The sequence below is a fragment of the Drosophila bipectinata genome, chromosome 3L (genome assembly GCF_030179905.1).
Source record: "Drosophila bipectinata strain 14024-0381.07 chromosome 3L, DbipHiC1v2, whole genome shotgun sequence".
NCBI classification, from domain to species: Eukaryota; Metazoa; Arthropoda; class Insecta; order Diptera; family Drosophilidae; genus Drosophila; species Drosophila bipectinata.
Genome location: NC_091738.1, coordinates 14,986,698 through 15,266,454, shown reverse-complemented (window position 1 = coordinate 15,266,454; position 279,757 = coordinate 14,986,698). Strand labels below are relative to the sequence as shown.

At 41.8% G+C, this 279,757-nt stretch overlaps 32 protein-coding genes and 1 long non-coding RNA gene across 56 annotated transcripts; 15 read left to right on the top strand and 18 right to left on the bottom strand.

Annotated features, from left to right (window-relative positions):
* Positions 1-1,645: 1,645 nt before the first annotated feature.
* Positions 1,646-2,370, bottom strand: vnc (GNAT family N-acetyltransferase vnc). The gene has a single exon (XM_017253160.2). The coding sequence runs from the start codon at positions 2,368-2,370 to the stop codon at positions 1,771-1,773; it is 600 nt and encodes a 199-aa protein (XP_017108649.1). The 3' UTR covers positions 1,646-1,770.
* Positions 2,371-2,412: 42 nt separating this feature from the next.
* Positions 2,413-3,312, bottom strand: LOC108133312 (small integral membrane protein 13). Of its 2 annotated transcripts, XM_017253173.3 has the most exons (3): positions 3,258-3,312; positions 2,673-2,781; positions 2,413-2,570 (listed from the first exon to the last, which is right to left on the bottom strand). In XM_017253173.3, the coding sequence occupies exons 2-3, from the start codon at positions 2,749-2,751 to the stop codon at positions 2,413-2,415; spliced, it is 237 nt and encodes a 78-aa protein (XP_017108662.1). In that variant the 5' UTR covers positions 2,752-2,781; positions 3,258-3,312. The 2 variants fall into 2 exon arrangements, with proteins under 2 accessions (XP_017108662.1, XP_070135815.1); XM_070279714.1 differs by lacking the exon at positions 3,258-3,312 and having other exon boundaries at positions 2,673-2,981.
* On the top strand, positions 3,094-4,479 carry LOC108133529 (U5 small nuclear ribonucleoprotein TSSC4). Its single transcript, XM_017253496.3, has 3 exons — positions 3,094-3,236; positions 3,616-3,954; positions 4,016-4,479. The coding sequence occupies exons 2-3, from the start codon at positions 3,634-3,636 to the stop codon at positions 4,406-4,408; spliced, it is 714 nt and encodes a 237-aa protein (XP_017108985.2). The 5' UTR covers positions 3,094-3,236; positions 3,616-3,633; the 3' UTR covers positions 4,409-4,479.
* A 22-nt stretch (positions 4,480-4,501) lies between these two features.
* Positions 4,502-6,695, bottom strand: Dronc (Death regulator Nedd2-like caspase). Its single transcript, XM_017253495.3, has 2 exons — positions 5,850-6,695; positions 4,502-5,799 (listed from the first exon to the last, which is right to left on the bottom strand). The coding sequence occupies exons 1-2, from the start codon at positions 6,297-6,299 to the stop codon at positions 4,891-4,893; spliced, it is 1,359 nt and encodes a 452-aa protein (XP_017108984.2). The 5' UTR covers positions 6,300-6,695; the 3' UTR covers positions 4,502-4,890.
* A 370-nt stretch (positions 6,696-7,065) lies between these two features.
* On the top strand, positions 7,066-8,621 carry LOC108133530 (uncharacterized). Its single transcript, XM_017253497.3, has 4 exons — positions 7,066-7,311; positions 7,368-7,578; positions 7,632-7,725; positions 7,780-8,621. The coding sequence occupies exons 1-4, from the start codon at positions 7,128-7,130 to the stop codon at positions 7,927-7,929; spliced, it is 639 nt and encodes a 212-aa protein (XP_017108986.2). The 5' UTR covers positions 7,066-7,127; the 3' UTR covers positions 7,930-8,621.
* Positions 8,622-8,787: 166 nt separating this feature from the next.
* On the bottom strand, positions 8,788-28,897 carry bma (SCY1-like protein bma). 2 transcript variants are annotated; one of them, XM_017253493.3, is made up of 19 exons: positions 28,715-28,897; positions 28,476-28,601; positions 28,263-28,361; positions 26,368-26,526; positions 26,183-26,303; positions 26,005-26,100; positions 25,685-25,830; positions 25,061-25,191; positions 22,053-22,167; positions 21,457-21,602; positions 20,453-20,606; positions 19,935-20,111; positions 19,806-19,878; positions 19,242-19,378; positions 18,951-19,164; positions 17,212-17,465; positions 16,324-16,383; positions 13,354-13,533; positions 8,788-10,365 (listed from the first exon to the last, which is right to left on the bottom strand). In XM_017253493.3, the coding sequence occupies exons 1-19, from the start codon at positions 28,895-28,897 to the stop codon at positions 10,339-10,341; spliced, it is 2,598 nt and encodes an 865-aa protein (XP_017108982.2). In that variant the 3' UTR covers positions 8,788-10,338. The 2 variants fall into 2 exon arrangements, with proteins under 2 accessions (XP_017108982.2, XP_017108983.2); XM_017253494.3 differs by lacking the exon at positions 16,324-16,383 and having other exon boundaries at positions 13,354-13,503.
* Positions 28,898-28,979: 82 nt separating this feature from the next.
* Positions 28,980-29,750, top strand: LOC122322231 (uncharacterized). The gene has a single exon (XM_043213867.1). The coding sequence runs from the start codon at positions 28,980-28,982 to the stop codon at positions 29,748-29,750; it is 771 nt and encodes a 256-aa protein (XP_043069802.1).
* Positions 29,751-30,988: 1,238 nt separating this feature from the next.
* LOC138926358 (uncharacterized) lies at positions 30,989-31,523 on the top strand. Its single transcript, XR_011442846.1, has 2 exons — positions 30,989-31,067; positions 31,128-31,523. It is a non-coding gene; the product is annotated as an uncharacterized lncRNA (long non-coding RNA).
* Positions 31,524-60,987: 29,464 nt separating this feature from the next.
* On the bottom strand, positions 60,988-63,886 carry nudE (Nuclear distribution protein nudE). 2 transcript variants are annotated; one of them, XM_017253514.3, is made up of 6 exons: positions 63,756-63,886; positions 63,542-63,695; positions 63,209-63,482; positions 62,899-63,144; positions 62,460-62,551; positions 60,988-61,777 (listed from the first exon to the last, which is right to left on the bottom strand). In XM_017253514.3, exons 1-6 carry the CDS (start codon positions 63,833-63,835, stop codon positions 61,679-61,681), a joined length of 945 nt encoding a protein of 314 aa, XP_017109003.2. In that variant the 5' UTR covers positions 63,836-63,886; the 3' UTR covers positions 60,988-61,678. The 2 variants fall into 2 exon arrangements, with proteins under 2 accessions (XP_017109003.2, XP_017109002.2); XM_017253513.3 differs by lacking the exon at positions 60,988-61,777 and adding an exon at positions 61,989-62,300.
* A 728-nt stretch (positions 63,887-64,614) lies between these two features.
* LOC122322229 (uncharacterized) lies at positions 64,615-65,090 on the bottom strand. Its single transcript, XM_043213864.2, has one exon. The coding sequence runs from the start codon at positions 65,050-65,052 to the stop codon at positions 64,615-64,617; it is 438 nt and encodes a 145-aa protein (XP_043069799.1). The 5' UTR covers positions 65,053-65,090.
* A 179-nt stretch (positions 65,091-65,269) lies between these two features.
* On the top strand, positions 65,270-68,193 carry LOC108133541 (type 1 phosphatidylinositol 4,5-bisphosphate 4-phosphatase). 4 transcript variants are annotated; one of them, XM_017253516.3, is made up of 6 exons: positions 65,270-65,400; positions 65,711-65,981; positions 67,173-67,354; positions 67,409-67,618; positions 67,676-67,840; positions 67,906-68,193. In XM_017253516.3, the coding sequence occupies exons 2-6, from the start codon at positions 65,849-65,851 to the stop codon at positions 68,020-68,022; spliced, it is 807 nt and encodes a 268-aa protein (XP_017109005.2). In that variant the 5' UTR covers positions 65,270-65,400; positions 65,711-65,848; the 3' UTR covers positions 68,023-68,193. The 4 variants fall into 4 exon arrangements, with proteins under 4 accessions (XP_017109005.2, XP_017109006.2, XP_070136551.1 ...); XM_017253517.3 differs by lacking the exon at positions 65,270-65,400 and adding an exon at positions 65,460-65,478; XM_070280450.1 differs by lacking the exon at positions 65,270-65,400 and adding an exon at positions 65,478-65,601.
* Positions 68,194-69,107: 914 nt separating this feature from the next.
* On the top strand, positions 69,108-69,860 carry Hez (Hezron). The gene is made up of 3 exons (XM_017253521.3): positions 69,108-69,245; positions 69,303-69,491; positions 69,552-69,860. Exons 1-3 carry the CDS (start codon positions 69,165-69,167, stop codon positions 69,846-69,848), a joined length of 567 nt encoding a protein of 188 aa, XP_017109010.2. The 5' UTR covers positions 69,108-69,164; the 3' UTR covers positions 69,849-69,860.
* Positions 69,861-69,992: 132 nt separating this feature from the next.
* On the top strand, positions 69,993-70,618 carry LOC108133544 (tubulin polymerization-promoting protein homolog). The gene is made up of 3 exons (XM_017253522.3): positions 69,993-70,132; positions 70,191-70,327; positions 70,386-70,618. The coding sequence occupies exons 1-3, from the start codon at positions 70,061-70,063 to the stop codon at positions 70,528-70,530; spliced, it is 354 nt and encodes a 117-aa protein (XP_017109011.2). The 5' UTR covers positions 69,993-70,060; the 3' UTR covers positions 70,531-70,618.
* On the bottom strand, positions 70,543-74,518 carry CalpB (Calpain-B). Its single transcript, XM_017253520.3, has 2 exons — positions 73,063-74,518; positions 70,543-73,004 (listed from the first exon to the last, which is right to left on the bottom strand). The coding sequence occupies exons 1-2, from the start codon at positions 74,306-74,308 to the stop codon at positions 71,443-71,445; spliced, it is 2,808 nt and encodes a 935-aa protein (XP_017109009.2). The 5' UTR covers positions 74,309-74,518; the 3' UTR covers positions 70,543-71,442.
* Positions 74,519-75,515: 997 nt separating this feature from the next.
* On the top strand, positions 75,516-76,060 carry Roc1b (Regulator of cullins 1b). Its single transcript, XM_017253545.3, has one exon. It carries the CDS (start codon positions 75,613-75,615, stop codon positions 75,970-75,972), a length of 360 nt encoding a protein of 119 aa, XP_017109034.1. The 5' UTR covers positions 75,516-75,612; the 3' UTR covers positions 75,973-76,060.
* Positions 75,566-78,832, bottom strand: Cdc5 (cell division cycle protein 21). The gene is made up of 4 exons (XM_070280448.1): positions 78,658-78,832; positions 78,329-78,594; positions 76,826-78,270; positions 75,566-76,765 (listed from the first exon to the last, which is right to left on the bottom strand). Exons 1-4 carry the CDS (start codon positions 78,700-78,702, stop codon positions 76,083-76,085), a joined length of 2,439 nt encoding a protein of 812 aa, XP_070136549.1. The 5' UTR covers positions 78,703-78,832; the 3' UTR covers positions 75,566-76,082.
* Positions 78,833-79,089: 257 nt separating this feature from the next.
* Positions 79,090-83,090, top strand: LOC108133565 (uncharacterized). The gene is made up of 4 exons (XM_017253555.3): positions 79,090-79,296; positions 79,349-79,889; positions 79,951-82,388; positions 82,453-83,090. Exons 1-4 carry the CDS (start codon positions 79,261-79,263, stop codon positions 82,729-82,731), a joined length of 3,294 nt encoding a protein of 1,097 aa, XP_017109044.2. The 5' UTR covers positions 79,090-79,260; the 3' UTR covers positions 82,732-83,090.
* Positions 83,091-83,439: 349 nt separating this feature from the next.
* Positions 83,440-104,709, bottom strand: trh (PAS domain-containing protein trachealess). Of its 6 annotated transcripts, XM_070280226.1 has the most exons (12): positions 104,426-104,709; positions 98,149-98,181; positions 97,941-97,988; positions 89,795-90,030; positions 88,278-88,345; positions 87,866-88,157; positions 87,557-87,678; positions 87,123-87,200; positions 86,404-86,597; positions 86,233-86,339; positions 86,019-86,166; positions 83,440-85,948 (listed from the first exon to the last, which is right to left on the bottom strand). In XM_070280226.1, exons 1-12 carry the CDS (start codon positions 104,692-104,694, stop codon positions 84,580-84,582), a joined length of 2,964 nt encoding a protein of 987 aa, XP_070136327.1. In that variant the 5' UTR covers positions 104,695-104,709; the 3' UTR covers positions 83,440-84,579. The 6 variants fall into 6 exon arrangements, with proteins under 6 accessions (XP_070136327.1, XP_070136328.1, XP_017108989.2 ...); XM_070280227.1 differs by lacking the exon at positions 87,123-87,200 and having other exon boundaries at positions 83,441-85,948; positions 87,848-88,157; XM_017253500.3 differs by lacking the exons at positions 97,941-97,988; positions 98,149-98,181; positions 104,426-104,709 and adding an exon at positions 92,118-92,604 and having other exon boundaries at positions 83,444-85,948.
* Positions 97,964-138,482, bottom strand: Dna2 (DNA replication helicase/nuclease 2). Of its 2 annotated transcripts, XM_070280225.1 has the most exons (5): positions 137,855-138,482; positions 136,759-137,796; positions 135,002-136,705; positions 98,149-98,181; positions 97,964-97,988 (listed from the first exon to the last, which is right to left on the bottom strand). In XM_070280225.1, exons 1-3 carry the CDS (start codon positions 138,392-138,394, stop codon positions 135,005-135,007), a joined length of 3,279 nt encoding a protein of 1,092 aa, XP_070136326.1. In that variant the 5' UTR covers positions 138,395-138,482; the 3' UTR covers positions 97,964-97,988; positions 98,149-98,181; positions 135,002-135,004. The 2 variants fall into 2 exon arrangements, with proteins under 2 accessions (XP_070136326.1, XP_017108987.2); XM_017253498.3 differs by lacking the exons at positions 97,964-97,988; positions 98,149-98,181 and having other exon boundaries at positions 134,881-136,705.
* On the bottom strand, positions 133,714-134,444 carry LOC108133534 (uncharacterized). The gene has a single exon (XM_017253504.3). The coding sequence runs from the start codon at positions 134,253-134,255 to the stop codon at positions 133,788-133,790; it is 468 nt and encodes a 155-aa protein (XP_017108993.2). The 5' UTR covers positions 134,256-134,444; the 3' UTR covers positions 133,714-133,787.
* Positions 138,483-138,584: 102 nt separating the features above from the next.
* Positions 138,585-181,150, top strand: klar (klarsicht). Of its 4 annotated transcripts, XM_017253468.3 has the most exons (18): positions 138,585-138,964; positions 145,927-146,472; positions 146,533-146,787; positions 146,855-147,013; positions 165,389-165,814; positions 167,883-168,185; positions 168,564-169,169; positions 169,859-170,491; positions 170,632-170,820; positions 173,469-173,648; positions 173,711-174,680; positions 175,158-175,299; positions 175,379-175,611; positions 175,679-176,109; positions 176,176-176,281; positions 179,082-179,257; positions 179,337-179,704; positions 179,763-181,150. In XM_017253468.3, the coding sequence occupies exons 2-18, from the start codon at positions 146,050-146,052 to the stop codon at positions 180,793-180,795; spliced, it is 6,633 nt and encodes a 2,210-aa protein (XP_017108957.2). In that variant the 5' UTR covers positions 138,585-138,964; positions 145,927-146,049; the 3' UTR covers positions 180,796-181,150. The 4 variants fall into 4 exon arrangements, with proteins under 4 accessions (XP_017108957.2, XP_070136324.1, XP_070136325.1 ...); XM_070280223.1 differs by lacking the exon at positions 168,564-169,169; XM_070280224.1 differs by lacking the exons at positions 138,585-138,964; positions 145,927-146,472; positions 146,533-146,787; positions 146,855-147,013 and adding an exon at positions 155,859-155,888.
* On the bottom strand, positions 140,280-140,762 carry LOC108133520 (eukaryotic translation initiation factor 5A-like). The gene has a single exon (XM_017253476.3). The coding sequence runs from the start codon at positions 140,760-140,762 to the stop codon at positions 140,280-140,282; it is 483 nt and encodes a 160-aa protein (XP_017108965.2).
* Positions 142,200-143,784, bottom strand: LOC122322226 (eukaryotic translation initiation factor 5A-like). Of its 3 annotated transcripts, none has more exons than XM_070280483.1 (4): positions 143,243-143,410; positions 142,954-143,058; positions 142,815-142,886; positions 142,200-142,762 (listed from the first exon to the last, which is right to left on the bottom strand). In XM_070280483.1, exons 2-4 carry the CDS (start codon positions 143,010-143,012, stop codon positions 142,228-142,230), a joined length of 666 nt encoding a protein of 221 aa, XP_070136584.1. In that variant the 5' UTR covers positions 143,013-143,058; positions 143,243-143,410; the 3' UTR covers positions 142,200-142,227. The 3 variants fall into 3 exon arrangements, with proteins under 3 accessions (XP_070136584.1, XP_070136583.1, XP_043069776.1); XM_070280482.1 differs by having other exon boundaries at positions 143,121-143,253; XM_043213841.2 differs by lacking the exons at positions 142,954-143,058; positions 143,243-143,410 and adding an exon at positions 143,719-143,784.
* Positions 144,008-144,730, bottom strand: LOC108133519 (eukaryotic translation initiation factor 5A-like). The gene has a single exon (XM_017253474.3). The coding sequence runs from the start codon at positions 144,558-144,560 to the stop codon at positions 144,078-144,080; it is 483 nt and encodes a 160-aa protein (XP_017108963.1). The 5' UTR covers positions 144,561-144,730; the 3' UTR covers positions 144,008-144,077.
* On the bottom strand, positions 148,867-149,242 carry LOC108133522 (zinc finger protein 512B). The gene is made up of 2 exons (XM_017253478.2): positions 149,231-149,242; positions 148,867-149,175 (listed from the first exon to the last, which is right to left on the bottom strand). Exons 1-2 carry the CDS (start codon positions 149,240-149,242, stop codon positions 148,894-148,896), a joined length of 294 nt encoding a protein of 97 aa, XP_017108967.2. The 3' UTR covers positions 148,867-148,893.
* On the top strand, positions 149,900-150,278 carry LOC108133521 (zinc finger protein 512B-like). Its single transcript, XM_017253477.3, has 2 exons — positions 149,900-149,911; positions 149,967-150,278. Exons 1-2 carry the CDS (start codon positions 149,900-149,902, stop codon positions 150,252-150,254), a joined length of 300 nt encoding a protein of 99 aa, XP_017108966.2. The 3' UTR covers positions 150,255-150,278.
* Positions 181,151-182,168: 1,018 nt separating the features above from the next.
* Positions 182,169-183,481, top strand: LOC108133547 (formylglycine-generating enzyme). The gene has a single exon (XM_070279421.1). The coding sequence runs from the start codon at positions 182,227-182,229 to the stop codon at positions 183,343-183,345; it is 1,119 nt and encodes a 372-aa protein (XP_070135522.1). The 5' UTR covers positions 182,169-182,226; the 3' UTR covers positions 183,346-183,481.
* On the bottom strand, positions 183,467-209,818 carry p130CAS (Serine_rich_CAS and FAT-like_CAS_C domain-containing protein p130CAS). Of its 3 annotated transcripts, none has more exons than XM_017253523.3 (4): positions 209,383-209,818; positions 191,193-191,336; positions 189,618-189,881; positions 183,467-185,908 (listed from the first exon to the last, which is right to left on the bottom strand). In XM_017253523.3, exons 1-4 carry the CDS (start codon positions 209,662-209,664, stop codon positions 184,100-184,102), a joined length of 2,499 nt encoding a protein of 832 aa, XP_017109012.2. In that variant the 5' UTR covers positions 209,665-209,818; the 3' UTR covers positions 183,467-184,099. The 3 variants fall into 3 exon arrangements, with proteins under 3 accessions (XP_017109012.2, XP_017109013.2, XP_043067904.1); XM_017253524.3 differs by lacking the exon at positions 209,383-209,818 and adding an exon at positions 199,516-200,182; XM_043211969.2 differs by lacking the exons at positions 189,618-189,881; positions 191,193-191,336; positions 209,383-209,818 and adding an exon at positions 186,112-186,277.
* A 370-nt stretch (positions 209,819-210,188) lies between these two features.
* On the top strand, positions 210,189-213,231 carry Dic61B (Dynein intermediate chain at 61B). The gene is made up of 5 exons (XM_017253212.3): positions 210,189-210,585; positions 210,645-210,869; positions 211,223-212,658; positions 212,715-212,927; positions 212,983-213,231. Exons 1-5 carry the CDS (start codon positions 210,316-210,318, stop codon positions 213,191-213,193), a joined length of 2,355 nt encoding a protein of 784 aa, XP_017108701.2. The 5' UTR covers positions 210,189-210,315; the 3' UTR covers positions 213,194-213,231.
* Positions 213,232-213,649: 418 nt separating this feature from the next.
* LOC108133005 (DC-STAMP domain-containing protein 2) lies at positions 213,650-216,461 on the bottom strand. 2 transcript variants are annotated; one of them, XM_070280027.1, is made up of 10 exons: positions 216,198-216,461; positions 215,831-216,141; positions 215,504-215,764; positions 215,231-215,444; positions 215,016-215,169; positions 214,473-214,950; positions 214,307-214,412; positions 214,192-214,257; positions 213,996-214,133; positions 213,651-213,940 (listed from the first exon to the last, which is right to left on the bottom strand). In XM_070280027.1, exons 1-10 carry the CDS (start codon positions 216,401-216,403, stop codon positions 213,832-213,834), a joined length of 2,043 nt encoding a protein of 680 aa, XP_070136128.1. In that variant the 5' UTR covers positions 216,404-216,461; the 3' UTR covers positions 213,651-213,831. The 2 variants fall into 2 exon arrangements, with proteins under 2 accessions (XP_070136129.1, XP_070136128.1); XM_070280028.1 differs by lacking the exons at positions 215,504-215,764; positions 215,831-216,141; positions 216,198-216,461 and having other exon boundaries at positions 213,650-213,940; positions 215,227-215,366.
* A 1,703-nt stretch (positions 216,462-218,164) lies between these two features.
* LOC108133524 (uncharacterized) lies at positions 218,165-219,231 on the top strand. The gene is made up of 2 exons (XM_017253481.3): positions 218,165-218,562; positions 218,620-219,231. Exons 1-2 carry the CDS (start codon positions 218,176-218,178, stop codon positions 218,938-218,940), a joined length of 708 nt encoding a protein of 235 aa, XP_017108970.2. The 5' UTR covers positions 218,165-218,175; the 3' UTR covers positions 218,941-219,231.
* Positions 219,232-221,329: 2,098 nt separating this feature from the next.
* Positions 221,330-239,514, bottom strand: Pdk1 (Phosphoinositide-dependent kinase 1). 4 transcript variants are annotated; one of them, XM_070280230.1, is made up of 6 exons: positions 239,357-239,514; positions 229,455-229,917; positions 229,106-229,381; positions 223,346-224,467; positions 223,009-223,283; positions 221,330-222,728 (listed from the first exon to the last, which is right to left on the bottom strand). In XM_070280230.1, exons 1-6 carry the CDS (start codon positions 239,363-239,365, stop codon positions 222,363-222,365), a joined length of 2,511 nt encoding a protein of 836 aa, XP_070136331.1. In that variant the 5' UTR covers positions 239,366-239,514; the 3' UTR covers positions 221,330-222,362. The 4 variants fall into 4 exon arrangements, with proteins under 4 accessions (XP_070136331.1, XP_017108968.2, XP_070136330.1 ...); XM_017253479.3 differs by lacking the exon at positions 239,357-239,514 and adding an exon at positions 234,381-234,956; XM_070280229.1 differs by lacking the exon at positions 239,357-239,514 and adding an exon at positions 232,209-233,063.
* A 76-nt stretch (positions 239,515-239,590) lies between these two features.
* LOC108133506 (uncharacterized) lies at positions 239,591-261,029 on the top strand. Its single transcript, XM_017253455.3, has 3 exons — positions 239,591-240,311; positions 260,219-260,656; positions 260,714-261,029. The coding sequence occupies exons 2-3, from the start codon at positions 260,612-260,614 to the stop codon at positions 260,942-260,944; spliced, it is 276 nt and encodes a 91-aa protein (XP_017108944.1). The 5' UTR covers positions 239,591-240,311; positions 260,219-260,611; the 3' UTR covers positions 260,945-261,029.
* Positions 261,030-279,757: the final 18,728 nt, after the last annotated feature.

Here is a 279,757-nt window from a genome sequence, read left to right as displayed (position 1 = left end):
AGTTTCATGTCCTTTGAGTAAGAGATAACTCGTCTAAATCAAATCCCCTTAGTGTTGACTTACGGTGGAGGAGGATTCAGAAATAGTCCTTATAGTCCTTGGCCTGTCACGACAACGGAGTCTGCTTCTTTTTACAGTTATTCCACTTTAGCCCGCTTTGGCAGGCATGACACGAAAACGGGCATCGGCACCGGAAGTCACGCGAGTGGCCAAGTCATTGACAAATGGCCGGGGCCGGGTAGCAGCTAGCTGCTATTGTTTTACTTTTATTTCTATTTCTATAACTTTGCGCCCGCGAATTGGCCCAGTTAGTCTGTTTCTGGTCTCTGGTCTGTCTTAGGCCTGCTACTGCAGTGGCTGCAGTCTCGGTTGCTTTGGCACTTTCCTAATGCTTTTGTCTGCCTGCCCGTTTTGGCCCAGACGGGCGACTCTCTGTCTTTGCGTTTTCGCTTGCACTTGAGATACACTTGCACCGAGAGATACAGATATATGTACGTTGGGTAGTATCTTCGTAGTCTTCAGAGTGTAGGCGAGTGGGGGGCCGGTTGGAGTGCGGTTGAATTAGCGAGCGAGACACGAACTTTTGACCCCGTTTTGACAATAACAACACCACGAGAAGAGGCTTGGCCTGACTTGTCTTGGCTTATTTTTCTCCGGCTTTTTTGTGTGGCCGGCTTTTTGGCTCACTCACTTTGTTTGCAATCGCGCTTACAGTTTTGACTGACTGTGACTGTTTTTGAGAGGGTTTTACTGTTTTATCTTGTTAAAGAAGGGTTTCCAGCTCGCCTCACAAACTTGTTTATTGATTTAGCATAGGGCGGCGAATTTTGTAATAACAATAAATTTCAACCGTTTCCTATGTTGGCTGTTTATTACCATCAGCTGTCACTTTCACGCACAAAAATCTCCCTCCCCCTCGTTGGACTTCCCCAATATATATGTAACACTTTTCACTATTTGGGTAATATTTGTATAGAAATCTCAAACATTGAGTTTTGGGCTCTGGTTGGCCCGTTTTGCGCACGTTTTACGTAGATGGTTTTTTAAATCGAGCGGCACCCGTGAATGTGACGTTTTTGCTCAGCCAGCGCCTCACGAACTGAACTGAAAACTAAACCGAAACCCGAAAAGCCAGCATCAGAGCTCCCTCTGACACTTGACAGCTGTGATTGTGCGGGCTCTCTGGTCCTATCCTGGCCGGCAGGACATTCTCTCTCGTTATCCCTTTGGCGCCATCCTGCAGTCCACGTGCCATGCGAACAGCTGTTGCCGCAGATGTTCCACTGGGCCTGCGCAAATGGAGCCAACATTCTCTTCTCTGAATAGCTGGGAAAATAATAAAGCTCCCAGCACGTATGGCAACTGGAAAAGGTCCATAGTGGTAACAGTTTCTATTTGCCATAAAAAGTTGCCCATTTAGGCGCCTCCTACGCTGATTAAATTCTACCCGTTATCAACTAAACAAATTGAACCCAAAAGTTGGCGCGAAAGTCAACACATCCTTTTTCTGCTTCGACAACTTTTGGGCCAAAAAACTTTTCACATAAGAAGTTGAATTTTTTTAAAGGTACATTTTAAGGTGTGGAAATTTTGGGCTAGAAAATAATACATTACTCTTTTAAGCCCCACAATCTTAATACAAAACTTTCTTTGTCATTATCTTCTGTTTAATCGTAATTTAAATGTTAATTAATTACAAAACCCTAGTGCATAAAAATGCAAAAAAACCATCGAAACACATGCCGCCAGCGTGTGTAGAAATTGAGTTGTTCAGCAACAATGACCATCGTGCCCGCTATGGTTGTGGGAGTGTCCATGGCCACCGGATCTGTGGGAGCCCTTATCGCCACCAGACGTCTCTTCATCGCCGGCATTTTTCGACTTGATCCGATCCTCGCTGGCAAACTCGCTAAGATCGCGACGCATGGCATAAGCATCTTCGCCATCCGCATAATATTTCGGCTCCACCTCAATGATCTTGAACTTCAGGGAGTTGGTGTATAGATTCAACGCAGCCCGATTGCTTTTCCGTACATGCAGTGACACATACTGAGCGTTGAAGCACTCCACCATGGCTTGGGAGGCCTGATTCATCAGCTTTTGGGCCAGACCCAGGCGACGATAGGAACGCTTCACCGCCAGCGAGGTAATGTGGCCGTGCCTGCTTTCCTCATTCGGCTCCGGTTCCTCCATTTTGGCCAAGACATAGCCCACGATGCTGCCCTTGTCATCTTCCGCCACGTAGCTTAGCTGCGGCCAGGTGAGACCGTGGTAGAAATAGTATTTCATCTGGTAGTTCTCTGGCAAGCAAAGCAGATTGCAGTGCTGCATGGTCATCAGATCCTCGGGCTTAGCGCAACGGATATTCATTTTGATGGGCGATGTGGTCTCAGTTGTATTTGTTAGTGTTTCCTAATCACGGCGAGCTTTCCTTGCTCGGGCCTGATGCTGCTGTTGTTCCAGTTGATGATCCCAAACGAGTGGCTGTTGCTCCTCCGGCTCCTCTTGGCCCAATAGCTCCCGCACCAGACGAAATTTAGAAAGAAATGCCTTCCAAATCAAAAACCAGCCTGAAAAATAAAATTAAACGAATTAGGAAGAGTGATAACTCAGAGTATGGCAATTTGCATTCCACCAAGTGGCTGAAACCGTCTCTGCAGGTGCCTGCTTACCCAACAAAATGATAGCCGCAACGATACTAACAGAGGCTAAAATCGTGAAAATGAAAACCAGGCCCGTTTGCAGGGACATTCTAACATCTAATTTCAAAGCATATAAATCCTGTCGCACAAATGATAATAAAACTATAATTTAATAATGGTACTTTTAATTATAACTTGATGTTTTATCCAAAATACAAAAATAATATTGCTGTTTTTAGGTTCTATGACTATCACAATAGAAAACAGCTGGCTGGCTTGAGTCAGAATGGACGCTTTACAACACTACAAATACCAGGGCTGACACTATTTCTATGTAGTTCCAGTTGATAAATAAGAATGATTACAAAAAGCTAAGTAACTTGTTATGAATAACATTATAGAATTAACTTGGCTGCCAGCCTTGACAACTTTATGAGGAAAATCCTTAGTTTCACTTGCAAAGTTTGTTGCCACCAAAAACCACATGGGGTTAGAAATCCCACTTTGCACTTTTATGGCACTGATTTTTTGACGTAACCGAAGCCCTTATAGTCTTTATACTAAAGCTGCATTTATAATTAGTCCCGCAATTTGGTTAGTTATTTTTATATCCACCTGGCTTTGTTATTTTATTTATATTCGCGGAGAGCACACTTCTTGCACACTTTTTTTACACCGGGAATAAGTATGACCGTTGATTGAAATGAGATTTATACCAAAATATACCACAATGTAAGATTCATAAAATAAATTTTTAATAAGAATATAAATTGAATAAAAACTATAAACGAATAAATAATATTACACAATAAATAAAATTAATTATGACTAATTTAAAAAAAAATGAGTTTTATATTTTTCTAGATTTTTTATTAATGAAAATAATATCAAAATCAAGTTGGCAGCCCCAATTCATATTATTGTTGACCAACTGAAATATATTTTAATAAATTGAAAACAAATGCTATTTCAGAATTGATTAAACAAGAAAATGCAAGAATTCTCAGCTAAACGCGATGCTCTATTCGCCTGCCTGGATGATGCCAGTAAAGAATTGAAGGGCACGGCATTGGACCAGAGCAAGGCCAAATCGTACTCGGTCAGCGCTCTCGAAAGAGGAAGTAATTCCGGAAACAGGCCCGGATCCGGGTCCAGACAGGTGATGAACTATCGCCATGGTCGCAGCATTGATACCGGCCTCGATCCGGAGAATGGTAGACTGCGGAAAATGCGCGGTAAAGAGAGCATTTTCAAGAAACCGGAACTGCCTATCGGTCGCTGCTTAAAGCCCAGGAGAACACCCGATTATCAGGTAAGGATTGGCCTAAAGCAGTCCTAAAAGCCTTTAACTTTGAAATATATTTCGTTTTTAGATCAATCCCCACAAATGGAAGAAGTACTCTCTGGAAGATGTGGATATCTCCGATCAGAGCAACTCGGCAGCGGCTCTATCTTTTCTTCGCGAAATGGACGCCAAGAAAGAAGCCGGTATGGAAGAAGATGAATCCCCAGACACTAAGGGCAAAATCGAGTTCAAGAAGACCAGCAAACTGAACCGAAATCTCAAAAAACTTGAGCAGGAAGAGGTCCAGGACGTAGAGTTGGACAAACCCCAGTTGAGAGGCTCCAAACTAGTAATGCCGGAGTACGTAATTGGCCAAAAATCGCGACCACAAAAGAAATCGAAGCCCAAAGGAAACCAGAGTCGTGCCTCTGGGACATTGCAACTATCCCATTTGGATGAGGAAGATGAAATAGATGAGTAGATTACATCATTAGGCTTTAAATTTTAGGCTTAAGAACTAGTTTCTTATGTAAATAGATTTGAAAAACAAAACACTTTTTAAAAATTGGGGGAATTTGCTCACAAAAGTGTGATGTTTATTTTTGTGATTTAAAAAGTAATCTCTTAAATTGTACTGGAAGTCTGCCATATACTGTTTAATTATACAATATTTCGATTTCAACTACAAAAATAATGCTTGCACTTTGTTTGAAATGGCATGTTTTTGATTACTGATTCTATCACAAGAGAGACAAATGGTATTACATAAAAATGTTTTCAAAAATATTAGCACTTGGACCTTGAATAATTCGATGAGTATAACTATAAAGTATGAATATATAGCACGCGAGCACAAAACACATAATCTAAAGAACAGATATAAATACGACGAAACATACATAAATGCTGTAATAAATGCAAAGATTCAGTCGGGAATGCTTTCATTATGGGCAGTGGCTGCGGCTACTCCTCCAAATAGAAACCTGGATTAAAAAAGAGCTTATGGTTGAATCCGATATTGTCAAAGGAACCCGTCTGCATAGAGCCATTCCGGGCGCGCATGTTGCCCACGGAGGCACTTGTGATTTTCAGAATTTCCTCAAGGTTCAGGTTGTGAGCGTGTTTGGCCATCGTGCGGCAAAACGTCTGGATATACCAACTTCCCGATTTAGAATCCCTAAGAGTCACGTATCCACCCGTACTCGCGTGGCACACTAAGGTATCCTTGAAAGTTGCGACATTTTCGTAAATGGACGACATCCCCTCTGTCTCCTCCATGGACTGCTCCTTAGGCATCATTATTTCTTGGTGTGCTATTGAGTCGTACTGGTTCTTAGGCTGCCCCAAATCTGGCTGATTTCCGCGACAGAACGGAAAGATTAGCACCTTGGGCTTGTTCACCAGATTTGGGCTGATGTGCGCCTGGAAGTGGTTTTTGATCTTTTGCGTATCCACTACAGATCCGTCGTGAAACTCGACTTTGTCCACCTCATCCACTCGATTGCCATGTGTCATTAGAACCATTACAAAGCACTCTGTATCCCGGGCGTATGAGGAGGATGTGACCTTGTTCAGTATGTCGAAGAACTCCTTCTGATCCACATTCCCGAACGCGAATATGGTGAATCCCATTTCGCGGAACAGGTAGATCAGCGAGTCGCTATCCAGGTCAGCTCCATTGCGCCTTCTCTTGGGATCCTGAAAGTCGATGATGTTCACCATGAGTAGTACGCCTCGGTTGTACCGGGATTGCATCTTGTAGGTGCCCACCACTTCGTCCGTGTGAATCCTGTCCGACTTTATAACCTCGAGTGAATCCAGGTTCACTGGGTCAGTGTGCGGCGTCAGTGGTGCACTGGGATTTCCATAAATCTGAAAAAGTAAGAGTTATATTTGAAATTCAAAAATTTCAAGTATCTTACTTTGCTAACGACTGGCCCGTCCACGTCCCCTTGCGATGATGACGGCGTATCCACAATGTCCGTCGACTTTTGGTTGCGAGTCGATGATTGCTTCTTAATCGAAATAAAGGGGGTGCCGGTTTCGTCCACTGATTCGAGCAATTCTGCAGCTTGTACATAGTTGACGTTGCGCAGAGCCTGTATGAGCTGGTTGTAGGCCTGGGGACCCCGGTGAGTGATCTTCTCGAAGAGATTGCAGTGCTGGGTGTAGAGAACCTCCTCCGGTGGCATGTTGAAACGTTCCTTAACATCCTCAATGAAGCCTCGCATCTGGGATGAGATAATTCCCACCCGAACGCACTCATTCGCGATCTTGGAGTAGTTTGTCGCTCTCACCAGCTTATCCAGGTTCTTACTGATGTGATTTCGATGCTTCTCCAGCATTCCAATTTCTTTATTCGGTGGCTGCATCTTTGTGACGATTTATTTTATGCTTATTTGTAACTCGAAGGATGACGACGTTGGCAGTGCTCAGTCTCCAATTGGCAGTGATATTGGCAGTGAGTCACTCAAGGTTGTTCCGTGACTAAAAGTTGGCTTTGGAGCTACTGCGACTTTCTTTGTTCCCGCTTTGTTGTCGCTTCTCGTTCTTGTCGTCTTGGGGAGTCAGCAGTGGCAGTGGCAGTGGCAGTGGCGTTGATCCTTATTTTTCCAAAAGCAAATTAACTAGCTGGTGTTATTCACCTGCTATTCCAAATTAAGGATAATAGGATTTTGAATAAGATTTCTTTTGAAACAAAAGGATTTGTGCTCTCTTTCTCGCAGCCAACAGGCGCGCGTCCGTTCTCTCTCGATTCTAATCTAGGTGTGACCGTGGACCACTGTGACCGCGAATGACTAGCAGTATTGCCGTATTTCAAAAACCTCAAAAATACCCATTTATACATGATTTTCAAAAAACTGTTTTTCAAAAAAGCGTATTTATACTGGCAGAACATTATTTTGAAAATGTAAGAGTTAAACTAAAGAATAAATTCAAAAGTTATCCCTTCTCTCTCAGCTTTAAATATTAAATTAAAATATAATTTTAAATATAAATTTTGTAAATTATTCATTTAAAATATAACGTTGCATATTCATAATTAATATGTCTTAGCAGTTTCAAAAATATATATCTGATATAAAAGATTATCTATAAAATACCAAAAGAAAAATTTAAACAAGTTGGCAGTTCGAGAGCAACAGATGATTTTGTTTTAAATTGTTATTTTGCAAACTTTGAGATTTCAGACATATAACATGGAAGACGAATTAAAAGCAGAACTAAATCAACCAGTGGAAAAAACAACAAACAAGGGCACTCAGCTAACAAGGCTCGTTAAGCTTAGAGTACTAAGATACTTGAAGGCAAATGGCTTTTCCCAGGGAATCCTTAAGGAAGCTGCTCAATATCAAAATGTGGACTATACCGATGCCGCTTTTTGTAAGCTATTATTGTTTCTTTTGAAAAGCTCGTTTTTAATATTTCATTATTCACAGCTTATATAGCTAAGACCTGTCCCGAAGCAGAAGACTCAGTTAAGCTGGAGTGCGACTCTGTCAGCCTGAACAATATCACCGAGTGGCTGGAACTTTTAAAGGCAGCAGGGCTATCGGACCTTTGCGAATTCGAAGCTGCTGCTGTGGTAAATTCCATAATACAAAATGAGAAGCAGCCAAAGCCTAAAAGCTTAAATGGCATCGATCTGAAGTATGTAGCATAAACGATATCCTTTGTCATATCTAACAAACCTTTTTCCACAGGCAAGCCTACAAATTTCTGGACAATGCGCTGATGGGTCTGCCCCAAAAGGAACTGAGTGATGCCACCAAGGCTTTCCTTTCCAAGGAAATAGAGGTGACATTCTATCCTGAAAGTCTAGAACGTTTATTTACTCATCCTTCTTCATAGCTCCTAATAGCTGAGGCCAATACCGACGAATCCGATGATGTAGCCCGGAGCATGGGACAAAGCCTATACCATCAGCAAGAATTCAACTTTATAGCGCATCCGGAAAAGTGCAGCAGGGACCCTCTTTTCCTGGACAGAGACCAGACGTAGCGAATAAAATAAAGAATATGCCATTGGTTCATTTCCACACATTTATTAAACATTTAAATTCAATTTTTGTTTTATATACGTACTCTGTCACATGCATTTGCACTTTTCATTTAGCACTTTGTTGCTCCATCAATCATCAATTATCGATCCCACGGCTTACACATAAGTATTACTTCTATGCCGAATGCCCTAAACCTTTGTACGTATTTATATTTGATAATTACATTCATAATTAAGTACCTTCTATATATAAACAGTTGAAGTACATTAAAAATCTAGAATTCCTTTAGTACACAATTACTTCAAGTAGTGTAAGTACGAGTATAAGAAAAAGTTATAGGGTATTGGCCTTGGATTCTCTCATTTGCATAACGTTTATTGTGCATGATTGTTTCAATAGTTTATTTGTTGCCAATTTGCATTGCATAGACTAGGAATAGAGATTGGTAGTTTAGTTTTGGTTTTGCTTTGACTAGCTTTGTTTTAAACTTTAAGAGGCATTAAAACAGTTGAGTGCTGCTTGACTTCCGCAGCATCACAATAGAATCACAAGAGACAGAGTTGGCTTCATTTTGCGTTAGCAATTTATCATTTAGGCTTTATCAGGGTCTAGGATGTCACACTTATACGTTAAAATAACCGAAGATGATTATACATACATACAATCAGAGTTACATATACAAATTCGAATACAAATATAATACCCTTTTTAAATTATCCGTCGTTGGGTTTTATCTCATTAAAACGATCTTCACACAATCAAATGCAATTCAATAATGTACATAATATAATTCTTAAATGTTCAGTCCAGTTTGAGCTTTTGGTTTTCCCCTTTTTAGTTTTTTTTTTTTGTGTTTTGTTTTTTGTTTGCTTAGTTGTGTCACCACGTAAACATTAATTAAAATTAAGTTAATCTAATTATGTATAAATCCGATTAAATGCTAGTAAACCATAACGATATGCCTTGTCTAGATCCCAAAAAACGTAAACCCAAAATCAACAACCAAAACTCGGACTCAACAAAATGCAAAGCGAATTCAGGTGCATGGCAAGGATATGCTGGATTTCAAGATCAATATAGCTGACATTAACCGAGATTGAGTTAACAAACACAACGACAACAACGTAAACAGCAAGTGTATGGCGTAATTTTTGTAATGCGTGTCGGTAGAATTTTGATTGTCCCGTTCCCGTTCGTGTTCTTCATAGAGCATACATTGATTAATACATACGTGTATATAAAGTAGGTATTAGCGTGTTCTAAATAGAGTTCGAGTTGGTTGCTTTCGCTTTATTTTGCTTGTATACATATACATATATAAAATCATATTCTTTTTAGTTTTATGTATTCACGTCTAATCCGCTAAACATACCACACAACAACGATATCCGTTTTAATTCCCGTTTATGTACTGAATAGACTATAAAGTTTTAAGAGTTTACCATTTACCACACATATCTTCTTGACTATGCAATTGACTATAATGTTGAGATTAAGATTGCCTTCATGGAATATCATGGGGGTTTTTTTCTAAAATTGATCCAAGGTCGCCATCAATTCGATCAACAAATCAATCTCAGGATACCCACTTTTTCGGGTTCTATTTCGTGGTGTGGTTTTGGATACGTGTAATTCACCTTAGTAGTAGTTTTGGGTTTACTTGTATATAAATATATATTCAATGGGATTATGATTGGAACATGTAGATATAAATATGGGTGATCTTTGCTAAAAATAATTGTCCCCTTCTCATTTTGATTGCGTCTGCTGTAAAGCTCTGGGATAAGTTTGATTTTCTTGATGCTAGGTACGCTGTAGGTACTCGATATAATAGTATCTGATATATTTTGTGCTCCTCTAGGTTATGACTTATGTTGCTGTAAAAAAAATATATGCCTAACTATGAGTATGAAATGTAATCTCTTTATAAATATTCTCAGATATGATATGGTTTTGTGAATGTTTTACAATAAAAAAATAATAAATAAGAACTTTATAATAAATATTTATAATAAATTTTGGGTTTTCTATGAATTGATTGCATTTAGCAGTGTTTTGTTTTAATATTAAATGGCTCTTGTGACTTGTGTGTGTTTTTACGTGTTTAACACCTTTCTCTTGAAAATTACATTAAAATTGTGGATTTTTTTGATATATATATTGTTTTCTTTTTGTGATTATAATGTTGTTTTGGTCACATCGATTTGGATTGGCTAACAACATTTAGAGGTTTCGATTGAAATACTTATTTAATTTTCTTCCTTTGGTATACGTTTACAATTTTTTAAAATATTCTTTTATAATGCTAATATAGGTTGATTACTGGTGTTTCATAAATGGACCGAAATTTCATTGAAAGTAATTGGATTCTTTTGAATGTATTTAGCTTGTTTTGCGTTTTTGTATCTTTAGTTACGTCCGGAGAATAGTTGATACTGTAATAGAGTTGTTGCAAGATAATTAGGCCATCAATCTGGTTGTTCTATTTCAAACGATACTCAAAATACATAGATCTATATTTTTAATATATTTTATATATGTACGAAGTAGGTATCTAGCTACTGTTACAAAAAGATTGGGAAACTGCTGCAGCTACTTAATGGCGGGCGGAGTATCTGGGACTCCGTTCGTTAACGAGTATTACGGGTTTTACGTATATTACGGGAATAACAATTACGGGAAAACACCAAATAATTGGAGAGTCAAGGAGTGAGCGGAATTGGCACATACAATATATCATTATTATGGATATTAAGGTTAGATGAGCAAAAAGTAGTACAGACATTGACTTTGGATTATCGGAGGGGGTTCGGTAGTCATGCATCCACACGGTTCTCGGAGGGATATCCTGTTTCTGGGAATCAAACTACGACATCTAACTAGGGTTAACTTACGGCTAAATGTACATTTGTGTCTTGTCTTGGCACTTCCGCCGGATGTGAGCGACTACAAAACTACTACTAAGGTACATTTGTGGATGAGTGTGGGTATAGTTGGGAGTCGGATAAGTTGGGGACACCATTTCACTCCGGCGACTTACGTTTAAGCTTGTCTAGATAGTATACTCTTTACGATCTCAGCAAGTTCGAGTTTATAAATATATTCATTTTTTATGTAGAATTGTCGCCCAAAACTACGCACTTTGAATGCGAGAACCTTTGAACTCTTAAGGCACATTTCGAAGTATAATAATAAGTACAACTTACAGCAAAAGCAAATAATAATTTCAAATGCAAAAGCGGGGGGAAAGGTTTTAAAGTTTAAAGGGTTAAGCAACACTTATTGTGCAAAAGCCAAGTGTACATTTAACAATTACAATAAATTCGCAATTACTTAATCGTAGTAGAGTAAAAATACGAGTACAAATACATATAAACATCTGACAAGTTGGCCTAGACAGATTCATATATAGTTCAGATTTAAGATACAGATTTGCAAGATAGCAGGTAGCAGCCTTCTGGAGCCTTCAGTGTCAGTCAATCAATCAAGATTACACATCTATGTTTATGGTACAAATATATCCTTGATCAGCGAGCAGCTTAGCTTGATTCTTAGCAGTTTTAATCCTGTTATTGTTATTTTTCATTTTTTCTTTCGAGTTGTATTTCCAAATATATATATTTATAGTGCAGTTCAGATGGGCAGAAAGTAAAATGGCAAGTCAAATAGTACAGACACATTCACAATGCCATGGAAAACGTTTAGATACATTTAGTAACACCATAAATATGTTACAGCAGCAACCGAAAATGTAGCTGAAAGTCGCAGGCATAAGATTCACATGCAATGTAACGAGTTTTCTTATTGATTTTTTTAAACTTTTCTTAAACTTTATGCTAGGAAACAGTTTCACCTATTAGTCGGTATGAAACCTACACTTGAGTAAAGATCCTGACCTTTGATTAAAGATTTAAATTTTTATAGTTGGAAAGGGGAAAATATCAAAGAAGAAACATGAATGAATGTATACTCGGACAAAAGGGGAAATATCGAATGAGTTTTTGAATTTAAAATCCCAAAAGAGTGAACAATTCAAAAAGCAAGCTTGAACCATGCAAAGAATATCGAATAACTACCAAAAAATCAAAAACATAACTTCAATTTAAATACCTTGAATACCGCAATGTACAGGAACTTAATGTGTTAACTTATAATACGCTTCTAAGTGGTAACTTCCTACCGTAATGCCTAGGCCCGATTTTAACTAACTAACTTGTACGAATGTGGCCGGGAATCGTGTTCATTAATCCAACATTAATCCAATAAATTCATGGTGCAGTGGTGCTTAAGCTAAACTAACTGGTAGATGTATTGACAATTTAACAATAATAACACGGGCCGTCATTAACAATGACTGTGTACGATTACCAGGACGATATGGATAAAGGATTCAAATAAGGCTAACATCACGTTCCGCACACAGCAGTGCCTAATGCACACACACACATGCAGTTTCCGGGGAAACCCACTTTTAATTCAATTCGATTTTCCAATTCGGAAAGAGTCGCGGCCGTGAGGAGAGTGTGGCAACAACTAGGATAATCAATTTGAAAGGATAATGAGTAATTAACAGTATCCAATGGGGACTTTGTTACGATTTTAGATATGTTTCAACATTAACACTTATGGTACATACAAATATATATATATATATGTGTATATAATATAATTAGGACTTGAATAAATTCTCCAAAAACAACAGTTTAGTAGTATTCGTTCTAAGATTACATTAGTAGTATGCATAATATAAATATTAGTTTGATAATTGGTAATTTGCATTACTTTCAGCATCAACAGTAAGTAAGTAAATGTAGTAATCTAATCTAAAGTAGGTCTCACATGGGTACATTCAAATATACTCGTTTGGATATTCATTCATTGATTGTTCTCAACATCGATTTTTGAATTATTTTGCTTCATTTTACCCTCTGCCCCTCTTTCATATACAACATGTTCTTTAATTCATTTCATTTTTTGATTTGTCAAAGTTTTCAATTAAATTCATTTCGATTCAATTCGATTTGATTCGATTTTCGATTTTAGTCGTTTTGTGATCGGTCTCAGAACCTCGGCGGATTGAGATTGAGGTTCATGCTTCGCAGTTTCCGCATATTGTTGAGGCTCTGATTCGAGAGGCTCGTATTCGGATTATAGCCGGATTGGTAGTAATTATAGCCGGGTTGGTAATTGTAGCCGGATTGGTAGCCGGAATTGTAGCTGCTGGATTGGGCCAATCGGTACGAGTATCTGCTGGAATCGGCGTTGGCCGGAGCCCCGCCGATTTCGTTCAGATCGTATTATTGACTGAATGTAATATTGAGTGACGGACACTTTCGGACGTTGCTGTTGCTGTTGCGTGTGCCATTTACCCGTAATAACGGCACCGGGCTAACCGTGCCGGATACGGAAGTTAATTGTCTTACCATGCCGGATCCCAGTTGCTGCAAAATACCCGATCCGGATCCCAGCGGTCCCGACGACAGCACCGTGGACTGGCGGCGCGACCTGATCGACTGCATGCTGGATGACAGCAGGAAGGGGACGCTGCTCGAGGTGTTCGGCATGGAGCCACCCTGTTTTTGGGAGTACAATAAAGGAGATTTCTTTGGAAGATTAGTCGTTAGTCATGATTCGGTGGGCTTTCGAATTGGTGGATGCGATCAGATCAGGACAAATATATATATATATTTAATTTTGTGCTATGTACAGGTTGCTGGTGGGTATGTGTGGCGGCTGTGAGTGGGTGAGCCCAGTTATTATATTCCAATGTTAAGGTATACATATAGCTGATTGTGCAACAAACAATCGAACCAACCAACAAACAAACAATCAAACCGAACTCAACCTCAAACTCAATCAATCAAACAATCAGTCAATTAACTGGGAAAAAAAATCCGAGAAGAGCCAGAGATATGTCGGATCGATTAATACAAAAAACAAATTAAGGAAAAACACAGAATGCTCAACTGAATGGATTTTAAAAGAATGGACATATGTACAAATGCTTCTGAATATATATGAGTATTAATGCATATGTATATTCCAGAATGAAATTTGGACAGAGAACAGAGGCTGGTGGCGGGGCGGGGTATTGGCTTCAAATAAAATCAAATTACATTAACATAAAATTTAATATCAGCATACTGCGTGGGTGTGTTGGTGACTGCGTGTGCCTGTTGGTGTGTGTGTGTGTGTGTGCACGTGTCTAGACTCAAATGGTTGAGAGGCGGGAAAAAGTGAGTCAAGAGTTAAATAGCTTTTGGAAGAGAGAAAAGTCAGAGAAAATTATATATCGAAAATCGGAAAAATCGAAATTATGAAACGTGTACTCACGATCATGCTCCGTGCAAGCTGCGAATTTTTGTTTTTTTTATTTTTATACGTATAATCGATTTTTAGTTTCAATTATTTTTTTGTTCGTACATGAAATGGAGAACGGAAAGTACATACATGAAATAAACACTGTTTCAAACGCATATGTGGATGTGTGTTATATTTTTTTTTCCAAAAAAACCCTGTTCAAAACTTTAACAACACCAGCAAAAATGCACAAAAATCTGGCTTCCATTTATTTTGTTATTGTTAGCCAAACAAATACATATATGTACGAATGTCAATGTCAAATATATAGATATATATATCGTGTTTATGTCTGGTGTGGGTGAGTGGGTGGTCCATTGGTTTTCTGGTATACGAACGCAACAGGAACAGATTCAAATGGAAAAGAAATCAAATTAACACTGAGCACGATCAGGACATTTAATGAATAAGTAGGAAGGTTTATATAGTATAGGCAGAGTATAGTAAAACGAACATAAATTGTTGTAGTTCGTGTTCCATTGGTTACGTCTTAGAGACCCATAAAATGGTTTAATTTCGTGCATTTACTGTATCTTGATATGATTTCCTCCCTCCTAAAAATTATAGCATATATATTCACCACCCAGCATGAATAAATAAGTACTTCTATCATCTTTGCTGGAAGTGTATGTATTTTCCTGTTAAAGTCACGAAGCCCCAAAATGTATGCTATGATTTTTTCGATACTAAATTAGCCGCATTTTGATTGATTTTTCCTCCGTCAATTCAATTATTTCGCTGAAAATTCCTCCCATTCATCAAATTTACATGGCGCAACTTCATTACTTTGATACTTTTCACTGGAAGGACCTAGTATGTACACTTGGAACGGAAAATTAGATACTTAGGATAGGTAAAGAAAGCAGTAGGAGCAACACAAATGGAAGAGAAGGTAAGAACATCGACTGCATTATGTACATTATACTGGATATTAGCATAAGCTTCTGTTTTTGGCAGAGGTTCCCCCTTAAGAAAGAGAGACAGAGAACGGAAGTACAGGCAGACATAGTAGTTGAAGAACAGGACTCGATAAAATCAATATAGGAACCACTCAAAATCAAAAGTTCAGAGCAAATAGATACATATACAAATACAGATACTTCAGCGCAGCGCAGCAAATGCACAAAAAATAAACCAAAATTAAAAAGAAAATCATTTAAATAAAAAATGTACTCTTGCAACATTTTTTCCATTAAAAATAACAGCACAAGAACGAATACGAGTACGAGAACGAGAGATTTAGGCAGCAAGTCAAATTCATATTCATATTCAAATTCAAGTCCAAACGCAGTTGCAATTGCAGTCGCAAAATACGAGATACACGTTGAAAAAGGCCAGCGAGAGGCGAGTGCGAGCGAGCGAGCAATAGAAACGGAAACGGAAACGCATTGCCAGACATCCGTTTGACATTTAGCATTGAAATCATCGACGAGAACAAGAACCGTTGCATACTGAATACGTTGTTTGTATGTTGTTCGAGCTGTGAGTTTGAGTATAAGTGTTTTATTATATTTTATCTTATTGTATTTATTTTTTGGTTTGAGGAAGACAGAGAAAGTTTTTAGCTTTGAAGTGCTTTTGGAGACGACAACGATAACAATAAAACGACAGTTAACAACTTGACATGACAAAGTCCATTTCGATGCTGGCTTAAAGTGCTGCCGACAACTCGCACAAGAACTTCATACGGATTGGTAAGAACACAGGCCTGACAGTGTTTAGAGGTTTTGTTTTTATACTCCTGAAGATGCTTTAAAATTATTTCTATAAAAAAATATTACTTTCTTGAAGTAGAAAAGTTACTAATTTTATTTTTTTTTTTAAGGTTGATGATAGAATGTATCATCATACTTGTAAACAGACTTATAAAAATCTTTATTTCAAAGAGAAACCAACGATAATTTATGATTTATAATACAAACTTTTATTTGGCCTTCAGGAGTATAATATCTTCGACTTGACCGAAGTATCTGTAAGTTTTTCTGTTGATCTGCATTCACATGACTGAAGATTGCTTTGTTTTTTAGACTTACAACATAGACCGAAGTGGATGGCACCGATAGACTCGATCCAGAGCTACCGCGGGCACCATACTATTATATCGTAAAATATATATTCGGAGGAGAATAATACCCCGATGATGAGAACGTAGTTTCGATTTATATTTTTTGTCAAGTGTCGGAATATGTCAGTGATCGATTAGATCGGGGGGAGATAAGATATAAGAGAGCGTGTGTTAGAGCTTTGGTATTATGTAGACTTCGCTGCGTTGGGAATTAGGTGGGAAATGAGATAATACATATACATAATCGCATTCATAACTGATCAGATCTGAAAGCAAAGAACTCAGGAAAGCGAAAAACTTAACCCAGAAAGTAATGTTTCTTGTTTGGTTTTGTACGTAATTGGCAATGTTGGCAATGTTCGCTTGAGAACTGTAAACTGTAGGTTGTAGTAACACGCTAATTGCTACGCTAGGCAGTATAGCTATAGCTAGATGGCTATATGGATGGCTATATGGTATTAGTAGTAGTATAGTAATAGTATTAATAATAATAGTAGTTCGGCGGGTTGACATGGCACATGAGCTGCTGGAAAAGCCAAACCAAGGAACCAAGGCAACAAAAAAAGCGACATGGCTCAAATGATATTTCAATAAAAATCAAATAAAGGTTAAGCCTTTTGTGGCCGTCGAGGGCCTTTCGCTGAGTGGCACAACGCGGCAAAATAAAGCGAAAAGGATACTGTATGAACGACATCGGGAAACCACAACAAACAATGGTGGCCACAAAATAAAAGCCAACAAATAAAGAACCGATGCGAAACTAAAAAACAAAAAAAAACATAAAAGTTGAAAATTGAAATCGAAACTGAAGCTGAAACTGGAAACCCTGTGCCGGGCCAGACACAAAACAACTTACAGTTGGCGGTGACAAATTGATGGTGGAGCCCCGCCGTTCCTGTGGCCCGATGCTCGAGTGCCGCCGGGTCGGCAGCCCGCTGCCCGGAGTTCCGCCCGGCGAGGAAGCGCACGAGGGCGCAATGCGGATCTTGGGCGTCATCAGCGTGTTGTCCGACAGTCGGCGGTTGGGGAACACGTTGCCAACTCGCAGGAAATTGCTGTCCGGCGATGAGGGCGAGCAACCGAACCACCAGCCACCCAGCATGCCAGATCCTAGATATAAACAGAGAGAAATATTTATACAAACATTATTAAAGTATTCATTTATCATTTCTATTATAAATAACATTACCAATCTTAAGACCTAATCAAATATTAAACAATTTATAAAGTCTAATAGATAAAATAAAGTATATCCCTATTTTTCTCACTGTTTTACAATGTCATTCATCACCTAATACCATTACGCCTACATTCCTGCAGACGGCTGCCACCAAGCTAATTAAGTCTAATAATGGTCGCGGTTGTAGCCACAAATTCAAAGCTATATATGGAGCTTTTTTCGAGAACCGGTGACCGCAGTCAGTACCAAAAACCGACAGACCTGAAAACCAAAAACCAAATGCTGAAAATCCCCCTGCACCTCACCAGCCAGTCAGGCTTTCTCACGCCAGGGTTTTTGTCACTGCCAAGGCCATTCGCACATTTTGCGGTTGCGGCTGCTGCACATGACTCGTTCCGATTTCCCCAATCCCATTCCCCAGATCTCCATTCAGGGGCAATTTATGCCGAAAGTTATTAACTTGAATGAATAGGAGCAACCGGCAAGGTTAAAGCGAGGCGAGTCAAGGCGAACAAGTTATTGAAATTTTATTGCACTTCATAAAGGACCAAGTTTTGAGTGAAAACATATATAAAGAAATTTAGTTACAGTGGAGTTTATAAGTTATTTACCCCACACAGCATCCAACATACAGGTCGTATGATTAATATGTAATTACATTACGCATACGCCGGGTAGGTTTTTGAATTAAAATGTTATTCCGAAATGTTTCATGAGATATGTTTTTTATGAGCCTGTAAACCTTTTTGTTAGTGACTTTTAACTTGCAACAAAAGGTAGCAGGTGTTGGGTTATTTGGGTCGGTCATGTCAAGGTGGTTCTGCTTTTGACCCGGTCTGTGGCAAATTGTCACCATGGCCCTGTTGATTGGGCTTAAAAGGAGCGGTGCTGGTCCGGGCTTTGCCGTGTCTGGCGGCGATTAGGGCCATCATAATAAATCATCATTAGGGAGGAAAGTTCATTAGGCACACTGCATCGCACACTGGCCGGGCATGCGGCTGTGACCATGGCAGATAATACCCGGCTCGGGGCGGTGCTTTTGAAATTCGTGTTCGTAATTATAAAATTATCATAGCCCTGATAATACAATTACATGGCCGGTCGCAACGGCTCGTGTCCAAGGAGCAAGAGCTAAATGATTTGTGGGCAGGACAAACAGACTCCTGTCACGTTCGATGAATACCAAATTGAAATCACAACGAAATTTCCAATTATACAATGCCCAGAGGGGACTACAGAAATTGGTGCTTCAAATCCAGAAGGGAGTCCGGCAGGTAATAAGGTAATAAATGCAAATACAAAAGAGCTTATTGGGGAAGGAGAGTGTCTTCAAATAATAGACCTTTTAGTGCCTTAAATTAGGTTTTTAGAGCCACTGGCTTTTAAATGCAATTATTAGAGGTACTCTAACTTACCGCCTGAATTTTTGCGGGCCATATCCTCGGCACTGGACGTCTTTCGCTGATCGATTCGCAAATTGGGAATATTGAAGGGCGGTGCGTTCATGTTGTCGGTGGAGAACTGGTGGCGCAGGGTGCGGTGCCTTTCCGGCGAGGCCATCGACAGGTTGTCCAGCTTCAATTTGTTCCTCTGCTGCCGATCGATGGCCTCCAGCATCTGTTGCAGCACCTGCAAAAACACAATATACCAGACGGCAGAGAGTTGTGGCTGCCACAAGTTGCAAAAAGCTGCTGGCACACACTCACCTCCAGCAGGTAGCAATATTGTTCGAAATTGAGTGCCGGATTGACGGTGTGGGGAATGAGCAGGGGCAGGACATTGGTGGCCATCGTTTCTACGGTGAGGCCATAGGTTTTGTCCACGAACAGTTTATGATAGATGCCTGTGAAATTTAATTAACAGAAAACGTATTATACGGCCAGGTTCATAAAAGTTTCTTGTTTTTGGGTGGAGCTTTGTTAAAAGCTAACTTTTGGGTTACTTTTAAGGGCCATCTCATACGAGAATGTATCAAAGAAAAACAAACTTAATTTAATGAATTTAAAGTGCCTTTCCCAAAGTTTATTTTCGTTTAATAATTAAAGTTTATTAAATAAGCACCTTGCTTGATTAAACGACAAACCAAAAAGCTAGAATAATCTTCATGCTTTTCAAGTAATAACATAAATTTAAATTCTCTATTGTTTTGCCATGAAATTGTGTGTTCATGTCCATTAATCAGTTTACCATAATCGAGTATACAAACAATGTCCACTGCAGTGGCTGAAATAGTTTAAAATGGCTAGAAGGCATTGTCTGGCTCAACTTACGCACAGTACGCATGATGATATCGGGATCGGGGATGCGGACATTTGCCAGGAGCGGCAGGACCTCGTCCATGACCTAAGTGGAAATGTATATAAATTAATCCTATCTCGGATATTAAGGGGAAATCTCACCTGTCCTCGTTCCATGCGGTCCATAACCCGTTCGATGCACATTAGCACATTCTGGACAATCTTCGGATCGGTTATGTTTTTCTCGAAAACCAATTTAACTTTTGGCAGGACCATCCGGCGAATGGAGAGCTCATCGATGCTATCGAATACATTGGCCACTGCCACCACAGCAGCGCTCTAATAAAAATTGTTCGGTTCATATAAAAATTTCCTTTAAAATTTATGGATTTCATAAGTATAATGGTTTTTTCTTTTTGCCCCTTTTCCAAACAGATAAAATGGCGGAATTAAAATGCAAATTCAGCTGCCGAGGCACTTTTATACTTTCAGTCTGAGTCGCAGTTAATTAAGAAATTGCTGCCGTAATTACACAATCAACTCAGTCAACCCATTTCCATTTCTGCGAATGTCTCTGTCTGTTTGTCTGCCAGTCAGTCTGACTTGGCTCGAAGTCGAGAGTTCGAGGGAGGGGGATGTCTAAGTTCATTTGCATAACCGAATGGGAGAAAGGCACTCACCTGCACTTGTATCGTGGAACCGTCGAAGGAGCAGAACAACATGGGCATTATGTCTGTGGTGACATCCTCCGGCTTCGTCTTTTCGATAATCAAATGCAAATTCTCGAGTATCGTAACGCTGGCCTGAATGGATTTCGGTGTATTGTAGACGACTCTAAGTGAGATGGAAGAGATTTGATTATGGTAAAGTTTTCACCGACTTTTCTCAGGCCATCTAGTCCATATAGCCATGAAAAATTACTAAAAATAAACGCATTATTCCTTGGCGTAAGCGTGTGCCAACTTTATTTCATTTAATTCTATCCGATTCCATCGTTTTTTTGTTTGTTCTTGGTGTCAATAAGCGTCTTACAAGTGGCCACAAAGTTTGTCAGCAACTTTCGGCAAAGTAGTGAACGCGAACCAAGCTCGCTCCCAAGGATGCGATGCGGGCTTTGTGTGTTTTACTAATTTATGCACGGCTCCCACACAAAAGGTAAGCACTCCCCGCCACTTTGCCACACTTCCAGGCCCAGCCACGCCCCAGCCCATTGGCTCGTGGTCTGGCCCGTAGCCCGGCCTGGGAAACTTTGCCAGTTGAGCTCTATAAATTACAATATGAACTGTCGCCTGCCGCACTGGGCGTCGCAATAAAACGTCATGAAAATTGAATAACAAAAAAAGTGTCGCGAAAGTTTTTCAATTGTTCAAACAGAAAGTTCCTATCGTCCAGACCAAAACTGAAAGCCAAAAGCTTAGCCTTCTCAACAACGACAGGATTGAGGTAATACTTTTAGCCGAACATGGACAAGAATTTACAAAGATAATCTTTAATTAAAAAACTAAGTTCCATATACTCTTTCTTGACTAATCCAAGCTAGTTTTTGCCTTTTTCATTAAGATCTTAATGACTAATGGTTGCTAATTAAAACCACATTTTTTCAGCTCCTTTTTAAGCTCATTCAAGAGTTACATTTCAGGTTTCCATTTCCATTTTTAAGAGATTTTTTCTTGGTTTTACTCACTTCATGGTGGCCGACATCAGGTTGTCGTATTCGGTGTGAGTGGCTTCCTGGACAAAGAGCATTACCGGTTGCAGGACCGCTGCCAGGACCTCGTTGTTGTTGATCTCCGACTTGAGCATGGGCCAGATGTTCTGCCACCAGAGTTTCTGCAAAGAAAACATGGGAGAGAGGAAGAGTTGCGAGGTCATTAACCAGTCTATGTCATTTCAATTGCCAATGCTAAGCCGTCATTAACGGCATCAGACAATAGGGCCCACAAAGACTTTGCTGACGAGTCCTTCCGTTTTCCTGCTGACAGTCGCCAGTTGCCAATTGCCGGCTGTCGGTGGCCTGTTGCTGATGGCTGATGAGAAAACAAAGGACACTCGTTGGCGGGAGCAGCAACATTTTTGCAACTGTCATAAAACGGCTCGTAATTCACAAATTGTTTGGCCATAAAGCGCACAACTTGGCGCCGTAAATGATTAATGCGCTGGGGGGTTGTTCAACCGAAAAAACGACTGAAAGTCCCCGAAAAAAAAGAATTTGAGGAACCGGTTGCATCCGGTTCCGGTGAAGAAAAAAATCCCCGGAAAGAAGCTCTGGGTGTCACTTACACGTGGTATCAACGGCATGGCCTCTATCAAGGTGGTTTTGTAGAACTGGGACTTTTGCTGCGTGTCCTTCATGTTGACCACGTCCAGGAATTTGAGAGCACTTATAGCCGGATCGCTGTTAACAATCAAATAAAATAAAACGAATATTAACATGAATTACAGTTTATTAACCAGAAAACCTTTTAATCGCTTAAAGTGCTTAAGGGCTTATAGTTGAATTAGTCGCATAAATGGCATCAATTAAGCGAAAAGCTTTGTATGCAACCGAACCAAAACAGGAAAGGAAGGCTAACTTCGGTCAGTGTCGAAGTTGATATACCCCTGCAGGTAATATATGTAATATAAAACATGTATTATTGTATAACATAAACAATACATTTATTTATTGGCGAAATAAATAAATTAATATTGGATGGGATAGATACTGCAAATATCGGATAAAGTTACCCATCGGAGCTTCATTATCAAAATAATTAAACAATATAAAATATCAATATCAATACTACTATTAATATTATTATGCTTATATAGACCAGTAGGCCATAAATATTATACCCTTATTATAAATATATATCCTTCACTGTGTTGCACACTTTTTACTAAAATTATAATACCCTTTGCAAGGGTATAAAAAAGACCCGCAAAAATTAGCTAAAGTCCAATATTTATCTCAGCGCCGCTGAAATTAAAATATTAAGTCCCCGCAGAACCGGGGAGATCCGCTGGGAGGGGCGGCTACATTGTAAATGGAATCGTAAATACTTTTTATTGTTATGTAAATCAAATTGTTGAAATTTAATTGCCAAAAAGTGTTTACTTTCGACCCGCATTCGAGCAGGGCCCCGGGCTCCCCCCAATTCGGTTTTATTTTATCTGGCACTGAACAGACCGGATACAGTATACTGTGAAATTGCCACAAATGGGAAATAAATGAGAGTTAGTCACTGTGGCGCTTAAAATTTTCTTTTTTCGCTTAGTTGAACAATGAAACTAAATTACATTACGTATACGCAGTGTCCAGCCTATTCAGACTTCGGCCAAGCGAGAAAAATCATATTTCAAATCTACCCTCTCCGTAGCTTCCGGAGATTATAGCTATAGAGAGGGGTAGCTCTCGAGAGAAAGAGATAAAAGTTAGCTGCCACTGATTGCCAAGACACTCGAGCCATTTGCATACGCTGCTAAAACGCGGAAAATGTTGACAACATTTAAATTAACTTCAAAGTGCTGCCATCAACCTGGCTGGATGGCTGGCTGCCTGGATGCCTGGCTGACTGGCTGGCTGGTTGCCTGCCTTCCTGGCTGACTAACTGACTGGGGGTGAATAAAGGTACTGGAGAGGGATGCTGGATTGCCGTGGGCGCTTTTTGGGGAGTGGTGTTGTGAGTGTGGCATGGGTGGGGCAACGTGCTGTTGCTTTCTCATTGCTTGTTGCTGGCGCTGTCAGCGCATTTTGATGTGTTAATGGTATGCAGAGGTATATTTGTTTGTTTCCGATTTAAAGCTAAGTTAAAGGTTAATTACATATAAAACAAATATTTCTTAAAACTTGTAATTAGGACAATCTCATCATGAAAACCTCCTACTATTTATATCTAGTTTTTAACATGAAAGCTCCTCATATGACCATTTTTATTTAATCCTTTTTTTTAGAAAATGATATACCTAATTCTCATATATTAAAAATAAATCCCATTCTATAGTTATTTATATATAAACCCAAAGTGGCTTGACCTGCACTCGATTACTCTATGAAATTGCTTTTATGAAAAGGCAATTCCAATTCACAAAGCACCCCGTGGAAACATTACCACACAATTGGCAACGTTTTGTGGTATTTTACATTCAATCCACCTACGGTACATATATATTCTTGAGACAGTCTGCGGTATTCCCTAGATAGAATCGTAGCACTATGGGCTGTGCTTCATGGACTTCATCCTTCCGACAGCCCCATTCCGTATAGAAGCCGCCAAAGCCAACGACGTCTTTGGTTTTGTTTGTCTAAACGCGGCACGTTGCCTGTGCAGCCTGATGCCTGTTGGATGTTGCCACAGCCCTATACTTTTTTCCTCATTCACTTCCCTCCGGGTGGCAGGAGGCAAACAGCTGCTGTCGCCATAAATCCCAGAGTCAGGCAGCCAGGCCGTGGTGGCGGCCCTTGCAATGCCACTCGGGCTCAACAGCGTCCACAGTACAATCAGCAGAAAAGGCAGCGGATTGGAACACTTAAAATAAAATGGGATTTTTAAACAAGAAAAATTATGTTTTTAAAAAAATAATTTTTAAAAAATAACAAGGGTAAAATAACGATTTTAAAATGTATTTAAAACTTTTCTGCTTGAGACACTATTGCCTATATTAATGTTATTCTCACCCAAGCGTAGTTCTTTTAAACCTTTGTGATATTAACTGAACACTGATCTTAACTGAGAAGGGTTTTAATATTTATTTTAAACTAAAGGATAAGAAAATAAATGGTAATCCTCGATATCTTAGTCGAATATGAAGAAATCCTGTCTTTTAATATTCTAGTAATATTTGTTTCGAGTGTCTAGAAACTTCCCTTCCGACATCCTTCCTTCCGGATGCTCTCCATTCACTTTGCATTGTGTATGTCTTTCAGGTCTGATTACCGCTTTCATTTGGCAAACAGACGTAATTAAAGTGTGCGTGTGTCGGTTCCTGGCACGGAGCACAGCAAAAAAACGTAGATGGATGTATATCCTTCAATTGAATTTCAGCTACAGGTACAAATTGGCTTAGAGATTGCGTGTAGAGAAAGAGGATAAAAAGTGCTTCCGGCTATGAGGGGATTGGTGTTTTGTGGATTGGTGTGTGCGTGTCCTTAACAGGTGTCAATTTCATTTAAAACTCGAACAAAAAACAAAAACTTTCAATGAAACTGCGCAAATTGCCACTGTTATAGTTGGTAGTTGGCTGTTGAGTTCTTGTGCTTCCTGTTGCTTTGCGTCTTGGCTAGGAAGTTAATTAATTTGGCCACTCACATGAAGTACTTGATGAGCTGTAGGAGCTGGGCGGTGGGTCTGGCGGTTGCATCTCGACTGGCCATGCGCGAAGTGGCCTCCTGCAGGGCTATCGGCAGCCTTGGCATCAGCTTGTGGACCAGATCATCCAACTGTTTTCCAGAGATGGCGGTGGAGGTGGAGGGAAATATGAAACGAGATGGGTATAACCGAAATAAACTTTGCCACAACATTAGAAACCACTTGGGGACTTCACGGACTCTGGACTCTGAAGTCTGGACTGAGGAGTGAGGACGAAGGACGAAAAGTTTTAATGACAAGCGCCTGCGGGATGCTTCTGCTTTGGCTGCTGCTGATGCTGCTGTTGATTCAGCTCCGTCACCTGTCCGCACAAGTGGCAAAATAATTAGAGTTTCAAGTGGACTTTTTGATTACATTTGCATTTGACAAAGCTGCGAATCTAATTACAGCTCGCAAACAAGCCCAGCCAAGCGAAGGAACTCTCGGGGCTTCTGCTCCGGATCCGGCTCCGGCTCCGGTCCCGGCTTGCAAAACTTTTCATCCGTCCAATTGGCACTTGTCGCCCCCAGCTCGATGCCCGGCAATTCAGAAAGTGGAACTGAAAACTGAAGACTGTTTACCCACCGATTCCATCTGCTTGGCATAGTTGGAGGTGGAGTTGCCGGCCTGAATCAGCGGCCTGCCGTTGTTGAAAACCGCACAAATCACCATTCCCAGGGAGAACATATCGCTCAGCAGGCTGCATTTGGACGTTGACTGAGTTTCAGGTGCTGGTGAATAATGGAAGAACCAAGTCGAAAGTTTGTAACAATATTAAGTTGGTTTTTGGTAACAGTTTGGGAACAATTAACTTTATAATTGGTAAGAAATTCTCCGGAAATACTATCCAAGAGGATAAATATATTTTAGGAAAGCTCCAGAAAGAAGAACCCATCATTACTTACCCATAAAATCCAGATTCGGTTGTGCCATCTTGGATACCCTGTTGCTCCACGGTGGACATGGTATGGAGCTATTCAAATCGTTCTCGTTCATTCGTTCTGTGAATCCGAAATATGAATACAAATTGCCTGCCCTGGCCAATTCATTTCAATTTTGGTTTCGGAAAACCGAAGAACTCACCCACATACTCCATGCCGGCTAGCTTCCAGATGCCGCGTTTGGTTATTAGTATAGAAGATGGACACACATTGCGATGAATTACGTGACCGGAATAGTGCAGATACGCCAGGGCCTCGGTCAGCTGGAAGATAATGTTGGCAAAGCGGTCAGGTCCTGTCTCGTCCTGTCTGCCAACTGCCACTCACCTGCAGAAAGCCGTACTTCAGCTCCATGTCCAAGAAATTGTATTCCTTGGCGTGAGCAGGTCGCTGGGGCAAAGTGTTGGCCGCCGCCTGGGCCTGGCCGGCGCTTGCCGTTCCTCCCGCTGTCGGTGGCACATTGGGGTTCTCGTAGGTCTTCGACTCCTACACATCGAAAAACAATTAGTTATTTAATTGGCTTTTATATGATTTTATTAATTCCTTTTTCCTAAAAATATTTACTCCTTTGCTCTTAGTAAGAAAGGTAATCTTTCAAGCTAAAACCAAATTTTTTTCTGTGTAAATAGCCAAGATATACGACCTGGCAATAAAGAGTTAGGGTCTAATCCCTGGCTGAGCTGGCCGGGGTGGTCTTAAATTTTTGTTCTACCCTTGAATGGCTTAGATGGCAATAGCATGGCTCATGGCTTTAAAATTCCCATTCAGGGCAATGCATTTGATGATAAGCCATTCCAAAATCTCTCGTGTTTCTCTTTGTTTTTTTTTTTTCCAGCATGGCTTTCCCTTTTACCAATTTTTCGTTTGTTTTGTAAAGCAATTTGTTTTCAGGTATACGAGTTTTCAGTATGTAAACGTACATGTGAGAGTTTGATTTTTACCTTTTTTGCAATTTTCAATGTAATTTAACTCAAATCGACTTTTCTTGAAACTAAAAACTATTCAAAGGGTTCAGTTCGAAAGGGTTCTCTAGGTCTTTGTTTAGTTATTTTAGATTGTTTTGTTTTTGGCAGGAATATGGTAGTTGCTGTTTCGACTTTGGGGTTCTGCTGTTATTGTTTTGGCTTCTTTTTCAAGAGAACCGGGTTACAGTGTGGTACGAGAAGCATAGTTCTTAAAGAAGACCATAAGATACTAATGAACTCGACAAATTAGCTTAAATTTAATATCTCCTTTAGGTTTAATCTTAGCTGCTTTTATATATCTACTTATAGGTGATTTCTTCTAATTTGATACTTAATTCTAGTAAAACTACTAACCTAATCCCAAAGCTAGTGCTTTCTGGGATTTGCCAAAACTAAAGCCACCTATGCGTTGTGACACGCACTGTACGTGTATCAATTTCTGAGCCGTGCGGAGCAACCAGAGCTCTTTATTGACTCAATCCTGGCAGCGTAAACTTTCCCACATACACAAACCCACCAGCTCCAGCTCCAGCTCCTGCCACACACACACACACCCACCAACACATACCATAAGCCAGCACCCACACACAGACACGCTCCGGTTAATTCGATTTAGTTGTGTGCGAGAGCTAGCGTTTGTGTTTCTGTCATGCATACCCTGGCACGCCCACTCGACGCCCTCCCAGCTAGCAACTATTGTGCTGAAAGCCAAACTATGCACTTGGCTTGGCTGCAGAAACTTTGCCAAAACACAACAGTGGCAGAACGAAATGCCGCATCAACAGCAACAGCAGGAGTTGCAGCAGCAACAGGAGCAGCAGGAAACATCAAAGCATCAGCAACAACATGGGCAACAATCTAAATATTGTTCCGCAATACCTGCCCCACAAAACTAAAGTGAAAGATGAGCCTGGGAGGGTCTGTGAAAGTGCACTACGAATAACAATCTTTTCTCCTAATTTTGGAGTCTTTAAAGAATGAGAAATCATATGTACATCTCAGATATTAATATTACGTATACGTATTGCACTTTCAGCATTTTCTTTGGGTATTATTTAAAAAAGATTTATAAAATCCACAAAATTTTTAATTCTTTCCAGTGACATATCAAGAAACAAAGTACCACAGGCCTAACTCAATGTGATCCTGAAAGCCAAAACAGGCGACAACACAAATTGCATGTCCATGTCGCTGTCAGAAACTCAAACTACCATTGGAAATGGCCAAAATAGACCAGAAACGGTGAACAAAACTCACGTGGAAGGCCAGCACATTCGAGAGGCTGGCAAAGATGGGCTCGGAGGCAAAGGCCAGAGTGTCTGCATTCTCCTCCACCGTGTGATAGATTTGTAGTATCTGCGGGTTCAAACAAACAAAAAAAAAAGCCGAAAGTGAAAGGCGATTGGTCTTTTTGGGGGAAAAGTAATTAAAGACTGGGGGAGGGTTCTTTTGGGTGGGATATACACTCACCCTGGGATGTCGAAAGCGTTCCAAGGTCTTTACTGAACTTTTGAGCAACTCAGTTATGGTTTCCTTGCGTCGCGGCTTGTGCAGTTTCTCGGCAACTTTCTTCTCGAATATGAAGACGGAACATTCCTGAATTAAATGGAAACATTATTATTCAAGGTAAAACCTTCAGGATCTGCCCAGAAAGGGGTTCACATTCTAGTATCCAATTGAAGGATATCCCGAATCCCTCAAGCACTTACCTTGTTGTCACTCTTGCGGTAGGCGTCGTGGATGCGCCAGATCAACTCTGGGCCGGCACAGGCCACCGGCTTGCCGATTTCGAAGTACTGCGTAATGGGATTGCCATCGGCCACGTTCTGCATCGAAGTGGAGGCGGCCACGTTGGTGCTCTTGAATTTGGCAAACATTGTGCCGGCGGGCATACCATCGATTAGCTTTGAGAAGACATTCGAGAAGCTGCCCTGACGCTTTGGGCCCGGCGCCTGGACGGGCGGTGTGCCTCCGATGGTGGGCGCTGATCCGGCACTTCCACCAGCACTAGCTGGATCCCCAAGGGTGTTGCTAGTGGGATTGCCGGAGAGTGCACCTGCTGAACCGGTCGATGGGGAGGCTGATGATGCGATGAGTGGTGCAGCTGCACCTCCGATGGATAGACGTCCGCGGACGCTCTTATGGCTGGCTGTTAATCCCACGCCAGGGGCGACGACACTGGAGCCACTACTACTGCCCAATTGGCCCACCTGGCCATTAAAACCCTCGTGCCTGGAGGGGATTATGGGGGCGTCGGTGCCGAAGCCATTTATTGCCGTGGAATTGCTGCGCTGCTGGAGGAACACGGGGGATGAGGGACCACCACCGACACCGCCACCTACAGATATCTTGCGTTGCGGCAAATTAATGTCAAGCACTGTGCTGGCACTGCGCTGTCGTATCGAGCCCGGTCCAATGCCCAAGCCGGCTCCTGCTCCTGATCCCAGACCTGACACGCCCGCAGCAGCCACCCCGACACCGCCCACTCCACCCCCGCCTCCACCGATGCCGACAAACTGCTGCTGGCCACTTCTGGCCGGAGAACCTGCTGCCACCGCTGCCGCTGCCACCGTTCCTACGCCTGCCACGCCCCCAACCGAACCTGCTCCGGCTGCTGCCGCCCCTGGACCGCCAGCCGGCGTTATTCCGACAGCGCTGCCACTGCGACCGCGTTGCACCTCCTCGACACTATCCAAACGAGAGAAAATTCTGGCCGCCGTTGTTGCCGTCTTTGAAGTCGAATAACCAGGAGTAGTAGTAGCTTGTGGAATGTCCTGTGTCCTTCGTCCTTCTTCTACTTTCTTACTGCCTCTGGGGTCTTCTTGGAGTAGCTGTGTGTATGTGCTAAACGCTCCTTTCAAGTCCTCTTAGCCTCCTGCAAGAAGGAGCAGAAATAAACGCAAATTTAACTTTAATTGCGGCCACTTCACATTGCTCATACGCCCCGTTGGCCAGGCGACTGAAATGGCAATTAATGCGCTTACTGCTCGGCTTGGCTTTTGTGCTCAATTTATACACTCATTAAGCTTGAAGCAAAGAGAAGTTTTAATTTTCCACCGGATCCTTTTCAAAACGCCGTACGTCGTGATAAGTTAACAAGGAGACAGTTTATTTATAACAGCTAATTGTAGACTAAAGTTTATGAATTGAAAGTGCTTCCTATACAAATATCTGAATTATGCAACTAAAAACAGATTTATTTTGCATTGAAAACAAATGAAAATGCGAGTGGTTGGTCATAAAATATTTATTTAAATTTATTGTTGACCTCCACAAAGCTTCTTTAAATTTTACCAAAAATAATAATAGAATATCCGTATAATAATATAGAGAATATCCGTTTCGGTGGACACAAAAGCCATCTGTTAAAATTCCATTTCCAGCATTCTTTTGGCTTCACAATTAAAAAAGTTAAATGAGTTTGTCCCCGGACGAATTCGCATACGGCTGTGATTGTTTTTCCCGATCTGTTGGCGGCAACTTTTTATAAATTTATGAAAATGCGCTTAACTCATAATCTCTTTATTAATTGCTGAAAATTGCTGAAGCGCTAGCTGCGAGTTTTTATTCATTAATTTATGTATTTTTTTTTCGCCATTTGTAGTACATTTGTAGAACAAATTGGCCAAATGGAAAAATAATGCAATTTGAGTTGGAAAACATGTGTCAAAAGTGTCTGTCGCACGTGGCGGCGGCAGCTGACTTACTGCATTCACTGTGTGCCAGACTTTTTCGACTTTCCCCTCGAGGACCTGTCTGCTCCATTCGGAGCACATTCTTTGCGGACTGAATTATTCAATGCAAGTAAACATTTTGGCAGGATGCTCTCAAAGCATTTGTCGGAAAGCCGGAGGGAAGCCAACAAATCGACTTGAGACATCTTATTTATTTTTCCTGTTTCTTGTTTTATTTTTGAGAGAAGGAGAATAGCCAGTATAGGCAGCATACCCAGAGAAGGTATATAAATTTCAAGAAAACCGTAAAACTATTTAGCGAAAAACATTTACCGGCCCTTTGCAAAACGTAGCGTGAAATTTTTTCGTTAAATAAATTGTGCTGATGGTAAGTAAATAAAATATGAGGGAGCCGGGAAGCCAGTCGGCTGTATTGTGTGCTTAAAAGTATCTATAGCGGCGCGCCAACAAACAGGACGAGCCAGGACCAGAGGACGGACTGGCGACACCGGACACGGACTGATGAGGATGGCTGACAGATACTCCGGCGGAAGGCGAAAGACGAACGGCGCAAGGCGCAAGGCGGATTGGCGATTGACGGAGACGTGGCTTTCTAGGTCAGCATTTTGCAATTGGGGGCAAACAAGCTTAAATATTTAAGACGTTTAAGCAGGGCCGGTTGCCTTTCATGGGAATTCTATTTGTAAGCCCATGAAATTTATTCCAAGTTTTATTTTCATTTCCACAATCAGTTATGTACAAGTCAATTACCAAACGTAATTGATACCCAAACAAATATGAAAATGAAATTTAAATTATCCAAATAGATTCGCCTCAAGGCAAATGGGCTGTGTTTATTTTTGCCATTTAATTATGGCTTACAAAATTCCGTCATGCATTAAATCAAAACAAAATCAATTTAATTAAAACCTTACCCGAAGTATAATAAATCAAATCAATATATCACCATGAATAAAATTAATTTAATTTATTCCAATTTCATGAAATAGTCATTAAATATGTGACGGAAGGTTTTTTTAAGCCAGTAATGTAATATTTCGAGCTCATTATTTATAATTTTTTTTTCAGCCTTGCTTTGGATAATATGGAATATTTAATGGGGAATAAAATGGCCACGATATCTAAATCCATTGATCAGCCATTGGGCTCTAATAAATGTCATTTGGAGCAAGCTTTTGTTGTTAATTTTGATTTGAATTTTATAAATGCAGTATGAGGTGGTGCTGGTGGCTCTGAGAAAAGTTGGTTTTTCGTGGAACTGGGAGTGAAGAGTCGTTAATGCGACCAGCTCGTGGCCCGGACACGTGGACTCTCCGGGCTTTATTGATTTCGACATGGGCACGAACGCAAACTGAAGCAGCCAAAATTAAATGATAAAAGCGAAACGCAAACAAAAGTCTAACACGGAGATAAAATTATTAAATAATTCCAAAAAATATGGTTTATAGAAAAAATAAATAAATTGATAATTTAAAATAAAGGAAACATATCTATAAACTCTTTAAAAACTTTAACCTCGGGAAGCCAAGTTAATTTAAGGACTGATCACAAATCCTATATTTTTTTCACCGTGTCCGGAATGGCTAAGAGTCCGTGAATTATTTTTGGCCACCGTAGAGGGATTTTGCCGGCGCTTGTTGCCTTTGTTCGGTGTTATATTTGACAATTTCAGACACATAGAGGCATTGGGAATGAGCCAGCTTGAGTGGGTGGATTTTTGTTTAACAATCTGAGTTAAATATTTTTAGCCGAAAGTCAGATGAAGATGGGCACAAAGCGTACAACGAAAAGAGGAAAAGGAATATAAAGGAAAAACAAAAACATGTTGCCAAGTGAAGCGCTGATTGAAGACAAACACACAGACACATACACATAGTCAGAGTAACAGGAGCACGCACAGTGGCCAAAACAAACGATAAACGATGGCAGACACACGCACACAGATGTCTCAATTAGAAAAAAACAGACATGATGGTCCTTTGGCCATACACACAAACACAAACACACACAAGCACTGTCAGTTAAGGCAACTGTGGCCCATCTTTTGTTTGCTTTTGCCTCATTTATTGTTCGCCAGGCGAGAGGACAAAAGCCACTCACGCACACTGACAAACACAGTGAGAACATAAAGTGTCCTGAAATAGAGAATTTCTCCTTAAAGCTTAGACCATTAGTGGCAGATTTATAACAAAAATTTAAACTGGAAAATAAAGAATAAATTTTTAATAAATTTGAAACAAAAATAACATCGTTTGCACTATGTACTTTTTGCCAACTGTAGTTAACAACGTACTATTATCTGTTAAGGGCTGTCTCTTGGAGACCCTAGAAACGAGAAAATGTTACTCCCCAGTTGAACTCATCTACATTTTCCCTATTTTTAGTCGCAGGAAGCTGCAGGAATATTCATTGCTTTGGGCCAATTCCAACTCGGCTATTTGCAACTGCTGCGGTTGCACCTGCTGCATTGCTAATTACCTCACCGAAGTAGAAGCTGGTAATAATCCGAAGCCATTACCAAGGGTCATTTTTTACACACTCTGGCAAGGAGAAGGACACGGTAGATGAGTAGATAGAGGTTGGAGGTTGGAGAGTTCAATACGCGTCAAGAGCAATGTCCTGGCTCATCCCTCCTTGGAAAGGACCCTTGGGCAGAGTGCGCACATTTGCATATTACGTATACGGCACGTGAACGTGCCCAGGGAGCAAGGAGCTTTTGCCATTGCCATTGCCGTTCCCGTTGCTCCTGCTGTCACTGAGGCATTAAGACCGCTTAATTAAATCTTTTGCGTAATTTGTTTAGTTATCCTCGACAGTATCCACTTGAAAATTGAATGGAATTGAGTGGGGACAGCCGCGGAGCAGTGGGACAGAGATGGAGGCCACGGGGCGATGATGCAGAGCCAAACAAAAGCTGCTTAAGCATTTGGTTAAGTGTTGCCGACGAGCGTTCATAATTGAATTGAATTGTGGATAAATGCCAAATGCAACTCCAGCACAATCGATGCGTAATTATGGATCCGTAAAGGGGACTTTGCTAAACGGCTTTCAGACCAAAGTTACTGGCAAGCAGAAGCTTAACCCAATTACAAATGTTCGCAATCTGCTAGATACCCGAGAGCAAACTACAAACAGAGCCGAAGAATGGGCAATTAGTTTTGGGCAAGAGTTGCTTTTGTTATTCTTATGCGTGCGTGAGCACAATATGTTGCCATGTTTGGCTTGGCGGATTAATTGCCGGCCAGGCCAATATGCGTCAAAGTCAGGCTCGAATGCCACTGGCCACCGAGTTACTCTGTGTTTCGGTAATATGCTCTCTGGCTTCAGCATCTGGCTCTGAGTAATCAGTTTTCAATAATGCGGCTCTATCCGGGTATTTAACAGCTTAAGTCAGAAGCAACAGACGTGTTTACACGCTCTGCACCTACCTACCTCTCGTCCTCCGAATGGCGGAAGGATACGCCAGGATATGCGGGGCGAAAATCCAATTTGATAGCTTATTGGCGATCACGCAACATGAATTTTAATTGGCCAGCGCAGTATGCCAGAAATCACATTTATTGCAATTTAATTTGATATCAATATGGCGGGATTAGATGGAGAATTAATGATACGATTTTTCTTTGAAATATGGCTTTATTACTGAGATTTACTTGGTTATATGGTCTTTAATGTTACTTTAAAGGACCTTTCATGTTTTTGAAACTTAACAATTAGCTGATTGCTTTTGTTCTTCGAATAATTTTGAAATTAATTTCAGCCTTTCAACTTCAATTTGAAGTGGTTACATTCGCAATTTGCATTTGTGCCAAAAATGTTTGTGAATTCCTGACAGTTTGGTGGTAGAAGTGCCACAACAATTTTTGAGATTTCATTTTTGGCCTAAAAGCCGCACAGGCAAAGCATCCTAATTAATTTTGTGTACCCAGCCGAGTCAATGGCAAAAATAATTTTGCCGTTTTTGGACGACAATGAATTGCAAATTGTATGGTGGGAAATACATTTGTGCAATCGAATTGCGAGGGCGTTTAGTGAGGGAGTGTGCCAAAAACTAATTGAGCAGAATTATGGTAAAAGAATGTGTTGTTTGCACAAGAACAGGGTGTTCGTTTTTCGTATTCTGGCTTAGAGAGGCTTTAAAAGTGTTTTTAATTTTGATTGTGATTTCAAGTTGTCAGCCAACAGCTTTTTTCGACGTTATTCCCTCGTAATCCCAGCGTTAAAAACATGAATTAAGAAAGGTTAGCCGGCTAAAAAAATATGCTGTGCTCTCTTCCATCTCTGTCGGCACTCAATTATGTGCATAAATGCAGGAAAAAAGCACGCACCCATTTGAAAAACAGCCAACAAAGCCTTCGGGCGCACCAACACTCACCCACACAAGTTTGTTTACAGGAGGGGGCGGTAAAAACAAAACATACACTCAAAGCTGAAAGTTTTTTTCTCGACCCTCCCTAACCGCCTAAATGACTTAATACTTAATGGCATTTAAGGGCAAGGTAGAAATTATTTTAAATTACAAAGTCGGTACTCTGAGGACGTCCTTTTCAGGCAAGGACCTTATACTCTACATTATAATTCCTGAGAAATTCACTTTGCGTCTTTGAAGGATATACAAAACACAATTTAAGTTTGCTGCTGTTATTTAAAATCACTTAAAATTGGCAACACATAATACTCAAGTTCCTGCAGCTCTCAATTTATGTTGCTTCACTTTTTGCTTTCACTTATAAACTTTTGATTTGCATTCCGGACAAAATTATAAGCCAGAAATTTGCATAAGTTTGAAGTGAAATTTTATGCAAGGCAGAAAAATCAAACAAAAAAAAAAAGTGATGGTAAAAATCTCATCGAGAAAGGAGAAAACGCTGGTCCAGCGAATTTCCTAACAATTCGCTCTCCTCTCCCGGACTTATAGAGTTGCATAATAATGGTAAAGTTTTTCTGCAATGACCCAAATATACCTCGAGGGTCCTCAAAAATTAAACGAACCGAATTGAAGGGTTCGGAGGTATGTACTTCAAATGCGAGCCCTCAACAATAAATTGATTTAATACAGAAAAATATATAAAAACCGGATGAATAACTTGTTAGCTTTGAAAGGTTTCAAATGTGTGGCCAAAGGGCCAGCCAATTCAGGGTATTATTTCGCCAAACAATGCAATATGAGCAAATTATTTTTCATAAAAATAAATACAAGAACCATTCCATGAATGCACAAGCTTCTTAAATGGAAAAAAAAACTTTATTATCCACCACATTGGTGCAAAGGACAAGGTCAAATGTAGTGTCCTTCGCACATTACTGCTTTTCACATCAAACATATGTCAAATGACAGCTTGGATATAAAATTCACTGGAAATTCCTCAAATAATCGCAAATTAATTAGTTTCCGAGCATTTTTATGGGTAAGCAACCCGAAACGTAACGACTCGAATGGCAAGCGGCAATCAAAGGACTCGCGCACAAAATCCTGTAAATTCCTGGCAAGTGACATACTTTTTAATTAGTTGCGTTTATGGCTAACGGCGTTTTAACGGCTGTAATGCAATGTGACAGCTTAAATCAAAAGGAAAAAAGCCAAAAAGTGGTTTTCAGTTGATATTTATTCTCCGAAACGTTCACTCACCTGAATCGGGCAGGTATGCCGCACAAGATCACACAATAAACCGAGACCGCTGAGCTGTGGCAAATAAAAAATACATTTTCACTCAGTTTTCGGATTTCAAGTTGTCATACAAGTAGTTGGATTTAATTTTCTAAATTTTAGCTGGGGGAATAAATTCGAACAAAAAAATAAAAATAAATTGAAAAGGAAACTCGTGTTAAGCACTTAATAATCGCGCAAAGGAAAATTAACGGCACATTTAACGGTTAACGGTTATGCGAGTCTGAAAGAAAATGGTAGAAGCACCACCTCCAGCACCTCCTCCTTCACATCCACATCCACCACCGCCAACAACGACAACGACACTTTCACATTAATTAAACGCGTTTATATGCACATACACACGCATACAGTGAAAAGTACAGGTGTACACAACGTACGAGGACTTTACCTGCCACGTATGTGCTTTAGTGTGTGTGTATGCTGACCGTTGGGTTGCCGTTCTGAGTTGGCTCTTATCCGCTATCGGTCTTAGTACTGCCACCGCACGTTCGCACGCCGTAAAGTCCCCAAACAGACTGAACCAGCGACTCCGCCGGAAAGTCGAACGTTCCGTATTCCGTGCCGCGAAGCAACAGCTCGTAAATGTCCCGGCCGTCAACATAAGAAATGCCCCAAACTGTTGCGCAAAGCGGGGAAATGCCAGGACACCTTTCTCAAATTTCCACAAATATCCACAAGCCTTCGAGTTCTAAAAAGTATTTCAGAGGGGAATGAAATCCTATGCGCCGGCGCATCGCAGGAGAAATGTCTGGTCTAAACAGCTGAGAAGCAACAGTTTGTTGTGGCGGGGACTATTCGGGGGTGGTTGGCTCCAAGGGAGGCGGGGCGATGGCCCACAAGGACGGGCAGCCGGTTCCCAGAAGTGGGTCTCTCAGTCAATGTCACACTCGTGGAGTTTCGCACTTGGGTGCGGAATGTAAATGCGACGGTTGCAGGTCGGCGGATGGAGGTCGGAGGTTGTAGGTTGTAGGTTGGAGGGATTTCTTTGCTGGAATTCTCGTAGCAGGCAGCTGATTTGACTTTCACGCTTGTTGCGCCGAGGTGGCATTTCAAAAGTGCCTTCCAAAACGGGCAATTACGGCAAGAAGATTTTCCACAGAAGAAAAAAGACTATTTCTATTTTAAATTTAAAGGAATTTCTATACAGGTAATGACGGGAAAAATTAATAGGCTTATAAAGTAAAAAGTATATTTTAATGGCTCTAAAAAAGAATTGTTAGGGTACTAAAAAATTTTATAAAGCTTTTAAGATATTGAGGTTCTGGTTACGAATTTACATGTCTATTTATAAAATAGAGAATCTATAAATAGTTTAAGATATTCCACTTAAAGATCTCATGAAAATTGGAAAAAATATAACCAAGGTTTTGGTCTTTAATTCAAATATCCAAGGTTTGTCACAGACAAATAAACAATCGATTTATAAACCCCTTAAGATAGTGCACTTAAGGATCAGATGCAAATAACCAAAGATATAAGAGTTATGAATATGAACAGCCTACACATTTAAAAAGTATTTAACGCCCTTTAATTCTCCATATTTTTTCTCAGTTCTCTCCTGAATGAAAAGCAACTCTTGAGACAACAACTGCCTGCTGCAATTAGTATGCAGGGCGAGAACATTAACGCCATTTTATTTGCACATTAAACAGGTGACCTGCCACCTGAGAATTTGGAGCCAGCCAGACAACGTCGCACACGTGACGCACATATATTTGGTGTATTTAATTAGTTGGCAGTTTTTATGCCACACATGCCCTTGGCCCAGCCATGTCCTCAGTGTCCTGTCGCCAAAGTTTGCGCTTATTGTTTGCCATTAGGCGGGCCCAGGATTAGTCTGGTGCCTTTTGATGGCGCGGACAAAGGAGCTAAAAATAATCGATCAATAGGGTCATAGATGCCAATCAATATATGTATTCTGGGTGCATTATATTTTTAGCTATTTACTGAAAATAATGAAATGGCTAAGAAGGTGTCTAATTATAAATAATGAAATTTGGGACGGAAACTCTTCGGCAACCAATTTATTTATTCAGTTTCAGCATTTGCAACTTTTCACATTTTACATTGAAAGGGCAAGGTCGTACGGAATCAGTAATTTAATATATACCTTTTGATTACACATAAAGGTAGCTATTTGAGTGGGAGTCGACCTTGAAGTTTCTGATTTGTCAATGAATCGAGAACTTGTCGTCATGAAAACTAATAATTGAGCCGGCTATTAATAAATATTTGTTCAATTAGCAAAGTACTCAGCAACAGAGATGCACTAAAACTGATGACAAGGCTAAACGTTAAGGTCAGAAGAGCAAATCACTTGTCCTTGCTCTTCCCCGGGTTTTTATAATATTCTCTTTTTTTTTGTTTTTGCTCCTTGAGCCCGGGGTTTGCTTTATAAATAACGCCTGCAAGTATGCAGGGAAAAGTGTAAGCCGCGCCGAGTGGGTGGAGGGTGGATGGATGTCGGGCATCCTAGGCATCCTTTCAGGCTAGTGCACACACATTTTCCCATTCTCAACTGTTTGCCTTCTATGTTTTTTCTAGTCTGTTTGCTTTGCGTTACACACACGCACAATCAGCATCAGCAACAGCAACATTTGCTTATCCACAGAGACTGCATTGCCGATCCGGGGCCAAAGAATCTCCGTGATATATATATATATATACACGGGCTGCTAGGTTATATGGCCAGGTATTTCTACCGATTCCGATTCTGGGTGGCATTCGTGAAGGCTAATAGCCTGCATCGATGCACAGCACTTTATTTACGGTCCAGCAAGTGGAGAAAAGGCAATAAAAAAGTTCTACTCCTCCAATACACTGTGGATATATATATATACAGGTTTTTGTTGCCTTTCAAGTACTGCCATAGTTTTAATTTTGCGGCTTCTGCTGTGAACCGATGTGAATATTTTATGGCAACAGTAGACTACGGAAATCAAAAACTGAAAGCTCCTGCTGTCGGCCGACCACAAAACACAATACCAATCATCATATCCGGTTTCGTTGGGGCCCATAAAAACAAGTCGGGCTTGAAATTTAGTCTATTTATTCAACTATGCCAACAATATGCCAAATATGCCTGCTTTATGTGGGATTTAAATGACTTGAATTTGCAATAAACAAAATCATACAAATTCTGATGGCCCGTGGCATTATGCGGGGGTTTGTTAGTTAAACAATTTTCGAGAATTTTTAGCAAATTTCTACTCCACTTGTCGCTCTTCTGCAGACTTAATTGACCGAACATTGTGGATAGCACATTTGTGGGGACAGACAATTAGGTTTTGGGACGACATGGCTCGAAATGACAACATTCCGACCACAGAGGCCAACTACCGAGAGCGTATGGCAATGGCATAATAACAATCACAACAACGGGCCAGTTACTTTAGACCAGAGGCCTACGGACCACGCCGGGACAAGGCCTGTGGGTAGTGGCTAATACAAACATGAAAGTTAATTAAACCGAAAGTAGACTGACATGAATTTATATGGTCTAATAATATGCCTCTAGCCGAAAGGCGCAACATCCCCAAAGAGGCCCACAGCCGCCCCATACCAACCCCTTTTCGTCCTTTAGGATTTTGCATGGCACATGGCGGGACTTACGCCTCGCTTAATAGCAGACAATAATTAAAAGTGACAAGTAAATTAGTTTCTGCCGTCAACTGATTGCAAAAAGAAAACACACCAACGAGGGGAGACGGTTTAGTAATTTTTATTAGCCAACGGAACCGATACGGATAAGAGTTTCCGGTTTGCGGGGATTCGCACCTGCCAGGTGGCAGGAGAAGAGCAATCGCGGCGGGAGGCAGGGAATGCTTGTGAAGGCTTTTGGCGATGTTTTATTCATGCGACTATTAACTGATTTTATCACGCTACAAATATGCACTACAGGGCGTATGCATAATAAATTCCAGACACCGCCAGGCCATTGTTTTTTCCTGCGTAAGTTTCTTGTGGTGTTTTCTTTTTTGTATTTTTACGGCTGCAGCAGAAACAGGAGGAGCATCTGCTCTTTCTTTCAGGACGAATCTGAGCGGCAATCTTTTGGCCGCATTTTATATGCCAGAGCATTTTTATGACCTTGTTTATCCTTGTCACATGGCCCAAAAGTCTTTAAAAACCAGCCACAACTTTGATGAACTCGTAAAAAAGTATAACGAATAAGTGGATATAAATTAGTCTCCAGAGGTTCGAACGATAGTTACCCCGCAATTGTGCCGCCGTATGTCTAAGAAATTTATAAGATTTATGTAACCGGAATGCCATCTTTAATATCTTATGAATATCATACAAATCGTATAAGGAAACGGGCACAGGAAGGAGGCAGCACGGCGTCTGTTGCTGATGCCTCTTCATGAATGAGTGAACAAATTCCAAAATGGTTGTCAAAAAAGCGTCACAGAGAAATTAATGATGACTTTTATATGCGAGTAATTCATGGCATTTTCATAATAAACCCACACAGATACACACACACATACAGATCCAGATACACACAGGCACACACGAACGCTCACACGCACATGGGATACCTTTAATTTGATTTCTAAGAAAAGGACAAAAAGAAATTTTGGAAATATTTATTTTTATGAAAAAAACAAGAAAGGAAAGCTAACTTTGGGCGGAGCCGAAGTTTATATACCCTTGCAGTTAAAACCGGATATATATCGCAAACATCGGATATAGTTGGCCGATCCTTATCTGAATAGGAATATATAATCCAATTTATTACAATACAAAATCTAAAAAAAGTCCCAAACTTCCATCTTCAAAAATACGAAAGTTGATATTTCTACCAAATACCATTTCCGATCGTTCAGTTATATGGCAGCTATGAGATATAGTCGGCCGATCCTAATGAAATTTGGTAGGTTGGATTAACCGACCAAAAATAGAATCTGTATTAAATTCCAGCTTTCTATCTTCAAAAACACGAAAGTTGGGTCATTTCCGATCGTTCAGTTATATGGCAGCTATAGGATATAGTCGGCCGATCCTTATGTAATTTGGCATGACGTAATGTTTTGCCAAAAATAGCTCTCATGTCAAATTTGAACTCTCTAACTTTAAAAACACAAAAGTTATACTATTTCCGATCCATCAGTTATATGGCAGCTATAGGATATAGTCGGCCGATCCGGGCCGTTCCGACTTATATACTGCGTGCAAAGGAAAGAAGGGTGTGTGCAAAGTTTCAAGACGATAGCTTTAAAACTGAGAGACTAGTTCGCGTAGAAACAGACAGACGGACAGACAGACGGACAGACGGACAGACGGACATGCTCATATCAACTCAGGAGGTGATCCTGATCAAGAATATATATACTTTATAGGGTCGGAGATGTCTCCTTCACTGCGTTGCACACTTTTGACCAAAATTATAATACCCTCTGCAAGGGTATAAAAAGAGAGAAGGACCAGACAAAAACAGAGACAGAAAGGAAATTTGTGAGTTGGCGACTTTTTAAAAAGCTTTTTTATGCTCGTTTGCATACATTCTCGGTTTTTTATTTTGATGGATACCATTCAAAGTCAGTTTAACAGTCATCAGGCGATTTATAACGCATAATAAGACAATCAGACAACAAAAAAATATACAAGTTTAAGTAAACGCATATACCTTTATTTATATATTATATTTACGTATTTGTGTGGGTTTCGGTCCTTTAAGGCGATAAAGCAAATTGACAATTTCCCCACTTGGCGACCGCTAAGAGATTTTCTGGCCAGCTTTTCAGCTGCTTACGATGGCGGTCAACAAAGTTGTCAAAGTATTTGCGGCCAAAAAGTTTCTGTTATTTTAAAACTAAAATCACAAACTAAGCAAAAACCCTGGCAAACCGACGGATTCCAGGTGAGTTGGGAAAATGTTATAGTATTGTTTCTGGGAAATACAAAATACACACGAAAAGCCAGAACACATGGTGCTTTCGGATTCTGTGTTGCCAGTTTTGCCAGGAATACCCATAAATAAATATTTAAACTTATTTGCTGACATCTACCATGTTGTTTCTTATTTATGAATGTGCAATTATTTATTCAGAGACCCAAAGAAGGGGAATATGAAACTCAAAGGCAGCCAAAAGTTATATTACATTGCCAACACATGCGTAGTTTGCCAAATCAAATTCAAACATCACATAACCAGAAGCTTATCGCCTCCTAATCTATAGTCCTACAATTAAATTGACCCTAATCTAAAACGGATTTGCCACAATTCCAGGATTTAGCACAAGAAGAACCCGGCTCCAATCAGAAACAATCAATAAACCCATTTAACCTGATTAATTTAACAACTTTAGTCTTGGCTGGCGGACTTGAAAAGGATTTAAAAAGGACCTGTTGCCCTTGAGACCTAACCGACTAAGCCAACCGAAATCGGCATCCTTGTGGCGAGTGCAATCAATTGCAAATTGAAAATTGAATTTTCGTTAATCGGCTTAAACTAACCTTATGACAGGCATACCCCATCCGTTTCATAATTTAACTTTTTCTCTTTTTTTTTTGTTTGGCCCTCGTATGAGCAGGAATAGGATGTGTAGGATGTGTGGGTGGATGTGGTGAAAGTTTTCGGTTACCATGACGAGGCTGTGCGGTATTCGTTGCAGCAACTGCAAAAATGTTCAGCCCGGGTCTCGGGACTCTTCAACCAGCAAAACGCCAGCATATTGAGTTTTCGAATGTTTTCCCATGGCTGGAGAGCCATTCCCGAATTTTGCCGAAAGTTTGCCAAGTTTATGGGGACTAGACAGTGCAGGCAGCCGCAGGCCTTTGGGTAGGGCAGGGAAATTTTTGGTATTGACATTGCAGTTCGGATCCATATTTGCTTGGTTTGCATTTGGTAGCTATGAGAAAATGTCTATTACAAGCGAAATATTTTTAAAATAAACTATTTCTGAGTAGAAAGATAGGTAGAGATTTTAAAGAGTCTCGTAACCCCCTTATGTTTCACTCAAAGCTTTAGTTACCATCTCCCCAAAAGCTAAAGGTCAACCATTTTGAACCTGTGCCTTGGAACTCGTCTGGAGACCTTCAATATCTTACGTAGTCTGAACTTTTAATTAGTTCGCTGGAGGAATAACAGACCGGAAATTAAGCCACTGAACATTTTGTGGGTGTGAGGTCGTACGTGTGTGTTTGGGTTGAGGCCATGTTTTTACAAGCCATGTCTGAAAATCTGGCTCCCATCTACTGGTGTCCTTTTTGGGGCAGGAAACACTTTAATAAAGGCTTTTGGGTGACCTGGGGCTACAATCATTGCCTAGCAACCGGATCCAAACCCCAAAAAGGGACCCTCGATTCCCTCATTTCGATGAGTGCATGTGGGCGTAAGCGTGGGCGTGGGCGTCGCAATGCACCAGTACAGGGGTCCGCTATAGACATGAACCGTCCCTTAATTAGTCTTTTGTATTAAAAAGCAGGGCAGAGCACAAATTGAAATGCATTTTTCATCACTCTGGACACCGACTCGCAGCCCCCCTCCGGACAAATGGATGTTTATCCGCTGGAAAATGCATAAAAACGTGGCTCCCGAGTGCCCGAGTGCATGCAAATGTAGTTTCACCTGCAAATGCATCCAAAATGCAGCTGTAACTTCGACGGTAAACAAGCATGGTAATTCAATTCACTCGACATCGTGATGCGGTGTAATATGCGTTTTTCTCCTTTTTTCTGTGAGTTTTAAGGCTTCACAAAAAACTTATGGATTAAATACCCTGAATAAATGCATTTTAACTATGTTGCGTTTTTAAAAGATTAATCGAGTTTTAAAAGCATTGCATGGTTTAAGCAGGTTTTAATCTCCTAAAAATATTATACATTTATCATATTTTCGAGGAATCCCATCACGAAAAATGGACAAAAATCAAATTAATATTTTGTGTCAGGATGTGGTTTGATGTAGAATGGTGGAGAATCGACCCAGAAATCGTTTAAGGTACTCCGCTTGAGAATCGGATCAAGATTGGGGAAGATATAGCCATCACTGTGAGCCCTATAGGGGAAAACCCCATTTTCTAGGGATCCCATCAGGAAAAATGGACAAAAAATCTGAAAAATATTTTGTGTCAGGATTTTGGTGCAGAATGGTGGAGAATCGATACAGAAATCGTTTAAGGTACTCCGCTTGAAAATCGGATGAGGATTAGGGAAGATATGGCCATCTCTGTGGACCCTATAGGGGATAACCCCATTTTCAAGGGATATAAAAAACTTCTTATTAGGATGGTCCTACTATATGCGATATTTTTTATAAGTCTCCAATCTCAATCGCTAGGGTATATCACTTCGGCTCCGCACGAAATTAGCTTTTCTTTCCTGTTTTATATATTTTTTTACAGACTGAAAATACAGTTTCCCTGTCACCTACTTGCATTCAAAAGAATACTACCTTCTGGGTCCCAGGTGTCCCACTAGAAAGGCAATAACAACACTATGCGTATTGCATGGCTAACATCTGGGCCATCTGAGCAACGGAGGGCAAAAGGAGCGCCAATAGAGGAGAAGGTAGGGAAAGCAGAGTGGAGAATGAGGCAAAAAGGCTAAGAGAAATTGAGTGCAACAAAACTGCGGACGGAAGGAGCGTAATCGCAGTTTGAGCTGCTCTCCAGCAACATTTTGGGTTGTTTCGGCCACGTCGTTAGTTGTGCACTTTTGCTGTCTGTGGACTGGTATAAGTGCACTGAGAAAAATGATCTAATAATTGAGTTGAGTTGAGTTTTTTTTAATTAAATAATTAAGAGACAGACAAATGAGGAGTCATTTGTTCGTGAAACGAACTTTAAAATATTTTTATCTTCAGCATCTATTTCTCTTAGTGTATGATAACGGGGGCGTATATATGGTGGCCCCGGAGTATATCTGCGTATCTGAGTGTCGGTGCGACAGTGTGGGACGTAGCGGTGGTGTGTTGCAAGCGAACTGCATTATTTACAAACTTGCTGGCAGCCATCACCTGAGCGGAGCTGTAAAAACTTCGCTGCGCAATATACGAAGTGTCTCTTTGGCCACAGAATCCCCGCCACCCGAAAGGAACTCCCATTTTCCGGACTTCTTCTTCACTCTCCCCCTTGTCCCTCCTTCTTGACTCTAATTAGAGTCACGCAGTCCGAATCGACGCTGCTTACGGGTTAACTCGATTTCCGGTCCGATGCGCTTTTGTTTGTGTCGGTGGCCGGAAATTAGTTTCGTGTATTCTTTGTCTTGTTGTTCACACCATTTTATAAGCAAGGACTATACACGTGTGTGTGTGTGTAAAGGATTTTCGACGGTTTTCTGGCTATTTATATTGCCAGAAATAAGTCTATAAATGTTGTTAGTTTTCATGCAACTTGATACGTATTTATTTACAGAAATGTAAATTTTTCTCTGGCAGTATTCCAATAGCAAACCGCATTGATTGCAGATGTGACTGAAGGCCAGAATGACTGCTCATATTGCCTTGGCCAGCATTGAGCACTTAGGGTAATGAAAATCACACAGAAGAGCCAAAAACTAAACCAAAAACTGAAGGCATCGTCTATCTATTTACTGGGTTACATGTGAACTCCAAAATATTTACCACTCGCAAACACACACAATTTTATTTGAGCTCTTGGGTTTATTTTTTTGGTGTTTTTTGGATAGCAACTTAAAGCAAACTCCTTGAAATTCTTTCGTTTGAAAGTCGAGAATAATTTACATTGGTATTTGCCTTTCTCTCTTCAGAAATGGCAATTTGCGTCAAGCCTCAAAAACTCGACACTCGCGCAGATGAAAAGGTCTCGGAGACAGATTCCACATTAGCCCCATGACATCTTTGGCCAACAATAGACGGCAGCAGCAGGCAGTCAGTGTAAATGGAGGACCGAGATTCGGTTTCGGCTTGTTAAAGTAGAAATAACAATTCCTAGAATTACAATAAAAACGGCAATGGCAACAGCAGCAACAGGCTAAGTATAGGCATTACCCTTTGCAGTCCTTTTTCTCCACGGCTGACTTACACTTGGAGTACTTTAAGCTGTTGCTTTCGTTCAGGCACTTGGAAAAAAAAGGACTTTTAAATAAATGTTTTGAATTCTCATACTGAAGTTTCTTTTTAAGTTTGGAGAACCTTTTTTAAAAAGAATTATTTCGTGCAAAATTTAAACTTCTTAAAACCTTTAATTATAAAGTTTTTTTTAAAAGTGCAAGTGTAGTCTTAGAATTGGTCTCAGTTTTGGTCTTGGGTCTTAGGTCTCAGTCTCGTGTCGTGTGGTGCGGCATCAAGAATACGAGTATATCGCCCATCCACCCTCACCACTTCTAATACAGCGAGATTAAATGTCCTGTCGCAGCGGGCTTAAACATTAAGCCCGGTCGATTCGCCTTCGTGTGGCAGAGCTTTCTCTGTTGTGTTTTTTTCTTTAGCATTTTTTTTTTGTTTGTATCCGATTTTGGTGGAAAACATTTTGCTTTCTTGCTGGCTTTGGCTCTGGGACAGTGAAAACTGGCACAGACTCTGGTGATTCAGAATAAACATTGCCTTTTGGTTGCTTTGGCGCTTATTGTGACAGCAGACTCGTTCACTTCCTTGCCGAAGAAAACCAACACAATTGTATGTAGTATGTTGACGTCTGCACTTATTTTCCATCGACCCATCCTCCCCGGAATACCCCTTCCGGCTGCCTGGCTTTTGTGACCAGCTGTCAAGTGTGCTTACCCCCCAGAGTCCTGTCTCCGCGGCACCCTTGCCTTTTGTTTGTGGCCGTATGCAATTCAATTTATTTTTGTGTCCCTCATAACTGCAGAGCCCCATACACGAAGAGAAAACTAGATAATGTTCCAATAAAACTCTTTAACGAAACATATGCATTAGCTTTGCTATAAAAGTGTCATTACTTTTTAGGTTTATATTTTATTAAAGTAATAATGTGTTTATAACTACTTAATTTTTAACATAACAAATCAGGATGGTAATGCAATTTTTCCCCAAGTGTAAGTATGTGATGACAGGAATACTTTGGCTCTGAGCCTCTTTAAATTCCATTAAAGTCCTTGGGAACGCCGGAGGTGCTAAGGTTACGTAATTAAATTGCAGCCCGGGCCTGGCAATTAATTAAATGCCTCATTTATTAACGCTTTGTTAGGCAATATTTTCGCAAATGACTACAAAAACAGGCACAAAGAAAACTCGGGAAATTAAAGCAAAGACAACCACTGCTGCTGAAAGACAATGCCATAAAAGTATACACCACAAAGCCCACCATCCCTGTTCTTTCAAACACACACCAACACACACCCACTCATACACTTATAAAACCATCGAAAACTCACACAAATACATTTGCATACCGACACACACCGATAGGAGCGCAGACAGCGGCATATAAATTTACGCATTACGCATACGCCGCGTGGTCGGGCACTGATTTATTTTTAACCTCAAAGCGTCATTCACAATAAAGATATTTTACGTTTATGACCCACAAAAATGGAAACTTTTACGTCGTCAGCCAGCGTGCCAGCCAGCCTGCCTGACTGCCGGCCCTCCTGCCAGCAACATGGCAACGTGGCGTATGCGCAACAATTTCCAATGGGGGCGTTCACTTGTTGCGGTTGACCGGGCATAAACTCTAGGGGACACCGACGCCACGGCGGTTCGCTCAATCCCATTACCAATCCACCTAAAGCAGCAGTGACAGCGCCGGTGACGCCTCCACCTAATCGACCAATTTTTGTGGGCCGTAATTTAATATGCGGTTCGCAACTTTAACATGCCCGACACGTTGCCTTCGGGGCTCGAGGCAGGTCGCGCCTCTTGGTAGCAACAGCAACAACCCACCTGTGTCAACATCGGGGGCACCCCGGGAGCACCAGGAGCAATTCTTTAAAGCCCTCGATTCGATTCATTTGATTTGGCTGGCTTATGCAAACAGACAAGAGCCACTCCAGCCGGCAAAGCCTTTCATAGCGCGTCAACAATTTACATTGCCATTGCCCTTTCGGTTTGTGTGTGTATATCTACACAATTCACACTGAATTCTTTACCCTTTCTCCTCCGTGATTATCCTGGCACATATACATGTAAGCGAGCGTACAAAGAAGAAGGACAATAAAAGGAAATCGAAATTACACTGACTGAGAGGTTGTCACAATGCAGGCTCTGGCCATAAAATACAAATTTCAAATTCCCCAAACAAGATTGATTTTACTACCGAGGCATTGTGTGTGGTGGTTTCAAAATCTAATGATTATGTTGTAAAAATGAATAGATATTGGTTTTGCGGTCATATTCATTTTATTGTATTTGAATTTAGGGGAATTTTGGTAAGAGGTTCTTGTTTTAAAAAATGTTGGAAACTTTTCAGAGTTTTCTCATCCAAACCTTCAGTTGACAGACCTTTAAATTTTAAAATTCAATTTATTCAACGTTTTTTCAATTAAACCAAAAATTTGTAAATCAAACCCTTTGCATAGTTTATAAGCTGTATAAATTTTGCAATCTCCTCAGTACCCATAGGAAATTTGAATTGCTTAGCTTTTCCAGAACCAATGTGCCATTGCTGCTTACGTTGCTTCCTCTCGCTTTGCTTCCTTTCGTCACTCTCACTATCCTTTTTGAAATCCCTCCCTGACACAATCAATCAACGCGTCAAGGGTCCTGAAGCCCCGCTTCGGTAACCCGCTCGCCAGGATACCTCAGAGTCCTGGAGTCCTGCAGCCGGAAAAAGGGAGCCGCGGGGAGCCAAAAGCATTTGCTTTGTTGTCGCTGCGCCTTGTCGCACAATAAATGCAAAAGGTGTTCGTACCTCTCGTTACGTAGCCGTCGAGTGGGCCAAAGGACAAAAGAGGATTCTGTACACCTCACACTGGGCTGAAGCCCTCCATTAGCTTTCCATTTCGAGGGCCAAGTCAAGGCAAAGCAAGTCAAGGGTTCAAAAACACCGACGACCTGCATAATATTACGACAAATGTTCAAAACTTTTTCAATAAGCAACAACTTTGAATGTTATGCCAGGACTATGTGTCTACACTTGTATGTTCGAATAATTTGCATAGTTGTCGGTGGTGAGCCGAGCTCGACGCCTCAGTTTCAACTGAAAAATTCATAGCCCGATTGGGGGAGGTTGGGGTCTAAATATATAATCCACTGGCTCTCTGTCACTATGAATATGATGTATCTAATTTGCGCACAATTTAGGCCCCCGGCCCCAACCGCCGCTATTTCTGGCGACACATCTGCACCACGGGTGTCAATCAAAAATAGAGCTGGCAGTCATCACGCGAATATATAGTGTGTATCCTTCCGCTCCTGCCCCTCCACAACTGTCCAACTGTCAGTTTGCAGCTTCGTCACACTCCGACTGTCGGCACTGCAACTAAAATGATTTGTCAACGCTGAGCTGTGCAAAGCTGTTCACTAGTCCAGATGTCCCTCCCCTCAGTTATCCCATTGCAGGTCCTGTGCAACTAAAATAAAAATAACTCCACGCCGTCAAGAGCTTTGATGAAATATGTAAATACGAATTATAACTTTATTACAGACACAGCGAGTGGGAATTATTCAGGTTTTAATTTACAGCGTATATGATGTAACAATTGTTACCAAAATAATTCCAACAAAAGTCAATTGTTTCGTAATTTTAACAAAAATATTTCACATTTAAATTACCTGCTTAAATGTTCAACCGAAAACGGTCAAACAAATTTAATTTGATTAAAAGAAGTTAGTCAAGCTTATAATTTAAAACTTTAAAGCGTACTAATTAGAGGATGCAGAATAAAGTTTAAAGGCCTGAAACATTTTTTTTCGACTAGTACATGGCCAGAACTATTTCCAACCCATTAGCAGGCAAGTCAATCAAGTGAAAACAGACATTTTTTATGCCCAATAAAAGTCAGTGAAAAAATCCAACCATTTTCATTCGAAATGGTCCTTCAACTTCGTGTGTGGCCTATGTATGCACACGAATGTCCTGACAATTAAGAGTATTTACGAGCAATCTTATTTGCCGCAATTATTCGTAACGCGAGATTAAATCCGTTGGGCTGTGATTTCGTTTGCCAGTTCATCAGTTTATCAGTGCGTCAGTCTGCCAGTTTGGCAGTCTGGTAATTGCAATTGATGGCCCTGAATGACGATGACATTGAATGTTGATGTTCCTGCTGCTGTTGCTGGTGAGCTTTTGCCTTTGCTGTTTTCACTGCCACTGGAAACGATGACGATGACATTATTAAATTGAAGATGTTGATCATTTATAAGGCAGCACGTTTGCATATTTTATAATAAATGAAACGTGTGACAGCATGCTTAACTTTCGCAGCCGGGCACAGTACGTAGTCGTTCCGCCCATTGCCTTGCAGTATCCTTGCGTATCCTTTTTGCGATGCAAGCCCACTTGGCTCACACATATTGTGCATGTGTAAGTGAACACAGGCACATTACACACACGCATTATTTAAATGGAACATTGCAACGACACCCGACCCATATATGTACGTAGCCTTCGTCCTTTGGTTCAAGTTGCGTGCCTCCTTCCCTTTATTGTATTATACGAGTTGTTGTTCTGAATTACTTGCCATATCTGGCCCAGTCTGGTTGCTTTGGGGCTTTCGAACGAAATTAACACAAAATGCCCCAAAGGAGAGAAATCGGAAAATGGATTCCATTGAAGGACTTAAATAGGCTTAATATGTGCGAATTTTAAACATGTTTTGTTTGGTTTTTTATGCCTTAAAAATATGATTAATCATAAAAGTACATCGTTAAGTCGTTAAATTAAAATTTTAAGGACTCTTTTCCAACTCTTGAAATACAAACACACTTAGCAAACACAAAAGTAAACATGCTCTGGCTTAAGGACATACTAATTCTGTCTCTGGAATGACTTTGAAGAACGTGTAGGTAAACTATGGTAATATATTCCCTTTCGACATTTCCGTGCAAGACACACAAGAAGTGTCGGAAACAGCTAGATTGTAGTATCACACGTCCACGCACTTGTCTCCTGATCCACCCACTTGCCACGCCCCCCACCATTAACCACCAGGAGCAGCCCCACCCCCACCCGGGTGGAGTCCTTGATTAGGGTGCAGTGTCAAGTGATGAGCAGCGACCTGCGTATGTTCGGTCAATTTAGTCAACGTGCCAAGTGCACATCCGTGTATGCACATGGCTATTGGCCGTTACGATAGGACACTCGATTGTGTGCCATATAGGAGAGTCCGGCTCCTCTACCAGACGGAATGCCTTTCCGCCCATTTGTGTATTTCTCTCTCGAGAAAGATGAATGAAGTCATAAAAGGCATTGGTCTGTGCAAAAAGGATCCAATCTGAGCACAAACACACCCCGACCTACTCGAAGAAAAGACAAATAAAAAAGGACTCGAATCGTTGGCATATAATCAGGACGAGCAGATCAAAGCAAATGCCGCCGGGCTAGACAGGAATATAGAAAGAAACATCTGTTGGCCGTTCCGCCAAAAAAAAAAAATGTTCAACTGGCGACATTCAAAACGATGTAAACGCTGATAAAAAACGATGATAATGCCCATGATGACGTTGATGATGGGCAACCTTAATTAGGCTCTTGCTTGTCGGCAAACGAGTTTAAGCCGTTACCAGACAAACCGGCAACTAAAGGAACTTTAAAGCCAAGTTGGCACTTTCATTAAACAAGAAAAAAATACGCGAGAAGCACTGAAGAAAAATGGTTAGAAATTTATTTATAAAATTAAAAGACTTCTTTTAGAAAATACTATTTAAAAGTAATAATATTGTAAAACCGTTTACAAAAATTTATAAATAATTAGCTTAAAAATATTAGGTATTTTTAACATTTTCGTCTCACTGTTTGGCTTCTTTTTTTTTAGATTTTCTAGATTCCAAGGATAATTTTTTTTCTGAGTAGAGAGTGGGCATAGAGAAAAGTTTTAATCAGGCAGAGGAACCCGCTGGCTGGTGCAGTCTGGCTGGCAGGTTAAGGCCTTCAAGTCGTGACGAACTTTTTTAATGAGCAACGTTTTGCGGCTAATAAACATTTGCGTGCTTGCCGTTAGCTGTTAGCCGCGTGCCGTTAGCAGTTTGATGTTGCCATGACGCCATGTTTTTAATTGGCAGCCCAAGTCGGTTAGACCCGGTCTGGTCATTTGCCTCCCTTGGGCCTCCCGATACACGTACACGTACCATCATCCAGTCAGGCAACCAGTCAGGCCAACGAACAAGAGCTGGCCAAAAGGCAATTGAATATTTTATTAAATTGCCAGGGAGGCAGCAAAAAAGTAAAAAAAAAAAACATAATAATAACCCACGCACACAGGCACACCGAGTAAGAGGCACCCAAAAAACACCTACAACAATGGCCACATTATATTGTGACAACAATTCATTATAAAATGGCGTCAAGGACGAAGGTCCAGGACAAGGGCCATTGCCGAAAAGTTATGAAAAGCGTTGCGACCCATTTGACATGACGCATACGCCGCGTTGGCCATTCAACAAAAACAAACTTTTTCCCCCTGCTTGCATATCGTTTTTGTATATATTAGTGTGTCTCTGGTGAATACTCTTGTTTGTACAAGTATTATAGGATTAGCATGAACTAAAAACATTATATATTTATTTATAAATATTAACGAGTATTATTTAGAAAAAAGACTTTCAAGGCAGCCTTTCCAAGTAACAGAGCTATTCAAGAGACTTTATTGAATGCTATGATTTTTAACTATTTTAGAAAAGCTTAAGCGGATCGCATTACTATTCAAAAATATCTTCTAGCCACAAAAGTAATAAACTAGATTATTTTAATGCCTCTTTCCAAAGGCATCAGCTGCCTGAAGTCAAATAGAAACTGAATTTTTTCGCCTCTGCCATTGACTAATACAAGTTTTCGACATTCAAATTTACTTGGCAAAGTTTTCTCCTTTTTTTCGCGTCCTTTTCCTTTGGGCGCGTCCTGGCTGGATGAGTGAAACTTTTGTTGCTGCATACTTTCGGGCGTTCCCAATTCTTTTTCGCTTTTGTTTTTTTATTTTATTTTGATTTTGCCGCCATGGCCGTTGTTTTTGTTACTGTTATGATTATTATTGTTACTGTTAGCAGACAGCAAATCAACAAAATTATGATAAACAGCTGCAGGTATAAGACCGTTAAACGAAAACGACCCAAAAAGCGAAGGTCCTAAAAGCTGCGAAACTTGCAAAAAAAAAAACAACCAAGAATTTGAAGCAACAGGAAAGCCGAGGCAGGACTGCACAAAAAAACAAAAAAATTGACAGCACGGTTTGCCGCCTGTCCTTTTTCAGTTTTTTTTTCTTTTTGGGACCAAAAACAAAAATTTCTACCCTCCAACCTCCCCGACAACTTGCCGTAAACACTCCCTTTTTCTGTCTGTCTGTGTTTTTGGCATTAAGGGACTTTTTTGGCTCATCTCCATCGAATACAATATTATTTGTATATATATGTATATACGTATAAAGGTATATTTTTTCGTTATTATTTGCATGGCCCTTGGAAAGGGGGAAACGGTAGTGAAATAAGATAAAAATAAAGAATAAAATCAACTGAAATATTTGCACATGCTTACGGTGGCGCATTAAAGCTTTTGATCTTTTCGTTCCTTCTTCACTTGCTGACTGTGTTGCGTTAATAACGCTGTTGCCATATAGAGAGTGATGAGGAGGCCTTTTCGGTTGGGCGGTTTGTGGGTGGTGCCGCCAAGGTGACAGCTATTCCTCTGGGTGGCCTGACTGACTGGCAACGGTAGCGCCTTTAGAGATTTTGCATATTGCCGGGCAAATCGAGCCGGAATCCCTATCATCCCCGGCCCTCCAACTCCCATCTCCCTTGGCATGTCGAATTTTCCAACGCTTCAGTTAAACATTTTCGCAAAGGGCGATACCAGCGATAGGAACGAACGAACGAATTTCAGGTGGCAGCCTGGTAAATATTTGCATATTTGATATTTATGTAGCAACAACTTTATACATCATGTAGAGTTTTCATATCGATTTTGCCACCGTTTGCCGCTCTGTTGCCACATTTTTAGTTATTTTTTCAACGCCTTTTACACGGAAAACTTAATCAAAGTCATTGAAATATTCAATGGAATGTACTTCACATTTTAATGACACTCGATGGATAATTAATTAATGTTCATTAAAGGCATTTCCTTTTAAATGTATCCAATTTTTTGTACATATTTTCTGTCAGTGTAGAAAACTTGTTGGCCATGTTTGCTCTCCACTTGAACCGAACACTGAAAACAAAGGCGGCGGCGTCTAAAAGAGCAAAGGGAGCCAAGTGCTCGGAAAGTATCCGCTGTCACCATGTTTGCTGAAACCATGACTGCAGAAACCAAAAAAGCCATCCAAAAGCCAGTATGCAGCATGTTTATAGATAGACGAGCGTGGGCGTAGAGCGGTGGCTATTAATAGCAATCGGATATAGCCAATGGTTGCAGCTGGCCGAACTGAAACCATTTCAAAATAAATTGAATTGCGAGAAAGCAACAATCAGAGCTAAGAACTTGTTGACGCACAAATACAATTTCGATAGCTCTGGGGCTGGGCTGGACAATTATTCAATCGAACAAAAACAATCTATTGTTTTTATTTCACGCTTTACACTAGTCAACATTACTTTTTAAAGTCAAATACAGAAACAATGGAGCACTTATTGTCATGATAAATGGCTGAACAAACACAGAGGGACTCGTTCCTGGCAACCTGCTCCCAAAAATTGCAAAACGCTTGCCACAGCTGGCACTTGTGTAGAATCATTTGAATAAATACCTAAATATTGAAGCTCCATTCGCTGACATCCCATTTGTCTTCGGTAAACCCAAAGCCAATTGACAGTTTGAATGTGCTTTGTGTCCAATTTGGACCATTAATAAATGTAAGCTGCAGGATTTGATAAACATTTCTAAAGAATACTCAAGTTTGCAAAGGAAATCAATAATTGTCTGCGGAAGCAATTGAATAATATATTTAAAAGTTACTTGACATTCAATGGACTTACTTGTTGCCCAGTGCACTTGAATTTAAAGTTTAATTGGTTTGTTATAGAGTTTTTAGAATTTACACAAATTTCAAGGACTTTTTTCCAATAAACAATCACAATAACTAATCAATATATATTAATGTGAAATCCATGACTGACACGCTTTATTGCACTTATTCCTATTGATAAAAAGTATGTTTTTTTCCTCAAACCATTTTAATCAACAGAAAGTAAACCTCAATTTTCCTTTAACTAGTATTTATCACAATTTTTTCCCAAAGAGGAAAGCAAATTAATTAAGTCAAAAGCCATTAAGCTTTGTACTTTGTTTGCCCGATGCAATTTTAATTGTTTTCTACCAGCTCTGAGTTCTGAATAGATTATGGAGGAAAAGAAACGCTTCAATTGTGCCCTGGCTGTTTTCAATTATTTCGAGAACACACACCTGACAGGCCTGCCTGGCACTTCCTCGAACTCGAAATCTCTGGGAAATTGTGCATTTGCAGATTTTGTCAGCTTGTTGATTGTGTCAGGCAGATTCCTTGTATTTCAGTGACCCCATGTCCCAAGACTCGAATCCAAACTGCCATTGTACTGGATCAGCCCAGGCAGTAATGCACTCTGAATTACACGATGCTACTATATACTATATTTGAGCAAAATAAGTTATAGAAAAAAATTCAGAACAAGTGTATTCGTAGAAGCATCTTTTGCGCATGCAAATGCTCTGGGGGATTCGGGCAAGGGCACGGGCAGGACAGGGCAGGGATTGAAAGGAAAGGAGTCTAAAAGGTACAGACACACTCACGGAAATGTGAACGCAGCACAGTGTACACATATTGAATCCATAAATAAATCCTTAAGCAAAAATTGTAAATGTCGGATTAAGTGTATCGCACACGGAGTGTGGTATGAGCTTTATGTAGGTGTGTGCCAGCGCATAAATAAATATCAAAGACTGTAGGTTGAGAACGGGGGAAATCCTGGGAACACTAAAAACTAAATGACAAAAACAGTTTATACTCCCACATGGCCCTCATGGCCCTCATTGCCCCCATGGCCCTCTTGTCATACGTGGTTAGATCGAAACAAAGTTAATTCCCTGATGCTGATGCTGGTGTATGGAAAGCAAACACACACCGATAATAATTACTCGAAACATTGTAATCCTCTTATCACCGAGATTTACACGCTGTAGGAAAGCATTTATCCAGCCACCATAATAGATTGTCATAAATTTCTGAGCCACAGACACACTCTGAAATTTAATTTTTTTTTCTCTCGTTTTTTTTACTTACAAATTTTCCACCCAAAACTTCGCCAAATATCTGAGTCGAGTCTGGGCCGAAGGATGTGAATTCTATTCTGAGAGAGATACAGGATCCTTGTGGGCACAACCGAAACACCTTGCGTTAGACACGTGTACACGCTGCCAAGTCCCCAAGAAGACTGGAGCAGAAGCCATACCGCGTTGGGGCATGGAGCTCTAACTTAGCCAGCGGGAAACTCACTCAACCAGCGGAGTTCGGCGCCAGCACGAAGTTGGCCAAAAAGTGAAAAATGCGGGGTAAGGCATTAACCAGAAAAGACTGTTGCGCGAAGGGGAAATACCGTGTTGCTGCCATGGGGTAAATGTCCCTGGCGAGTGCTAAAAGCCCGAGCAACAGTTTGTTGGCCATCTGGGTCATCCTTCATTCTTCAACCAGGCGCGCGTATCAATAGCCCAAAAATATTTACATACGCCGCGTGGCCCCCCTTTGTCACTTTGTCAATGTCAAACGTGGCTCGGTCGGGGGTGGTCTTTCATGGACTTTGTCGGGCTTTCAGGGTTTGCCGGGGGTGGCGCAACTAGTGGTTCTCATATTTCCACAGTAACAAATTTGTTTACGCTTAATTGGTCTACGCTTACATCGCATCAGGGTCGCACGCAACCACCACTCGTCCCTCTTGAACTAGCAGAAGCTCCCCACCACAAGTTGCACATTGTTTGCCCCAAAATGTATGCTAGCATTTCTTTGAACATCATGAATACAAAACTCGGATTACCTTAAGTGGAATTTCCTGTAACTGAAACAAAAGGATAAATGCTAACCAATGAAATATTAAAGGATCTCCATAAGGATTTCTGTTATTTAGTATTTTATAGTGAAATTGTAAAATGTTACAACTTTTAAAACATCTATAGATTTCTGTGGAAATGCAATAATATTTATATGATTTATTTTCCTAAGCTCCATTGAAAGACAGATGGAAACCAGGTCGGACAGTAAAAATGGTCCACAGAGATTTGTAAAACACATGCGTATGTCATATTCGACCAGGTGGGTGGGTGGAGGAGCTTGTTCGGGGGCATAAATCAGAATGGCAACCGCAGACAATGGCCGATGCCATTTGGCATTCACTAAACAGCACAAAAGGTGGGCATTTGTGTGCGTGGGTTAGCATCTCGACGGTGTCATAAAAAACAGTTTACACATGGGTTCTGGCCCATTTCGTTGGCCATTTTATAAGGCCACTGACGGTAATTCATTGAGCGCTGCACAAACCCATATAAATACGAGACATGTGATGGCGATGGCGATGGAGGTGACGGTGAAGGTGACGGTGATGGTGGCGGTGGCTCAGCTAAAAGTCAATTAATCTAATTGCAGGACACTTACGCACCGAAGGACTTCTGGCAGCGGCAAAGGCAATTGCAATGGCAAGCGCAAAGGAAGCTCAACCCCTCAACAGAAAGGTCAATCGAATCTAATTCGATGCAATTAAATTAAATCCCTAAATGCGACCTAATGAGGTCCACTTGAGCTGCGGTGGACGATTCCTCGGATATGCCGGATGTCCTGGATGTGCACTGGGTGCTAATTAAAAGCGCAGTCTGATTGATCATCTGCTGCAAACGTTGCAATGCCCTCCTTATGGCCCCCACTATGTGTGGATAATCAAGGGGATTTCATTATCGCAGCTCACACTTCACAAATCGAGACAAAATTATTTATAGGAAATGCTCAGTGTAATGGCAACCGGAAGATGGCAACAGGAAGGTGGCAGACGGTAGTAACAGTTCCTAACAAGCTGCCACACCCTCATCTCTGTGCGCACACAGGAAATCCAGGACCCCCAGGACCCGCAGGACACCTAGGACACACAGACCCCCAGGACATTTCGTCGTTCCGTCTTTATATTGGTGTGTGCTTAAAGATTTCTTGCATTAAAGCAAATTGTTGAGTTTTTTTTATACTCTCCCAAAGTTTGGTGACAGCCATCAGGATGTTTGTTTTATTTTCGGCGCTAAGTGGTTTTTTTTTTATAGTCCTTGCATCATTAATGAAATATATTTTACAGCTCAAAGATCTTAAGAATAAAGATCTAAGCAGGACAATAGATAATGCATGTACTTTATATGGTGGTACCTTTTAAATCCATTAAGATCCTTAAAAGTTGTTCTATTTTTAAAGTCCAAAAAAAAAGGGCTATATGAAATAGGTTTTATGGTCAATATTGTTTCCCCAACTTCAAGCAAAAGCCAAAAAGGGAAACACTTTTCGGGTATAGGCCGGGTGGCGTCCTCCGGTTGCAACTGGATGCTGTGAGTATTTGCCCATCCTCCGCACATAGACAAACTCATTACGAGAAATGAGCGTCCTGCGGCGCTCAAACAAAGCAAGGACCAAACCTGTAAACGGGCCCCCCGGCTATCCTTGTGTGTGCGTGTGTGTGTGTATGTGTTTGTGGGTATCCGGATTTGAGGAGGTGTGGGAGTGTGCGTGTTTATGCCAAAAATCATATACACCGCCCACATATCGATTTTGTTTGATGTTTAGGTAGGGCCCAGGACCGAGGACTACACACGGATATGGGTAGCGTCCTGGATAGTCCTGGCCCTTGGGCGCCCACCAACCAAACGAGGCAAAAACAAAGGCCTACACACCTCATCATTATTTCCGTTTGTGTACATTACAACGTCGCGCCGCGTATTTTAAATATTTAAAGAGCCAAAATGCCAAAAACTTTGAGCACACAATTCATTTTGTAACAGGGTGCCACAAACAGACTACAAAATTAGCCATAGACCTTTTAATTTCTTCAAAATGCTGATAAATATTTCCTAAATGAACCATTTTAACTATAAAATAACTTAATCAACTAAAGAACCAACAAAATTACCAGCCTGGTAACTCGCTCTGGATAAGAGATATTTTAATCCATTGGGCTGCCACTTACTGAATTTAATTACACTTTCCAGGTTATGCCAAAATAAGCTTTAAGCCATCTCTGTTTAACGACTGCGAAAATTGGGCTAAAAGTGCTTACACCCTGTTTTGTGGCATTTGGAGAGCCTCCCACTTTAAGCCAGTGTTTTGATACAGTTTTTTTACGAGCTGTTCGGTTAGCTTTGCTCCTCGCCCTGGTCCTCGTCCTGGTACTCGTCCTGGTCCTCGTCCTAGCAGTCGACGATTTTTTATGCCGAAACAATTGAGTTTGTTTGCCGAGTGAATCGCGTTCATTGTGGCGCTTGACCCGCTTATTGTCCTGCCAGTCGGGTCCTGATTGTTGGCCTTTGTGCCGGCCCTGGGAAATTATATTCGCGGCTGCCAGTTAATTAGCTGCCAGGGATCGCTGCCCATCTCGCGGGACTTCATCAAGCGGAAGCGACAGAGCCGGGAAAAAAAAAAAAAAAACTCAGGCAGATTCTTCAAATTACTTTTTAAAACAAAAAAAAAAATTGACAACGAGAGGACTAACCTTCACCGCCCACTTCAACACACACACACACACACACTCGCATGCAGAGTGTCCTGGCTCTCATGGCTTTGTGTCTGCTCACTTTTATTTCAAACGGCAATTGCATTGTGCTATTCCCAATCCGCTTATGGCTCCTGCCACGCCCCCCTGGACCATGGGCCGCCCCCTGCAGCTTCAGTAAACAATGCACTCAGGAGCAAACAAGAGCTACAGATTACTGGAAAAAAATTACTATTAAAGGACATTTTGTATAGAAACTAAATATGAGGATGATAGTCTTGGAATAATTTTCAGAATTAGAAAATATACTTAGGTCTATAATATTTTATTTGATTTCCAATCCCTATTTATTTTCTTTCAGTGTAAAATTCAGTCGCCTGTCCCTGGTAAGTGCTCTGCGTATGATAAAAGCTTGTGTCATATTTTCGTTTTGGTTGGATTTTTTCCTGCATTTTTTCGCATATTTATGTTGTTGTTGTTCTTGTCCAGTTTCCATGTGAAGAGTTGGTCTCCATCCTGGCTCCTCGCATAATGCCAGCTCTCGACGCTAACCAGGAGCACTTTCATTAGCTTACCGCTGCCGGACCTTCAGAGATCCCACACAGCCTCGAAGCAGTAGCTTCACCAGCTCCAGCTCCAGCCCCATGAAGGGTGGGTGCCACTTGGCTCCGCAACTTCCTCGGGGTAAAGCTCCATAGAACCCGCACCGATATGTTCTAAAAATCGGGGTAATTTCCCCACCAAAAAAGCTCGGACTAAAGCTCATGGAGATTATTTGGCCTTGGCATAGGAATTGACGCAGCATTCCCCCTGTGTAACGAACTCGAAAATTTTTTAAAAACTAATTAGTTACTAAGTACACAAAGAAGTCTGGAATTTGACATTCAAAAGCACACCTTTGAGTTTCTATTAAACTAATTATGCTTCTCTTTATTCATAATTTTACACATATATAATATTTTTGCATGTTCGTTGAAGTTTTTTTTTTTATGCTTTATACAATTGCCTTTAACAATATCGCATTTTTACAAATTTATATTCAGTTTTAAATATAAACAGAAAATAGCTCATAATTCATCGGTTTATCGGTTGTGATCGATCCATTGTGATAGATTGCAACGGAGGAGTCGTGTCTAGTCATAGGTAGTTAGTATGGGTCTTTTCTTCTAAACACTACGAGTATTGGTTGTTTTGGGCTGTAAGGCTGTCCACTGTAAAATAATAATACTTGGACACAGCTTCTTTTGCTTTTGCTTGCGGGGGGATCTTTAGTCTTAAACTATTAAAACACATCATATGTATATGCCAAGAATAAACAATCGTGTGATAGTTAACAGGTCCAAATTAGACTTAGCTTAGGGGTATATACTCTTAAATCGTACTAAGGCGTGTTACATGTTGGGCTTGAAACGACAACATTAACTGTTGTGTAATTAAAAATACCGAAAATTGAAAAAGGTTTTATCTCCATTTACAAAAAGTCATGTTAAGTGAAAAAATAAATAAAAGAGGGCAGCGAAAGTTAAATAATAACGCTAACAGATTAACATTAACGCAACGCGAACGCAAAGCCAACTAAACGGGTGGAACTTGATTACTCCGCATCCAGCACCGGATGCACGGGCTGCTGTGTCGATCTCTGCCGCTGGTGCTGCCCATGTTCGCGGTACGTCTTCAGCTTCGTCTCCATGGCCTGTAATATAAGATATTCGTATTAAAACTAAATAGTCCATCTGACAATTTCAATCCCTAAAGCCAGTATAATGTTTAAGAGACTTCTCCACTTGTAACTCAAAATTAAACCAAAAAACAAAAGACCGCAAAATAAGGTACAAATAAAATTTGTATTTATTAGCCAATGCAATTGATAAATGCAAGCGGTGAGAAAATAAAATAAACCTTAGGTTCTCGGGGCTAAGTCAAAGCGGCATGCCGGCGTCTGGAGAGTTGCGAATGCGTTCGGCAAAGCGTTTAAAAATGTTTGAGCCGGCACTTAGGCTGGCGAAGCTGCCGCCCATACTGCTCTCGCTGACGGGCGTGGTGGACGGTTGGGACTGGGTGGAGGAGGTGCCACTGTTGGCCACTGAGCTGCTGCTGCCGCCAAAGGCGCGACGAAATAGACTCGAATCGCTGTCCGATGGCGGCGGCGGCTGCGACGGACGCTCGCAAATGCAGCGAAACTTTTCGCACTCGGGGCACAGCAGGGCCTTATCCCACTAAAAAAAAACACATGGAAACGGAAAACAAATAAGCTGTGGGTGGCGTGTGTTGGATTAAGGATCAAGTTTAAGGTTATTGGAAACATTACAAATGAGGGAGGTACTCTATCATACTGGATTTAAAGTTTTAAAGGCTTGTAGTTGGAGGAGACTTACGTTTAGTTTTCTTAACATGTCGGCCACAACGTTGAGCGCATTTGAACGGTAGCTGGCATTCATGGAATTGCCATTGATTAGATTTCTGGGATCTGCAAGAGGAAGCACACAGACACAGCATGTTAGTTGAGGGGTTAGTCGGTATAACTACGAACTACAGACGCGTACAAAACACAACATTTTCCTACAAGAAATGTCGCAAATGCTCGTTACATTCCATTATGGATCTTAATTTTAATAATTTACAATACAATTACAAATGATAAGGGAACTTAAAATGAGGAACAATTTGTGTTTTGAATGCGAGAAACAAATAAAAACAAGAGGAACAATAAAAAAAAAAAAAATAATAAAAACTAAACACATGGCTTGAACTGGCGATGCGATTTTTGGAGTTTTAGCACACGTTTCGTTCTCTTAAGCGAGTTGATTATCTTACTTCTAAGCGAATGCTGCTGGTTATATTCGTTTCTATTAACTAAGGTGCCATTTAAGGTCCCCACGCTGGTGGAATTATTGACCACCATGTTGTCGTGATTCGTTAAATCGCCGTTGGCCACTATGCCATTGGGCAGCGAGGCGGACGAATTCATAGAGCTGTTAGTGGAGTTAGTGGCGGTGCCATTACAGGTGCCATTTGCCGCAGGTGTGTAACGTGACTTGACATTCAGCTCTTGCTTGAGATCTGTAAAAGTTTGAGGCACATTTAAGACTTCATAATTCGAAATAACTATGGGATTTTGACCCACCTCTCGTCTCATCCATCAGCCGCTGCAGCTTCTCCTGCAACACACCTTTTTCGTCTACTTCCAGCTCGAGAAGAGCATTCTTTTCGTACGCCACATCCAGCATCTTCTCAAAGTTCTCTATGCTTTCGTTGAGGATGCGATGTGCACGCTCCAGATCATCGTTCTTCTGTTCCAGCTGACGCAAATACACCTTCATGGAGTCGCGTTCCTTCTTTACGGCATCCAGTTGTTTTTCCATGTTTGACGTTTCAATGGCATGGGAGTCCATCTTTAGCTGTAATCATAATTCAACATAAGTAATGGACTACATTTGATATTTTATATTTCAGTTACCTTGAGTGACTCGTTTTCCCGCTCAAACTTTGTGAGCTTGGCAGTGAGATCTTTGATTATACTCTGCTTCTGGTCCAGAGTGGCGTCCATTTCAATTTCCATCTCTCGCGACTGCTCCACAAACTCATCATACTCCTGCTTTACGTCTGTCCACCTGTCAAACGAAACGAATACATATATATCAAGGGATTTCCTGTCTGTTTGAATAACTCACTCTTTGTGATATTGTTTTGAGCGCTCCTTCCAATATCGGCACTCATCCTCGACGCTGTTGAACATAGGTGGCGAGTCCATCTCTGTGATATTGTGTACTATACGGTGGTCAAACTGGGTTTGCAATTTCGTTCGTTCGAATGTAGTACTAACTTTTAATTTCTATTTAAATCTAGGTACTATTAACTGGTGCTCATGTATGGGGTATGGTTTTGTAGCTATTTAGTTTTTAATTGCTCTGATTAAAAATGCCAAAACACAGTTGTTTGAAGTTGAATGGTCTGTGGGGATAAAACGGAAATTGTGAAAAATCAATGGTGGAACAGGTGTTATCATAAATTGCCTGTTACTGACTGTTGCTTTTGTTGGCTTGCCATCGGGGATGTACTATATTGAAGGCAGGCTAAAATAAATGATTATATCCACGCCGCCCTTCAAAAATAACATAAACATTTTGTGCGTCGCTGTTGACGCAGCAGCTGCACCAACAACAACAACAAAAGAAACAGCAACAACAACCAACAAAGCTACGACGAAGTTTCTCATACAACAACGCATAGTGTGAAAATGAAATCATCGCTACTTTTCATACATTTCTTTATCAGAACTTGATGAATTTTCATTCGCCACGCCTTCTTCCGTTTTTTACTTACAGTTTGAACGTAATTTTCCTAATATTTATTTGGTTTATTTGTATAAAATCAGTGTAAATAATTATGCTCGAAAAAATTGACCACCACTCCAAACTGCACAAGCCAGCCCTGGTTTTAGTGTGCCAGTATTCGGAAAAATTATTGCGGTAGTTTCCATCCGAAGCCCTGGTTAGCGGTTGTTTTTGAAAAATATATTGTATTTAGTTTTCAATCCTTGTATATAATTTTGTTTGGAGTTTGCTTTCTTTTACGTTGCTTTCTGATAAATTCCAAATCAGTTTTAATTAGTGGGCGGCCTGTGAACGTAATGGATTTCTTTGCCGGCTCATCGTTACTGGATTCATTGGATATATGAAACTCTGAATCGGAACTATCGTCAATTATCTGAGCGGATTTAAGAGTAACGTCTCGGGCTGTACTCGGAATTTCAGGAGTTATCGAAGAATGATGGCCAAAACTTTGCATAGGCAAGGCCGGATAGTGGAACGTGGTATTACGAAAAGAGCTGCGACGCAATTTGCTGATCCGGCTTATTTCAATATCGCTGGAATCACTTGATTCGTTATGATAACTATTCAATAATTCCTCTGGTTCTTCTAATGTGGGATTAGGAGTTGGATCCGTGTCGTTATTATATTCGGACATTCTTATCAACCTTGCTGAATTGTTTTGGTTCCAAAATAAGAACTGGTTCACTTCATGTTTGGAACTAAATCCTTGACTTCTTTGTTTGAGTAGATATTTTCAAAAATAAAACTATTAATGGCTTTATTTATAATTGCAAGGTGGCTTCTGACATTCTTTTTTAAAAATATTTTCGGTGTAATTTTATTAAAATTAAATATCGAACAAAGAATTATATTATTCAGGTGGCATCTCTCTTCCAGGGGTGCCGGACTAGTTCAGTGCCACCCCCAACTTTAGTGCTGCCAGAGTAACAGCAAAAGTGTGGCCAAAACGCACCCACTGCAGTGCATTTTCAACAAAAATAAGGTAAAACATAGCATAAATATGGCCAACTAATGTTTAAACAATTAGCGTAATTAAGCTTAAGTTCAAAGCCGCAAAACAGTGAGTTTATACGGTGACCTGCTTGGGCGTTGCGGACGCAGCAGCCGAGAATTGATTAATTGCGGCGCATGCCGAAGAGGGAGGATATATTCAACAGCGAAACACAGAAAAAAAGAGACAAAAGTGTGTTAAACGAGGAAAACAAGCCTCGAAACAAAGAACAAATTATACAGAAGCGTGAAAATATGTGCCGCACCGTCTAAGCCGTGTCTTTTCCATACTTGTCTTGCAGTTGAAACATTTGCGTTGCAGCTGCAGCAAAAAAAAACAACAAAGGCGCAGGGCGAGACTAACGGGAGTTGAGGGCTACCCAGATAATTCAGAAAGAGAGCTAATCCCGGTCCAGATCAAGATCGCAATATAATCCAGCATGGCGGATCCCGAACGACAGAGCCTGCTCACCAAGGACGATGGAAATGGCTACAATTCGGTGGCTGCCGCCGGCGAGGAGGGTGCCGATAATCCAGGCGGTTCATCCTCGGCAGCCGTAAACAATGAGGACGGTGCGTATCATTATTATAAGTTTACCCCACAGCCGGGCATTCAACCCGGTATGCCGCCACCCGCATCCGAATGTCTGCGAAGTGCGGGTGGGCACTTGGAAACCCAACAAGTGAGCACTGCCGCTCTACTTATCTGCAACCGTGATTGGAAGTTGTCTGCATTACCATTACCATTACCAGTGCTTAGATTTTCACACTTCACCCAACTGAGTCACGGCCTCAACCGCAGAAGGGATATTGGAAAAAGGGGGCGTGGGTGGTGCTCCAGTAAGACAAAGCTTAATCCTCCCTATATAGTATAGTTTTTTCTATTATTTTATTCATTCTTTAATGTGTCACTTGTGAAAAAAATATGTTATTCACATTCCACGTAAAATATTTTATCGTTTATTTTGTCTCTATTTAGTAATATGATTCCCAGAGACAGACAAATATTCGAATTGCTATTGTTATTGTTTGTTGTTGTTATATGCCACCTAATCAGTACAAGTAGCGTTGCTGTTCAGCTTTTTAATCAGCATCGAATTGGGGTGCCCAGGGGGGTAGAGTACCCCACATGACTCATCGCCTGATTCTCGGCGTTATCGAAGCGCAGGGCGTAAAAGAAGGGACAGAAGGCCACTCACATTCATTGTTTGCGAAGGAACCTGATCTTCGGTTCTTCTGAGAGTCTCTACTCAATGCTGAATACTCTTCCCGAGTTTAAATGTAGGTTGTTGTAAAGTTTATTATTAAAATATGATTTGAAGCTGGTCAGTAACTTGAATTACTGAAGTGAATTAAAGTATTTTATATAACTGATAGTATCATCTCCTAAAGTGTATGCAATCTGCAATGTTCCTTTGTCTCTTCACAACGAAGACTTGTTTATGTTGATGTTCTCGTTGCACAAAGTTCGAACTTGTTTTGATCAACCGCGATATTGCACTGCGGTCTAGCTTGAGCTAGTTAAATGCCAAGACAGGAGAAATGCATTCATTCAGTCAAACATTGACCCATTTGGCATAATCTCGTCACTCCCCTATCTTCTGATGCAGTTCTCACTCTCGTTGCCAAGTAACTCGGCGGCTGTCTGGCCATGGGCTGCAGTGTGGTTGAAGGTTTTCCTCCGGCGAGATGTATTTATTTTACACTAAAGGTCCGAACTTCATTGGAAAATTCTTTCTATTGTTTATTGGTATGAAATTGCAGGCAGTGGAGCACCAACGGCCGTGCCGTGCATCGGACCCGATGAGCTGCCGCCGCCGTATCAGCAGAGCAGCAATACGGGAGGCGTACCAATGGTCACCTGTCGGGTATGTCAGCAGATGATTGACATTACCACGAAGCGGGAGCAGCACGTGGTCAAGTGCACCCACTGCAATGAGGCTACGGTAAGTAATGAGAGTAACCTAAATTCTAGAAATGAAAACAAATCTCTTCCGCAGCCAATTCGAAATGCCCCGCCGGGCAAGAAGTACGTACGTTGTCCGTGCAACTGTTTGCTTATCTGTAAGAGCTCCTCGCAGCGCATCGCCTGCCCACGGCCTAACTGCAAGCGGATCATTAACCTGGCTCCGAGTCCCGTTACCCCTCCCGTGCCCACTATGCCAGGAATGTGCCGGGTGACGTGCGGCCATTGTTCGGATACCTTTTTGGTAAATTACTGCAAGCTTTACTTTTATATAAAAAATTTAGAATATATTCCTTTATAGTTCAACACGTATCATAATGCTTTGGCCCGGTGTCCACACTGCAGGAAAGTTTCGTCGGTTGGATCTCGGTTTGCCAATAGCCGTGGAGGATTATTCGCCATCCTGGCACTGGTGTTCCTCGTCATTGGCATTGGCGTTACCATCGGCACAATCTCATATGCCTCGGTAAGGACTACGACCATAAGATTCTTATAAAATTTAATCTCAAATTCGGAATTCTTGTGTTACAGTCTCACGGTGGCATGTACTTCCTCTATGTGGCGCTGTTCGTGATCGCCGGTTGCTTGTTGGCCCGCTCCGCCTACTATTTCCGCCTTAAAGTGAGCGCCATAGACGGGCCTATGTAAAGCTAATGCTAGAACACGGGGCCAGCAGAAACGGAAGTGCATTGTTTTATTTTTATTTTTATACATATATATATATATTATGCATATATATCATTCCTTTTGATATTAAATGTAATCCGTAAACTAAAAATGTGCAGCCAATAGCAAAGGGAATCGATTTCTCCGCAAAAACAAAGATAGAATTTTTAATTTCAATTAAAACCACACATAGTTAAATTGTATCGAAAGGATGTCCCCGAATTAAAGTGATTTTGGAAAGCATAATTAAGACTTTAAGGCCGTAACTAAACTAAAACTAAAAACACAGTAAACAATATACTAAAGCAAATCTATTTCAAAAAAAAAACGAAGCAAAATATTAATGGTGTAAACATAAAGTGCTAAAATACAAGAAATTGAGAACTCTAGGCAGTCATTAGTTAGTAGACCAGCGACCGATCAAGCCACTTACTTGCACCACATTTGTAGAATCGCGATTTGTAGAATTCTTAGTTACTTTCTCTCATGTACAGTTGAGTTTTGATTAAGTGTCGTGTGTTTCTTTGTCCGTTTGTGCCTGTCCCGTAATTCTTTTGGTATTTATTCTCATGTATTCTCGTTTATAGGCTTTGAATTTTGCGTTGCCGCCTCTAAGAATTTATTAAAAATGCACTTTTATCAGTTCTCGCCAAAGCAACCGGCAAGCGTTATGTTCTTAGACATTAGAAAATAATTTCAAGGGTATGCTAATAGTGCTAATAAAGGTACACACACACACACATACGATATACCATGCATACATAATTATAATGATGAAAATAATAAAGAAACAATACAAAAGCAACATTTCTTGAAGAACAAAAAAAAAAAGCAAAGCTCATGCAGCCACAAAAAATTTAGACAGCAACTGCTAAACTGCGAAATTATATATAATATATATATTTGATTAAAAGGAAATGGTTTACTTTTGAAAATTATATATATATATATATACAACATTTATATTTAGTACATTATAAATTAGCATACATACACTGTAAATAAAATGAAATAAAACCACACCAATCGAGTTTTGCTGCCAAAAAAATAATGAAAACCTGAGAGAGCCTTGATCTTGTTGGTCATTCTATTGGTTTTCATAATTTTTGTATCGGAAATCCAGGATGTCATCCTTGTCGCCTTGTTTCAGCGTGGGATCCTTGGTGAGGTGCAAGACCTGTTTCGGCGACAACATTAAAGGAGAGGTGCATTATTTTATTTTTTAATAAATTTACATATTTTCTATCCAAGTATATATTTAGGTATTGGCATTTGATTTGGGAATAAAAATGCTAATCTTAAAGTGTCCAGCCAGCAAGGGATTTGGAGATCAGCAGAGGATTTTCAATCGAACCATAGTGAACCTATCCTTGTGCAGGGATATTGAAATTGTCCAGGAAATGATATCGAAAGAGATAATGTTACCACCAGATCCACTTAATCTTCATTGGGTATGTAATTTCATAAATTTGATTTAAGAAAACCAAAATTAATACAATTAATTTTTAAAGATCCAGGAGCGTTTGAGCCGGGCCATAGCTATTAGAGCCGCTATCTGTAGAAGCTATCACCCGAAGGCCACTCCATTGGCCCAGGCGCTGTTTCGCAAAATGGTCCAGCACTTCGGGGATGGAAGAGTCAACTGGATTGAGCGCCGGGACAGCGTTTCTATACAGGTGATGCGGCAGGTGGTTATTGGAGCACCCTATCGAGTGGAGAACATCTTTTGCACCATCTCACCCATACCGCAGCTTCTGTTGGGGATACGTCAGATCGTCCAGAGCTTGAACCACCATCATAAAAAATAAAAACAAACGCCTGCGCCATAGCAACAGATCTCTATAGTATTTGTTTATCAACAAAACACAAACTGAAATATATTTAAACTCATACATAAACAAAAAAAAAGCCCCCGACTCCCACATGGAATACTTTTCTTTATCTGCCTAGAACACAATTATCAGTTGTATACAAACATTATTTATTTACTGCCGATTATCCAACATTATAAAGAATCACAATGGCGGATGATGATGATAAACCCAAGAAGCATACGTTGGATACGCTATTCATGGTGTATGCCAACTACCAGGTATGATTAACCTCGGGAATTGTGTTTGCCAAGACGCTTAATCATGATACGACGTTAGGTTATACCCACGGAGATCGAGAACGAGATGTTCGACAGCATACTGCTCTCCCAACTGGACGCCTGGCTGGAGCAGGCCAAGCTAATGCCGAATCCCATAACTCGCACCCAAACCGGTCTCATCTATATGAAGTATAAGTAAGTAGGACACTATACCAGGTAACATGGTTAGACTTGGTACATGGTTATTCCTCAGGAAGTGGCGGATGGAGTTCGAAGACTTCCTGGAGGTTATTCAACAATTGAGTGCCGATAATGGGATTCCTCTGGATGAATTCAAGCAGACAATGATCGATGCGGGGATCCCAAGTGGTGCTGCCGATATGGTTATTGTCAAATAGCTCCATTGGTGCTTCATTTTATTTCATTTATTTACATAAAAAGTAGGCATACAACAATTAAATTTAAGTAACAATTACAGATAAATAATTTTGATTAGTTTCCAAATATTTGTGGTCAACAAAAGCCTCTAACCCCATCCGGTTTAGTTATCTTTAAAACAACGCATATATAGTAATAGAAAAGCAATAATTAGACACTGAGATTACAAAGTAAAAAGGGAAAAATAAGTTAATTCGAAATATGCACTGATATTGGCTTAAAGCTTAATGATTAATGATTATTCGATGAGTAACTGGTTCTGTGTTCGTATAGTTTTTCCCTGACTTTGGTTGATCGTTTTCTGGTTGACTGATAAGTTTTAGCACCTGAACAAATACCCAGAGGTATAACATTTGGCATTTACAAAAATATATAATCGATTTGCATTCAGAAATATATGTATATATATGCAGCTATGGACATAAAATTTAATATTATATGTGGCTGATGTTTGTTCGAGTTTCTCGTCAGGTAATAATGCACATTTCAGTTTGTACTGGCAAAAAATTCCGGCTCTTGGCGAGGGGTATAGAGCCGATCATATCCATGCTCTTAGTCATCCCTCCAGAACCGCTGTAGTGGATATAGCGTATAATGTATATATATTGTTTGAGTGAAAATTGTGTATGCGTCCGCATTTTATATCATTCCGTTTATCGTGCCATTCCCAAGGCCCCTCTAATTTCGCCACATGATGTTGGTGTTCCGGGTCTCGTTACGAATAAACGATAAGATTCTCTTTTGTTGTGGTTTCAGTGAGTGCTCCTCCTGACCGTCATGGCTCTCCGTGCTCCCCTGATCAAAAGCACATTTAGATTAAGTATACGTGGCACTTAGGATTAGATTAGTATCAATTGATGGTGACTTATGACTTAAGAATAGATGGTACGCTCCAGCCAGTCGTCCAGATTGAAGAAGGCTGTGTCCGAGTTGTCCGTGTCCCGCTCGCGGAACATCTCGATGAATGTTCTCACCTTGATGGCGCACATCAAGAAATCGTCAAATGGAATCTGTCCCTCACGTGATCCGTACCGGTGGGCCAAGGCATTCAGCAGGCGGTTGTTCAGATGATAGCCAGCTGAATTCAGAGCGCCCCGGAGATGGAAGCCATCGATGCTGCCTGTGCGGCGTGTATCGTACAGCTTGAACACGGCTCGCCACTTGGCGATGTCCGTGAGCAGAGCCTCGAATTCCTCGAAGCCCAAGCGTCCGGACCGGTCCTTGTCCAACATGGCCACCATGGAGCGCACGGCATCCTTGGAGAAGCCCTCGTTGCCCACCATTACATCGCGCATTGAGTGGTCCAGGATGCGTTTCAGCTCCTGCCAGTCAACCTCCTCATCGCTGCCGGCCACGCTGTCGAAGAGCCTCTTCAGAGCTATCCTCTGCGGATCGTCCTCTTCCTTCGGAGTCGGCGGCGGCAGGGACGGGGCAATACGGTCATCGGTCTCGCCAAAGCCCACCTCGTCGTCGTTCTCCTCCATGTTGTTCATTGTCTCCGAGAAGACACGAATGATAAACTCACCCTCCTCGTTGGGGTCAAAGGTCGAGGGCACAATCAAATAATTCCCGGGAGGTAACTTGAATCTGGCGCACACCTCTCGAGTGTTGATGAAATGCGGCGAACGTGCCACGGATGCCCTGTACTTGAAGAAGTTCAATCCCTGTGGCTTAACCTGCATATCCCTATCCGTGAGATGGTAAATGGCAAAGCCAATGGTTAGGCAATCTATGCCCACATTTCGCTTGCTCCTCCGGTTCTTCTGCATCAAGGCCACAATGACGGTGCACTTGCCGTCGTCATCCTCGTCGTCGGGATCCTCGAGCGAGATGATGTATTGGGGATTGTGCCAGAAGGTCTCCAGGAAGTTACGGCAACCGCCAGCTGTTACGCCCGAAGACCATTCTCCCTCGAACATGGACATTTCCCACTTACGGCGTGAATTATGCTGCTGATCTTCGGTCAGCGAATCCGGCGACAGATTGCATATCTCCACACGATCGAAGTGGTTGAGAAAATCTTGGAAGGACATCCAGAACTCACCATCCCTATCAAAGTTCAAGCCGATCTCCTCCTTTGTATGTTCGGGAATGAAACGCCACTCTGGCGAACTATCGCTCCAAGGACCGCTCCATTCGGCGTCGTTACCCCAAGGATTGCGCATTCGGATCATGGGCATCTTGCCCTGACGATTCGGAGTCGAGATGTCCATCAGGCAAACCTTGGTGATGGAATAGGCATGTCCACGAATAAGACCTTCGCGTGTCTCAGCCTCCAAAACATGGGGATCGGGCTCCAGAGAGCAGCCCATCATAGAGCCGCGCTCGGCAGCCTTCATCATAATGCTGAATAGATTTGGAGGAGCCTCCTTAATGTCGTACCACTCGGTCACACCACCAGTAAAGTCCTCCATGGCCTCGCAAGTGGTGCCGCCTATAAAGATAATGAGGATAGGGTTTAGTTATTAATATTCAATATCCTTTATCCTTACCTTTGAGGGCTTCATAGGAACCGTGAAGCTTGGCATATGCTTTCTCGAGTAAGGCACTCCAGAACTCATTTTTCTCCGTCGAATGCATATAGATGAGCTCTCCATGAACCGTGGGCAAGCGATCGTCGATGACCACCTCCACCCATTTGCCATATTGCCAGAACTTGAAATGAAAGATTCCAGCGTAATTCTCCTGGAAGTCCTGATCTGGAGGGATTACTCGGAAGAAGAGCTTCGAATCCTGAGTAAGATTGGCAGCCGCAGCGAGCAACCAACAGTCACCCAGCTCTCCCTGCTGGACGTCGAACCGCGAGTAACCTTCCACAAAGAATTGTGGATCGTCTACGATGTCTGCAGGTCGCAGCCATTCGATATAGCGATCTGGTCGCCGAGAGAACATAAGCGATGAATCGTTGGCCGGGAAATCGGGATCCTCGAACAGGGTTCCATTGCCAACACAGGCTTCACGGAGTGTGTGGAAATCGCCCCCATGAACGCTAGTTTGACGGTTGCTGGTAGCTTTCCGACCCATCCAGAACATGTTTTGATTCTCAGGCACTTTCACGCTTGTAAAGCTTAATTCCGCAACACCCACGGATGGTTCCTCCTCCTGAGTTGGGGCACTAGCCGGTGCTGGTGCCGACGGATAGGGCAACTGCGGAAAACCTCCTCCCTGCTGGGGGGCAGGGCTAGTGGGCATGGGTGAGTATGGCATCGGCATGCTGGGGAAACCAGGCATGGCATTCGGATAGGGCGCCAGTGGTGCAGCTGGGTAGGGCAGATTCGGCTGGGGCATTCCAGTTGGATAGGGCACCCCGGTAGGGTACGGTGCCAGAGGAGCAGCCGGGTATGGCAAAGATGAACTGGCTGATGGCAAAGTCGGATACAGACCAGATCCAGGATACGGCGAGGCGTTCGGATATCCTCCAGCACTTGGATACGGGGCAGCACTGGCATACGGAGCCGAAGGGGCATAGGGAGCCGAGGGGGCAGATGGGGCTGCTCCGGAGTATGAGGCATTCTGTGCGTGTGTCGTTTGCTTCACCACATATGGCATGCCACCCACGGACTCCGATGACGGATAGGGTAGAGATGGATAAAGCCCCGCCTTCGGCTTAGGGTTCTCAGCACTCGCGCCGTTACTTCCTCCAGCGATTTCGTTCTGGCTGTAGCCCAAGGCCGCCAAATTGACAAGGCCAATGCCACTGGCATGATAATTTTTGGGGTAATTATCAATGCCGTACATTTTTAATCGGCTTTTAGTTGGGGTCTGCGCTGGGTTATTCCGATTTTATGGATAAATGGCGTTGCACACGGGAAAAACTAAAAAACTAGACGTATCCAGATGTAAAACAACTCGCTGTCGTGCTGAAACTGCTGACTCGCTGGGGGAATAGTACGTCTTAAATGGGAGAGGTATCCAAATTTAACTTTCTCGGTAAATGATTCATAATCTGTTAACCCTTGTGTGCTCGGAAAGATCTGTTTATATGGGCTAAGTAAAATATACCTTAAATTTTATACAATTTTATGTATTTCACATTCTAAATGTCCTATTAAACATATTTTTTTAAAAATTTTTTTTAGGTTTCTAAAAAGTTATAATTTATAGATTTTATTATACATAATTTTTTGCGCCACTAGGAGCAAAATAAAATCTATTAATTAGAAGATTTTTAGAGAACTAAGCTTCTTAACAGAACAGTTTTTTTTCTTCTTATAATGATTAGACTATATGCTAATGTCGGAGCTTAAATTATATTTTTATTTATGGTACAACGAAAACCCAAATATCATACAGAAGGTTAAACATGGCATTCAGGGCTGAATAACGTGCATAGGGTTGGCACGTCATGTAAGACCTTTGGTATTTTTTAGATCATTACCTGATCTAAAACTAATAAAAACTTTAAAAATGATTTTTTTGATACGAACTGAATATATAAATTAAATCACCTTGAATGTCGAGAAGAAATTTAAATAGAAAACTAAGAACAATTTTTTAACCAGCACTCCAAGAACCTCTTTTCCTGATTCAAAATATTGTGTAAATATCGTTTCGAAATTTTTGGAATTTTTATAAAGGGCACCCCTATGAAATTCTGCGATTTCCTGTTTTCCACATTTTTCCTCCTTCCGATGTGCATATCTCTGCCAATTTGTATCCGATCGGAAAATAAAGTACCATTTTGTAACCAGCGCTCCGAGAACCTATTTTCCTGATTCAAAATATTTCTCTTATGTCGTTTTGAAATTTCTCAAATTTTTTTAAGTATCCATATTTTTTATATCATATATTAAAATCAATACCAATGCTTATAATATGTTTATTTATTATTACAAGTTTCCGATCTTTGATTAAATATTACAATTTTTAAATATTTTCGCTTAACTAAGTAGCATGTATTTCATTTTTTCTCCCCCAAAAGTGATCAGAAAGTTCTCAATAAACGTCAAAATTAAAAAACAGCTCAGTTCAAATTCGTCGTCTAACGGGATACTATTTTGTGAAATAAAAAAAAAATTTGAAAAATTAAAAAAGTGTCTGCGATGGCCGAGGAGGTAGAAGTGGAGGAGACTGAGGACTTCCATGACCTGGACGAGTTCAATGACGACGAGGCAGCCGCCAGTCTTGTCAGAGAGGAACGATTCACAGTCAAGAAGTGGGTGGCCCATGCATTGTGGTCATGGGATGTCGCTGTCGATAATTGCGCCATTTGCCGGAATCATATTATGAACCTGTGCATCGAGTGCCAGGCGGATCCGAATGCCAACAAGGATGAGTGCACAGTGGCATGGGGCGAGTGCAACCATGCCTTCCACTACCATTGTATCGCCCGTTGGCTGAAAACTCGTCTCGTCTGCCCGCTGGATAATAAGGAGTGGGTGTACCAGAAGTACGGCCACTAGGCAAGGACTCTTCTTGGATCTAATCTGCCTACAGTACATTTGGAATAACATGTTATATTTTGAATATAGTCTAAATTATAAGTTACAAGATTGGTTGGTTGTTAACCGCATTAGGCTGACTGTTCGGGAATAATCGGAGTTGGCCGTACCCCAGTTATCTGTTCGATCTGTTTGTAAAGAGTCTCACTTTCTTCCACCAGGCTAGAGTACTTTCTCTGCAGCTCCTTCTCCCTATCCATCTGGCGGCGTACATCTTCCTGCAGTGACTCCAGACGACGTGGCACAGCAATGGCCTCTTGTTCGCCCAGAAAGCGGAATGTCGACAGCGAAACCGAATTCTGCTCGATCTGGGCGTAAGTGTCCTGTAGCTGCTTTGTGAGGACCTGAGCTCGTGCCTGGTAGCCGCCGGTTAGGATTTTAAGCTTTTTCTCGATCTTGCCGCAGCGCTTGGCCTCCTTAGCCATGTGCCGGCGGTTCTGCTCCAATCTCTTCTCAGCCGACTCCAGTCGGTCCTTCTTACTGGCCAGGTTGGCGCGAGTGTAGCGATGCTGTGATGGCAAGTACAGCACTTGGCCCAAACATTCCTGCCACACCTGGGCGTAGACATCTAGGGGAAGTTCCCCGTGACCCATGCGCTCTTTCACGACCTCCATCTCGTCGGCCAACATCTGCTTGGCAACCGCCAGCTCGGCCTTTGTGATTTCCTCGTAGGGATTCGCTTTAAAGTAGCTCTGGAGCTGCTCGAGCTTTTGTTGGGATTGGCCGGGCACCGGGTCTTTAACAGAATCGTAAACTGTGGAGAAGGAAAGCGGAAAATGAGTTTATACGCCTACCTATCTATTTTAAAACTTACGCTGCATGGTGATCATTTCATGCTTTATTAGCTCCTCTGCCTGTTGCTGCTCTGAAAGGTTCTGTTTCTCTGATTGGGGTCGCAGGATCTTTGTGTTGACCTCCGTGGGGCGGGGTAGACTGCGTTGGATAACCTGGGACCGTTTCTCAAGCTCGATTTTCCTGCGCGCTTCTTGGTCTGCCAGGATTCTTGCATCAACATCAGCCTGATCCTCTACAGCGGGCTCTGAACTAGCATCCATTGGCTCGTTGTCTTCTTGTTCTGGGACAACGATTTCGTAGTCGTTCCTGGGAGCGGGCAGAGTAGAAAGTCCCTCTCGTAACGACGACTTTAGCTGCTTCTGATAGTTCTTGTACATGGCGGGAGTTTCCGTCACTGCCATACTATTCTCCGGGTTAATACTGAGCTTATCCCTTACAAAAGCGGGCGTGTTAGTTACAGCGCCGCCAGATCCCTCTTTGGCAGGAACCAGAGCCCCAGTGCTTGGTGTGAGAAAACCCCCAGGAGTGGCTCCTCCTCCACCCTCCCGTTGTGTTCTAAACGGCGTGGCAATCACTGTGTTTGGTGTAGCAATGGCAGCACCTTTTGGCAAAACCCCAGAGAAATCCGACTCATGAAGAGGCGTGTTCAAGCCCCCCTTTAGTGGGGTCTCGGTGTGGGTGAGTGCCATCAGATTTTGGGCCTCTTGCATAATGCGATCTGTATACGGAGCTGGTGTCCGCGGAGTAGCGGCCACTTGTGGAGTAATTGAGTAATCTGCCAGCAAAGAATCTGTCATCTCAATGCCACTCTCGCCGGCTATCTCCTTGGCAACTTCGCTGGCCCGACCCAGCTTCACGACTTGCTGCAATTCCAAATCTGAAATCTGCGGCGTCGGTAAAACCAGCTTGGAGCGTTTTCGCTCCGGCTCCATATTCTGCAGCATGGCTGCCGGTACTTCGTTTTCCTTGCGCTGCTTAAGCTTTTGCTTGTCGCGCTTCCGCTCACGCTCCTCCTTTTCGGAGCGCAGTTCGCCATCCAAATCTTGTTGCCTCATTTTGTTAAAGTCTGGCTCGTTCTTCTGCAAGTGCTCTTCGGCAGTGTCATAGAAACCGAGTGCAGGACGCTTCTCAAAGGGTATCTCGGCATTGTAATCGATTCCTTTGATGCGCTTCCGATTTCCACTTCCAATACCCGCTGCACGCAATTCTCGTCTCTTTTGCAGTGTCGCCAGGCGGCGGGCTTCCTCCAACTGCTTCTCACGCGCCTTTCGTTTGGCTTTCTTGCCCTGGGTGTTGGCCAGACGGGCTCTGGCTTCTGAAAGCATTTCCAACTCGTCCTCGTCCATGTCCTTGGGATCGGGTCGAGCGGGTTTTGTCTCCGGGTTGGGATCGATCTCTCCCGGCTTGAGCTTTCGCGGGTCGTCCATTGCGTCTTCGCCATCTTCTTTGCGTTGGGCTTGGTCCCTATATATAAAATCAGAAGATTATAACGATTTAAGAGAAGAATATGGGTTAGACTTACAGCAAATGTTCGTAGCGTTCGAGACACTGTGCAGCTGTGCGGCCAATGATCGGGGCAATGGTGCGCCACTGGGTGGGCATTAATTTTGCCAAATGGAGCAGCTTCTCGTCCTCCTCCCGCGACCACTCCGTCTTTTTGATGCTCGGGTCCAGCCATTCGTACCAGCGGGCCTTGCACTGCTTCGCGGACTTTCTGTGTAGCAATGATGCGATTCGGCTCCATTGGTTTTTGCCATATTTCATCACAGCCGCCTTGAGGATCTCATCCTGTAATGAAAAGCGTTTGCCGGTGTCGGTGATGCAAATTATGGAAATCGTAGATATACTTACTTCCGTGTTGCGCCACACACCACCCTTGATCATTATTCTCGGCATTTTGAGGTAACGAGTTGGCGGCGGGTTATAATATCAATAAAGTCGTCAAATAAATTAAAATATTGTCCAAGAAAATTCACTGAAAACGCTATGTCCACATGCGATTAGAGATGCCGAGAAAAAGTATAGTGTGACCAACAGTGTGTCGAGACTTAAACATGAGCCGGTTCAAAATATACCAAAATAAGACATATTATTAAGTTACTATCTAATCTATAAATATAAATTGTACAAATTGTAATTGAACCTAAAACCAACATAAACAAATTTTATTAAGCGAAATATATTTATTTCTTATATTTAAAATACAAGGATCTAAATATTAGACCGTTCCATTCTCATTTGTTTCTAACGCTTCGGTATTTTTTACCCAAGAGTGGCCATCATCTGATTTCATAGGATGGAATAACAATGCTGCCCAGTGCAAACAATAAATAATTGGTGGCCCTGTTTTTGTCCGAGTAATGTAAATATTGTAATGCGGAATTAGACGTCTCGCTTCGGAAGCGGAATCCCAGAACCCGCAACTGACACCCAGCACTCGGCAACTCCCGGAAAATGAATGATGCGGCGTACAGCGGTTTCCATACACAGGTGAGCAAGCTGGAAGTTCGTTTGGCCCCAAAACCATGCCGTTGTCTTCCAGCTGCACTTTCCGAATCCCTCGGACCTGTCGCTCTCCACTCCGGTCCACACTTTGGAGCCGGATTCCACCTTTGGCGGGTTCTTTGACGACGAGTTTTCCCAAGCTCCCGCTGTGTGGATCCCAGATGGAGGTGGACTGCAGCTTAAAGCCATTGAAGCGGAGGAACCGCCCGTTTCGAACCAATCGCCAACGATTCCCTTCGTCCAGATCCATACCACTGATCTGCAGCAGCCAGAGAAAAGCTACCGGAACACCTTTCGGCGACGCACCGCCGAAATTAAGTCCGAGGCGGAGCTGATCAAATCAGAGCTGGCGGAAGCTGCGGCTAAGGAGAGATTAAATGCCACCCCGACTCCTCCCACCAGAAACTCCAGTTGTCCGAGTGTGGAGGGGAAAGGGCAAGTGGTGTCGGATGGTCCCACCGTGCTGCTAAGATGTCCTAATTGTCCCTTTCTAAGCATCTGCCAGGTGAGGTTCCAGGAACACTTGAATGTGGGGAACTGCTTCCAAACTAGCGAGCAACAGCGGAGAGAGTGTCCAGGTAAGGACTATTCCGTTTTCATTATCAAGACTCGGCTCTTAAGTATTTCGTATCCTTATAGGCTGTCCAAACATCTTCTACAGCAATGATGCCCTTAACATGCACCTGTCCCTGGATCACCAAGTGGAGCAGGCTGATATCATGGCCGTTCGCAATTCCAGCAAAGTTCCCGCTGTAAACCAGGATCAGATGCCTCATCAAATACCAATCGGTACCCAAAACCACAACCAATCTCAGAACACCAACGCACCCAAGAGCCGCATTTTTATTAAAAGCGTGGAGTGCTTGCGGGAGCCTCAAAAAGATGCGAATTCAGTCAAAGACTATCCCCTTCTAATGTCCGACAGTGAGTCGACAGGAGACATCTTAGACCTGCTAGAGGAAGTGGTTGAGAATGATGAGCCCAACGATAAAACGACACCACCGCCGCCCAAGTCAAGTCAGAAAATTTCCATTAAGAGCGTAGACGTACTGCGCGAGCCCGTCTTGCTTCCGTTTGACTGCCACCTTCCCAATAATCAGCTTATGATGGACAACAGCTTGTTGGACGTACCGGACGTTAGAGTCGGTCCCGAAGACGACAAATTAAGACAACCTAAGATCTACATTCGTAAGCCAATGGTGTCTTCCTCGATGCCAATGGGTTTAAATGTGGGTGTGGATTCCGCCGATGCTGGATTATCTGGAGCTGTTTACACCGATGTCTATCAGGGAGATGCTATGCTTACGCCTACATGTCCTCCATTAGGATACGAACCTAGCCTTGCCCCACTTGCCCAAATGTGCTCCGATGCCTTTTCTTTTGATTCCGTTCTGAATAGCAATGGAGGTGCCTCTTCCGGCCTGGATAACACGCGTTTTAGCGCCTTGGATCTTGACTTTGGCGTTGATTTTGTTTCAGAAGCCAATAACGAAACTCTTAACACTGCTGCATCTGTCCTACCGCCGTTGGAGCAACAGCCTGTCCATCTGGAACATTTTCTCTCCACCAATACCCCCAGTGCGCCCAAGCAGAAGATTTTCATCAAGAACGTTGACATTCTAAAGGCTCCCCAGAGGGGGACTCTGCATTTGCGAACCGTGGACGAACTGAACCTGATGAACCGCAACGAGGTGGAGCGCTTGATAGTACCGAACCTGGAGCCCATGACCATGTCGATGATGGAGCTACCGCCCATTCAGCACCCACCGCTGGCGTTAGAGCCACATCCTAACCCGCTGCCGGAACTGCCGCCTTCGGTCAATGGCAACTGGCCCAACGAGGATGGCTACAACCTGAGCCAAGATATAGAGTGCTGGCCCTGGATGGAAGAAGCACTGCCAGAGGCAGGCATTGCCTTAGCTGCTCCTACCGAGTCTTCAGATGCCCTCCAAATTGAAAGCTTGAGTGAGGCTGCCAGCAACTTGCTGGTGAAAGACTTTCCCCAAATCCAACAAACTACTTCCGAGGAGACTGCGAATCCAACAGAAGAACCGGAAATGCAACCTCTGGTCCCTGTTAAAGTTCCTGTACCCACCACAAGCACACTTCTCAATACGACTCATAATCCTTTGCCCGTTCCACCATTGGTTCCTCTGATACCCGAAGCACCAAATCTATCTGAGAAGCAGGGACGCATCTACGTGGCCAATAACCTCCTACCGGCTGCAGTGGAGCCTCCGTTGTCGGGAGGAACTTCTGTGAGGGGACGGCCCTACGGGGCTAAGCATTCCGGCGGTACTACACATAGGAGGAAAGCACCACCCGGGTCCAATCAAGTGATCGAGGGTGGAAAGTGCCAAGTGGAGGGGTGCATGTTCCGATTCAAGTCACCGGCTACGTTAGATTACCATGGAAAATGTCACAACGGTGCCGCTACCGACGGGCATTCGGGAATGATCTGCCCGGAGTGCAAGTCAACGGAGTTCAGTAACTGGAACTGCCTGCACACGCACCTATGGCGCGTCCACCAAATCGATATGGAGCTTTACTGCTGCCAGCTGTGCAGCTTCAAGACCCCCATATATTCCCGATTGGTCAACACCCACGCCAAGATCCATTCCGAGGAGCGCAACTACAAGTGCGAGCAGTGCGGGAAGGGTTTCAAGAACACCAAACAGCTGAAGAACCACCGAAGGCTGCATCGCACACAGGGGTTGGGCATGGGGAAGCAGGCTCATAATCAGACTTCCAGTGATGCCAACAATGCAGTTCAGCTTCACCGCTGCGACGACTGTGGGATAGCCTTCAAGCAACGGAAAACGCTAAGGGAACATCTCTGTAAGGAGCGCAACGAGCAGTTGGAATGCCCCGAGTGCCAGCATGTTTTTGGGTCGAAGAGCAGCCTGCGTCTTCACATGCAGAGCCACCAGGATCGGAAACGCTTCCACTGTGAGGAGTGCGACTACGAAGCAAGCGATCATAACGCTTTCCGGCGCCATCAAGCCACACACAAGGACCGGAAACGCTACGTTTGTCCTCACTGTGATTTCCGAGCCATTCAGAGTACAGCTTTCAAGGTTAGTCGACTTACTTTTCTGCTAGTATTTTGGACCTTTGTTAATGCTTTACTTTCTCCTACAGATCCACCTGCAGAAGCGCCATCCCGAACAGGAACTATCCTCAATAATATACAAATGCGACCAGTGCACCTTTTCCACCATAAACCATGGTCTGCTGCTAGTTCACCAGGCTAAGCATGAAACTCCGAATCCCGTTCAGAACCCTGTTCCAACTTCAGCGGCTCCTTCCTCCCAGATTAAAGTGGAAACCAGTGCCAAGGTGGTGCTAGCACATTCCAGTAGAAGCGCACCAAAGGCATCACTGGCCATGGGCAAACCAAGTGGCTTACAGGCTTTCTGATTGTTTATCCAAAAGCTAGGAGCTGCTGAAAGTCCCAACAAAATGCTAACTAGTGTGTGTCGTCGACTTTTATACCAAATGTTAGTTTTAGTTCAATTTATGTGATAAGATGAGAGGAGATGTACATAAGAACTCTGAGGAAATTTGTTATTTTTTTTAAAACATGTTATGTTATCCGCTATTTTAGATCCAATGTTAGCTGGAATAACATATTGGAATACTTTATATTGCCCACTTCGGCATGTTCCGAAGACTATTTGTTTTCTTGTAAATATCAACCGTAGATGTTTAAGAATATTTTTTGTATGTACATATATGAAAATTTATGTTGCAATTTAATAAAATCATAAGGGGATGGTCTTTGCAAATGTTATTTCTTTACTTTAGGAGACCTAGATAACCTCGTTGAGGTAGAGTAGTACCCCTTTAGCTCAGATTAATAATATAGTATCATCTCTGAATGAATCCTGATCATGAATATATATAATACGTGTAATCATAGCTATGGAGTAAATTAAAAAAGATTAAAAATTGGTTTCGTTTTTGAAAAAATACTCTTTGATCGGACATGAAGATTAAGGATATACGGAAGCTTTTAAAATTTGAATTATAAATTTGTTTAAAGTTTAAACACTATATTTATTGAAGCCTCAAAAAAAGATAGAATATAGTGTATTAGATCAGTTCGTCCTGTTGTTCCACTTTACAGTCTGCATTAATAAAATCATGATGGTTTCGCTTTTAATTTCTTATTTGTATTCAATATTTTACGACTTAAATGAGGGGAAACTTTCATTACTTTCATACAAAAATGGATAAAGCTGCTTTGTTGTTAATTGAATATATTGTTACTTTGAATATACAATGAAAAAGAAACGAAAAAAGACAATAATTAGAGAAACTCTTAGAGGTAATAGTCGAGTCGAATAGATGGTTACCACGCGCTCCATGATTCCGATCGTATGGTAGTGGTAGCTTCAATCCTAGAGCGAGTGTCGTATGAAGGATAACCCTTAGTTCTACAGCAGGAAGCATTTGATATGTTGTAAAAATTTGTAAATATATATATTGGAGTTATATGCGCATTACTTAGTAATTTTAAAAATACAAATTAATTTAAATAATTAATAACAAGTGTTTGGGGGAAGAGGAGTAGTGTTTAAGCCGCCGCGTTTACTTTTGATTCGCTCATCATATTTAAGTTTTTTTTTTTTATTTATAGCGCAGTTTTGTCGTTTCTTAGTTAAATGTTACTTGGCACTCTATGAAAGTCTTAGTTTAGTTTAGTTCTATTTGTAATTAAGATAGTTCTTACAGTTCAATATTTTAATTCAAATCAATTGCATCTTGAGTATTTATAATTTCATTGGGTTCATGTGGAGAGTGTCATAATTTACATACTTAAAAATTATTCAACAACAATGAATGCTTTAATCGCACTAAATTTGGCTCTAACCCTAGTCAAATCCTCGGGATCGCAAGAGGGAGATGTCGGTCGGAAGAAATTCGAATTCGAATCTTTGGGTCAATGGAAGATTTCAAAAAAAACAAACATGAATTATGCCTCACAATTCAACTAATAACCTATTTGAAGGAATTTCCATAAAATGCATAACATACAAAAATTAGTCTCTCATTCCCATGCACAGGATTATCCACTGGACACCTCGCCTCTTTCCCGTCCTCTTACTTTCTGGCGCTGAAGAACATTCTGGCCACTTTACCCAGCGCCCCCACAAAGTCCCATCGTTCAGATGCGCCCGCGGATGAGCCCTCGTGCTGTGGCTGTTGGTGGCTGAAGTGCTGGTCCCGCTGGGACCACTGCGTCTGCCCCTGATCATCTAGCACCTAGGAGGGAGTGGAGTACCAACCGCTGGCGGGGCTCGTCTTGTGGTACAAGTGGAAGCTCGAGTGCGGCGCAAAGTACTGCGGCTGGTCCAGATTACTGTAGGTGACGCCGCCCTCAGTGGTGGTGCCGCTGGCTGACGGGTGCATGGTGGCCGTGTACGCCTGCGGTTTCAATGTAAGAGCCGCAGGTCCGGCTTCTACCGAAGGTGCGGCATACTGCCCCCTTAATGGGTCCGGTGCGTATTCATAGCCACCGTTCGAGGTAAGGACCGATGATACCTTTCCGGGCTGATTTGAATCCCGCGGAGACACTGAGCTTGGCGGCGTCATGGCATTGTGATAGTCAATAGAGCTGTGGTAGCCTCCGTAGGTAGACACCAGGTTGGTGAAAGCATCTGCGGAACTCTTCTGAATACCAGGATGCCCTCCCGAGGTAGTGGAATGAAGTTGCAGATACTGGTTTTCATAGGAGCTCTCGCTTCCAGGCGGCGTGGGCAGTGGGCCGGTTTGCTGCTCCCCATAGAAGACTCCCGGTCCCACTCCAGTCGGCGTCTGCCTGGCTGTGGCTCGAATCACGCTCTCCCGATTGGCATACAGCTGCCTCAGCAGAGCAGTGGCTGGCATCGCGGCCGGAGGCTGCTGGTACGGAGTGCCTATCCACTGTATTGTGCTACTCTTCTCGTTGGGGTCTATCTGCTGCTGCTGCTTGAGCAGCGAGTCCGTGCTGAAGTCGGTCGAGGGCTGGGTCACGGCCACAGCCACTGGCGAGGGTAGGTGCTTGGACATCGCTTGTTCTAGGTCCTTAACTGCCGATTCCGCCGAGGATGCCGGCTGCTCCTCCACAATGGATGGCAGTCGGCTCCGAGGCTGCTGATCTCTCTGTTCCATCGCTGGGAGCTTAGCAAGAGGTTGCTCAGAGTTCACTTGCTCCTTTCCCGACTCCTCGGCTTGCTGGGCAGTCTTAGTCTTCCGTTTCCGCTTTGTGTTCACGCCGCTGCCAGAACTAGCGTCGTTGGGTGTGGCCGATTGTAGGGGTGTTGCCACGGTAGTGGGTACAACTCCCACGGCGTCGCTCTCCACACCCAGTGGCGTGACATTGTCCTTAATCAAAGTGAGGTTATTCAGACCGCTTCCGTGGGAGGCTGCCGCTGTGCGTCCCCTGCCCCGATGCGGGTGTCCTTCCGAATCCGTTTTGGGGGAATTCAGCTTCATATCCCCGGCGCTCAGGTGCGAGTTTCCCTCACCAGCGGCATCTCCTCCAGGGGATCCACTGCTTTTGTCATTTCCAAGCCCCTCCTCGTGCTTAATGCTGTCCACACTGGGCTCCAGCTGGCAGCAGTCCAGGATTAAGTTTTCGTTTTCTCGGTTGCTACAGGGGGGGTGAGGTTTCTAATTAGTTTAATTCATTTGATTATTTATTTTTTTATTTAAACACATACCTGATCACGTAGTTAACGCAGATGATATTCTGCTCATCCGCATTCTTGGTGCTGCAGACGACGGTAGCGCAGGTCTGAAGCCAGGTGTAGCCTCCATTTTTGTTCATCAGTCGGTAGTATCCAGTTAGCACTTGTCCCTTTTCGATCACTGAAGAAGATTGGGAGTTAGGGTGTTAGGATTGGGAGTTACCATCAATGGAATTCTACTACTTACAATCTGTATGACTTTTCCGCAAGCGATTGGCATCCTCGGCATGGCACAGCGAGTACATACTCTTGTTGACCAAATCTTCCGGGGCATAGTCCAGCAGATCAGAGACCCTATAGGATAACATAAATCATTGTTTAAAAAAGGAAAGCTAATAAGAACTAAAGGCATGCTAACCTTGGTTCACAATGAGCCACTCGCAGGTCAAAGTTCACTCGAGTGACGAACATGTCACATTCCAGCCGGATTTCGTGGACTGAGGGTGGCGGTAGGGCGATGGCCAGAGCCACCATCCCAAGGAGCGGTGGCTGCGATTTTCGGCTGTGGGAGAAGGTGTACTGGGGACGCAGCTTGCAAAGTAGCAGAACCACCTGAAATTGTTCCAAGATGAATCGAACAAATATTTAGATGAGGTTTGCTCCAAAAAATGGCTCACTTAAGGAGCTTTCTCTAGGTGGAATAACTCAAAAGAATCTGTTGAATTTTAAGAATATGAATACATCATAAAAATCATGTTTAAAATTCTCAAAAAAATGATAAACACATAACGCTCATGAATCTTAAAAATATAATATTTCCGGAATACTCTAAGATCCGGTACCTAGCAATGACAAAAAAAAGGTATGCTTTAGTTGAGGAAATGACGTTGCGATGATGGATGGCGATGAAGGTGGTTCCGCACTTATTATTCGATACTGATCAATCCAAAATCAGTCAGTGGCATTGCCTTGGTCTTTTAATAAAACACAAATATTATGGCCGAAATAGAATAAACTTAAAACAAATTTTGTTTTCATTTTTTTTTTGTTTGAATTTTGTAAATAATTTTGGTAATTTTGTATTTAATTTTTTGCCTTGGATTTGTAGCATACGTACTGATTTCAATTGATACGTACCGAATAGTTTGAGCCCGGATTCTTAACATTTTTAGCATTGTTATTGTTACCGTTGCAATTGCTCGATGCATCGCTGGCCTGTAGATAAGCAGTGGATGGGATGATATTACGTAATACATAATGCAGTTAATGCCAAATAACACAACCGGGAATTGATTGTTTGGTTAGTATTACTGTTACTGGATATAGCTACTAGCTACAATTAAAATAAAACCAAAAATAAAGGTCGAGGCTGTATGGCCCTGGTAAGAAATAGGGTCGGGTGGGAGTCCCCTACTTGGCACAGTATGCAAAACGAAAATAAAATTAACAAAAATGATAATATCCCTAAGTATTTTGTTAGAACAACGAAGCTACACATGTTAGGATTAAACAAATAATATTAGCAAGGGCAACAAACATATAGAATCTAGGGGAAATGTCTTGTAACTCACCCGGTACCCAGATGACTTGAAATGACATCCACGTTTTGTGAGGGTAGACTTCATTCTCACACAGAAACTCCTATCATAGCCCTTGTAGCCACTGGTCGATGCTTGAGTCATGGAGGCAGCCACTGCAAAAGGTAAAGACATCACACATAGTACATAAGTGAAAGTCTTTCTTTCAACAAGTTGTATTCTTATTAAAACCTATCCTTAAGACACCATTCACTAAGATGAAAAGAATCCCATCCTGTTTCAGGCCTTTGCACCTGATCACTGTACGACTCGGACTTGACTCACCATCTGGATTGTTCGTACCGTGTGTGCCACTGCCGTCATCCGAGGCTCCGGAAGTGGGTGAGGCCATGCCCGTTCCAGCACCGACTCCCACGCCACCGCTGCTCGAGGAACCAGCTCCACTGCCACCGCCACTCGTCAGGCTGAGTCCAAGCTGCTCGGCGATCTCAGAGTGATCCGCCTGGTGGATGTAGTCAAAGATGCTGCTGCCGGTCATCTCCACTTGCGACAGTCCCAGGTAAATGGACACAGTCTCTGAGATGTACAGGAAACGTCCATCCCCCGCCACTGCCAAGGCGAAGCCATCGAGGGACTGTGGGGCACAAAAAAAAATAAATATAGATATCACTTTAAAAAATGGCTGCGGGTCTATGGCTATCCCTTTCGAATTATTCGGGTGTAGTGTCGTTTCTTTTTGGTTCGATGGTCTTACCTGAAGAATGTGGGTGCCCTGGTGTTGCTCAAACAAATCGACGGCGGGACTGCGACGGATGGCGGCACCTGGAAAGCAACAAGAGGGGAAATTAATAGCTGTGGAGGGGTGTGGTTGTTGGGTATGCAAATGAAGTCTCTTGAAAGTGCTCTTCAAGTAGAAAGTATTCCTTTAGTAAGAAATTTCAGCAAAATAATACGAATAGAAAAGGCCATCGAAATTCACGGTGTCATCCAGAGTTATTGCTACCCCTAATCGAGTCTGGTTTGCCCTTCCAACCTCCCAGGAAAAGACAACAACAACCGCAAGGCATCATAAATATAAGTCCTGGAGTTCAATATTTTCTCAGCTGATACCCCATTCGGATCGTATTTATTTAATTCAATTATAGAATTTTACGATTATGGCCGACTGACCGGCCAAGTCATAATTCGCACAAGTGCAAATCGCCTTGGCTGACCGCCTTGGATTGCCCTTCTCCTCTCCACTCCTCTCGTATGTCAAGTCCCCAGCGATTTCTAGTGCCCGGCGCGCTAAGTTGGCAAACAGTTTCCGCTTCCGCTCGAGCATTGCCATATGTGACTGCGGCCCATCCTTAACGACCTTCCAGCTACACCACCCACACCATCCCAACTGCCTTTTTGCGGCTGGGCTGTGGGTCAAATTGAAGTGCTTTTTATTGCCCCACAGCTTGTTGCTCCTCATCCTCTCGATTTCGTACCATCAGCCTCCGCTTTTTCTGGGTTTAGTTTCGCATAATAATCCAATTGAATGGATGAGGGCGTCAGTGCCGTCCATACATAACGCCCCATTGATTTTGGATTATTTTTTTAGTGCCTTGACTACCTTTTTCGTTTTGATGACCATGGCCCTTGCCATTTCTCTTTTCTACTTTGATAAAAAAAATGTTTCTCTTTGGAAATAAATATTCTTTTTATATTAAATCTTTGTGCTACAATATTGGACTTTATTGGCTAGGTAGGAAAGTTTTTAAGAAACCTTTTTTCAGTGCACGGGTAGCATTGACTTTTAAAACTGTCTAGGATTTGCAACTGGCCAAGTCGTGGGCTTATCGTAGCTGAATACCTTTTTTACTTGACGTGACAATGCATTCAGAGTCTCTGGAGCATGGCAGGCCAGACTGGGGAATGGAGGAGATAGCTTACAATTCATGGCTTACAATTGTGGACAATAAGTCATCATTTTCTACAGTAGAACTTGCTAAAGCGACGATGAGTCATTTTCTGGGCAGAGAGTGTTAAATAATTTTAACCGTAGTAATATAAAATTTGAAGCTTTTTATGGGAAAATATCTCTATTATTCATAGTATAGGGTCTGGTGAAATTCCCTATACTTTATATTAGAAATGCGTTTAATTTTTAATTAAAATTTTAAAAGAGAAAGAATTGGTTTAATGATTTTTAATGAGACTCATATTCCTAATAAACTTGTACTTAATACTAATCACTTCTATTTTTAAATATTATTTTAATAATATCCTTTAAATATCACTTACTTTTGAGCTTACTACTGCTGGATGCCTCTCGTGTCCATGGTGGATCGCCGTGTCCGGAAAAGTCCCTCAGCTTTAAATAACTGATGGTCAGTCTTATGATGGAGGCCTTGTCTAATTGGCTAGTGATGGCCGCCGGCAGGGGCAGCATCTTGGCTAGCTCGTAGAATTCGTAGTTCTCCTTCCCGCGGCGGGATCTCGCCGCATCGCGAGACTTCTCCTTGCGCAACTCTAGAATTCTGTCAAATATAAAGAATGGTTAGCTAAAGATTTTTACTAAAAAGCCGCAATGTCTATCCAACATAACGAGCCACTGATGAATGGCTGGAGGGAGAGTCAAAGATCTCTTTGAAATCGTTAAGCTGCAACGCGAGGTGGCTAGACTTCACACCTTTTGCACCTGTCATCGCCGGGTATTGGACCATTTGTATGGCCGAGCCACGGCATTGTAATGGAATGGTGTCAGCGCTAACTAATTGCCCAACATTCGTCAGCCCTTGAGACATGATGTGTGAGAGGGTGGTAAAAAAAAAAATGTTTGGATTTTCTTCGGGGACAATTGTTGGTTTTTTAATAAATGGCAGACGATTTGTTAACAGATTTTCCTTAGCCAAACTGTGAGAGAGCATTTCTAGCTAAGTATTTCCGTTGATATTTTTATTAATGTGGCCTGCACATCTTTATATCTCTGTGAAAGACCGCCACAAGAAACTATCTCACTTCGGAGTCGGTTATTTTTCTTAAATGCAAAGAAAACATTCATTCACTAGACTTGCAGTCTTTTCAAAAAAAAAAAGGCAGACGTTTCGAGCTTGAGGCCCCGAGATGTGTCTGGTTTTCGAGATGGAGCTGTTGGATATGGATATCTCAGCCCAACCTTCTGTGCTTCCGCTATCTGCAGGCGGTGATCTTTCTGATCATCTTCATAAGAAAACTTTGCTACATAAGTACATACATATAACCTTTATAATTTATGATTGTTGACAAATTCTTGATGTTGCTGTTGCTGTTGAGAGTGGAATGACAGTCGTTTTGTAGTTGCCCTATGCAACAAGATGGTTTAAATCCAACTTAATGCATTTCTTAAATTTCTTAAAAATAAAAACCTTTTAAAATTAAAAAAAATATATATATTTGTCTATAAACTTTGTTTTGGAAAACTTTACACTATCTTCTGGAAACGTAACTCGTAGCTTCGTAAATCTCAGCCCCATCTTGTCTCGGCTACAGGGCAATGAAGATTTGAATCTTGAAACCGACGCGTCGGTGCCGTAAGCATAAAAATATTTTAGGTAATTAAAAAGAAACAACGGCCAAGGCTTTGCCACGGGCCAAGCCAGTTTTCCTTTCATCCACTTGCTTTTTGTAAAACGCAAAACAAAAACAAAGAAAACAATTATAATTAATTGTGTTGAAATCGCGTTCAGTGAAATGTCCGTACCTGAGAGGAACATGCCGTAAATGACTTCCTAATAAAACCGTCTCCGTCGTCTGACGGTTCAAAAAACCCATGTGAGGCCTTCTCTACCAGATACCAAATAAAGTTTGTTGCTAAAAAACATTAATCTTTCCATAGTCAATACCCTAATGCCCGTTGAATGTGTTCTATCCGAGGGATGTGTCGAATAGATTAGAAGTTAGTCTACATTTGACAAATGATCTTTGTTTCGATTTCAATTTTGTTACAATTCGCCACTGTCTAATGGCCAATAAATTGTTTGTCATTTGCGAAAAATTCTTTGATTATCAAAGTATGGACCTTCTATTGGTGAAACCAGGGGCAAGGGGTCATCAAAAAAAAAAAACTTGGTTTAGAATCTTATGGGTTAATCTACTTTTTTCCAGTTGATTGCATCGAATGTGCAAATATTTTCATGGGATCCTGATCAAACTAGATTAGCGGATTACAGCGGCAACTATGAGGTCCCGAGGATCTAAGAAAGCATGTATGTTAAGCGGCTTAGTTCGGTCAGGGAAAACACTTCATATTTGTTCTCCGACCAAAATCAACGCAGAAAGAGGTCCTTCGGAGGTCTTTGTTGAATGTAAAGACATGCCAACGAACAAAGGTTCCTGTTTTTTGTTTTTTAAGGATACTGTTTAAATGTAGGGGGAATATTTCGCGGCTTTTTAGACATTTTTTTTGTGATTATTTTTGATCAAGTAACCTAATTGAAGTTGAATTATTTCAAAAAATGGCTGATTGGAAGCCATCTTTGGAATTGAAATTATTTTCACTAAAAAATAGCTTTCTTTTTTACGAAAATACGATTTCTTTCCACAATTTATTATCCTTTTTTTAAGCCATAGTGATCTCCGTACTAACCCTGGTTCAATGGGCTGCTGCTGCATGCCCGGTCCAGGCGGCTGCTGATGTCCTGGCATTTTGTTGTATGGGGGCATGGCACATAGGTCCTGAGTGGGAACCATCCAGCTGTGACTGAATGGAACCGCGGGCATACCCAGTGGTCCCATAGTGGCTGCCATATGAGAACCGGGATGACCGGGAGTGGGCTGGCGCTGGTATCCGGCGTAGTCCATGGCCACGGCCGCTTGATACGGCAACATGACGATTGGGAAATGGATTTATAGGATCCTATACAAGTTGGAAGTTGGACTTTTTGTTGTTGCTTTGCTTCCGGAAAACTCTGGTTTATAACACTAACACATTTTCACTTAATATTGCACTTGTTTGTTTTGATTCAAGATTGGGATTCAAGAGAGCAGGACACTCGCACTGAAGGTCGCATCCTCGAACGCGTGTGGTACGTGTCTCCAATTATCCTGCGAAAGCGGGTCGGGTCGGATGGATGGGGGGGTATGGATGCCCGATTCGTTACGGCTACAGTTACGGGTCACGCACTGCACGGCTGCTGCAGATCGGAAAACTAGCCGTCAATCGATTGACATTCAAATGAAGCGCGCTCGCGTCCAGTTAATTTATCTTCGGGCACTTGGCACGTCTCCGGGTTATGCCTACGGGCTGAATGTGCGACTGCGGCGGGAGTGAGTAGACCGAGACTTGCCAATTACGGACACGCACTTGTCCGTAGGGTATCGGGTAAGCTGGGTGATGGGTGATGGGAGCTGGGCGGGCAAGTGGGCTGCTAAAAAGAGTGAGAGAGGACACCCTTGCACGGCCGGGCAGCGTACGTGAAACTGCAGCTGATGACGTTGCGGGGCGTAAAGCTCTACGAAGTCGGAATAATGAATACGAGGCACGGAGTACTGTGTGCGGTACGTCCGTCGCTGACGACGAGTACGTGCAGAATAATCCAGAGTCACGTTCACGTCACCGAACAAAACCAAAGCAGGGCAAAAAGCAGGGAAACCTTTTGGTAGTGCCAGCAGCCGTCTGAGACAGCAAAGGAGAAAGCAGGGTGAGACCGCGAGCGAGAGCGAGAGGGCTGTCTTTATTTTCGGGGGTGATATAGCCAAAGCCGAAGCAGCGTTAAGCCGAAGTGGCATGCCGAAGTCACTGCCACTGCCTGTGGGATAGCGCCAGAGCTCCAAGTGAATAGGTAATAGGGTGGATCAACTATGGAAAATATATATTTCTATTTATATTTTATATTTTAAAATATTTTAACAAAAATTTATCCTTATTTTCCGATATTTCTTAAAAATTAAGGCCTAAAATTTTCAAAATAATAATTCAAAATGGTTACCCTACTGGCTGATAGTATGAACCAGTGTGGGTGAGGAGGACCTACCTGACCGCCTGCAAAGTCATGTGCCACCAGCGCCAGTAGCATTTAAAGCAGCTGCACGCTCTTTGGCCCCCACGCATCCATCCAGCACCCGCATACATACAGCTACATATAAGCACTCGACCCACACAACAAGAGAAACGAGTGTGTGTGCGTGCAAATGGGCGGGACGTGACACGGCGTCGAATCGGAATCGACATAGCGCGCATACCAAATGAGCCCCCGTCTACAACGAGAGAGTAAGCAAGACAAAGAAATGAGAGTGAACGAGACAGCTCCACGTACGTGTCCCTGCTGGTAAACTGGTTTGGTTTAGCGCCATCTCTTTTCCGTCTTGGAGCGACCACCATTATGTACTTCAGAAGAAAGAGAGGGAGCGATGGGGCTATTGTTTGGGGCTGAGGCACGCGCAGCAATTAGTTTACTTCTTTACACATTTGGGAATTCGCATGCCATCTCCCTCGTTCTCTCTCTCGGTCTCTCATGGAGATACTGTCCTGCTCCAACTAGCTGGGGGATATCGCGTTTTTATGTGTGTTTGTGTATGTGACCAAAATGCCAATGAAAAGCTGAGAAAATGAAGCCTACAACCGCTCCTGCAGAATGAACTCGAGCCCTTAACCTGAAAAGGATCAACGTGGAGGGGAGGAAGGGTACAGGTGATCCGGAAGGGGCGTTTTGTTATTCCAGGCTCGCACAGACGAAAGATGTCCCTTTTATGTACAAGACCCCCCTTCATCACACGAAAAGATAGCTTCCTTTTCATCTATCGGGATGGAGTTCAATCCTCAAGGTTGGATTTCTATAACCAAAAGATACAATAGCGAAAGACAAGTGTGGATTCCAACCTATTCTCGATTGAAAAGCACCAATTTTTGGACATTTAGTTTAGTTTGTTATTATTTTTAGAATAAATATGTAGACTTAAGTACATAATTCGTGGCCATGCGGAATCTTGGCCCAGGGCTACGTACATAAGCGTAACTGGAACATGTGTAGAATTCAAAACGTGATCGATTTCTTGAGAGAGTGTGAGCCAGATAGGAGAGGGGGCGACAAGTTGGCGAATTCTCCCACAATTACGGCGGGGCCAATTGAGAATTTAAAAGGGAAACGTGCCAAAGAGGCCGGGTCAATCGCATGAGAGTTAGAGGGGCAGAAGAGTGGACCCACCAGTGTCCAGGGGATGAAGTGCTGCAAGAAAGCGGTGCCTGGAGACAATAAAAGAGGAACCCGGTACCAGCCCTCGCCATAAAAATCGAACGTGGAAAACGTTCGCGCTTCCGGAATGAATGAGCGGATGCGGGGATTCATGGTGTGTAAGCCACGTCCACGTTCACGTCGAGACACCGAACAGACATCAACGCCATCATTACGTTTTGGTCATCATCATCCGCAAGCAGACATTGAATGCCAGGACTGGCACATGGTCGAGTTTTTTAGGCGGTAAAAATTTATTTTTAGTAGCAAAAAGTTTACTTCATGAAGCTTGTTTAAAAAAAGGACCAGCAGTTAGAATTTATGTAAATTTTTGAGAGCAAGAATTTTTAGGAAGATAAAAACATATTTTTTAGTATTGGAGAACGTCGCTGCTTTTAGTTACTTGTGGACCTTCTGAAGGATAGCCTATCGTCTTAAAGTCCTCTTATTTTTCTGTTTCTTAATTACCAACACATGTCATTATTAACCGCGTGGGTGTCGGAGACGAAAGGACATGAACTTTCTTATCAGCGAAAGTTAAACGACGTTAAAACGATTTAAATGAACAATTTTAGCAAGTATATTCCTCGTGGAATATAATTCGTGGTCAACTAGTCAGTAGTCAACTATTCTTCAATAGTTAATACATATTAAAAATGTATTATATTAACAAAAAGACACACAAATAACTTGAAGATCCTGCGAGCTATGAAAATATCGGAATGCCGAACTATCGAAGCTTTATCGACCACCGATTGCAAACAGTATGGCGGACAATGATAGGCCAGTCATAGACCATTAAAATTCCTATGCTTGGCCGGGCTTTAGAAGTCATCCTTAGGCCGATCTACGGAAATAGGATGTTACGGATATAAGACTATCTTATTATAAAGACTCTATCTAAGTATCTCAAGACTATTATCTTTTATCTCCTTTTTATCAAAAATCAAAAATTATATAATATATAATTAGCCGACATTTTTTGGCATCAGTAAGTTATAAACATAGAACTATACTTCAATAAGTTTCATCCTCCTGGAAAAAAATCATTTTATGGCAAAGGTCAACTCTCTTTAACTCGACGATTCTTACTAACGAGAAGTATACATACATAGGTATGAATGAACAACAAAATTATTATTAAACACCAAAATAAAAAAAATACAACATTTTTGAGGCGCCTCCAAAACTATCAATATACACGAGATCAGAGCGATAAGATAAGCCAGAAAGGAGTGGAAAGGAGCCTGGGAGGAAGCAATAAAATAACAACCGTCGCTGATCTGTCACCATTTCTCCTCTTTCCTTTTTCCCGTATTCCCTTTTTGGTATTCAGAGGCAGGTCAAGCTCACATAAAAACCAACGTGAAGTGATAAAATAGTTGGACAAAATGATTTCAAGGGGATTCTGTCACCGAGAAAAATATTCTGTAAAATGTGGTTTAAGACATTATAAACGAAGGAGGAACTAAAACTTCAATAAAAACCAATTGTATCTTTTTGAAAATCCCATTTTTTTAAGTGTCTTTTTCACTCGAAACAAGGTAGCAGGAGAATTTCATTATTATCTTGTCAGATCTGATGAGAGTTTTTTTTATGGCCTAACTGTTACTCGATTGTGTTACACAACAAAAAAAAAATCTATATGCTGGGGTACTACCAAGACCACAAGAAAGACTTGCAATTGAGCAATAAAACAACAGATCGGGACAAAGGGTTGGGGGTTACGACATCAAAACGAAATCAGAGAAGTGCAGTTCGGGAGCACGATCGTTATCGGAATGTTGCGTGCTTCCGATGAAATAATTTCTGAATGCTTTTTATGCCACCAGGTTTCATGGTAAAATGACTTTCTCAAACTTTAACAAAACTGAATGATTTAAGTCTAAAAAATATAGAATCAATTTCCAATTGTATTCAAGCTTTTCATTAAAAAGAATTATAATATCATACCATAAACACAACATTAGTAAGATGAAACCATCATTAATTTGGCCTTAATTTACAAGGCTAAGATTCTTCATGAAAATAAATCATGACTTTGCCACAAACTACCATACAGTCGCGAGCTGGAAGCGTGTTTCCCCAACATTGCACTTATGGCCCCGAAGTTGGCTAAAACAAGGAAAAGGAGCTCCGCAAAGGAGTTTTCTTGATAATAAGGAGGGGAATCGAGGGGTTGGAATTTGCTGCAAGTTGTCTGCGTCTTGTTCTGCTTCATTCTTGCTTTTTACCTTGTGTTTTTGTCAGTTCATCATTTTCGTTGTTCAATTAATTGCAGAAATCAATTTAAGAAATGCCACTTTTCCTCATTGCAGCATTACATTGCCATTGGTTTTAGTTGGGCTTGGTCCACTTGATCAATTCATTGGAAGCGGATTTGGCGTGGAATTGGGACTTTGCTAATTGCTACAAGCTGCGCTTCTTGAATCGCTGGCCTTTAGACCAGACCAGAACCAGAACCTTGTCTAGAACTTTTTCCCCCGATCTTGCTGGTCTTTTCTTGCTGGATTCTGTTTTTCTGTGGGTATTCTGCTCTTCTGATCTTCCGGCAGGCTAAGAAAAAGAGTGTGACAATGTGCGACAGCCTCGAGATAAATCCAATTAGTCCGATATTTGTACTTTTTATGTGAGAATTCCCATTAAAAATGTAAAATGTCATAACAAAACGAGAACAAGACAACAAGTCAACAAAAGGAAGACAGCTTACATCAAGCTCGATCATTGAGAATCGAGCCGCACTTCTATTTACACTTGTTTAACTCTTAATGGAATATAGCTATAGTTTCATTAAAGATATCACGGTATTTTATAAATTGTATTTACTGTAAAGAATCCATATTAAAACCTTCTATTTATTAGCCTAAACTTGTAAATTTCTGCTATAGGCCTTTTAACTTAGGGCCATAAACATTTTCATTGGCGCTAGAATTCTCTGAAAGTACTGATTCTGTATCTTTTCTAGAGTATAGATACCAAGTATCCCATATGTGCAACTTTGGCGTCTGTCGCGCCGATTGCTGCGACAACAACGGTCCAGTAAAAAGTGATTAGTGGCCCGCGAGGTGGACGGGATGAAGACGGCGATTCGACAAAGCGACGACGACATCTCCGGCATTCAATAATTTTATGCTAACAAATGCGAAGCTCAGTCGCGGCCGCCGTCTTCCGAGTCCAAGCCAAGTCAAGTGGCGCTGAAGAAGGGGATCTGAGTCATTTACGGTAACTTTAACACTTACCGCGCATTCACCGAGGACTGTGCAGCGCCGATCTCCTCTATAGATTTTCTGCAAGTTGGAAGAAAGCAACAAAAAAAAAAGATACATTTAAGTCCTGCTGTTGAATTCGATTAGCGTGAAGCTGTTATGGCGGGAAAAAGCTGTGGCATTTTTTAAATAAATTAAATTAGCCGATAAATGTCTCGGCTCACTTGTTGGTTTTGCTTACCTGTCGCCCCAGCACAAAGCATCCTCACGGTATCTGCAACAGAGATGTGGCCACAATGTTAGTTGGAATTACGAGAAAAATATATACAAAAATCCAGAGATTGAATTATACGTTTGATCTTAGTTAAGTCTTGGTTAGCTGCCTTAAGGATTCCTAAAGGTAGGTTAGGTTTCTTAATGTTTGGAAAGGTTAACCGGAAATGGAATCGCGAACTTTGCACATATGAAAATGAACAATCGGCGAAAATTATACAATAACATGCTATTATTGAAGCTTCAACTTTATAATCAAGTGCCAGAACCGATCTAAAATTTATTGATTTGTGCCTCGGTCCTTTCTCCACTTCCAAATCACCAGTCGTAAATCAAACAGAGTTCCCGCAAAAAGTATAGTTTGCAAGCCCTATTTTATGGTCGGTTTGTCTTTTCAAAAATTTGATATCCCTCTTATTCGTGGTTCGACGGATGCAGCCGATCAAGGTAGTAAGAAATGGTTTGGATTCAAAGGCAATTATCAAAATTGTAATTTTGGTTTCGGGTTTTTCATAATATCCTTCTTCAATTTAGCTTTGATTGACTTCTTCATCTACCTTTCCCAGCCAAAGTGACAATAATTACTATTGTAAACAATTTTTCAAAAAATCTAATCAAAATTCAATGCTATCCCTTGAGCAATGTTTAGTTTGCCCCCCATCCCTTTAGAGACACGTGTTCTTTTTAAATATTGGCAAGGAATGAAAAATAATTCGCTGGAAAAAAGAAGGGACTTAGAGGACCGCAGGAGACCCAGGAACATCGTCTGGTACTGCTATTTTTAAGTGTTGGCATAAAAGGCTTCTGCAGCAATGAGATGTCAACAACTCAGTGCAATGGAAAAAAAGAGAAAAAATCTCGATAATAACAGATAATTGTGTAGAACATAAGCCAACTATTTGGCCGTACTCCGAATCGAGATCCCTGGCCAAGAGCTACAAATCAAAGCTTCATCAGCCGATATATAAAGTTCAAGTGATCGAATCGATTGCCTGTCATGCCGCATCACTGCGAAAAAGAAAATATGATTTTATTATTTGATATATTTCGTTTTAAAATATTAGAGGGCGATTGTTGGTTTTTATATCCCCTTTTAAAAAATGCTCCGGAGATTTATAAACTGGAGATATATAAACAAAAAATGTGTGGCCTGGCATCTGAAATACATTTAAATAGTTTTTTCCGTGTGTGTTTTTCCAGTCTCTTGGCTTTTTTGTGTTGATGGGTTGTTCAGGCATCCATCGAACAATCGACAGACCAGGTAGTCAGCCAGCCACCGATTCCAGCGAGTGTCCCCGGTTCTTCAGGATCAGTGAACTGGGGGTATCAAAGGGGGAGATGCAGGGATCCAATACATCGTTGTCGTCGTCACTTTGATTGCGTTTCGTGCCCAATTAGTCTCAGAGCACTTGAGTGCGTAAAAACTCGTACCGCACCATAAATAAATTGGCATGAGGAAGACAGGAGCCAGCCTTCACCTGAACAGCACAGCAAAAGTCTTGCCCGTTTTCCCGTGGAGACAGCCTTTGTCGCCAGGACTGTCAATATAAGGAGCTTTAGGGTTTGCTTCTGACTTTTTTTTTTTTGGTTTGGAATAGGGGAAAGTTACATAAGGGTTGGCCAACCGACTATTAAGCGGTTATTCCTTAACTAGCCTTGTGAGGTTGGCATTTTTATTCTTTTGGCCATAACTATTATACATATATTTCATAATTGTATGGTTGGTAATAAGCCCTTTTAGACTAATAAATGCAGAAGTTTACCTACACTATTATATTTAAGACCCCTTTCTTGGGTGATGCTTTCATGGGTGAATTATTATAGGTTTAAGAGTCCTTGATGTACTACGTCTTCTAAGCTACCTTTTTATACAATTTTTTGATTCTCTTGAAAAGTATTTTGAGCTCAACTTTTTATTGTAGCTCATCGATTGGCCTTAATATAAAAGATTCGCTCTAAATTCCGCTGATCAATTATTGCCTTTTACTGAACCGTCTGCTCCTTCCTTTTTTTTGTACCCTTTCTACCTCCCCACCTGACTTGGCTGGGTTGGCCTTTTGAAATCCCAGACCGTTGACTGACCAACTGCTGATGAACTGATCGACTTCGACTCGGTTGGCCTCTGCTGATCGACATCAGCATCTGCAGCTATGTATGTATGTATATATATATATATGTATATATATCGGAGGCAGCAACGATCCCGATCCCATCCAGCTTGTCTTCTTTCCGACCTTGCAGCTTCTGCCGCTGCTGTAGTTATTGATGTCGGCAGGGAATCCAACAATTTCGAAAACTCCTCATACATATTTATAAGTTTGGCAAGCTTTTGATAAAAAAAATAAAATATAAAAGCCTTGCTCTTATAATACACTTTCTTTGGGTTACTCTTCCTGATTCTAGAACATAATATTACGTAATATTAAACATAATATTTTACTAATTTGAAGAGATTTTCTTTAATTTTTTTTTTACTGAGGGTAAAGTTTTTAAATAATAGGTGGATAGCTCAAAACAGAAATATTTAGAGAAAAGTGTTCTAATTTAGGGGAAGAACCCAATCTATAAAGCGATTTAAGCCAGTTTTTATTTAAGTTTTAAAGAAGGGTATCTTCCAGTAGCCTTTCTGAAATTCATCTCCCAACTTTATTTTGGTCGATGGGCATTAAAGAATTTTTGGGCTGGTACCTAACAAGTTTGTCTAAATTAATTGATCGCCCGGCAACCGAACTTCCTTCCAGCGGAACCGATCCCCAAAACAGCCCATCAAGCTCGATTCTTGAATATACACCGATTTCAGTATTGCAATGTGCAATCTATAGCTTTATGAATCGCAGACTAATCATCGGGCTAATCCCGCATTTGCTATTCCTCTCAGGAATTTGTACTTTTGCACTCAGCGAGCAAAAAAAAATAGCAGGTGGGGGCTGGCGGGTGGCCCTCGCCTGCCCTTATGTGTGTGTGCGAGAGCGGTGCACTCACTCCTGCGTGTGGTGTGTGTGTGTGTGCGTTTAATGATTGTTATTGTAACACGGCATGAATTTCAATTAATTTTACGCGCTATCACAAAACGAACTTTGGACGGAAAGGGGATGGTGGAGGAGCAAGAGGAGGGCGAGGCGGCGGAATGGGGCGGCGACTTGTCCTGGCGTTGATGAAATTGTTGGCTCACTTTGAGTTTGCCGGCAGCAAGGACATCCCCCTCCCCCCGACTGAAAATGTGTGTTGTCTGCATATCTATGTAATAGCTTTATGCCTGCCTACCGGGTGTGTGAACATCAAGCTCATCAGGCTCGTCAGCTCCCCAAAGAAGAAGAAACATCCTCCATAAGATACATCCTCTATTGACTCACTAAGAAAAATCTTCTACAGTAAAGAATAACGATTGTCGTAATAAATCTAATTTAAAAATTAATAGGATTATAAATACATAAATCGATTGCCTGAAAATAATACTCCCGGAGAACATTATTCCACCATTACTTCCTCGGTTATAGTAGCTACAGTGTAGTAGTAGTAGCGTCTTTATCAACGTCAGGAGCCACAGGCGGCAGTGTAATTTGCTCGTTTGACTGCAACATGAAGCTGTCGCTCCTGTTGCATCTTCAGAGATGACGATGCTAGTGGGTGGAGTATTGAATGAAATTGGAAGAAGGTGGCAAGGCAGGAGGCTCAAAACCACCGGGGTAAGGCCAATCTTTGTTCGATGAGTTCGTCCTGCTCGAGTGTTGCTCCAGCGGCTGATTTGCATAATTTAATTGATTGTGACGTCGGCAGGGGGATAGCGAAAGATGCCGCATGGGAACCACCGAGTCTCTCAACAAGTGTAGCCCGTAATGTGTTTCAGGTGGGGTTCGGGTAACACCTTCGCAGATCGCTGGACTGGATCGGCTTTCCTTCATTATCCGAATGGGATGGGTTTTTGATGGAAACTTCTGATTGATCGAAAATCGGTGGAATGGTGGCAGCCCAAGAGGTGGAACGCCTTTGTAATGAAGTTTGGTTAATTGGAAGCTGGGGGTTTTGTAAGCCTTAAGTCATTTAGTTTGTCAGTTACCAGTTGGAAACATAACATAAATTATTATTATAATAGGGTTCTTTATATTCCTATTGGCTGGGGTTATCTGAAAGTTGGATTATAAACGTTTTCAGTTTCTCATGCGTATGATCATATATACATATATGTATGTACATCCATTCCCATCAGTCTGCCTGGTATATTCCTGACTCCACCAGAAGAGGGATTCGACATAATCGCAATCATAATCTGCTGCGTTTTATTTCATTTTCTTGCGCTGAACTTTGTTGTTTGTTGCTTTTGGTCTTTGTGCCTGTTTCATTTTGCTCTTTATGCTTTACAACAATTTTTTAATGGCCGTCTTGCAGAGCTACTAAGCCCCGTCTACTCCCGACGCCGATAGCCCCCCTTCTGACGCTCATTTGGAAATCACTGGGCATTGAAGTCCACCAATCACGTTCCATATATAAATTGTTGAAATGATGGTTTTTCACTGCACATTTTGCGGTGTTACCGTTCTTTGGGATGGGGTCTTTAATCCGAAGGGGGAATAGGGGCTCCGCGCACCAGAGGCGGGCTGCATTTGGGTTGTCTTCGGGTTGGCCTCGAAAACCACAATGAACTCGAATCCTCATCGCTGTCCATGAAAAATTGTTTGCGGAGAGCGCTTGTGCAATGAAAATGCTATTCGTGCTCATGACGCCAAACAGCAACAAAGTCGTTGGCCATAATGAAAACCAAGCGTCCCTTCAATTTTCCAGTTAGGTCAAAACTCTTATTGCTAAATTTCATAGACTCACCATCCCACACCCACCGTTTCTCCCAGTGTATAGCCAACTGGAAGAAGGTATAAAACCGAAAAAAATAAAATGAAAATAATGGGAAAAAGACCAAAAAGTCACAGTTTACATTTCTGTATTCCCTCGCCCGTACCTCCGAAGCTTATTTCTTTTAATATTACTTTGGGGGCCCCACTTTCTGCCGCTCCTTCCGTCTTCTGGGTCTTCGCCAATATTCGCCAAGGTAATAACTCAGGTGATTATAGTAATTATGCGTTCTGACGCGATCCAGCCACGGATAACGCTATTTCGATATAATTGAAAAATGCTGATAGACGCTGATTGTGTGAGCTGAAAGGTTGAAGCCAGTCCGGAAAAGGGAGGCCGAGGCAAAGCCAAACTACGTCCAACTGGCGTTGCAACGAGATGCATACGTTTGGGATGTGAGTGAACCGTAACCGATATGTAAAATTGGCAAAAGGAAAGAAACTAAACCTCAACTAAATTTAATTTAAAAAAATATTTAAAATATTTAAGCTACAACTTAACTTTGGAAAAGAATTATTTTTTCCAACCACTTCATACATAAGGACTTGTAGGGCTGCATAGTAACCCATCTCTAGTCTTTTCTACTCTGCCGAAGCCCATCATAACCTCATGCCACTGGTAGCCGGAGCTTCTTGAGTCCCAGGCACACCAACCTTGGCTCCTCGCCTGGCCACCAATCAGAGATCATGAATTACATCGCCATTGCAATATTGTTGTGGGAATTCCCAAAAGAGGTCTAAGCCGCAGCCTGAGCCGCAGTTGGATTGCCACTTTGACTTCACGGTTATGGCGGCGAAATGTTCTTTGATGCCGATTTAATTTTTCGATATTGAATATAACCGTGCATTATGAAAGATTTTCAGAGGCTTACAAGACGCAAAAATACTGCAAAAAATAAGGAAAGTAAAGGAGGCCTCGTGGCCTGTAAAAAGCTCACAAGTTATCTTGTGGAAAATCAACTGAATTCGACAGACGTTTCTCGTTCACCTTTGGGCCGAGGCAGGATTGTTGAAAGTGGTATTGTCACGTAAATTCAATTAACTTAATTATAAGATTCATTGATGTTGGCACCTCTGTAGTGCTTTTATTTTTTTTAAGAAAAAAAAAGAATTATTTTGAAATTAATATATTAAATTTAAAACTAAGGATGGGCTTAAACTTTTTATTTCCTAATATCCTTATAAGGTTGCAGATTTTGAAATATTATCTTCTTTCCCAACATCGATGTATTTTATGATCAGTGTGTCTGTGGCAGATTTAGTAGCGTACCCCATTGGATGACACATTGGCAACGCCCCCAAAAATTTGCATACTAACACCGAAGAAAGAAACAGAAAACGGTAGTGCGAAAGAGAGGCATCGCGGTGCACCGGAATGTCGTTTGCCTGTCATTTATTTACCTGTAGTAGGGGAATCCTTGCGGCACATGCAGATCCATCGGCATCCCCCCAGCGGCGCCTAAGTGCGGGTGGTGGTGCGGATGCGAGTGTGGATGTGGGTGAGAGTGCGAGTGGTGATGATGATGCGAGTGGATGGGGTGGTGCATTGAGTGGTTCTGGACATGCGCCGCTGCAGCAGCGGCAGCAAAGCCGGCGTCGGGCGTCATCGAGTGGTGCCCCAATACAGCAGCCCATGGCGAGGGCACGAATCCACTGCCGTGGTGCTCCATAATGTCGCTCCCTCTCTCTATATGTGGTAATCCGTATGTGACGTAGGGTCAATCGATTTTAAGTTCGGTTGTTGCAGGACCAATTATAATGTTCAGAGGCATTTGATATTAAATTGTTTTTAATTTGTTATTTTCCGGTTTTTGAATTAGCATTTAAATACATGTTTTATTTGTATGGTTTTACATCTTACATCCACCTTTCTTATAATCCAATGATAAAAGGATCACCACTCGATTTGATGGGAAAATTTTACCTTTGTGGTAATACAATTTTTATTCAGAGTACTTGTCGTCTCTGGACCCACCCTAATATCTATATATATGGACGTTTATTTACGGCGATAGCTGCCAGTTATTTATTTTTGATTTTATGTGGCAATACACAAACACACGCACAGGGCAATAGCACTTGGGGAATATATAGAAATATTTCCGCACATTCCGTTGGGGCCAAGATGGCGGCCATTATTTACCGTTAGCGCGCATGACATTTGGAGAATTTCGGGAGTTCGGAGGGATTCGGGAGCTTTAGACCCCACAGCATCACAGCATCCCTACCACAAAGAACCGACGGCAGACGAACCAAAGCTGCAGTACAAAAATGACGGCACAAAAAATAAGGCGCGAAAAATAAATACCCAAATGGTGTTGACTACTTCGGGATTGGAACCTGTAGGATATATGTAGGATGCAGGATATACGATGCGAGCGGCTACGAAATCGGATTCGGATGCAAAGAAGTTGGAGCATGAGATGGAGTTCCCCCGAATTTCTTTTCGCACGTTCTTGGTCCGCGTTCACCTCTGCACGGCACGAAAATTGGCGATAAACTATCGCCTCGCATCAGGAAACATGGTCGGTCGCCTCGGTCGTTTGGCTGTTTGGTCGCTGGTCGGTTTTGTTGGCTGGTTGGTTGGATGATGGTCCGAACTCAGGGGCTGAGACTCCTCTGGTAGCATCGTCATCATCGGCATCGGCATCTCATCGGCACTGCATCTGCGAACTTGGCGCTCGTCGCACTGCAAGTTGCAAATGGTGGTGGAGCAGGTTTTTGGCCTGGGAGAGCCCCCAAACACACACACTCACCCGGAGCTCCCAGGCTCAGTTTCTGACTCTCCAGCATCCACACATCATTATATTTGGCATTTTGTTTTGGATACTCTGGCTTTTCATCTCGCCAGAGAGTCGGTGGCAAGAGGCCCTGCCGCCACACATGTGTTTCTCCAGCTAAGCGAGCTCACTCTCCGTTTCTCTGGAGAATTGGGGAACGCACAACACACTTGCTACGTTGTTGCGGGCGCGATAAGACCTTCTGGGGGGAGTCATTTGATGCCTTTATAGGGGATTTGTCTCAATATGGTAGGGGAATATTTTGCAATCATTTTTTTAAAAGAATTTTCAAGAGATTTAACTAATTTTTTCATTAACAGAAAATAAGTTTTCAAAGCTACAATAATTCTTCTAACATCCTAGCTACAGTTTCAAATCCACAATAGCTCTTAATTCAATAAAATCACTTAATAGAAGGAACTTACTTGTGTATTCTTCCCTATGATTCTTCCCTATGCCAAAGCATCTCCCTGACCTGTTCCCTAACAAAACATTTATGACGACCTTTATTTTCATTCCCATATCATTCCTCGACGAGGGACGGTAAGGGGTGACAACTTAGTTAAATAAGGCGCCACCTGTCAAGTGATTTTCAATAAAATAAATTCGTGATTACACGACAATATCGAATCGAAAAATCCGAAAGATCAGCAGAACAATAACAAAAGACTCCCACGGGGAACTCTGCCTCCTTTCATTCCTGCCATCTCCTGCCATCCAGCCACATTGCACACGACCTGAGCTTCGGTTTTGGCCCCCAGCCCAGCTTCAGGCTGACAATCCCTAGCACATACAACTCCAACTTCTGAATCCCATTCGTGCAGGTTAACGTCAATACTAAATTTCGTCGCCGTTCCTACTGCCCATCCTTGCGACTGGATGGAGGGTCTGTCCGCTCCCCTGTCGCCGGTCGCCTGTGGCCTGTCGCAGTGTCTGGACTTGTTTACAGTGTGCAAAAATCATTTGGACAAGTTGACAAAAGCTCGTTTGGAACGTGAGTAACAAGAGTCGGGCCAGCGATTCGAGACTCGAGGCACATGTGCCAAGACCTCAGGCTGCCGGCCTGCCGGCCTGCCTGCCTTCGGAATCGGATCTGCCCATTTCGTTGGTTGCTGTTTGGGCTTTTTGAGGCATCTGGAGAATCTGAAGTCTTAATTCTAAATATGGAGTGTGCTGCTTTGTTACTTAGCTTCGGCCCAGTTGCAAAGGAGAACGAATTTAAAAGATGCCATGTCCCCTCACTACCGGCTCTGACCTTTGACTGTAAATATGACTGGTGGCGAAATGTATCACAGAATGCGACAAAAATTAAGAATTTAAGATGTGTGTTTTGTTAGAATGATATCGGGAGAAATATCCGTATTCCTCTATGCGTCATGTGAAAGGAGCTTTAAGTTGTAATTTTGAGATAAAAACGTACAGAAAACGGTGAGGAGAAAATATTTGCCGCTGTACTGTAGCACGTGACGGGCATAACCGAACAGTTGGGGATTGAGAGCATTAGGAAGGTGAAAACTTAACGTCGAGATAGGAATCCTTACAGAACTACCCAGAACGAAGTATTGATTATTTCTCAGCGAAAGTTTAATGAAATTTCTGATGGTTGGCTCTCGCATTTAAAAAGTCTGAAGGAAAACTATGCACTGATTGATTTACTCAGTGAGCTTGACGGGTTTATCTGAACCGATCGGGGAATGTGGCCTTCTCATACTGATCGGTGTGATTGATTTGCTAAATGTTCGTCGGAATGGAAATTACGAAGAACCAAGCATAACAAACGAATAAATCGAGTAATTCACTCTGAACCCCTGCGATCCACCGATCCAAACTGTTTTTGAGGGGGTACGTGTTCGTCATATTAAGATCCCCTTTATTTTGCAGGTTGGACATTAAGATTACACTAAAAATAACAATCCTAACAAAACAATTGAAGAAAAGATAAAATAACAGTAGTGCCAAGAGGGAACTATTTCATGTATTGAAAACTATAAGGCATAACTTACAAATTTATTAAAAAGAATATATATTTTTTTAGAGTGTCTCAAACAAAAATAGGTTTGTTTTGACGCGTATACTTATTTTTTTGGCAGTTAGTGCTGTGCATTTTAAGTAACACACCTGCCGAAGACCCTGGAACTCTACCATTTCGTAGAATTCGTCGATATTTATGACTCTCCGTTGTCGGCTCGTGATTTCTTGGATTTGCATAACTGGGTCTCACTACGGACCTTACATGCTTAATTTGTACCAATAAGATTGTCACAAATAAAAAAACTTTCGACGCCCTCGATTTCAAAGAAAAAAAGAGAGATGGTACTTTTCCTCATTTTGGGTATATTTGGGGGTTGACTTTTGCCGGCGGAAGTTGTGCGGTCGAAAAGGAAGCCGAGCTCGAGATTGAGTTTCGTGATATTGATTTTTCCGGGAGCTCTCCCCGCCGCTTCGAAGACGTGACTGGAATGGTCAGTAGTCGGTCCTCTGCGTCGCCCTTTTGGACATGAGGCACCGTCTTAAGGCACCGGACAGTATGCAAAAGTTGCACCTGGAACGTGTGAACAGTTTTTAGCAATTAACTGACAACTAACGATGGCCAGCGGAGGCAACGAAGTCAGCTCCTTCTCTTAAGATTTTCCGCAGCCGAACGGCACGCGGCGTCATGCCGTCTGGCTAAAATGGGATCGGTGGATTCGGGAGCCGCGGAAGCTTCAAGCGACTTGCCCCAAACATTCATCCTAATTGGCGTTCAATCTTCGACTTTGTTTGATTTGCATGCACACGCGATGTTACCCAGCGAAGTCGCGCTCTAGCTCCGAATTGGTAGCCCGATGGTCTTAAATTCCAGTTTAGACCATCTATTACAGTACAGTGGTATTAATGGATAAAGATATTTCTTTAAAAGTATTGCTGGGATTTTTATGGTTTTATTTTAAATAATAAATTTCGTGGTATAGCTGCGAGAAATGCAATAAAATCATAATGTTAGTTTTAAAATAATATTTAGTGCCCATTGTTCCGCATTGTACTGTGGTTGAAGCACAGTGCCATTGTCGGCTTGTCTAATTAACATTTTTAATGGCGAATCCTTGTAGAACAACCTTGGGACGCAGCAGGCAGAAGAACGGATAGGGAGTGTGCGGTTTGTTTTCAAAAGATTTAGCTTGAGCTGTGACAATGTAAAATGTTTTTCTTTAATTTAGAACCAATGCGTTTATAATTTATGCCACAAGCCTAAAAAATATAAACGGAAAAAGAGGCCACATATTTCAAAAAATTAGCTGTAGGATTTTTGACTTATTTAATTTGAGATTCCTATCTATGGGCTGCAGAAACAACCTTAAGAAATCTCAAAAGAATCAGCCAACATTTGAGGGTCAGATTTGTAATAAAGAAATATATCATTCGACCACGATATTGTTTAGACAGATCGTACATTATCGCCAGACCCTATCCTTGCTATCTTACTGCGCGTGTGTCCTTCGAGCAGGTCTTTACCGTTAGACTCACTTTCTTGGGAAAGGACCATAATGTCATAAATTTCATAAAGTGTCAAAAGGAACACCTGAATCTGCAGGACATAACCTCTTACCAGGACCTTACTTTCGGTTTCCCTGACTTTTCCCTTATGCGTTTAACTGTTGTTGGGGCGTTTGCTCTGTTTTATCATATTGTGTAATCGCAACTGTGAGAAGTATCTCGGGATTCTGGGTAAAGAATCCCATATAGTTATATGGGAAAGTAATTCTTTGGCCTCATCATCAGGTTGACAAATATAGATAAAAAAATATTTTGAAACAAACATTTATAAATAAACTAGATAAGCAATATTATTCGTATTCTAACTATTGCTAAAGTATTGATTTTTGAGTCCAACCGAAAAAAGGGTTCAATGCACCGCCCAAAAAAAAAAAAGACGGTCCAAATTTTCATCTACCTGTTAATAATTTATGAAAAGTTTTATCGCTTGCCGCAAATAAATTGAGAAACGGCTCCGGCCACCCCCTTTTTACGATTGATTCCCAGTTCGAACATTCAAACTTGCGATTGACCAGCTCGATTCGGTTCGTCAATATCGTCATCATCGCATGGTCATCAACGGAGAATTGTCCATAAAATAAACCCTCATGGCTGAGGTGTGGAAGCGCCTTCATCCCTCTACCACATATGGAAACATTTTCTGGACCCAACTTTCTGGAATCTCTTAGGACAACAAATATATGCAGCTTTAATTATTTGTGTATACCGACGGGTGCGAGCCGTAAGTGGATTTGAATTTGCAATTGGAATACAAAAGCAAATTAAGAAAACAAACCGCGTCAGATCTTATTGAGTTATTAAAATGAACTCACACAAAATTCTTAAAATGTTTACGTTGAAACGGGTTTTCCGCAGTCTATAATCTAGGCATGGGGCTGGCCGGGGAAACTCTGTTCATTAAAATGTAATTAGTGTTACGAATACTAATGGTATAATTTGTAGGTACATAATTATGCGATAAAATTAAGATATTTTTGTTGCAGGTCGCTAAGGGGATTTATTCTAATAGATATCATCACTATTACTATTACTAGTGCTAGTTACTATAGCTCAATTAAAATATCACTGAATTATAGTTTAAAAAACTTCTTTAATATCTTAGAACATTATGCCTTTATTAAATCCAAGAAACTCCTGATCAGTTCCTTTCATTCCCTGCTAGGATATGCTAGAGTGTTCTGCAAAAAGGTTAACAGTTTGTACCTGTAGTAGCAGGGGTCAACAGTCCTTTAGTAAAACAATAGTAATAAATTTTAGTTGTCCCAAGATAAAGGTCAAATGAATAATGTACAAACATAATACATATTATGATAGTATTCAAAATTCCCATCTCGTTTAAAATCAAACTGTGATTTGGTAACAAATTTTGTATGAAATTGTGGACGATGTTTAGGCTTTCCCTCACGAACTTGGTATTATGCGAGCAATTTGCAAGAAGTTTTTGAGGCCATAAAACTAATCTACCATCTAAATGAGACGACTCCGAGTAATGGCCAAGAGACTTCTGTTCTAGAATTTGTTTCGTTACTGACCTCTTGGAGAAGGCATTGGCGGTCAGAATAATTCGATTTATTTTGAAGTTTGGATATGTAATCAAACTGAATAAATACCACATTAGTTAAGTAACTTGTGAATGAGTATTATAAAAACACCTAGTTTTTAATGGTGTTTTTTTAATTTTTTGTGGGGGAGTAGGGATATTTATAGAAGGTATCAGTCAATTTGTATCTAATTGATAATTCTTAGAAGTTAACTGATTGGTATGACCATTCCTTGTCACACTGCATGACTTAACATCAACATATAAATGTAAAATATATATACGAAATATTTTATCTAGAATAATATTTAATTTTTAGAAACATTTGTATGTTTTCTTCACTTTGGCATATGTAGCAAATCATCCATATCCATTTATCTATCTCCATGTATCTAATAAGAATAAATCGAACAGCCGTTACCAGCAATACATTGAAAAAAGCCTCAAACATTCACCAAAAGCACCATTTTTGAGAAACACAAAAAAAACATCCTGAAACCGGATGTTGGTGTGAATTATTATGCGAATTTGTTGTGGGCTACCCCCTCGTCTTTGCCACTCCACAAGCATACCGCTATCAGGGCATCTCCATCTCGCCCACCCTCCGTGTTTTGTTTTTATGTTTTACAAAAATTTTAAAATGTTTTCACGGTGGCTTCGGGCGACTGTCAATAAACAACAACTGTCACCAATTTCCTACTGGCACTCAGCTTTCATACAGATTTCCTTTCCGCCTTTTTTGATAATGGGAGGAAACGAGTGCCAAAAAATATAGGCGAGTGTGCCAAATTGGCGAAGATTTTTCAAATCGCGAATAGAACATATCGTTCCAAGTACGGGCTTTCTCTTTCGGTGCCCACACCTTTTGGCAACAATTTCATGGTGAATTATTCCTGCTTTTTGCTTTCGCGAGGCAATTTTGCAGCCCGGAATTCATTTAAATAAAACTGCAATTTATCTGCACACCCTTCGGGCAATGTTAATTTGATGCGATGATTATTTGCATTTGTTTTTACTAAGTAGATTAGTGAAGCCGGGATATTCGCGAATATTTCAAACATTACTGCATAGCCTGGCCTCAAAAAAATATCTTATTGTGTAACCATAAGGTCTAAGATCGCGTTGTCAAAACTTGTAATTGCATCAGAAATACTTGTAATTTGTAGGTTACTGTGTGGGAAGCTACATACCGTATAATATATCTCTTTTAGAGTTGGTAATAGAGGGTTTTTGCCACTCATACGTAAAATGTTTCCAGCTACTTTTTCAACAAAAATTCAGGCATTAAATGTTTCGAGACATAAAAAAACCACTAACCTGGTCGTAATGATTTCCCATTTGAGATATGGCTGGAATAAGGTAAACAACATATCTTTGGGGTTTGAAACTTTAGCCCAAACTGGATCCGATCGGATCACGAATGAGCCAAAAAACTCATGAACTGTTCTAGTTTCGTTTTTGATTGCCCTTATTCCATTCCCACTGGAAAAAATTAAGACATTTTATAGCCCTTTTGATGTGACGAGAAAATCAAATAGCCTTCAGGTGGCATGTGAAAATAATTGTCGTTTTAGCAAATACCTTCAGATTACAAGATTTATCAGTTAAGGCTTTGGGTTTTTCGGTAAAATTTGCAAAAGATAACTTTTTTAATAATAGAGGAGAGTTCTCTAAATCATAAGACTTTAAAATATTTTATTGACTGTCTTCTTGTATTTGCATATCAGTCACGAATTGTCTTCTGGCTGATCATCTCTCTGAGCCGCGCTCCTTCCTTTCCGCTGGGAGTGCAGTACCATAATATTCAAGTTGCGTGGCTGCTACTTCAGAGGACTGGGCCTTATGAAAAAATACGAAGTATTAAAATCATAAATCCAATTGGAAATGCGCGTCACGTGCCTGAAACGTTAGTCTCTGCCAAAGGAGCTGCCGACGTCGCCGTTGTTCGTTGACTTCTCCGGCTGCAGTCAGTATCTCGTAGATACGGATACACACACATATGAGTGGAAGAAATTTCCTCTTGGCCCTGCTCCCTCCCGACTTTAATTCCATTGCCGGATTTTACTTAAAGAGATTAACTTCTAGGCTCTATGAAAACACTCATCATAGTTGATTTCCTTTTCGCTTTTTTTCCCGTGAAATATTCATGAACCCTACACGGGTAGCCAAGCCATAAAACAATAAAAGTTAAAGCAGCCAGAGGCCATAAAAATATTTAATGCAAAAGGAATTGTCATGGAGCCTTTTCCCTGCCAAGCCCCCGTGTACCCAAATGACAATTGTTCACTGCGCCACTCCGCCACAAATAAGTCTCCAAAGACTTATGAGCCGGTTCCGCCATAAATTCTCTGACATCTCCTCTTCAATTATGCAATGGAATGTTTTATGTGCTCTGCGGACTCGAGTGCATAATTCCTTGCGGCCAGGACCTGCCTGGCTCCGCAGAGTTGAGTTACTTTAACTGATTAGTGTCGAGTGAGTGATGAATAAATAACAAACAAATTATCACTCGGCTTGGCTTTAAGATAAGCAAAGTATCCGGGCTACCACTATTTGCGTATTTTTTATGAGCCTTCTTGGACAACCCTTGTCGGTTTGTTTGATCCAAAAGACAAATTACCTTCAAAGCAACGAAAAACTTGGCCCGAAAAGAAGGAAAACGAACCTCAGCTTGGAATAAGCAAATAAGGTCTGTACGCTGCCTACATATTAAGAACCGAACATCTTGTGAAGGGTTGCTATTCAAAGTTTAGATTATTTTTTAAGCCATGACAAGAAATAACTAAGTTCTTGGTATATTTATATTTAAGATCTGGCAGATCTTAAGCCCATATTAATTTAATATTAACCACTTATAAGAAAATAAGCATGAACAAGTGATCCAAAAAAGCAAGCCCATCTCTTAAAAATATCCTCTGAACCAGCCTGGACGATCTTTGTTCAAAATGGCAGACGTTGTTTGTCATTAACAGCCCTCCAGTAGCAGCAACATCGAAAGCTACATAAACAGCAGTAATCAGTCACATCGAGCATCGACTTTCCAAGTGAATGGGCGGGACGTGACTTAGCCTTGGTAGCCATATAGAAGGAGTGATGCTAACACATAGAAAATCATACATACAAATGTATATATATAAGTGAATGTATTTCTTATATACAATGTATATGGGACGTGGTGTGCTCTGTCCCTGTCGGCTGTAAAAACATTTGTATTCTATTTGCTTATATAAAGCGAAGCTATAACATGGCCCGAGCTCCAGTCCCCCATACTCTTCTAAGGGTATCCCTGCTACCAGCCCCATGTTTACTTATTTACTTTTTCCAGGGTCTTGTCTCTCCCTCTATCCAACTCCAACTGCATCTGTCTGTATGTTTGCATTTTTTTCTCGGTTCGAAATGTGACTGAAATTTTAATGCCAAAGTTTTGGTGGGACCTCTCCCTCAATTTCTGATGTTTCTGTCTTTTTCATTAAAATTCCACGCTTAGTTCCGAAATGGGGATGGTGGGAGAAACAGAAATATAGACGCATGTGTGTGGATTTATTTTTTATTATTAAAAAATTATTCAAAAAACTTTCATTCAATGACATAATCTTAAAATCTGGGACTCTACTTTTAAAAGTTTCATATGCTGATACTCAAGGACAAGTAGACTTCCTGGATATACTCCACCTGTGTACTTTTTCCAGGAAATGAAGTGCCCCACATTAATCAGTCAATATCGAAAATTCGACTGATGTATATTATCACAAAATCAGTTCAATTTCATGCATAATAAATACTAACCCTCTTCCCCTGATTTGGAAGAAAATGTCTGAACGAAAATTTAAATTTGAGAATGTTATATAGAAAGTAGCTTTTTCATCAAGTTGGTGTTGCATTAGCCTGAAAGAGTGAGAAATGTTGAGACATTTTTTATTTGCATCTCAAGACCCAAAGTTCACTTTGCATCCCCAAAACACCGCCCGGTAAGCACTGTAACTTTTTAATGAGATTTAATGGCGCCAGGGGGAAATGGCACAGGAACCGAGCTGTGTAAGTGAGCATTAAATCATTTTGTAGGAATGAATAAGGAGCCTTGGAGACCTTGAATAGGACTCCAGAAAGAGGTGGGCCTGTACCCGCAGTATCGGGTTACACCGTCCGATCATAAATCTCTCCCTCAGCGATAAGCACAAAATATTCAAAATGAATTATGAAACTTTGCCAGAAGCAGGACCTGTGTGTAAGGTTTTGTCCTTCCCCACCAACCTTTACACAGATGCAAATTCATCAAATCATAATTAGACTGGGAACTGAACGCTTTTTCGTCCTCCCACTTATGAGGAGCAGCACATGTCCACCAAGCTGGGCATGTTTTCGGCATTTTTGACCGAATTTCTGTGGTCGCAAGTGTTAATAATGGCATTTGATCCAAAACTCCCTGCCCCCAAGGCCTGGCTTATCCTCTGCGGTAAATGAAATTAAATTGTCCTTTTACATTTTGATTGTATATCAGTGTGAGTGTGGAGAGCCAGAAGGGGGTTACAGCGGCAATAAATTAATATTAGCGTGTGTGTCATAGGGAGGCAGCAAAAACAAGCACACTGTCCACCCTCCATCCTCCAACCTCCACCCTCCGGAAAGCATAAACTAATAAAGCATATGGAAAGACGTCGGAAATACGTGGAGGTAGGAAAATGTTACATGTGCCGATGCCCTAGGTGAGAGGAACAGGAAGCGAGTCGACAAATGTGTGCGAAAAATTCGACTGGTGTCAGTTTGCTGTCAGTTCCAAGGGGATCGTCCTTATCACCGAAACGTGTAATAAGGGATGGGAGACTGTTTCAGGAGGTAACATCCAGTGTCAATCAATTTGTGCAAAAATAAATGAGCAATGATAATGGGCTGAAACCAGCAAGAAATATGTTACAAGTAACTAAACACTGTCTAAATTAATTTTAAATAAAACATTTCAAAAGACCTTCAAAAATCTATTAGAAGTTTTGCAAATAAATCTGTTAGTAACCCTTTCCTCCATGCTTAGCTAAAAATTTAGCTACATTTGTTGACTGGTTTCAAATGATTTTCTGTGGTTTGTTTGGTTTGGGTAATTGCGGCTATTCAAAGGACAAGGACACCACACCATACATACACATGTGAGGCTTAATGACACAAACGCACACACGCGCCCAGATAATCACTGACCCTTCTCCGCCTATGCCACAGCCTTCGTCACATTGCACCCCCGCATACTTTTTATTTGAAAGGCTTTTGTTGAGAGACAAAGTCATGCATTATTCATTGCATGGTCTCACGCATTTTTCTTTATTTTCTTTTCGTTGTTGTTATTCCCAAAATGCTGTTCAGCAAGTGAAAATTTAATAAAGAGAAATTTCTTTTCGCTAACAAACTTCCTGCTCTTTAATGAAGAAACGGGGAAATCAAAGATGAAAAAGGGGGCCAGGCGTGGAGGCAACATGCAGGCTTAACCGACCAACATAATTCAGCTTTCTGTGTATTTTGTTAATGTTCAGAAGCAATTATTGTTAATCGAAATGGTTTAAGCAATAATCAAGAAACGACTGAAAGAGGGTGTGTGGCTGGGGGGCAAATAGCTCTAAATCATAGACTAATATTAGTTCAAGACTTCATGCGAAATTTAACCTGTTCATCAATAGGTAAACTTATATTTAACAGACTTAATAGATCTGAGATGTGTGCAATTTTTAAATTATTTTCAACACCTTATTACACCCTTGCTACAAAAAAAGAAATACAAAAGAGATCTTGCAAAAAAAAAGGGAAAATGCATAGCAAATGTCAAATAATATCGAAAATGAGAGCACGTGCATAAGGCGTACCATTTCCACAGCTCTTACCTTTGACACATCCTTTTCTTTCCACCCTATCCCTAGGGCTTCAATGCTATTTTTTCCACCCATCTTAGTTTAGGGTTGCGTTGCAAGGCTGGACCGAAATTGTTGGGTGCCAACATTAATTTTATGTTTGTTAATTTCTTTTATTTTTTCTACAATTTTCCTGGCAATTTCATGGACATTTGCATATTTTGTGTGCCTTTATCGCCCCGTCGGAAAATTCCTGGTCGTTTTGCAGAAAAATAAAAAAAAAAAATTCAGCTAACAATTGTTACAGAAATTAAAAGAAAGAAAAATTACGGCAAATTTATCGTCTGTAAAGACGCTGAAATGTCTGGAAATTAGTTCAACTAGAGGTTATATTAAAAAAACAACGAAAAAATCCCCAAGTCGGAGGCTGGTGGCGATTTGAGGTTGAGGCATAGAACCCGGATCTTAGCAACCCTTTGGAAAGAAAACCTGCACATATGTTGCATTCAGGCCACTTGAAAAAAATATAGAAAGGGGTAAAATATTTTAGGGTTTTGGCTGGAGAAGGGCCTGGCAGCAATGTGACTAGCAAATAAATCTTCCATTTCGATTTAAAGTGTGGCGGGGCCCAAACAAGATTTATGGTCCCATTGTCGATTTGTTCGATTACAAGGCCATATAATCGAATCCCCGACCACTGCTCGGCCCTATAATATCCACAGATGATGTGGTCCATAAATCTTTGCAATCCCATCAATATTATGACTTGTCAAATTATGTTGTACTTGAGTCTCATCTTAAAGCTTTTTGTTTTCCCATTTCCGCCTCTTTTTTTTACTTGTTTTCCCTTTATTGGGTTTTATTTCGCGTTATACTGTACTAGAATAAGATCCCTGGAGGGCAGTTCACGGCATCGACCAGTTGCAATGACCAATTAATGCTAATTTCGAAAAAGGGTTGCCCCTTCAACCCCTTCAGGTCACAAGCTATTAAGCATTTCACTCCCGGTTGGGTGTCCTGTTTAATTAGCGAATCTTGAGAGTCGTTGAGACATCTGCCTTGAAAGATTTTTGCATTTAAGTGGGTTCTTAGGGTTTCAGGAACTCAAACTTGTAGTGCTATCCTAGCTATCCTTGAATTCGAGCTATTTGGTCAAGAAACTGCATAGATAGCCAATTGGGATGTTTGATTGATGGGGGACAGCTTGGTAGGACTGACCCCTAGTATGGGCTAAAAGAAAACTGCCCGATTATGTAAATCCCGCTGACCTATGAACGGCAGCAAGTGTGCAGAATTGCGAAATTATGGAAAGTGGGAAACTGTCGGGCAAGCGTCATTTGTCATCATAACTATGGATATGGAACGGGCGGTGAACCAGGCGGCGGTGGTTGCATTCCAAACCAGAGAAAGGGATCGTTAATGAAAAAATGTGTCAGCAATAAAATGGTAACCATGATTTACATCATTGGGCATTATTTTTGGGGGATAGAAGACGAGCCCCTGGATCTGTTTCTGCCGCAATGAAGAACGTGATCATAACTTTATTTCTATCGCAAAATATTCATAATTAAAGGCTAATTGCTTACTTAAAACGTTAATGATAGTCTGGTCTAATTTAGGAATTTCATATCTCCATATGTCGAGTGAAATTGCCAAGTAAGACCTTAAACAATTGACCTTATACCTTTTTAAAAAGTTAAGTCTTTAAAGATAAAAGCAAAGCTTTAGTGCCTTCCAACATCATCCCCCTAAGAGTCTAATCTTGCCATTTTTTGTTTACATTTTTTAATTTACTGCATTTGAGTATAGAATCGAACTTCGATAAGAGACTCTGAATTTCTTTTGCTCAATGGATGTCATTGTTCCACACATATGTGCCAGCTTAGCAACAGCCATAATTCAAAGGAGACTCTGATCACCTTGGGTTGCTTTCCTTCGAGACCTCTGTACCTTTTCCTCCCCGGCATCCACTTTCATTTCCATTTGTGAAACGGATTTATTTTTTAAAATGCCGCAGGGATCGATTATTACCGTTCAAATTCGCATAAAACGTGCGAGCTGCCAGGACGATTTTAAAACTCTTGCCACGACAATGTTTCAGGGGGTTTCAGGCCCTCACATGGGGTGTGCTTTCTTGTTCTTTTTCGAAGTGAGTGGTTGGGGGCTAGGCAATAATTTTAGGAATTTGAAGTCAATCCAAAGTCGCATTGAGTTTTTTGTGTGAATTCGCGATATGAATCTCAATAAAAATGCATTTAAAATGTTGACAAAGGACTTTGGAACTCTATTCCCATTCCGATGTTCATTTTTGGCAATTGCTCAGGGATTGCGAGAAAGTTTCCATGTCGCACGCAATTCGCTCGTAACTTTTGTCACAGATGAGGCCAAGAAATGGAAATCGAACTGAAAATGGCCCGAATGCTCATAAATTCCTAAAGAGTTTTGCCAAAATACATTCAAATGGATAATTTGCAACAAATTTGGCCAGCATAAACTGGAAAGAGGTTATAAAAAAATGGTTATTTTAAACCCTATTAAAGATTCTATATTAAGATTACAATTGGCATTTGAGTGGGTTGCCCAGCGAGGAATTATAGTACTAGGTAGCAGTTTAATAAACTGCTCATCATCCAAGGAACAGGAACTTCTAGTTAAATCAATTTAGGCAAAGGAACTGGGCAATAAGCAGCAGCCAGAAGGTCCAATTACTCAAGGCATCTCCCGTAAATGGGAAGTAGACTGGATGGAGCTAACTAGAGCAGGGGATAGGTCTAATCGGATGAGTTCTAATTGATCATTTGTACAAGCCATCACACTGATGGACATGAGAGAAGGCAGGCCATAATGACTAACCAATTACCAAATGGAATAAACAAAGAATCAAAATGAAAATGAAATAACCGATCCCTGTCAGTGGAACCTGCATAGCACCAAACCACAGATCATGGGCACGTGTCCATCTACTCTAGGCCAGGTTTAGAAGTGCTTTTCTCCAAAGAAGGCGAAGCCGCAGGCCGGATCACTAAGGATGCCAGTCGAGTCTAGTTCGATATATGGTAACACCCGCAGACGGTCTGAGATTCCAGCCAGATTTGGTTAAATTTAATTATAAAGGCGATCTGTGACTTAAATTCTAACCAAATAATTCTATATATTTACTTCTACTTGCACTTGCTGTGGTTTTTGCGATTCCCTGAATTCTCATCCCCCTTCTTGTCTTTTGATTTATTATGTTTAATAAATCGGGCTGCAAGTTCCTCCTTCCGATACACCCAAATACCCACATGCCCTAGCGTTATTTCACGGTATAATTTTTTGATAAAAACTGGTAGCAGATGGAGTGCCCTCAGCTACATCAATTCCGCATAATTTATCCATAATTCAAATGTTTGCCCATAAAAATTGTCAGCACAATTAGCAGTCTGGTGGGGCGATGATAGATGCATCCTTAAGACAATGGGACTCTTAAGTTGCCCCAAAGGAACACCGAGCTAAGCTTAATTTCGTCTCATCAGGACACTTGAATTTTTGAAAGGGGTTTCAATAGCCATGTCTTGGCATATTATAAGTTAAAAAAAAAAGTCCATTACTCATCGAAAACCCTCCAGCAGAAAGAGGTCATTTTTTATATCAGATCCCCTTAACAGATTTGCTCTGTTCCATGACGAAAGTGTCGTTGCGTGACCCCTGTGACATATGTGGAAGCTACAAGGATATCCTAGTCTGGGCTACCTATTCTTGGCAGAGGGATGCTGCTTGACAAATGATGCCACTTCGCTTGTGATTTATCAAGAAGTCGAAATTATAAAAATATTTTTGCACAGCTAATATCTGTTCTATGTAGGATTAATGGTGGGCATTTGAGAGAGCCAATTCCGAATATCTGGAAGTTTACGCTGTATAGCTCTTGTTCATTTGGGGATGTGGTATGTTGGTGGGCGAGAAGTTTGGAAAGGGGGCTCGGTCATCTAGCCGCTACCGTTCTAGCACTCCGGTTCGCCTCGGCCTTTGTCCGGCTTCCCCTGTTCGTATTGCGTATCGATTTTTGCCAGACGCTACAAACGTGACGCGAATCATCAATTGATAAAAAAAAACAACCTGCGAAAAGTCGTTTTAAAGACGGCCACTGCTTTACACTGAGATGGAAAGATTTTCCGAAAATACAATCTACAGATATTGGGCGATTAGAATAGAAGCGGAAAGCCTTTGTCTATTATAATTCCTAGCTCAAATTCCTTGCTGCTTAGCTTTAAGTTCAAAGAGTCAGAAATTATTTAACAATAACTTGCTAAAAGTTTCACTCCACTTTCCGTAAACTTTTCATCGAATGTGTGACTTTTATGTACTTTAAGTATGAGTTTGCAGCTTGTTCGACTTAAGTGCGAGCCGCGAACATTTATCTTAATTGCCATTCAATTGGGGGCACCAACGACAGCTTCGATTTCAATTTTGATACTCCCGGTGTCTGTGAGTCTGGAGTTTGGAGTCTGGAGTCTTGTTCCTTAGGATTTGAAGCCAGTTCTCCTGCAAACACCGAAGCTCACGGTTTGTGCAACTAATTAGCATTTTTAATGGGTAATTCTTGTAGGCATCACCTCCAAGCAGATTCCAAATGAAATGAATCTGTGTTCTGACGGTGGATGGATTTGATTTAAACAGCAATCGGCAACAGGAGAAAGGTTAATAAATGGAAGAGGATGTTGAACATCCGATAAATGGAAATTGTATTCTTCAAATAAATCCGATAAGAAATAAACTTAGTTTGATAAATACTATATTCTATGTTCGAAACATCTTCGAAGTAGAGACTTCTTTAATCTCTTGTCACCAGGCTTACAGCCCTTTCTTGGTCCATCAGTAGTGATTATCCCCGAGGAGCAACTCTTTTCATGTGTCATCGGAAATTGCCCCAGTCTAACCCATTCCATTGATAACACGCCTCATGATTACCACTGCACGCGTTCGCTAATAAGCCCCGACACCGGAATCGAACCATTCTTAATCCAAAGCAACCCCAAGCTGTGAAGATAATGTTAACCCGTTGTTGGGTTCAAGATGAGCCCCGGCCTTTTTGGTGTCGTATCTGGCTATGTCATCGGCCAAATAAATGCGAAAATGCTAATTTAACCCTTCTTATTATTCATAGTCTTACACTTGGCCGCATCAGCAATGAAGATGAACTAAAACCAGTCTAGAAGAGTTTCTCATCCCCTCGCCGGAGTGATAAATTCTTTGATTTCCATGTCGTGGGAGATGCTCCCATCCTCAGGGATTGGACACCCAATCTCTCCCCTCCTCCGAGGAACTTTGTATATTAAGACATTTGTCAACTTAATGTCGAGGACACTTATTTAAGTTATTAAAATATTTCGCCTTCAGTTATGCCGAACTAGCTCCAGTTTGGCAGAGCAAGAGCTCCAGAAGCCGTGGAAAATATTTGGTTTCTATTTTTTTGTGACACGTGTCTGGCTTACGGCAATTTCCCGTCTTTAGAGAAAATTGGTGCGATTCCTTCACCGACTCGTGTGAATTGTCAAGCGAATCAAATACGACGCGTGCGGGTGTCAATCAATTGGGAATCTATTGTGAATAATTTACTTATGACATTTTGTGGCATTTTTATTGAATATTTATTGAGGAAAAGTCAAACTAAAAGCTTAGGATTTTTTCGGTCAAGTTTATGCGACCCATTACCAATGTGCCCTCATTCTCTGCACGCGTTCAACGTGCCCGAAATTCCCAAAAATGTGAATTATTTATCAAAGATATCCATCGTACTCTCAAAAAATGTATTTTCCAAACTTAAAAGAATCACGGGCAAAAACCAGGTTTCTGCGAGAGAATTGTTTTTGCCTCCACGAGTATAGCGAATTCCAAGCATTTCACAATTTAAGAAAAAGAACACTAAAAGGATTCTCGCAACCCAAAAAAAAGCCAACAGTCTGAACAGTTTTTATACAAAAAACCAGTTTTTTGTGCGCTAAATGTTCTTGAAAATCTAAAACAAGCAAAACCCAATTTACAATTATTAATGAATCTATTTTACGAAAGGAATTTCTTTGTTTTGAAAACACTTCGACCAAAAATGTTGCATTCTAAAGCCCTGTTATCCGACACAGGACTAGCCTTCCTACCAAATAGCAAACTTCTTTGTTCTTGCCTCAACTCTGAATCTTTCTTGCCATTATCTGCGATAATAACCAAACTTAACCCTAATAAAGTACAAATGGGACCAATTCGAATTCATTTGGCGCACATGCGAGTGTTCCTGGATCTCCAGATTCATGCGTCCTGGGTGGAATGCAAATTACACATGCGGGCGCCAGATAAAAGCCCTGCGAAGTAACCCGCAATCTCACCCACTCTGAGTCATAAAATATGTCATATTTTAACAAAATGTTGCAGCATAATTACAATAAAGCCATTCGGCATGCTCCACACCGTTCTTACCCTTTGTTGGGATGGGATTCTCATATGGGACAGATAACGACGCCGTAATGAGTCCTTCCTCAGTAGTCAGAGGCAATGGCCTGACCGGCAAATGGAAACAATTTTAAAACTTGGCTGCTCCATTATCTATTACTCCATAAATGCAGATAGCAAAGGTAGCGTAGAAAAGGTCGGCAATCGTACTTGGAAGGGAATTTGAAAAAAAGGAAGATTTAAGCTTAGAAATTTGTACTATTTATGGTAAATAGTATGTATATTACATACATTAAAGTGTTTCAAAAAGAGACCATTTTCAGCACTTACTTTCAGTATCCATTGAACTATCCCTTCTGCCCACTTTACTCCGCCCTTTACGACTAAATACAATTCGAGACTTCATCAGGTCATTTCCATTTAGTTTTATTGCTAATGAAGGAACACATCATAAAATTTCCGGGCTGACCAGAGCAAATATCTCAATTAGCTTTCACAAATTACTTTACTACTCGCCTGGGAATTGGAATAATACAAATGAAGATCCACCGAGAGTTAGGATGTGTAGGCTGACCTCTATGCAAAGCGGTGGAATAATTAAATGAAATCGATAAGTAATCCAAACGAAACGTTTCCAAATGAAAACAGAAAAGGAAATTATTCGAGCAAGCGAAAACAATAAAAAAGTTCAATTACCATAAAAAAAAGATTTGTCTACGTTTTACACCTCTACGACGACGGAAGATTAATGAGATTTCCCAGCGAGAGCCAATAAAAGTTTACGCGAATTCCGCTGAGAGCTGAGGTGTCAAAGTTTAAATGGTTCCCAAATATTATAATTGCTAAGGCAGGAAGCTGCCGTGCACAGCCTATAATTAATATGCTAATAAAATACCGAATGTCAGTTGAACAAGGACTTTTGACAGGCGACAGGCCCCCCGTACCTTTTCAGCTTTTTTGGAATTTTGGGGCACATATTGAAGTTGGCTGTAAATCATGATTATCTTTTTATTGCCGACATTTGCGGGGTCTCTATATGAACTCAACTTTCCACCCCCTGTTCCTTGTGTCCTGTGTGTAATAAAGGAATGTCCTCGAAATTCTAGTGGGGTGGCCTAACGAGATTCGAAAAAGGACTGGGCACGAGTCAAATAGATGCTCTTTGACTCCCCAATACTTACGGGTCAAATACTTACGGGCGACGGAAGTACAATTCACTTGGTCGTACCACTCCAAATGCATTGCCGCTAAAGGACATTCCAATCGAATGCCATTCTATGATAAAAATCGTGCCAAGCGATAATCCACTAAAGTATTTTGACCCGTCGCCTTAAAGGAAAGGAAGCTTCACAGGAATCCACAGGCGATGGGCGATAGCTTTTCGCTTTTCGGGCAAACTGCCAACTAAATACGGTGAGATTAGTATAAACTCGATGGCGATGCCGTTAGCCAGGCTCAAAGTGCCATCCCAGACAATGCAACATAACAATAATGTGCATTTTTATGGACAGTTAACGGCTGCAGTTACCATAAACGCATTATCCCCATGTAGAAAGGACATCCATAGAATACCAAAAATACTTCAAGAAGGTGTGAAGATTTCGTATCAGATGGGGGTTACACTTTGTTTGGAATACTGACTGGAATTGGAATTGGTTTGGAATTTGTTTCCTTTAAATATAAATCTTAAAACCCAAAAATGTTATATTTTTTATTGAATTTTTTGTCCACTCAAAACAGTACGCATTTCCTTTTGATAAAACCAAACCATGAAAGCTAATCTAGCATCTAAATGGCCGACCACAAATCTCAGGCTGGGAAGCAACAGTTAAGCCGGACCCCGAATCCAGAGTCATAAATAAGGACTAGCTATCCAGCATCTAGTATCCTGCTCCCGGCCAGCAACGAACCTCCCAGAGAAACCATATAAATTAATTATTTATAGTCGGGAAGCAATTGGGTTGGAATAATAAAACGATTTGCAGGTCCCACAACAAAACATGATACACGACTAGGAGTGCGACGAATTATTACCAAAACAGATTACCAGACAGGGAGCTTAAATTATGGCACCTGCAGGTTAAATGGAGCTCGATATGGTCACAAATTTAAAGTTTATTTACCCCCCAGACCAATATTCTACTTTGCTTTTCTTGAGCAACAAAAGATAATCAAAGGGCTTGTTGGTCGGGGATGGGCCTGTGGGTGGCAAGTCTAAATCTAATTTAAAGAGCCAACCCCCGTCCAAACCGAACCGCCTCTAGCCAATTATATTAATACAGTTACTTGAATTTGGGCCTCAACTGGAGGAAGGGAATGGGCTTGGTTCGGGGAGGTGGAAAAAGTGTCTCAAAATTGAATTTGCATAATTTTAACAGCTCGACTGTGGCTTCCAAGTGGCATATTGACAGTCGGCAGGAGCCGGAATGGAAACGATGTTTTTGATTTTGATTATGCAAATTTAAGTGTCGGAACAATGTTTGCTCATTGGACCTGAAACTCAATGGGATTTATGCCGCCCTCAAATTTTTAGAAGCCACTTGCTTCTTAAGTTAATTCCTAATGAACTAAAATAATATCTAAATTAAAAATTTGTGCTTCGGGATATTAAATTATGAAATTAATGGTCTTTTCAAAAACACTTAACTAAAAAGGAACTAGGAACCAAAAGGTAATTATTGATTTTTCTGTCAAGTTCTTACAAAAATTAAAGGTAAACTTATTTAATAGAATAAACATAACAGATAGTTTACTTAAAATAAAGATAATAAAATAAATATTTTTTGTTATCTTTTTGGACTGGTTTGTATCTGCAAAACATCCATAAAACATACTTCCAAAATATATTAGTTTTAACCCTGCAGAACTATTAATTGAACAGAATCTTAAAAGTACTCAAAGGTGTGGGTTAGAGACTAAATTAGAAGAATCGCCTGATCCGATTTAAAATTTCAACGCCCCTCCTTCGCTTTAATGCGGAAGTTCGTTACCAAAGCCCACAATCAACCCACAAATTTGCTGCATTAGTGCGAAATTAAATTATTGTTTACAAGCACGTAATTATGTTTTGAGAGCGAATGTGCCACCACCCCAATTTAAAGGGAACCCCTTTGCTTCGGGTACAAGCCCAAGCCACCCTTGACAGAATTGTTGCGTGACAATAAAAACCAAACGAACAATACGCTTCCATACGCTCCTGACTTTGTTCCTTCCCTTTTTTTTGAAAAGGGAAATTCGATTTTAAAATGTAGAAACAGGGAAAAGGCACACACATTCACTGGGAGGCGGCTCTGGACTTGCTGACTTTCACAGCTTGAATAAACGAAGGAGAGGGTGATGGGCTGAGGATTATTAGGAAATTTGCATATGGTCAGCCAGAGGTCAATTTCGAATTTAATCGCATTCAATTTGGAGAGGATTTCTTTTTAATCCTCTCAGAGGAAAGGCAAACATCACACAGATAAGCCAACCTTTAAAGTTGACACTGAGGACGAATAGAAAAGGAAAATAGTCCCAAGATAGGCAGTGCCTTTGGGAACAATTATTGGAGTTCAATTTCAAATGAAACGTGCTAGACAGTAGGGAATATTTTTTAGAGATTGTATTATATACCTTTTCTGTTGGTCTTGCTGAAAGTTTTTTAAAGACAATTTCGCGATTTAATGAATTAAGTGCGGCTTGATGATGTCAGAAAAGCTGGCCTAATCCAACCACTCGACCGTTTTAATAACAAAGTATGTGGAGACTTTAATGAAGTCGTTTGTATGACAAAGCATGGTTTAATATGCAACGCTTCAAATAACTGAATACTAAGTGTATTAAAACTACAGTCGAAAGGGTGGAGAGATGAAAGGGTCCATAAAAATGTCGCCAGTTGTGCTACCACAAAGAAAAATTTAAGAATTTAATCGTCGCTCCAGAATGGTTCTTACTCGACAGTAGTAGTAGTATGCTCTTTTGGAGATACATATGCATGGAACACTGAGTTATCTGGTCGTGACAACATAACTTTCTTTTTAGGGCGTCTCTATATGGGTGTGTCGGAGTTACCGACTCGAAAAAAATCAATGACAAAATCAAGAAGAGAAAATTTCAATTGAAACCCATTGAATTGTACCGAATTTGGGCATCTTCCAAGCCAATTTTCCCCAATAGTTCAGTTTATCCATCACAATCAGCAGCAGAATCTGAAGCTGAATTAAGGGGTCGACAGCGTATTGGGTGAGAGAAATCTTTTCTGCTTGGCTAGAGGCCAAAATGAAAGGAAGCGAGTGGAATGAAGAGGAAACTCAAACACAGCAAACCGGATGTTCATTAGGCTTGCTGCATTTTTCCTATTAAGTCTGGATTTGTCCTGGCCATAGAAACCACTAGTTTGGGGGTTAGATGAATTAAAATAGAGAAAGTACTGAGAACCAACTAATGAATAATACATGAACAATTTAATTTCAACGCCTGTGCCCCGCTCTCGAGGATTAAATGATTATCTTCGACATTTAATCAACTGAACTTGACCAGCAGAGTGGAGGGGGTGCGTCAATTTTTGGGGATTGGGATGTGCTCTTATCCTCATTAGTGCAGGGGATGCACTCTCACATAACCGAACACTGCGCTTATTCATTTAATTTCCTTTGTTTGAACTCCTTATTCAGAAACTAATTTGAATTCCTTTGAGGCACTTTGGCCAGTACAATACAACCAATAATAGTTAAAGGCCAGGGTCCAGGCAGCTCCAACAGGCCACCTCCTGTTACATGTTCTTGACAGTGTAACCGGATCCCGAATGTCTACCTATTCCAGCCTAGATGTCGACATCATTCGGCCTCACATCGGCATATACGTAATCCAATGAAACGAATGCTTTATTGGCTTAATGGAGCTGACGAGTATGAGGCAGCTCTGCGCTTATTTGCCTCTCTGTCCTACCCAAGGGACTTTGGGAGTGTATCGAAATGAAAAAGGACAATTTAATTTAATTTGACCGCAGCCGCAAAAGGACAACACACACATGAGAACTCACGAGTACACAAAAAGGATGTTCGGCCATAATTCACACTTGCGGCCACCGAGCCACCATTTTGGGGAGATGGATGAATATCCTTAATTTATGGCCCATAATTAAAACGGTGATGCATTTAACTTTGAATTAATCTATTAGTAGGCGAATGTCCTTTGATTTACGCAATTTGTAGCTCATAGTCCTTTGATATACACAAATTATAAGGAAATTAAAGTTTACCTTTTATTGATCGCTTCAAAAGTTAAAGTTTTAGTTCATTAATCATTGTTCTTCAATAAATTGCTTGCCAATGGTGTTATTTTTTTCATCCTTAAAAGAAAACGTCCCTGTATCTTGTGCTAAGGAAACAAATATTTTCGTAACCTCATGAGGAGCAACAATGTAGTATGTTTTATTGGATTTACACACCAAGAGCGAAGCCGTCCACCACCCCCAAACAGTTAAAAAGAAATGTCCATCAATGGTCTTCCTGCAAGTCGCATAAATTATCCTTTTCCGTAACGGTTTTTCCGCTTTTTCCGAAGAAAGGAAAGTGCGAAAATTTGCTGTCAGACAAGTGCAAAGTAATGATATGCAATCCAATTTAGTCCCGGATGCCATCCCAACTCGGGACTCGGATCAGCTCGCTGGCCAGGATACGCATCCAGGAACTTGCACATTCATCACTTTCCTGATGGACTCAAGTCGTTGTAAAGGGGACGTTTGGGAAATGGCCAAAGTGTCAATTTGCAAGGCATTAGTGGGGTTCAGCGAGCAGATCGAGGAGGGAATACACGAGTATATCCACATATGTATGATTTACTTTTAGAAACTTACATCATCTATTGTTTTAAAAAAGTAAATAAGAACCACCAACACAAATCACAGAAAATCTTGTGTAATAAAAGTCTAGTTGTATCCTTACCTGTTTTGAGAATCAAGTTTGAAACCTAAGGGTACACCCCTTAAATGCTTTAAACTGCTTTAAGCTATATTTTCCAGGCCCATTTATCCATTAACAAAAAGGGACACACTTCACCATAAGGGGAGTAATGGCCATGCCCCTTGGGGGGCCACGCAAGAATGCGCCACATTTAACGACGTTCCAAGCCTTTCAAGCCTATTAGCTTCACTATATGAGTGGCTGAGAAAAAGGTCCTAATGAAAAGGAAACTAAAGAAAGTCTCAAGTTTACATTCTAACAAGAAATAGTAAAATTATGTCATCTTCTGTTTGCTAAATACATTTTTAAGAGAACCAGGAAAGTACTCATGAAAAGTTTATTCGCGCTGTACCATATGGTATGTTTTCCTACTTTCTGAAGTGTTCTTTGATGTTTCTGGATCAATAAAATATAAATATTTTTTGGACTTTCCAAAAATTATATTTTTAGGCAGTTTATGAGTTGTACAAGGATAGGATAGGTTGTAATTCCCAAAGTTATAGATATTGTTTAGGGTCTTATGTATGCTAAGATAAATGATACTAAGGAGTGATGGTATGATAAAATAATATAGTTTTTTTTTGTGGGTCGACCCTGGGAGTATTCAAATAAGATCCCATGAATGATCAGTGTTTAACAAATAGGGTTTCCGTATATTCCCTCCCCTTGACTCGATGAATGGACAAAATTGAAGGATAAACCGGAAAAGTGCTGAGTGTGACAAAGTATTTCCCTGTCCTCGAGGGAAATCCGCGACCGAAGAGAACAGGGCAGAAGGACACGGGCCAGGCTTGAGGCGCGATTCCTTGGCCAGAGTCCAAGGACAAGAGCCCATTTGGATAGCCGCAATGTTTACGCTGCGGTTCAGCTGATGTGTCCAGTGATGGGGAGGGTGGACCATGGGAGAGGGTCGTTGAGCTGTCAGTTTTAATAGAGGCCGAACGTTTTGATGGCGCTGACGTCGGGTGGTCGTGGACCTCAACGTCCTGACTTGAACCAGGACTCATGTGTGTGGTCGTAGACAAATCGAATGCCCCAGGGAGCAGTTTCTAATGAAGAAAACAAGGTTGACCGGGGGAGATGATAGGTCCTGCTCATTTGGTCGAAATTTTGACGCTTTATGAGCGGTCCCTTTAGTGCTGAGTATGCGCAAAAATGTAATTGAATGAATGAGAACCAGAATGCGTAAGCGAATCATAAGGAGACGACTCAGGGGGTGTAAAGGTCAGTTTGTCATAAAATGTTTGTCTTCCATTAGGCCAAGGATGTGCCTTCACCACACAACCTCCACTTTGAATCATCGCCCGGTCGGTGGAATAAAAACAAACCGACACCCGAAAACCCACTCACCACAGAAGAAATGTCAGCTAATGTAGGCTTCCAAATAAACCTCTTGAGCTTATCTCAGTTGGTGGAGAAGGCCTTACGACAGGTATTTCGGGTATCCCCTTTTCGGTTGGTTTATTGGCGTGACTCTCATGTCTGTATACATCTGCTGTATTTATTATTTTCTGTATCACTCCTTGGCTGGTATTGTTTGGAGTCACGAATGTGTTTTCGGTCCGGGGTCAGATTCCATGTGATGCAAAAATATTAAAGCTCAGGTTACAAGATGCAGGCACATACATATTTATAATTTCATGTCAAAATCCAGGTTCCAAACACAAGCCAAATTATGGCAATATTCCTCATATTCTTATAAGGAATACCTTAAAAGATTTGTAAAATTTTTCTCCACAAAGCTGCATAACAATCTAAAAACAAAATAATATTTGGCTTTTTTTCGAAATTTTCTGGGGGATCCCCTTCAAAATTGCAAAATGTATGAAAATGACTATATGAGCCACAGCGAAGGCTATATCTTTGCCAATAATCATCCGATTCCAAAGCGGAATACCTTAAACGATTTGTGTATAGATTCTCCATCAATCTGCATCAAAACCTGGGAACAAAATATTTTTCAGATTTTTTTTCGAAATTTTCTGGGGGATCCCTTTCGAAATTGTGAAATTGTATGAAAATGACACTATAGCCACAGCGAAGGCTATGTCTTTGCCAATAATCATCCGATTCCAAAGCGGAATACCTTAAACGATTTGCGGAAAAGTAGTTCTGTGGTGTAGTCATCTTTACTAAATAACAAACAATTTTCTGTTTAGCTTTTCAGAATTTTTGATTGTCCTTCGAATTCACTTAGTTGACATTTGGGATTCCAATTGATTTTGCACTCGTCCTGTGCTTTGCTTTTGTCTCAGATGTTTGCTTAGCTGATTTGCGGAATAAAGAAAAGAAAAATAGGAAAAATTCGCATTCGTTTGGCAAATAAAAATCCTATGGCAAAAATATTCAAACGTGCAATATTGACACTTGATTTGCATTTATAATGGCTACGTGATTTTCCTTTTGGTTCCGGTTAGGGTTTACTTAGAATGCGGTTTTCTTTTATCCCAAAGCTGAGGTTACGCTTCGTTCGACCCAGGTCCTGGGATGCTCTTGTCTCCCATGCATATCTCGGGTAGCTTTCTTGTCAAATGTGTTAATTTCTCTCTACCCGTCTGAAGTCCTCGTTGTGGCCTAGAACTCGATTCGGGCATATTGCGCATAAAATATTGAACATCTTGGTCCTGGTTGTTTTCACCATAAAATAATCTTTTTAAGCTGAAAACAAATTACAAATAAAAGGAACCAGAACAAAGAGGGCGAGCATGGCATATACCCCCTCTATAATTTGTTCCATTTTTTCCTCGGCCGCTACTTTGCATATTTTTTCTGATCCTGTTCATGCTCCTGTTTTTTTTTTATGTTGTCATTCCCCCTGTGTTCTCTAACAAATTATAATGTATCGGAAATTGACAAAATTATGTAATGAATAGAAAATTATGCAAATTACAGTGCAGTTACATTTAATAGCGCGACCTTTTTCTTGGCCCCTTCTTGGGGTCTGGACCCGGGACAAAAATCGAATTTTATTGGCAAGTCTATGGCTCAGACTCTGACAAAGGACGAGGCTAAAATGAAAATTCTTAAGGCGTATGGTGCTTTTACAAGAAAAGGTAACATGAAAGGAATTTAATACGAAAACCCCAACTTTCTCATTAAAAATTTACCTTGCAAGTGTTAAAGTCCAATGCACTCCCAGTCCGATGGAGCAACCTCCAACGAAAAAAAAAAAAAATAAGGAAAATGAATCGTTGTAAAAAACGATTCATGTTTATTACCAACCAGGGAGCAATAAGGAAAAGTTTCCCGCCCTGCTTATCATTGGCATCGTTTTTCATATTTAAATATTCTTTCGGGGTAATTAATCATCTAGATTTCAGAAGAAAAAAAATCGCAGAAAAAAAGACAGCCCGAGCTGGATAGAATAATATCTCTTGAGATAATGTCAACATAAATTGTTACGGCTATTTTCTACAATTTCCCTGATATTATTTATGTTTCAAGTCGGTTGCTGGTATAGTATGCTAGATGGTATGTAGTATAGCTTAGGGATACTCATAGAAAGGTAAAGTTAATTCGAGGTGTTGATTTTGGACTTTAGCCGGAGGCGGTTGATTGACGGCTGAATGTGGCATTTAATGAGCCCGGCCCTCTACACAGTTCACAAGGAAGGGGATGGTAAACATATAGTGGTTGGACCTGCCTCTCATGGTGAGGTCAGTTTAATCACAAAATCAAAGAATAGCTTAAGGGTTGGGAAGGGTGTTTCATATTAAATATGTGCAATTAGCAATACGAACTTGAAATACTTTGAGATACTTTAAGAGCTTCCAACTGAAAGTCACATTGTATATTAAATGCGCTATATAGATTTTCTTACTTTTTTCCAATTTTTTACCTTCTTGCCTAGCAGATTATACCTTTCAATAATTCTCCTTCATAAACAGAAGCTTTTTATGCAAATTATCACCTCCAGGACGCTTCCGCGTTGACTCACAAGCCGAGGGCTGCGAGTGCCGACCACGCCTGCTGGTAAGTAACCATATAATTATAATTGTTTCGCCCTTGGTTCGACAGTTCCCCTCTAGGTGATGGAATCTATATATAAGGGATGTGCCCTCGAATGTAAACAAAATTATGTTTCCATTGTTTAAGCACTTGCCACGCTTCCGTTTGACTAATCCAAGAAGGCAATGGTAAAATTTGGAGAAATTATAAGCTTCTGGTAACCAGAAATCCTTCAAGCCCATTATAACAATATTTTCTCAGGTATTTCGAAGTCAGGGACAGTTAACAGACAGCTAACAGCCCCTATACATGGTTTGTGTCTTGGGTGTTGGCAGTAGAAAGAGACAACGACATTTTACCTTATTTTTTTATTTACGTCCCAGTCTATGTACTTCGTGCTGATTGGCTGAAGTACTTCTGCGCACAGGGAAAGTATATTTTTTCCCTGTCGTGGGACTCCTTCCGGATGTGGACTCCCAGTTCGGCCAAGCTTCAAGTGTCATGCATTTCGCAGAAATTCATCAAAGTCATCGGACACCTTGCTAGTGGAACGGCGTGTCGGACGGCCAAAGGATTTCGGGTAAAGGCCAAAGTCGCTAAGGAATTGTGAGGAATAGGCTTTAGAATTAGTTGTAATTTTTAAGCCCCCACCCAGGGGTACTTCTACCAACGCACTAAACATTTTTTTCGAGTGTTTTATTGCTCAAATGGTGTTAGGATTTGTAGGTTTCGTGAACAGGTCTCCTTCCTATAAGGAGTATAAGGAGTCTACCCCGTAAAGGATTTGACAGATTCAGCGTCGTTTTGCTTCGAAACTAAACTAAGATTGCTGAGAATAATGGGAGATATAGGTGACATGACTGAGACTGAGATGGGATCCAGGAGCAGGGACATTCGGGCCTCTTCGGTCACCTGAACTGGCGGGTAGATGTACAGGTTAAGGTCCTCGTTCACCCGAATGCGATCAGGATCCATGCTACCCGCCCTCCGTTCGATTTCCAGTTCCCTGGGGGGCTTGGAGAATGTGGCACGGTAGAAGGATGACTCTCGCCTCTCGGCTGTGAACATGGAACTGGTCCGGGCTTTGGAGCGCGCCATGGAGACCAGTGACTCTACATTGGCTAAGCTCTCCGTTGGAGTCTCCAGCATTTGGAATTTCTTCTCGCGGACCAGTTCCCGCCAGTCGAGGGCCACCTTCTTGGCGAACGCGAAATGCGCTTCCTCCACAAACGCCATGGTGCCCTATTTAAGGTGAAACTGATCGAGACTTCCTTGGATGTTTCCCCGCCAGAATACTCCACTGTCCACTATCCTAGAATTTCGTGAGCATTTTCTTGTAAACACTTCAGGTTTTTTTTAATTTACAGACGATTTTGCTCGGAACTATGTCATATTTAAACTGTTACTAAGGTCTAAGAGTAAGTTTTGAATTTTAAAAAATTTTTAGACTGAAGGTAAATTCAAAGTACTACATTTTTTTAATAAATCAAACTTTCTTGGTCCGAAGGCTGTTTTCGAGAATGGTTTCTTAAGTTGGAAGCTCTCATCTGAGAATATAAAACGGCCATAAAAAAAATATAAATTTTTCATGAGGTTCAAAATTTGACATTTTGACTACGATTTTATTTTATAATTATCCCAGATAGCATTATAATTTTTAATATATTGATTTAGAAATCTAAGATCAAAGATCAAAGAACAGAGGAAAAATACACCACCGATAGATGGCGCAGCTGCCAAGTCAGTTGCAGCTCTTCCATCTTTAAAAATGTGATGAGGCAGACTTATCTTTTGTATATTTAAATAAAATTAAACTAATTAAAACAGAGATGTGGATCGGCTTTACAATCAAAAAACTTTATGTATCTTTTTTAATAAAAAAAAAAGGAAATAAAATAAAAAAAACAAAGTTCTTTTAATAATATTGTTTAACATTTTATGTTTTGTTTCCCAAAATGAGAATAACCTTTATAAGAACTAACCTTTTAACTGAAATCCAGCTCTGCTAGAATGGTTTGCCATTCAAAATCATTATGATCATCTTCCAATTTGAGGCGACACCGCTCTGGAATGTGCTTGAAAAGTTCCCTGAAGGGTCCATACTGCTCCAAGCATTGAACGTCACCGACCAAGATTAGCTTGCACTTGGCTCTGGTGATAGCCACGGTCAACCGGCGCTGATCTTCCAGGATTTCCGACTCCCTCGAACGCTCCATATCGGGGACTCTGCTTCCAGTTTTGGCACAGCTATAGATAATGAGCTCCTTGTCCCTGCCTTGGTACTGATCCACAGTGTTGCACTCGAGGATGGGGTCCAATTTGGCGGCTAGCTTCTTTAAGAGTTCCACTTGCGCGCGGTAGGGAGCTATTACTCCGATTTGGGAGGCATCGAATCCAGATTTAAGTAAATAATCAAGTAGGTGCATCACAACGCCGGCCTCGCAAACGTTGGCGTACTTGGAGACGCGCTTCTTGGACTTGGTTTTCGGCTTCTCTTCCTGATCTCCATATTTTTGGTCGATGAAGGAACAGGTGGTCATGATGCGGGCGTTGATAAGCTTTTCGCAGCGTTCCAGGCAATCTCCGGTGTTGATGAAGAACACAGCTTGATCCAGATGAGTTTGTAAGACTTTTTGGACCCACTTGGAGGCTTTTACTGAAGGTTGCAGCTGTAACCGGGCTCCAGATACAGTTTCCGAGGCACACTGCAGCTGTCCGGCGTAGGTCAGCTCGTTGGCCAGTCGGGTTATGGTCTTATTCATGCGATACTGCAGACTCAAGACTGCCGTGGCCTCCTCAGAGTCCAGCCTGTGAAAGAGTGTTTCCTCAGCACCCCTTTGCCGAGCTTCGCTGGAACGTATCACTGGCGGCAACTGCTTCGGATCTCCAACGAGGACGAATTTGCTGCAGAAGCTCAGCGGCCGAAGGACGGTTGGCTGGAGAACTTGTGTCGCTTCATCCACGATGCAGTAATCAAACTTCTTCCTTTGGAAGAGAGCGTGGCTTGTGCCCAAACAGGTAACCCCTACAATTGAAGGCTTATCCAAAGCCGTCGCCAACTCCTCCACAGTAGTGCAGTGATGGGTAAGCCGCGCCTCGCTGATTTCTCCAAGCTGGGGATGAATCCGCGAGCTAGAGCCGAGACGCATCAAAGGCAAGTCAAAAGGCAACAGGCGCAACAAGAGATTGTCCACAGCGGAGTGGGTGTGGGCGGTGATTAGCACACTCTTGCCGAGAAGATGAAGAACACGAACCAGGGACACCAAAGTCTGGGTTTTTCCAGTGCCGGGAAGACCCTTGATCAACAGATGGCTACTGGTAGTTAAAGCTCTCAGGGCTGCAGTCCTCTGAACTTTGTTTAGAGCCAAAAGCATCTTGGCGCCTTTTGTTAATATCAGGGCGGGCAGAATCTTACTTTGGGTTGGAGGTCTCTTCGCCACAACGATTTCACGAAGCTCCTGGAATCGGGGCTCGTCGGAGAGAAGCAAGCCCAGATTTGTGTAATTAAAGGTGGAAAAGGTCTGAGATTCGTTTTTGTCCACAATAAAGGTCTCCCCTTCGTAGATCTTACTGAGATCACGATCCAGCCGTAGTACCAAGTGCCGCTTTTCCAGCAAATCTATGAAGCCCGATGCTACGGCCAGGCGTGAGCTGGAGCTGACCACCACATATTCGTCCACATCGAACTGAAAGAAGTAATGATATTAAGATTCTCTAACAGACAAGCCAAGTTCTTTACACCACTGAGTTTCAAATCCAGACTGGAATCGGCTTCCTCGTTGAGCTCCAAGCCCTGCTTGTAGCGTCCTTCTTTCATCTCAACCTTCTGGCCACTCCTCAGCTTCAAGTGACCTATGGCACGGCCTTGTTTTTGCCTAATACTGGGATCTTCTGTCCAAAAATGAGCAAAGTGGTTGGATTGGCGGTTGTGTTGCTCTTCTAGTGCCAGCACACTGCACCAATGCCGTACATAGTCGTGATCGCGTTGGAGAAGATGACCCAGCAGCTGGGGCATGAGCTTTTTCAGAGGATGAGATTCACTAAGCTCTAGCTTATCATCGCTTTGAGCAAAACTGGTGCATATGGTGTTGTAGGCGCAGTTACCGCATGCACTGTGATGATGTATGGGCTCTGGCAGCTGCAGCTGCGGTAGAGGATCAGTGTTTTCCAAGCCAGGAGTCACCTCCCGGGTCAACCAATGAGCTAGATCATTGCGGAGCAGCACCAGATCCCTTTGCTCATTTCTGCTGCTGGGCACCTCTCGCAGGAGTCCCTCCCTGATGTACAACAGCAGGCCAGACGTGGTATCCTTGCCCAGCACCGAATGCATTAGCTCATAGAGAAGCAGCTGCCCTTTGTGCTCCATGGAGAAACTGGCTCTTCCAGTTTTCAACTCCAACGGAATAGTCTTCTCCGTTTGATTCCGACTCTTCACTCTCACTGACACGTCCACTTTCCCTTTGAGCCCCAGCTGAGGCACCCAAAGGTTCTCTTCAATGTCACGAATCTCGTGGATGCGCCCCTGAAAGGCTTCTGGAGGATATCTGTCAGGAGCTTCGCCGTTTATATATTGGGAGACGAACCGGGAAATGGGATCTAGAAATGTGTGTAGCTGCAATTCGACCTCAGACTGGGTTAGATTGTTGGCATAGAGCATGTGGGCCAATGACGAGCTGCCCAGCATGTTCTGAAGAGCCAACCGTATGTCATCCTTGGTGGCAAGCTTCTGGAGAAGTACGCTCTGCAGCAGTTCATGCACTAAAGTGCCAATGACCATCTGGAAGGGGACATGAATGAAGCTATTACGATGGCAAAGATTACTTAACGCTACATACAATGGAACTACCCGAATCCAGACCTCGGAATCGTTCCTGAAGAACTGATTTCCGGCGACAAAAGAGTGAGCCGGTCAGTGTGGTGGCGGAGATCAACAAGTCGGGGTGGGAGACACAGAAACCATAGTCCTTGCTTACAAGATAGGCGCCCAAAGACGGCTGCCATTTGGCCAAAAGAGAAACAGTGTCACCGACTTCCAGGCGCATGCCGTTCCATGGAGTCTGCAGGTGACACAAGGCTGTTTCTGCCGGCTCGTCAGAGCGAGTGGACTTTTTCACCAAGATCTTGCATTCTCTGGTCTTTGGCATCCATTCCACCTGTTCCACAGTACAGCGCTGCCACTGGCTGAGGTCCAAGCGGTGCTCAGAAACAGACTCCAAGGCACTTTCCACCGCCAAATCAAAATCAAAGTCGCTAGTGTCCCACTCATTATTTTTCAGGCCAGCCGAAAAGTCCAAGGACTTGAATTTCTTGGGTGAGCAGTTGTTAGAATTTATATTCTCTCCCTTGGTAGGCGTCAGCACCCGTTTTGTAGCCATTAAAATAATTGTTTTTTTAATTTTTAGCCACTTTGTTGTCTAACCAATTTGGCGCCAAAATTGATAAAGTTAGAGATGAAACATTGATATTTATCGAAGAAATACCAAAAAATACTGACCAAAAAAAAGGTAAAAAATTGTTGGCAACAAATTGGCCACGCTAATCTGATCCGTTGGCCATACTAATCTGATCCATTGGCCACACTAATCTGATCCGTTGAGCAAGATTCGCGCGTGCTTGTGTTGTTTTCGTGTATAATTTGTTTAAAAAATTGTTTTGTTGAACCGGGCGCTATAACAAAAGTTCTTTGCGGTGCCAAACTATTCAGCATTGAAGCTGAAACCCACCCATAGTGGCCAAAATGGCCCTGCAAAATGGCGAAATGTAGAGTAGATAAATAACAAAAAAAAAAACCCACCCAATTGCAGTGCGTGCACTTGTATGAGTGAGTAAGCTGCCGCGAATTGTGTGAAAAAGAAAATAAAATAATTATTGGTAAAAACCGGGATACGTGCTGAAACTATTATCTGGCTGCACCCAAAATATGCGGACCTGGACATACAAATAGCGTAAGCTTTGAAAATTCCAAAGATCTGCGGCTTATAGGTGGAATATTTCTCACTGACTTCATTTGGATTTGGATGCATATGTGTGCGTTTCCTTCTTTTCGCTGGGCAGGCGGGCGTCTTTTTTTGTGCTTAACTTTGCTTCTTTTCGAGTTACGCCTATTCTTTATGCTCGCTTACTTCCTCTTTTTATTTTTCTCTTTTATCAACACGTTTGCTGTGAGCGGAATGGCAAAATACTCGATCACCGATAGCTCCCCCTTCAATCCCCTCTCTTCTATCAACGTTACTTTCGATGTCAATTTTAATTATGAAATTATTTAACGGTGATTGCGATCTCTCTTGCTCTCCCTCCCTCCCCCCATGGAAGTCTTGTTATTTAGCTCTCTCTCTCACTCTCTTTCTGTCTATCTGTCTATCTCTCTTTTCAAGTACATCACAGCAACCTGCTGGGTTTTCTTGTGGTTTCTTAAGAGGGTCTTATTAGTGTCGGTGTTGAAACATCCAAACATCTTAAATTAATAAATAAACATACAAAATATGCATATATTAAGTAAGTAAAAGATTTCAAAATTTCAAGGGAAATATTTCTTATAGTTTATCTTTAGTTTTCTGCCCTTCTGTTGGTAATACACCCTATAAGGCCAGGCCCTCTGAAGATTAAACAGCCCAGTGTTTCATCATATCCGACTATAGACTGCAGAAGACTATAAATAGAGGATAGATACATGTGTGGAGAGTGCATGGAATGTAAAGCTGGAAATGGCGGATGGGTATTTATACTTTTCTGGTTATCCCCCTTAATCAAAGATGGATAGGGGATAAGAGATATATGTATGAATAAAAGTTTAAGACTGAATGAGTTTAAAAGTTTATGCATATATTTCCAAGATACTTTTCGTCTCAACTATTTTTTGTAGTGCATTTAGGATTACTTTTTGCCATATACCTCGAAAATAACAAAAAAAAGCCAACCTGGAGGGTGTGACTCACGTGACAAACCAAGCCATTTTAAAGCTACAAACCCAAAGAATTTGTGGTTGTTTCTTTTGTTTTGTTTTTGGTGTTCTTTTTTGTCATTTGTTTCGCTGTTTTTTTTTTGCCTCTTTTTTGCTACTTAACACTCTTGAGCACTTGGGCACTTGAAGCCTCATCAATTCATCACCAAAGACCTTTTAATTTGGGTTGTCCGACTACCCCACATACCCCTAATACAAGCTTGACTTAGAGATACAGTCTTATGGAAAGCTCTCCCTTAGAAAACTCAACAATATTAATTTATTGGTCGCTTCTTAAGCCATAGCTTGGCATAATTATTTTATTCCTCTTTAATTTCTTCAAAACTACCAACCTTTATGTCAATGATCTGCCCCAGTTCGCCAGCCAACTGAACGGTAACCAAGATGTCCTCGCCCTTTTCAAGCTCTGAACACCAGTTTCCGCCCAGCTCACCCTCGGGCAGCTTGAGGTCCTCCCGTAGGTCTCCGCGTTCTGACTGCAGGGTAACAAATCCATCGTCACCGATAGAAATTAGGTGGTAGTCCTCGCGCTTCACAACCGGCACCTCCACAATTTCGGTGGCGGGAAAAGTATCCTCGTACTTTTCCTGGGTGAAGAAATCGACGCCCACCAGGTGGACTTTCGATGAAGAGTCTACAGGAAATCCTGTGCTGGACGTTTCGATGATTTTGCAGGGACGTTTCTTCAGAATCACAAATTCATCTTTGTGCAAATTCCAGCACGGAACGTATCTGATAGGTCCTTCGCCTTCGAAGGTAGGTAGTTCGCCTTCGTCTGCCATCGCTAAGATTCGACTTCCACGTGTTAGAGTTGTATCAAAAGTGACATATTTTGTCTAAAAACTTAAAATATATAAAGCTAGGGTGAGTCCGAAGAGAACAAAACAAAAGTTATCCAATAGTTGTATTGATGCGAGAATCGATCTTTTACACTGAGCGAATCATAGAGTGGGTTCCGTATGAAAATACTTGGGATTTTTATAATACATTTTATAGATTGAGGGAGCAAATTAAAATTGAAACATTTTTAAAAATAGAAAATTTACTTAAAAAACCCAAAAAGTCGGATATATATTTTTATTTTCAGTTTACATTTTTTGCAGTGCACATTTTCAGGTTCTGTCTTTGAAACAACCAAAGTAGACTCAGTTCTGGTTCTAAATAAACAAATATTTAAATTTAAAATGTATGAATATTTTATATGAATGGTCTCTAAACTTTAGGGTCTTGTTAAACAGCCCAGCTTTGCCCATTTGGGTATTTGATTCAAATTCTTTAATAAATTTTCAAGGTAGCTTTGGACTAAACGTGTGTGTTTACCTTTGCACGTGCCTGAATAATAGCGGCGTTGAAACATGTCGAAACTTGAAATTAATAAACAAACATACCCAAGAGAGAAAAAATTACTTTGGGTGAAGTCGAAGTTAGTATACCCTTTCAGTGCACATAAATAATAAATCGCAGAAATAAATCGCAAATATGGGATATAGATCGGAGTAGATCGAAGCAGATGGCCAAAAATTGAATCTGTAGGAAGCTCCTATATTTTATCTTTTAAATCACGAAAGTTGGTGCATTTCCCTATGGGATATAGTTGACCGATTCTTATAAAATTGAGAAGATCGGAGCAGATGGTCCAAAATTGTATCAAAAATAGAAAAATAGAAAAAGCTCCGATCTTCTATCTTCAAAAACACGAAAGTTGGGGCACTTCCCAGGGTTCAGATATATGACAGCTATAGGATATAGTCAACCGATACTGGTTTATTCGACTTATATACTGCTGGGATAGAAAAGAAGGTGTAGTGATCCTGATTAAGATACTTTACATGGTCGGAGATGTCTGTACTATGACTGATTATCCCTATAGTACCCTCTGTAAGAGTATAACTCACCTGAAGGGTGTGATGATTCACGTGACAAGCCAAGCATATTTTAAAGCTCACCCCCAGAACTTGTAGTTGTTTTTGTTTTGTATCTGTATCTGAAAGTGTGCAGTAGTAGCACAGTTCTTGGTGTTCTTTTTCCGTTTTTCCGTGCTTACCACTCGGGCACTTGAGGTCTGGAAGCCTCATCCATTCATCACCAAAGACTGGCTTTTTATTTGGGTTGCCCGTGCTTGTCCCCACATACCCCCACACTACAAGCTAGACTTGGAGATACAGTCTTATGGAAAGCTCTCCCTTAAAAAACTCAACAAGATTCATTTATTGGTCGCTTCTTAAGTCATTGCTTGACATAATTATTTTATTCCTCGTCACTTTTTTCAAAACTACCAACCTTTACGTCAATAATCTGCACCACTTCGCCAGCCAACTGAACGGTGAACAAAATCTCCTTGCTCTTTTCAAACTCTGAACGAAATTTTCCGCCCAGGTCACCCTCGGGCAGCTTGAGGTTCTGTTGGTCTCCGTCTTCCGACTCCAGAAACACAAATCCATCGTTACCGACACAAATTAGTTGGTAGTCCTTCACAATCGGAACCTCCAGCCTTTCGGTGGAGGGGAAGGTACCCTCGAACTTTTCCTGGGTGAGGACATCGACGCCCACCAGGTCGACTTTCGATGAAGAGTCTTCAGGATAGCCTGAGCTGGACGTTTCGACGATTTTGCAGATACGTCCCTTCAGCACCACAAGTCCATTTTTGTGCAAATTCCAGCACGGAACGTATCTGATAGGTTCTTCGCCTTCGAAGTTAATTAGTTCGCGTTCGTCTGCCATCGCTAAGATTCGACTTCCACGTTTTAGAGTTGTATCAAAAGTGACATTTTTCTTAAGAAGCCTAAATTATAAAAAAGCTGGAATGAGCCCGAAGATAGCAAAACAAAAGTTACCCATAGTTGTATTGGTGCGAGAATCGATCTTCTACACTGAGCGAATCATAGAGTGGGTTCCGTATGAAAATTCTGAAATTATGAAAGGATTTTTATAATACATTTTATTGATTGAGGGAGCAAATTATAAATTTAAAACCCCAACAAGCCGGGAAAATATTTTTTATTTTCAGTCAATCCGTTTTTTGCTGTGTACATTTTCAGGTTCTGTCTTGAAACAACCAAAGTAGACTCAGCTCTGGTTCTAAATAAAGAAATATTTAAATTTAAAATGAATAAAGTATTTTATATGAATGGTCTCTAAACTTTAGGGTCTTGTTTAACAGCCCAACTTTGCCGATTTGGCAGGTGCCTGAATAATAGCGGCGTTGAAACATGTCTAAACTTTAAATTAATAAACTTTAAACATAAACAAGAGAAAAGCTTACTTTGGGTGAAGTCGAAGTTGATATACCCTCTCAGTGCAGATTGTTTATATAAATCGCAAATATCGGATATAGATCGGAGCAGATGGCCAAAAATATAACCTGTAGGAAGGTCCGATCTTCTATCTTTAAAATCACGAAAGTTGGGGCATTTCCCTATGGGATATAGTTGACCGATTCTTATAAACCTGAGTTAATCGGAGCAGATGGCCCAAAATTGTATCAAAAATAGAAAAATAGAAGCTCCTATGTTCTATATTCAAAAACACGAAAGTTGGAGCCCTTCCCATGGTTCTGATATATGACAGCTATAGGATATAGTCGGGCGATCCTGGCTTATACGACTTATATACTGCTTGGATAGAAAAGAAGGGAAGGTGACGCTTATGAAGATACTTTATATGGTGGGACTATGTCTATATATCTATACTATGACTGATTATCCCTATAGTACCCTCCTCTGTAAGGGTATAACTCACCTGAAGGGTGTGATGATTCACGTGACAAGCCAAGCATATTTTAAAGCTCACCCCCAGAACTTGTTGTAGTATCTTTTGTTTTGTATCTGTATCTTAAAGTGTGCAGTAGTAACACGCTTCTTGCTCACCACTCGAGCACCTGAGGATTGGAAGCCTCATCCATTCATCACCAAAGACTGGCTTTTTATTTGGGTTGCCCGTCCTTGTCCCCACATACCCCCACAGTACAAGCTAGACTTGGAGATATAGTCTTCTGGAAAAGCTCTCTCTGCTCAAAAAACTCAAAAAGAACACTCAGATGATCCATTTATTGATCGGTTCTCAAGCCAATGCTTGGCATTATTAGTTAGTTCTATTGATTACTTGTCCAAGCCACTGTTTATCTTCATGGCGATGACACACTCCTCGCCGCAGGCCGCCAGCACGGTGCAGATGAGGTCCTTGCCCTCATCGAACTCGGAGCGCACGCTACCGCCCAGCTCGCCCTCGGGCACCTTGAGGTCCTCCCGTATCTCACCGTTGTCGGACATCAAAGTCACAAATCCGTCGTCACTGATGTCAGTTAGCTGGTAGTCCTCGCGCTTCACATGCGGCACGTCCATGTTGTGGGTGGAGGGGCAGATGTCCTCGTACTTCTTCTGGGTGAAGATATCGACGCCCACCAGATGGACCTTGGCGTGGCCATGCTTGCCGGTCTTCGAGGTGGACATGTCGACGATCTTGCAGGGGCGTCCCTTAAGCATCACGAAGCCGTTCTTGCGCAGGGCCGAGCACTGCATGGGGAAGGTCTTGGAGGCCCCCGAGTCCACGGTATCGAATTGGGCATCGTCGTCGTCGGCCATCACTGAGATTCGCCAAAGATTAGTCTCTCGTTAGCTTATAAAAAATGCTTAAAATATATATAGAAATATTTTAAAATTAATTTTTTAGAGATACTCTGTCTGTCTGTCTGGGGAGAGGCTGGTCTCTCGCCTGAACTTTGTGGCTTGTAATGAAGTCTAGATTCGAGTTGAAGTGACTTGAAGGTTAAAGGTCTACTTGGATTACCTTTTCTTCAATTGAACTTTGTACAGTTCCAGTTACAGTTATTTGGTTTATCAGATCTAATCAATATTTGCAATTCAATATCATATAGCGGGGCTCGGCCCACTCAAGTGTCGTTCCACTTCACGGCACTGCTGACGGCAAGCTTTTGGGCCCTAAACTCAAAGCTTTTGGCCATTTGAATATTTTATAAAAATTATATAACAAGTTTTCAAGGTTTATCTTTTTAGGGGGAAGCTATATAAGGTGGAATATGACCTGGTTGGAGTCTAACTATTGCCCTACTGCCTTCTATATAATTTCCCAGAGTGTGGTCATAACCAAGTTCATAACTAAATACATATACCCACTCTGCATCCAGTTACACTACCTGCCAGTTGTCACTGACCACATTTTCTGTATTTGCCGGCTCTCGAGTGAATTTCAACTATTTGTGGCCGTCGTCGCCAAAGAGAGAGAGCCCCCCAGTATGCAGTTTTGGACTCGGACTACTAGTTTTGGTTGCAGTGGGCGCCTCGTATTACAAGAATTCCGCTAACAAGGTCATGCTGGACCCCAAACTGAAACCCGAAAAAAAAATATCTTTGGCCTAGACAACAACAACAACAACAACACTAACAAGAAACATGTTTGCAACAACACCCAGTGGTGCTTAAGACAGGCCTTCCCACCACCTCATCTGATATTGGTAGTTATCGAGATTTTTAGTGATCGTTTGACGCTCTTTTTTTTTTTTTGCATTTTTGGATTTTTTTTTTGTTGGATTTTACTTTCTATTTCATTTCGAATGCGTTTTTGTTCGACAATCTCCATCTCCATCGGCATCGCCACACACATGCAGCTCTTTCACTTCTTTTGAAGTTTTTGGATTTTAAACTAAAAGGCCTTTGTCCGGAGAGCCAGTTACCCGTTTGGTAGAACTGGCTGGACTCTCGATTGTGGCTGCTATTGGGTTATAAACTATGCGAGTTGTGTAAGATTTCAGCTATTCTGTGGGTTCTTTTGTGTTTCTCCAGGCACCTGAAAGTGCACCGGTCTTCCAGATCGTATTTCAGAAGCTCTTATGCCATTATCTGCAAGTCTCAAGTATCCACCAGGCTTGTAGAGAGTCTTTAGAGTCTAACTACAAAGCTTCATCACTAATATCTTTTATTTTTCTTTTAGAAAAAGAAGGACAACTAAGAAGTACTAGGCAAGGACTAAGGATCATCCTTGGAATGTAAAGAAGTAATGACATCAAGACTTGGAGACCCACACGGGACCACCACCACCACCAAATAGAGAGCAATGGAAACCGAAACAATGGAAATTGAAATCGAAATCAAGAACGAAAAAAATTCAGATAAGGAAATAGCTATGATAACCAACCAAGAGACTGAAAATGCGGCCATAATAACAGGTGGAGACGAAGGTTCTGCCACCCGAGACAATACAACGAAACTAGATGGAACCTTTGCCATACCAGTTACGCCCCCCAACAAGGCGGGCAGTCGAAGTAGTTCCCTCAAAAAGCAAAATCGTATATCAAATGGAAGCGGTATGGAAAGAGAGGGCAAGGCACGTCGCTCCAGTGAGAACTTTCTCAAGAGTGATCTTCTAAAGCAATCGCACTCGATGATGTCCCTGCAGGCGCCCAGTGAGGAGCATCTAGAGCGACGTAATGTCGTTCAGGCCAAGATCCACTTGGAGAGACCCTATCATAGCCTTAAGGTGAGTGGGCCAGTAATGATGATACTCTTTATAGGTTAATAATACTATGTCCCTTTGCAGAAGAACTCACAGAGTGGAAGCAGCAACAAGATGCATCGGTATTCCTGGGGCAGTGGACACAGCAGCTCCAACAGCCTTCACAGCAACGCCACTTTGGGACTGGGCTCGTCCGGCAAGGACGACCTGTGGGCGGCCATCCAAACGAACTACAACTACATCATGGACACCAACTTGCTGGACACCTGCAAGGAGGCACGCTGTGAGATTGAGGGAGCGGCTGCAGTGTTGGAAATGTCCAGAGAGGGCTGCGTCAAGGTGGGCTGTCTTATTCGAGTTCTGCCCAAAAGTATGCTTCATTATACAGTCTTTGCCTGCTTTCCAGATGACCGACGAGACGCAACCCAAGGGCTTCAGTGAGGATCCCAAGGAGCTGCGACGCTGGCTCCGGGAAATGGAAAATAAATTGGAATCCTCGCCGACCATTTCAGAGTTGACCTTGTTTGGTAACGCGGATCTGCAAAGGCATTTAGCAGTTCACTCGGTGAGTTGATGTTTTTTGAAGAAAGAGATTAATTTTTTGTTTAAAATATTCTCAGTCCCTGGCGTAAGGTGCCGGCGGTTATAATTTAATTATTATAAGTTTTGTAAATATAAGTTTTCTTTAATAAATAATAAAAATAATACAATAACATAGATAATATAGATATAGCATCAAAAATAGCAACTAAATTCATCATATACTTCAAAATATACTTATACTTCATTCTATTTCACACTAAGGAAGGCGTTATACCCCTCGGCTATCTTCCCCTCCAAAAAACTATAATATTTTAATATACCTTTCAATATTTGGAAGCAACTAACTATACTATACTATAATATCACTAACTAACTACACTATACCACACTTTGTTAAGAAAAGATCCTTCTTTAAGTAATAAGTACCATAGCTTAAGTAGTAGTAACCCTTTAGTTTAAAGGATTTATACTATCTTCTAGTAGAGGACTAAACAAATAAACCAATGACTAAATAAATAAACAAGTTAACTTTAAAAAAATATAATAAATAAATAAAAACTTTTATGAACGATTGCCTCAAGAGCAATGATTTTTGAATATAATTAGACAAAACAGCTTCCCTTTTCTTTAATTTTTCTTGCAACTTACAAGCATTCCCGTCTTTCGATTAAACATACCATTGCATAATCTATGAAATCATCGTTAATAACTCCAACATAGCTCCAAAAATTATAGCTCCATAAACGTAATACTTCTACCCTTTGTTAGCATTTCAAAAATCGCTGGGCTATAATTAAGAAAAGTGAACGAAAAGGGAGAGGTAGCTCCAACTACTTCCTCACAATCAGCTTCAGCTCCAACAACCTCTTTCGATAATCTGTTGACAGCCTCAATTAATAGTGCCCCGTGGAATACATTATCTTATCGTGGAGGCTAGGGCAACAAAGTGGTCATTGTGTGAGTCATATTTTTGAGGTTTCAATCGAACCCTTTATGGATTATTGAGGATATGAATAACCGCATTTGGATTGCATTTCTAATTTAGCTGTCCAATTCTATCCAACTGGGTTTCATTGTTTTTTGGCGGCAAAGCTCCCACAACCGGATTTACATAACGATTGCTGGATATAACCTTTCGCCTAGTTCGTTGAGTTACTCCATAGTCAAGCATTGAATATAAATGTGGACCATATGGCCATCTGGGTAGCTTAACCGAGTTGATTGCAATTGCCGCGCGGCAATAAAACATAAACAAACACACAAACTGGCCACGGTATCAGCTGGATAGTAGTTAGCCCGAAACCCGGCAATGACTGCAGGTCCACTCGCTGCTAACTTCAGTTATAGTTCAACTTTCGCGTCAACTGAACCTTTGATAAACTTTCGTTTTTATTTAGTCCGACTCTCTGACCAACTAGTTGCCATTGTTTGGCATCAACTACAAAACAAAAAAAAATTGTTTGATAAAAGTACACAATAAAATGTAATGTTTAAGCTGCGAGCTTCAAGTTGAACGTATGAAGTACCAGATAATTGGATTCAGCATTAATTTGGTTTTGAATTACTTAGGTCTTTAAACATTTAAGTTCAATAGTGGAGTTAGTTACTAAATATTAATACCTAAACTTAATCCTTTATAACTACATACATTTCTTTCTTTCTCTTCTGCTGTAAAACCCTGAAAGTTTTGTTAAAGGGTCTTACACGAAACTGAAAGTTAAAAGAGAAGGGTTTCAAGTTTCGAACCCAATTGGGAACATAATGATTGTCGATTTCGTTATCCGCTCTAATTGACAAAATTTATCAAAAGAGTAGTTTTTAAAAAAGAAACTTCCTTGATTTATTATTTATAACATTTTATTTAATCATCGTTGGTACAATTCAAATCAATATCTTGGAGAATCAATGGTAAATGACATGACCGTAGGCGGGGGCAGCGAAGGTCTTCACAACAGGGACACTGTGGACCACTGGAACATGCTTGACAACGGGAACATGGTGGACCACAGGGACATTCTTCACCACCGGCACATGCTGAACCACAGGGACACTCTTCACCACAGGCACTTGCTTCACAACGGAGACCACTGGAGATACGTGGGCAACCGGAACCACACCGTAGTGTGAATCAACAAAACTGGGGGCAGCAAGAGCCACCGAAGCCAGAGCGAGGATAACAGCGATCTATAATAAGATTATATTAATTGATGAAGAAGTTGGAATAGATCCTTCTACTTACAATGCGGAACATGTTTAGAAGAAGATCTCCGAATAGATACGTTTGAAAGTGAAGTGGCTTCTGCTTGAGTCGGTGGACTGTTGATAGTTTTCCACCAAACCATTTTCTTTATATAGGCCCGCGATGAGGCTTAGAGGTGCCCTCTGACCACGCGCCAAACGGGTTTATCCGTTCCTTTGTATAAATTGTTGGTTTAATTGGGAGAATGGACCTATCAGTTGACCCAGAGGTGTCGTCTTGGTAGATATTTATGTCGATATATCGACCTTGGTTCTGACCGATCATCAGCCACGCGTGGTGCGATCGACATAACGACAAAGATGGGCAAACGAACGCAAAGATTTTAATTGTTTAAAGTTTAAACGTAAAGGTATTGAACAGAAATAATGACAAATTTTTAACAATCGACAGATTAAAGAATGGTCTCGCCGCTCGCGACCAACTTTGAAAGTTTTTATCAAAAGTATAATACGCATTGTGCTGCGTATTATGGAAACTCAAGTATAATTAAACGTGTTTGGTCATAATATATTAGCAGAAGTTTAGCGCCATATTCAGTAGAACCTATACCTATAAAAAGGTGAAGCCAATGGTCAAAAAATACAGTCCATCGACTACACTCTTCAGTAGCTAAAGCTCCTAGTTCCAAGCCCTAAAACAATCCTCAAAATGTTCCGTTTTGTAAGTACTAATAGATATCCTTGGTGTTCTCATCAAAAAAATATAAACTTTGTAGATCGCCGTATTCTTCGCCCTCTTGTCGGTGGTCCTCGCTGCTCCCAGCTACATTGCCCCATCTTACGGTGTGGTGCCTGTGGCCCATGTAGCTCCAGTGGTTTCCGTCGTGAAGCACGTCCCGGTGGTGAAGAGTGTCCCTGTGGTTCAGCACGTTCCCGTGGTGAAGAACGTCCCAGTCATTAAGAATGTTCCCGTGGTAAAGCATGTTCCTGTGGTTCACAGTGTGCCTGTCGTCAAGTCCTTTGCTGTTTCGAGCTACGGACATGACTATTACGGTGGATTTTAAAGGATTCCTAATCGAAAAACCTCATCGAAGACTAGACAAGATTGTTGAATAAAAAAATGAATTATTAAAAAAAAAAAAACATATTTTTCTATTAAAAAAATTATAAGGAGATATATTTTTGACGCAGTATATAGGAGGCGATCTTCTCAAAGACCTCTTCTCAAGGGTTCCTCATCCGGGTAGACTTCTATCATACCCACTCTGCTTAAGTGAAGTCATTTAGAACTAATCCTTTTTAGATTGAAAGGGTGTGGGTGACTACCACAGTAGACTACAGGGTTCTAGATAGTCTTCACGTCTTCTTACATCTCAGAATGTAAAGAACCCCTTCTAACATAATTTATACTACAATACTTGTATCGGTTCTATATGATTTTATAGATATATATATATAACTATCTATATGTCTTACAATATCTATTTATTTAAAAAAAAAAATATAAAAGTTTGGCATCTTAGGCCTTTGGCTGTACTTTATCCATAGATAGCTAGATCTTATAGGTAAAGATACCCAAGCTAAAGTTATACTCATATACCATGTACCTCATTTCGGGTAGTTGATAGATAAAGAACCATTTAGATGCAATTTGCAAGCAATTTCAATTTTTATAGTCCCCCAATATCTTCCATGAATATAGTACCTGACCCTAATTTGCATGTCGAAAACTTTACTAGCCTTGGCTATTTTTAAGAATAGTTTGCAGCGAGTGGATATGCAACCTCCTCAGTGTATTTAATTGTTGCCAATTGCTGTTGTTGAGTTGTTGAAGCTCTTTATAATCATTGTTTTTTGTTTTCTTCTTTTTAACCAACACTATTTGTCGCGTCTTTCTCTCGGCGCTAATGCTTCAGTTGCTCTAAGCATATTTATTTGTCAGATACATTCATTAACTTGTTTGCAGTTACGGATCTCCGGTTTCCCCTATACCAGTTGACTTGTAGCTTTGTTTTTTTTGCAGCCTTTGCCACCTTATTTCTTCTCGACTCTTTGTGCTTGGTGATTTAAATAGAAACATTTGTGTTTGTTGTGTAGTTGAAACAACTAGTCACCTAGTCACAGTAATGTGGATGGGACTTGACCTAAATTTTTACTTTGTATTAAAATAGTTTCTTATTTAACTACCTTTGGGTTTTAGCCACCGAATATCAGTTGAAGATTGTATCCATTTTTTTTCACAGACGAAGACAACTTGAAGACATTCTTTTAGGGATTCTTATGCCCAACAACTCTTCTTAGGCTTCTAGCCTAGCCTTTGTTTATTCGTCGCTTGTTTCTTGGACAGATCTTTCCATCTGATTTGTGTTTCTGATATAGTCTACAAATAAGGGAAGACATGTTGGCCAGGCCAACGATTGTTACTTGCTGGAGGTAACTGGATTGGTTTGTTGGATTTTGAGAAAAGCGATTCAGGAAAAAAATGTTTTCTATTTCCTTGGGAACTATCTGTGGCAGAGTATGCGTACACCAAGCGCTCCATATGCAGCTGAAGAAAATACCTCAAAAGGCAGTGATCTACTTTGTTTTTGGGCTGGGGCGGATCAGTTATGTGGCTTTTTTCGACCAAAGCATGTGGAACAAACATGAAAACTTGCAGGAAATCCGACTTGTGGTTCTTTATGATCCCGCACTTGGATTAACATTGTACATTTTATGTTTAAGTGGTAGGTTTAAAAAAATATAAAATAATGAAAAAGGGGTAATAGGAGAAGGGTAATACTGAAGAAGTCTAGTCATTTTTCTTTGCTTTTATTTAAATAATAATGGATAATAATCGTCCTGGCATAAGCTATTATTAATATTTAATACCTCTAGTATTTTCTTTTAACCCTCAGCTAACTATTTATGTTTTTTTCTGGCCTACAAATACCATTTTAATACAGCAAAGTAACACCATCCACTAATTAGGGCCACTATACAGTTAAATACAATTTTTTTTTTTTGTAAATTATTAACTAGAAAGAACTTTTTTCCCCTTTGCCTACTCAAGAATAGTTTTTCTTCCACTTTAGCCTCAAACAGAGAAGCCGCCGCATAAATTATGGCTCAGTAACCGGTGGGCGGCACTTGGTTTGTTATTTTTCATAAAAATATGCGCAGGCGCATATACGGCAGCTGCAAGGCGCGCAAAAAAAAAATTTAAAAAAAAAGAATGGAAGAAAGTATGGAGAATAGTATGATTTCGCCTTTCATCCATCGGATCACAGACCAATAGTGGAGCACTAGGTCAGGCAGCTGAAGATAGTTTTAGTGTTTCTTGATTAAAATTAATTTGGCGTTCGGTGATTGAAAATTCAAACATATATTAGCCTGGAGTTCAAAGTCTAGACAATTTTCTTTGTAACTGCCTTTAAAATCTCTCTATCTTTTACAATTTACATCCTAGATGTCTAGAGCGGAATACATAAAAAGATTCGTATATTTGTTGACTCTTAATCTGCTTTTAAATATAAAAATAAAATAATTTTTTAAATTTTTTGTTTAATTTTCTGGAAGTACCGCTTCAAAAATCTACAGAATTGCATGCAGTCACTATATGACCCCAAACAAAGGTTACAACTTTGGCAATAGTTATCCGATTCTTAAGCGGAATACCTTAAAAGATTGTTCGGAAGATTCTCCATAGATTTGCATCCAAATCTAAAAGAAAAATATATTTTTAAATTTTTTGTCAAATTTTCTGGAGGATCTTTTTTTGAAAATTCAACTTCAAATTCATTATATGACTCCAAACAAAGGTTATATCTTTGGAAATAGTCATCCGATTCTTGAGCGGAATACCTTAAAAGATTCGTAGATCTATTCTCCATAAATCTACATCAAAATCTATAAAAGAAATAATTGGTTAGATATTTTGTAAAATTTTCTAGAGGGTACCCTTCAAAAATGAATTTTTTTTCTCCCGCCTAAGTTTTTTTTTTAAGATTTATGAAGGTCTTGCCCCAACCTATATAAATGTTAGTTTTAAAAGGTTGTGGGTTGCCGCAAGTTTCCTACTGTTGTCCACAAAGAAATTAGTTTTAAAGAAACCCTTTTCAGGGTGTGTGGGTGGAAAAGAGTACAAAAGGCAGTGGGAAAAGCAGAGAAAACTGTAAGAGCTGCCATCAATTAGACCAACCTCATTAATGCCTGGTGACTGGAACCCACACAGCAGCAGTAACAGCAGCTCCGCCATTCGGGAAAGACTTCGGGACATTGCGCTTCAAACTTCAATTAAATGCTGAAAATCGTGCATAGGCAATATTTATCAATCACCATTATTCTAACTGTATCACGCTTGGCCGAGACCGACGAATTCAAGTTAACGAATACGCTTAAAACTTGGTTAAAGATTCAAAGAGCATGACATCTTGGTTTGAATTCAACTTGAATTTCTCTGCTAAAAGTTAATTATTGCCAAAACAACTATCGCTCTTATGGTATTAGTCGTGACACGCTGCTATCACTAGACGGATTTGGATTCATAACGAAAGCAAAGTTCACTCAACAGTTCACTAGAACAGCTAGATGAGTGAGCAGCGACAGGTTGAGGGGGGAACAAGGAAGGCGGTTTAGGTAGTCAAGTTGCTAAACGGTGGCTTTTGCTTCTAGCTGTAGCATTCTCTTCTTTAAATCTCCCCAAGTCCGGGGCACATGCAACAATGAGCTCGCAACTTTTAAACTGTTTCCATCGTAGTCGTCGCCTGTTTGAGAAAGCTTCTGTCTTTCTTCTACTGTTTCTTTTAGGCCACGCTACAACATAATTTTAGTAGCATGGTATAGTCGAATGGCTCTAGTGGTCTTCACGGTTTCGGCCACAAAATCCTCTGATTTTATAGAAAATAAATTTTTAATAAATAGTTTTGCAAAAGTTTCCAACAATAAAACGAAATTCGGCTTTATAAATTACTACAGTGACCCATATAGTTGCCCACAGATTAATTAATTATTCCCTGTTGAGAAAATCCAATTGGCACTCGTCAGCGCATATTTTTTATTGTCTTGTAAGTAGCACATCCAGAAACATAATAGGCCATGCCTGGGGCATTCATGCCCATGCGGCGGTAAGTCGCTGTTCGTGGTTGAAATTAAACCGTTTCCTGCTTTTAAAATAGAGTAAAATCCTAATATTAATAGTTTATTGCTTTCGAAATGGTGAGCATGCTCTGAAGACAATATATCTTGTGGGTTGGATATAAAATTTGATATCTTTTGCAAGAGTGTATGAAGTATATTATTATTATACTCCCATTTATTTATAGGAAGCTCTTATTTGAAATTTTCCTCAAGTTTAAAAAATGTAGTTCCAGATTCGAAAAAAAGTGCTGCAGTTGTATCTATATTACATATCTTTATGGTTTTTACAAACAATGACTAGTTAATGTTCATCGTGTGAATTATCACAAACTTACTGAGTTTTCTTTTAGCGACTAACTAATTTCCAATTAACATAAACTATCATCTGCCATTAGCAGGAAGACCTGCCCGATTAGACTTTCAAATTCCATTACAATATTTAAACAATAATCATGATAATGATGATAATAGGAAAAAAAAAATAATTCTAATTATTATATTCCAAGTTCCAATGTTTCGAACTTGAAACCTGAAGAATTTTAGTTTTTTTTTTTAATAATTCAATTTTTTATTAATTCAAGAATAAAATAAAAAGTAAAAAAAAAAGTGCGACGGAGAAAAGTGAAGAGAATTAAGAGAGTTCCGCGCTCTCATGGTTAATAAGGTTTAACAGTGGTAACTTACAGATACTACTTACTACTTTACATGCAGATACAAATGAACAATAAACCATAAATCCTTAACAGAGGAACTCTACAGATACTGTTAAAGTATCTACAGATTCAAAATGCACTATGCTAACATTATGCATGGTGCGAGGGAGAAACGTGGAGAATCTCGAGAGAGCGCTTAACAGCGGCCACTTACACTCACAGATACAAATGCAGCGTTTAACAGTGGCATTTTACAGATACTGTTAATGGTATCTACATAGACCAATGCTCTTGTGTATATACTTAAAGTAAGACGCGAGCTCCGCGAGATCGGACCGGATCTGTTTGGTACGGATGAGCAATTCAGTAAAAAAAAAAAAAATGCGCGCGAAGCGTCGGTTACTAAATACAAATTATCTTTAAATCCCTCATGAAAATAAATTAAAAAGTGAGATGTTAAGCTGAAGAATACTGAGTGTAGAATCTATAGAACAGTGCCCATACTTTTGTTCAGCTCCAGACCTATATACTTCCCAAAAAAAATAAGTAATCTTTTTTGGAGTAATTATTACTCAGTTATGTATAGTTCAGCGATAAACCTTGTATATACTTCCATATAAAATAAAACCACGTTACGATTGCATTTTTGTACGGAGCAGCAACGCGGCCCGCATCGTTTTATAAAACTTCCCGCTCTCCCTCGTTCCGAGTTCCGTTGCATTTAAAGTATATCTGTGTATGTGTGTGTGTTTGTATTTGTTCTTAACCCCAACTCCGGCAACGGCGTATCTATGTGAAGCGGCGCAGCTGTATCTGTGAGTGCGCAAAATACTCGGGGTTCGAACGCAAAGGTAAACTACCTACTTGCCTTTCTTGCCCGTTGTTTTTGTATTTTTGTGTTCGTCGACGAAAAGCAGCCGCAAAAATGTACGAAAAATACACCAAAATATAAGAGTGCCGCAACAAACAAATACGAAAAAAAAGAAAAGAAAAAGATTTTTCAGAAACGAGAGTGGAATCTCCGACACATGAAAGATATTATACCAGTATATTACTAAACAAAACCATCTCGGGGATCGGGGATCTTGGGTCGTGTGTCGCCGCATGCTCTGATTTACGACATTTCAAGATACTTCCTCTTTTATCGGCCTGTTTGCCTGTTTCTTATTCGTGGATCTCGTGGACATCGTGGATATTACAGTTTCTCTCGCCCAAATAGGAATAAAATGGCTTCAAGCCGATGATTCGGACTAATCCCCAACTCTACGGGTATGTTGTGGTCTTCTATCTCGAAATATCTGTCCTCTCCTTCTTGTGTATCTTAAAGATACTTTATTTGCCTTTATTTTTTGCGTATTGAAAATATATAGTGTGTGGTGAAAATATGTATTTCCCTCGTGCACGTTTTGCTGCTTTAGTTTGGTGCCCTCATCGATATGGCTTGAATTCTTGAACCATAAGTTTGCTTATTTTTCACACTTTCTGTGTATTTGTGAGCTATTTTATGCGTAGTTTTCCACTTCTCAACCGAAAATAATGTGTGAGCAATTTTAATTATAAATGGGACGAGTGAGAAGGCTTTTTTTGGTGGAGGAAAGAAATTAACTGTACGAAACTACTGTGTATAGATACGAGTGCTCATAAATACTCGTTTATTTAGTAGAGATCATATTTAGGTAAAAATTTTTTGAATTTCGAACAAAGCTGTAAATCATGTAAACAGAAATGTATAATTTCTTTTAATGATGATAATAAAGGTTCTGTTTTTCATTGGTAACCCTATCGTAACGCTCCAAATGTTAAAACAATTGTGTTGAGCAATTTGTATATCATCAGTATTCATGGGCTGCCTTACTAGATAATTTTCGGACAGCCCGGAAAATGATTTCAAATCACTAATTGGACATGGCTTTCGGCAATGACAATAATCATAAAACCTCATCTCTTTTGACTGTCATTAAGCTTTGAAATGAATTCCCTACAAGTTTCGGGAACGAATGCAAAATCCCCCCGTCACATATTTATGACACACTTCAATCAGATAAAAACTCTTTCCATGGCATGTTTTTATTGTTTAACTGACTTTCTGAACATAAAAAGGTATATAAGCTTCGGCTCTAAAGCTGACTTTCCTTAGAGTTATATATTTTTTTTTTTTTTTTATAAAATAAACGATAACTTGTTTGAGCTTTCTGGAAAAAGAAACCAGTTTTAAGGACATTGCGGTTGAGGTTTAGGTATTGAAACCTTTTTAGTTAAATTAACCCTTCTGTTTAACCTGTTTAAAGTTATGAAACATAATACTCTCCAAAGTCATGACCCTTAATCAGTCACAAAAATGGGCTTATCTGAAGAACACTCTTAGATAATGTTCATATCAAGATCAATGATATGACAAGCATGATTTTTAAGAGTGGGTTTCCACTTATTAAGAATTGATGACTTCGTTTGTGCTTAAATTTTAAAGCGTCTTTGGAAATTACCATTCGATTTACGTAATCGATTTTCACCTTATCGGACAGGCTTGCAGTGTCGCTGGGTCTCTGGAAATCCAGCTCCAATTAGTAGCGTCTAAGAAGGGAAACCAGTTTCGCTGTGCTGCAATTCCCCTTCGAAATATGCCACAAGAACTGTGGCATCAACAATATGTTGTATTATTGCCAATGGTGCGAAAGGGAGAAGAGCTCCTCATGCTCCTCCTCCATTTACAGTTCCCTTTCGGCCCGGCCAACGACGACAATTCCTGAGAAACGGCTAAAACGTGGTGAATGCAGCTGGCTCTGGCTCCTCCGGTCGGTCCTCGGCTCTGCTCCACCAACCACGTACCAGAATCGCAGTCCGGCCCGGGCCAAGCCGAGCCAAGCCAAGCCAAGGCAAAAATGACAGTCAGTTCATGTGGAGTGTGTTCTGGATTAATGACCACAACAGGGGGCAAACTAATAGGGAATCACTTTTTTGTTTAACTAGTTGGATTAACTAGTTGAGCTCATTTGATTTTTAGTAGGCAATACCCATCAAATGGCTTAATTCTGTTATTTGCAATTAAAATTATATGCAATTTTAATTAAATTACTTTTATCAAGAAGCCATTAATACAGGAACTGTACTGCGACTCGATTCCACTTAAGTTGCGGTGGGATCGGGAGCGAAAGGGACTGGCATTGAGGATCGGAGATGAGTAGAGTAGTGGACTGGCCCGGACTGGACGGGGCTTGGAGTTGGGGTCTTAGGCAGGCGGCTACACCATCCGCGGGGTCAACGGCTTCTACATTGGTCTCGTCTTCGTTCTGTCGTTTCGCTGGCTGCTGTTTTGTTGTGTAAGACGAATCAAAATTATTACTTTAGCTATTCTGCTTCGCCATCTAGCGAACTTGGGATTGTAGGTTCCAATGTACGAATTGTAGCACCATAGTGACTCCTACTCCGACTCTATTACGAAAGTAACTAAACTCCCAACAGAAGTGGCACTCCTACTCTTTGGTGGTGGGAGTCAGAGTCCCTTTCATAACTACAGTTCGTTGCCCTTAAACGCGTTAATATTAACAAGAAGAAACTAATTAACAAAGTTAGTGAACTCATTTTTTTTATTTTTGTATATTCATTGTTATATATATTTTTTTCCGATTCCTTTCTATTTTTTCTTACCACAAAAATCCATGGCTTGCGATCTCTTTTTACTCGCTTTTATTGATTACATTCATGGCTTACATAGGTCTCACGACTGCTGGCAGCCACGATTAGCATAATTTCTCTCGTCTTGGCTTTAAAAACATGGGCATTGATATCAAATACCTACTCCCTACAGTGATGTAGGACCCTTGTTTGGCTTCCCTTGGTTATTTTACTTATAAGAGGCTGTTGCGATATGGGTTTTACAAGAGGGTTTTCATTTAAGATTTTATATGAAGAGAAAATATGTTTAAACATGATCGTTTTAATAGTACACCACATACTTTATAGCTGGAAGTAAAAATAATTATTAAAAGCACACTTTCCAAACAATCTAATTTCTCTTGTTACAACATTTTATTAAAAATTGTTCTTCAAAATGAAAATACTCCCTGAAGGGGGACTACAAAATGAACTCTAAATAGAGCCGTAGAAAGAAAATAGTAAAACTCATAGCCGACCGGAAACTACCTCAACTGAAAACCTCCCCAGCGGAACCAATTCAGGAACAACGGGTTTATTTTTTATCTATTCCACAGATAGCAGATCTAGTAAAAATTTTTACCAACCTGCTGCAATGAAACTATAATTAGCCTAGTTTTTGTGGAAGTTTCATTTTTGAGGTCAAACTTACTGAAGCCATTTAATGGCATATTGTGTAAGCCGGACTAAGTACCGCACTCTCTGTTAAGCCCCTCTTGTTCATAGTTACGGAAGGGTATTGAGAGAAATTCTTTGTTCAAGCTGTCATATATGAGTAGGTTATGTGGAGAGAAATTTAATCCTCATGGGAGTTCCATAAAGGTAATATGTTCCGTAGATTGTAATGTAACGGCGGAAAAATAATGGTAACTTTGGGGTTTGGCTCGTAGAGGGTTTTAACACCCTTTCAGGGTCAAAGAAAGCACTGATGGATTGTAATTCCTTCCTTGGCATTCATTGTCAGCTAGGCTCTGTATCTTTTGAATTAATTCATTTTACGCTGTAGGTTCTGGGCCATTTTGAAGGTTTCTTGTGTCGTCTTAGTGACCAAAAGGCAATGTCTGCCAATTGGCTTTCACCGAATTAAGCCTCTAATTATATGCTTACAGACGTGCGCCAATCGACCTTCGGTTGGTTGGTTCTAAAGGCCTTAAAGACACCACCTTAATGTCAGAGGTTAAGTAATTATGCAAGGTAGAGGTTACTGCATAGTTTTATCCAGTGAAGGACACAAGCTCTTAATGACTCTTAAGAGATAATCCTCATATTATGCAACAACTATTTTATGAATATTATTTTCAAGATGCCAAGCCATTCAATATTGAATCTCTTGGTCTTAAATCTTAGCACAGCACTCCACTGCTAGCAACTAACTTTCAATTAAAAATTCGTTAGGCACCCACTGAGACAATAAATGGGTTGGTGGTGGCGCTCTTGGTAAATTTTTACTCAAAGGATCGAAGCTATAAAGGTGACCAAATAATTGATTTTTATTATAGAAAGTGGATAAAGGGGACTTTGAAAGTTGCAATTGAAACTGCACGTTCGCAGCCGAGGTTTCTGTTTGACATCTGCAGTTATTTATGACTAAATTTGCCACTTTTTCAAATTTACAAGCATTTGCAAGAAATTGAAATCCGAATTAAAAAAGTATAAGCCGTCATGAGATTGGCTGATAATTAAAGCACATCCACCAAAAGGATGAAACGACCTATCCTCGACGACCTCGATATCAGACTTCAACGGTGGAAAACAATCTATAAGTTATATAAACTTTTTTAATACTTCAGCTGTTTTTTTTTAGTAGTGAAACCCATTGACATCTTTAGTAAGAGTCTGTTTAAAAGAAAGAAATTTAAGTGAGACAAAGTACGGCAGCAATCGAGCGACACAAATTGTTTTTTGGTCGCGTGCACAGCAGTCCATTCCCCGATTTTCTTCGTCTTTCGACTCTATCCACTCTCCAATTTTGATTCCAACACGCCAATACAGCAACGCTGCGATCCCCAAATTTGGGTGAAAGGAAGGCCCCTTACCATCTAGACAATTTATGAAAAATATAGAATATAGACAGACTTCTGTGAGACATTTGCGTCCCAATACCAGGTGTCATGTAAGGATCTTACAACTGCAAGTGGATGTCACGAAGGAGATACATATTTCATATTCATGCGAGCATCCATTCACACCAGGTGCGAAAGAATGCAAATGAGGAGACAAGGTGCCACAAGTCGTGGCGTCTCAATTGCTGAGATGCTGAACCTCTGATGGGAAACATGAAGAAACAACCGGAAGAAAGGGAAGACAACTTTTGGCATATGAAATGAGAAAAAAAGCGTTAGGGAAAAATCTAGTTGACAGACTGAAGCTAAAAGAAAACACAGCGATGGAAAAACTGATGCAACAAAACATTTTGTCACTACCGGGAAATGGTTTAAACTTAAAAGCTAACAAAATTACAAAAAAAAGAAAGAAAGATTAGGACAAAGACGAAGCTAATATACTCTTAAAGTTAAACAAAGGCTCTTATTGTTCGATTGTTTATAGGAAATATAGAAGAAACAAGAAAGGAAAGCTAACTTCGGGCGGAGCCGAAGTTTATATACCCTTGCAGCTAAAACCGGATATATATCGCAAACATCGGATATAGTTGGCCGATCCTTATGAAATTTGGTAGGATGGATCAAAATATAATCTGTACCAAGTTCCAGCTTTCTATCTTCAAAAACACAAAAGTTGGGTCATTTCCGATCGTTCAGTTATATGGCAGCTATAGGATATAGTCGGCCGATCCTAATGAAATTTGGTAGGTTGGATCAACTAACCAAAAATAGAGTCTGTACTAAATTCCAGCTTTCTATCTTCAAAAACACGAAAGTTGGGTCATTTCCGATCGTTGAGTTATATGGCAGCTATAGGATATAGTCGGCCGATCCTTATGAAATTTGGCATGTCGTATTATTTTGCCAAAAATAGCTCTCATGTCAAATTTGAACTCTCTAACTCTAAAAACACCAAAGTTATACCATTTCCGATCAATCAGTTATATGGCAGCTATAGGATATAGTCGGCCGATCCGGGCCGTTCCGACTTATATACTGCGTGCAAAGGAAAGAAGGGTGTGTGCAAAGTTTCAAGACGATAGCTTTAAAACTGAGAGACTAGTTTGCGTAGAAACAGACAGACGGACAGACGGACAGACGGACAGACGGACAGACGGACAGACGGACAGACGGACAGACGGACATGCTCATATCAACTCAGGAGGTGATCCTGATCAAGAATATATATACTTTATAGGGTCGGAGATGTCTCCTTCACTGCGTTGCACACTTTTGGACAAAATTATAATACCCTCTGCAAGGGTATAAAAATTACAATACCCTCTGCTAGGGTATCAGAAAGTGAAAAACAAGGGAGTTTGAATTGTTTCCAATATCGAACTGCTCAGTTCGCTGTGGCAGACAGCGTCAAAGATACACAAACTGACATCAGTCCGAGGCCCCAGCCGACATATGGGGGACGGGTGGACTGGTGGTCGGGTGGAAAAATAATACAGGAAGTGCATTTTCATGGGAATGCGCCCGTTTGGTCTCTGCTTATGCTTTTCACAAAGGCGCGACTGAAGATGATCAGATAATTTAAGGATATACAATGTCTAACCATACAAATATTTCATTTTTCGTTGTATTAGCAAAGGCGTTTCTATTATTTTTTATTCGTTTTATTCGCTATTGTTTTTTTTTAGGAACGACATTGATTATTTGGTCCATCGATTTGATCTTCGACCTCTTCTGGCCGTGTCTGTCTGACTGTCTGGGCACTGGAGATTTAAAATCTTAATGGAAGTTCAATGAAACTTTCACTTTTGCTTCAAGCTGGAAGTGGTGGGGCTATTGTTGTGAAATTTGGGAAGAGGGGAAATTTATTAATTTGATTAATGATTCAATTTTAATTATGTTCCTGTTAATTACTTTACTAACGACATCTCGCAGCTAAGACTTGGCCAAAAACACTTGATTAACTTTTAGAAATTAAGACAGTAGCCAACAATTATCGCCCCTTTCAAAATATTAATGTTTTAAGCTTTAAATAATGTTGTCGGGGTTAAATTTTTGCGCTGCTGAGGTAGTTAATCACGTACCTTGAAAGTGGGGGGTAAAAGTGGACATAATCGGCATCGAACCACTCGCCGATCGTGTGATTGATGGCTTCGCGGGAATAGTGTTCCTGACAACCCAAAAAAAAAAACCCCCAAAGTTCGGAGATTATGAAGCGATAAAAAAACAAGGGGCGTTAGGTGAAGTTTTAGTTGAACCATTACTTTGCACTCTACCCTTTTCCATAAAGAGATGGTGACGAGGCGCAAGGAGGAGGCTTCCTCTTTGCAAACCATCCAAAAAATCAATTTCGAAACGTGCTGCAGGTGTCTCGACTTTCGGGTCTTGGCTCGTATGTCCAAAGTATCTTTTACAGAGCATCTGAACCTGACCCTGCACCTTAAGAGTTATGATGGAACTCGTTTGGCGGCCCCTAATGAAGTGCTTAAGGGGAAAACGGGAGGAGCTGGGCTGACCGACCGTTTCAGGAGGTGGCTCACTGTTGTTGTTTTAATTCAGATTTCCATGGCTTCTGGGCATGGAAAACCATTGCAAATTGGTGTGCCGTAATAGCGAAAAATAACATGGCAATTTCTACCAATAAAGTGAAAGTGATGTGAAATGATCTTTCAAAGCTGAGGATTAGCCGAAAAAAACGAGAAGAAAAAATCGGAAAACAAAGCTCTATACCTCCGACCTCACGTAGTTGCAATGTAACCAAAATTTATATACCCATTTGATTTGGTTTTCCATCGCCTTGGGTTATCAAGCAAGTGGTGATGTCTGTTTTTGGTTGGCTTTTGATTGGAAAGCTTGAAGGACCATCCATAAACTAATGTTGTACCTCATGAGTGCAGCTTATTGTCGGCTTATTGTATGATTTCCATTATTAACTAATTTACTCTATTACGCACCGCGGAAAGTGTCGTTTTGTTGACCCAAATACCATCTCACCTAACCCCAGGAAGTGTGGCCACTGAGTTATTGTTAATGATTCCTCAAGCCAAATGATTAATTGCATTTTTGGCTTCAAATTTCAACAGAAAGGCAACCTGAAATTCCATCTTCCAGCACCCTGAGCTATCTTATAGTATTTCTTCCATCAACCAAGTCTTCTGCCTTAAGTTAACATTTTAAGAAGCCCTTCTGCTATTCAAACAATCGAAAATGATAGAATTCTACTAACCCGGTCGGGGTCGGTCTGACATTTTCTGATCATGAATGTAGACTTTTCCTTCCATTGTTGATGTTTCGTGCCTACAGCGAGCAGCGATTGCTCAACTAAATAGTCAGTCGATCGAACTACACCAGACGCTGAGTCAACGAACCTCGACACAGTCCACTAACAAATGGTCTTCTATATGTACTGGCAGACTGGCAAAGTTTGTGTTCAGTTGCTTAGATTCGTTAAAAATAGCAGACGCATTTGGGAACTTACATATTTTGGCCGAGTCTAAGGGGCGATGATGATTCCTATTCCTCACGAATAAGTAGAGATACGAAAATTAGAGAAAGCGAATCGAAAAGCAAAGACTGCGAGTGAAGATTTGTGAAGATTGCTGAGGATTTTATTCAGTAATTAAGACATAAATATAGATTGCAAGTCATTTATAAACTGGAATACTAACTCTTAAGGCAAGTCAATCTGTAGGCTCGCACTGACTTCTATATTAAACGCAGAATTATAAGGAAACCCTTGAGAATCTCAGATAAAAACCAAAAAATAACAATAAAAGTGCTCTGCCAAAGTTCAAGCAGTACAGATTAGTCACGAATTTTTGCATAAAGTTGTGCATTCTAAATTCTCATACTTCCAACGCAGCTCCGGTTGGTGGGTGGGTGGAACAGCATTAAAAAATTGGCGGCCGTACCTTAGAATCGTGCCGAAATGGGGAGTGGTTCACTTAAGTTCAGATAAGTTGGTTTTTTGCGAAAAAACAAAGAGAAAGGAGTTCCTCTAAATAGGCATACATTGTTGCAAGTTTTGGCTAGAGGGGCCTCTGACTTGGAGTCTGAGTTGGGTGGGGTTTTTTTGAATGCACTTTGGAGTCGGAGTGCACTGCGGACGGTACCCTCCCAGGTTCTTGTTCTTTTATTTTGTAACAAACTTTAAGTACTGCAAGTCGGCAACCCACACCTCCACCTCCACATTCACTCCCACATTTTATTTTTTGAGTCTTCCTAACCAAAGGCATCTTCTTCTGATGTGTTTAGGTTGTATATTTACCTAACAGACCTGAATAGATCATAAAGTTTAGGGTTTCTGGGCAGAAACTTCCTAAAAGACCCACACTCTTGGGTCTCAAGTAGACCCTATCCCCGATATTTTCTGCATTTATCTCAATTGTTTAACTTCCGCACCTTCAGTTTTGAGGCAAAAGTTCATTGGAATTAAACAATTTGTGCGGGGATCTGTGTTCAGATTACCGTTGTTGGCTACGTAGTTTTTCCCGCCTTTTCAGGTTTTTTTTTCGTAATGAACCCCATGTGTGGGTGCCACCGCGAGTCGTGCCCCTTTGCGTTAATTGTAAATATTTCCGATGCTTGTATGATAAATTGAATATTAATCCCGACGACAGAGGTAAAAATTTCACAAAAGAGTTGGAGTTGACGGGGAACTTACGCAATGAAGAAGAAACCCAACCATTAAATTTCTCTTTACGTTTTGTCTTCCAGGTGTTGTACCATGAAATTGTATCACACGCTCGCGTAGTGAGCTCTTGCATCCGCGCCGCCGAAAAGGAGCACCAACTCCAGCTGCAGCAATTACAGTTGCAAAAGCAACACCCAAAGCTGTCGAGTCAACAGCCCGCTTCATTGACCAGCAATTGTTCGAGTGAGTCAACCAGCGAGTCGGGCACCAAGTCGAGCAGCCTCAGCAGCGGCTTTGTCTCTGACGTCTCCGAGGTGAACACATCCATCACAGCAATAGCAATAAAATCCACTCAGCCGCCCAGCCACTCGCACCACCAGCACCACCCGCCGAAAAAAGGTGACGGAAATCTGGAGCGACTCCGCGACCGCTATCACCTATTGTACTTAAAGGCCTTTGAGTTGCAACTCTGCCTGGACAACTTGCTAAGGAAGCGCAGCTCTAGATCCGTAAGTGCCACATCCTTCTATTAAATACAGAATTTTGCATTCCCTCGGGGTCTCGGAATAGCTGCATGCATCCTCCTCCTCCTCCCCTGCCACACACGCAGATCCAGACCATGAAGTTGTGAACCGATCGAGTGCATTGCCAACACTTTCTTGAGTACCACTACGCTCTGACAGCCTCGCAGCTATGGGTTGCCCTACATTTCAAAGTATCTAACAGATTTTTCGAAGGAGATAGGTCGGCCAATTTCAATCGAAAACTGAAAACTCAACCGAAACTGAAACTTTCACTGTAGGCGACCCAATGTGGATACCCGATAGCCAATAGCCTAGCCGCAAAATTAAAAATGTGTTTAGGTCCAGACTCTGGACGGATTTATTACGTTTCTTTATATCTACTCCCCAAAAACTTCCCCAAAAAAAAAAAAGAAAGTAATCCCCCTGCTCTTTATTTAAGAGGTTCAGCTGCAGAAAATTCTATGACATGTAAACAAAATACGATTTTAATTTATTTATTGGCCCAATTTTCGTTTCTTACTATGGTTATTGTGTACTGTTCCTGTTCCCCGGTTTGTTGTTTGTAATTCATGTTGTTAATTGTTGGGAAATTCTGTTTGTTTAATGGCGTGGAAACAATAGCCCATTGTCTGTTTCTGATCGAATTGAAGGTCGGGTGTTTTGTTATTTTAAAACATCTGTTGGTTTAGAGCTGAACCTCAGCTAGCTGCGTCACTGATCTTGCCACTAAAGTTCTTCTCCTTCAATCAAGTATTTCCTCAAAATCTACAAATTAGCTTCAATCGGTGATTAATTTCGTGAAGAATTTAATTGGCTTCATTATACCTTTGTCAAGTTGAAAAGGTGAATGCCATCTTAAGGTGGTAGTTCTCTCTAATTCGGATCAGTCGACAATGTTGCAAATGGTGAACGCATATCTCTAAAGTTATTATAATTGGCAGACAAAAAATGGTTTCGCCACGGGGAATTACCAGAGGAAGCCAGTTTAGCCGCAATCATTTTTCTGGCAGCCTCGTCGAAATTGAATGGTAACCACAACATATGCTATATGCTATATGGTATGCACGATGTACGTTAATTGCTTACACATTTCCCACATGCAGGTTGCATGTTTGCCCGAAAAGTTGAAGAGAAAAAAATTAAATTACAGGGCGGTTTAAGCCACACCCGCTATTTTTTGAATAAAATGCGGAAGATAACTACTTTTTGTTTTTCATGGACAACAATATTCGCCAGTTTCTCATACAAAACCGCACTGGCTATGGCCCGAAAGCTTTTGGCCAACAAATTGTTTCACAATATCTGAGTACGGACGTGTGCTGCGCGCTTGCTTCGTTCCTGCATCAATAGAAACACCGTTGGCTGATCTACTTTTTGGTTCAGATAATGACAGATTGCTTGGTTAATGTTGCTTGGTCTGCGGCCGAGCTCTTGCCTGATATTTTTCCCCTCTCTCTCGAAGATATTTCAATTACCCGGAGTAATGATTAATGCTATTTAGGTTAGTCGATGTTTTACGAAAGCACCAGATCGATCGAAGAATTTCGCGAATGCTTCGCTCATATTTGTTGAGGTTTCAAATACAATAGCTACGATCATCTAGAGAGTTGGCTAAAATTTGTCTTAAAATATCTGATGAGGGAAGCTTTTTCAATTAATTCAAATGCTGCAAGTGACCTCTGAACGGCGGACACTGGAATTTGGAAATCCAAGCTGATGGAGATGATTACACATCGCCAGTGGTCGAGGCTTTTTGGGAACTTGTAGTAGCTTATAGCTATAGCAGTCTATAGCATTTTATTTTTACAAAGTGCTAGAAAATTAATTGCTGTTTAAAATTTCGAAGACCAGAAGGGAGCGGGCCGGTTGTGTGTTCGAGGGAAGGTCACTTGGGGTTAGCTGAAGAAGGAGCAACAGTGTAATATTTTTGGAAAAAAAGCCTCAAGGTCTCTTGCAAAACATTGCCTTCACATCTCACATCTGTGGTGGGCGTTGTGAGAATCGGAAAACAACAAAAACAATCAAGCCTTTACGATCAAAATGGTATTTTCAGAATGGTTTGGATGACGACGACGAAAACGAACAAGAGGATACCGAAGACGATTCTTTTGGATACGAGGAAGAAGCTTGTCAGGACGAAGCTACCGAAGACGACAGCAACGATCTAAACTCTGATCTGGATCTTGAGAATCCCGATCTCAAGTCGTCCAGCCCGGTTGAGTTTATACTTCAACGCTGCCAGATAACCGCCACACAAATCGACTGCCAGCCGCCCACGTCCCCAGCCCGGGCCAGCCCATCGCAGAAGGAGCCATTGCCGACGGATCAGCCTCGCGATTGTCTTGCACCACAAAAGGTAAGTCAATCGGTAGTTTTGTTAGCTGTCTGCGTGATTTGCAAATCCATTTCTAGTTGTTGTTTGACTTTGAGTTACTTGTTAGCTTAGTTGCATGCCTGCCGTCTTTCATAGTACTGTCAACTTGTTAGTCTTACTTATCATAACCCCAATCGAAACTAACTAAAAGAAGACCAGTTCAGATGTTTAAAAAAGAAGAAAACCTCTAGCCTAAAGCCAAAAACCCAAATGAAAAGATTTATTCAAAAAGAAAGAATTAGTCCATGTCCTGGAAAGAAAGTGTCCTGTTTATGATGTGTTAGACACCCACCATCCTTCGTCCCCCTTAACATATCTGTCTGTTTTGTCACCCTAAACCCCATTTGCCTGCACCTGAAGCCCGGCGATGAAGCCGACGAGGAGCTAGACGACGAGGATGATAATTCAAATTTGCCAGGCTCTGATGTGGTGGATTTTCTAATCCGAGCCAAGGGCTCCTGGCGTCAACCCAATCACCCAAAGACCAACTCCATTGGTTGCCCCACTTTAAGCGGCTTCGAGGCCGATTCGGAGAGCAGTGACTTTGAGCAGATTGCTACTTTACCAGTGGTCACAAAGGAGATGCCCCAGAGTACTAGCCGAAACAGTAACTATAGCCAGTTGATGGTGCCGCTGCCGTCCAACATGATGCGTAAGAAAAACATAGCTGTGGCTGTAATCACGCCCAATTCGCACGGAAATACCAGCAACGGTGTTGCATTGCGTCACGGGCTAAATCACGAGACAAATAAATCACCAGTGGGGTTGCGAAAGTCGCGAAAAAACCACACCGATATCTCGAAATTCAACCGCTCCAATCGCAAGTCAAAGAACTGTGCAATTTTCTACTTCAAACACCGGGATACGGACCATGAGCAGAGTGCCAATACAGCTGGGAGTGATCTCCAGAGCGAGGAAGATCGAAGCCAGGTCTGCCAGCAGAGATCATCGACTGGTGCTGGAGACGTAAGTACAATTATTAGTTACCACGGCTCATCGGGTAATTCGATGCACTATTGGATGGCTTTATGGTGTTGGTGCAAGTTCTCATCTATTCGTAGGGGAAATGGTTTTCTTTTTTTCCACACTATAGTGCTATAGTTGGCATGATTTTCCCATAAACTATACACACTCTTTTACTAACAGAGTTCTAAGATTCTTAAAAACATTTAATAATACTTCGTTCTTTTATAACCAACTTGATTAACATTTAATACTATATTTCTTCTATAATTTAACTCTTTATTTGGCTAACTATTGGCCGCACTTTTTAATCTTTTCTAATCGACTTGATTGTTAATTCTTGTGTGCTTCCGCCCACATGGGTTAAGTGCCTTAAGAAGTCAACAATCAAAGTGGAAATAAAAAAGTTGCCAGTGAAAAGGCAATGATACTTAATTAACATTACTGGCCGCAGCATCCCAAACGGGCTTGCAAACAAAAAAAAAAACAATAGTCGGTGCATGTTACAAGTTGAAAACACACTGGCACTCCAGCGTTCAGCAATTTTCTATTTTGCGCGAGTAATGCTAATAAAACTTAATTTTCCACTAGTCTGACTTAATCTCTTCCCCCCCACTGGCGATGTTTTAATGTCACTGAATTCTTCCTTCCCCTTCTGGCAACCTTTAAACTGCCATTTTTCTGCCACATAGACACTCAAATCGGCTGATGTCTCAACCGATGACGACGAGGAGGGTTGGCTATACACAGCAACAGCGACAACGAGGCGCACCGCACCAGCAGTCGACACTGAAGATACTGGCGCTGGTGCAAGTGAAACTGCAAAAACATCTATTGTTGATGATCTGCAGCCCATGAATATTTTTTCGACCACAGAAACGGGTGGAAAACTACTACTGCCGACCGGAGAAGACAACGACGACGACGACGTTGACTTCCACAAGGAGAAGAAGGTGCTGGCAACCTTTGCAGCATCGCAGGCATCGCATAGCTACAGCAGCAACTACGAGAGTAGCAGCGCCTGCTCCTCCTCCAACTCAAATTCAAACGGCAGACTCACGGAGACGTCGGCCACATCGCGAGTCACTCAGATGCAGGTTCACGCCGTGGCGGATTTACATCCAAAAATGCAGAGGGAGTTTCAAACCCATGGCAATCGAAGCGATGCAACAAACAGCCGTACTGGCACTGCCACCAACAACAACAATTTGTACAGCAGCAACATGCAACAAAATACCACTGAGCGACCTGAGGAACTTGGCAGAAAAATCCTCGATGAGATAACTGTTGATATGGCAAATGGAAACACCAGCGATCCTCACCAGGTAAGTGGCTGCAGGAGCAACTTCAGCAATTTCATGATAATATATATATATTATAGAGGTATTATTGTTAAAAACATAAGCAACATTGACAATATAATATTGCATATAATTGTAATTTAATTGAATTTTCTTTTCTATAGATAATCAAAAAAGGTTATAGTCCTGAGGACGCATGCAACATCAGCGTTTCTTCAATTAAAGAACCAGCTGATTGTCACCTACTGTCACGTAATCCGGAGAAATCGGCCACCGCCACCTCCACAAAATCCCCGGCCAGCAGCAACAATGCAACCATTTCCGCATCCATGATGATTGTTTCTTCAATTAAGGTACGATTTTCAAATATACTTTTGTTGATATTTTCTGTTAAGCTGTCTCCGTGTCTCTGAATTAATTCACAGTTTTTTATTGAAAACCAAATAATCCTAGATACCCCTAAAAATGTTTATTGCCTCTTAAAAAAAAAAAAGAAATGGTGTCTGTGCAGCTATAACACTCTCACTTATGTTCGGTTGGTGAGCATGTTTCAGCAGTTTTGCAGATTAATTTGCATTTGGATGTTGTTACATACAATATTTCCATACGATGGACATTTGTTGTTTTCCCAGACTGCCTCGTTATTTTTCCTTTCGTTGCGCTGCTACGCATGCGTCTAGTGGTGTGCAACGAGCCGAGAGTGAAATTTCGGACCACTTTTGTTAATTAAGAGCCATTCTTCGGTTTTTCCAAATGGTCTTTAATTTTTTGCAAGAGATTTTAAAGATAAAGCTTTAAAGATTTTATTAAAAAGGTTTATTTCAAGAGTTATTCAATAAGGATTAAATAATTCAAATTCAAACCATGATTTCTTTTTCTATATTTAGAATTAAGGTTATATAGATAAAATCATTAAACGCAAAATAAGGTGATTACAAATTTAAAAAAAAATGGAAAAAGTACTCATCACGTTAAAATTATCTTATCGGCGGTAAAATATATAGATGTGTTGGACTGACGATAACAATAAAAATCGTTCAAACAAAAATATAGAAAATATAACCTTTATTTTGCGAATATTTGGTGAATGGGAAGCTGGCATACCTTGCAGTTAATCAACCAAAAGGACTTTATGAAATCAAATCATAAAAAAAAATCAAAGCTTACCACAACACTTTAGTATTATAAACTATTTTAGAAAGTAATGGAGAAAACAATAACATTGTAATGATTTTTTTTTTGTCGAAAACACTAAGAGACCGGTGTCGTTTGTTTGTAACTATAATAATAGTCTTCAAATGAGTATTATTGTTTGAATGGGCCTTGTTTTAAGAGTACACATCCAGTCATTTTTGCACCTCTTACCTACTAGTCATAGGTTTTGAATCAATTGTGCGCAGTTATACAGAAAAAAAATTATCTTATCAATTTTCCCCTAAGCTCTCAGCGACACTCCTCTTGACAAGCCATTTTATTATACGCTTTTCTGTTCGACAATTTGTTTTAATTCATTTTAACCCGAGTAGCCGAGGAAGTGTATTTTAAAGTGTGAGTGCACTTCAGTCCAGCGGCAACGACTACCACGAGTAGTCCGATGGAGCATTAGCCTTAGTGCCGTTCGAAGCGTTAGTGCCAACGGACTGAAAAAATCGGGAGCCGCTCTCGCCAGCTGGTATACATTGTATATATATGTGTTTATATATATTTAAAATTGGTAACACCAAAAAAATAGTGTAAAAGTTTGTTAATAATTAATTAAGTTCATAAAAATCGGTTTCCAATAATAGTTTGTTTTAATAATATACATATCAGGGGTTAACGTTAACTCCCCCTCGTTTAACATAGTGTGATAGATACAATAATAATCAAAAATAAATCATAAAAAAATACCACAAAAGAAATCATTAAAAATAAAAAATAAAATCAAGAGCTTCCTCCTCCTGGTTTATCATACAGTGCGCTTAAGGAACATAAAGTTACAAAAAACATTGTTTTTTAATTGAATGTATTTTAGTTTCATGTTTTGTATAATTCAACAATGGTAACCGCCCCTTCTTAAGTATACTTTCTATACTATAATCAGTTAGAAATAGACTTAAAAAAAAAAAAACCCTAAAAAAGAAAGCAGAAACTAAGGAGTAAATTCTCCACCTCGCTTCTTATAAGCTATAATTCAACAAAATGAAAATGCAATAAATCCGTATATATATATACTTTTTATATAAATGCGAATTAGTGAGAAAGAGTTCAAAAATAAAATAATAAAAGGGGGAGATTTTCTAGCTTTGGGCTTAATTTGCAGACCGGTCACCGGCGTCCACATTGGCAATAATAATTGCCGTTAATTATCGCAAACGCCCGATCGGGTTTTGCGATCGCAGACCAGACGAAAAAAAAAAATAGTTATACCAAAAACTGCAAATCCGTTAACAGTACGCGTCGACTTGTTCGTTAGGCACTCAAAGGAAATTGTTTCCGTTTTGTCTGCAGTGACTATCAGACCACTCTCTACTTTGATCGCGTGCCTCATACTCCGGCTTAATTCAATTAAGCTGAAAATGACCCGTTCACCATCGACTACACGAGCCATGTTTTTAAATCAAAAGATTCAACAAATAATACATCCGGAGAGGTCTCCGAAACACACGCTGTTCCGCCCAGATTTTACGGAATAAAATTACTATGTGTACTCCATAAACAGAAAGAGAAAAAAGAAAGATAAGCTTTAAACTGTGGTATGGTGCTGTGTTTGAGTGGCTGTTTTTATAAAATTCCGATTGAAGTACACTTGTCTTCGATACTTCCACTTTATGATACTCCACTCCCTTCTCGACAATCTTATGAACATCCATAGACAGTTGTGAAACGTCTAGATGAGATTGGACTTCGAGAGAAAGCAAATATCGACATATATATTACAGAAGTTGAAACTATGATATCTTTGAACTATAGAGACTCCTATTCTTATGTCTAACCTCATTTTCTTTCTTACTTTCTCTAGGGCAAGGCCTCGCATGATGCAATCAAACAATTGGTGATGGAAGCAGAGCATTTGGTGCGCGACACCCAAGAGGTCCCTCTGATGACACCAACCAAGCCGAAACATTCCATCGTCAAGATCTCTTCGACGGTCAAGAAGCGAGAAGTAGCTCTGTCGCATCCCATCAAGCAACGCGTGGAGGTGAGTCTTGTAATCACCTGCTTCCATGTCTCTCTATTTAATGAATTTTAATTGTCTTTCAGGAGTGGCTGGAGCATCAACCTTCCACACCCCAACTGTTGGCAACCAGTCATAGTCATACTCACGAACTAGTGCCGCGCCGCAAACCAGATGGTTGTGAAGCATCTGGAGAGACATCTGAAACAGACTCTGTTCCCCACACCGGAGGAGCCGCCGGAGGTGGCCTCAACGGGCCCGGATCGGATACATCCGAAGGCTTTACCGATTCCATAGCCACCTGCATGCAAAGAAGCACCAATTCCTTCGGAACCTCCATGGAGCGCATTGGAGGCTCCGAAGAACCTATTGAACAAACAGTCTCCAATGTGTGTAATGAGAGCAGTAATCAGAGCCTGAACGGCAAGGTGGTAAAGCGCCCGCAGACGCGCCGAAAGTCTGACAGACCTTGGTCCGTGTCGTGTCTTTCACAACTGGCCACAGACACGTCTCAGCTGACTTCATCCAGGACGGCGGATAACTCCTCGCCCGGATGGGCCAGTCATTCAATAAGCGAGAGTGCTCTCGACTCTCTATCCCCTGGGCCACGACCTAGAGCAGCTTCCTCGTCGGGAACTGGCAGTAATACAGCTCGAAAGGCAGATAGCAAGGGATCACTGAGACGCAGGAAGGCCAGAAAAAAGCGGAGTTTCGCTATTTCGGCTGGAAGGAAATCGGATTCTGGATCCGAACTGGGCGGAGATCTTACCCAGACCCTTATAAAGTCCTGCGAGTCCATGTCCTCCCAGCAGCTGCAAGAGTTCACAAATGCTTTGCTCAGCATTCAAAAGGGAGCATCCGTTGCTCCTCTTCACCCGAAGGCGGAGGCTACCTTGGACAGTGGCCATGCCAAAGGGAAATTCGGGGAATCCCAGTTAATGTTGCCCAAATTCCGAGTTGGATCCCTCACCACCGCTGGACTAATAGCCAGTGATACGCGATTGGGAGCTCTGGCAGCGTTATCGAATTACATGAACGAAAACGAGCAGCAAGCTGGTGAGTGTATGGCCTTATAGAAGCTTTTATTTTATCTGTTTTAAGTCTGTTTTCTCAAACAAGCACCCCAGCCGGTACAGACCAGGCGTAAAGGTATTACCAGTGCACCCATACCCCGTATAAAAAAAAATAAGCATTCTTACCAAAACTTTTTAATCAGAAGATTATTTTTATGAAAGAAATTTTTATTTTTGTTTGTGTTTAGACATGTTAGACAAAAGTTCACATCTGCTACATAATAATAAATCAAACCCCATCTGGCAATCTAAGAAGACTATTTCTTTGTCAAAAAAAGGCATCCGATTCTATACTTGTAGCTTGAATGATTTATGACAACATATCACTGTCTATAAATCAGCTATAATTGCTATATTTTATATTCATCTTTTTCATAAAAAAAAAGAACAATACCCAATGCTTACCTTCTCTCTTGAAATGACTAATTAATTTATGAAAATAATCGAAAATTTCCCACAGAACTGAGCACCGAGGACCATCACAGCAGCATCTCGGAGACCGCCTGGGACAATTACCAAGAGAAATATAATTCGGAAAACTATTCCGAGGGCTTCGACTCTGATGCAGCCCGCCGTCTCTTGGAATTCGGCGACGACTATCGGTGAGTAAATTACATTCGAAAACTTATGAATTCGACCTTTGAATCAGTGCCAAAATTTATTTATATCCGAATTTTACAGAAATTTCATCGACTCACAGTCGGACTGCTGCAGCTCTCTTTCGGCGACCAACAATCTGGACTCGTTCTCGCCACCGCGTATGGATTCGCTGCAGAAACGCGAAATTAAGGTTAGCCACATAACCCAGGAGGCAATCAGCAACTGCGTGGACCACGCCCGTCGTCAACGAACCCTTGATATCCAGTACGAACGCCGTCGAAAGACTTTGGAAGTTAGACGCAAGTCCTGCCAAGGTGAGCTACTATCGAGAGAGTTTGATTTTATATATTTTTTTCAATTTTTTCCATATTTTCTTTACAGACATGGATAAGACACCGTCCACACAAGCGAAAGTTCCTTCACAACCAACCCTTTCGGTCTCCACCACAGCGTTGATTACCACGCCCAAGAATCAGTCCAGCCAGAAGCTTAATCAGTGGGCAGAGGCAGTTGGTCGCAAGCTGGAGTTCGGTGGAATGAGTCATTCTGCTCAGTCCCTCTTGAGGCGCACCTCGGAGAGTGATACTTCCACCCGGAGACGGCGAACTTATACCGCAGATGACAGAAGGCGATCCTCGAGGAACTTGGAAAATGGCATCAAGCCCATTCTCACCCCTGCTTCGTCCAGCAGCTGTTCAGATTCTGAGGATGGGGAGCAAGAGATACGATCGCTGTTGCTGCAAAGTCGCGATCGCCTAGAGGATACAAAGGCTCTCAAGATCAGATGCCACTTGCTCCGACCAGAGGATTACGTAAGTTCCCTAAATATTCTTTCTCATAATTGGTTTCTGACATATTTATTTTTATAATCCAACTAGAATGAAATCATCAACACTTGCCGTGACAACATACACTGCCTGGAGGCTGTGCTTCGGGGCCCACCCGGCACCGTGATATCCAACCACTGTGCCGACCATACAAAAGGTGAGTTCCAGCATCCACATCCATCGTCATCAAGCTTTCCAGCGGATAAGAGCGGACTGCGCCGGAGACGGCGGCATGCGAACAGGTACCAGGCTGAGTTAGAGCTTTATTTGACGGCCACGCCAACGGAATCTGTCGGAGATTGCCTGTCCAAGCCACGAATGGCACAATGCCAGTGTGCTCCGATTTCACGGTTTCTGGCGCGCGTCATCGAGTTTGTTCTCAACCTGGGCAATATGCTGGAGCATTTTACACTCTATAGGTTTCTGTCCAGGACCCTAAGATCGCTCTATGATCTGATCAATCGACCGGTTGGCGGGAGACTAGATCGTTTCTTTGCCGGCCTAAGAGGATTGTTGTAAACACTGTAATACGGCTCCAAGCTTTCCCTAACCAGATGCCTTTATAAAAGTACTGCTTTAAGCGTTCCTTAACCAGAGATGCCTTTAGATAAACAATATATTGTTGAATACGATTGTTAATATTATGTAATGGTTAAGAAATTTGTTTTTGCATTTGACAAAACACACCTAGAGTCGAGTTTATTTATCTTCTATTTAATATTCATTAACATTCATCGTTCGAGTATAATATTAATCGATTTTATTTGTTTCTTGCTATGAATTCTATTTTCAATTATTCCTTTTTTTATTTTTTAGAAATAAAATGCAAACACCAAAATAAAATCAATATTGTTATAATTTTTGAACTTGCGTTTTTATTCGTTTGTCTTATAATAATAGCGTAATACTAGTTTTTATTTTGGTGTTTTGTCATATTGTTATCTGTTTTGTAAATATTATGTTTTAAGATTGTTTGTGTTTTTTGTCAAATGTCTAAGCAAATTAATTAACAATTATTTATTGCTTGCTGCTGCTTTTGCTGATGAATCTCTTAAGAGGACCATGAAGCCAACTTTAAAAGGTTTTCTATTTTATTTATTTATTTTGAGCTAACACATAACAAAACAAAATCTTCTTTGTTAGCACAGATAATCGCATCGATAGTGAGCCGAAGTGTTTTTTTTAAAACCTATTATATTATTTATGGTTTTTTTTAATGAACTAAGTATTCATAAAACGCTTATTCATTAACGCTTTACACGGTAGTGAAAGGTAGTGCATGTCTGACTTTGGTAATTTTTATTATTGTGCATTTAAAGAAAAAATTAAATTAATTTAAATGTTGGCCCCGCACTTAATATTACCATTAAAAGTCATAAATCTTTTACTTATTTATCAATCATTTAGTTTTGTGGGCTTTTAATTAAAGTAAAATGATTATACAAAAACAAATTATTAAAATTTATGTTTATGCTTTTTTAAGGGTTAAATTAGTAGCTCTATAGCAATATTAAAAATCCCCAACCCTTTAGTTTCTACCTCTACTGTGTTTTCACACTAGCAAATTTTTTCAAGTGTAAAAAGCTTCCATTTCGAAGACGAAGCATTCAGACTTGTATATGTATGTATGTATGTTTGGTTCGCTTAGCTTTTAATCTCTCAGTTTATGGCTTTCCCTTTGCTTGCTCGCATCTCTCAGTTTGTTTTCTGCTCTCGCTCAAAGCGGTTACTATCGTAAAGTGGTCCAAAAAAAACCTTACCAGAATCTCGCCCATGTTCCCAAAAATGACTGTGATAATATTAGTAACTAAGTAACAACCTAAGCTTAAAGTACGCCGTGAAATAACAAAACAAAAAACATGCCGTTTCGGAAAACGTAATGTCGTGCTTTTTGGGTGTCTGTTATAAAAGTTTATACTTGGCAGGCAGGCATGAGTTCCACGTTCACGTCATTTCCTAAATTCGGGGTCTCGGGGTCGCGTAAACAATGCTCTGCGGTGCTCTGAACACTAAATTGAAATGTTAAGTTGATTACAAAAATGTATTTTAAATAAACAATTTGGCCAAAGTGGTGCAGATTGTGTTTGAAGAAGATATCGTCATATATGAAAATAAACATCATATATGTAGATTTCTTAATTTTATTTTTAAAAGTAAACACATGTGACGATTGCTCGGTAGAGCTTAATCGGCATGGGCAAAGTAAGCGTGGCCGTCCAAACGGCCATTTCGAATATGACTTCAGAGAATTCGTCTACCAACTCTTCGCGATCGTCATCGGAGCAAGGTAAACATTATTCTTCTTTAAGATACATGCGAACACGTTATGGCCACTACAGACGGATGATTTTGCTCAACCATAAAAATGAATGAATAACTGTGAACGAAGTAGTGGGGCAATTATGATGAAAGTCTTTTTAAAGAAGACCTAGTAGAGATAAGCCACTAAGGGCTGGAGAAAGTTTTATAAAGGGAGATGAGGCCACATGAATCATGGGAGTATTACCTCATGTGTAAATAGCACCATTGATTGAACTATATAAATATGTATGTAGATACATAGGTACCTCGAAATATTGATGAAGTCAGGTTTGAAACGTTAACAACTTACCACGCTAATGATGAATAATGATGTTTATCTTTATTTTTGTCAGGAATAAAACATGTATATACATATACCCATCTTATATATATGTACTATTAAGGGGTGTTAATATCCTCTGATATAGATAAAGAATAATATGAATTAAATATACTTTATATGGCTAGGGGGTCTCTTTTCCAGCTTCCCACACTTTTCGACAAAAGTTGAAAAATTATGAAATATGTACTTAGAAAGACCATAACGAGATTTCAGACTCTTATTTTGTATACCCGTCTAGTGTTTATCTTCCGGCTTCCATATATTAGTACCAATCCATTTTCATCCAAAATCCCCTTATACACTACCTTTTCAGATTTGCTCTCTGCGTGGGGAGATCTACTCGCCTGGACTGAAAATGCGTCCGAAGCTAGAAGGCTTCAGCATGAGATGAATACTCTTAAGAATACACTGCAGAGATTAGGGGACAACTCGTCGCCGAATCTACTCGACACAGAACCTGCCATCCAGATAGCCGTGGAGTTGTTAGAGGTAAGCATTAATGAATGATAATTAATTATTATCATTAATTATGATGAATAATTACAATGATTAAAATCCCTCCTTTTAGTCCGAGAAAACGCAGCTGGCTAGCTACAGGACCAACATGCTTCAGTTGAATGCCTCGGTCCACAGCTGGCTGACTCGTCAGGAGCGCCGACTTCAGAAAACCCTTGAGGAGGAACAACAGGAGTCCGAACATCAAGCGGAAAAGCCTTCCACGCCGTTGGAATTGGAATCCAAGGAGGCAGTGGCCATTACGGTCACTGATAGCAATGGAAACCAAGTTGAGGCAGTGTCCGCGGAAAAATCAACAAAATCTACTGGAACTAAAGCCTGGGATGTGCTTTCTCTGGCTTCTGCTGAGAAGGAGTTCCATAAACATCTAAAAGGCGAGGTTAGCGATATGTACAGCGCTTGGGATGAGGCAAACTCGAGGTGCGTAGAATATTAAAAGTATCAGAAAGTCATATTAATTATGATATTAATTTTGCAGAATTAACTCACAACTGGAGCTGCTTACCAATTCTCTAATTGCCTGGCGGCAGTTGGAGTCCGGGTTGAGCGAATTCCACTTGGCTTTAGGTCAGGATAGGGGAACTCTCAAGGGATTGGAAGGAGCTTTGGACAAGGGACAACAGACTTCAATAGAATTGGCCCAGAATGTGAAGCTGGTAGCCAAGCTCTTGTCTGAGAAGGTTCACGTTGGGCAAGAGAAGGCTGTCCACCAGCATCTGGATCCCAACTTTATCTATCAAATCTCTAAGTTTAAGGCTTCGAATGGATCCCTTTCGGACTCTGGCATCTCCGATGGTGGTGCCACCTCGGATGGCGGTTTATCGGAGCGGGAAAGGCGTTTAGGTGTTCTTCGCCGACTGGCTAAACAGTTGGAACTGGCTTTGGCGCCAGGGAGTGAGGCTATGCGTTCCATTGCTATTCAAATGGAAAATGCTGAGGCCGAATTGAAATATCTCCAAAACACATGTCGGGATTTGATTGTCCGCACGGCAGCTACCCACCACGAAAGGCAGCAGCCGGCAAGCCAACAAAACGAGGTGCATCAAGCGAAGGTGAATGAAAAGGTTCCTAAAAAGACGACTACCAGCAACTCCCAGCCGTCAAGCCCTGGAAAACGCGGCAAAAACTCCCGCAAGCCACAAAAGTCCAAGGGATTGAGAGAAGGTCCTGTGAAATCGCGAAATAACTCTGGAAAGGACAAAACTCCCCAAGTAAATGAGACTAATAATACCAGTTGCGTCGGTGAAGGTGATTCCACAGATGATCAATCGCTGCTCATCAAATTGGAAAGCTCAAAAGACGACGACGATTCGGAATCAAACAACTCGGTATCTTTGCCTCGCGGTTGGGCGTGGCGCATCGCAAGAGCTGCTGTACCAATGCAAGTGGCACTGTTTACCATTTTTTGTGCTGCCTGTTTAATGCAGCCCAACTGCTGCGACAACCTGAACAACTTGTCAATGAGTTTCACGCCTCAGCTCCGGTATATTCGCGGCCCACCTCCGATGTGAGGTCGAACAAGTAGACTACTTAGCAGGCACTAATTGGAAACCTTTTTTGGGTATAACTACTTTATGCCAAGGCATTTGCATGTATTTACAGTTGTAACTAAAGTGTACCTAGAGCAAGAGTCACTACGGCAGAGCTTCTAATGGCCAGCGTACTTCGGGTAAGGGTCCCGAACGGCGTTTAACGTTAGCTGGTGGTTTTACGATTTTTACATAAAAATAGGGACAAAGGAAAAGCTAGTTTTGGCTTTAGTCAAGCTACTTCAATATTTTTTTAAATTGTAACCGTATGGAAGCTACCCCTTAATATAAAAAACCTAAAAAAAATGAATAAAAAAAACTTTAAAACTTTTTATAATTCTGTTTGTTTTATTTTTGAAAATACGCATTGTAAACCATTCTGCATTGAAATGACAGGAGAAATGTGTGGCTCAAAATTCCGAGTCATTGCCGGCCGTTTTAGAATTCCCAACTAGTTCAAGCGTCGAAAAAGTATAAATAGAGCGGCGCTGTGCCGAAATTTTTTTTCACAAAAACTTAATATCTTAGCCATTTTCCATCCGATATCGTCGAGAGTTGCCTAAATCGATTCAGGAGAACCAAATTAAGCGATTGATGAAAAAAAAATTTGAAGTTTTAATCCCAAAATTTGTTCAAAGATTTTTGGAAACTTTTTTGCATCGATCGTTTATATAGGTCTTTACGAGTTGTTTAAGACACTCCTCATGAAATTCGGTTAGCAAATGACTGAAATTTTAAGAGTTTTGAAAAAAAATTTCGGCCGAGCGACGCTCTATTTATACTTTTTCGAAGCTTGAACTGGTTGCGAATTATAAAATTTGCAAAAAAAAATTTTTTTATTCCTCGGATTTTGACCTAATTTCCGATTTTAATGCAGAATAGAACGATTCTAATGAACAATGCACTTTATTAACAACAATAATCTTAACTTGGCTTAAACTATTTTGGCCAAAATAATTTTTTGAGCCTATGAATATTTTTTTCAATAAATCTGTTGAGACTATTCTCTACAAAATAAGGAAAAAAAAATCTAAAAACTATTTTAGATGTTGATGCAGAATGGTGAGGAATCCAGAAATCGTTTAAAACACTCCGCTTATGAATCGGATGTGAATTGGGGAAGATATATCCATCACATCTAATTTAAATATGTTGTTTTTCCTATTTTTTGATCTAGCTTAAAGAGGATTGGATCTCTAAATCTGTGTTCTGTTTTCGAATCGGTCGAGAAATATTTAAAGTCGAAAGTAAATGAAAATTTAAAAAATAGAAACTAACCAATTTTTAAATAAAACACTCTCTTCTTCTTCTTGTTTTGGCAGTCACTGTTTTATGTTATCGATACAATGCAACACTATCGATACGACATCCGAAATGTTTCGATATATTACCGCAAAGTAAATAAAACATAAAATGAAAATAATTGCGTATGGAATTGTATGGCTGATTTTTACACAAAGCCATGGGGCTGCTGAAGATTGTGGATGTTCGAAGCTGAACAGAGAGCCTAAGGAAGATAAGGAGCAGTTGCTACAGAAAGTTTGCCAGCAAAAATCCCGCAGTGCAAGCAGCCACTACCGAGACTACTATGGAGAGCTGGAGCAGGAGTTGGAGCCAGAAATCCAGAAAGGGAAGAAGCAGCTTCTAAAGGATGCGGAGGAATTCCGATGCAAATTTGGCGAACTGGAACATCAGGAATTGGAGCCGGTAATCCACGCAATGTCGTTAATTCCTGGAGGAACTTATAATGTGGGCACAAACGAGCCACATTTCCACGGGGACAGGGAGGGACCTGAGCGTCAAGAGAAGATCAATGACTTCTATTTGGACAAATATGAAGTTACTAATGACGCGTTTTCCATTTTTGTGAAAGACACAAATTACACTACGGAGGCAGAGGGATTTGGTGACAGCTTCCTGTTCAAGACACTGCTTAGTACCGATGAGCAGAAAGCAATGGAGCACCTTCGCGTGGCCAGTGCTCCCTGGTGGTACAAAGTTTCTGGTGTAAGCTGGCGCCATCCGAACGGTAAGGACAGCAGCCTTGGAGGACTTGAGAATCACCCAGTGGTCCACGTTACGTGGCGTGATGCCGTAGCCTACTGCAAATGGATGGGAAAGAGGTTGCCCACTGAGGCGGAGTGGGAGGTGGCCTGCCGGGGCGGAAAGGAGCGCAAGCTCTTTCCTTGGGGTAATAAGCTAATGCCTCGAGAGGAGCACTGGCTCAACATATGGCAGGGTGACTTTCCCGAAGGCAACTTGGCAGAGGACGGGTTCGAGTTTACTTCCCCTGTAGACACATTCCGGCAAAATACCTTCGATTTGTATAACATGGTGGGCAACGTTTGGGAATGGACAGCAGATCTTTGGGATGCCAACGACATGAGTGAAACCCCCAACCGAGTTAAGAAGGGCGGCTCGTACCTGTGTCACAAAAGCTATTGCTACCGCTACCGTTGCGCAGCCCGGTCTCAAAACACAGAAGATAGTTCCGCTGGTAACCTGGGTTTTCGATGCGCCAAGGATGCGTGATCCATATTCTTTTATTATATAGATATTTGTTAAAAAATACCTACTTTTAAAAAGTAATAAGAAACCAATAAAGAGTACTTTATACTTGGTACTTGGAACCCGACCCGTGAAACGAATGTCGAGTTTCTAAGATTAATTTATTATCTTTATTATTATCTTATTTTTAATCCCTTTGTAAAGTTTTCGCTTGATATTTTCAAATATTTATGTATATAATGTTACAGTTCGCTTATTGTTAATGGGTAGTGTGTATATGTATGAATTTTCGCACATCTTTGACTATCTGTAGGTGCTATGCAAGCTGTCGGATTCTAAATCTTCCAGATTCTGGCTAATGCGTGGGCGCAGCTGTGCGGCGGCTACAATGTGGAAATACGTAACTGCATGGCGGAGGATGGAAAGGAAATGTGAATTTACAAACGCTAAGGACTACTGGTATACTATGTACAAAATCGAAACTTAGACGAGGCGACTGTCTCTGATGGGCGGAGCATCCAGAATCCCTGATCGTCTGGCACAGAGCGGACGATCGCGGACTGGTGCTCTCCATTCTCAGATGCTTTGCTTAAAATATCACATGCAAATTATAAGCGACTTCAACGCTGTCTGCTGGAGATATGCCGGCTTCAGATATAAGCGGAGACGAAGTGTAAGGAACATGGCGATGTGGGGCGGGAAGACTCATCTACGATCGTTGGACAGCAAGATTCCTGCTGCTAATACTGTTCCCGATGGGATGGGCCCCATAAGGCTTTCAGGCGCCCACTCCCACCACAGCCGATAGGTGCACCGCCTGAAGCATTACGGTTTTCAGCTCGCGAGCCAGGCTGTTAATCTGCAGCACGGAATCCACCATCTCCTGGACAGCACTACCGCTCGGAAAGTGGGCGGCAGCCCGCTTTGATTTGGAGACACACGTCTTCAGAGCCTCCGACAGTCCATTGGTGCATCGCAGAATCTTGTCGCGCAACGCCTCCTTCGAAATATTGCGGTGCACGTTATCACCGATGGTCACCAGGTTGTGGGCACTCACAACAACGAATTTTCCATAGGCAATGAAGAACTTTGGGGGCTGATTCTTCTCCACGGTTTCCAGGAAAGAGTCGATCGCCTGCATCAAGTTGCCCATGTGCGTGGAGATCTGCTGGGCGTAGTAGCGTACCAGCTTCTTGTCCTTGTCGGTCATCTCGGGAGACTTGCACGGCGTCGTGGCCAGCTCAGCTGAGAGAGGGTTGGCCCCTGATCCAGAACTGGCACCTGAGCCGACTCCCATGGCCGCGCTTTCCGCTGAGCGTATTACCGTGTCGAACTGCGTCTTGAGACTAGCAGGAATGGCCTCGCGCAGAGCTTGGTTTTTACGAGCTGCTGCGTCCTTCGACTCGAAAGAGACGTAGTCATAGTCCTCCAGCCACTCGGCGCTGCACTGACCGCCCTCCGCAGGGTTGGGAGTGCCTCCGTTGTGCTCTGCTGGCAGTTGGCGCTTGAAGAGCAGAGAAGCATTTCCCTGAATGAAACTGGTGGTTGAGCGGACGTCTTCGGTGAGTGTTTGGGCGCAGGCCATCAACTGGTCCAAGGCATCCGGTGGACGACAGCCATGCTTTTCATCACTGCGCGCCAGCAGATCCACGGACCAACCGCCTTGTGCGTCCAAAGCTTCCGAGGAGTCATGAATCAACTTATTGGCGTCCCGAAGAGCTCGCACCAGAGGCCGAAGCTTTAGAGCCAATCCGCGGTCCTCGGATCGCGTCGCGTTCCCCAGGGCTCCCTCTCCGAACTCAGCCAGATCATGCAGAGCAGTTCGCAGTCGCAGGGCCGCCAACTTCAGCTCCATGACAGCCGGCTCCAGGTTAGCTCGGTTGCGCCAGTTGGGCACCACAAAGCTGAGCAGACGGGTAATAGCCGCGGTTGTCTGAGCCTGCAGTCTTGCTAATGTCTCGAGGGCAGAGCTCAGTTCCAGAGGCAGCTCCTTGGGGCTTTTGGCAACGATTGAGGCGGGGATGCTGGCTGGAACTCCCATTCGCTGCTCCTGTTCCTGAAGCGGCGGCAAAGAAACATCGTAGGCTGGGCGCCGCACGGGCATAGGATTCCGACGTGGGATATCGTAGTCTGGCATATTAGCTAGTGACGAGCGATTGGAATTGGAGAAGCTTAACGAGAGGCTATCGCTGGTCAGCAACGATGAGGAGGAGCTGCTGGGTGTCATGTGGGAGAGCGGCTGCTGCTGATGCGACAAGGGCCGGGGTACATCGTACGACTCCTCCTCGATGGAGGCGGTGACGCTCTTGAGGGACTCGAATCGGGTACCGAGGCTGGAGCTGCAGGATCCGGAGGTGGGAGTCCGCGGATGGGTGAGGGTGACTGGGGTGGCAGGCTTGGGGATGTCGTAGGTTTCGAACTCGCTGCCATTCGGATTGGAGGCCATGATGGAAAGGTTCTGGTAAATTCTTTGGTTGCTGTAGATCTGTTGATGGGGCGAGCGTGATCCTGCACTTGGTCCTAATCCCCCAGTTCCTTGTGGGCAGTTGTACTCGTAAACATCTCCGTATCGCTGCGGTGTGATTACCTGAAGAAAAAACAAGAAATTCGTTCTTAAATCAAACTCTCTTGGGGATATAGATTTTACAACTGGTATGCTACTATTACTACTACTACGGCAACACCCACTCCGCCGTCAGAACATATCGATTTTCCCTGGCTTGGATCTGCCTTGAATAAATCTGTGGCTTAGGAATATTCAGATCTGGGTGTGGCTGGGCCACTATTCACCTTGTTTAGGCCTTTGCTCTACGCTCTGCTGGTTATCACATCCTGTGTCCTTTTTGGTAACTATGGCAAAAAATGCACAAGTATCAAAAACCGTGTAAAAGGCGTCAAAAAAGTGCCACAAACGTAGCTGTCCAAGGAGAAAACTCGACTGCAAATGGTAACCCGACAGAGATGTGGAAAATGGGGAACATATTGGGACATTTTTGGCGCTTGCGCAGAAAAATTCCCTAAAATACTACGATGGAGTGCAGTCGTAGGCTGAGCCGGTTCAGTGTCAAGGTAAAGGACCTCTATCAGGACCTCTATCATAAACCATAAAAAGATAACTGCCACAATGTTTTTTAAATATTTTTGTTTTCTGGTAATTAAATATTGCTATTTTTTAAAGCCATATTCAGCTGTCAGCGAGAAACTACCCTATGAATTCAAGGCCATATGGTGGCACAGAATGATTAAATATATAATTTTCCACTGCAGCACATGGCAAATTCACAAATTTTCCGAGCACGTACCGCAAAGAGACACGCCTCTCGAAATGAATCGATTCCTCCCGCTTTAGAGATCGCTCCTTATTTGTTCCGGATGAAAATAAACCGGGGTCACCATGGAAACTTCTACCTGAGGTGACCACCGGTGGTGGAACCTAGGCAAGGGGGTATCCCTAGCGTACTCTTATGTCCTGTTTAGATACCCTTACTGGGGTTATTGAAGTGCCAATTGACGCGTAACACGAGACAACAAAAGGTTCTGTTAAACTCTAAACGAGACAGCTGAAGCCTAGGCATCCGGCCGACAAAGGACTGTCTAATTGTGGAGGATTCGGAGTCCAGAGCAGTTGAATCGGTTGTAATAGGACCAGGGGGAGTCGTCCTATTGTCTCTGAAGGCTTGGTTTCCAGGCGGTCCATGGCGGGTCACTTTATTGTCAATTTCGCGTGACTTTGCCTTGGCCTGGCCAAATGCCCAACTGCCCGCGGCATATGATTTAAGATTTTGCAAAATTTGTGACACAATTGGGGCATTCGTGGGCTGGCCCGAGACCATTAAATTCCGGTTACCCCCTGGAACATTTGCCTTTCTTTCTGGTATTCCGTTCACTTGAAGCATTTCGTACATTTTCAAAATTTTTAATTGCAGTTTGATAGCCGGCCGTTCGGATTCTCGGTAAGTCATAAATAATTTCAGTGCTGGGGTGTGTAAAGATCTTACTAGAGAGCTCTCAGGCCTGTTTCATGTTTTTGCTTTGAATTTTAAAAACAAGAAAGCCAAATCTCTGAAACAGTAGTAACAAGACAAGATAATATCTTGAGAGTTTTGCGGCGCGTACGATGCATTTTAATGCTTCTTTCTTCGCACATGCCCTCGCCGAGAATCGATTAAATAAAGAACCATGAGCAGTGTTTCGCCACGCAGGTTTCCAGAAGTTTATTGTTGACAAATCTTCACATTTTCTCACGTACGGATCGAAATGAAAGATCCACGTTTGTATGGAAAATGTTAATTATCGTGGAACGAACTTCCCCCGAAGGCATCTCTCTGGCAACATATCTGAGAAAGAAATGTCCTTTATTTCTCAAGCCTAATCTTTCAGTTCCCTGGTTGATCGACGACCTTATGATCTGGTCTGGTTGTCCAGCGGCGAGATTTTCTTCACATTTGGGACGAATCCGCATTGATGGTACCCCGTGGATGGATGCCTGGTTGTCTGGATTCCTGGCCATAAATACAATCTGACCATAGTCTTGGAAACGCACAAATCTCCGTAGAATCCGAAATACAAAAAAAAAAGAGTTATTGCGGCGACTTTAACTGCATTTTTAACCATTTTTGGGCAGTAAAATAAAAATGACATGTTTTGCTCAAACACAAAGTCGTCTCTTTGGACCTCTCCATAAGCCGCCTTCGAGCGGGCCGGTTGTATTTGGCCACCTGACTCGGCTCTCGATTCGCCTTGCTTTGGTTTGTGCGTGACGTAGATGGAGACAAAGTTCGGATCGGAGTCGCAGACGGAGTTGGCCACTGTGGGCAGGGGCTGCCGCCTAACGGTGGAGGCCAGTTTTCTGATGGCTGACCATAAAGATATGTGCCCATGTGGGATGCTGGAATTTCCAATGTATATCTTAAGCAGCAGCGGCCCAAAAATTGCATAATATTCCAACTTCCGTTCTCAATCAGACGATGGAATGTGGCAGGTTACCAATATGTATGCTAGGTGCATGTAGGACTTTGGAATGGATCCCTATACCTAAAATGGGTCAACAATACTCGACGCTTCTGCACTCCACCAGACGCTGGATTGACGCTTCCACTTAAGAGCGCCACCAGCCGATGGGTCAAGTGCATGGTTGGAGTCTATCCCATTCCCGCACCATGCATGCATGCCAGAAGTCAGTGACGCCTTCAAGTGACAGCGGTGCGAGGAGAGACTTTCCCGAGTCAATAAAACTGAAGGCGAACAAAGGCAGTGCTTATCACATAGCTGCTCTTTAGTAGGCAGGTTTCTCCAAATCTTCGACGCTCCCAAAGGCATGGGCGTTCAAATCCGCGACTCTCAGTTGGTAGAGCCTGCCGCCTTAACTCCAAGTCGGAATTTGAATTTATGGTTTCACTTGCCTCCCGTTAAGATTGATAGCTGCCGATAATTCGAGGAAATGTTTACGACTCTGTAATTTGGGTTTCATTTTATTTGATTTGCCTGCGAGTCAGTCAGTAAGTCAGTTAGTCTGTAAGCTAGCCAATCAGTCTGCAAGTTATTGGGGAAAAAGCGAAAGTCCACCGATCCATGGGTGCATCGGACCGAGCCATCGTTGGATCGTCGTCAGTTTATCAACAATTGTGGGCCGGACACAGTCTGGGACTGCAGAGGTTTAAGAGCTTCAAGCCTTCATTTGACCGGTTTAGGCCCTTTACTGCTGCCCCTTCTAACAACTCCCCCCATAAAGTCTTTAAATCTCCTCGTTGAAGAGACTCTGGACGAACACGCGATCCCCATGATGGAAAATTGTTCGTTTCCTAAATTTTCAAATCGAATCGAATCAAAGTGAGAGAAATGCAAATAAAACGCACGTCCAGCTGACAAATTGGCCAATTATGAGTGGCCAGAAGCTGCGACCAGGCAAGGAGTATATGCCATAGGGGCAAACCCGTTGGACAGCTGCGGTGGAGCCACCAGAGAAATGCCATGAAGTCATGAGGATCGGCACCGCAACTCTTATTAATTGCACAATTACGACACGCAGTTGACGTGCGATTTGCAGAGGAAAGCTGGCGGGGATCGGGTCTCCTCCGCGGACGGATGAGCGATAGACCCCTCAGAGCTCAATGATGGAACGATAGACCGTGCCGGAGGAGTCGAGAAATTGCTTTCTTTCACTTTCCTCGGCCACATCGGCAATGGGATGTGAAACTTCCCCAGAAATGAAATCAATTAAGTTCCAGGCCAGATTCCCAAACTCCGGGACGTTTTCAGACAGAGCGGAAAATGAAAAATTCGAGTCCGTAACCTACCTTGTGGGGCGAGACGTGCCAAGATTTCCTCGAACCCCGTCCCTGGGATGCGGAGGACTCTGTTCCCAGTCCAGTGATGGCTCCTCTCGCCGAGGAGGCTCCACTAATAGACCCGTTCTCGTAGATATCCGCCGAGCAGACAGAACTATTCAGCGTGGCTGTGCTGGCGGCGAGCGACGGAATCGGTGAGCTGGCTGGCGATGGCGAGAAGCAGCCGGAGTCGTAAGAGTTCAAGATGCGTAACCGATTGCCCGGACACAGGCCCTGGAAGAGGAGAGAAAAAATAGAAATCATTATTTATGAAATAGGAAGGTGAACTCAATTAGGACGAAAACCAAATGATTTGTTGGTTTTTAAAGTTATGTAATCCACAAGGCAAGTCTCTTAAAAAAGTATCTAAACTCCTATCCTTCTATAAATGGCTGCTTGGCTCATTGATCTCAATTGATTTCGATTGGCTTTTAATAAACTCAATGCTGTATGAATTATTAATAACTGAAAAAAACTATACTGTATCATGTTGTTGGGGAAATATATTGCAATATTTTACTGCTTTATGTTTTCTTTAATTGACGAGACATATTACGTGCCGTTTCAGTTTATTTATTCCGCAGATCATTTTTGTGCAACTGACACGTTTGAATGTGATTTTCGAGTTTTTCCACACATTGCTCCCAATGCTACCACATTAATGTCTTGGAGAATGTTGGCAACATATGTTTCACCTAAAATTATATGTGTTTTTGCTTTTTTATGCCACACATTGTCGGCAGTCTGGCCGATTTTGGGTTAATTGTTTCCATTAAAAAGTTTCAGCTACTTTTTAATTAGCGGTAATTGGCGACACATACCCTGGGTACGTACAATGTGTATCTCCGCAACGTATGTCTCAGAGTATCGGCTGAGATCGTTTGATTTCCATTTTGATATATGTTTTGACACCATCAGCACCATCAGCACCGCGGTTGATTTTGTTTTCGGGGCCAATTGAGTTTTTAATTAAAAATTGACGCCAAGCGACGTGCAGAAATTTTAAATGCGAAAAGTTAGCTTGAAAAGCTCCCCAGTCTGGCATTGTATTTGCAACATTGTGGGGCAGATAGGCGGAGGGGCAGTCCAAGGCTGCCTGGGGCGCTGAGATCATTAGCCAAATTGTGGATCGAGGCCAGAGTCTGGGACAGTGCAGAAGGGCTTGGATTGATAAATGGGTATTAGATTTGAAAGTTTAGAGGCGAGTAGGTGAGAGTTCAGGTGATTAAAGTGTAATTTGGATTCAATAGAAATTGGAGACTCCAGGTTTATAACTCTCGAAGGTAAGAAATGGAAAAAGTTATGCAAATACTTCGATCACCTCATAAGGAATTCAGACAGAACCCAGACACAATGAGGGAATAAATAAAGAACGAAAACAAAACACTCATTAAAGGGAAGAAACAAAAACTGAAATTAAATGGTAGGAGTTTCCTCTTTGGGATTCTTGGGGCGAAAAGACAAACCAGTTTCCAAACTCAGAGATATTCTAACCAGGATGACGAATGATCTTTTGAGGGACCCGAAGCCGAAGACCCAACTCACCTGTCGGTTGCGGAGGGAGCAGAGCCACCATCCCTGAATGCCCTCCGTGTCCTGTTCGATGACCGTGAGGATGTCGCCCTTCTTGAAGGGCAGTTCGTCCGGTGTGTCGGCATAATTATCGTAAATGGCCTTGGCATAAAGTTTCTGCAAATAAATCAAAGAGGATTGAATAAAATTATAAAAAGGTTAAGGAACGAGAATGGTATGTTCGTATAAAGTTAGGGGGTATAATTTTTAAAGCTCTTTTTTTTATGGGTTTGAGTTTTTTTTGGCTCATGCCGCTCTCACTTCAATAGGTTAGATGGAATTTCAGGTCAACTTGGGTAGGTTTCCTGTTAGAGAGCAGGCCAAAAAAAACTGAAACGGGATTGCTTAAAGGGCAGAGGGATTAAATAACTCGAAAAGACCCGGCAGATTGAAATCGGAGATGTTCGCCTCTCATCCTGCCGGCAATTTGAAGAATCTTGTAACACGACCGCTGGCATTCTCCAGCAGATTCTTCTTTCAGTGCATCGTAACGGGCAAATTGGAAATTCAGTTGAATGCGAGACTCTAACTCGTGTGGCAAGCCAAAGTTTCTTTTGCTCAATGAATGCCCAACTACCTCGGAGTATGTGTGTACATATATCTATAATCTTGTGTTTTGCGGGTTAAGTTTGCTTTTAATTTCGCCACCGCGCAGCCAAACTGCCCGAAAAAAAAAACAGAAACAAAGACCGTGACTGCTCCTTCCCCCTGCCACATTCACCTTTTCAACCCGTTCCACTCCCCATTCAGAGGCTCAAAAACAAAAAACAAAAAAAAACTTTAAAAAAGCATTAAAGAGAGAAAAGACTGGCAAGCGATTACAATATCGAGCGTTCAATCGCAGCTGAACTTTCAACTCGCCGTATGCCTCAGTATAGTAGTATGTCTGGCACTGTAGTAGTTGTACAATAGTGTGTAATTTGGACTTGGAAACCCGTTTAGCCGGCGACGACTATTCTACTTTTCAATTTGGAAAGCGCGATGCCAGCGTTCAAATGTCAAAAAGGGGAAAAAAATGAGCGCACTTGAAGTTCATGTGCCACTCAAACACCGTCAACGGATGTGTTGGCCAAACAAAACCAAAACCAAAGTGGTCCAAAGGTCCAAACAAAACTCCACTCGGAGTAGAGCTCGGCTTTCTTCTCCAGAGACTCTCTTTTGGAATGACTTTTTTCACACTACGCTAATTGGGGGTTCAAATATTTGAAGATCAGAATTGGGGATTGAAGTTCCGTCTGGTGGTAAACAAAATACATTTCTTGTTTAGTGACTTGCGGGAAACCAAAACGTTGGGGCCACTTTTTTTTTACAATTGTTTGCTTGTTTGTTCGAACAACTTTAATTGGTTGGCTTAGTGCATTCCTCCTAACAGATTTCCCTGCAGAAGTTTTTCCTAGATCCAAGAATTATTTCTCTTTTAAACCACATTGGCGGCTTCATATGGCGGCTTCATAAATTACCAAAAAAAAGGTTGCCTCTGGGCTTTGCCGCAGACCGACCCGAGAAGTGAAAGATATGAAGTATGATCAGTGGTTCGGCTTAATCCCCTCCACGGAAAGTAAGCTGTTTTTTTTTGCAAAACAAACTTTGCCTCTCTGATGTGTATGTATATTGCTGGAGCAACTTGAAGCCTTTCAATTACTCAAACTCCAAGAAATACTTTTTTTTCTCATTTTCAAGTGGCCATAAATAAACAACGCTGCAAGATTAAAACGAGCGAAGACGCCGCCAACAAACAGCTTAATGAGCATTGAAAAATCAACAAAAAATATAATTTTTGGTTACTGGTCGAGAGATTTCTGCGACAAGATGACTTTATGTTTCTTTCCGTTGAGCAAACCCACTAGAGCACTGCCAATAAATTCCTGCATATATATTTTTATACCCTTGCAGAGGGTATTATAATTTTGTCCAAAAGTGTGCAACGCAGTGAAGGAGACATCTCCGACCCTATAAAGTATATATATTCTTGATCAGGAGCACCTCCTGAGTTGATATGAGCATGTCCGTCTGTCCGTCTGTCCGTCTGTCCGTCTGTCCGTCTGTCCGTCTGTCTGTTTCTACGCAAACTAGTCTCTCAGTTTTAAAGCTATCGTCTTGAAACTTTGCACACACCCTTCTTTCCTTTGCACGCAGTATATAAGTCGGAACGGCCGGGATCGGCCGACTATATCCTATAGCTGCCATATAACTGATTGATCGGAAATGGTATAACTTTGGTGTTTTTAGAGTTAGAGAGTTCAAATTTGACATGAGAGCTATTTTTGGCAAAATAATACGACATGCCAAATATCATAAGGATCGGCCGACTATATCCTATAGCTGCCATATAACTCAACGATCGGAAATGACCCAACTTTCGTGTTTTTGAAGATAGAAAGCTGGAATTTAGTACAGACTCTATTTTTGGTTAGTTGATCCAACCTACCAAATTTCATTAGGATCGGCCGACTATATCCTATAGCTGCCATATAACTGAACGATCGGAAATCACCCAACTTTTGTGTTTTTGAAGATAGAAAGCTGGAACTTGGTACAGATTATATTTTGATCCATCCTACCAAATTTCATAAGGATCGGCCAACTATATCCGATGTTTGCGATATATATCCGGTTTTAGCTGCAAGGGTATATAAACTTCGGCTCCGCCCGAAGTTAGCTTTCCTTTCTTGTTTGTTTTTATTTTGTAAATTTTATTATTTTTTTTTGGTAAATTTTGTTTTTTTTTGGTATTTTTTTTTTTGAATTTTTCGGTATTTTTTTGATATTTTTTGGTATTTTTTTTGGTATTTTTTTTGTCATTTTTATACCCTTGCAGAGGGTATTATAATTTTGTCCAAAAGTGTGCAACGCAGTGAAGGAGACATCTCCGACCCTATAAAGTATATATATTCTTGATCAGGATCACCTCCTGAGTTGATATGAGCATGTCCGTCTGTCCGTCTGTCCGTCTGTCCGTCTGTCTGTTTCTACGCAAACTAGTTTTAATAGAAGCTTTTGCGACAGAAAATGATAACCTTCGCCTTCAGGAAGCCGATAAAGTGACAATAGAATAAAGTTAAAGCGCTTTGTCGCGTGACAGATAATGTTTTTGTCGATTTTAATTAACAAAAACTTGATGAAATTGAAAAAGAAAAAATAGCAAGGGCAACCTCAAAATGTTCAAGGAAATAGATGGGCTGGGTCACGAAGATACCGATTTGGTCTAACTTGGCCACCTAACAATGTCTTCCACCGAATGGCATCATAGTTAGTAAAGACTTTGGACTCTTAAGTTCAGATTGATTAAAGGATACCTTGAGGGTTTTGTCATAACCGCGTTGGACTGGCTTTTAAAAGAACTAAATAAACATTTGTCAGCAAGGCAACTTGGCCAGATTTCGTCAACAACTTTTGCCCAAAATATATATAAAAATAAAAGCAAAGCTAGCATTAAACGCGGCATGTCAACCAATCTGAAACCGGGCCAACTTGGCTGGAGAAACACGTTCTCTGAAAACCGAGATCCGGAGCCCGGAGGAGGAGACGAAGGCCCAATGAGATTGCCATTGACGGTAAACTGCAGTGACAAGTGCACGACGGGCTGGATCTAGCTCCTCCGCCAGATGTCACACCAGGTCAGTAGCAGAGCTCCAGATGGGTCCAATGGGCTGTGATCGAGTCAATGAAAGTGCAATTGAGTCTCCACCTTTAAGAGGAGGATAGAGGCTGTGGAGGCACAGGTCAATTGCAGTTCACATTCCATGTAAGTGTAGACGGTTGTGGGGACACACACTTCCCACGCTAATTGAATTAATCGGTTGAGTGATTCGTTATTGAAAGATATAGTTGAGCAGTTATAGCTCTGAATGCAAATCCAAATAATAGTACAATATTACAATACTATTACACCCGAAATATAGCAAAATGTGACTCATATGGCAACGTGGAAGCAAACAAAACGGCCGATTCATTAACTTGGTCATCTTTTTACCAAAAAGTAAGCCGTTATTGAAATAACAAAGGAAATTAACTGAAAATGAACTGCCAATTGTTGACTTGAAAAATTAAAGAAAAAATAAAACGGAATTCATACAAAAATATAATGTCGACCTTGGCAACAACTTCAAGTGAAATATTTCGCAATAACGTTGCAAAACGACTTCCCCCGCGGAGAGAGAAGGAAATGATTGTTCACGAATCAGGGGGTACGACAGCTTTAAAAATATATTTTGAAGCGTAACTAAAAAATTTTTAAAATATGTACATACATATGTACTCTGTAGACTATAGACTACTTATACATATGTACGTCCTGGAACCTTAGACAACTAAAACAATCTCATAAACCTTTTAAACCCAAAACCCAAGCAAAAGATCAATCATTTGGTAACTCAAGGAAAGCCAAGCATTCAATATAAACAATAAATCAACTAGAAAGACAGTATATAATTTGTAAATAACTAAAATAATGGCTGGGATCAAAGAACTTTTTGAGTAAAACCATGAAATTAAGTATATGTTTAAAATGAGAAACTTTAAACAATTATATTTAAATGGAAACGATCTATTCATTTAAGATACATTTATATTTATTCAATATATATTCATTTGGGGCAGCCCCTTCAGCATTTCTCAAAACTTACTACACTCTGAAAAGCCTCTTCCCATTCAGTCGAAATCATTAAGCCAACATTGACTTTGAGTTTAGGTATGAGGAATACCCCGGATGTGACTCATGGCTGGGGAATTACCAAGTTAAGGTTATCGGTAAGAAAAAGGTAACATTTCTTAGCTTCTAACCAGTTTTGGGGACGCCTTTGAGAGGAGATGAAGAGCCCCCGTGAAATGTATGCTTCGCCTTGAACTTTATGTCGGATTTGGAAAGAGTCTTTTTACTTTTTGTTGGACGACTTTTGATGGATTACAGTTTGGGTCGATTCTCTAAGCCTCCATATTCAGTATAGGCCCACGCAAACCCTTGGAAAAACGTCATGATGGATTTCAGACAAGAGGCAGTGATAAGTTACACAAGTTTTGGGATGAAAATAAGAAGGTTTCCTTACGCCAATGCCCCAGCCATAGCGTGGAAGATCCCCAATAAACAACAGTAGTATGGCAAGCGAGAATTGGTTTAATAATTTATGGCGCTACTGCAGTTTCTGTAAGTCATCTTTGGCCGCCAGGCAACTACGGTAGCCCATCTCCGCTTCGGTGTAAATGGGCCATTAAGTGATTAAAGCCACAAAGTGCGGTAAGTGTTCGGAGTCATCGAAAACGATGAGTGCCTCCCGGTTATACATAGTTTTTCCGTTCTTATCTTGAGTTTCTGTAATCGCCGAAAGGCTTATTTCCGGTGTTGATGGCATAATAAACAAGAGTGCACAGTGACTACCTCAGTCGACCTACGGCTAGTTAGTTTATGGCCAACAGTCTCAGTGGATAACACCCCATCCTTCATGCCACATCCCACAGGGTTCTGAGAATCTGAAGGACTTCCCCTGATGAGGGCTATTATTTATGTTTTCTTCCGGCGGAACGTGACAATTCATACATGCAATTTACAAAAGTCACATTTCGGCTCTGTTGACAAAACCTTGGAAAGGTTTTCTCTCTATAGCCCTGTATTGACCAAGGTACCTGGTACTACCGTATCACCGAAACGGTGTTAGTATGGATAAACAGAGTGCAAAAAACCGAAACAAATGCCTGTGAGTGACACCTGTTTAAACTGCAAGTTTCGCATCCATAAGTTACACTTTATCGCTACTTGGCAGTTGGCCTATAACTCGTTTGAGTGACATGTCTTTTGTTTTTTTCCTGCGCGGCAGTACATAGCCATTAGATAACGAGCACATAATCCCCAGTAAAGCGACCTGCACGCACCACAGCTGAGGTGTCGAATGTACCCAGATAAAATGCCATTAAGAGTACAATACCACTAAAAAGCGAAAGTTTTCTTGAGCTCTATGTGGAACTCTAAATTGATTTCACTTCAAAGAAAGAGCTCCTCTTACTAATCTTTCTTAGTTTTATGTCTAAGCCTCACACACATTCCTTAAACTATATCCAATCAGCCAGAATTTCGCTGCTTTCCGCACCTCGCAGCCTTAACCTTGCCCCATTCATCAATCTGCAAGTGCCAATAGTCAGACAGATACAGCAACTGCAACAGCTAGCCGGCAACCTGTTGAACAAATTTGAATTCAAAAATGTTTGCACAAGCTGAGCGCTGAAATAAATTAGCTGGCTTACGAGCTGACAGACTTTGGACGGAAAATGTTACTGTGTGCCTTGGCCAGACAAGCCATCAAGTGGCCACTCGGCACCGGCGGAGAGATGTTAATGCAAATATGCAAATGCACTCGCACTCCCCAGTACACTTAACATTCTGGGGCTGTTGTCGTTACTAAGCTTGAAATTAAATAAACAACAACGTCTAATTACAAGAGTTGTGTCCCAGACAGGCCCTCATCTTCTCCTGCAGGAGGACACCGGTTCCGAGGCCTAACAGCCTCAATCGCTGACACAAAGTATCCCGCAATTGAAGGGTTACCCCGGGGCCAGTACAAGCTGCAAAGTGCAAGAGTATCTCTGGTTGGTCTTCTTGGGGATGGCCTGGCCTGGGACACAGGTGAGATTTAAATAAATGTGCTCCAAATGCGCACAAATGCGAAAAGTAATTGACGCCCGGGTCTGGGTCGTTTGCCTTTAAGCCCCAGAGGCGTTGCGTCGTCTTCCTCAAGAGCCGGTTCTTTCGGTTCTCAGCTTAGATTTCGAAATGCAAACAGCGGAAAACATTCGAAGATGGGTTTCCTTCTTTCTCGGTCTTCAGCCGTCTGGTCTCAACTGCAGAAACCTTCTCTAGAGATGCGTACGTGACTGGAAACTGGCTCAGAATTATACAGTTTCAACAAATTCTCGATTGCAGTTTCTATAAAATCAGTTGTCACGCAACTTTGCCTGCCACACACATGAAGCCTAAAATAGCAAAAGGGTCTATTAGCATGCCGGTGACTGATGGCAATCAATTAGTCCCCGCCAGGCCCATCCCCGGAATCCCCAGGACGTGCGCTTGACTGAAGGCTGCAATCAGGGGGAGACTAATTGGGTCTCAGAGGAGGATCAGCCCCCGCGAGTGCCCCCCTCAGAAATCAGTTAGTCTGGCAGCCATGAAGACCACGAAGGTAGCTAAAATCGAATCGAAATTTCTTTATCGAGCTGGGCTGGGAAAGTACCCGATAAGCAAGAGCCAAAAACTATTCCACGGGAAATCTAATCAGTTTCGATTGAGCGTCACGCCACACAGTTTTGTGGCCGATAAAATACCAAAAAAACCAAGTATAAACCCAAGTAGCAAAGCCCTTATTATTAATTACGAGATTGTGCCTTGGGAGGTCTTTCTCGGGGTTATCTCTCCTCGGCCTGTTATCCTGCGCCGAAACAGCCCTCGTGCAGACTCCCTAAGGGACATCTGCACCGCATTCTGATTAAGAGGGCGCCCCACCGTTCTCGTCTAGACGGAAAACGCATTCTCTCGCTTCGACACTTCGTTATGGAGTGCCTCAAGTGACTATACCAGCCTTATAGCTCTGGAAAATTGATTAGAATTAATGTGGCTTGTGGCGTCAATATCTTCTGTTTGGAGACAGCTGCTGAAGTTGATTGAGTGGATATCTCTGGGTATATCTTTCAATTTACGGTCATAGGCACTTGGCTTTTAAATAATGTAATATACCAACCATTACTCGAAGTAATGTATAGTAATACCCCTCTATTATAGCTTTGGCTTAATCCCTAGAGTTACACAGAGTTACATTGTCAAAGTTTCTTGTCATAAAAGGTATTTTAATATCTCCATTATCTGCATCTAATAGAGCTTACTGCACTTTATTCTGAATCTATTTGCAGTCTCTAGTCGCGACGCTGTTAATTCCTATCTAATCAGGGCTTCAGTTCACTTAACGCTGGCAAAAGAAATATCTTGAGGGAGTTGCTGGCCGGCAGTGGCGGTTTAACGCGGTGAGGTCATGTTTTTTTGCAAATAACACTTAGAAGCTTTAAGCTGAGTTATCACGACTTTGCGATATCTCACCTGTGCCGTAAACTGGCACAGAAAGCGGTGTTGCTGCGAGGTGATAACGAATGTCAATAGAAAAATTGCGGAAACTTTTTCAGTTATCCCCCTGACAGCTGCCAGAGTCAGAGTCGGAGAGTCAGGAGAGGACATCCGTTGCACTTGGTCGATCTGATAGCTGTGTGCCAGATCCTGGCAACGGATGACTCAATCTGCATTTGCAGTTTCGTTTCTACTAACCGTTTTGATGTGGATGCGCCGCGAAACGGGCACATCATAGTCCAGGTCCGTGTTTGTGGCATTCGAGCTGCAGCACGAAGCTGACATCGAAATGGATGAACTGTCTAGCATGTTGGGTTTGAAGGGATTTCTTGAATGACTATTTATTGTAGGATTCCAACACTGATTCCAGATTTCACCGATTGCTGTTTCAGATTAGCTAGCCCAGCATGCTGAGAACCCGGATCGAGATGTTTAGATATATTTAATCCAGGACAATATAAATAAAATGTCTCGATGTGGGTCTGAGCGATGTGTGTGTTTCGCCACTTGTATCTCACTTCACTATGTTTTTATCTGCAGCTCAGCGGTGAGCATTCAACTTCGCATTCGCATTCGCATTGGGATCTGCATTTGTATCTTGTATCTCAGATTCGCCGAATCAGCTTAATTTCAAGTTTAGCCGCGGGCAGTCAAAAAGCCGAATGGAAACCCGAAAACAAAAGACGCTGTCAAAGCACTAGCCCAGCAAGTCGCCGTTTTGCCGTATCTTTCCTCTACTAGTGTTTCGGTTTGTTGTTTGCCACGAAAAGTATCTCGTATCTCGTATCTCGAAGCGCTCCGTCGCGAACGATCCGCACCGTAGCAGGCGTCGACGTTGAGTGAGCTCGTATCCGTTGCTCTGAAATGTATTCGGGCCCCAGAGCGACCACGAACTCCGAGTCTGGTTGAATATGGTAACTCACCCTCGTGCTCTAAGCAAGAGGCAAGGGTCCCATAGATGGACTGGGCCGACTCTTCGGGTCTGAATGCTGTTCGGGTCTTCTCGCATATCGTAACTTGCTGAGTTGATACACTTGGAGAATAATTCTGATGATGTTTATATTCAAATATTAAAAAAAGCAAAAGGAATGGGAGGTTTTAAAGTTATAAAGTTCAATTCAGTTCCCACCTTTATAACAATACCCGTACCTATGAATGTATGTATATCTCATATAACTCTCCATATAATGTTTCTTCGATGCTCATATTGACTTCGACTGCCCCATCCTATCTCTACTCCAGTATTTGGCTATGACAAACACTTAGATATGCGAGACAACCCAATTCGATTGTATTCGATACGGATCAAGTGCAGACGTTCCTCGCCCAGTGGAATGTGTTTACCCCCGAAAGCTCAATTAGCCAGAAGATGTTGGGCCCGACCGTGCTCACGTTAGCCTTTAAAGGAGGTGGAGGAGAAGACAATCGAGCTCAGTAGCTGTCCCATGGCAGCTGTCCAAACACCTTCGAGTGCTACGAGGGCGTGAAAAGTTCTACACCCGAAAAGGAGTTCAAAACAGACATCGCCAGTTCAACTCTTCAACCTCAACCACGTATGAAATGAAGGTCACACAACTGTCCCATTAAAAGCGGGAAGTCCCAATCTCTTTCTGCCGACCCGTGAGTCCGATTCTGATTCAGAAATATATTCACAGTATAGTGCAGCTGCAGTTGTCTTGAAGAATTGGATGTGACATCTGACATGACTTTAAGCCAAGTTCCGCGCCCACTTCACTCACGTCAAGTCCGAGTCGGGGCGACGGGAAAATTGGAGAGTCGAACCGGCCTGACCCGCCGCCAAAGACATATAATCTGTTTAATATTAAATCTCAGACACTCGTTGAGTTTTATTGTGCCTTTCCTTCGGTGATTTGATTTAATTTAATTCGTTTTCATTCCATTTCACTTCAAACACTTTGAACCAACAGCTACATATATCGATTTCTTGTCTAAAATGATTTTGTTAATTTTACGACTCGACTTTTAGTTTAAAACAAATAATGGATGTGATACTTCTGATTTCCAGTCATTATCCTAAGCGACAGTGTTCCGCTCCTCCCCGTCTAATGCTCTTTATGGTTGGCATGACTGGCACTCATCTTTCTTCCAACCGGTTTTTGAATAAAAACAAATAATTCGGTATGAAACGAGTTGAGTTCGAACCACCCGCATTCCAGGGAATTACTCGGAAATTCTCAGTCCCTTTGTTGTTTTGCTTAGGGATAGAAAAAATGCGAACAAACAAAAACAGCAGGAGGAGAAATGCCTATTAGGGGACAGTCGGTACAGGACAACAGATTCGCTCGTGAGGACCCACAAATGTGTGGTCTTTAAAAAGGTATTTAAATCAATATAGCAAGACCTCTAGAATGTTTTACAAGAGACGCTTCGTATTGAAAACAAACCTGTTGATGCACCCACCTTTGATGATACTGTTTTGGATGAAAGCCCTCATAAATATGCAAATGAAATACGTCGGTGGCATCTAACTGAACCATATTCCCCTTATCGGAGCCGAGTTCCATTCAGAGCCACTAGTAACATGTTTCCATTTGCCATTTCCAAAGCCAACCAAACAAAGTATGTAAATCAGACCACGCATTGGGATTCTCCAGCGCCCTTGTTTACGTTAAAGGCCAGAATTGTAGGCGTCATTACTTTTATCTGATATATATGATATTGTTTTCTATTCTGTTTTGATGAGGGGTTGCTATGGGCGAAATATTGCTGAAATAATGACACCTGGACAGTTTCCCATAACATGACGCTTTTGCCAGCAAAGATGTGAGCCTCTGGAAATATTTATTTGCGCTGAAATTTGAGCAATTTGTTTGACCATCAAGAGACAATGATTGGGAAATGGTTTGATCAAAGTCACCCTATTGCATAACCCTCCCCAGGGCTCACATCTGTGTCCAGTAAGGGTGTCTGGCGAGGAAATAATTGACTTGTTACACTATCCGGCAGATCCATTAATTGCTGACTGAAGCCAATGAACCAATACAAATATCGAGAGGGCAAAGTAGCAGTGACCACAGTGTCTCGCTGAAACATCTCTATTAGCTCCTTTGGAAGCTGGCCACAACAATCAGCTCCAGTTCGAATGCTGGCCATGCGTGCTCCATAAATGGCCAGAACGTGCCACTTTCGGAAAACAATGCAGAAGCTGCGGGTTTGGAATCGAATCGAATGCTGCTGCACTCGGAATAGGAAATCGGGGGGGAAATCAGAAATCGAGTACCGGGCAGCGGAAACAAAAGAGATTTGGTCGAAATGGAGCACGTCGAAGTAAGGCGGCCCGACAAATGCGCTGGCTTTGTTCCAGGAATTTCCCGGCCGCCCAGCATTAACCCACCATCGGCCAAGGGGTCACATCAGCCCCCCTACGACATGCGCCGGTCAATTAAAAGCAAGACCCGGCTCGTGATAAGCAATCAGTAGTGGTGATAGGGTGAGAAGGAGGCACTCGTGTTGGGTCATAAATTCATCAATTATCTGGGGACTTTGGCACTCCTTATGGCAGCAGTCTTACAACACAACAATAGGGGCATCGATGAGTATCAGCGTAACCATTTTAGAGGAAAACTGCAGATCGAAAACAGGATGGTCTTTACGAAAAACAGATTGCATCTCGATCACACACCCCAATCATTCCCAGTTTTTGGGGCTTAGAGCAGAGTCTGCTGATAAATGAGGCACTGAGGAGTAGAACCAGCCAGACAAGTATTCAGGAGGATTTGTTGCCTTGATTTTTAGTTTTTTTAAATAATGTTTACTCAGCCAAAAACACAAAAGAAAATGGGTTAATATTTGTGGATTCAGTGAAACCATTAACTTCAAAAACGACTTCATCGCGAAGATCATACGCAGGGTATGCTGTGACCTGTACTACAATCTATAACCATATTTTCTGGAAAACTTCAAAAAACTTTGGGCTCCATTTATCATGGTGTAGACTCTGTGTTCCCCGTCCTCTAGAGATTCCAGACTGGACTGAAACTGCCGGCAATTTCACACATTGAGTGCAGGCCGGAGGAATGCAAATAAAAGCAATGGAGGCCAGCTAGGCTAAGCAAATTGCTGGCAGATGGCGGCGCGTTTGACAATTTGCCGCGAGATGCGGCGTCCTAATCGACGATCCGGTGTCGGGAAAACTCCGAATCAGGGCCCAGATCCCATTTGAGGCGACCGCTATGCCACCCAGCAGTAATAACAAACAATTTGTTTGTTTTGCTAGCCCGAAACGGAACAAGTTGTTTGCATAATTCATGAGATGGATGCAGTTGCGGTTGCACCCACATGCGAAGCCAGAACCAGATCGTGCAACCATTCATTGCAGCTTGCTGAAAATTGAGATGCAACACATAAAACAAAGAATGCTTGCTTAGGGGTCCAGCTGCAAGGAGCTCATATGGCAACATAAGTTATGGGGCAGCTCTTTATCGACAGTCCTGGGCGCCGCAAAGGAGTTGAAGGCTGAGTCCATGTCTTACAGAAGAGGTCTTCCAGATTACCAAGAAACGCTTCCAGGTTAATCTTGTTCTTGGCATGGGGCTGGATCCATAACATCCCCACTACACTCCAATAACAATGTGAAAGATATGGGGGAAGTGCTTGCTGGAAGATCTCACAGCCTTTATTGCGGTTGTCACTTGAAGTGCCGGAGATCAAAAACTTGTGTTTACAACGGCAGGGCTTGCAACACTCTCCAAAGAATGCCACGACATGAAAATCAACTTTCGATTGCAGCAGACGAACGTTAAACGGCGTCACCCGATATGGCTGAAAAAAATAATGAAGACGTCTTGCTTTTGGAAGTGAGAAACAGAAGCCGTGGAATATTTTACTTCTTGAAGATGGAGGGCAAGGGAAAGAGCACCGGGACCTCCTGCCGCGTCGACGTTTCGCTCTGATTCCAGAGGAGTAGCACCAATTACCGCAAGAACCGACCACGGCCTGTAATCAAATCCCGAAGCCTGAGTCGCGCAGGCGCAGTTAAAGTCATCTTCCGTCGCCACACAACCATTCATTGATGACCGGGCCGGGTCTCTGGTGAATGAAGCGCACACATTGCCGCCTTATGCTGCGCCTTTGTACTTTTCGCACTTTCCGCTGTGAGGGCCCTAACCGCTAGCCTAATTCTGATCACTTGGCAAAACACTGGCATCTACATATCTAGTCAAGTGTTTCCCGGAATGCTTAGGCAGCAGACTACTTCGGTTGGTCTAGGCAATGGTCAAGAAAACAAAGCAGAGATATTCCAATAATACTCCATCCCTTCATTAGTTTCGCTTACCAGATTTTCTCAGGCAAGTCATACAATGTGAAACAGGATATTTTTTCTATCCTTTAGGCCTAATAGAACCCATTGTAATAAATGGGACTATATATTTTTCTTTTCTTTAGTCAAAAGCAGACGGCATTTTTAATCTATGACTCGGTCGGTTTTATTGAGGAATTATACCTAAAATTTAAAAAAAAAACATTGACCTGCGACAATAATTTGCATTGGAAATTCCCTTGGAGTTTCGCTCCAAAAGCCAGAATAGTATCAATCGGTTGTTTTGAAATTCATTGAATAGGGAAAATAATGCCACGGCATTGACGTCAAACTCGAGGTCGGAAGTACTGATATATGTACATAGGGTGCGAAGGGGCAAGAAAAGACCGTACCTTAGATTAAGGGGTTTTGTAAATCTTTCCAAATCTTTGCCAATACATCCGATTCTGGACTTTCAATGATTTATGGACATATTTCCCAACAATCTGCATTATAACCTGCCAGGGTGTCAGCAGATGAAACAGAAATGTTGTCAGCCTGCATTTCCTCTAACGGGGCAGCATCATTAGCCAGCTTATAAATAAATCAAACATCAGGCCATCATCACATGGTATTGCCATCATCACCCATTAGTGGCCCAAACTTTGATGGATTGCTTCTGAAGGGACTATAGTATAATATTTGGTATAAATATAAATTATACCAAATATTTTTATATATAATTATAATTATTATATAATTATAGTATAATTCTGCACTATCTGGCGGTTCGATAAACAAAAGTTTATTTATAACACTACATCGGGGAAGTTCGGGGTCTATATATAGACGGTTGCACAATTAAATGTGAATAATTTCGCAGAAAAAATAACCAAAAACAAAGCCAGTGCTCGGAACACCTTGGCGAGCTTATCTTATCACTTGTGCTCCAACATGTTGACATTTATTTGGCTGGATATTTGCGATTCGGCGGAGCAGAGGAAGGGAGCACAGAATACTTTTATGGAATTGCGTCGGAAAGCTCATGGCGATAAGATTAGATTCGTTGTGGGTTAAATCAACACTAGATATTCGCGAATGTCAACGTCTCAACCGAAGCTTGCGTTTCTGTATGGAGCAGATCCACTTGAGCAAATATCTAGATCGCCTAGACAAATTTGCAGAGATCTTTCTTAGGAATTCGAAAAATTCTTAGTTGTTTTGATAAAGCTTAAATGGGGATTGCGAAAGAATTCAAAGAAAGTAGGGAGTTAACACGTTTTTTAAAAGAAATAAGGCTTAAGTTATTAAGGAGCATAAACACGAAATTTATCTTGGGGGCACTCTTCGTTTAAGATTCAGTACGCCTATTCAAATATATCTGACACACTTCAGATCTTGAGAGCCATAAAATATGAATCATTTTACAACCCTCCCGATAACATTGGGGCCATGTCAATTCCCTCTTAATGCTACAGCTCATTCAAAATTGTAATTGGTCCATAAAAATGTTTTTCAAAGGCTTTTTCCAAAATGCATATATGTTCAGATTACTCCACCATATAGGCGCTTGTATCTTCCAATTTGTTAATGATCCAAATTACTTGATGGCTGTTGAAATTAGTCAGATAAATCTTTTTCCTCTAGCTTTCTTCTTTAGCTTTGCGTAAATCAAAAATTTATGTTTAGTTTTTCAAAAGTTTATGGATCGAATATGTTTTTTCTTTCTGATCTGATTTATAAGGTCAACGTGTGTAGACCAAAATAAATTTAGATTTCAAGCAGAAAAAGACTCGAAAAGATCCAACACTGTGACCAAAACGTGGGCGACCCCAACACCCAAAAAGATTCCGTTGAACATCCCAACAGATCTTGAGATCATAAACGACTCCATCTGACATATTTGGTTTAATAGGTCAGAAATAAAATGTTAGTTGTTGGACCTATGAGGGCAGCATTCAAGGTACTCTACTGTCGAAGCTTAACAATATCTGGGGATTAAGATCATCCAACAGATATTACTTATTCATATTTTCCTCAGTGAGGATATCAAAGTTAAAATTTATACGATATAGTCTTTTGATGTGATATAGAAAAAAAAGCTCAAAGCCTTTAGGATACGCATTTGAGGTGTATCTTTCTCTCAAGATACAAATTTTCTTTCCCACATCACGGATGCAGCGTCTGTGTCATAAATCTTTGGCCGCGGCGTTCCTCTGCTCCGTTTTTCTACAATTTAAGAGCAATTTATTAAATGCCGCAACGCTTTAATCTGCACTGGAAAATCTGGGGCCCCAAACTGCATAAATTAATTCTGTTTAAAGAAGTGGGAAAAAAAAAATGTGCGACGAGAATGCGTGACATATATTTTTTTTTGAAGACACAGAGATACGGATATTTTTCACATGCACTAAAATTGCAGAGTCTGTTTGTGGCAGCAGACGTATCTTAAATCTAGGTGGCTGACAGCGCTGATTAGCTAGAGGGAAACACTACCATGTGGCAGCTGAGCTAAATGATCTCTGACACCATCGATTCCCAAGCTCCCAGGGCAAACCATGGAAATTCCCTGGATTTCCTGAAGAGTGTACTATGGTATTCCCTGCTGCGTATTTTCAGTTAACGGCTAACTGAAATTCCTAAGTGCCTGTCGATACTTTTGTTATTTTTGGTTGTATCCCGAAGATATTTCAGCTGCCCCCACGTTGCATGAACGTTTTGTTTGACAAAGAACTGACAAAAAATAAAACTGGAAGAATAAAAACCGCCGCAGGTAAACACAGAAAAGAATAAGAGCTTCCAACACGTACAAATAAATTATTCATTTTTCTCTGACTAGTTTTTTTCAACTTTCTTCGTTGTTTATTCTCCTCTGGTACTGGCTTTTAATGTAATTTTACTTATAGGGGAAAACCCCATCCGGAAAAATGGACAAAAAATCTAACCAATATTTTGTCTCAGGATTTTAATGCAGAATGGTGGGAAATCGATCTGGAAATCGCTTAAGGTACTCCGCTTGAGAATAGGATGGGAATTTGGGAAGATATAGCCTTCGCTGTGGAGGATATAGGGGAAAATCTCATTTTCAAGGAATCCCATCACGAAAAATAGACAAAATATCGAAAAAATATTTTGTCTCAGGATTTTAATGCAGAATGGTGGAGAATCGATCCACAAAGCGTTTAAGGTACTCCGTTTGAAAATCAGGATTGGGGAAGATATAGCCATCGCCGTGGGCCATATAGAGGAAAATCACATTTTCAAGGGATCCCATCACGAAAAATGGAATTTCATAGCCAATGTCATAGGCGCCATCAGAACTCATAACTTGAATGGATTGGCGCCAAAGCGCTGCAATTTGAATTGGTAGCTAGCCCCCAACACCGGCTCCCCAACTCTTAGGTCCTGAAGAATAGGAAAGGTTGATTAACCCCTGGAGATGTTGCGGAGCAAAACAAAAACAAGCGAGATGAAAGGACGCGCCAAGAAGGTCAACAGAGAGTTGAGAGTTGGTGGCCCGCTCTCAGATAAATTCAGCACAGTGCTGACAAGGTACAACTCTGAGATGGAAGCCTTGGAGTGGTGGCGAAGGAAGCACTTGGATGACGAAACAACCCCAAGCAAGGTTCAATTGCGGACAAGTACGGCTCACATTGACATTGAGAATTCGAGTTGAAATCAAAAAGGGTCTGGGAAGAGGCGGGGAACTAAAAAAAACTTAATCGAAAGCCAACAAAAAATGGGCATCCACCCCTGCATCTTAAGCCGGGGGATGTGCGATGTACGAGGCATTGTGTCGTGAGGGAGAGACATGACTTTAACGCTTGACAGGAATGGCGCGTTTTGCATCTTTATAGAGGGCCTGCTCCTGGAGTGACCAATACATTAATACAGTCTGAAGAGCGCCTGCTACTTCATCCACTTCAGATAGCATCCTTGGCATAAGCGGACCACCAACTGTGGTCCCGAACTCCAAGCAAATTGGTTTTGCGTCAAATAGTTATGATGTATGACTTGACCCGCACAGAAGCCACTAGCCACCAGCCACCGACCGCCCCTCGTTCTCCACGGCTATCAGGCAGTCAGCAGTCGCAGCCAGTTGCCGCTTGTCCGAATTTTTTCGTTTTCGTCACGACTCGCAGCCCACAGCCACATCCTCGCTTCCTCGATAGCTTCATCGGCCCACCGTTCCACGATACCGTAGCAGCTCCTCTCGACTTTGTTTACATAACATGGCCATATCACGATGTTCTCTCTGCACGCATGCGGCCTTCCTGGCCAGGCAGCATCCATTGAGCCATGGAGTCACACGCCGGCTTCCCCCGGTTAGCCGGTATAAAAAAATGACAGCGACGCCGTAGTTACTAGTACACCACCCTGCGTATCTGCAATCTGTATGTATCTCGGTTGCGTACATTGTTCTGTGACGCTTGTTTTGCCACTTGGCATCTGCCACCAATGTCCACCTCCATTTCAAGGAGGCTTTGGCAGGGAAGGACTGCCCTCCGATGATAGAAACTTTAAGATGATGCCTTCTATCTGGCCAAGCCAAAGGGATAATTATTAAAAAATAAAAGATGGGATAATGGGAAAAAATAAACAAGCAATATTTTTACTTTATTCAAAACCTTAAAAAGCCCTTCTCCTAGTCATAACCCATTTAAAGCCAATCCTATCCATATTGACTTTTAATTACATTCTTGCCGGTCTAGTTAACCTTCCAATTAGGATTACATTCACTCGACCTGAGTTGCTTTTTGGGCATTGACTTTTCCAGCCAGAGGGATGTTCCCAGCCCCTCGTACCTGCGCACTTTTCACCCGATGCAGTGTTCCGCCCGAGATGACTCCGGCTGTGGTCGCCTTGACGTGCATGGCCACTGAATTTATGACGTACTGCTTCGGCTGTTGTTGTTGCTGTAGTTTGAACAAGAGAGGCACTTGCGGTTTCGCCACTGGATGTGGCAAAGCCGGTGGCTGTGTCTTTGCCACACTGCTAATTGAGTTTTCTGGTAACCGATTTTCACTTTGGCACTCCACTGACGCCTCTGGGGTGGCCTCCACCAGCTGGGTCTCACTGGCGGACATTATTAGGCCTTGTTGCAAATGCTGTTGCAATTTATATCATGTCTGGCGCGGGACACAAAAAAACGCACTGAAAACTAGCCAATCGGATTGGGTCCAGCGGAATAAGAATCGGATACAAATGCGGTCACGTTTGTGCGTCTAGCGGGCTCGACTGTTACTGATTTGCACTTGCAACCTTCAAAAGTGAGCCAGACGTCCTTCGCCTTCACACTTCAAAGGGTGGTTTGCCGTTTAGTTTGATTCCAGCCCGGGGAGTCCCCGGTTAAAGTGCAAAATTTATCTGGCCCTCATCTTTCGGGCAGGCGCAGGGACGGTTCTCCAGAGAGAAACTTTGGAGCGATAGAGAAATGGAGCGAATGCAGGGGTTCGTTAAAGCCGTAATGGTTATTCTGATTTGAATCGCTCTCGATTAGATGCGGACTGGATATCTAAAACACCATCTGATTTAGAATGAAATATTATTTCCCCCTTACCAGCATTATAAAGTCTTTATACTTATAACTATTTTAATATTTCCTTTACTGAGAAGTCATTGAAACTTCTGTTATGTAAGAAGGAAATTCAATACATCCTTATTGGGAGTAGTACAAACATTCAACTAACAGATTTCCCGGATTGCTGGAATCGCGCGACTCCTAAAAAAGATCAAACATGTCAACGTTAGGAAGGCCCACCACTCAAAGTGGCTACGAGGCAGGAAGTGTCCATAAGGTAGGCACTGGACAAGGCCGCGAGCTAAAACTCCATCACATCGCCAGCCACAATGCCGGCGAGAGTGTCAACGAAACAGATAGATTAACCAAAAAGTCCGTGCAAGTCACACAAATGTATGACGATTCCAAACCAAAGAAAAAGTCCGAAGCCGTTCACTATTATTACCAGGAAACCCTTAAAGACCTACAGTACCGCTCCCAGATTAAGGTAACTTAATGGACTAAACAGCGATCAGAAATCAGTGTTCGTTCTAAACCTTCCCACAGGTCATCGAGCAAGTTGCCGGAGAGGAGGTGGACATGACGCCAAAATCGATTCCAAATGACGCCTACGCAGAACAGTTCATCAAGTTCAATCTTAACTTCCTCCATCAGATGGCAAATTTTACCACGATGTCGTCCAAGACTGCCTCGCGATCCCGCACGCGTTCCAGCATGCGAGCGGGTCTGGGTGGTGGAAACAAGCAGTCCATCGACGATCTAATAGGTGGAGTAAGTTTAATTGGGGTCTTGTTATTTTACTATTGTACTACATTGTACTATTTTACAAGGTGCTTTTTAGGTTTACAATTCCACTATACTTTTAAATCTTGTTTATTTTACAAAGCTTCATAACGTCTTTTTCATCTTCTCGTTATTTGGTATATCGATAACAACTCGAACGTTCAAAAGCAGTGTTGGAAAGCTGGCAAAGCTTTCTTGGCGCTTTCAACTTAAATATCGGAAGGGCGCCAAAATTTAAATATAGAGCCCACCGATGCAAAGCTTCAAAGTGATTTAAAAAATGTGGCTTTTATTTCGATTATTAAATACTAATAAGTTAATTTTGGATGATATTTTTGTAGATCATGTACGAAACCATCAACTTTGACCCGTATACCTTCAAGGAAATTCACGCGGAGCTCCGCCTGCCAAAGCCATACACAAAATCCTTTGTTAAAATCACACTACGGAAGTCAGACTTCTTTGAGCTACAGAGCCAGCCCCAGACGACTGTGGCCAAGGGCTCGACGGAGGGCGACGAAGTTGAGCGGGACAATCGCACCTACGAGTACCTAACCGTTGGCAAGGGCAAGATTCGCCGGCGATCGGACAATGATGCCCAGACGGATTGCGTGCTGGTTACGTCACGGGCTGTGAACACTATCCTGCTTACTCAGGAAACCGTCGGCTCGTACGTCTCCAATTTCGAAATGTACGACACGTTGCACAACCTAGTCAAGCCGACCTTCTCTGTGGGGACTGCGGTGACAGATTCGCAGACGCAGCTCGACGTGGAAGATGGTGAGAACCCCGAGGACGAAGAGGCGGTAGTAGAAGATACAAAAATGTCCAACCAGATTGACAAACTGCTGAAGAGTCCAGAGTTCCGCAACGCGATCATGTACATGGGCAGGGCACTTTCGAGCAACACCAACGAAGCCGGGATGCGTCGCTACCGGAACTTTGAGCTTCCTGATCGCTTCTGTCAGGATGTAGAATATGCTTATTCGATGCAATTACTCTTCCGCCTGGTTCCGGAGCCAAGCAAAGACGAGCGCAAGGCCGTCAGCGATATAGACTTTTGCCGCACCAATGGCGATATCCTGGCCGTGGGCTACGGGTTGTATTCGTTCTCCTCGCAACGCGTCCCTACCTCTGGCAGTGTCTTTGTGTGGAGCATCAAGAATCCGGGCGAGCCAGAACGTGCCTACTATTACGACGTCCCGGTGACGGCCATAAGCTTCTCCTCATTCCTACCCTGCTTATTGGCGATTGGACTTTACGACGGGGCCGTAGAGGTGCGGGATGTTAGTAGCTTACAGGACGTGCCGATAGCCATTTCACAGCGAAGCACTTCCCCCGGCTGCTCCCCAGTGGTGGCGATCCGCTGGATCAAACAGGTGGCTGAGGAAGACGAGGAGTGGGACATCGACCCATTCCTTAGCCTTTCTCAGGATGGCTCTGTGACCCGTTTCCGCATCATCAAAAGTCCTTTCCTCCTGGGCTTTACTCAGATGACACTGGAACGCGTCGAGGGCCATTCCGAGGGCATCTATGTGGCGCCGTCCTCCCGCATTCCCTGCGAGTCCAACCGTCACCCCCAAGGCCTAAGCATCACCACCCATCCGCTGCAGAAGGATATTTACTACGTCCTCACCGACGAGGGCTGCATCCACAAGTGCTCTATTAACTACCAGCATCAGTACCTCGAGGTGCTACGCTGCCACGACGGTGGAGTCACAGTAATGGAGTTCTCGCCTTGGTCGCCGAAGATCTTTCTCACCTGTGGCAACGACTGGTTAGTGTCTGCAACGTGGTGGCTTTTGTTTTTTGTTTACCAAACATTTTTTTTAGGTGCGTCCGCATATGGATCGATGGAATAACGCGCCCTCTGCTGGAGCTTCAGGACGAGATGACACCTGTACACTGGGCCAAGTGGAGTCCCACTCACTCGACAATCATTGTTTCCATCAATCGGGAAACCGCTAACATTTGGGACATTCGCCGGAATCTCTTGCGGCCTATGGCTAAGCACAAGATGGACTCTTCTTTCAACACAGTGGCCAGGTGAGTGTTTTAAAGGAGATCCGCTACTCAACCGTTTATTCCTTCTGATCTGTAGGTTCTCCCACTGTGGTCGCTCCTTGGTGATTGGAAACGAGAGGGGCAACACGATCTTCAATGCCCTCGACGACATGCCCTTTTCTCCTCACTTCCAGTACGATGAACTGGAGAAGGCCATGTACAAGGCCATAGGCAATGACCACGAGCTAATCATGGAACTGAAGAGCATAGGATTCTTCGGCTATCCTAATAAGTCGGCTGTGTTTTAGATGAAAAGTGTTCTATTGTTTCTTCTTCGGTTTATCAAATAAAATCCGAAATTCAAGAACTTTCTAAAGTCAGTTTCCGGGGTTAAACATCTAAGCCCCTATGAAAGCTAAGCTATTTCAGAGATCATCTTAAGTGACAGAATATCGGACTAAACGAGGCAGTCTGAAATGATACTGTAATCCAATATGTCTTAGGCATACCCTGACCTCACCTCAAAAGGTAGACCAATGATGGTGGTCTGATCTCGATATAGGGGCAAAGCGGAGAGGCCAGCGGGTGCTAGAGGTAATAAATAAACACTTGATCACACATTAGCATTGCCACACGCCACAATAATCGAACATACAGACCATTTACTAAAAACTATAAAGGGAAAACCTACACAAAAGAAAGAGCATCCCTAAACAATCAGAGACCACCGCACTCCACAGTCATAAATTATTGAAAACATTCTTGGGAAAACAAAAAGAAAAGGTTATAAAAGAACAGAGGCAATCAAAGATATTATATGATAGTTATTATCACGAGATCTTTGGTCTGAATTGGTGGGATAAAATGTCAGATCCGCCGCCAGAAAAGATTGATTCGGACAATGAGATCCCCGTCTGCAGGTCCTCCGAGGTCTGTAGACAAATATTTATGGCATCTTTTCAGGCGATTCCTTTGTGGAAATCCTTTCCTTTCCGCATATATTCCGGAGCTTGAGTTGCCTGTATGTATCGACATGTTCCATGTCCGAAGAGTCTCTATTATAAGTGAGCTAAGCACGATAATCAAATCTAAAGTCCAACCTATACTTACTCAACTTCGGAACAGTCGGAAAAATCGCCGTAGTCGAGGGGTCTCTTGCACAAGCAACACCCTCCCAGAGATTCCGCAAAGCAGTCCTTACAATAGACACCCTTGCAGCCGGGGGTGTTGCAGGGATACCGAGTCAGGCTGAAAGAGAAGGATTCTGATAAGAATGAACCTTAATTGAATGAACTGAATTACACACGAATGAAAGGATCTACCACAAATGGTGCACCCCTTCTCAGTCAGACGATTACAGCAGCCACAGCACCTGGAAAATAAATGTAGCGATAGGATCCACGAAGTCTCTGAAATCTTACCTGAATAGCAGGTTGCGGAGGCTAACGAACCATCTGTAGTGATGGACAACTCCGCGATGGCTGTACCTGTTTCTCGCTCGGCGACGCGCAAACTTGAAAATAGTTTCTAATCAGAAAATGCGGTGGTGTTAGAGGTTAACCAACCAGAGGCCTAGTACCACCCTACCTCTTTTCAAGTAAATTGTTCTGTGCAAGAAGACGGCTCTTTCGCGAGCTCTCTCCGGGTGGAAATATGCCATGATGGGGTGGCGCAGACGCAGAACGTATGGCTCGGCCAGGACAATTATCCAGGAGAGCAGACAAAGTCCTCCTATCTGGTAATACTCCCAGAAGTTGGGCTCGACGGGCAGGGGCAGACACGGATTTGTGTCCACAACAGTTTTCTGAGTGAGTGGACGAAATGCGTTCGCAATGCCCCGCATTATGTCACCCACAAAGCCCCCGCCCTTGATCTCCAGATCGATGTAGGCAGGCACTTCCAGGCCCGCCTCTTGATGGCCGTAATAGGACATCGTGGCTAGCAGCCAGAAGAGACTGTAGTCCAGAAAGCACACGGAGAAGAGCTGCAGGCAGGGAACGACCATAAAGAAGGCGCTTTCAATAAGCGAAAGGAGCTCGAACTTTGTGAGCCACAGACTCGTAAGCTGAAAGTGAAATTTAAGCATTAGGGATAGACATCATCGAAGATATACATAAGAGATGTTCAGACCTTCATGTATGTCATCCGCTCTAGGCGATGCAGCGGATGCAGGGGCTCCGTTCCATGTCTTCGGTTACGCATGTCCACGTCCTCCAAAAGCTGCGTTATGAAGTTATTCTGGAATCCCCGGCTATGCATAAAGCGCACATAAAAGATGAAAGCTCTACAAGATGAAAAGAGACCATTATTCACTCCCTAACTGGAAACAGAGGGTCCTTGCCTACTTAAGGAATACGCTGAATATCATTATCCAGCATAAGATGTCGACAAAGTCAATTAGAAAGACCATTGAGCCAAGGCGCTGGTTGATGTCCTCAACTACCTCCTCGGCCACGTCGGCCAGGCTCTTAGAGGAGTTCGTCTCGAAGGAGAATTCATGATCAAAGGTGATGTTGGCATCAAACATTTGCTCGATCTGCAGTACAAACTCGTTGTAGCCTGCGGAAGAGACAAAAGTCTATTAAGTCAAGTGGTGGCCCGGGAGGTAGAGCCCGCACGGATGAGGATTTGGTCCAGCAAGGTCCAAGTAAAATCCAAATAACCGGTGCAAAATACGTCGATTATCTTTGCCGGATAACAGAGGGCCAAAAAGAGCTTAGTGGCATGGCAGAGTCCCTTGAAGAGACCCAGTTTCTTTTGGCACCGAACCATGGCCCGTTGCGCCGTATTCTTGCAACGTTCCCATGGAGTTCCCATCTCTGCATTACATAGGTCCACCACGGATTTCAACCATGAGGCACAGTTCTTGAGGGTGTCAACTGAAAGGAGGCCAGAAAATATTCTATAAGTAAGCTACCGTGGCGCTGCCTTGTACTAAAGCTTACTAATTACGCTGAGGTGCTCCTGAATGCGCAAGAGTACAACCATAACGGTGTTTAGCACTTTTCGGACCTCCTGCATCATTAGGTTCACCGCCAATTGAACAGCATGCACTGGCTCCATGATCACCTCCATCATCTGGCCGAGGGCCTGACGCAGAAGCTCCTGAGCACAGGCGAGGCTGCGTAGCAGGACCTTTAGATTGGCAATTAGGTTGGCAATGGGTCCGACGGCCAGAATCACGAATGCCACGCTTATGAGGAAGGCTCTTCCCCGGGTGCTGCACAGCGAGGGGATGGACAGAACAAAAATACACCTACGGGAAGGGACATGAGATTATCAGAGCAGATACGCCACCTTATTCCTTCCCACCGCACAACCCGGTTGTAGAACAGTCCGATAACCAGCAGGGAGACCCCCACAATGCTCAGCCACTTCTTTCCTAGGTCCTGCTGCCGCATATAGGGATGCCACCAGTACCAAGATAGCGCCAGAAGTATTCCAATCAGGTATCCAAAAAGCACAATGGGAATAACCCGTCTAAATGTCCACAAATAATTGGACTCGCTCCCTTCCATGCTTTTCGAGGCGGAAATTTCCGTAAGTGATTACCTTTTTGAAAGAATTTACTTCCTAAATTATCTATAATTTTCTTAACTAAGATTTTTTTTACTGTAGCAGTCTTCTTAGGTGACAAGCCGCACGCCATAGTGATTTTCAATCTAACACGAAAAAAATTAAAATACTGGTCACACTAATTGTTGTTTATCGATAAATTCCCGACTAACAACACGCTGAGCTTTATTTGGATTAACCGATCTTATCTATCAGATTTGTAGGGTTGTTGGTTTTTGAAAAAATATCGTATTGATGATATTTGCTGTGAAAAAAATATCAATCGATAATATTCAGAAATATCACCAAAAAAAATCGATATATCGAGTATTTTCGATATTTTTTATAGTCAGCTAAATTTGAAAAAAGGTTATTTTTAAATTTAAAAAAAGGTTTTAATATGTGTTTTCATCCGCCATGAACTGCAAATAAGACATATTTTTTTATTTAAAAAGTGAATTGAAAAAACAACAAATATTTATACCCACTCTCAAGCAACTTTTATTTAAGTTCTTTGAAATAAAAAATAACAAAATTATTAAGGACATTGTATTCAAATTTATTTATAAAAAACAAGAAAGCAAAGCTAACTTCGGGCGGAGCCGAAGTTGATATACCCTTGCAGCTAAAACCGGATATATATCGCAAACATCGGATATAGTTGGCCGATCCTTATGGAATTTGGTAGGTTGGATCAACTGACCAAAAATAGAATCTGTATTAAATTTCAGCTTTCCATCTTCAAAAACACGAAAGTTGGGTCATTTCCGATCGTTCAGCTATATGGCAGCTATAAGATATAGTCGGCCGATCCTTATGAAATTTGGCATGACGTAATGTTTTGCCAAAAATAGCTCTCATGTCAAATTTGAACTCTCTAACTCTAAAAACACCAAAGTTATACCATTTCCGATCAATCAGTTATATGGCAGCTATAGGATGTAGTAGGCCGATCCCGGCGGTTCCGACTTATATACTGCGTGCAAAGGAAAGAAGGGTGTGTGCAAAGTTTCAAGTCGATAGCTTTAAAACTGAGAGACTAGTTTGCGTAGAAACAGACAGACGGACAGACAGAAGGACAGACGGACATGCTCATATCAACTCAGGAGGTGATCCTGATCAAGAATATATATACTTTATAGGGTCGGAGATGTCTCCTTCACTGCGTTGCACACTTTTGGACAAAATTATAATACCCTCTGCAAGGGTATAAAAACTTAATACAAAAAAAAAAATTTTCATGGAATTCATGGAATATGTACTTAATAATGCTAATTACTTAATTCTCTTATTTAATGCTCTTAATTACTCTTAATTACAAAATAAATCTTTCTTCAATGATTTAAAAAAAACTCTTTCGGTTATATGCTGGTCTGTCATTCGACTGCGGGAGTCACAGACAATACATTTAATGGCAGAAGCCAACCGTTCAGATGGAACCGAACTTCCAGGCGTGATAAGAAAACTTAAAGCAACCTTCGCTAGCATCGGCATCGTTGAAATTTGTGAGTTCCAGAATTCCAACGGATTTGTCTCCCAACTACAAAATGGCATACTCAAGTAAACCTGCATTTCCTTTCTTTCGCAACTAATATCGGAGAACACCAACTCAAAAATATTATTATCGACTATTTTTGCCCAAAAAATATCACGATAATAATATTTTTTTAAGAGAAAATATATCGATATATCGATATTTTGATATATTTCCGACATCCCTACAGATTTGTTAGAAATGGAGGACTCCACGAGTACCGGATCAGGAAGATCATCCCCTCAGGGCATTGTGATTCCACCTCTGCACTTGGAGCTGATCGAATACGTCATGGGCTCGACCAAAATGTTTTTCTTCCAAGACCTCAATGCTTGGAGCGAGTGGACCACAAAACTGGAATCTGCCAAGGACCTCTCGGACATTGAGGTGCGCGACATATTTTTGACTCAAGTCTTGCCCAAAGTGAACGCCTATGAACTTCCCAAAACACTCAAAAATCGTCTGGTATTACTGAATATACATCCTCTTCTACGGCGCGTCGCCGATGGGTATGAGATTTCGACGAACAGCGACCTAGCGTCTCGCATCGAACTGGAAGAAGATAAAGACTATATAGCTATTTCCAAGGTACATTTTGACCTTTAGTTTTATCTTTTTTTCTATAATTTTTATTTCCTTATTAAGTTCAAGGAAAACGGATACCCAAGCTCAGCTCCAGCCATTTTGATTGACGACAAGTCGGTGGTGTTCGGTCCTCAAATGGATCCCGAGTTTCTGGCTCTTCTCTCTATGATGGTGTCAACCGATCTGGAGCTATCCATGTGCCAGCTGCACAGTACCGAGGAGATCCACAGCCGTCTACGCCAAGCTAGGCAGAACTTTGAAGATCGTGCCAGATTTGCTCCTTTACGCAACAATCTTGATGAAACATTATATAAATTGGAGGTGTTTAACAAGCTAAGGAAAAATATCTGCTTGGCTATGAACTACCGTAAAAAATACTAAATAGTTTAAGTAAAATGTATCGTATAAGAAATGAAAGAAATTTGACAAAAGTTTACTATGTAAGTGCTGGATATCTATGAAGTGTAATGTGCTTATCTGAAAGACAGAATAAGCTTTTTCATTTCGTACTTTCTATTAATCGTAAAAAATGTAATGAAACAATGTATAAGTTTTCTTAATCCGATTTAATATACATTAATCTAACCTATTGAAGGTTTTCTTATAATTTTGAAAGCTAAATTAAAGTCGAAAATCAGGCTTACATATCCGACACCTAAAATAAAAGTGTTCAATAAATGTATCCAAGTAAAAACGAAACTAACCACCCAAGCCTTACGCTTTAAAACAAATCTTACCATTTATGTTCCTAAAAATGTTCTGTTTTTAAAGAAATCCTGGAAAAGTTTTAACCAGCCTATCACCGCAGTTTTGGCAGTGAGATCCTTCCAAAAACTGTGGAGTTTCGAAAGCAATATCCATAACTCTTTCAATTCACACTCGATCCTGGAGTGGAATACCCTAAACGATTCGTCGAAGGATATCCCAATAATCTGCAACAAAATGTTCGACCAGCCATGCTATTTTCATGCTAGAATCCCTCCTAAACCTGAGGGCTGACATATCCATATACTTGCCTCATTTTTCGAGTTAAACAAAAGCGTATCTTTTTTTCTCGCTCTCTTTTTTTTATTTGAACCAACTCTTTCCATCCTTCCATCCTCTTACAGCTTCTCTACAATTCTGTACCTTACTTTTGAATTAACAAACAGTGCCGAGGTTTTGTTTCTGTCTGAATAATTGATCAACTGTTAAGGACTTTGGTTAGTTATGAGGGAAAATTGAAGTGTAGTATTATTGGTTGTAGGTATCATTATATTGTTTAATATGTATACTATATATATGCAATCTGTATATACGGTCTTATTTAGTAATATACTTGGACTAAATATTTCCCTTAACTAAGAATCGTGATGGTACCTAAACTAAATACAAAAACAACTTCCCTAACGCAATAGGGAGCATTCATTTGTTTGTCAATCCTAGGTCGTATACTCTTGGCTCTCTGGCAAGTGGGGAAATGATCTACTTCCACTAATCAGATTTTCTTTGTTTTTTTTTTTTCAATTTTCATCTAAACTTCTACCGGTTCACTAGGCACTTTGTCTACTTGATAGATTTTCGGTTGGAAACTCCTCGGCTTTATTGCTTTACAAAATACTTGCCAAAATGTCAAAAAAAATTATAATTAAATTTCGGGAAGAATGTGAACAAGCTTAGCAACCTTAAAAAAATGTTTAAAAAAATTGTTGTTTTTAGTTTATATTTTAATCAATCCCTCTTTCAAATATTTGTGTTTAGGTACGGCAGCTCAAAACTATAATTAAAACAGAGTCCTGTTTATCCTCGAAACCTTATCGTCAGAGTGGGTAGTGGGTTATGGTTAAGTATGGTAGGGTTGGGAAATTTCCAGTATGGAGTATGGAGAGTTCTTGAGTTGAAGAAATCTGCCAATTGTTGAACCAAAGGAAACCGAAATAAAAACAAATTTAGTTGAATTTTTGTAGTTTCGGAAAATGTTGTATTTTTGCTTTAATTTTTTTTAATGATCTTTTTAATGATACGTTCATTTAGAATTTTTTTTTTTTATGTTTTGCTCTCTTTTTAATGCATAATATAATATGCAGTGTGAAAATTTGTTGCTTTATGCTCCTCATTCTGTCTACATGCTATTTTTTGTTTTTTAAATATTTATTTTACAGGTGAGAGAATCTATAAGCTCTCCATAATAGGCTCTCCATAATAAATCGTAATTTGCGTTTAATTTAATTAATTGTATACTTATGTAAATGTGTGTTTTTGCATTTTGCAATCTTGCGATAAATTTAACTTACTTAATGTTAACAAAAATAATTTACTTAATTGTTACAAACAGAATTAGTTTATATATATATATTTATACCGACTTCTGAACGCCTACCGCCCCTCTACCATCCGTGGGGGATTGTGGGGGCGGCTAGAGGCGATATGTATATACAAAATGTATTTTTTGCTTTCTTTCAACTTTCGTTAGCTATTTATACTCCTCCGCCACCATCGGCTGGCTCCTAAACACGTAAAGATAGGGGGGTTTTAGGGGGATCTAGTGATCTAGTAGTGGTGGTAGTGATATAGTAGTAGGCGAAACTCAGACGTTTACAGAATTCAACTAATACGCATGAGTTTTAGAAACTTTACCCAGTCTGTCTCTTATGTTTATGGTTTTACAAGCTTTTACAAATACAGTTTACACTTTAAACGTATAAGACGATCACTCTTCTGACCACTGATGGATACTCTTAAATAAAAAAAAAAAATTAAATCAAATTCGGAATTCGCCTTTTAGTTAGGGTTTTGTTTTGTTTTTTTTTTTGCAATTAGAGTAGCTCAAGTCTTATACATTTCTTTATAGGGCAAATTGGAAAACGAAAAAAGAATAACAATCATTTTAATTAGCGTATAGAGCATTAGATTAGAATTAACTAGAAAGAACTAGAGAACTCTACTTCGAGAGAACTCACATCATCTTCCAATCCGTTCGTTTAGGGTTTCTATTGCCGTGCGCATATATATTATATGTGTATATATATATTGTACATAGTTACATAGTTTCATTGTTTACAAAATTTACATTTGGATTACGTGATTTTTGTTTTTTTAGTTTTTTGTTTTTGCCGCTTTTAACACAGAAACACAAACTTAACTCGCTCAGATATATAGAGAATACGTAGAGATAAAGTATATATATTAATGTATATACATCATATATATATATTCATATATAGTTTCCACCCATTTTACTATTGTTTCACAAATTATATAAACTTTTCATCGTTTTATGAAATAAGTGAAGGTCTTAGAAGGTCCAGAATCCTTAATCTGGGTATCTGCTCTTCCGGATCAGATCCTAGTTCGAAATTCATTTAATTTAAATTGTGACTAACTACGCACTAAATACGACTACATCATATACACTAGTACAAGTCTATGTATTTATGTATGTTTCATATAAATATTTAATTTAAGATCAAATTGAATTTACTTAGCCGTTACTAGTTTACTTTAGCATATCGATTAGTTTAGTTTTAGTTTTAGTTTTAGTTTAGTTTTAGTTTTAGTTTAGTATTCTTCGCCTAAGCACAAATGATAAACATAAATTGGGTTCTAATTAGCACTAAAGACACGAACATTAGTTCCGCATTATCACCTACTCCTATGGCTACATATGCTAGTCCTAGTCCTAATCCTACGCATTATTCCAGCGTCATCCTAATCTAATTCCCGGGCTGTATCCTCGTTCTATTCTTTGCACTAAATTTCCACTAAATTAGAATTTAATTTCACGTTGCTACATCTAAGGGGGGTGAGGGGGCACATCCTTAGGCTCACTTGGACGCCGTTTTTTTGCTAGGAGATGTCCCTGTTCTGCTACTGCTGCTGCTGGTGCTGGTTGTCCGGTGGCTACCCGCTGACGTAACTGATGCTGAGGACTTTGACGTGCTAACCGGCGAACTGCGTCGTGCCGTTGGGCTTGAACTGCTTGAAGTGGCCGCCGTGGTGTTGGCGACAGACAGGCTATTGGTGCTACCACTGGAACAGGATGCTGTTGCCGAAGCTGCCGCGGATGTGGAGGAGGAGGTGGTGCTGTTAATGGTACCCTCGCCGTAGGTAAGCTTGCGCATATTTTCAATGGCCTCGGACCAGTGAATGGCATAGCCCTCGGGATCGTCCAGGTAGTAGGTGCGATTTGGCTGCAACGAGGAAGAAATATACAAATTAGTTGGTTGGCACTCGTTTCAGGTCTTCACCCCCACTTCCAGTCTCAGTTCAAGTCTATTTTTTTTATCTCTGTTGCGTGTGCAGTGCTCAATGCCGCTTTTAATTTGTTTTCATCGCCAACACGTGCCGGGGCCATAAAGTGCCCCTCGAATGGCTTTTGTTTTGTGGGCGTGCGACTGAGCTAGCCATGACGTCACCACCGCACAGCACTTTCCTACAATTACCACCATGGGAGACCCCTTAGACACTTACCGTATGGACAAAGAAGATCTTGAAGTTCTTGTACTCGGCCCGCAGCTCTGGGCTCCAGGGTATCTCACCCTTCTTGATCATCGCCACCGGATCTATGTATATGAGCCGGGGCCCAGTGGTCAGCAGGAGCATCCTCTTGCGAGCAAACAGACCCTTCCGCTTGTTTATGTAGCCCTTCTTGAGGATCACCTCGCCGTCGGCAAAGTGATGCCACTTGTCAGTCTTCTGCTGCTCCAGCCGTTGCAGCTTCTCGGCATCGCTTAGGTCAAAGGAGTCTGAGGAGGAAAGGGCTAGGTTAGTTTCAGTACTACACCTCCAAGTCACTATTGCTACTCACTTTTGGCAGTCGATCGCTTGGCGGGCTGGGCCACGCTGCTGCCCACGCCCAGCTCGGCACTGAGCAGTCGCGAGATCTGGCGCTCGTCCAGACCCGGCTCCAGATCCCCAGGCACGCTGTAACTGGAGCGGATGTCCTCGTCCTGGCTGACGCCCGGCAGGTAGGGGTAGATGGGTGGCGGGGTCTCCTGGCGAACCGTCTGCCAGTTGACGCCGGCGAAGAATGGATGAGCCCGGATGCTCTCGTAGTAGCCGAACTCGTCTTGGGCGCCCAGGCGGTCGCGGGGGTCGACCTTGAGCAGCTTGCGGACCAGGTCCTCGGCGTCCTTGTCAAAGCCCTGGGGGAAGTCGACGGCGCAGTCGAGGATCTCCTTGAAGATGATGTAGTCGTTGCTGCCGCGGAACGGTGGCAGCCCGGAGATCATTTGGTAGATGATGCAGCCCAAGGCCCACAGATCGGCCGCCGGCGTGATGGGTCCGTTTTTCAGCACTTCCGGGGAAACGTACTGGGCGGTGCCCACGAAGCTGCTCCTTCTGCTCCTGTGGCGGGCGGAGCGCCTCTGTCCGCGATGCCGCGGCGAATCCATCTCGTTCTGCTGCTCCTCGCCATCAATCTCGTCCAACTCCTCGGAGTCGCGGTCATAATACTCGTCCTCATCATTGTCCGCCCTGTCGATGTCCTCGTCATCCTCGTCGGAGTGCTGCTGACGCCTCTGCTCAGAGCAGTGCTCCGCCGCCTGGTCCCTTTCGTGGGCAGTCATCACCTTGGCCGATCCGAAATCGGCGATGAGAGTGTGCATGTCCTCGTCGAGCAGGATGTTCTCTGGCTTCAGATCGCGATGGACTACGTTGCGGCGGTGCATGTGCTCGCAGGCCAGGAGCAGCTCGGCGGCATAGTGCCGCGTGCAGGCCACATCAAAGGAGCCGACACGGTTAATGTAGGGCAGCAGGTCACCCTTGCGGGCATAGGTCATTACGAAGTAGAGGGATCGCTGGTCCTGGAACGTGCACGATAGGCTCACAAAACCGGGCACGTTGCTCATCATGTGCATGACCTCGCGCTCTCGCTTGATGTACTCCTGCTTCCGCTCCCGCAGGATCAGTCTCTTCTCACATACTTTAACTGCAAAGAGAAGAGAGCAAGGATAAGGGTTAATGAATGCTGATTAAGAGCGAAATGAAAGCAAGCGCTTTAAGAGCTGTGGGAACTGGTTTCCCAGGCCCCTCCTCTTCCGAAACTCATCATAACCGTAGCGATAGGAAGTCAGAGAGAGAGCAAAAGTCTCTCCAAACTGGTTGTCGCACTTCCCTTCCGCCTAAGGGGAGCAACGTGGGGGGCTAACGGTACTGCTGCTGAGCCTAGTTATAACCGCTTATCAGCAGTCCTTACCTCACCCTCTAGTAGCAGTATCATCGGAAAATCACAAAATCTAATAAAAATTCTAAAAATAAACACTAGTCTAGTGTATAGTATCTAGTATATTATTTCCCCACATTGTGTACAGTGTATACACTATCAAAAAAATAAATAAATAAAAAAAAATGAGAGTCTGAAACGTTCCCCTGATCCCCTATCAAGATCAAAACAAACGCCCTGCCAACAACTATTTTGCCTGACAAAGCAAAAAATATATATATACGTGCTCACATATATTTAAAATCGAATTTTAGTCTAAAAAACATTGAGACGATAAGTCGTGGGTCGAGTGGCAACAAAAAACAAACACAAAATGAGGGAAAAACAAAACACGGCAATTAAAAGATTAACAAAAACCGAGCAACCAGCCAGCTAGCCCAGCCAGCCAGCCCAGCGCTCAACAAAACAACAAATTATCGAAAGAAATCTAAAGAAAAAAAAAGCGCGAAAATGCTTTTTTTATGCGTTTTAAATTTCCCCATTTCGATAGAAAAGAGCGCAAAAAGTGCGTAAAAATAAGATTGACCTTCAAAAAGCTGTTGCGCAAAAAAATATAGTCGTAAATAGACAGGTACTAACGTATAAGCTTATATGTATGATTATAGATTGCATTGGAATTGAAATATAGATGAGCGAAGTGGAAAAAGCATGCTTTGCTAGACAAAAGTTGCTTTTTTCTTCTTGTGTTTTAGTTTTTAATAAATTTTTAATTATTTAATTATTAATTGAAGGAAAAAAGCATGCTTTGCTGCCTTGCAATTGTGCTTTTTCCATGTGCTTTGACTTTGATTTAATTTATAATTATTTAGTTAATTTTTTCTGATTTAAGCAAGTGTATAAGTTTGCTTAGCATGAAAAAAAGCATGCTTTTTGGTCTTTCACTTGTTCTTTTTTTTGTGATTCGATTTTTATTTAATGTATATTTATTTAGTTATTGTTTTTTGATTTAGGAACATGTATAATCTATCTTATAGTTATGCTTTAAAATTGGATTTAAACAAAAAAATTTAAACAAAAAAATTCGATTGAAGAAAAGAAGCATGCTTTGTCACCTTGTACTTGTGCTTTTTTCTTGTGGTTTGATTTTTATTAAATTTTTACTGCTTTAATTTAAAGTTTAAACTTTTATACGTGCTTTTATAGAGCATGAAAATTATGAGGTTGAACCAAAAAAGCATGTTTTTCTTTCATGCACCTTTGCTTTTTTCTTGTGCTTTGATTTTTAATTAATTTATAATTGAAAAATTGTTTCTTTCTGATGTAATAAAGTTTCTAAGCTTATATTTATGCTCTAAGTTTGCATTAAAATAAAAAATTGTGAGTTTTTACTAAAAAAAAAAAAGCATGCTTTCCCACATTGCACTTGAGCTTTTTTCCTGTTCTTTAATTTTTAATTAATTTTTACTGATTTAATTTAATGTTTAATCTATTAAATATGCCTATCGACTGCATTAGAATCGTAAATTATACGATTTTATGGAAAAAGCATGCTTTGCCGCCCTGCACTTTGCTTGGTTTGTGCATGTTTGGCCTTTTCCTTGTGCTTTAATTGAAAAAGTCACATTATTTATTCGAGCTGGGGAGCCCCATCCAGCTCCTCAGTCGGATACTTTTTTGTTCGTTTTTTTAGCTTCTATTTGCGGTGTTTTGCGGTTCGGGTTTAATGGCCCCCTGATAAGCATAGCCTTGAACTTGCTGCCGCCAGCCAGCCAGCTGCCGTTTCTGCTTTCTTCTACTTGCAGCTTGTGCTGCAACAACAAAAACAACAAAAACACTCAAACGTAAACACAAACAAACAGCCAGAGCCCAGCCCTGCCCAGCCACCAGCTGCAGATGAGGCACACAATTCGCTGTCTAAGCATAAATATTTGCCAAAAGCTTGCTTGTCAGCTCGAGGTTCCGATTCCCGCCAAAAAAACAGAGAAAAAGCAAAGGTTTCAGGGTAAATTTTCCAACAATATAGAGTCTAGACTGCCTTGAAAGACATTATTCCCCAATTCGAAGCTCAATCAAAACAAAGAAGCTCAAGCTTATAAACAAAACACAGAACACTGACTGCGCTTTGGGGCGACTGGGGCGTGTTGCACGCTCTGGGAAGGCCAGTGGAATGCCATCCAACGGGTTTTAGAATGGCACCAGGCAGAGTGAGAGCCAGAGCCAGAGATCGACAGACTGCAAATTGCAATGGATTGTTGTTGTTGTTGTTGAGCCATAAAACCAGGCAACAAGTCATTTGGCCAACTCGGTAAGTCAAGTCCACACTAAGCTTACATAGCTTACAGAGCTCACAAGCTACAGGTTCTATAAATAAACTTTTATAAGAGATACTTCCAGGCAGGCAGTCAGGAAAAACCAAAGAGATGATGATAATTTTCCTTCTAGAAGATCCAGTTTTAAGAGCAAGGCCATGCTTTTCCGCCTGTGGGGGAGTTTGTAGGCTATTTTTAGAGAGGCAGCCCCGTATGTTTAAATTTCAATTTTCATTAATTGGTCCCATGACGTAACAGGGAGCCAGAAATTAATTAGAATTAGGGTAACCTCCCAGGTAACCCCCATCCAGAGAGAGAGAGAAGAGCCTGTTGGGTACTCTCTTCCCAGATTCCACTTCTGTTGTTTTTTTTATGTGTTGTGCCTGCCCCTCTTTTTTTTTTATTATGGTTGGTTGTAGCCTAGCACCAAGTTTATTGCCCCTTTGGAGCTTGGAACTCGGCGACATGTAGACTGCACGCAAAGGATTTCAACCGCAACTACACTCCATACGAGGTTGTAATAAAAAAAAAAAAGAAACAAAAATGAAACAGATATTGTCCTTTTTGGGTTGTTCTTCCTTATTCCAGCGAGCGACTTCCTGGCGCTACTTAATTTCGGCCATAAAGCCAAAACAGTGTTGGGAGCCCAAAATGTCCTTGGCACGTGCACGGGACGACACCCCCGAAAACCAAGAAAGGCTCGGTTGGTTGAATGACCCAATTCGCCAGCTCGATATCGTGTTGCACAGAGGGGGGCAGGAGCTATTTCGGTTGAATAGCCTCCGCCAGCTGCGACTGCGCAGCAGCTGCTGTCCAAAAATAAATTTTTGTAATTAAAAATAACACGCCAGAAGGAGCTACATAGCTGCTGGCTGGAACAGGGAAAGCAATAACCCCAGTGCCTAGAAACGGGTTCTTTCCTAAGAGTTCAAAGAAGGGCGGGCACTTCCAAAGATACATCTTCAAAGATAAATGTATCTGGAAGATACAAAATGCCAGCCTGCACATTCCTAACATTGCAAGCCATAGCCAACAGCGTGGGTGAAAAAATAAACTCAAAATATTGCCAATTGTTGCCTTGATGGTGGTGAAGATTTCTTGGGAAGATCGACAGCTGCATCTGGCAAGACTATGACGTGCGATAGAGAAGGAAGAACGCTAGCTAACACGTGTTGATGAGAGACCAGGTAGAGGGGCCAGGCAGGCCACAGATGATGAAATAGCCGAAAGGCCTAGAGCGTCGAACAATTTCGTATTTCATAGATGGTAGGCTGGTATGGCGTCAAACAGTCGTCGCTGTCGTCATTGAACAAAAAACGAAAAAAAAAAAAAAAAAAAACAAAACAAAATAAATAAAAGCAAGGGGGGGGGTCTGGGAGGGGGTGGAACGAAAAACTGCTGTGTTCATCGTGAGAGTGCGTGTGTGAGAGTCCAAGTGTGTGTGTGTGTGTGTGTCTGTGTGGGAGGTGGGTGCGTAGCCTACAGCCAGACAATTGTTGCTTGCTATGAAACGCACATGCTATGACCTTCAAACTGGCCGAGATTTCGCATTAAAGGGATCTCTGAGAGCTCTGTATGAACAGGTGCCACCACCTAGCCACTGATATCGATTGGCTAGAACCTCTCACAAAAAACAACTGTGAAAATCTTAAAAAACAAATTGGCTTAAAAAATAAAAAAACAAATAAACAAGTAGACTAGTAGAGTGGCATTAGAACAGCTGGTTTTCAGGCCCTGTTTACAGACTGGTTTCTTGGCCAATTAATTGAAAAACTTGAAAAAAACAGCTGATCTCCCAGGGTATTAGCTTTCAGCTTCGATTCTTAATCAGCTTGGAGCTCTCTGGGGCGACAACAACGTTATCATCACCCAACACTGATAAGAAACTCGCAACTTTCGAGCAGTCACGTGAGCAACCACTGATTTTTGGCCAGCACTGTCCCACATAGTGACCACATCATCCTAGAATTAAAACTAGAACCGCTTCGAGACAGCTATACATCGTAGTGGCGTCTACGTGGCGACCGCATTCTCGCCATGGCGCCAACCCAGAGGCCATACGAGTGCTGTGGGTGGCACATACACACACACTTACTTGCATATTCGCGCTTGGAGTGAATGTCCACCGCCAGGTACACCATACTGAAGCTACCCTCGCCAATGTATCGTCCAAAGATGAAATCATTTGGTGATCTTCGGGCTGCAGGATTCTGTTGTTGTTGTTGTTGATGTTGTGGAGGCTGTTGTTGTTGTTGTTGCAACATATTCAATATCTGATAGGGTTGCCGACAGCACAAGTTGCTGCACTGCGGCGTTGTGGCCACCGAGGTACTGTTGCTGGCAACTGCCGCCGCCAATGGGGAGGTGTGACCTGGAAGAACACGAGGATATTCCATCGATTAGTATGGACCTCGGAGGAGGAGAATCCTCTAAAGATCACTTACCGTTTGTCATACACTTGTTGCCACTTCCGTAGCGACTGTTGTTGTTATTGTTGCTCTCCGTGGCCGCCGAGGCAGTGCCGCATCCACACACATGCACCGCCGCCGTCGCCACCGGCTGCTGTTGGGTCTGATGCTTGTGATGCTGCAGCCGCTGGGCCGCCATGGTAGTGGTGGCCATCACCACGGCCAGTTCGGTTAGGTTCAGTTCACGATAGTTTGTCTCGCCCAAGGATACTGGTGCTGCTGTGGCCTTCTCCTTGGCCATAGCCGGCATGGTAGCCGCTGTTGGCGCCGTTGCTGCTGTGCTGCTGCCACCAATACTGAGCTGTGGATCGCTGATGATGATGTCGCTGCTGCTGCAACCGCTGCTGCTGGCGGCGACTGAGACAACAGATGCCCCTGCGATGCTGGCCCCGCTGCTTGGTGACGACTGGAGCTGTTGCTGTTGCTGTGCTCCGTTAATCTGCAAAGAGAGAGAGTGAGTAGGGATTAGAATTAAAGAGACTCTTTAAAGAGAACTACAAAAGCCCGCCCTCCATCCGCCAGTGACGTCAAGTTCATTGCCATTCTCCTCGGCTCTCGGGGTTCAAGGACTTAATGGAGTTTAGAATGAAAATAATAATAAAGTTCATTGCCACCTGTTTACGTTGTTTTCTCATTAGAAGCCTATGCTTTTGGACTTGGACTTTGGCTTTGTTTTGTTTTCAACTTTATTCGCATTTTTGCTTTGCTCTTTTGGGCCTCTCGAATACCTCCACAAAATCAGGCTCCAATCAGGTACCACTACCACCACTACCACTACTACCTTCCTCAGACAAAAGCCCATAAAACTAAAATTTAAATAAAAAATCAAAAAGGCCATAAAAACAAGGTGAGCAAATGCGTCAATGAAAGTTTGGCTTTTCAGCTGCCACTAGTCACTACTACTACTATATAGTCTAGGTCTAATTTTAGAGTTTCAAGTTGGGTTTCGAGATCAGACTAGAGGAGGGATTACTAGTAGTAGTTACAGGGGAAGGCCCTAAGGGGCCCGAAGGCCCTAAAACAGGTGTATCTTTTGGATGATGTGCGTCACACACATTGGAATGCGGTTGGTTTACTTTTCAGAGAATGGAAATCAGAGGAGACTCGCTCTCTCTTTCTATCACCCTCTCTCTCTCTATGTTAAGACATGACCTCAGAAAACGATACACCCACCAGCCATTCCAAAAAAAAAAAAACCAAAATTCAAACAAAATAAACATTTGAACTCGGCCGCGGTTGCTTCAAAAAAATAAAAAATAAAAAAAAATATTTAAAAAAAGCTGCCAACCTACTTTATTTTTTTATTTTATTTTTTGGCTAATTAAGCCGCATATCTGCGTCAGTGGTGAGCTTGGGGAGCTGGAACTGGTCAACCAATTGGTGAATGGCAAGTCAGAGTCCCCAAAGAAAAAAAACAGGAAATTCCCCAAAAAAATGTGAGACCATTACATGGGCCAGATCCAAAGCCAAGACCAGGTTCCTACGTCAGTCAGACAGCCCGCCCCTCATTTGCATAAAGTCAGGGAGGGGTAGGGGGGGGGACTGATAATACAATAAGTGAGTGAGTCTAACAATCGGGTGATCGGGTGGTGGTGGAACCATAAAAATGTTGTGGAAAAATTAGAGAATCGAGAAAGTTGCCCCACCTCTACCACCCCAGTGTCTGAAGAGTGTGGGTGGGTGGATGGCTGGCTGGCTAGCGGTCCCCATCCGGATCATATAAGACACAAGATATATACATATATATATGTGTAACACCACCGATCTATAAACTCGACCAAGAACCGCTCGACATCTCTCGTTGGCGGCAGTGGCGTCTAGACGAAAATGACATTTAAATTAATCTATTTTATTGCCAGGCCAACGCCGTTGGACGTTTCTGTTTCGGTTTCTGTTCCTGCCGCAGTCCCCCCCATAAGGGGGATTGATATTTTTAAATGAAAATGCTTGCTCGTCTACAGAATGCAGCCAATTGAAAGCAAAAATGCAGCCGGGGGAGGGGAAAGAGGGGGGATTAGAAAGAAACCAAAAACCCCCAAAAACGTTAAAAATAAAATATTTTAAAGACATTTTTTTTGAAAATTCAACTTTAATTGGAAAATGAATTAGAAAATAGATATTAAAAATTAATAGTACTACTAAAGGGCGTGTCTTGGTCTTGGCCTTTTTTTTTTTAATGCAAAAAATTAATAATAAAAAATTCGCGGAAATTCCCCCATATTTTTAGACAACGCCTTGTTGCCGCCGACTTTTGATTTTTTATTGGACAGGCCGGCCAGTGGATCAGACGATAATAGCCCCCCTATCAGCCACCCCTCCTCTCCCTAGACATGTTTTGAATATTTTAGGCCCCAAGTGGGGTAGCCCCAAGTGGGGTAGTCTTGTACACTACCTGTACAAGAATCGGGGTATTCTCCATTCTCTGCTACTGCTACTCTGCTTCTTTTTCTTAAACTCGAAACCAAAAATTTTGAACTTGGAACTTTAAAGAAGACTATATGACTCGAAAAGCTAGGCCTGCTTTTCCCCAAAAAGCAGGGGGACGTTGGAGGGGTGTTGGAAAATAGTATAAATGCGCCTATGAATGAAATAGAGCTTGTGCGAGTGCAAGGGGGAGGGCGAAGGGCGAAGGCAATGGCAATGCAGTTCCATGGCCCACTTCGCTCCTACTCGTTCTCCCAACCGACAACCGACAGCCCACAACAACATCCCCATCCCCCTCCCACTTACGTTTTCACGATGGGGCATCGACTGTTACAACACTATGATGTGCTCTCTTAGCTTCGCTCTCCGAGTGCGTAGCGTGAGAGAGATAGATGGCTGTGTATGTTGTAATTGCGATTCAGGGTACAAATTCCAATGGGCATACGCAGCAAGAGGAAGAGCGCCAACACAATACACACACATATGACATACGACATACGACGACACACAACCACAACAACAAAGCGCGCGCGTATTTCTCGGATCTCGGATCTCTGTTTCAATTTATTTGGCCACTTTGATTTTCCACACTCTTGCTTTTGATTTTAGCTTCTGCCTCCTCTTCTTTAGAGCTTGCACAGATAAATTTTGAGTAATAATCGCGTTTATATGTTTGTCGCAGCATTCGACCGGAATTTGCCCGAAAAAACAACAACAACAGTAGCAAAAGCAATGGCGAATTGTAGGCGACGCAGTAGGAAAATTTTTGCAGAAAGAGACGACACGAGATAATGTTGTGTTTTGGGGCTTATGTTATTGTTGCGTAGGTGTTGTATAGCTGTGTATATAGCTGGCACCTCGACAATAAACGGTAAACAAGGATATTTCGCTAATTAATTGAACTAATGAAAACAATCGGGCGTACATATGAACACAGCACGTTGTGGCAGAAATGGCAGAAATTCGGTTCTGTTTTGGTTTCTTTTTATTTTTCTACTTTATGTAATTTGTTTGGCCTTTCGCGGAGTATTATTTAATCGCACCAACACACAACTGCACACATATATCGATATATATATATATATATGTATATACGAATTTACAGATACAGAGATACAGATACACTCGATTTCAAATGTTTCTTCTGTTCGAGCACTCAGTTCGCTCCGAACTGCCGCGCAACGCTGCCGTTGGATTTTCTAATTGGAGCCAGGGTTGTCATTACAGCTGGATACTGCTGTTAGCATAGAATTCTAGTTGCTCTCTTTCTCTCTGAAGAATTAGTGGCAATACTAATAGTTTAGGCGAGATTAACTAATTAATCGGCCTAAGTCATGAGATTAATAGGGGTGGCTTGTTTTAGTTTTAGTTATGGTATTTATTTATTATTTTACTAATTTTTAAGTAAATAATATAACCTTTTTAGTGAACATTGTCACCTTGTGTATGTTTTCGTTCTCCCATAATCACCCTGTGCTCTCTGCTAACTAACAGTTGTCTTCGCTCTTTTCAACATAATGTTATCTAGTTAATGTTATGTTAACTAACTAAAAAAAATAGTTCGGGAGCGGGCCAAGGACACTTAATAAAAGGTATTAATTTTTATACAAATAATTTTATTTAATTATACAAAAATTAGGCTCTATTGTAACTAAAATAATGTTTAAAAAAACGAACAAATTTCAATCCAGAAAATCAGCCTCTGAGCAAAGAGAGCGCTTGTGAATCGTAAGAGCGACCGCATTCCTAACTGTAAACAAGCAAGAAGCAGAGCAAAATAGCGAGCAAGAGAGACGGCACAAGAGTGACAAGAGCGAGAAGGTAGAAGAATGCGGCGCTGCTGGAAAAACTCGTTTTTCCTGCTGGAAAATGTGGAGAAAAAGAATTTAAGGAATTTTCGCGCCCCTAAGAGAGCCGAATAAAAATAAACCTACCTAGTGGGAATAACACACAAAAATTGGGGAAGAAAACGAATACACACACAAAAACAGGGAAGTGGAAAATGGTGGAAAAACAGAGCGGACAAAACAAAATGCGTAAAAAATGAGGTGGCTTGGTGGGGTGGGAGGTGGAGGCGCCCTCAAGGAAAACTGAATTGGAACAAGAGGTGGGTGATGGAGAGGGGAGGGCGAGGTTGGATCAACCGAAACGCAAGACAGAGACGGAACAACAACTATGGAGGAGACGTACGTATAGTAAACAAAAGCAAAAACAATAACAATCCGAGCAACAGACATGCAAGTGAAAGGCGTCTGCGTTTTCCCTCGCTCTTGTCTTTATTTTTTCGCAAAAACAATAACAAAAACAAGAAAAATATGGAAAATATGGAGAAGCGATTGCATAAAATTCAATAAATAATTAAACAGAGAGACTCAGAAAAAGGGGAGAGGTTCTTCCAGAAAAAGACAAAAACAGATCCGCCCCTCGAATATTTTTTTTTTTTTTTTTAAATTTTTGAAAATACTTTAGTTTATTTACCTTGATGGACTTTAGTTTCCGGACGACAAAGTTATTGAGTTTATTGGACCAACTTTTACATTTCATGGGTAGGCCGGGCTCCTCCGCTCCGTGGGAGGGAGGCTCTGCTGCTCTGAAGATGGGAAGACGGTGAAAAACAACGGTAAACTGAATGTTTTTGTCAGCCGCTATCCTCCACTCATCTCTCGCATTGGCTCGCTTTCTCACTTGAGATTTTGTTTCTTTTCTTTTCTTTCGACTAATTATCGCTCTGTTTGTTTCTTTCCACGCTTCACTTGTGGTTTCACTTTAACGACAATTAACAATTTATGCAATTTTTTATATATTTTTATTTTCTTGCAGTTACAGTTAGTACGCACACGCACCAGTCACAAAACACTAATAAACACAGTCTGATATTATTCTTTTCCCGATTTTTACTTCCGAGATCCGGGTTCTATATTTTCGGATTAAGGATTTGTTATGTGTGTGAAAAACACAAAAATTCGACAGATTCCGAGCCGAGCTCTAAGAAAACTTTTCAATCATCCGCTCCGCAACCGCGCAGCTTGATAGAAATTTTACGAATGAGAAGTGACAGAGCTCAGTACGAAATGGAACAAAACAATCAATGCGTTCCACCCTCCACAATCCACAGTCGAGTGAGAGCCGAGTGAAACGGAACACGAAAGAGAGCGCGCGCTAATGGAATGAATTTTTGAGCAGCATTTCAATGCATATTTGGTTTTTATTTATTTTTAGCATATTTTATCGAGTTTAGGTGGAGCATTTTTTTTTTTTTTTAGAGCACACTGCTGCAACAGGCACATTGGCCGAATTGATTAGTGGACTTCAAGTGGAAAGACAGTTATGCGATTGCTTTGATGGCGATTTGCAAGTCATGGTTCCGTTATTGCCTCGATTTGAATGCGACTCCCATCAATTATTTATGAGTAAGTGACGCACTTGTTTTTTGCTCTTTCCCCAACTGGCAGTAGAACTTTGCATTCCCCGCATCTTGCATTTGTGATTTTTGGCGCGGATCTGGTGTTCAAAGTCCGCGCCCCCGTTTTACAAGATACACACATTTCGAGTTGAAAGTGAACGGGCCGAGCATGTATGTATGTAGGGCTCTTCTGCAATGCATTGCTGGAATTTGAAATATTTGCAGCCCCTGCCTCTTGACCCGTCACCTCGCAGCTGATCGTTCACTGATCTGCACTCTTAAATCCGCTCACAACACCTTCCACATGCAACTCAACTGAGATCGTTCCTCTCGCGTGTTTCACTTCCATTGTTCCTTGTTTTGGTTTCGACTTTGCGTCCGCGCACCTCTTTCGTGGTGTGTGTGTGTGTGTGTAAACGAGTGGAAATTCACTTGTCTGCGGCGACGCAGTTTCGTCATCATGTTTTTCCCCGATTTCGCTCTATCTCTGTTCCGCTTTGCGGTTCTTTGTTTTTATTTAGTTCGGCTCCGCTATACCCTCTCAAGGAGGAGAAGATAAGCTTCCTTGGAAAAAGATACACAATCTCAAAATGGGTATCTTCAAGATGTATCTTAAACTGATCCTAAATCAATAACCCACTCCCAAGACTAGATCTAATATTTGCTTAAAATTTCGCATTTCTGGCTATTTTTGGCTAATTTGTTAATGAGCAAATCCCGCATTTTGCTCTCAGCTGGAAATTATTTTGTGAATTAGCATTTTTAATGGGCGGCAAGCAAAAGTTCGGCGAGACACAATGTCGCCTCAGATCAGATAGCCAGGGGAGGGAGTAGTATCTTTAAAATCCACTCGCCCATTAGCATAGACATTATTTTAGTGGCGAACGCTTTGCATAAAAACTTCATTTCTCAAAAAATCTGGCCGAGATCGAACCGCAAAGTGCGGCGTGTGTTTGATTTTTGTTTTGAGTTGCCGTTGCGGTTGCCCAGTAGGTTTCGAGGCATTCCTCAGCGAAGATCAAAATGCCGAATAAATACTGAACTAAACTTACTCTTTCCTCTGCCTTCCCTATAACTTTTTCTTTATACACTCGAAGAAAAATTTAATAAAACTTACTGAATCTTACTAACAGACAAGACAGACACTAAAAAGTGTGTCTAAGATACATATCTTAAATAAATATACAGAATATTTTTCAAAATAGATCATAATTTGATATAAAAAGGTTCTTAACTCGGCTAAGGCGTTGATTTTTTTCAGGAAACTATCCATAACTCGGTGAATACTTGGCAGATCCAGGAATGTTATACCTTCCCGATCTTAGATCTTCAAGTACTTTAAATTTTCATAAAAATCTAGCCATACAATTTTTTATAAATTTTTCGAAATTTTTTATAGGGGTACCATCATAATTTTGGACAAAAATTGAGACAAAATTTTAATTTTTGAATTTTTCAATCTTTAGATGCAGATCGAAGGGGATTGGTTCCCTGATTCATTAATGGTCTTCTGTTTAAGAATCGGTTCAGAAATAGTGAAAATAATGCCATAAATGTGAATGAAAAACTTTCAATTCTGGAAAAAAAACCTAGTATCAGATTTTTGTATTTTCCTGATGAAAAAATGTATATAACTCGGCTAATATTTGTCAGATCCAGAAATGTTGTATCTTTCCTGTCTCAGGATTCTAAGTACCATTTTTCTCAATCAAAACCTGGCTATAAAATTTTTGATCAATTTTTCATCATTTTTGAAAGGGGTACCCTCATAATTTTTTACCAAAAAATTACATTATTTTTTTTAGTCCGTTTTTTCAAATCCTGGGATGCAGTTAGAGGAGGAAGAGATCACTGATTTTAAAATGTTATTCGGTTTCCAAATATTTTGCAAAATAGTTAAGATATGAATTAAAAAGTGTGTCAAAACCTTTGATTTTTTTACAAAAAAAATATCAAAACTTTATTGTAATTTTTAAATTTTCTTGATAGAAAAATAGGTATAACTTTTCTAATAATTTTCAGAACCAGAAATGTTATACCTTTCCGATCTTAGAACTCTTAGTACCATCATTTTCAATCAATACAGGGTAACCTAATTCATGACAAATTTATCCTCATTTTTCAAAGGGGTACCATTTGAATTTTGGTGAAAAATCGATCCAATTTTTAGACCTTTTATTTAAGAGGGTTAAAGCCGTGATTTGCAAATGAAATTTTTTTTTTAAATCGGAATTAAAGGAGCATAAGTTATGGACTGAAAAGTATCTGAAAAAGCTCTCATTTTGGCCAATTTCCATCAACATGGTCTTAAGCCTATATTTCGTTTAGATAATGCTCTTGTGGAGCCTCTATGCCTCTCTTTATTCACCTGTTCGACAAGGTCTCGCTTAATTGCTGGTCTTCCCCAGGCTCCCCTGCCTCTCCTCACCACCATACAGGCTTGGGACCCCTCCGGAGTCTGTAGCCCTCATTTAATTGTCACTATCTTTAGCCATTAATAAAGTCGACAGAAGCCGACTCGAGCCGGTAATCGGAGTCCCAGGGTTACACATCAATGGACCCGAACGTCCATTCTCAACATATTTTGGTTTATTAGAAAGCGTAGGTTCCGTAGGGCAACACAACTGGTTCTAAATAACCGAAAAATAAACATACATAGTTTGAGGGAATCTATTCCCAAATGTTTAATTAAGAAAAGCAAAGCAATGCTGAAAGTTAGGATTTAGTAGTTTTTAGCTTTAAACTTTATAAACGGAATGATATTAGAGAGTAGTAAGCCTCTAACTATCTGTATTTTCTCTATTTCTCTTTATATATGTATGTAAATTATCTAACTACCTAAAATTATAAAACCAGTATTTTAATTATGTAATTCAATCTGGAAAACAATTGAATTTGTAATACTATTATAGAATTTTTTATTAATTCCCACGAAACCATTCCCAGTTCAAAACAAAAAGCTCTATTTATTCCCCTTTTGAATTCTGATCGAGTTCGATTATAAATTAATGCACCTGTCGAACAGAAACAATTGAATTAAAAGCCGTAATGTAATTAACACCCTGGCCGACTGCCACACACGATAAACAAAATACAAACAATGGTCAGGAAAGGGGGCTTTCCGAACCTGGAGCGTGCACCTTCGCAGATTGCGCATACGCCGTGTATGGCAGGCGGCTGGCGGCGGGCGCCAGGCGGCGTGAAAATGAAATTGGCGCCAAACGAATTCGCAACGGTCAATTAGAAGAAGGAGCAGGCACATGGCAAGAACACACTTCCCCCTAACGGTGTGTTAATAAATTCTAAACGCTTGTTTTTTTATGTTCTTCCCTCGTGGCGCGTCGGTAGTGCCAGTTCGGGGGCAGTTGCAGGGCGACTGCAGCTCAAAACCATAAATAATGCCTATGTGGCGCCTCTACGGCGATTGCCCCCGCCCTTCTGGGGAGGGGGTGTGTGTGTGTGCTTAGCTCACAAGCCGTTCCCACGTTCCCAATTCACGTGCAACACGACAAGTGCGACGTATCTTCAATGGGGCACCCTTCTCCGGCAGGGGAGTCTTCTTTTCTTAGAGAAGAGGGGTGGATAAAGTTAGCAATATAATAGACTTAAATCAGATATAGGGTATTTAAAGTGCGGCTTCCACCAATGGCTGCATGAATATGTTTTCCAATTGCGTCGCAATTTTCCAAGGGGGGTCACTTAGACCTTCGCCATTTCCGATACCGACAGGGTTGCAGAACTACTATCTGAGACCTAACCCAGTTCATCAAGGTTTCTACAAATATTTTTCGGCTTTAATTGCTCTGCTAGGTTGGCCAGCTTCGTCCTTTAGTCAGGATGTGTGCAGCCCTGGCCCGCCTTCCGCCTGCATGCATACTGCGCAGAAACGAATTCAAGTTCAGCGCCGGCCAGCAGACTCGGAAAATGCCAGAAAAACCAAAGTGGCAGACAACAACATGTGACCTTTTGGCGATGTGGCAGTGTGCGGAATGTTCTAGGCCTCACCTTTGACCTTTCCACCTACTACTCGTACTAGAGGGCCTGCACTCACCTTTCTCATAGCCGCCCACCGAAGCGACTGGCAGGTGCAGACAGCTTTCACGCTCTGGAATCAAATGCAAAAGAAGTTTCCTTTTTCTAGGCTTCAGATTCAGATTCAGTTTCAATTTCAATTTTCATATTCAGTTTCAGTTACAGTTTCGTATTCGGTTTCGGTTTCTTTCGCGGATTTGTATTCTAATTTTGTCTCAGGTTCAGGTTGTTTCAGGTTCAACAGAAAGCGACGTCTGACCGACGACTGAACTGCAGCTGCCCTGCCGGCAGTGCTTAAATACCCACCCCACTGCACCCCAGCACCGCAGCCCCACATCAACATTGAGAACTGAAACCGAAACCGAAACAAATCCAGAGGAGATCGGAGCCGGAGAAGCTGGAACTAAATGACGGCGACACCTCCAAGGCTCCGAGGGCATCGGGTGCTAATGATATGCCAACGGCATAGTGCCCACGTGGGCGACTCCCTCCCCCCGAGTAGGGAGGACTCCAAGTAGAAAGTTCATCAAAACTAGTAGTCACTTGCCTGTCATGTCATTTATTTTATCTAATTTTTATTAAAGTATGTGTGGTGTCATCTCCATGGCCACTTGATTGCCATTTGCGGGTTCCGATATGCCGCAGCTGCAGTTGCAGTGGCAGCTTGGGACATCGCAAATGCCAAAACGCCCACCGTGGACATCTAATGCCCGCAGATGTGCCAGCAGCAGTAGTGGTGGCCGCAGGGAAAAGGCCAGCCAACCACCCTCGACGCCCACAATATTGTATTACGGCGGCCAGGCTGGCGAAAATGGGTAGCGACCGCCCCGGTAACCCAATTACTTAGATCAAAGGTCAGGCCCAGTGACCTCGCACTCGCCCTGCCTAGTCGTCACTGTTCTGGCTCCAGTCATAGGTTTTTACTAGAAAAAGTACTAGCTACCACGAGTAGTAGCTGAACCTTTACTCCAGAGGTAATACCCTTTGAACTTTTCCATTTAAGTATCTTATTTTTCCATTTAAGTATCTTATTTTTACTCTTATGATCCTAATGGGTATTTCTTAAGTTATATACTGTAGTTTACTGTAGTTGGAAAATAAGAGATTAAATAAAATACAATATTTTATAGAATAACAAATATATTAAGCCCTACTTGATCCTAAACGGATACATACATATGGATGTATCTTCAAAATCGTATCTTAGATCTCTTAGAAAAATATTAAATATTAAAGTAACCAAATATTAGTATATTAAATATTTGGTAACCCTATAATTTATCTTTATTTTCTGCCTCTATTTTGTTTCTATTTTCCCTTTAATTTTACTTCGATTTTTATAAAAACGATCGAATTTTCGATGATTTTCCGACCGAACTTGGGAGGTTCGGGTCTCTCCCCAACGAGCCACTCGGCAAGGATCGGTAGTCGAAAGAGGAGTGCCAAGGATAGGGAGAGAAAAATCACTCCGTTTCCAATCGTTTCCAAGAATAGTTGACAATTGGGACTCAGAAGCTAAAGTACGCGAATTATTGTGTTATTAAGTGTTAATTTAAGAAAATTATAAATACTAAAAGTCCTTAGTTTAATTAATGTTCTAGAAAGTGATTCTGAGTGCGTGTTAGTGAAGTGAAGAAGAAAAACCTAATTATTTGTTCTTTAGCTAATTGATTTAATGGTAGTAGGCCTTAGACCTGATTAGCATAAAAGGGCTGCTTTTCTTTAAATAAAATTTAATAAAAAAATTCAATTTGTTATTAAAATATTAAAAATGTATTAAAAACAACGCGATGTTATACGCAGTATCTTTATTTTCTTCAAAATTTGCGTGTTTTCTATCAATCCGCAATTATATTTAACAAAAGTGTGTAAATTACAATTCGAATATGGTACAGAAAATATGTTCTAAAAGAAAAACACTATGTAGACTCCAAGTAGCCATCAATACTGCGAATCACATCGAGTGCCCCAATTTACGAAGTCTGGGTCTGGGCGTGGGCGACGCACTTGAAAACCGTAAGTACAGTCATGCTTGCATCTACAAACTGCCTAGATACCCTTCCATTGTTTTGGTAGAACTTATGAACTTGGCAGTAGCTTTACTTTTTAAAATTTATTATTAAAAAAAATAAATATTATTAGTGATAAGTATAGTTATAAGTATAATAATTATTTAAATAGATTTTCATCTGCAAATATTTTTCAAAATATTTCTTATTTATTTTGTTGTCAAGGTTCTAATTAGGCAATTTTTTTTTTTAATTTGAATTCTTGCAAATGCTGTTTAATATAATTTTCAGATTTAATATTTAAGGACTTTTATGCTCTTCCTGCCATACCCTACATTACGCTCTCCTCTCTCATGATCGAGCTCTTTTTCGCTCACTCTTTCTCTCATTTTTATCTGATTCGCGGACGAAAGGATAGAAAGGGTGGAGAGGATGGAGGATGAATCCTTTAGAGAGGATGGAAAGATAATGCAAGGAATATGCAATTCAAAAGAATAAGAGATGAAAAACCATAAAAAGATAACTTATATGTATTTGCAGTAAAAGATACATTTCATTTGTTTTTTGACATTAAATACGGTTTTCTATTTCTGGAAAATTTTTTTGAAATAATATTTCATAAAATACTTAATATTTAACAAACCACTTTTGCTTGGAAAATTTAAATCCTAACTCGTTAAATGTTTTCCCTGAAATAGTTCGCTTTAAAATGCAAATTCTGAAGTAAAACATTAGCTATGGCTAATAGCAAACTACTTGGAATTCAGGCAAGGGTAGATCCGGGTTAGGGGGTTGGATAGTAGGGAGTGCGTCTTCTGCCATAAAATCTGGCCCAGTGTCAAGACGCGGCGGCAGGTCCGACACGTGTTGGCCCGATTGGAGACGCTCCCAGCCGCATCGAATCCAGCGTGATGACGCCGCCGACGGACACGCCAATTTCCCGGCTCCAAACTCACATTCGCACTAGCACTCGTAGTCGCCAGAGTCCAAATCACCTCCCATCGCCCTCCGTATGCGGTGAGCTATTGACGTATACGTAACTTGTGACGTCACTGGTGAAGTCGGGTTCGGTGTGAAAAAGAACCGTGTCACGCCGTGAGTCGTCGTCGTTGTCGTCGTCAGTCGTCAGCCTGCAACAGGCAGAGGCAGTGGGCGTGGGCGGGCGGGCGTGGGCAGCACATGGCCTACTGCCTGCCTGTGTGTATCCGGGTCGATGGCACATATGTAGTACGTAGTCCGTACATATGTACTGGCGTACAGGCGCGCTGGCTTTTCTGGTAAATAGGTTACTACGCTCACGACGAAGCGTACGAAGTTTTACGCTAGAGTGGGCGCTGGAGTGCCTCTCGTTCGCGCTCCCGGGCGACGGCAGTCCTCCGGCGGCAGTTGTCCTGCTCGCTCGGCCGTACTTCGTAGGACGCCCGTTACGTCACTGGGCACCGGCACTCGTGCTACGTACGGAGCTGCATTTCACGCGAGGGATACGAGAGCCAAGCGCAGTCCAAAGTAGACACCCACTCACTCGTCCTGGCTGCCGAACCGCGAGCTTCGGGTCGCATCCGTCGGGTGTGCTCGGTTACATGGCATTGTGTATATGGGGCGCGTAGCGTAACGGGAATTAGGACAACGTAAATGGATTTTGCATTGAATGATGCTACTCTCCGGGTGGCCAGAGGCAAGTGGCGGGGAGGTGGCGGTATGCCGAGTATTGGATAGCCATTTAATATCCTATAATATAAGCTTAGTCCGCCCACTCAGTGGAAGGTTTTTAATTCTTTAAAAAAAAAAACAGCTAACTCATTAGATTTCCAGTTAGGAGGGGTATCCCCACAGGACGAGGAGGGAGGCCAGAAATGGGGCCTGGAATGGCACGAGCTGCGCACGGCATTCAGTTGCAGCTTTTGATGTCCTAGTTGCCGGGGAAAGTATTCCTCAGAATGGCAGCGTAAATATTTCATTGCACTATGTATCTGCCGGATACTCTCAACCGCCCGGAGTCCTGTGGGTATACACATATTGTATATATGTATAGTGGTATGTATATTGCATGCAGGAAGGAGTACTGTATACCCTGCAGTAGGGAACAAGTCGAAGAGGTAGGGGCCTTCCTTGTATCCATCAGGAACCTGCTTAAAATGGGCTTAGAAGTACCCCTTTGCTTAAGAAATAGTATGATTTACGCCAAATCCTGTATCCTTATGAACCATGGCAGTGTCCTGGAATTTCATGACCGATTCCTCCATTGAGGAAGCCTTTCGCTCGTATGGCCAGGAGAGTGGCAAGCGAGTATAGTACGTTGCAACTGGAAGCAAAGTTGACAGACTGTACCTGACCAAGTGGCCTATATAGGTCATTGGCACATATACTCCCTGCTATGCACTCGGCATATATGTATCTATAGTGGAGTATCTATGTACAATCGAGTTAGTATCTCGTTCAATGGAAATTCGCTCCACTCGATAGTTGTAGGGCGGAGTAGGCTACTATCCCAACCCGTTTTTCAGACTTCCAGGATGCAGAGAGGATTGGCATATATTGTGGTTTAGTTATAGATAAGTCGGGAGTTCTGCCACCTGACAGGTGTCTTCGTTTTATTTTAATTGCAGCCTTTAAACCAGCTCTAATTGGCTATTACCCATCTATGGCCAATACTGGCTGTCGCCCCCACTTTTCCAGCTCAGCCCCAAAGTGCGACTGCAATCGGAGGAAGTTCATAAAGTTCAGGACAGGCAAATGGCAATTGCTCCCACGCTTTGGTGCCCACGCAGGATCTAGCCCATCTGGAGAACCCCGGGTTTCTGGTTTCGACTGACGTAGGTTGCTCCTTCTGCTCCGGCATGCCATGCGTGTGGCAAGGGGGAGTTGCGTGGGCGACTGGTTGACTAAAAATAGAACAGGAAAAGTCACCGGCTGGCAGCTTGGCTCGCGGGAAGCGAAAGCCAATCTGAAATCTGCAATCAGGCGGGCTGTGGGCGCCGCCATTGCCGCCTTATTGCTCATTATTATTAGTTTGGGATGCAAAACGATGAAAGTTGATACCCGGGGCTTATAGAAAATGGCTCCGAGCAGCTGTGACGCCGTCTCCAGGACGACCTCCCTTTAAATTGCTGAATCCCCACACGTCTGGCGTTATTGCCGACTTGACATTGATGAATTTGGTGACAAACTGTTGCGGTTTATTATCGTTTGCCAGTCAGGAGCGGCGGAGGGGGAGGCCAGTCACGTAACACGCCTAACATGTCACTGCTGCAGGAAGGCGGTTGCTAATGATGGGCAGGATAAGCCGCTCGCAGCCTCCCCCTTTTGCAGAGCATGCAGGACATTAGCCAGCGATCTAGGGATAATCAATAAATCATTTTAATTGTCTCCAGACGGCAGGATAATAAGGCTAAAAAGGCAAGGGCTCTGGATGTTATAACTTTGGCAAATAATAGTTTCCTAATCGAATATTAATTACTTAGAGATATGCATAGAGTTATAAGCCAAGTCTTTATTAAAATCCCCCACTTAAATTGGAGTTCAAGCCACAATGAGAATATTATCCAAAGCCTTTGTTTTGTTTAGGTTACTTGTCCAGAACGATATCTAAATGATTCCATCCAAGTCCACAAATCTTACGGGGATCTTGCTCCCGACTCCAACCAGGTACTGAGCCCCAAATTCGACTCGTTTCACTGGCAAATGTTGTTGCCCGTCCTCGGGAGTAGTTCTGGGTCGTAAATCATCTCCTTTGGGCACATAGATCATCCGTTGTCTCTCCCGGGGCTGTCAGAGACCCTTGTAGTAGTCGTAGTAGTAGCCGAGGTTCATTCAACTCGAAGCACGTGTCGCACTCGGTCTGTTTTTGGAATTAATTGCTCCGCTTGGAGTTATTTTTGGACTTTTCGACTAACCTTTCTCGTAAAGCAATTAACTTGGCCAGCTCTGGGGAATCGAATGTTAATGAAATATTTGTCAAATAATGATTGTGAGACTTGGCTTGAAGCCTAAATGAACTACTATTCTATATAGTATAAGAATATATGCCTGTTTAGGCTGTCTTATGAATGAAATGATAATGAGACTATGAATGAATGGAAAGATCTTTCCAAAAACCGAAAAATCAGCGTAAAAATATAATCAAAGTCACAAGATTTATTAGGTATAGGGTTATCTATATGAGATTATATTTAAAATATAGTTGAAGCTCTTCTATAAAAGGTTATTTGAAAGTATAGTCTAGACAGGAGAGCTCTTCTAAAACTAACACATATTAGTAAAATATAAACAAAAACTTAGTTTCATCTCGAATATCATTTTTAACATCTCTTGAGTATAATTTCTAGGGATTTCTTCTTTATTTACTTTATAAAGTATAATCAGTTTAGAGATGGATGCTGGAAGAAGACTATTTGGACTTTTAATGAGGTGATTTCTCGTTTAACCTTCAAGGGTTGGCTGGGAATGATGAGTTTAGAAGACACTTTAGTTCCTTAGTGACCAAGGGAAGTGATGTGATGGGCTGTTGGATGTATGGAAATCTTAGATGAACTTTTATCCTTTTTGCAAAGTGTCAGTGGCAAGGTCAGAGATTAGTCCTCAAGAGAATGAGGGGCTCAGAACGGTCTAATTATCTACTACCTACTTATTAGTGTCTTCGTAAGGTGGAAGGTTTTTTTTAATATGGAATACTTTTGGAAGGTAGTTCTCTACATGAACTTCAGTGGCCAAATACTACCCATAGTACCAGTTACGGTAGTACCAGCTTATCACCTCGAGTGGCCCACAGCTTCACCCGCTCCCCAGACCCCGTCTGGGCCATTGTCTGATTACAGTGTTTGTCGAAAATATTTGGTCAGCAATTAAAAGTGCAGTGCGCAGTTGCTGAGGACCGCGATCTTTTGGGCCCAATTGCGTCGCAGTTCCGCGATAATAGACCCGAAATTGCTCGACTGATGAGGGAAAACTACTCGGTGGGGAGACCCTGAGGGGACGGCGCGCCCTTGGGAAATTGGGGCAATCCCGAAATCGAAATGTTCGAGACGCGCTGCCCCCCCGAATTTGTATCTGACGGGCCTTCCACCGTCGCTTGGGCCCACCGACTATAATTATCGCCGCGCTCCGGCTCTACCTCCGCCGAGGCTATCCCCTCGCTATCTGCGCCCGTCTCTTTGATAGCCTGTCTCTGTCTATCTATCTGTAGCTGTATCTTTGTTTACGTCGTTACAGAAGGAGGCAATCAAAACAAAGAAGAGAGCCCAAAGCGAGAGCGCACGAAAACAAACTGCGAATGGCGAGCAGATGGGGAGAGGGCCAAAGACCTTATAAATCACACGAGCGTAGCATGACTTGCCATTATCCGCAGCGGCGTAGAAGTGCTGGGCAGTGGGCTGGGTGTGGGGTGGTAGGCGTACACTGAGAGAAATTTTAAGATACATGAATACTTAGAGATACAAGATCTTTTCTTTCAATTACTATATTTTTTCTCAGTGCCTTCTGCTTGCATCTCGTTCTAAAAATAGTGCCGACTGCCTGCTGCGATCCGTCACAAGGTGTTGTCTAGGGGGGGTCGGGCGGCTTGTTTTCGTTGCATGCTGGTGATGCAACAGCCGTGGCCACAACAACAACAAGCAATGGCATTAATGGCTGGCTGACTGAAACGACGACGCAGTTGCAACGCGAATGCCAAAGCAAAACAAAAGCCCCAACTGATGAGCACAGCGAGGAGGATGCTTTGGGGTCTAGATGGGGTCTGTGGGGGATCCGAATGGGGGGCTGTGATGGAGCGGCATATTTGCACCTCCAAGCCCAGCCGGTTCGGTCTAGTTTCCCCGTCACTGGGAATCGGCGAATTTCACAAGATTGCGATTCGTCTCTTTTGTCGCCTAATTGAAGATATGAAGCAAACAACGTCGCAAAAACAAGAAAGGCAAGAGCACAGAGCACACAAGATATTACAGATACAGTCTAAATATGGAATATTCAAGATAAAGATGCGTGTTTTGATGAAATTGTATTCATCTTTTTAGAAGGGATCTTGAAAAAATGTAAATCTTTATAAGATAGTTATAATTTCATTCAATAAGTTAGATATTCGTTAGAAGAATATAAGGAGTTAGAATAAGGAGATATTCTAATAGATCTTTAAGATGTGAGGTGGAGGGTCTAACGAAAAGGTACTTCTAGAATCTGGAAGCTACCATCCGGAGGCTGCGTAGTTACAAAAGCGAGCTGACTAACTCACTTTATTGCTTAGTAATAGCTACTAGATTTTAATGACAGATTTTCTGTTTATTTGGGAAAGGTATCTCCTATTCTGTTTGTGGTAATTATTCTATAATTAAAGATAAGTCTAGTAAGAGTACTTTCTACTGTCAATATTATATAACAATACTATAGTTATCAGGACTATCTCCAAATATTAAATGTCGGCTAGCCATCCCCTCCAATTCACAAATGCCAAGTGGGGCGATCTTTCACCTGCTCCATGTTCAACTAGAAAATTGCTATATCTGTCGGTGGCCGCCTCCGGCGCTCCAGCCATCAATCATCCTCCGCCGTCTTTCTGCTCTGCTAGTGCCTGGCTCCTCAAACTGGCCACGAATAATGTCTGTGGCTGTGTAGGCCCGTTCCGAGCTCCATGGTGATTGCTTTTTGCTTCGACGGAATTTCCATTTTGCAACAGTTTTCAGTGCAATTGCACCAGCCCCCGCAACCGGCTGGCCGCAGACCACGTTCTCTGAACGCTTATGCTGCCGTTAATATGAAATTGAAAGTTTTCCAACCGACGAAAATACTCATAAAAATTGTTCAGCCAAACCGCAAAAATAAAAAGCCCCGAGACTGAAGAAATAAAAAGTATTTTGGCAGCACCCTTGAAGGAAAAAGCAACAATGGCGGGAAGGTGGGGAAGGGGCGTGCAGGGCCCCGTCGTATTAACGGGCGGCCTTTTAATCAATTGGCGGCAGCAGCTGCAAGCCGACAACGACCACACAGTGCCCCGCCCCCAGTGGTACGCCTCCTGCCAGCGCCTACCGCCCATGGGCTATGGCCTACGATGCACCACCCCCTCCTTTGCAGAGGGAGAATCAATGGGCTTCACATATTATAATAATTTTATTAAAATTAAATGATTAAATAAATTGTATAAAGACTTAGTTTTTAGCTGGGGTTTTCTCAAATAAACTGGTAGACTATTATTTTCAGTGCAGACACCGACGCCGACGCCTTGTGGCAAGAGAAAGAGTCTGTCAAGTGGATTTGTCGGGCGGAACTCATAAAAAGCTCCCACGTTGTGACGCCACGCCTGTTGTCGTAACTCCCAGCCACAGTCCCGACCCTGCACCATTCGCTTGTGCCCCCTGGCTGCCTTGTCGGTGGCGCCTCTGAGCCGTCCCACTTCCTCTTTTGCTGCCGCAAGGTTGGCGATGCATTCGAATTGCAATCTTCCCAGCGGAGCTCTCGGAGAGATCGCATCGCACTTGCAGACTATGGATTCTTCACTTCAATCTTTAATGTTGATAGTCCCCGTATTCATTAGCCAATAATCCATTTATATGAAGGTTATTAGGTCCCTTTCCGGTAGTTGAACATTTTTGAGGCCAAATGAGGCACCGAATTCCGCCCACTGGTGGAGCTGGACAGGCTGAGGTGGGCGTGGAAGTAGAACTGGCCGCGGAGGCGAAGTTTGTGGCGATTGGTGTGGGCTGGACGGCCCTGGGAAAGTCGAGTCAAAAATACGTTCAGCGAGTTGGGTTCGGTTTCGGGTAGTTAACTTTTATGGGACAATTAAAATCTTCGATAAAACGGGAAACGAGAAAGGTAACGACGGCAATGGACTGACTAGTAGTACTCCTATGCACTGGCAGTAGTACCAGAATCAGGTCTCTTTAAAAAAAAAAAGTGATTAGAAGGTACATATATTTTATGAACCAAAGACTGGTTATTAAAACAAAATAAATATGGAAAAATGTTGATTGGCATTAGGTACTAACCTATTTAGATTTTATTATTTGATTTATTTTTATTTAAAAGTACAGAAATCTTGCTGCATGTGGGCCAGACATATATGCATGTTTCCACCGCTGTTCAATTTTTTACTTAATTGATTTTACACCTACGAGAGCTGGTGGGTCAGTGGGTCGATAGCTAGCCGGCTGTCCACGTGACATTGGTGGCAGTCGGAGGTAATTACAAATGCACGTGACTTGAGGCGAAGAAAAAAAAGGGGGGACTGCAAGTGTGACTGGGAGGCTTCTCAATACCCAATACATTCAGCAAATATTTATAAGAATTTTCACTGAAAATATAGGGACTTTTTTCCCAGAATGCTAAGGGCCATGATACCATATTGGCCTTAGCCAAGAAGGATTCTTTCATTAAATTAAAGGCCCCAATAAAGCCCTCGAACCTTACCAAGCTACTGTTTTTTTAATAAAACTCCCTTAAATCTAAGCCATATTTAAAATTGCATTTAAATATCCGCAGGATCCGAGTCTCGCAGTCATAAAATGAATTGAAGTACGGTGGGTGGGTGCTTTGCATTTGAATATTATAATTGTGGAGTTCCCCCACCCAAACGACTGATTCCTTGTCTTTTGCTCTTCCGGGGATGTGGTGGTTCGTTCTATAGTAAGGGTGGTGCTTGGGGGAGGAGTGCTCTTCCTATATATACATACATTTTATGCCGCTAACAATCTCATTAAAATTTTATGCGTATGCGTCTGGAGGGAAGTGTCTGCCGTGGAGCTGGCAGTCCCGGCTCTAGCAGGCCTATGCCAAAGGTGATAATGGATCCAAGCTGGCAAGGGGATGGAATGGAGCGAGCACAATGGATAGCATCCTGGTCGGCTAAATTGCTACAATTACGTTTAAAATGTGTGCCAAAGATGATGAAGAATGAAGGTGGTAGTAAGCACTACTATAATGGAGAAGGTAGGAGTAGTTGACTAGACTAATTGCCCCAATTTATGGCTGAAAGTTAAAGACAAGTATATATTTTAGAAAATACAATTTTATGCAATATTGTATACATCCGAAATATTTCAAAAGAATATTCTTCGAGAAGCAATGTTTTTGGTTTCTCCCCGGCATCTCGATGTTTTGGCAGCTTTTCCAAGGTGGCGCCGCTTGCCATTTGTTGTGCCTAATTTTCAAGTGGCTCAAGAGCGTTTTGGTCTCTGCAAAGTGGATTTCGCTGTAGCCGCCAAATCGGCTGACAGGCCAAGGAGGCCTATGGGTGCTGCTAGCAGCGGGTCACTGAATTGGACCGTAAAGCGTTAGTGGGTCATGAGTCTGCCTTCTTTTTGGGGGGAATTGAAACTAGTAATAGAAGCGTAAATTGAATTGCAGTCAGAAAGTTGACATTTCGTGCCACAAAAATAACCCCGAACCACTCCGGGGATATGCAATTCCCCGGAGTAACCCGCTGCTAAAGGCCAGAGGTTGGGGGTAAAGGACCTTCTGTCCTCGTCCGCGCGTGCATTGACATAAGATACATTATTGCAAATTGTTTCGATTTCATAAGAAATGTCCGCAACGAATCCTTGAACAAGTTCTCGCCGGATGCCAAAAGGGGTTCGGATGTTGAAGGCGCTGTCGAAGGGGATTGCGACATGCAATCACATGTCGCCCCATGTTACCCTCTATAGACCACCACCCAGTCCTGCCTTCTCCGCCGGATGCTCACACATTTTATTTCATTTGTTGTGCATTTGTTTCGCTTTTCTTCCTCTCCTGACGGGTTTTTGTTTTGGGCAAGTCCTGCTAGAGGATCTTGGCTGCTGCCCAACGGAAAATAATCTAATACCTTTTCCAGCTTTTCTCATTTAGACTTTGAAAGGGGTTCTCCCCCTGACCAAAAATCAATAGCAATTGCGAGCAATTGGGTTTCGAAAAAGGTTGGGGAGAAGTCAGCTTTCAAATTATACAAAGTAATTATGACGAACTATACCTAAACTTCCATCCTTCTAGAAAAACACTCTTCATAAGCAAAGTCTGTAGAATCTACAAAGTAGATACATAAGGTCTTAATTTATAGGAAGTTTGAAGTCAAAGAAAACTACTTATAAGCAGCGTAAGTCATTTCTTAGTTAGTTTCTTGGTTAAAATTTATTGGAAATAATATAGAAAAGGCTCAAAGGTTAGGCCCAGTCATAAGGATATGCCAAAATACTGGTAATTTTCCCCAATGCTTTTAAGAAGTTTCTTCTCTGGTAGCCCAAACAAGACTTTCAACTAACCCCTTTTATGGCCACTCCCCATAATGCCGAATAAATGTCTCATCCCCTCTTCGAGGCCAGATTTTATTATATCGCTTTCGTAAATCATATTAAACGAATTACGATGACTTATAGCCTACAATCCATATGTGACTTTTGGCTTACAAGGACTCTGGTCCACTGCAGACTGCTGCAGCATTATTATATTTATTTATTTATTTTGTGATAAATGCATAATGCCATTTAAATATTTCAAGTGACTTTCAAGCTATTTTTCACATTTTATTACCAATTTATTTTTGCTGTGTGAGTAGACATGGCCAAGACCCCCAGTCCCCATCTACATACCCTCGGCTTTTAACTTCCCTCTTGAGTGCACTGCATTTATAATGGGATTGGAAACACAGTCTTACGTAACTATGTATATAATTACATGTTTAATGGTCAGACCCCGGCGAATGCCAGACGTAAACTTTTGTCCCCAGAATGCATTCGTTTTTCTGGGCTTTAGAGCTTTTTATTTAATTCTTATTTCAGCTGCGTTTGCTTTTATTAATTTTTGTTTCCCAATCTGCTGTTACCGGCAAACAGTGCCTTTGGTTTTGTAATTTTTGCATTTGGTTAAGTGCACTTTGGATGGGCAGAGTCAGAGGTCAATGGAGGCATAATTACCTGACCGGCGGCGGCTGTCAGACAGTCGCTTTATTTTTTTTGCTGTTAATATTCCGCAGTTTTAGGGGCACATTAACATTTTAATACGACTCGCCGCATTCGCAAATAATGGAGTCTCGCGGCCAACACTGCGTATGAGTGCTGAGCGCATGAGTATTTCGTCAGCCCCTCCAGCCGGAATAATTTTTGGGTCGACTATACTTTTCTGATGCAATGCTCCACTTGTTACACCCCAGAGCTAAGGTAAGCATATATAGTTTCTAGCTTATTTTTAGTTCACAATTATTTATCAGCTTAACAGCTTTGCCAACTATAAATAATATAAAAATAAAAATATGTCGAACCCCCATTTTCTGGGAATATCAACGTGAATCAACGGATATATCCACTTGACATGCGGTTATGCGGTTGTTCCCCGAACCGTTCAAGGGTGGAAGTTTATGTGTATATTGGCTCGGTGTAAATAGTTGTATATCAGATATCCGGGGTCTACGTATCGGGACCGGACTCCGGACTGCAATACGACGATTTCATTGTGGTTATGTTTCCCGGTTCTGGGTAAATCTAGTTGTTTACATTTCTTGCGTACAAATATCGATATCTAGCGATGGGTTTCGCTGATTTGGAATGCACATTTTTTTGTAGTCGATTGTTTATTTGCTGATACTGCATATCAATTGACATCGATTCTATCCCTAATCCCAGCTGGGGAATATGCTCCTTAATACAATTCAGCAATAATATATTTTAATCAAGAAAAGTAATACAATCATGTAGGCCCTTTAACCCTAGGGTTCAGTGAACGTAAGGAAACTAACTTATGTTAATTGAAAAATATTTTCCATTCGCTTATAGTAGATAGAGCCTGCACTTTATTGTGTTATCATAATCGATTGACGTCAATTAGTGTTTGTTTTTTAAACGGGTATTTAAAGAAGGGGTTTGGGGCTAGGGGTGATCAGGCCGATCTTTGTTTAAATCATTATGCGTTTTAATTTGTTTTTGTGTGCTTTAGAATAAGTTTTGCAGCATTTTGTAGCTATTTATAGATTTCGGCATAAAGCAATAAAACAATAAAATTGCGAATTTGTGTTGCTGGCCTCGACAAATTCGCAGAATTCATTTATCAGCGTCAAACATTTGTTATTGCGGTTCAATTGTTGGTTGGGTGGGTGGGTGTCTGTCTCATTTTCCCTTCGTCAGAGACATTTATCTGCTGAGGAGAGGAAGCGAGTTATGTGTGTGGCACATGCTTTGATTATTTTTATGAAAATTAAAATGCGTTTGCTTGTAATTAGCCGGAGGAGAGTCATGTGTGGGGCACGCTCTTCCTGGAAATGTTCGCTCATTGCCATTTCGAGTGTAGAACGTTGCCGTTGCCGTTGCCAGTGCCGAGCTGATTGCGATACCACTTGGTGTGGTGATGAGGTAATCTTCCACGAGACTGTTTTGGCAGCTCACTCTGGTTTCCAACTACCCCAGTACAATTGCCTTAAAGAACCTCGACTATCTGCTCATTCGAGGTGAGTCAGTCGCTTGGAATGGATATGTCATGGGATGAACTGGACTGTGCTGGGAATCAGTTGTCATGGATGATAAATTTCCAAAAAATAACTATTAGAGAATTTGAGAAGAGAAACCTTCGGGTTTTATCACGACTGATGTACCGATGTACTGATACAGCTTCAGTACTTCTGCACTGGTGGAGACGAGGTCTAAATGGAGCACTACTGATAGGGCTTGTCATTATTAATTTAAGAAACAATGAATGAATTCCCTAAAAACTTATTTCAACAATACATGCAGCATCTTAAATTATAAATAGCATTTCATTTTCTCTGCCCATTTAATTGTTGAATTCCACATCTTGCTTTAAAAATGGATTTCTGACTCAAACATATTCATCACCGATGTCTGGCATTTTAATACTTTCGATTCGACTGCCAGCTGCAATCCGATATGGCTGTGGTCCGATTCACATATTTGGTAATATTAATACATTCGATTAAGCAAACGTATAAAATACGTCAGTATGTATTTTTCTGTGTGTGCCACCGAAGCATTCGTCAGGCTCATATGCTCAAATGCCGGCGAATTTATTTTGAAAATCGCTGAAATAATACTTGAATGTGCAATTCGAGAACGGTGTGGCATAAATCAATTTTGGGCTAATTAAAAACATGTTAATTGCGCCAACTGGCTGTATTTATTTTCTGTTCAAATTTATTCGCAGTATCTGCACATAAATACATACTATATATTCATTCACAAGTCTAGCATCGTCGTCGGGGAAGCTGGGCGCATAAATTAAGCCAAACAAAAAAAATAAAATAAAATAAAAATTTGATAAATTTGCTAGAGGACGTTGATTTGGAAATAAATAACTTTTGACACACGAATGGCTAATGTATCTGGCGGATACCAGATACCTTATATACCAGTTCGACCTTCGTGCTCATTACGGATTCGCATGCAAATACTATGATACATTTAACCGAATTTAGAGAGAAGGTTAATTCCAAATCCGGATTTCGGGCTTAAGAAAACGGGTCCACCATTCAACATATAAAAGCCTGCAACGCAGAGATCGGTAGTGCAACGAATAAATTGGGAGCATTGGGATATTTATTGTTAAACTTTTTTGGCCCATAAGCTCTTCTAACTTAAAAATTCCTTATGCAAGCCACATTTGATTAACGATAATTGTTGGTTTGTTGTCTCGAGGTAATGTTTTGACTTTGACTAGATGGAGCACTTAATCACAGAGTTCTTTGAACCACAGACTCAAACTGGGCTGTGGGTTCAAGGCCACTTTCGGTGAGAAATTAATGTCTGCTTCGGCTTCTATATAATATTCTAATGGGGTTGCTTAAATTTAGAAAGAAAGGTATTACTTAGTAATGTTTTGGGTTTTAAAATTTAGGAAAATGTAGATTTTTTTAATAAAAAGGTTAATAGGTTAGTGTCACCTGATTGTTTATTTAATATTTATTATTGATGTTTGCAATTGGGTTACGGAACGGATTCTTGAATTGGGCGGCATTTTTCGCACATTTTAATTTGTAATTGTGTTGTTGTCGTACTTGAGTCTTGAGTGACTGCTCTTTTTATACCCTTGCAGAGGGTATTATAATTTTGTCCAAAAGTGTGCAACGCAGTGAAGGAGACATCTCCGACCCTATAAAGTATATATATTCTTGATCAGGATCACCTCCTGAGTTGATATGAGCATGTCCGTCTGTCCGTCTGTCCGTCTGTCCGTCTGTCTGTTTCTACGCAAACTAGTCTCTCAGTTTTAAAGCTATCGTCTTGAAACTTTGCACACACCCTTCTTTCCTTTGCATGCAAATACTATGATACATTTAACCGAATTTAGAGAGAAGGTTAATTCCAAATCCGGATTTCGGGCTTAAGAAAACGGGTCCACCGTTCAACGTATTAGCCTGCAACGCAGAGATCGGTATTGCAACGAATAAATTGGGAGCATTGGGATATTTATTTTTAAACTTTTTGGCCTATAAGCACTTCTAGCTTAAAAATTCCTTATGCAAGCCACATTTGATTAACGATAATTGTTGGTTTGTTGTCTCGAGGTAATGTTTTGACTTGACTAGATGGAGCACTTAATCACAGAGTTCTTTGAACCACAGACTCAAACTGGGCTGTGGGTTCAAGGCCACTTTCGGTGAGAAATTAATGTCTGCTTCGGCTTCTATATAATATTCTAATGGGGTTGCTTAAATTTAGAAAGAAAGGTATTACTTAGTAATGTTTTGGGTTTTAAAATTTAGAAAAATGTAGATTTTTTTAATAAAAAGGTTAATAGGTTAGTGTCACCTGATTGTTTATTTAATATTTATTATTGATGTTTGCAATTGGGTTACGGAACGGATTCTTGAATTGGGCGGCATTTTTCGCACATTTTAATTTGTAATTGTGTTGTTGTCGTACTTGAGTCTTGAGTGACTGCTCTTTTTATACCCTTGCAGAGGGTATTATAATTTTGTCCAAAAGTGTGCAACGCAGTGAAGGAGACATCTCCGACCCTATAAAGTATATATATTCTTGATCAGGATCACCTCCTGAGTTGATATGAGCATGTCCGTCTGTCCGTCTGTCCGTCTGTCCGTCTGTCCGTCTGTCCGTCTGTCTGTTTCTACGCAAACTAGTCTCTCAGTTTTAAAGCTATCGTCTTGAAACTTTGCACACACCCTTCTTTCCTTTGCATGCAAATACTATGATACATTTAACCGAATTTAGAGAGAAGGTTAATTCCAAATCCGGATTTCGGGCTTAAGAAAACGGGTCCACCGTTCAACGTATTAGCCTGCAACGCAGAGATCGGTATTGCAACGAATAAATTGGGAGCATTGGGATATTTATTTTTAAACTTTTTGGCCTATAAGCACTTCTAGCTTAAAAATTCCTTATGCAAGCCACATTTGATTAACGATAATTGTTGGTTTGTTGTCTCGAGGTAATGTTTTGACTTGACTAGATGGAGCACTTAATCACAGAGTTCTTTGAACCACAGACTCAAACTGGGCTGTGGGTTCAAGGCCACTTTCGGTGAGAAATTAATGTCTGCTTCGGCTTCTATATAATATTCTAATGGGGTTGCTTAAATTTAGAAAGAAAGGTATTACTTAGTAATGTTTTGGGTTTTAAAATTTAGAAAAATGTAGATTTTTTTAATAAAAAGGTTAATAGGTTAGTGTCACCTGATTGTTTATTTAATATTTATTATTGATGTTTGCAATTGGGTTACGGAACGGATTCTTGAATTGGGCGGCATTTTTCGCACATTTTAATTTGTAATTGTGTTGTTGTCGTACTTGAGTCTTGAGTGACTGCTCTTTTTATACCCTTGCAGAGGGTATTATAATTTTGTCCAAAAGTGTGCAACGCAGTGAAGGAGACATCTCCGACCCTATAAAGTATATATATTCTTGATCAGGATCACCTCCTGAGTTGATATGAGCATGTCCGTCTGTCCGTCTGTCCGTCTGTCCGTCTGTCTGTTTCTACGCAAACTAGTCTCTCAGTTTTAAAGCTATCGTCTTGAAACTTTGCACACACCCTTCTTTCCTTTGCACGCAGTATATAAGTCGGAACGGCCGGGATCGGCCGACTATATCCTATAGCTGCCATATAACTGATTGATCGGAAATGGTATAACTTTGGTGTTTTTAGAGTTAGAGAGTTCAAATTTGACATGAGAGCTATTTTTGGCAAAATAATACGACATGCCAAATTTCATAAGGATCGGCCGACTATATCTTATAGCTGCCATATAACTGAACGATCGGAAATGACCCAACTTTCGTGTTTTTGAAGATAGAAAGCTGGAACTTGGTACAGATTATATTTTTGGCCAGTTAATCCGACCTACAAAATTTCATTAGGATCGGCCGACTATATCCTATAGCTGCCATATAACTGAACGATCGGAAATGACCCAACATTCGTGTTTTTGAAGATAGAAAGCTGGCACTTGGTACACATTCTATTTTTGGTCAGTCAATCCGATCTACCAAATTTCATAACGATCGGTTGACTATATCTTATAGCTGACATATAACTGAACGATCGGAAATGGTATTTGGTAGAAATATCAACTTTCGAATTTTTGAAGATAGAAGCTTGGGACTTTTTTTTAGATTCTTTATTGTAATTAATTGGTTTTATTATGATGTAATCATAAGGATCGGCCAACTATATCCGATGTTTGCGATATATATCCGGTTATAGCTGCAAGGGTATATAAACTTCGGCTCCGCCCGAAGTTAGCTTTGCTTTCTTGTTTTGCATTATTTATGCGATACATTTTTTGTTGTTCTGCTCCACAATATTTAATTTTTTATTTTTTCCACCGGGTTAGGGCGAATTTTTATTGGGGTTTTGTTTTTCTTTTCGCTGGTTTCTGTTTTTGTTTTGTCTCCCATTGTCAGTCGCTGTCGCTCTTTGTGTTTTGATTACGCAAATTAAAAGTGTCTAGACAGGGCAGACTGGTGGCAGCCGGGAGTGGGGTGTGGGGCAAGGGCCTGGCGTGGGGGCCCTGAAAAGGGACCGATCCAGAGGATCGAGGGCTTCACCGATCAACAGCAAGTTATGCAATCTGATAGAGGTATTTATTTATTGCGATTTATTAATCAAACATTACTGATATATCTTTGGTAGGAGCTATTGCCTACTTCCTATTATAAACCAGGCTTCAACCTCTCATCTGCTCTTGACAGGGTCAATTAGTCTGCCCACAAGCGAATTGTCGAATGCCTAGTTGAGGTAGTGGGGGCCAATTTAATTATCCGTCAAAACAGCGTGGGACATAGTGGTCGACCTTCAGCGAGGACCCAGTCACCCCAGTCCTCTTAAATCTGACCATATCGATTGCTGGCTGCCCACACTAGACTCAGGATATTCAGACTTAATAGGCCTAAAAAAATAAATGTATACAGGGGAACTTTGGGAGGAGTACTTTGTAAAAATGTAGGTTGAGTCTGGCCTTAATTAGTCTCAATTCGCGTTTCATTGGAATTCGCTGAAATTATTTACATAGAACATTGTTTTGATGAGAAGCTACATACATATGTAGGTACGCCTCGATGTCGAGCCGAAGGCAACGACGATGCTTTGAATGCCAAAGTGGCGGCGGTTCTGGCGGCAGCCACACCAACTCGAATACCTACGAAAACTGTCAGCTCTATAATCTGTATCTGTAGAATTGTCTTGCAATTGGTTGTTGCCGCTGTTGCTGATTCTCCTGCCCGGTGCCATTCCCATTGCCATTGCCTGGTTGTCGCTCCCCTTGGTGTTTTTGTTTGGTTTTCAGTTTGTTATTGCTGTCGTCTGAAGCGCCTTATCGGCGGCGCCTCCAGAAAATATGTCACACGTACGCGTCAAATTTTCTCAGAAAATAAACCGCAAAATAAGCATGATACGCCGCCTGATACAGGCGGCTCCGTAGGCGATTATACGATGTTCGCCACAAGACGGGCCATGAGTAATTTCCATTTCAATATTTTGGAAATTCAATTGAAATTAACCACTTAGATGTACATATGTATGTGTAGTAATTCCTTTTCTCGGGATTATTTCTTATTTTTAGTATTCCATGGAAATTTAGATTATTATTAGTTAGATTAATTTATTACAAAGCACATAAAAGAACGATTTCGAATAGTCACTTTTATTTTTTTCTTAGAATTTTGACAGTTGATAGGAAGAAAGGCATGAGCTCGCTACATTCACTGATAAAGTTAAATTAGCCTAACATAACAAATCTGAACAATTGCCACATAATAAATCTTCACTAAACTGCAATGTTGGGGGATCCCCACAAAAAATGTAAGGGCACTGCTATTATGACCCCTGGCAAACGCCATATCTTAGCCGAAACGCACCCGATTCTTGAGCGGCATACCTTAAAAGATTTGTAGATCGATTCTGCATCAAAAACTTACTTGCAAATTTTTTTTTCCAATTTTCGTCAAATTTTCTGGGGGTTCCCCTTCAAAAATAATGGCACGGCTGGTATGACCCTTGGCAAACGGCATATCTTGGCCAAAACGGATCCGATTCTTGAGCGGTATACCTTAAACGATTTGTAGATCGATTCAGAACCAATCTGTATCAAAACCTACTTGCAAAATTTTTTTCCCAATTTTCGTCATATTTTCTGGGGGATGCCCTTCAAAAATGGTAGTATGGCTACTACTATGGCTACTATGACCCCTGGCAAACGCCATATCTTAGCCAAAACGCACCCGATTCTTGAGCGGCATACCTTAAAAGATTTGTAGATCGATTCTCCACCAATCTGTATAATTTTAAGAAAATCTTTTGTCTGAAATTTTACTGTATCCGTCGGCTATCCACTACATTGAACTAGAGTTCTCGTAAAAATCAGACAAATCTACGAACTTACATTGATTAGGTTGCTTTATTTCATATTGATTTTCTAATTCTCGACCTTGTGCTTTACTCAAAATGACTTAATAGCTTTCCCATCAAACCCACTACATTCGTAGACAAACAAGTCTAATGATAAAGACCCAACTGGACCGAACTGGCTGGTTAATTATTTAGATATTTATGAATAGAGTCACGCCAGGAGCATGCACGGGGCACGGGAGCAATTAAACGATTGTCAACAATAAAATTTATTAATAAATTGTAAAACATTCCCCAACAACAAAGTCGTTCCATGACAGATGCTATCAGAGGGATGTCGAAGCTAACAATGTCGAGGGCTGATTGAGATTTCGGTTTGGATAGCACATGGAATGTATGTTTTTCAGGAAATTCGTATACCTGATCATCCCTATATAAGCCATTTTATTAAGCCATATATTTTATTGTTTTAACTTGCATTGGTTGGTGCTTATCTCCACTATGAAATTGGCTATTGTGTTCGCGCTTTTCTTCGCTGTGATATTGGTGAGAGCTTAAGGCGGTTTGTGTCCTGAAAATAATGGTAATTTATTAATCCGTTAGTGCCTTACTGAGGCTCAAGTTCCGGGCCCCAACAATGCCATGGATGCGGCCAAAGGAGGCGTAGGAGCTGCCGCAGGTGCCGGCGGTCAGATCGGAGCACATGGCGATGGGGCAGCGGATGTGGCTGAGGGCGGCCCCGGGGCTGGGATGTCGGCCGGTATTGGAGCAGGTGGCGATATGAGTGCCTCCGCCAAGGCTGAAGCTGAGAATGGAGCTGGTCGTCGCCGTTAGAATTGAAATTTTTTGGAAAATGTGTTTCTGATCAATAAATGTTACATTTTTTTCAAAATCACCACATATCTGTAAGTTCTCCGATGGCGCCAGTTATTTGTTGGCTTAGTGTCTCATAATTGATGTGCAAGACGAATGTCCGAACTATGCAAGCTTTCGAAAATAGAGTCCTTCGAATCGCCACTGGGGCCCACGTCTATCATGACAATCGCACCATCCACGAGGTTCTCAATTTCCCTTGGGTCAAGGACGAGATACAAAGAAGCAGCGCACGTTACATGCAGAGGCTTCATAATCACCCGAACCGGTTGGCCAGCTCCCTGCTGGACAGCAGCGAGCAACCCAGAAGACTTAAAAGGACACACCCGCTGGACCTCCCCTTACTACTCTAATTTTTTTTTTTCTACCATATTAATATTTAAAAATATCTATACGTGAAGTTTACGTGATAAAATTTAATGGTTGTCCCTAATGGACAGTTTTAAATAAACATTACCCTGCTATTACAAAAAAAAAATAATTGATGTGGAATTATAGCACGTCACTCGGCGCACTTCAAAGAAAAGTAAACTATACCGCACTACAATGTGTCTTTCAGCTTAGATTCCATGAATGTCTTGATACGAAATACCGCATATAGTGTTCATAGTAGTTCTCAGGTAAGAAACAGTTCTCAGGAAAGCAAGTGACTGTAAACAGTATAGTCTTTAATATTTATTGCTTGTTTTGATCACTAACCCAGCATGTTTGATTCTATTTACATGTCCCGCCACACAGCGTGCACTCGGGGAGCCATATGCGATGTTAGAACTACGCATTCGATTGGCTAATTGCCCACGAGCTGCGGGCCTAAATATAGAAAGTCGAAACTGCGAAGCACGAGTGATTGGAATGAGTAGTTGCTGATTAAGCTGCGATGCATCAATGTTAATATTTTATTGCGGTAAATATTGGCGTTGTTGCTGTCATTTTTGGGGTCGTAAACTACGCAATTGATGCCATAATTACGCCGGAAATAATTCGCTATTGGTATCTGCTGTTCTCGATATAGAACTAAAGCTTCAAAGATTTCAAACCAAAAGCGGGCCAATTGAAGTACAAAAATAAAATCGAATACGACTTGTGCCAATCCCATCCGATCCGCACAAAGAAACTCCCATTTGTATCTGATCAATTGGTGGAGCGGATACGGGTTTTTATGGCCTAAAAATAGCTATTAGATATTTATTTTTGGCCACTTTGCTGGCCGCTTACTTACCCTATGTACTTGCCGTCTCTCGCTTTGATGTTTATTTTTAAAACCACTGAACCGAAAGCCAAGTGCTCGAAATCATATCCGAAGCTAAGTGGTTGTTTGTTGTGTTAATAACGTAAACAGCGGACAACAGCTGAGCGGGCAGCAGCAATTGAAACTCAAGAATCCGAAACGGTCAGAGATGCTAGAAGATGGGAGTATATAGAGGGGTTTGGTTGACACAAGCGTGCCAAGAGACGTCTTGAAATCATCACAAAATAAACATAAGATGTGATGTATCCTTCTATTATTATTAACAATGATGATATTCTATCCTACTTGCTTACTCAATCAATAGCTACAGCACTCCACTAAAAATAGTCCCTATCACTCGACAAACCTTGATCCAGCGATTATCAGGGCCTAACATTCCCCACCCGAAAGATATGCATACACCCCAAGAGCTCATATAAATATTTCTGGACAGGTGCAGTCGACAAAAAACTCGCCATAAGATTAGCAAAAAAAAAAATAAACAAAGTGTATTTATTAAATAATCGACACTCGACGGTGAACGGAAATAGAATTCTACATATAAACATGTTATTGCTGCTGCATCTGAATAATCAGCGAAAGCGTGATCAGAAGCGGAATAAAGCGGAATGATAGCTGCGATGGTGATAGCATGAATGAAATCATGTGAGTCGTGCACCCATGCAGGCCTCGCCACAAAGTCACACACCGACACCGAAAATATTACGAAGAATGCCCCCTATTGGGGCTCATTCTCTTTCTCTTTCCACTAAGCCACTTGCTGGGGCCCGTTTCTTATCAACGCTGGGGCCTTATCGCGCCGCCTGCTGGCGCTGACATTGAATACCTCCCGACATCGCAGCGATCGGCGAAACTACAATTTGAAACTAAAAGCCAGTCGTGGGGTGAAAGAACTTCGGGCGTGTGTCGAGACTGACGATCATGCGCCTTCCCTAGAGGCAAGCCAGAGGCCTAGCCCCCTTCCCAAAAAAACCCCCCTTTGTAGCCCCGTTGCTCATCATTGTGGAGCGTGAGTCGGGCACGCGCTTCCTCCAAGTCCGCCGCTGGGATGGAATATTTTGATTCGCAATCAGCGTTTAAAACTAATGAACGGGGACGCTGGCACGCTGGCATAAATCTTTCCAATAGTTTCTAATTTGTCACCTGCTAATTGAGTCTTCTAAGAGGTCTTTCAAGTCTTCGAAGATTAAGTCTCACGCATTCCTAACTTTGAATCACTTCCGAGCCAAGCACCAAGCACCAGACCAGAAATTAGATCGAAATTTTATCGAAAACATTTGCTCAACTCATTTGGGCTTTCGCGGCTTTGTGGGTGGCTCCGCCAGATCCCGCAAAAGACCGGTGTCTAGTGACGGGGGGAGTGGCGATCGGTCCAAGTCTACAAACCGGTGACTGGCACATGAAGCGATCACTTGACCGCACGTGAACGCCATTCGAAAGCATTTGACGCAATCGCGAAATGAGGAAAATCAAACACTACTGAACTATAATCGAGACCCACGCCTGCGATATTTGCATAAATTGTATCTTTTTTTTCTCTTGCTGGGCTTGTTTGCAATTTTCAGCGTTTGTTTGTTTATTGTTTCTCGGATCTCAAGTTTATTGCAGTTTGAATTTTCTTGGCCAAACATTCACAGACGCGAATAGACCAGACCAGGAAAAGGCATTTCAATGAACATTTCTGGTTCTGTCTGTGTTTTTGCAATTTCTATTTGTGGCTGGGCACTATTTTAGGCAATGGCTTGTTTTCACTCTTTCAGTGTGTGTGTGTTCTTAAATATACATAAATATCAATTACCCAGAACTTGTAATTATTTCATAAAGATTAGCCACACTATTAGAAACCCATTATTTCCACAAAAATCCTGTTGAGTAACAGGGTTTTGCCCGAAACACGAGTCACAAATGGTTTTACCCCCTTGATAACTAGTGCCAAAAAAGAGCAGGAAAAAATACCCAAAAGTGTATTTTTAATATTCAGAAAGTACGCAATCAGAAGACGATATCACACAAGCTGCGCGTGTTTATGATTCAAGGCATTCCGGGCATCACTCATACGTCACGTTGGACGCACGCACAGCCTCCTCTGTCCGGCCTTCACTTCATGTTTCTGTCTATGTTCCCGTATCACATTTCGCCCTGATGCTCGTGGATCCATAGAAAGTAGCGATACTTGTAAACGTACCACCCAGTACCCGTGCCCGTGGCCGTGCCAACCCCATTGATTCTGGCCATCTGTTCCCATGTCGAGGGTAAACAGAAGCGGACGTAGGCACTCGTGGGCAAACAAATGGATGCACACGCCACATAATGCACGCCCACATAGATGGCCGGGAACCCTGGCAAAAACATTGCGTCAATATTGAATGCTGATCGCGATTCTATGAGGTCATTATTATCATTATATGTCGCATGGGCTGCTCTACTTCACCTGCTCTTTTGCTGACCGTGAGAACCTCAGAGGATTCGATCTGCCCAGCAATGGATAATCGCATTTCGCTCCTATTTTAGACTGCAGGTCTTCAGGTCTCTGTCTGGCGATTTGTTGTTTACGCGAAATTCCGAAGCAACAATGTGCGGAGGCCGTCGCCCCTCTGGGGGCACACAAAGTATCGTATTCTGCTTATCCATCACCAGTGTTTCTTCTCTCGGGTTTTATTTAATTTATTTCTGAAACTTTTTAGCGCGTGTGCAGCTTGTTTTGAGTTATATGCTGACCTGTCCACATTTCTCCGACTGGAACACTGCCCCTGCTGGGGTTCAGTTGGGGTTTTTTGCCAATTTGGCAGAGTTTGGGAGCCTTTTTTGGCCAGCCACTATCATTGAGTAGGAAACTTGAGGAGTTACTACACTACGTAAGAAAGTATTTTAAGCTTAAAGCTGGCTAGCTTTTGATGAGAAATAGGCGGGTTTTGAGAGTTCTACAACCACTTTATTATTTATTGTTCAATTTTGTTTGGTTTTTGCTAAGGCTTTTGTTTCTGGCCACGACACGTGCCACCATAAAATATAAACTATTGACTCTTGCCAATATTTACCGACCAAGACTACTTGGCCTAGACTTCTGCCTCAGTCACCTGTCTTGGACTAGCGGAAATCACTGGCATGGAAATGCCGTCTAATGGCCATTCAATTGTTTTGGCTTTTTTTCTTTGGCATGCGGCGTTATGACGTCAGTGCCTTGGGAATATTTTCCCGCGTCGCCCTGATAATAATTGTGTAGCATTTTATCAGCTGCCGAAAGAGACTGCGAGATACAGAAAACGCTTGCCAAAATAAACCAAAGTAGATAACCATGGTGAAATTATTGCGTTTTTTTTTTTTTTTAGCACAAAGTCGACGCACGTAATCGAGATATGCACGATCATTGGTCACGAGCTTCAAGCTCACACTAATGGAAAGTCCGGATAGAAGTTTCCGGATAGCGAAGAACTGTGTACACCAACCCACTTGAATCTCACTGACCTATTATGTTGTTTTGTGAAACAAAGCGCTGGGAAAAACCTCCATCATCATGAACAAAATAAAAATAAAGACTTGTGGCAGTGATAGTGTTAAATAATTTTATGATGCCTTTGATGGGCTGGGGCATGGGGCCGAAGACTATCAAGCTGAGGAAGTGACGACTGCCTCCTCTTTATCTCGCCCGTGTGGCCTTCCCTCTTAACTAATCAGCGGCACGTGTTCTTTTTTTGCAACAAAGCGACAATTTCCTCTGTCTTCTGGCTACCCAAGAAGACGCTAGTATTTGGTTTCTTTTCTTTCTCGCATTTCTTCAGACTTTGTCAGACCAAAAACTATACTAAAACTGGCCCTATTCACTTTCATAAACCTTTTAATTTGTTGATCGTTTCAATGTTGTTTGTTGGACAATAAAAACCCCCCCAAGAAATTATCGACACGCGTCGGTAATTGAAACTATACTGGTTAGTCATTCTTGTGAACAATATGTAACCCCTGATTGTGTGTTTTTGGGCCACATATCAATTTTTCGACGCAATTGTCCAGTCAATTTCCCGGTTATGATGATGACCATGACTATGCGATGTTTACGTTGACAATAATTGGTGATAACTGTCAAAGCTAGCAGCAATTTAAAGGTATTTTTTAGGCGACCATACAGACTATACATGGTCTGGTGCAATCAATCAGTTTCAGGATGGACTATCGGTATCCAACGGATGCATTTCGATTAGGCCCCCATCCCCGTAATTGTCGACAATTTGTGGATTGGATAAATGGATAACAGAGAGAGGGGCCGCTAAGCTCTGAATTTGTAAATGCATTCTGACATGACATTTGCGGTCGCAATTGAATAAAATCGCAGATCCACACGTAAATAATCACATTACAGTTCGCATGGCAATGACACACTAACGCCAATGTCACTCAGAGGGAGATCTTGGCTGGAATTGGTACAAGTTCTGGATGGTAGTTGGATGGTTTGCAGTGTAAACTTTGAACAGAGACCTTGTCCACCTACTGGAGACCACTGTATGACTCAGTGGCAGCCACAGATCGTGTTAGCCTTTTACAGAGCTGCCTCGGAGAGCTCGATCCAATCCACTTGATACGGAGTACTCGCGCTGCGATCCATACACGGTGCTGCCAAGTGCTCACCTACAGCTACGCCAACGTTTACTATGCTTAACCCAAAAAGCTTTCATTCATAAAATCGCAAAAGGAAGCAGCGACTGAGACTGTGACTGAGACTGTGACTGAGACTGCGGCTGCGACTGCGAGTCGTGGCTGTGACACATGTCCAAATTTGTGGCATCCGCTTGGAGGGATTGGCGAGCAGGGGGCAGCGACTGCGACGGCGACCTCATTCCCCCGCCAAATGCTAATTAATATTTTTGTTAGTTTTGTTTGTTCGCCGGCTACAGCTAGCCAGCTCCCTACGTTTTGTGAATGAGTGTCTCTGCTCAGACCCCTCGGATTTGTCCGCCATGCCTCCACAGTCCCGCACAGCCCCGCCAGCTTCATTCATCATTGCCATCATCACATCGTTGTCGGATCGGAATCAACTGCCCATTCACAAAAAGAGACACACACTCATATGCCATGCCGGCGGTGCAAGTCCGGAACTGGGCGCTTTGTAGCGGTTCTCATCAGATCTGTAATTAGTCCAGTGGATCGGTAATGTGACCCCCAATGAGATCTGAGAGGAGGCTGTAGACTCAGGCTGAATCGATCACTTAAATCCCTGAATATGGCTCTATTGGACACTTGTCGGGTGAAACGCCATTCCGATCAATTGAGGGGACTTTTAAGCCATTAGTTGCTGGTCATTAAGTGGGGGTTTCTTGGCCCCCAGTGTCGAATCTTTTGGGTCCATGCCGAAGATTAATGATGTGTAAATGGATTTCTTAATAGCAGTTTTTTGAGCGCGACTCCATCGAATGGATGCTCATTTAGGGACACGTGGAGGCGATGACAAAAAACCGAGGAATGTAGGTTGACTTCAGAAGCTCAACAGGTTCAACAAATAAGAGTTACACGTTCGGGTTTCGTGATTGAATTTCAACCTCGATAGGTGGTCGGTGAAGAAGACAGTTAATCATCTAGGAGGAATGCTATAATATTTTTACATGATTGGGGCGTGAGTTTGCTGAGTGTGCTGGTTACCTGTTTGCTGGTGGCCCAAAATGCATCTGAAAGGTATTTGAGAGGCAGATGGGGACCCAGAGGAAGCAGTCGAGTAGGTGCGAGCCACTCTCCACGCCTTATTTGGCGGCAACGTGTTCGCAGTGGCATCTGCATGGCTCCCCTCGCTCTTTTTCAAGTGTTTTTTTTTTTTTATTTTTCCGAGTCCACATCCGCATGCGACATTTTGTGTGCCATTCACATTCCACGTCAGCTGAGTCACTCGACTTGCAGCAACGCACTCGGATCGGCAGTGCAACAGTGGCAGCAACTTCGAACTAGCTCCACTGTCTTGACTATTCAGGCACTTTGCCTCCCAGGAACTAAGGTTATCCGGTATCTTATGATAGTCTCTACTCGTATCGAGGGGCAATCGAGTATCTTTAATATATTTCGTCATTTATTGATCTTTGGATCACTTCAAACTGGAAACCCCAGATACAAACCACTGTGCCGCTGTTTATTTGTTTCGTTATACTTTATTTATTTTTGTTGAGTTGCCCCACTGTTGTTGTTGCTGGTGTTGGCTTTTCTGCCTCCAACCGGATGTTGTGGGAATTTTTGCATTCTGTTGCTGTTGCTGCTGCCGCTTCTGTCGGTGTTGCCGCCACTGCTGGTATATACCTACTATATATGGGTAAATGCTTATAAACGCTTATTTTGTAATAATAAAGTTTCGTATGTGGCAGCCCTGCCAGCTGGGGATAGTGGGTGGAGTCGACTACTAAACTGGCTTGCTGAAAGGGGGCTATTATTTCAGATACTATACTATAGTACTATAGATATTTTCAACACATAATGAGAGGGGATGTCTACTTGCAGGAAGGTTTCAAGAACCTACAGTTCTTACTGTCGTAGTTTGGTTTAAATTTCTAGGAGTATCTTCTCCAGAGTTCGAAAGCCTTTTTTCTTTAACCCACATTTTTTTACCCCTATGACTCTTCACCCAACAATCTCCCTCCATCGGTCTTATCGATCCGACCTTGGTCGTGAAATATTTTCCGTACTTATCTTTATTATGACTACCATCCAAAGCCAAAACAACACCGAAATCACAACATTCATATAAATCTTATGACAAAATAAAAAGGCGGCTTGATATCTCAGTCATGCAATTCGTCATATCACTATTTCTTTCGAAAATATTTTTTTCGAGGGCAAAGTTCGAGCCCAATGAACGGAAATAGTATCTGAAGCACAAACAAGTCGTAAATGCCTTTCCGTTTTTAGGGAACTAATGCTCTCCTTAGCCCAAAAGTCGCTGATAGAAGCGATAAGTGATAAGAAAGCCGAAACATCCCGGCTAGACGTCGCTGTGGCTTGAAAATTCCCCAATCGCAAATTATTTGGTCACGCGAATAATTTATTATGCGACCTGTCCCCTGTCCCCGCTCAGTTCGCTTAGCGAGCCTCTATCCCCCCCGTATTTGACTGAGAAAACCATCTCGTGACGGCGTCAACCCAACGGATGCCACAAGCTCCGCCAACCGCCGCTTGTTTTCCATTCATTTGCGAGATACGCGAGATAAAGTGGCTCGCTCCGTACGTAGTATCTCATAGTACGTACTGTGAGATACGCCCGCTCGAGCGCTGGAGTGTGTGCGCATTCATTATCGAACCCTCTGGCCCAGCCCCTAGTGGGGCCTCACCACCCACCCATCTCCACATTCTTAATGAATGAACTGAAGATAATTAATTCGTCGACTGCAGTTATCCGAATGAAGGAGTTTGCTGCTCAGCGGGATGAGCTGGGAAAGTGAATATGAATGAAGGGAGTTTTAATACGTTTCAGTTTGATTTCTTTTAAAATATAGTAGTAGTTTATGCAACAAATAGTACAAGTATCTATTGGCTATTTATGCAATCGCCTCTCATTTTTCATTTGCCAGTTGCCAGTCCACTTTGCTTTTATCCACAGAAATTCCGCACTTTACGACCCGCTCGTGTGGCCAATTAAAATTTGGCTGAGCAATCTGCATAGTTCCGCCCCCTCGGGCGGCCCAAGGCTATGCTCTATAAGGTATCACTCAGTAGTTTCACTTGTGGATCGCATGATTCACTTGCCTCTGTCAATTAGTCTATGCTATACAGTCCATAGACTATATAGTTATTAAAAAATATTATTACCCAATGTCTGCTGGCGTCTGGGAGTGAGATAACCTTTGCTGTTTCTAGTCAGAGAAGAGTCTATTACTCCCGAGAATCGGCATCAATAATTGGCATTCCTAGATCCCTTTGTTTATTTTTAATTCAATCTCCAATTCAATTCACGTACCTCACGGGTGACTGTATTTCACGGGTATTTCCTATTTGTTTGCTGCCCAGTCCCGGGTTTTCCCCAGTCCCAAACTGGCATTGCTTCTCGGACAGTAAAAAAAAAAATAATAGCGCCATCAGAGTCATTATTGCAAAAATAGAAAAATAATCAGCCATGTGGGGCTTGATTTCGGCTGAGGAGAGTAGCCTTCTAGAAACTCCACTTCACCCATGGACTACAATCTCTATCTGCGTATCGGATGGTGCATCCCTCTCGGCTTTGGGAATTGGAATCTGGCCGCGATGTCTCCGTTTGTTTGTCGCAAATTCACAAATTGTTCTTTTTCATTCTTTGTCATTAAATGGACACACTCGGACACACCAGTCCCGCCCGCACATGCCTTACAGCTGGCTTCTCCGTGAATGAGAATGACCGCTGGAATTTATGGGGTCTCTTTATGACCACTGGCATCCCGCCCTCCAGATCCCAGCTTGCAGTCGTCACTAGTCTCACCAGTCTCCAGTGTTTGCTTTTTATCTGGGCAAATATTTACGCTGAACTTTCGTGTCAATTGATGTCACATTCCGTCTCCTTGCCTTTCTCTTCCGCCGGGGGCTGTTCACTGTGTGAAGAATTGTAAAGAAGAGTGTGGAATTTTACTGTCAAGTGACCCCGCAGTAACTCGCCTGATAATACGCCGCCCATCCGTCAGAGACATCTCCTGGCGGCCATTGATTGTTAATATATTTGTATGTGGGCGCCATGAGATCATTTTTGGAGTGTATAGCGATGCGAACAGATTTAAGAGTGGGTAGGGTCAGGGCATAAGCCTTACAATAGCTGACAGGTGTCTTGCAGATACTCCGATAGAACCTAATCGGACAGCCCAATCGGTTCTGACCAGCAGAATATGGATTATCGGGCCACAGTGTCGACATGCAACAAAATCCATCAAGATAATGGTCTGTTTAAACAACTATTAGTGGAATTATCTGTTAATTTCATTGGACCGAGGCCTTTTTGTGAGGGAAACCCCATGCAAGGGTCGGGTCCTGTCGTCCAGAGTTGAATGGAGAGGCGATAATGCATTGATATCGAACAAGCGGGCTACCCACCAACAGTTCACGCGTTTTTAATGCAATTATGCTTACCATTCTGATGCCAACATTGGCTGATTGAAGTATTGAATGACCGGGCCACCAAATATGCGTGTCGACAGGCCACCGATGAACCCGCATCGTGTCAGTTCAACGCCACCGGAATCATCATCATGGACGTCGATTTATTGTAGCTGGGTTCTGTTCGGTGTTTTGGTGTTTATTAGGGTTTTTGGTTATTTCGTAGCAAATTGCAGCGGAATACTAATTTACAAATACAAATTGATGCCGTCACTTTGTCTAACGATAAACGAAGAGGGCATTTTAGCCATCCACCCCGTCCGGCCGTCCGTCTGTCTGGCGGGAATGTCTGAGCTGGTGTTGTTGAAAATTCGAAAATTACGTGACTGCATTTAAAAGGAAAGCCGAAAGAAATTGTCGGAATCTAGAATTTGGGGCTGCCGCTGACTTGAATCCCAAATGACAGGAACAGTGAAGGGAGTGGGGTCGACAGTAGCGCCTTGACCGATAGATCTTCCTGCCCCATGGCTCACCAGCAGGTCAACGGGGGATGGTCATCAAAGATAGAAACACAACACATTTCGGTAATAATGCTGTTAATTTTTTAAGTTGATAAAGTCAAAGGGCAGTGTACACAAAGAGAAACACTACCAGGATCGAGTTAAAGCCGGTATATCTCATATCCTGTTTTATTTTTATTTTCTCAGTGTCCTCTGGCTGAAACTAAACACTTTCGTTGCATATTTAATGCGCTTTGATGCGACATTTTTCTTTTCTGTTTGTATTTCCTTGTCTTTTCGTAACACTTCTGTAATGACCTCGATTTGTACACACAGTGAGGGTTTTATGGGAATTATTTGAAGGATCTGGCAGAGTTGGCGTGTGGGCTGGGCAGTGAAGGATTGTTGGGGAGAAAAGTATGTAGTTGGACGGGTCCTCGTGCGTGCATTCGGTATTCCGTGTCTCGTTTTCTATTTGCACAACGAAGCCCACTCCTCCGGGCTGCAGCTCGGACCCTTCTAATGGAGTTGTAATGAGTGTGAAAATAAATGTCGTCACATTACTCACGCACCCAAATACCGGGGCCAGTAACTGGTTCTCGGTTTCGGGTTTGGGTTGGGGTTCGAAAGGGCGGGCACTGGCCCTGGCATGGGAGGGAGCGCCGCCGGTGGACGGGCTCAGTGCTAATATTTGCGCTTAACTGGAACTGAGGTACGCGCCGTAATCAATTGCCAGCGGCGCCGAGCCGGGGCGGTTTGTTTACTACGGGGTGTGGGTGACTCATGACGGTGATAGGAATTCTCCCGATACGGCGAATAATAATAGTACTTCTCAAGTGTAGCTCTATTGTAGTTTTTATTTTGTAAACAATTTTTGTTGTGAAATTAAGGTACAACTTGTGTGGGTGAGGTTTCCAATACCTCTTCTCTAGAAGGAGTTCTTTTACCTCGTCAGGGCATCCATCACAACTGCGCCTCGACTTGATGTAAGTCCGAGAGCTTTGATTTATTTACACATTTTGTGAACCCTGAAAGACAAACAGGTTGAACGACAGCCAGTCATCCAGACTGTGTATTAAATATTTATATACTCCCGTACTCCCTTCAAGGGATTGCAAATACATGTATATCTGGTGGATTTGAAAAGATCTTCTGCAATGGTGGCTCTCGAAAATAATAATTCAACTTCATGTTCGGTAACGGCAGATATGTATTTTTCAAATTTTTTAATTTCAAGGTGTTTTCTCAATTGTTTTGTTTGTCTTATTTGGATTTTCTAAATGGGTTTCTATCGCTTTTGTTGCTTCTATTTGCCATTGCCTGCCTCTGGGTAATTTTTCATGATTATTTGTCAGTCATTATGGCTGTTTTCGCCGTTGTTGACTGACTGACTGACTGACTGCTGACTGTTCGCTGTTCGTTTCGCCAGCTTGTGTGATTTTATTTTTAAGATAATGGAACCGAATGGCATTTTTATAAATAAACTGCATGACGATAAAAATAGACTAACAAGTCAGTTGCACAAAAACAAACCAACAAAAATCATAGCAGCAAAAGTATGCCATTGTCGATTGTCTTTCAAGCTGTTTGTTTTGCTATTTCTCTCGTAATGAATAGTATTGTGCTTGAATAGCTCGTCGTCCCACACGCGACTCGATTCCCAAAGTCAGTCCCCCAGTCACCACCACTCAGAACGACAAAAAACCATCAGCATTTATCAGAATAGCTTTGGGCCTATTTTTGAATTTTTACTACGCAAATGGTTTCCGACTTATAGCCTCAATTGAAGCTAGGATTCATTGACCTTGTAGGGGATACGTCTCTTGGTATTTACAGAAATATCTGAGCTTTTGTGGCACTAGGTGAGGTCCAATTACCATATCATAACACAGTCAGATAAACATAGATTGCCCCTTGAAGTGAAGTCTCAAAGGCAGATCCATCCTCTCCTCCCGATAGGATAAGCTACGCATATTGGTTACCCATATCTTTCCGCCACTTATCCCCCAAAACCCCATACCAACCATATCTCCAAAAAAAACCGCAAAAACCAAGAAGACACACGCAAACAAATCCAAAACGGAAGTGCCTCTAATTTCAATACGGCCGCCCTGACCCCTGACCCCTTGGTTTCGGTTGAATGTTTGTCTGTGACAGAGAAACATTTTCTGACACAATTTCCGAGATTTATTGCCCGAACCCACACCACTCGTACCACCACCCACTCGCACCACGCACCGGCCTAAACCCACTTTTTTTTGTCGGTGGGTCCAACCACGCAGCGGGAAACCGAAAGTGGGAGCGGAAAAGTGGGAGTGGAAAGGAGCCAGCGATTAAAGCAAACAACAACTAGGAGCTACGGCTCCCGCAAATAAATCAAATAAAATCGATGATTTTCCTATTACCGTTGTGTTATGTCATGTTCCTTCCTGGCGGCGGAACTGGCGCGGCACGAATCGGAAGTCCTCGGCCAGAAGCCAGAAGCTGGGATGAATGGCTGGAAAAATAGCAACCCACAGCTGCCTGTTTCTGGTAGCCTGTGTTTATGGTTGAATTTATCTGAATTTCATAGATTCGAAAACACCTTTTTCAAGTCAGATAGTGAATAATATTTCCCTTCTACTATTAAAAGCTCGATCTTGGCTCACTGGCCGACAGCCTTGTTGGCCATGAAGGAGCTCGCCACACCCCCCCACACGCCACTAGTACCACTGGAGTGGAGTGCCTGTCACAAAATGACAAATGAATTTTGAAATAATCGTTTTGTAGCTCCAGTACCCCCTTACCTCTTGACTTTTGTGCTTTTCTTCAACATTATTAGTTGCAGCCGGAACTGATATAGTCAGCCCCGTGGGTTGGGATAGCGATGGCGAGTGGGCGTGGCAGGGGTGCCAATGATTGGCATTGAGCAGAAAGTTAAATTGATTTCAATGGGGGAGAAAAGCAATTGAAAAGCGCAGCATTGGTGAATGCGGCTGCCATTTGCAAATCCAATGTAAATTCCGGGTTGCACTTGACAGGGGAGGCTAGGATGGGATGAGGGGATGTTGGGATGCGGGGGGTAAGACCTTAAAGCTTGCTTTATTTGAAAATTAAATAAACTTTATAGGTTTCTCAGAAGTTGTTTTTAGTGATGGCTTTTTATGCTTATTCCCAGACCACACGCAGGTCTACCTTCCGCATAAAGGACTCTGTTTCTCAATCGATTCCGGGTAATCTGGCTCCAGGTTTGTAGCTTGGAATTCTCAGAGGGGCTGGGAAATTATTGCAATTGAGTTTATTTTCCTAATTTTACACAAATCACTATTTTATGACCCAATTATGGAGGCCACGCGAAGAGTGGAGGCGGTTAGAAGCCAAACAATTGGCGCCAGGAGTTCCTCTACTGCCCCTGGTGTCCATGTCCCCTTGGCTTTGTAATTGCAGCCACGGCGATGACGACACACCTTCCTCGACGGCTTGGTACTTTATTCTCCTTCCACCCACCCACACTGCAATGTGGAAATTCAGAAGCCCCTTCGTGGCCCGACAATTACCTGCTCCCGCAATTTGCAAGTTATTTGTGGCGTGCATGATGGCCATACGCCCTCGTCTTCGTCTTCCTGTCTGCTGAAAAGTTTTTGTTTATTCGGAAAACATGTGAAAACACTACGGGCCGAGGCACTTTGGCTGGGAGTTTCCAGCCAGCCAATAGCCCTCGGAAATGTTCAATTCTTCCAGCAACCAACCCAACCAGCTAACTGCGGTAAATGAGAGTAAATGCAATAATTGCAAAGTTCCTTAAACTAAACATGGGTGGTGTACATGGGTTTCTGGGGTTCGAAATGGTGTCAGGAAATTACAGCCACCAACGCGACAAACATCCATAAGCGACTAACGACCTTTCCCGACCATCCAACTCCAGCGAAAATAAGGACTAGGTTAGGTAGTTCTTAATAATTCATACTTTAATAAAACACAAGGTGGGCTCCCTAACCGGAACTCATTGTAGACAACGATCAATTATCAGTTAATCAGTTCGATTCATAGCCCCACACACAGTCCAAGATTGACGTTGGCGTGGTTTCCTCTGCACATGCGCCACTCGCCAGCCGCCACAATGAGTAATAGGCCATGTCGGGAAACAACAGCCATGTACGAATACGTTGGCGTGGTTGCCTCTGCAAAAAGTGTCATCGCCAAGAAGCGGAAATTCAATTTCCGTCACGTTCTGAGGCAGAAGTTTGCTTCCTCGTCTTGGTTTCGGTGCTTAATTTGATTGGTTCCTCCAGAACTTACTGGATGATCCGAAATACAGAATCGGGAGACCTCTTTATAATTCGATGACACTAAGAACAGTTCAAAATAAACTCCAGTTTTTGGGCCCAATCCTGAGATTCTGATGCCTAGATTTATTGCTCCCTTTCGTCCCTTTGGCAGCCCATCAGGTCAACTGCCTGTTAAGATGTCGCAGCCAATGTATCGCCAGTTAATGTACTAGAAGAAGGCGAGTTCGGCCAAACAAATCCTTTCCGGTTCCTTACAACTTGGTCAAGCTGAGTCAACATCCAGTTTTGAGTCATTATTTATTTACTTAAAGAATGCATTTTCTTGCTTTCCTAAAATTGAGCAATTTATAACGATCCACTTGACGCCGAAACCAACACAACAATGCAGTTTGCGAAAGTACCAGACCGAGCACTGGGGACTGGAGGGTCACAGATGGAGACCACGTGACACACGCTCACATGCCTCGAACCTGCACCGTCTCCACCCGGCAGCCATCCGAAACTCAATTCTGGCTCGGACCCCAAAGTTCAGACAATCTGAGTAACTCGGCATCAGCTTCCCAACCATTTCAATATTTCATCAAAGACATTCAAAGACTTTTTCGTAGCGCCGGCCGGGTTGGGGGTAATGTTACTGCCCGATTCCCCAGCCTGGCAGTAAGTGCAGTAGCGCCAAACTGTCGCTGCAATTATTCTTGTTAAATGTGGAGCAGATCGAGGGGCTGGGAGGCTGGGGGGCGGGGATGAGATGAATGCCAAGTAATGCACATGTTACTATTTACTTTGCTTGTTTTCGAATCTCCCTTCCACATGTTCCAGCCTTTATATCTAGAGTTTCTTAAAAAAATGAAACAAAGAGAACACTGATTTAGGAAAAGGAAACGAATTGAAAGGTATCTAGTATTCCCTTAAGGTGACTACAAAGATATATATTTGGTTTATCAGGTCTATTTGATTAAGATTGATTTAGATCTTAAGTTTCGGGCAAGAATGTCTTCTAAATTAACTGAAACCCTTGTCCCAAGACTCTCAGACTAGAACTACTGGGTAGTAATGGCGCAGCAGCCAAGACGATGAGGAAAATGATGATGGGAATGGCAAATAGTCGATGGCGTTGGCGGTTGGCGACATTGCATTTACTGCATGACAGTTCCAATCTGCTTCCCCTAGCCCCATACCCCAAACCCCATCTGTGAGAGCCCCTTGACCTTTGTCAGTTACTTTGCTGGCATCTTTAGTTATTACACATACGCACTGTGGGCTGAGGTCAGTCAGGAAGCCAATGTCGGTTTGCCAAGGAATGAGATAATCAAGTAGAGAGGATTTATAGATGGTAAGGTTGCAATAAAAATTGGATAAAATGTTGGGGTGGTTAAAGAAGTAATAGGGACGGTTTTATTGGAGCTATGAATTAGAAGCCTTGAGAGCCATCTCTTGGAAGTTGATAAAAGGATTTAAATACCTAACTTGTTTTAAGAGAGGTAAACACATAAGCCAACAAAAACGTGAATGAAAGAGAAACGAATGCAGGTCCAAGGCCAAACATAGACTCCTTGACGAAAGTAGGACACCATGCTGGCACAAATAAGATGCTCCTGCTAATACGGAATCTTTGAAAAACATAAATTGATGTTGTTACCTCCTTAATACCCTTTAAACATAGATCGAAAACTAATATATTTCCGATTTTGAAGCATGCAATTTTAAAAGAAGCTCTCATTTATTGGCATTAGTTGTAAACGAAACTATGGTAGTAGATCATGGCCTGGCCAAGAGCACCGAATACAGAGCGCCGAACACGAGGGAAACTAGAGCATTCAGGGGCATATGTACTTGGCTGGCCTTCGAAGGCATGGCATGGCGAGGCATGGGCGGTGGGCTGGAAACGGGGGGCTGTGGGTGCGGCGAGGTCTAACGAGGACCTGACACCATTTGTAATTTATCGTTAACCCAGTTTTTGGATTCGCCGTGGCGACCTCAGATGCGGCAGGTGCAGTTTAGTGCTCCTCGAGTACATTGCATAATTAGACTAAGGATGGGACATTAAGCTATAGGACCTTGAATGAAGGTTCTTAATCAATAGGTACCGGTTTTAAAACGACCAACAGATGACAGTCTTCCCACAACATTTTTTTTTTTTGGAAAACAATGGCCCTTGACCTTCTTTGTTGCCTTTCTGGCGCTCTAGAAGGTGACAACTTGTGGAAAGTTTTGAATAAAAAGTTTGTAACGCCCATTTTGAGGGTCTAGTCCCGTTCTCCGACTTCATTTGATTACTCAACAACAAGTACACCCGCTGATCCCATATTGGTATTCAATTTTTTATTGGCCACACGTGATTGAATTCAGTCGCGACTCTGGCGACTGGAGTCTATGATTTAGCCCGAGTTCCCATGCCCTGTCCCAGCACGTAGCGGGCGTATCATAAAAACGTGAAATTAGTTGCAACGCTGCTTGCTACCAACAGAAGAGGGATGGGGTGGGGGGGAATCATCATTCGACGACCAGGTTTTTCCCCAAGACATCAACAATGTGCCCTCTGTAGTTCCTTTCTCCGCCACTGTCATCTTTCTTTCGGCTCGTAAAATGCACATGTTGATGACGCGTGTTTGGCATGGCCAAAATAGGTAGAGGAGGGGTTCAATCCGACAATGCCAAGAGCACTGCGAGAAAATACCATTACATAAATAAATAAAGACAAAAAAACGACAAATCTAATAATAGTACAAGAAAACCATCGATTATCAGTGGTAACCTATTATTGTCTTTTGCCTTCATCAGCCAAGGCCATCGACTAGGTTGGCTTCCTCACTGTTAGTTATGCTACTCCCCAGATGAATCTGGCTATAACCATGAGGAAGGAAGAGACCTCCTCCATTTCAATCTATTTTTCCCGTTTGATTTGAATTAAAATAAGTTACGTGAGCAGAAGGCAGCTGACATTTTCATTTCGGCTGTATCTGCTGCTAGATGGATGCAAGGCCCCCCATTTTTGGGGTTTGGGGCGGATGTTGTTGCATTTGCTCCAGGGAGAGTCACTGTGGGCTGTTGGGCTGGTAGGGGGTGGTGGCAACCAAGTACGGAATGTGGGCTGTTGTGACCTAAATTCGTTTAAAAATCGATCGATATTTCGCTCGTTGCATTCTCTTTCATTCTTACTTCTTCCGTACTGGCTCTCGCTCTTCAGTTCCCAAGCTCCCCAGCTACCCATCTAGGCACTTCCTCTTTCCCCGTGACCCAGAGTATATGGAACATACTACGCCATAGTACTATATACTATATATAATCAGTCTTGTGTGTGAGTGTTTGCTGGTTCAACTGCTGCAGTGCAATTATTGTGGAATTCTACTACAATGGAAGCTCTGCTTTCTCGTTTCACTTTCCCTCCTCCAGTTCCGTCTTACGTTTTCTTCTACAGTTACGTTGCACATCCGTTCTACACTATGTGCCACACTTTGTGTTATCCATTGGGGGGTGCCTATAGTTGGGCTCATTGTTTGGGTGGGCGATGCTGCCGTCCCTTCGAGCCAAACTCTTCTTGATGGCCAATAGCTTTTGTCTCTCTGAAGACCGTTCTGAACTTGTGATAGGTAAGACCTAGAAGAAAGGCCTGTTTAACCCACCTACAAGTTGAATATTATTCTTGTAAACCTCCAACTTTAAGTTCTAAAAGCTAATTGATTTTACTTGGAAATTGGTCATGTGCTTCACATTGCAACTGAAGAGCTGGAAAAAA

Coding starts and splice junctions, on each gene's coding strand:
- vnc (XM_017253160.2), bottom strand. CDS start 2,370: ATGAATATCCGTTGCGCTAAGCCCGAGGATCTGATGACCATGCAGCAC.
- LOC108133312 (XM_017253173.3), bottom strand. CDS start 2,751: ATGTCCCTGCAAACGGGCCTGGTTTTCATTTTCACGATTTTAGCCTCT. Junction 2,571..2,672: donor TGCGGCTATCATTTTGTTGG/GTAAGCAGGCAC, acceptor TTTATTTTTCAG/GCTGGTTTTTGATTTGGAAG.
- LOC108133529 (XM_017253496.3), top strand. CDS start 3,634: ATGCAAGAATTCTCAGCTAAACGCGATGCTCTATTCGCCTGCCTGGAT. Junction 3,955..4,015: donor GGAGAACACCCGATTATCAG/GTAAGGATTGGC, acceptor TTTCGTTTTTAG/ATCAATCCCCACAAATGGAA.
- Dronc (XM_017253495.3), bottom strand. CDS start 6,299: ATGCAGCCACCGAATAAAGAAATTGGAATGCTGGAGAAGCATCGAAAT. Junction 5,800..5,849: donor ACGGGCCAGTCGTTAGCAAA/GTAAGATACTTG, acceptor TTACTTTTTCAG/ATTTATGGAAATCCCAGTGC.
- LOC108133530 (XM_017253497.3), top strand. CDS start 7,128: ATGGAAGACGAATTAAAAGCAGAACTAAATCAACCAGTGGAAAAAACA. Junction 7,312..7,367: donor CTATACCGATGCCGCTTTTT/GTAAGCTATTAT, acceptor CATTATTCACAG/CTTATATAGCTAAGACCTGT. Junction 7,726..7,779: donor TCCTTTCCAAGGAAATAGAG/GTGACATTCTAT, acceptor CCTTCTTCATAG/CTCCTAATAGCTGAGGCCAA.
- bma (XM_017253493.3), bottom strand. CDS start 28,897: ATGCCCGCCGGCACAATGTTTGCCAAATTCAAGAGCACCAACGTGGCC. Junction 19,165..19,241: donor AATATTGCTACCTGCTGGAG/GTGAGTGTGTGC, acceptor GTGTTTTTGCAG/GTGCTGCAACAGATGCTGGA. Junction 10,366..13,353: donor AGCAACTGGGATCCGGCATG/GTAAGACAATTA, acceptor ACTCTATTACAG/TATCAACTATTCTCCGGACG.
- LOC122322231 (XM_043213867.1), top strand. CDS start 28,980: ATGGTGGGCGCTGATCCGGCACTTCCACCAGCACTAGCTGGATCCCCA.
- nudE (XM_017253513.3), bottom strand. CDS start 63,835: ATGGACTCGCCACCTATGTTCAACAGCGTCGAGGATGAGTGCCGATAT. Junction 63,696..63,755: donor TCAAAACAATATCACAAAGA/GTGAGTTATTCA, acceptor TTCGTTTGACAG/GTGGACAGACGTAAAGCAGG. Junction 63,145..63,208: donor GCTGATGGATGAGACGAGAG/GTGGGTCAAAAT, acceptor AAACTTTTACAG/ATCTCAAGCAAGAGCTGAAT.
- LOC122322229 (XM_043213864.2), bottom strand. CDS start 65,052: ATGTCCGAATATAATAACGACACGGATCCAACTCCTAATCCCACATTA.
- LOC108133541 (XM_017253516.3), top strand. CDS start 65,849: ATGGCGGATCCCGAACGACAGAGCCTGCTCACCAAGGACGATGGAAAT. Junction 67,355..67,408: donor CCCACTGCAATGAGGCTACG/GTAAGTAATGAG, acceptor TCTCTTCCGCAG/CCAATTCGAAATGCCCCGCC. Junction 67,619..67,675: donor ATTGTTCGGATACCTTTTTG/GTAAATTACTGC, acceptor ATTCCTTTATAG/TTCAACACGTATCATAATGC.
- Hez (XM_017253521.3), top strand. CDS start 69,165: ATGTCATCCTTGTCGCCTTGTTTCAGCGTGGGATCCTTGGTGAGGTGC. Junction 69,246..69,302: donor GCGACAACATTAAAGGAGAG/GTGCATTATTTT, acceptor GTATATATTTAG/GTATTGGCATTTGATTTGGG. Junction 69,492..69,551: donor ATCCACTTAATCTTCATTGG/GTATGTAATTTC, acceptor TAATTTTTAAAG/ATCCAGGAGCGTTTGAGCCG.
- LOC108133544 (XM_017253522.3), top strand. CDS start 70,061: ATGGCGGATGATGATGATAAACCCAAGAAGCATACGTTGGATACGCTA. Junction 70,133..70,190: donor TGGTGTATGCCAACTACCAG/GTATGATTAACC, acceptor ATACGACGTTAG/GTTATACCCACGGAGATCGA. Junction 70,328..70,385: donor CTCATCTATATGAAGTATAA/GTAAGTAGGACA, acceptor GTTATTCCTCAG/GAAGTGGCGGATGGAGTTCG.
- CalpB (XM_017253520.3), bottom strand. CDS start 74,308: ATGTACGGCATTGATAATTACCCCAAAAATTATCATGCCAGTGGCATT. Junction 73,005..73,062: donor TTCCTATGAAGCCCTCAAAG/GTAAGGATAAAG, acceptor TTATCTTTATAG/GCGGCACCACTTGCGAGGCC.
- Roc1b (XM_017253545.3), top strand. CDS start 75,613: ATGGCCGAGGAGGTAGAAGTGGAGGAGACTGAGGACTTCCATGACCTG.
- Cdc5 (XM_070280448.1), bottom strand. CDS start 78,702: ATGCCGAGAATAATGATCAAGGGTGGTGTGTGGCGCAACACGGAA. Junction 78,595..78,657: donor GTGTGTGGCGCAACACGGAA/GTAAGTATATCT, acceptor TTTTCATTACAG/GATGAGATCCTCAAGGCGGC. Junction 78,271..78,328: donor GAACGCTACGAACATTTGCT/GTAAGTCTAACC, acceptor TTTTATATATAG/GGACCAAGCCCAACGCAAAG.
- LOC108133565 (XM_017253555.3), top strand. CDS start 79,261: ATGAATGATGCGGCGTACAGCGGTTTCCATACACAG. Junction 79,890..79,950: donor ACAGCGGAGAGAGTGTCCAG/GTAAGGACTATT, acceptor GTATCCTTATAG/GCTGTCCAAACATCTTCTAC. Junction 82,389..82,452: donor TTCAGAGTACAGCTTTCAAG/GTTAGTCGACTT, acceptor TTTCTCCTACAG/ATCCACCTGCAGAAGCGCCA.
- trh (XM_070280226.1), bottom strand. CDS start 104,694: ATGGAGCACCACGGCAGTGGATTCGTGCCCTCGCCATGGGCTGCTGTA. Junction 98,182..104,425: donor CAAGGATTCCCCTACTACAG/GTAAATAAATGA, acceptor TCTCTGTTGCAG/ATACCGTGAGGATGCTTTGT. Junction 87,679..87,865: donor TGACGGCAGTGGCACACACG/GTACGAACAATC, acceptor TACCTTTTGCAG/TGGCTGCCTCCATGACTCAA.
- LOC108133534 (XM_017253504.3), bottom strand. CDS start 134,255: ATGGCGTTTGTGGAGGAAGCGCATTTCGCGTTCGCCAAGAAGGTGGCC.
- Dna2 (XM_070280225.1), bottom strand. CDS start 138,394: ATGGCTACAAAACGGGTGCTGACGCCTACCAAGGGAGAGAATATAAAT. Junction 137,797..137,854: donor TGGATTCGGGTAGTTCCATT/GTATGTAGCGTT, acceptor GTCCCCTTCCAG/ATGGTCATTGGCACTTTAGT. Junction 136,706..136,758: donor TGGATTTGAAACTCAGTGGT/GTAAAGAACTTG, acceptor TACTTCTTTCAG/TTCGATGTGGACGAATATGT.
- LOC108133520 (XM_017253476.3), bottom strand. CDS start 140,762: ATGGCAGACGAAGGCGAACTACCTACCTTCGAAGGCGAAGGACCTATC.
- LOC122322226 (XM_070280482.1), bottom strand. CDS start 143,191: ATGTTTCAACGCCGCTATTATTCAGGCACCTGCCAAATCGGCAAAGTT. Junction 142,887..142,953: donor TATTTTCCCGGCTTGTTGGG/GTTTTAAATTTA, acceptor TCATAATTTCAG/AATTTTCATACGGAACCCAC. Junction 142,763..142,814: donor TCGCACCAATACAACTATGG/GTAACTTTTGTT, acceptor TTTATAATTTAG/GCTTCTTAAGAAAAATGTCA.
- LOC108133519 (XM_017253474.3), bottom strand. CDS start 144,560: ATGGCCGACGACGACGATGCCCAATTCGATACCGTGGACTCGGGGGCC.
- klar (XM_017253468.3), top strand. CDS start 146,050: ATGGAAACCGAAACAATGGAAATTGAAATCGAAATCAAGAACGAAAAA. Junction 168,186..168,563: donor ATTGTCTTGCACCACAAAAG/GTAAGTCAATCG, acceptor CTGCACCTGAAG/CCCGGCGATGAAGCCGACGA. Junction 176,282..179,081: donor CTGTGCCGACCATACAAAAG/GTGAGTTCCAGC, acceptor CTACCTTTTCAG/ATTTGCTCTCTGCGTGGGGA.
- LOC108133547 (XM_070279421.1), top strand. CDS start 182,227: ATGAAAATAATTGCGTATGGAATTGTATGGCTGATTTTTACACAAAGC.
- p130CAS (XM_017253523.3), bottom strand. CDS start 209,664: ATGTCCGCCAGTGAGACCCAGCTGGTGGAGGCCACCCCAGAGGCGTCA. Junction 191,337..209,382: donor ATCGGGTGAAAAGTGCGCAG/GTACGAGGGGCT, acceptor ATTTATTTGCAG/AAACTTTATGCCAAGGCCAT. Junction 185,909..189,617: donor GGCACGTCTCGCCCCACAAG/GTAGGTTACGGA, acceptor TTTTTTCTTCAG/GTAATCACACCGCAGCGATA.
- Dic61B (XM_017253212.3), top strand. CDS start 210,316: ATGTCAACGTTAGGAAGGCCCACCACTCAAAGTGGCTACGAGGCAGGA. Junction 210,870..211,222: donor TCGACGATCTAATAGGTGGA/GTAAGTTTAATT, acceptor ATATTTTTGTAG/ATCATGTACGAAACCATCAA. Junction 212,659..212,714: donor CTCACCTGTGGCAACGACTG/GTTAGTGTCTGC, acceptor CATTTTTTTTAG/GTGCGTCCGCATATGGATCG.
- LOC108133005 (XM_070280027.1), bottom strand. CDS start 216,403: ATGGAAGGGAGCGAGTCCAATTATTTGTGGACATTTAGACGGGTTATT. Junction 214,134..214,191: donor TGTGGTAGATCCTTTCATTC/GTGTGTAATTCA, acceptor CTTCTCTTTCAG/CCTGACTCGGTATCCCTGCA. Junction 213,941..213,995: donor TCCGACTGTTCCGAAGTTGA/GTAAGTATAGGT, acceptor CACTTATAATAG/AGACTCTTCGGACATGGAAC.
- LOC108133524 (XM_017253481.3), top strand. CDS start 218,176: ATGGAGGACTCCACGAGTACCGGATCAGGAAGATCATCCCCTCAGGGC. Junction 218,563..218,619: donor ACTATATAGCTATTTCCAAG/GTACATTTTGAC, acceptor TTCCTTATTAAG/TTCAAGGAAAACGGATACCC.
- Pdk1 (XM_017253479.3), bottom strand. CDS start 234,446: ATGAAATGTAAAAGTTGGTCCAATAAACTCAATAACTTTGTCGTCCGG. Junction 223,284..223,345: donor CAAGCGATCGACTGCCAAAA/GTGAGTAGCAAT, acceptor TTTCCTCCTCAG/ACTCCTTTGACCTAAGCGAT. Junction 222,729..223,008: donor AGATCTTCTTTGTCCATACG/GTAAGTGTCTAA, acceptor TCCTCGTTGCAG/CCAAATCGCACCTACTACCT.
- LOC108133506 (XM_017253455.3), top strand. CDS start 260,612: ATGAAATTGGCTATTGTGTTCGCGCTTTTCTTCGCTGTGATATTG. Junction 260,657..260,713: donor TTTTCTTCGCTGTGATATTG/GTGAGAGCTTAA, acceptor TTAATCCGTTAG/TGCCTTACTGAGGCTCAAGT.